This window comes from Lemur catta, chromosome 15, assembly GCF_020740605.2.
Source record: "Lemur catta isolate mLemCat1 chromosome 15, mLemCat1.pri, whole genome shotgun sequence".
Taxonomy (NCBI): Eukaryota; Metazoa; Chordata; class Mammalia; order Primates; family Lemuridae; genus Lemur; species Lemur catta.
Window position 1 is genome coordinate 19884798 of NC_059142.1, and position 243793 is coordinate 20128590.

Sequence of the window (243793 nt, forward strand, 5' to 3'; positions counted from 1 at the left end):
AAATTCCTGCTCTCCTGGGGCCTTCGCTCTAGGGAGGAGAAACAGACAATGAACAAATGAAGAAGTAAATTATGTAGAATATGAAGCTGAGCTCTGAGGGAGAGGCACAGAGCAGGACAAAAGGGTCAGGAGGGTTAGGGGAAGGGGCTGTTATTTTAAATAGGGATGGCCCCAGTAAGGAGGTGACATGTGAACCAAGACTGGGAGGAGGGGGAAGTGAGCCATGGGTTCCCTGGAGGAAAAGTTGTCCATGTAGAGGGACAACTGTGCAGTGGTCTGAAGGCCTTGGCTCACCCCAAGATCAGGCAAACTCTCAATCCAAAGCTTAGGGGAATGGAGAAGGAGCTCCTTCCTCCCTCCTTCCCTCCCTCCCTTCCCTCCTTCCCTCCTTCTTTCCTTCTGCACACATTAACTGCATGCTTGCCATAGACCAGACACTCTCGCCCGATATAGTTCTCCCCTCATGGAGAAACAAAGGACAGAGAGCTCTCCAGGCCTCCCAGAACAGGATTTGGACATCTTCAGAAATGCCCCCAATGTGACAGGACAGATAGGAATTTAGTGATGGATGAAGTCTCTCTAATATTAGAACCTCATAGATGCCCCCGGAATGAAATTAAATTGTAATATGTTCACTCAAACTATTTTTATATCATCCTAACTAACTCCTATCTTCTGAGGTCTTTGATGGTCATTTTAATTAAATCATGAAGAGCTCTTTGTCTCCCGAGAAGGGGGACTGACACCTCCCCATGCTTCTCCTCTCTCCTACCCTGACTGCTGAGGAATGTGCCTTGTTCTCAGCAGGGGGCTAGAGGGCAGCAGGACCTGGTTCTGGGCATAGCCTTCACCCCAGATCCCACTCCCAGGTTGAGAAGGAAACTTCCCTGTAGAGAGAGCAGCAGCTACTCATGGATGGAGCATTTGCTAGACCCCAGGTACTTGGCCAACATTGTTGAAAACAATCTGGCCTCTAGTCTTGTGTGTCTACGTGTGCTCTCTGCTCTGGCCTGTTGTAAGCAGCTGTGAACATTGCCAACGTCAGACTTCGGTTGTATGGTCTCAATGACATGATGAGCCAGAGCTGTGTGTTGCTGTGCTGTGAATGTCCTGGCCTGGGGTTGGTCATTGATTCATTCATTCATTTCCATTTTCACGTCCCACAGGCCTTTTAACCTTAATGCATCCAATGTCCAGTTGGTGATCTAATCCCACTCCTGAATTAGCTCCTCATCCTGCCTTCCCCATCTCAGTAAGGTGCATCCCTGCCTCTCAGTCACAGCAGCCAGAAACCTGGGAGGCACCTTGACACCTCTGCTCCCTTGTCCTCCTCCATGCCCATCTATCAGCAAGTCCTTTTGGTTCTATGTCTGCAAGTTTCAGTTCTACCTCTCCTGCTCACTGCTGTGTGGTCTTGGGTAAACTGATTAACCTCTCTGTGCCTTTCCCTACAGTCACATGGAGATAATACTATCACTAGCTAGAGAATTATTTCGAGTGGATAGGAGTGAATACCTATAAAGAACAGTACCTAGCACATAGTGAGAACTAAATATACGTTAGCCAAGACAGATGACGGTATTGGTTGTAGTCTCACCCTTTAGCTAGATGGAAGGTCATGGTAATTGAAAATATTACTGAGTTTTTTAACATAATGTTTTAATTTGAATGCATGAATATTACATTAAAATATAATAAAGTAAAAAAGTTAGTCTTAACAAAAATTGACACATTAAAATAATGATGTGGAAAAGTGTTCACGTATATTATTTACTAAGCAAAACCAAAAGGCATGTTATGAAACAGTGTATATGGAGTGACCTCAATTTTGTAAAAAAAAATTACATGTTAGCTGGGCATAGTGGGGCCTGCCTGTAATCCCAGCTACTCAGCTGAGGTGGGAGGATCGCTTGAGCCCAAGAGTTTGAGACTAGCCTGGGCAACATAGCAAGATCCTATATAAAAAAATTACATATGTGTGTATATGAATAAAAGAACCAGCCAAAGTGTTAACAGTGTAACTACCCACTAAGTGGTAGGATTATATAGGATTTTAATCATCTCTTTGCTGATCTATATTTTCTACAATACATTATATGTAACTGTTATAATTTTAAAAAGTTAACCAAAATAAAAGCAATTGCCAAACCCTTTGGTATTTCCCTCACATACAGGATGAGGGGCCCACACTGCTTGGCACGCCCTCCAAGAGCCTTGCCATCTGGTCCCTTCTATGATCTAGTCACTTCCCCTTCCCCTCCCCAGCCACATGCATGCACAGATACACACGAGTACGTGTGCCCACACACTCCTATTCAGCAAGACTGAACTACAGTCGACCCTGGAATAACAGAGGCTTGACCTGCACAGGTCCACTTATACATGGATTTTCTTCTGCCTCTGCCACCCCTGAGACAGTTAATGAATAATAAATGAATAATAAATATATTTGCTCCTCCTTATGATTTTCTTACAAACATTTTCTTTTATCTGACTTACTTTATTGTAAGAATATAGCATACAATGCATATAATATACAAAATATTTGTTAATCAACTGTTTATGTTATCAGTAAGGCTGCTGGTCAACTGTAGGCTATTAGTAGTTAAGTTTTGGGAGAGTTAAAAGTTATGTGCAGATTTTAGACTATGCAGGGACAAGGGTCAGTGCCCCTAACCCCTGCATTACTCAGGGGTCAACTATACTTAGAATTCCCCAAACCCAGCCTGCTTTTTCAGGCCTCCATGCCTTTGCATGTGCTGTTCCCTTTGCCAGAACTCCCTTCCTTCCTCTGTCAGTCCAGTGATTATGTTCTTCAAAACCCTACTCAATGATCCACACAAAACCTAATTGATAAGTTGTCCTTTATCAAAATTTAGCACTTTTGTTTTGCTAGAGACACTTTAAGAAATTGAAAAGACTGGGGGAAAATATTTGCCAACCACATATCTAACAAAGGATTTGTACTCAGGCTGTATAAAGAAGCCACAAAACTTAACAGTAAATAAATAAATAAATATAAAGAATGAACAAAAGACTTGAACACTTCACCAAAGAAGATATACAGATGGAAAATAAGCACATAGAAAGATGCTCAGCATAATTAGTCATTAGGGAAATGCAAAATCACAATGAGATACCACTACACACCTGTTAGAATGACTAAACAAACAAACAAAAACCTGACAATGTCAAGTGCTGACTGGTATGTGGAGCAACTGGAACGCTCATGCGTGGCTGGCAGAAACATGAGATGGTACACCCATTCTGGAAAACAGTCTGTCAGTTTCCCATACACTGAGCACAAGACCCAGCAACCCCAACCCTAGGTATATAACCTGGAGAAATAAAACTTATGCTCAAATAAAAACATATATGCAAATGTTTATAGCAGCTCTCCCCATAATTGTCAAAAACGGGAAACCACTTGACTGTCCTTTGGTGGATGAGTAATTAACTGTGATTCATCCTCACAGTGGAGTACCCCTCAGCAATAAAACAGGGTGAACTCTCAGTATCCAACAGCATGGGCGACTCTGAAAGTCATTATGCCGGGTGAAAAGTGAGTCTCAAAATGTTACACACTACGTGATTCCACTTCTAGGACAGTCTAGAAAAGGCAAAAATACAAGGACAGAGAATATATCAGTGGTTGTTAGGGCTTAGAGTTGGGGAGAGTGTGTGACTCTAAAGGGCAGTGCGAGAGTTTTGGGGGGATGATGGAACTGTCTGTATCCTGAGTCTGGTGCTGGTTACTTAAGACTCATAGAACTGTACTCCAAAAGAAAAGAAAGAGTCAGTGCTACGTACTCTCCATCAGATTGGTACTAATTGATCAACACTTAAGTGCACATGTGGTATTTAATAGTAACATTCATCGGCTGTCAGGCAGGTGGGAGTGGGGAGAGGGGATGGGTACATTCACACCTAATGGGTGCAGTGTGCACCGTCTGGGGGATGGGCACGCTTGTAGCTCTGACTTGGGTGGGGCAAAGGAAATATATGCAACCTGAATATTTGTACCCCCACAGTATTCTGGAATAAAAAAAAAAGAGTCAGTGCTAATTAATAAACAAAACCAAATCCCTGTTCAGGTGTTACTTCCCCTGGGAATCCTCCCCCAACCTGCTGACACTCAGATCCATCACTGAGTTACAACAGGGAAAACAATTCAGACAGACGGCAGATCTGGTTTGTGGGAAATAGAACAGGAGCAGAGACTCTCGCCGAAGCTTTTGGCCAGGTAGGCGGTAAATGCTGTGTGGCTTCATGCGAGTGAGTTGACCGCTGTCACTTCATGGTGAGAAACCCAAGGTCTCCATATTCCACGGATGACATAAGGGTGCACTAAGAGATCATAAAACCCGCCGTTTGCTAAACTGTGAAAGGTTCATTGTTTCACAGCAATTTGGGCAAAGCTCTCTGCTTCCGCAGATCCCCAGCAAATTTGACATCGGGGTACTTTCCAATGTCGCACGTTTATAGCACTCCTCCCCTTCCTCAATCCCTGCAAACTGTTTGCTTTTATTTTGACTGTGAAATGGGAGACTTCCTCAATAAAGCAACAATGCCTCTGTTAGGCTCTGTAGGGAGCTGCAAAAATGCAAATCTCTCACACGCATTCCTGCAGGGACTAAGAGATTATTACAGATTACTCGGGGCAATAAGGAAGCTGGGAAGCAGGACCGTGTGGCCGGGAGTCACGCAGTCCGGGCGGAGTTTGTTTGGTCCAGGGCCTGGGTTTTCTCCATCCTGCCTGGCTGTGGCAGCCTGGTCCTGGGCTCGACCCCTTGGGCCCTGCTCCTCCTGCAGCAACCTGCCTTCCACCCGCCGCCGCATGCAGGCTCCTCTGCCCCGTGGCTCCTGCCCGCCACCATCTCTCTGGGGGTCTTTTGTACATTGACCCTGCCGTCAACTGCTGCTCCCCGGTCTGTCTCCAGTTCAGACCCCCAGAAGCTGAAGGTCCACCTCTGAGGCCACTGGCTGCCCCCAGGTGATGTGTCCACTCTTGTCCAAGCAACTGGAAGGGTCACGTGATACACAGCAGGGAGACTGAGGCCCAGGAAACCCCTCAGAAGTGGGCTGGGCCAGGGCAGATGCGCAGATGCTTCTAGAAGCAGTTCTTCCAGATAAGAGTTAAGTATTAAAGGCAAAACAACTAATATGGAATTCATGTTAATTTTTAAATATTAATTTAGTAATAGAGGCGAAATGAGGGCACGGAACAAAGTTGCAATCGCAACGCTGCCTGTGCTTCTGCGCGTTTCCCCGTCTCTCCCAGCCCAGCGCGCTTCGGTTCTCCCCGCTGGGGAAACGGGCAGCGTGTCTTCCTCACTCCCCTCTTCACCCGGGTCCTTGATATCATCTGGCCACTTAAACAGCAGCCCTGGGAGGCATGTCCCCACTGTCCCCATGTTACCTAAGAGGAAGCACAGTCACACCAGGCCAGCGCGGGCCTGGCTCAAGGCACGTCTGGCTTCTCCCAGTGGTTAGTGACCGTCTTGGCTGGACTCCACGAACCAGGTGCTCGGTGCTCAGCGCAGCCTGGAGGACGTGCGAGGGGGACACTGCCCACCCCAGGGGTTTCAGCTATTTATTTTAATCACTTCCTCTTTCCCTCCTGACCTCTAAACTGCCGAGTAACAAACTCTTCAGGTGACATGGAAACTACCCAACAGGGAGCTAACCTTATCCTGGTCTCGAACAGGGGCAGTAAATACGGGTCCTTGGTCATCTGCCCAGGGCAGATGCGTGTACTGTTCCCTACTGAGCCATAAAATGCAGAACCTTAAAGTTCTCGCTGCAAGGCTCTGGGCAGCTAGCCAGCCCTTGTCTATGGAGGTTGACTCTGCAGATAAAAGTCATTTGCCATCCTTTGTCTTGGACTGTGGACCATCTCTCTGTGGAGTTTGCCCAGGGACTTGCACTTGGGCTCGAACCAGCACTAGCACTACTCAGATGCCCCCACCTCCCCACTCCCGCCCCAGAGCCTGGATAGGAGGCTCAAGACTTCCCAACAGCACTAACTTGCTTGGGGAGGCAGACAGCTGGGACAAAGTGCCCTTCCGAGGCCTGTGACAGTCCTTCCAGCTTGCTCTGCGGCTCCTGCCCCCTCAGTGACCTGCTGCAGCTTCCCACCATGTAGAAATCTTTCTCCTTCCCCACCCTTCCCCTCACCCTTTGTCTCTAAGCTCCTTTCCAGTAACTAGTTAGTGGAGTGACATTTACACCCAGACTGGAAAAACGAGACTCCTGTTTATTGAGCAGCTGCTATGTGCCCCACCCTATGTATGTTTGCTGTCTTACAGTCATCCCACAGCTGGGGTTTCTTATTTCTACTTCATAGAAACTGAAACTGGGGTGTTACAGAACTTGCTCCATCTAGAAAAGGGCCCCTCCTAAGCCTACCATGGGCCTAGGGCTGTCCAGGCCACTTGCATGCTTTGGAACCACCCAGGACTAAGGCAGACTGGGCATCTGGGACCACAGTTAGGGGCTGTCTGCACATTGCTGTGTCTCCACTCAACGCAGAGCCCCCAGGGGAGCAGACTCTTACATGAAAATCAGAGCCCAGGCACCGGCGTCCACTCCCACACGTCCATCCGTCCATCCATCCATCCATCTATCCATCAGCTTGCCGCTCATTCATTTGTCAATGGTCCATTGACCACTTCCCACCCTCCACAAAACTGTAATAAAAAAGACAGCCTGTAACAAGTGTTGTCGAGGATGTGGAGTAATTGGAACCCCATACTCTGCTGGTAGGGATGTGAAATGGTGCAGCCACCTTGGAAAATAGTCTGGCCATTCCTCAAAAAACTGGAACACGAAGTTTCCCCGGGACCCAGCAACTCTGCTCCTAGTATATACCCAAGACAGTTGAAAATAGATGTTCACATAAAAAACCTGCACTCAAATGTTCATAGCAGCATTATTCATTATAGGCACCAAATTAAAAAAAACCTCAAATGGTTGTTCAATAAATGAATGGATAAATAAAATGTAGTATATCCATACAATGGAATGTTAACGAGCCATAAGAAAGAATGAAGTACTTAAACATGGATGAACCTTGAAAACATTATACTAAGTGAAATAAGCTGGATACAAACAACCACATATTATATGCTTCCATTTACATAAAACCTCCAGAATAGGCAAATCCGTAGGGACCTAAAGTGGTTTCCAGAAACTGGAGGGAGGAAGAAATGGGGAGTGACTGCAAATGGGTGTGCAGTTTCTATTTCGGGTGATAAAATGTTCTGGAATTAGATTGTGGCGATGGCTGCACAACCTTGTGTATACACTAAAACCCACTGAATTGTATTCTTTAAAAGGGAGAATTTTATGATATGTAAATTTTATCTTAACAATACAAAATCCACTGAGCACCTACTCTGTGCCAGGCACAGTGCGGGTGCCATGGAGATGTGTGACATGGCTCTGGTTATGGGAAGCTTGTGACAGACGAGTGAGCCCCAATTAACACAGTGGGATCGGCGTTGTGTGGAGCCCAAGGGAACTCCAGGGAACTTGGGGATGGAGAGTCAGGGGAGCCACCAGAGATGACAACACCACGAAGTGAGCAGAATGTGAAGGGGATTAGAGTTAGTCAGGGGTTGGGGGCAGGAAGGGTGAGGCAGGGAGCTGTCGGGAAGAGCATTCCAAGTAGAGGGAACAGCATGTGCAAAGACATGTCTTGCTGGGGAGCTCCTGGAGAGTGTGGGGAGCCCTGAGGTGGGGGCCAGGGTGAGACAGGGGGACACAATTGTCGGATACTGAAGTCCAAGGTTCCCCCTACTGTGTGGGCACCTTCCTTGTAAGCTGAGGACAGCAGGAGGACGCCAAGCATCCCTTCCTGTTGGGGACTGTCACCTTCTCTGAGAGCACTCCTCCAGGTTCTGATTTATAAAACAGCAAGCAGCCTGCTCCCCTGTCCCACTCCCATTCCCACCTGGCCTCCTGGGGCCTCCTAGCAGCTCCTGGGAACTCTTGCATTGGCCGTCCTTCCTCCCGACCCTTGCCAGGGTCATAGATCATTTCTCTTAGTTTCCTGCCTCTTTCCCAGAAGTGGTCTCTGCCCCTAAAATGGTCTTCTGCAGGAGCTCGGGCTTGGGTGTGAGAGGGCTGCCTTGACCCTCACCTGTGTCCCCATGAAGCTCCTCGCAGATGCTTTTGGGATCAAAGGGGCCTGAATTGTGATTCTGCAGCTTCACTGGCTGTGTGACCTTGGGAACATTCTTTCACCTCTCTGAGCCTCACTGTTGTCACCTGTAAAATGGGGTTGACACAACTTACCTCCCAGGGTGGTGGTGGGGACCAAATGAGATAACACGTAAAAAGTGCCTGGCAGTCACCGGGGCATCGCGGGTGAGCTCCAGCACGTGCCGGGCACCGGGAGGACAGCAGTGGGCACGGCGGGTGGGCTCCCTGCCCGGGGAAAGCTACGCTCTGGCGCAAGGGGAGGCCCCACATCGCGTCACCTCCTTTGATCCTCACCAAAGCACAAGGGTGTGTCTTTCATGTGGGCATACGTTAGTTTTATAATCAGGGGGAAATAAGTAAATATTTACTTTTTGAAAATACAATCTCAGTTGCGACTGTGCCGGTGGATCACCTTTCCCTGAGAGGCCGCCAGGGCACACTTTAATTCTGGGAGGCAGCGGGAGGGCAGCTGCCCGGGGGCCCTGCCTGTCCTGTGTTCCTTCTGCACCCGTTGGCTGAGCACCGTCAGTGAGAGCGCCAGGCTGGGCCCTGGGGACCCCGTGGCGAGCAAAGGCAGACAAGCCGGCTCTCTCTCCCTATCCCCACCGTCACCAGCTGAGATGCCATGAAGAGATGTTGGACGGCGCTGGGAGGTCGATAAATGAATGACTGCTAATTTTTATCAATCCCAGAGGCTGTTTGAGGTGGTGCATTTGGGGGACAGAGGCTGCTTCCTTGGAGACAGACCAGGAGGATGGGCTGAGAACATCAAAATGCCATGAGGGTTGGCAAGAGCAGGAGCAGAGCTGCTCACTCTGGAACCAGAGGTGGGGTCTGGCCCGAGGTGGGTGAAGGAAGGATGGGAGGAAGGGAGGGAAGGGAGCTCCGCCAGCAATCTGGGTGGCAGCTATGGGGGTCACTCAGTAAGAGAAGGGGCCACCAGCAGGCAGACCTGGGGACAAGTCTTAGGCCTGCCACCTGAAATCATCTGTGGACCTTGAAGAGGTTACTCTTGGTTTCAGCTTTCTCATCTGTCACCATCCTCCTGGTCTCCAAACAAGCAGCCTCTGTCCCCCAAATTCACCATCCCAAACAGGCTCTGAGACTCACCTTGCCATCTCAGCTGGTGACGGTGGAGATAGGTAGAGCGAGCCAGTCTGTCTGCCATTGTTCCCCATGCGGTCCCCAGGGTCCAGCCTGGCGCTCTCACTGACGGTGCTCAGCCAATGGGTGCAGAAGGAACACAGGACAGGCAGGACCCCCGGGCAGCTGCCCTCCCGCTGCCTCCCATAAAGTGTGCCCTGGCGGCCTGCCGGCATAGTTGCATCTGAGATTGTATTTTCAAAAAGTAAATATTTACCTTTTCCCCCCCTGATTATAAAACTAAGGTATGCCCACATGGAAAATACAGGGAAGGGTAAAGAGGAAAATAACTATTGCCCATAATTCCACCACTCTTTAATATTTTAGTATTTTTTTCTCACAATTTCTTTCTTTCTTTTTTCTTTGGAGACAGGGTCTCACTCTGTCACCCAGGCTAGAGTGCAGTGGCATCATCATAGCTCACAGCAACCTCAGACTCCTGAGCTCAAGCAATCCTCCTGCCTCAGCCTCCCAAAGTGCTAGGATTACAGGCATGAGCCACAGCACCCAGCCTCTCACAATTTTTTTCTATACTTTTATTTTACATAATGCGGATCATTTCACGTTATAATCTGATATTTTTCTATTGATCTCATAAGCACATCATAAAAATTCTTTTTTCTCCTTTTAAAAAAATTCTAATAGGTTTAGGGGATACAGGTTGAATTCTGTTACATGTATATATTGTGTAGTGGTAGAGTCTGGGCTTTTGGTACACCCATCACCCAAGTAGTGTCCATTGTGCCCCACGGGTAATTTTTCATCCCCCACCCTTCCTTCTTGTGAGTCTCCAGTGTCCATTGGAACACTCTGTGTGCCCTTGTGTAGCCATAGTTTAGCTCCCACTTATAAGCGAGAGCATGTGGCATTTATTTTTCTGCTCTTGAGTTACTTCACTTAGGATAATGGCCTCTAGTGTATACACACACACACACACACAAACACCACATTTTCTTTATCCACTCATTGGTTTAGGCGCAATCAACCCCTTTGATTCCATACCTTTGTGATTGTGAATTGTGTTGTGATACATATATGAGTGCAGGTATCTTTTTGATATAATGATTTCTTTTCCTTTGGATAGATGCCCAGTAGTGGGATTGCCAGGTCAAATGGTAGGTCTACTTTTAGTTTCTTGAGAAATCTCCACACTGATCTCCATAGAAATGATACTAATTTACATTCCCACCAAAAGTGTATACAAATATTCCCTTTTCCCACCACATCCATGCCAACATCTATTGCTTTTTTGACTTTTTAATAATGGCCAGTCTAATTGGAGTAGGATGGTATCTCATTGTGTTTTTTTTTTTTTTTTTTGAGACAGAGTCTCACTCTGTTGCCTGGGCTAGAGTGAGTGCCATGGCATCATCCTAGCTCACAGCAACCTCAAACTCCTGGACTCAACAATCCTCCTGCCTCAGCCTCCCAAGTAGCTGGGACTACAGGCATATGCCACCATGCCTGGCTAATTTTTTTTTCTATATATATTTTTAGCTGTCCATATAATTTCTTTCTATTTTTAGTAGAGATGGGGTCTCGCTCTTGCTCAGGCTGGTCTCAAACTCCTGAGCTCAAACAATCCACCCACCTCGGCCTCCCAGAGTGCTAGGATTACAGGCGTGAGCCACTGCGCCCGGCCCTCATTGTGGTTTTAATTTTGCATTTCTCTGATGATTAGTGATGTTGAGCATTTTTTCATGTTTCTTGGCCGTTTATATATCTTCTTTTGAAAAATGCCTATTTATGTCATTTGCCCACTTTTTAATGGAGTTGTTTGTTTTTTTCTTGTTGAGTTGTTTGAGTTCCTTGTGGATTCTGGATATTACTCCTTTGTTAGATACATAGTTTGTGAATATTTTCTCCCATTCTGTAGGTTCTCTATTTACTCTTTTGATTATTTCTTTTGCTTTGAAGAAGATTTTTTAGTTAAGTTCCATTTGTCTATATTTGTTTTGTTGCATTTGCTTTTGGGGGCTTAGTCATAAATTCTTTGCCTAGGCTAATGTCCAGAAAAGTTTTTCCTAGGTTTTTTTCCTAGGATTTTTATGGCTTCAGGTCTTACATTTAAGTCTTTAATCCATCTTGAATTCATTTTTGTGTATGGTGAGAGGAATCCAATTCCATTCTTTTGCATATGGCTATCGTATTTTCCCAGCACCATTTATTGAAATAGTGTGTCCTTTCCCCAGTGTATGTTTTTGACTGCTTTGTCAAAGGTCAGTTAATTGTAGGTATATGGTTTTATTTCTAGGTTCTCTATTCTGTTCCATTGATCTGTGTGTCTACTTTTATGCCATTAGCATGCTGTTTTGGCTACTACAGCTTTGTATTATAATTTGAAGTCAGATAATGTGATGCCTCTAGTTTTGTGCTTTTTGCTTAGGATTGCTTTGGCTATTCAGGCTCTTTTTTGGTTCCATATGGATTTTAGAATTATTTTTTCTATTTCAGTAAAAAATGGTGTTGGTATTTTGATAAGAATTGCATTGAATCTGTAGATAGTTTTGGGCACTATGGTCATTTTAACAATATTGATTCTTCCAATCCATGAGCATGGGATGTTTTTCCATTTTTTTGTATCATGTATAATTTCTTTCATCGGTGATTTGTAGTTCTCCTTACATAAATCTTTCACCTCCTTGGTTAAGTATATTCCTAGGTATTTTATTTTATTTTATTTTGCAGCTATTGTAAATGGCATTGAGTTCTTGATTTGGCTCTCAGCTTGTTCATTATTTGTGTATAGAAATGTTTTGGAGGAGTCCTTAGGGTTTTCTAGGTATAAGATCATATCATGAGCAAACAGAGATAATTTGACTCCCTCTTTTCCAGTTTGGATGCCCTTTCTTTCTCTTGCCTGATTGCTCTGGCTAGGGCTTCCAATACTATGCAGAATAGAAGTGATGAAATTGGGCATCCTTGTCTTGTTCCAATTCTTAGGAGGAATGCCTTCAGTTTTTCCCTGTTCAGTATGATGTTGGCTGTGGGTTTATCATATATGGCATTTATTATTTTGAGGCATGTTCCTTCTGTGTCAAGTTTTTAGTGGGGTTTGATGATGAAGGGATGCTGGATTTTATTGAATTATTTTTCTGCATCTATTGAGATGATCATATGGTTTTTATTTTAATTCTGTTTAGGTGGTAAATCATGTTTATTGACTTGCATCCCTCGGATGATACCCACTTAACCATGGTGAATTATCCTTTTGATGTGCTACTAGATTTTTGCATCTATATTCATCAGAAATATTGGTCTGTAGTTTTTCTTTTCTTTATTACATCCTTTCCTGGCTTTGGTATCAGGGTAATACTGGCTTCACAGAATGAGTGAGGAAGGATTCCCTCTTTCTCAATCTTTTGGAACAGCTTCAGTACGATCAGCATCAGTTCTTTGGACATCTGGTAGAATTGGGCTGTGAATTCATCTGGTTCTGGGCTTTTCTTTGTTGGAAAATCTTGCTACTCATTATTGGTCTATCTGAGAATTCTATTTCTTCCTGGTTCAATCTCAAGAGGTTGTATGTTTTCAGGAATTCATCCATTTCCTCTAGGTTTTCTAGTTTGAGTGTATAGTTAGTTGTTCCTTAGTAGTCTTGATGGCCTTTTGTATTTCTGTATGATCAGTTGTAATACCTCCTTTTTCTGATTGTGTTTATTTGGATCTTCTCTCTTCTTTTCTTGGTTAGTCTAGCTGGTGGTTTATCAATTTTGTTTATTTTTTCAAAGAACCAAGTTTTCATTTTGTTCATCATTTGTATTGTTTTTTAGTCTCTATTTCATTTAGTTCTGCTCTGATATTTGTTATTTCTTTTCTTCTGCTGACTTTGGGTTTGTTTTTGTTTTTCTGGTACCTTGAGGTGCAATATTAGGTTGTTAATTTGTGTTCTTTCTACTTTTTTGATGTAAGCATTTAATGCTATAAACCTTCCGCTTAACACTGCTTTTGCTCTATCCCACAGGTTTTGTTATGTTGTGTTTTCATTTTTATTCATTTCAAAAAAGTTTTAAATGTCTTTATTTCTTTGTTGACCCAATGATCATTCAGGGGTGTGGTGTTAATTTCCATGTGTTTGCATTGTTTCTGAAGTTCCTCTGCATGTTAATTTCTACCTTTATTCCACTGTGGTCTGAGAAGATACTTGATATAATTTTGATGCTTTGTTTTTTTTTTTTTTTTTGAGACAGAGTCTCACTTTGTTGCCCAGGCTAGAGTGAGTGCCGTGGCGTCAGCCTAGCTCACAGCAACCTCAAACTACTGGGCTTAAGCGATCCTCCTGCCTCAGCCTCCCGAGTAGCTGGGACTACAGGCATGCACCACCATGCCTGGCTAATTTTTTCTATATATATTTTTAGTTGGCCAGATAATTTTATTTCTATTTTTAGTAGAGACAGGGTCTCGCTCAAGCTGGTCTTGAACTCCTGACCTCGAGCAATCCACCCACCTCGGCCTCCCAGAGTGCTAGGATTACAGGTGTGAGCCACCGCGCCCAGCCTATAATTTTGATTTTTTAAAAAGTTTGTTAAGACTTGCTTTGTGGCCTGATGTGTGGTCTGTCTTGGAGAATGTTCCATATGCTGGTGAAAACAAAGTATATTCTGTAGTTGTTGGGTAGAATCTTCTGTAAATATCTGTTAAGTCCATTTAGTGTAATGTCCAATTTAAGCCCAGTGTTTCTTTGTTGATTTTCTGTCTCAATAATCTGTCTAGCGCAAATATTCTCAATATACTTAATTTCTTTGACTACGTAACGGTTCACCATAAAGCTGGACAGTGTGCTTTTCTCTAATGATAGTCATTTAGGTTGTTTCTGACTCTTAACGCTCTGAACATTTTTGTGCACAAAGAAGCTAGACTCTGAGTAGGAGTTACCAGTTATTGCTCCACTCTGCTTTTTGGTGGACATTTTGGTTGGGAAGAAGACTCTCCTAAGAGCATCAAAGACCGCACATGTTTGAGGTGGGAAGACTCAGAAAGCTCTGATATCAGAGCTGGAAGGGCTTCAGAGAGCCTTAATTGAGGAAAAGAAGGCCCAGAGGGCTCACATGGCCCAAGCACAGCTTCTTTTTTTTTAGATGCACAACTTCTTAGGGAAGGATACAAGACAGTATGCTTAGCTGAAGTCCTTAGCACTAAAACTTCTTGGATCATCATCCAACATCCTCAGATACTGAAGTTGGGGACAAAGTGATCAAACGCTTTTCTTATTCTAATTGGCCTAATCCTACCCACCTATAGCAGTGATGTTTGTCTATACCCCTCATTCCAGTGTGCCCTGTGAGTTCCAGCTGCCAGCATCTGCATCTCTGGACTAGAGAGGTTTTCCAGAACCAAGGAAGGCTCTTCTTCCCACAGAAGGCCTAGGGGATTTAACGCCCCCACCCCACCCCTCCCTGGGAGCAGCCTCAATCAGTGATGCTCTAGAATTGCTGAGTCAGTCGCCCAGTGCCTGGCCTCTCAGGTGAGAGCATTCTGAGCCCTTTGTTCTATATTGTTTTTCTAGTTCCTGGGCAGGGTTGAATCCCAGTTGTGTACTGTGGAAGCTGGCTTTTAGCACACCCTTAATAGCTGCCTGCCCTTCCCTATCTCACTTCCCCGTCCTCCTAATGATGAACCCTGTCCCTCCCAGACACACCACCTGTACCTGATCCTTGCCCCTTGAACTGTCACACCCTGAGACTAGCCCGGGCGCCATTCTATTTATTATTCCTCAACGTTGAAGGGCAGGCACCCAGGAAGCAACGTGAAAAGGCAGGGAACGGAGGATGTTTGAGGTGCGTTGACAAGAAATAGGGCTCTTAATTCCTGGCCAGAATGTCACCGCTAGTTGGCGGCTGCCCACCAAGCGGGTCTCAGCCACTCTGCCGGGTGTGCCGGTGAAGTGCCGGTGAAGTGCCAGGCCTACAGCAGCACGCATGAGTCACATTCCAAGGACTCAGCAAGCAGAGCTTGTCCGTCTCCTGGTTCACCCTGGCCTTTCCACCCTGGAGTGACCACCTGGGCATTTCTAGCAAAAATTCCTTGGCTTCAGTCGTTTCCTAGTCATTCAAGGTGGTACAAACCTGCGAAGACCTTGACTCTCGGGCTGCCGGAATTTGTGTGAATCATGCCCTCCAGTGGTCAATGAATGAATGACTCAGGGCTCGGAGCTGGGGCTGTCTGGGGACATGAATGCATCAGGGTGTCAGGGCCGGGAGAGCCCTGGGAAAGCCTCTTCCGAACCCCTGGTGATAGTTGAGTGGAGTGAAGCCTGAACAGGACATGGGACTTGCCATGGGCCACCCCCCAACACACACACAAATGTAGAGAAAGAGCCAAACCCACCTGTCCTCCAGAATTCTTTCCTTTATGTCCCACCTTTATAATTTTTGTCACACTTTCACATACCTCTACCATTATTTGCTTAAATACTTTACCTTAAATTGATTCTTTTTTAACCTAAATAAATATATTTTTAATTTTAACCTAAATAAATATATTTCTAAAATAGATTTTTAATCATTTTTCACAAACAGAAACCCAACTGCCACATCAAGAAATATTTCAGGCTGGGCGCGGTGGCTCACGCCTGTAATCCTAGCTCTGGGAGGCCGAGGTGGGCGGATCGCTCGAGATCAGGAGTTCGAGACCAGCCTGAGCAAGAGCGAGACCCCGTCTCTACTAAAAATAGAAAGAAATTATCTGGCCAACTAAAAATATATATACAAAAAAAAATTAGCCAGGCATGGTGGCTCATGCCTGTAGTCCCAGCTACTCGGGAGGCTGAGGCAGTAGGATCGCTTAAGCCCAGGAGTCTGAGGTTGCTGTGAGCTAGGCTGATGCCACGGCACTCACTCTAGCCCGGGCAACAAAGTGAGACTCTGTCTCAAAAAAAAAAAAAAAAAAAAAAAAAAATTTCAACTGTACAAAAAATATATTCCACCACCCGGAGCCCCTCTGAATTCCTGAAGGTACATTGACCACACTTTGGGAAACCTGTCATTTGACCAAAAAGGGACCCACATTCACCCAGATATGGACCTTGCATTTGGCATCAGCAGTGAGGATATCGACTGAGTGCCTACTGTATGCAGAGTGCTGAGGTTATACGATCCTCAAGGGGGAGAGTAGATATATGATCAGCCACTTTACCATCCAAAAGGGTCGCCACTGCAGTGCAGGTGATAAGGGCCCCAGGGGGCTGATGTGATGGCCATAGAAAGCCTTGGGAAGGAGGGGGAGGGCTTGGATGGGGACAGAGGAGGTGGCGGCCTTCTGGACTAGAAGAAAGTGTGAGCCAAGACAGCAGTCAGCGATCCAGCATGAATTGCTGGGAGACCTGGGGAGGAGATACTCTTGGGCCTCAGTTTCCCCATTTTCTAGGAAGAGAACTAGTATTCATTGAGTGCCTGGCACTTTGCAGACGGGACCTCATTTTAGGGGATGGGGTTAAGGGATTTGGCCGAGTTCACCCGGCTGGGCTGGAATTGGAACACAGTCCAGTCTGGCCTCTCAGCGCCACCTGTACAGGGCAGTGAAGATGAGCCCAGCTGTTGCAGGTCTTGCAGAAACACCACCCCTCCTGCCAAGCCATTGCAGAGCTTGCTTAAGCTGGGGGATTGCTTTGAAATCCTCCCGGCCACCCTGAAGGCATGTGGCATGACCTTCCTCAAGCCCTGTTGCTCCATGACAACCACATGCCACCACTCTGCTACTGTCTTTAGTCCCTACCAGGGGCCAGGGGTAATAAGCTGGAGCTTCCTGGACCCAGGTGGGAAATTCCCCAGGCCCAAGAGGTAAAGAATCTCCGCTTCGGAGAACAGATACCAGCAGTCTCGTTTAGCAGCAATGCAGGCTGAGGCGTTTCCCCTGGCCCGAGACACCTTCTTCCATCCCCTCATCTTGTCCCAATCCTTCCGTCCTTTAAGTGCCCCTCTGGCCTGAAGGATTTCAGCCTCTTCGGGCACCCCCTGCCCCTGAAGGCCTCATGCCCTCAGCATCTGAGCAGTACAGCCGAGCACTTCGTGGACTCCTGGATTCTGCACAGCACCCCGCTTTGGAGCTGGGAGGATGGGGTCTGGTTTTGATCTGTGGGTCCTGGAGCCAGTGGGCCACCTCTCAGTGCCCTGCTGCAAAAGGAGGACAATGACACTTATCTTGCACATTGTCATGAGGTTGGATAAAGTGCTGTACCCATAGTAAGGGCACAAATCCTCTATGCAATCAATGTTTGAGTGCCTACTGTGTGCCACAGGAATACAGGGATAGGCGTGACAGGTGTGATCTCCTGTCCTCACAGAGCTTAGGGTACAGTGAAGGGTGTCTTCCTTCCTGTTATCATAAGGCATGTCCTGGGGGTGAGGACAAGGGCTGTGCCTTTGGGGGCACCCCTTTGCTCACCATCATGTTGAGTCCTGCCTGACAAGCACCCATAAATACACGCGCGGTGTAGGAAGAACCAGGCCTTTGGAGTCTGACAGTTCTGGGTTCAAATTCCAGCTCTGGCCCTTACTCCCTGGGTGACTCAGGCAAGTCACTTCGCTTCTCTGAGCTGTGGGCTTCTCTGAAAATCAGGGATAACCGTAGCTCGCACAACAAGCTGCTGAGGGATTCCATGGGGGCTTCTGGGACGTGGGGGCATGTGTCAGTCTGCCCACATGCCTCTCGTCCTTCCATGGCTGTGCACAGAGCAGGTGGCAGATGCTGGCCGCGAGAGAAGATCATTCGACCAGGTCATCCTCAGCTCTCACCTTGGCCCCGGTTTCCCACTCCCTTCCTGCCCCTTCTCCTCCTTACCCTGGGTGCTCTCGCAGGCAGCAAAATGGGCACTTGCACCGAGGGCACACGAGGCAGGGGGTCATCTGGGGTCCGTTAAGGTCTCAGACTTGGGCCAAGCTGAGTGACATTGGGATGGTTGCTCAACCTTTCTGTGACTCAGTTTCCTTACCTGGGAAATGGGGATAGCTAAAGCACCTGCTGCATGACGTTGTTGGTGGGTTCGCTGGGGAGGCCCAGGGCATGGCTGTGTTTACTGAGCGAGTGCCAGAGCAGGTGCGAGTTGGGACTCCTGCCACCACCTGACTGTGTGATCTCGCACAAATCATTTCACTTTGCTGTGCCTCAATTTCCCCATCTACAAAATGGGATCATTAGTAATTCCTACCTCATGGGTTGTATGGATTAAATAGTTGACATGTTTAAGTGCCTTGCTTGGTAAGTGTTAGCTCCCTTCACTGTTTTTGTAGAAAGGGCTTCAAAGTTGCTCACTCCCGAGGGCCAGCTGGAGCTGAACTGTCTTCACAGCCTGGCATGGGGACAGAGCAGATTTTCTGATGGAAAATCAGTGCCAGGGCGACGAGGCTGAGAAACCCCCATGCAGGCTGCTATGGGCGTGGTGCCCGGGACACCCTGGTGAGGAAGGGAGGGGGCATTTCTCCACAGCAGCCTCAGAAGAGGGGCCCACCTGTCCCCGCCCGCCCTGCAGGGTGCCCTTTGATTTCTTCCTGGCAGAGTTCACCTGCTGCATCCATCATCAGAAGAGGCCCAGGAATGTGGCAGGGCCAAGGGGAAGAAGGCTGCAGGAGACTGGTAGACGCGAATGCACCACATCGTCTGGGGGCCAGCCCTGAGCCCTGCAGGCTAGCGCCCTGGCATGGGCATTAGAAGCCCACCGTTTGTCCCCGCTCAGAGGCTATCTGCTGTGTGACTGTGGTGAGTCACTTAACCTCTCTGTGCCGTCACAACTCTTACGGCTGTTTCTACTCCCCTCCTTTTCCTATGCACCAATTAAGAGAGTACTGGGATAGTGGTGACCGTCACACGACATTGTGAATATTCTAAAAACCATTGAATTGTACCCTTTAAAATAGTTACTTGGTGATTTTATGCTAGGTGAATTTTAGTCAAACTAAAAATAAAAAACAAATAAATGAATTTAATGTTGCAAAGAGTGAGAGAGAATCGGGAATCCAGAAGCAAGTGTTGGTGGCGGACTGCCGACCATCCGAGGGAGGATTCTCCCGAAGCCACTTCATATCGCCCACTCGCTTTGTCTAAAGGGAAATCATTACTCTCTGACCCACGACAGGGATCAACAACGCTTGCTCGGTTGCCTTTTGGCTCAACAGCTCAGAGCATTTTCTTGTATCTCATTTACTGGCTTTTATCTTTGTTGCTGTTTGTCACATGAAAAGCCGGGCCCAGAAAGCAAAGGTGGCTTTTCTGAGGTCACATAGCAGGTCAGCGGTAGAGCTGTCACTAGAACCCGGGACCTTTCATGCTGAAAGAAGCCAGAACATGCTACCGCACACTATGCTGATGCGGCGTCCTGATTACTGCGGCGGGAGGCACGTGAGAAACAGCAGCTGGAGAAAGGGCTGTCCGAACTGCCCTCCCCTACCTGTGGCCAGCTGTAAAAATTCCTTCGAGAAGGATGTCTTTCCCGCATCAGGACGAGAAGATATCTTTCATCAGCTCAAAGACGGCTCCGGAGGGATCCACAAACAAACCTCACTCCATTAGCTTCCCCCATGTATCGGCTTCCCCACAGTTTCCCACCTCTGGAAGCCTGAAACTTCTTTCCTTTTCTAACATGTATTGTTCTTTTTTTTTTTTTTTTTGAGACAGAGTCTTGCTCTGTTGCCAGGGCTAGAGTGAGTGCTGTGGCATCAGCTTTGCTCACAGCAACCTCAAACTCCTGGGCTCAAGCGATCCTCCTGCCTCAGCCTCCTGAGTAGCTGGGACTACAGGCATGCGCCACCATGCCTGGCTAATTTTTCTATATATATTCTTAGCCGTCCATATAATTTCTTTGTATTTTTAGTAGAGACGGGGTCTCGCTCTTGCTCAGGCTGGTCTTGAACCCCTGAGCTCAAACAATCCGCCCACCTCAGCCTCCCAGAGTGCTAGGATTACAGGCGTGAGCCACTGCACCCGGCCATGTATTGTTCTTTATTGAAGATGATCTATAAACCAGAGTCCTAAGCCACTGCTTCGAGTCCCCTTTTAGTGACCTTTCTTTCGTGTGATGTGTACCGCATGTGTTAGTAAACTTGCTTTTTTTTCTTGTGAATCTATCTGCCTTTCGTTACAGGGGTCTGTTGCAACTATGAATTTATGAGGGTTGAGGAGCAATTATATTTCCTCCCCGACAGGCTAATTCCAATCATGTCATCAAAGCCTGCCGGCAGTGGGGAACCAGCCTGCGGCCTTCTGATTTCAAGATTGTGCTTTTTTAAGCACCAAAGGAGGCAAGAAAAGCTTCATCTTTCTCTGCCGCACCCCTTGTAATCAAAGGACTTGTTCTGCAAAATTTGGATTCAGTCAAAAGGTCACAGTTAAGGACCTAGAAGGCCACGTGCCACTTTAAGGCTGCAGGTTCTCCACCCCCGATGCAAGCCCTGCCACAGGCCAAGAACACCACAGTTAGCAGAGGCTGGGTTAGAGCAGTGCCCGAGGTGATGGGGTGGCCTTGGAGCCCAGGCTGGTGACGTGAGCAGAATGCAGAGGAGGAGGAATGGGGAAAGGACATATATCTACCGAGCTGCTGCCCTGTGCCAGGCACTTCAGAGGTCCTCTGGTCGACACCACTTTCACCATCCATATATTCAGTTAGTGCCACAGACTCACCTGCAACTCCAGGTGCCTTGGTCGCCACACCTGCCCAGGGGGTGAAGCATCACAGAAGGCAATGGCCACACAAGCTGCCAGGCAGTCACAAGCCTCACACACTCGGGTGGGGTGAGGACACCTCCCTGTCACCTCCCTGTCAAGTTGACAACATAAAGGGGATGTGGAGGATGCTGCTGCCCAGGGACTGCATTTGGGACTGATGCTCTTCATCCAGGATGGGAGCATCCGAGAGGGTGAGCCAGGCCACCAGCCTCCCGGAAGAGCCACTCACACACGCCGGGGTTTCACTGCCCCTGCATCCAAGGCCCATGTGCGGTCACATGCTTGACAGATCACATAACTGAATAACTGCATTTTCTGAAGCAAAATCAACCAACTGTTCTAATGCCAAGTAGATGGCATTCTAGAGGATTTCATGAATGTCAAATAATAGTATCCATCTCATAAGGTTTTGGGTGGGTTAATGCATGTATTTGTTGCCGGCATAGCCAGAATACATGGAAGTAGTTATAGGGAATAGGGTTAGAGCGTGGCAAACTCCTAATCATCCCTCAAAACCCTGACCTGATGTCCTCTCCTCTGTAAACCTTCCCTGAGCAATGCAGATCCAGCGACTTCTGTGCCATGCCATCCCTCCATCACAACAGGTGTCACTCTGTACTATACTGTCCATTCCTTTTGCTGGGCTTTGCACTGCCCAAGGCCAGGGACTCCTGAGTCTTTCCGCAATCAGTGTTGTTTCTCTGAACTGAACTGGTTGAAACCTGAAAAAAACTCATTCTAGTTTACTCCTATTTTTCATTTATTCATTCATTCCCTCAACAACGATCTTTGAGCCACTGTTGCATGTCTTTACAACTTTAATACATGGTAACGCTGAATTTAACTTGGGAAAGACAGGAAGGAAATGAATGGATGGTGGCAGCCACGTGTTGGGATGGTGAAATCAAGGGTGATTTTTTTCCTTCTATTTCCCAACTCCTCCCTAATGTAGTTGTTATTTTACTTTTATAACGGGAAAATCCATACCCTATAGGAATGCTCTGAGGCATTATAAGCAATGAAATTGTAACAAATCATAATTTTTTCATGTAAGAAGTTACCATTTCCATTATAAAAAAGGAAACGTTTTTCCCCTGTAGAAAATAATTCTACCTGCCATTCTGCTGAAGCTTACTAAGCACTGAAGGGTGAGATGTCATTGAGACTAACATCTAGGAAGCCTCTCTGTGCCAACGGCCTTCCTCCCTTCCCTTCTGTTTCCAAAACCTCAAGCTGACTATTTCAGGGGCCCGTTTGGAATAATGGCATCATCTGGCATCACTGGCCTTCTGTAACCTGGGCATTTTCCAGTGCCTTCCATACTGCCAGTATTCCCCAACTTCCTGGACTCCTGCCGCAAACTGGAAAAGAAGTGAGAGGGTGGACAGGAATTAATCTGCTCAGGAAAAAATCCCCCAGATGCTGCAAGTGAGGCAACGTGGTCGGGCCAAATAAAGCCTGGCTCTATGGTGACTCCTTCATCTTAGTGACCAGCCTGCTGATGACCTGCCGCTTGGACCTGGGACCAGGAAAATGTGACTTTACTGAAGATGCACCACGCAGAGTGATGTAACAGGGGATCAAGCCACCCACAGGCCAGGAGTGCCAGTCATAAATTAGCTAACTGTATATCCAGCCGGGGACACTCCCTTTGGAAACAAAAAAAGAGACCTTTATGCAAAAACAGCTCCCTGGATGGCACTGGGTGGCTATAAATACTTCTTTGCAGCCAGTGTGATCATAACTTTGCAGTGAGTTGAAGACTGAGGTTCTGGCCCCAGAGCACTCAGCATCACTGGTTTGAAATCTCTCGGCTACCCTTGGTGAGGGGACCGGGCAGTCATAGATTGTCCTGAAGTTCTCAAGGCACGGTTGTCCTTCTAATTTGCTTGTCCTTACTCTGCAGAGGCAGAGCAGCCAGCTGTGAGGTGAGTGGCCTTTATTTCGGGGGAAGCTGCTGTTTGGAGAAGGTTTTGCTTCTTCCTGTTTGGGAAGGCTCCAAAAGCTGTGGGAATTTTCTGCCTCCAGAGATAAGCGGATTGAAAATCTAGGTAAAGAGATGCCATTATGAAGTTCAGTCATTCAGAACAGGGCATCTTGTTCAGATTTCTTTTCTGTGAATGTTTGGCGTGGATGCTGTATCTCTAGGAAAAACTTTCTGGAAAGTTCAGAATGGCAGGGGGGAGTATGTGCTAAGAACTTTTTTTACACGGATTATCTATCTTGTCCAGTCCTGTAACATGCAACAAATCCTGGTAAGATGGATATTATTAAACCCATTTTATGGATGAAGAAATGAGTTTCAGTTAGATACCTTCATCCGGGTCACAGAACTAATAGAGCTAGGATTTGAAACAAGGTCTGTGGGGCTCTAAAACTCTTACAGGGGCCCCATCACTACGATGCCTTCCAGCGACAGTTTCCCAGTCAGGAGGTTTGCTACGGGCAAGCCCAGATCGGAACGGGGCCTCCTCCTAGGTCTTGCACTCTTGTCTTTTTTAAAGGAGATGATCTCAAATATTGAGAGTTGGGTGCATTTTTTCACAAATAATTATTTTCTCCCTGAATAATAAAAAAAAAGGAGCAGGTGATATCGTTGACTTAGGATGAACAATTGCAAAATCTGAAAAGAAAGGCAGCTACTACTAGGATGTTTTCCCCAATCACAGACTTAAGGTGACAGTTGCTAATTAGAGCTCCTGGAATCTGTCTTGCAGGGTCAGGCAAAGGCACCCATGTTTCAGTGATCACCTGCCTCTTCCCCACTTTGCCTTGGGCCAGTGATGAAGCTCACCTGGGGCAGGTGAGCCAGCAGGTCCCACTGTGGAGGCTCATGGGGGCACGTGGCTTGTCCTTGTTAGGTGGCGGATGGTCCAGGGTTTTTCCTTTAGATTGTTATGTGGCTTTGTAGAATTGTCCTTAGGGCTGCCAAATCCAACCCCAAAATAGGAAGAGAGGTCGCAAAGCACTGCCGAAGTGGCTGTTCGTGACTCACGCCGGCACTCCGATTGATTCTTCAGTAAGCTAACCGTATTGAGAAGGCACAGTTCTGTAACCTCTTCTCAACCTTCCCTCACTGCCCGCTTCCTCCTTCCTCAGCCCCACGGTGAAGCACACCTAAGCCTAAATCCACAGACGTGACCTGCTTTGCAAAGCCACAGAGATGGACTGTCCCTGGAAGTTTCTGTTCAAGACCAAGTCCAACCAGTATGGCTTGAACAAGGAAAAGGACATCAACAACAACCTGGGGAAAGCCCCCTACATTATACCCGGGTAAGCTTCCCTTGGGGCCACGTCCCGCCAGTCCCCTTCACCATCCGTCCCCTGCTGCGCCGATGACTCAGAATTTCTCTCTGCTCCTGGCGCCTCACGTGAGGTTAGATCTTGAAGTTGCTTCTTGGATGTCCCTGTTGGAATTCGATGCAGCCACTGATTACTGGGCACCTCGCCGTGCCTGATGCTGTGTGGAGAAGGAAGGGACAGGGCACCATGATGGCCCCGAAGGAATCTCTGGGGAAGAGCGTGGGAAGGGAGCTGACGTGGGAAGGGGAGGCCGGAGAGCCCAGAGGTGGGACCGGGCAGCGCGCTGGCCTGCGTCTGCTGTGACTCACCCGTGCGTGCGCCTCACCAGGGGTTAGACTTTTCAAATAACACCCTGGGAAGGGTACCAGGACGTCAGACAAACTACATCCAAGCCCTGTGCTGTGCCTCACCGGCTGGCCCGGTGCTGCCCCTCGCCGCTGTGTGACCCAGGGCGAGTTAACCTCTCTGAGCCTCAGATGTGCTCACCTGGAGTGTGAGGCTCTCAAAGGGACCCGCCGCACGGCGGGTGGAGGAGGAGGTGAGAGTGTAGGTGTGCAGCACGCAGCGGTGTGCCCACACGTAGCAGGCACTCCGGAAACGGCAGGGTTTATTGCCACTTACTGAGCACCTGCTCTGTGCCACGGCCACCCAGGGCACTTACAGACTTTGCATCTCAACCGATCTCCGTGGCGGCTCTGTGTGAAGTGCACGCTGTAGTCTCACTTTGCAGATGAGGAAATAGGAGCTGTGAGGGGGGAATGACTTCCCCCAGGTTGCGTAACTGGTAATACAGAGTCGGAATTTGAACCCAAAGTGTGGACTCTTCATGTCCCTCATCCTCCGGCCTATAGAAGCAAGCCCGATGCATGGCAAACAGAGAGAATTAGTTCGCCAGGCTTCCAGGGAGTGCGAGAGGAGTTCACAGCCTTGCACTGGGGGTTGAGCCTTGCTCATATGGAAAGACAAGTCAGTCTGCAATAACACAATAGAGCCAATCAAACCAAACCCTTCTCTACACAGGGCTATCACACAGCCCCGGGGGAGCCTTTCCCATGGACTACACAGGGCAGGGTGCCCCCTAGAGGTGTGCAGCATGACGGCTCTTAGCATACCTGTCCGAGGTGGCCCAAAAGCCTGTGGTTAAGAACATGGGCTTGGGGATGCGCAAGTGTCTTTGCCACTGAATAGCCCTGTGACCTGTGGCAAGTCCCCGACCCTCTGAGCCTCACTCCCCTCATCTGTAAGAGGCGGGGTTGTGGCAAGGATTAAATGAGCTACAACTTATACAGTCCCTGGCACACAGTAGGTGCTCGACAAATGGCATCTGCTGTAGTTGTCATTGTCATCGTTGTTGGCAGCTAGGATGTGACTGAGCAATGGTAAACAGAGACCTCTCTGGGGGATTCACAGCAGGGAGGTGGACCCTGTGGATTTGGGGAGGGGGTAGGATGTGGAGAGGTAAGAGGCTTGCCCGGCACACCCAGGAGCGGGGCAAGGCCAGGAAAGGCCCAGGGGCAGAAGCGAGCCTGACTGTGCTGGGACCAGGGCTGGGCTGGCGGCTGGGACAGGCCAGGTCAGGGCACTGAGGGTTGGAATGCAGGGGAGGGGATTTAGACTCACTCTGCTTGGCAGTAGAGAGCCATTGTAGATTCTTGAGTAAGACAGTCCAGGTGTGATGTGGGGGTGAACTGGAAGAGAGAACGTTTGACACCAAGCAGTCTGGCTATGGTGGCCGAGGCAGCCAAGGGACCAAGAGGGGAGAACGCAGGGTTGAATGGCCTCTAGATGTCCTGCTGGCACTTCAGACTCAAAAGGCTACAGACTGGCCAGGCTCGGTGGCTCACGCCTGTAATCCTAGCACTCTGGGAGGCTGAGGTGGGAGGATCGCTCGAGGTCAGGAGTTCGAGACCAGCCTGAGCAAGAGTGAGACACCCCGTCTCTACTAAAAATAGAAAGAAATGATCTGGACAGCTAAAAATATATATAGAAAAAATTAACCAGACATGGTGGCACATGCTTGTAGTCCCAGCTACTCGGGAGGCAGAGACAGAAGGATTGTTTGAGCCCAGGAGTTTGAGGTAGCTGATGCCACAGCACTCTAGCCCGGGCAACAGAGCGAGACTCTGTCTCAAAAAAAAAAAAAAAGGCTACAGACTGACAGCGGCTTCCTCCTTTCCTTCTCTCCATCTCACCGTGGCAGTCCTGCCAGCTGGCCTCCCAGCTTCAGCCCTTCACACTGGCTCTGACCTCTCTCCCTCCAACTAGACTTCTAGCAAGTCATGCTCCTGCTCTAGAGTCTGCAGTGGCTTCCTATTGCCTGTCACTAAGTCTGGACTGCAGCGTTCTGCATGGTCACCCTACCCAAACAGAAGGCCCGTGCCTCCTGCCCAGCCCAGCCTTCCTCGGCTTCCCCGTGCTGTGCACAGCACTTTCCTCCCTCGACTCTTCCAGACCCAATCTGTTCCCTGTCCTTAGAGACCTCTGTCCTGAATCCCTCTCCTTCCCGAACCCTTACAGTGTCACCTGCAACCTTGAACCTTTAGTACCACACCCTCTAATAGCCCTGCCAGTTATTCCTGAGGACTGACTTGTGATTTTGGACCATTTGGGAGACCTGAGCTCAGTGTGACCTGAGGCAAACCAGCTAACTTGAACTTCCCCCCACCCTTCTCCTCTTCATGCTGGGATGGGCTGGTGGAAAGGCACCAATCAGATAGTGGAGGTGACGGGGAGAAAATATCAGGCATTATTTCATTTAACTCTCCCAGCAATCCATGAGGAAGGGACTTTAGTTACCCTCCCGTTTTAGAGATGAGGACACTGAAGCCCAGAAAGTTTTAAGTGATTTTTAAGATCTCATAGTTAGCAAATGTCAGAGCCAGGATTCGAATCTGGGCAGTCTGGCCTGTAACCACTACACCGGGCTGCCACATCTTTGGTCCTGGGTGTGTCCCATTCCATTAATGATCATAGGCTGGTGCCTACTCCTCTGGCACTATGCCGGGAGTTACGATATCAGTGAAGCCCTTCTGTTTATCAATGAATTGTCTGAGCCATTTATTAACTGCACACACCACTGCTAAAAATGATAGATACATTTATAAAGTCCTTATTACTGTGTCAATAATGAGGCAGGAGCTGCTATTATTCTTGTCTTACAAGGTTGAATGACTTACTCAAGGTCAGTATTGAGAAAGTGGTGGAGCTGAGGTTTGATTTCAGTCCAAACTCATAACGTCTACACTATATGGGCTCTCCCTGAGGGCCAATTGTGTGCCGGGCTATAAAAGGGACAGAGAAAAGGGACCCAGTTCCTGCTGTCAGGAAGGAAATGGGGGAAACTGGTCTGGGGAGTACATGAAGGACTCAATGTTAAAGAGTTTGTAGAAGTGTAAGGTGTGGGTGGGACAGTGAGGTAGGCAGGAGGTGGCAGGTGTGTGCGTGCACTGGCACCTCAAGTTGTGTGTGTGGGGGGTGCCTGGCCTGGCTGTAGTGTGGGGAGGAGTGTTGGGGGAGGCTTTTGGGAGGAGGTGGGCCTGGCTGGACTGCAATCATCCGTCCAGCGCAGGGGGGCAGGGAGGATGTTACTGGAAGAGGAAGCAGCCGTGCACAGGGGATTTTATACTGAAAGAAATGGTAGCCGATTAAAAGATTTTGATTTTAAAAAGTAATTTTTAAATCTTTTCAGGTGTAATGAGACCAAGAATCTACTCTATGTGATGATTTTATATAAACAGTTAGGAAATGAGCATGGAGGGGTGTGTTGTAGAGACAAAGGCAAACTCGGGCACATCGAGGTGAAGTTTTATGGAGTTCAGAACAAAGTCCGGCTAAGTGTTGCTAGCTGGGTTGCAGAAGGCTCAGAATAAACATGCACCCTTTTTCATTCCTCTTTAATCTGAGTTTGGGATTTAATGTGCTGGAATATGCCCAGGAGAGAAACCTGCACTCTGAGGTTAAGGGCTGCTACCCTGTCCGGGTCTGGATCCTACCAGTTCTCCTGCAGGGAATGGAAGTAGTGACTTACAGATGGAGCAAAGTCAGTCCCTGTGCCTTCCAGGGATTAGGGACAAGAAGCCTGCAAGAGACCTGAGGGGACTTCTGGTCTACTCCTCCCCCCATGTTTCCCACTACAAATCACCCCAGCTCTTGCATTTTCTTTAGCTTCCTTCCTAGAGTCACACAGAACCTGCAGAAAAGAAATAACACCCTGAGGTGGAGAGAGCTTGGCCTGTGCTGTGGCCCTGGGGCTGCTGTGCGGCCTTGGGCAAGATCCTAAACCTCTCTGGGCCCCTTCTGTCTCAATAAAGTGGAGATAACAACGTAGAACTGCCCACTTGACCGGATTTAGCGAGGAGATGAAACAGCAGACGGGAAGTTTGCTCTGTAAACTACAAAGGCTGTACAATAGGAGTAACTGCGATGATCTTTACCGTTATTTTACGAGGAGTAAACAAACCCGAGGCCCAACACCCCCTGGGCTCTTAGCCCAGAGACAGTCCAGTGGCATCCAAACTTCGCTGCGGGACCCGGGGCGTGGGGGGCTCGGGACCGCCCCGAGGAAGGCGAGGCACGGGGCGCGGGCGGGTGGCGGTGGCGGGGCGGCCGGCGGGTGGGGACCCGCGCGCGGGGTGCAGCGAGTCCGGCCGCTCCTCCGGCTCGCCCCGCCCCGGGGCGGGGGCTGCGGGGTCGCGGGCGATAAAGGCGCGGGCGCGGCGGGGCGCGGGAGCCCTCGGAGCGGCGCCGGGCCGGGGCCATGCGCGAGGGGCTGGGCGCGGCGTGCGAGGCCGCCGGGCCCCGGCTGTGCCGGCTCCTCCGCAGGATCCTCCGGCCGAAGCCCGCCTGCCGCCCGCGCCGAGCCAGGTACCCCCGCGGGCCGGGCGCGCCCTGGGAGGGAGGCGGGACCCGCTCGGAGCCCGCGCGGCACTGCCCCTCTGCGAGAGAAAGCAGGAGGGCGGGAGTCGCGCCCTGTAGGCTTGCCGAGGGTGTGCTCTAAGTTTCGCACCTGCGGCGACTGTCGCATAAGAGGTGGCAGTCCGGGGGCCGCAGCCCGCCCTCGCGCGCCTGGGGACTGTGCGGGCTGAGCTGCGGGTGTTCAGCACTTGGAGCTGCTCTGATTTGCCAGCGCTGGGGCTGCTGCGCTCTCCAGATCAGATACGGTTAAGAGAGCAAACAGGTTCTTGTTTTACAAATGAGGTCCATTTCCCAGGGTGCCGTCCGTCCTTCCTTGGGGCAGGAGTCGAACCGCAGGGGCATCGCGCCCCCAGGTCAGCCCCAGACTAGCCACGGACTGCAGCGCTGACCGCAGGCGGCCTCGGCCCCTCAGGGACTTGGGGAAAGCTAAGCAAGCCACCACACTCCCAGATCCCCCTGTGACGGCAGGCACCTACGGGTCCTCACGGCCGGGCACAGCTGTGGGTTTAGTCAAACTGCATGAGTGTCTGCAGGGTCGGGATAAACGAGGCAATAATTTGGAAACAAGTGTGCAGATCCTTAAAGTGCTCACCTGGCACCTGGTCACGTCCTCTCCCAGCCCCTAGCCAAAAGAAATTTGCTAACTGGGGAGATGGGGCCGGGCAAAGCTTTGTTTATTAATTTTCCAAATTAAAAAAAAAATCCCAATTATGGAAGGAACTTAAAATTGCCCATGATTTCATTGCTTCATAGCACTGTTAACATTAATTGACATCCCCCCAGGTGTTTTTCTGTGCTTGTATACACGCGCGCGCACACAGCACCACCATCAGACCTCATCTACAGTTTGAGGGATTATTTCCATTAGTGGAAAACTAGGCACAACCTAACGTCCAGCCATAGGGGATGGGGTCAGGCTAATTATGACTCATCTGTATAGTGGATTCTCAGGCAGCTTTTTAAGATGATGCTTTATAATATTTGGGGTAAATGCTTGTGTTAAGTGTACGAAGACATTGTTTCTCAATCTGAACATTGCTGTAGACCCGTTATTGTTTCTGATCTGAAGCTTCTGAAATTGCCCAAGTCCATTTCCAGATGTATGTGAGAAGGAGAAAGAACGGATGCGGGGCGAGGGTTGGGGTGAGGGGTAACGGCAAAAGAGCAAGAGGTGCAGTAAGGTCTTGTCTCCCTGGGAACGCCAAAGCATCTTCCCAGTTAGGCATGATGACTGCTCCGCCATGGCTTACCTATTTTGCATGTCCAGATTACCCTATATTGGCTTTTTTTCTGGTGGAACACATCAGTCCAGACCAGAGGGGTGTGTTAACGAAAAGAATTATTCAGTGATACTTGTTAAAGCACAGTGAGAAAGACTTTATTTCATAGGACCATCTCAACAGGTGCAGGGACCACTGCAATGGAGTCTTGCGGTAGGGGAGAAAGATTGGGCTCAGCTGGGAACAGTGCAGGCAAGTGGGAATTTATAGCCAAGGAGCAGGGTGGGGTCAGTGGATGGAAAATTCCTAAGAGGAAATATCAGAGGTAGGGGGGATTCTGGCTAAACCAACCTAACAGGATTCTTGCTGAGGACAGGCCAGGTGATCAGACATCACCTGCGGGACGTGGGGGATGATCAGATATCGAGGATGGGGGTTCTTGCTAAACTGACTTAGCAGGATTCTTTTGCTAGAACTAGATTTTATGAGAAAGTGCGCAGATGGGCCTAGCAAAAGATTCAGGGGTCTGACTAAACTTTGGCCAAGAATCTTTGTTCAAGTGACAATAGCTGGTCACATAGAGGGCCCTTTACAGGGCTGCTGAATCACTTGATTCAGGTATAAGTTGCTGTTTGATACATACTTGCATCCTCTTAAAGAGACACTGTCTCATTATAGTTATAAATCACCTAATGCTACTATATAATGCATGTAGTTAATTATATAATGCTAATAGAAATATATGGTCATTTTTTTTCCAATAACAAATGCAATACATGGTTGTTCATCACATTTCAACATCATAGACATGTACGAAATAGGAAATGAGAGACCCTCGTAAAGGTCTATAACCCCCTCTCCCTCCGATGGGCACGCACGAGCAGCCCAGAACATACTGCCAAAAACATGAAGCACAATAAGTTTTCCAACCAAGATGCCCCAGTAGGATGATTCTTCCTAGGGGGAGGCAGGTGTGAGCGGTGACTATTGGAGTGGTGCTCACAGGTGTGGGGCAGGGGGGGCTCACATGTCTTCCCCCTGTGACATTTGTCGGGAGAATGACCCTGATATCTCAAACCAGAATCAGCAGTTTCTGAATGATTTCAGACTGTTAGGGCTTTTTCTCTACAAAGGACAGGCTAAATTCTTTACATGCAACTTGCTGTTTTCAAATAAATAAAACAAATATGTTTTTGAAAAGAGTCCTTTCAACAGTATTTTGAGAAGATACTTAGTAAAGATGACCTGCTGTCTTAGATTTGCTTTACAATAATGTTGGAGGTGGGGAAGCTATAGTTGATGCAAGATTGGCCATGGGTTGATCATTGTTGAGTTGGGTTGAATCTGGGTGAAGGGCCCAGGGAGGGTTATGAGATTATTCTCTCTACTTTTGTGCTCAACATTTTCCATGATAAAAATGTAGAATAAATAAATAAACCAAGATAAATCAAGTGTTTTAAATAAAAAAGCTCAAGTGGCTAAAAGCGAATGGCTGCTGGGCAGTGCTGCTGGCCTGGGACAGCAAGGTTGACAGAGCCACTCTCTGCCCACCTGGCCCCTGTGCCACGTTTGTACTTGGCTTTGGGGGTGGGGGTGCATTTTCCCAGAGCTTCTGTGGGCCACTGTGGGCCAGTAGCTTTGGCTCTGGAGGCTACTTTGTTGGGGGAAGAAGAGAAGAGGAATAGGGGAGGTGGGAATGGGGGGGAGATTCGGTCTCACCCACAGCACCCCCCAACCTCCTTACCTGGAAGCCGTGAGCAATTCAGTCCCACCCCCCGGGGCTTCGGTTCCCCTATTTGTCAAATGAAGGGGCCGGCAGAGGGGACACCAAGATCCCCCTCCACCCTCACATACACCACCTCACAGTGGCTGTTTCCTTTCACAGTCCGGTGACACAGGATGACCCCAAGTATCACAGCCTCAGCAAGCACCAGAATGAGTCCCTCCAGCCCCTCACGGGGACGGTCAAGGTCAGTGAGTCACACGGGTGTGGGAAGCCCCTTCCTCCCTCGCCCAGGCAGATGCAGGCGGAGCAGCCCGCTGGAGGCTGGGCTGGACGCGGTGGGAAGCCGGGGTCCGGGGGCAGTGAGTGGAGAGTCCCAGACCTGGAGCCAGGGGAGTGGGGGAGGGCAGGTGGGAGACAGGGAGGGCTTTGGGAGAGCGCAACAAGCCATGGTGGCCGGGAGTGGGGGCTCCCCCAGTGCACTGACACTGGCTTCTGTCCTGGGGGTTCCATCTTCCTGAAGTGCTGTCCCCCTCAGCATTCCAGGGAGGTGGCCAGAGAAATGGGCAGGAGGGGGAGAGAAGGTGGGTTTTATATCCTTAAATCCTCTGGGCAGGGAAGGCAGTGGTACACCCTTCCTTGTCCCGACTTCTGTTCTCGGCTACATTGACTGTGACCTTCATCTCCCTCACATCTAACCTTAGCCCCTCCTATTGCAGTTTCTCAGAGGAAGCATTTGGCAGGGCCTTGGGTGAGGAGAGAAGCCTGGCCAGTGGCCCAGGCACCTGGAGCCCTGCGCAGGCACCGGCCAGGCGGCCCGGCTGCTGGGACGGGGGATGGGCACGAACAGTACCCTGTCCTGGGCGCCCACCCACGGCTCCACCTCCCACCAAAGCCAAAGCCTGGGAGAGACCCATGGGGGTCCTGCGGTTGGAGGCATTTGGAAAACCCTGTTTGTCTTTCCTCTTTTAGAAGTCTCCAGAATCCCTGGTCAAGCCAGTTGTGCCCCCATTGCCCTGCCCACAGCACGTGAGGATCAAAAACTGGGGCAATGGGACGACTTTCCAAGACACGCTCCACCACAAGGCCAAAGGGGTGAGGAGTCTGGGCCTTCGGGGAGAGCCACCTTTGTCCCAGACTGGTGGAGCTTTGTGGATTAGGGCTTTGGGGATCAAATGGATGTTCCCCTGGGCAAACCAGGCAATTGTCTGCTTGGGCAAAGGGTTCTAGGAACAGAGACTCATATGCCTCACAAATTACAGTAGGAAGTAAATGATGCCAACTCCCTGTTAAGCACCTAATGGATAATGGATAATCTAGAAGGTTAGATAATTACAGGAAAAAAATTAGTATCTTTCTTAGAGAGACAGATTTCAACATCGTATCAGGGAGAATTTTCTAGCAGAACTGCTCAAAGCTCAACGGAACCACATCAATAGGTAGTGAGCTCCCTGTCACCAAAAGGATTCAAGAGTAATTTGATAAGGCGATTGCAGAGGTGTTCAAGCATCCAGTGAGTGGCTGGACTGAATGTCTTTTAAGGCTCCTTCCTATTGTCTAGATTTCTTATTTTAACTTTAGAATACATTCTATGGTTGTAAAGTGGGAAAGAATTGACAATTTCAAAACTGAGAAAAAGATGATTTCCTACCCCCAACCCCAAAGTCACCACAGTTAACATTTGCGTGTGCTTCTTTCCAGTAGTTTTTTGTGTGTGCCACCCTGTGACTTTGGGATTTGCACCTTCCCATTTCAGTTTGTTTTGGATAGGAATATTGTGTTCCCATAGGAGCCACATCACGGTGACTTTGCTCTGGATCTGGGGCTGGCTGGGGAGCAGGGCCAGAGGCTGAGCCCAGGGTTGGGGGACAAGCCCAACACAAACCCACTGGGGTTCAACCAGTAGAGGAGAGGACATCTGGGTGGGAGAAAGCCTGGTGGACTCCAAGGGGGAGGTGCCATAGGGTGGAGAGGAGGTATAGGGAGCTGGAGTAGCCAGAGGACAGAGGTGGCCAGGAGAGCTGGCTCTGGATGAGGGTGGCCAAGAGGCCAAATGGCCCATCCTAACCACCTGCCTCTCTCTTTCTAGGCTTTCACTTGCAAGGCCAAATCTTGCCTGGGATCCATCATGACCCCCAAAAGTTTGACCAGAGGACCCAGGGACAAGCCTACTCCTCCGGACGAGCTTCTACCTCAAGCTATCGAATTTGTGAACCAGTATTACGGCTCCTTCAAAGAGTAAGGCTTGCTTCCTGCAGGGTCGCTGCCTGCCCCTCTTCCCCGGGCTCTCCTATCTCTACCCACTGCCCTCTGACCCCTTTCCTTCCAGATGTGCAGTGGTTCCAGGACTCAATCATAGTTTTCCGAGGGAAAAGACCCTGGAGTAGGTTCTCGTAATCTTGGGATAAAGTTAGATATAGCAATAGTGGTTAAAAGTGTAGGTTGGGGTGTAACCGAGTTTGAATCCTAGCCCCACCATCAACTACTGCCGAATCCTTGGGGAATCTATTTACCCTCTCTGTGCCTCAATGTCCTCATCTGTCAAGTGGGAATAAAAATGGAACCTGGCTCATGAGATTGCTGTGAGGGTTAGGTAAGTTTAGAACAGTTCCCTGGCACATAGAAACCTTGATTATGAATTATTGTGGACCCTAATATTATGAAATGTCTGGGGTAGAAGCCACCTCAGAGACCACCTACTCAAGCCCCTGCTCCTACAGGTATGAACATAGAAGCCCAGTGACATACCTGAGGTCACCAAATGCCAGCCAGAAGCCAGGTCACATGACTTGGGGAGGGCAGGCCAGTGCTCTTTCCACTGAACCTGGTGGGGCTCCACATTCCTGGGGGGTCTCTTTTTTTTCTACCCCAGTGAGGCTTCCATGAGTACGGTGTTGGGCATCCTTCATTTCTATAGTCAATCAGTCATTCATTCAACAAACACACCTTAGACACCTAGTATGTTCCAGCCTGGTGTCAGGCACTGGGATACAAAGATTTTTAATTCTCTGTTGTGGAAAAGGTGGTTTCTTGGGGGTCCCATCTCCCCTTTAATACAACCCTAGAATGTCTGAGCTGGGAGGGACCTGGAGGGTTCGAGAGGCCCTCATCTTGCAGGGACAGCGGTTCTGGCTACACAATAGAATCGCCTGGGAGCTTGCAAAATACTGATGCTGGAGTCCCCTGGGCCAAGGGCGGCAGAATCTTGCGAAGTGGGGAAGGAGCAGACATCTGTGTTCTTCAGAAACTCTCCAAACGTACAGCCCGGACTGGGAGCAACCCTGTTAGGAGGCTGCCTGCTGTGTGTGCTGTGTACCTAGAGCTTTGACAGAGATGCTTTGTGACTGCAGAATTCACCAGCCTTGGTCTTTCAGCGCAGCTGTTAACTGATGAGCCTTTTGGGGTGCAGGGATTTTCCTGGGTGGGTTTCACTGGGCCACAGCACTCAGCATGTGCAGGCCCCGTGTTAAGTCACTAATATTTAATGCTCACCACATCTTTATATGATTGGTGCTGTTATTATCCCCATTGTACGGACAAGACAAATCAAGTCCGTAGAGATGTAACTTGCTCCCAGTCACATCCTCCGAAGCCCCAGAGCTGGGATTTGAACCAAGGCAGCTGGCGGCCGAGCCCTTGCCTTTACCCGCAATGCTCTAGCACCCAGCTCTTTGGCCCTGCAGGTTCCCGACTTGCCAGTGTTTGGAAGGCAATCGGGTGGGTGTTTGAAAGCCCAGGGAGGGCAAGTTCCATTTTTCACAGTCAAGACTACATACCCTGGAACCCACAAGAGGGCCTGGGGGTGTGGGTGAGGAACGGCAGCCCTGGCATTACCCTAACAGCCTGAGGTCTGGCCAGCTGAGTGGGTTCGGTCACTTTTTTGTATCTGAAGAATTAGAGTACATTTAGAGATTGTGACTTGCTGAATGTTACATTCAAATCTGCTCACGGATGATGGAAACCACTCCTTTCTTTCAGAGCTAATAGGCTTCATAGCATTTTTAGTGCCTCGGAAATGTGACTATATGAAAACAGTGGTAAAACCTAAAACTCTAAAGGCACTGAGTGCAAACACAGAAAACAACCCTTTCGTACGCATGCACGCGTTGGCACTACCGCGTGTGTTCAGGGCATCGGTGTTATGGTGATGGCTACTGTTTTCGTGCTTGGGGACAGAGTGGAGAGTTTTGCTGGAAGCCTGGTTGGGGAGGGAGGTCTTCTGGCGGTGGGGCAGCTCCAGCCTCACCCAGCAGCTCCCATGGCAGAGGTGTCCTTGAGGGTGAATATCGCCAAGTGTTTTGTCTTTGTGCTTTTTTCTATAATCAAGGAAGAGTTGTTGAGACACTCTCCATCCACAGAAAGGCCATTTTGTTCTGAGTTGTCCACTCTCCTTAATCAGGAGTTCATTCCTTAAATAGTTTTGTTTGTTGCCGTTTCAAAAGCCTTTGGTGCTGATTGGAAATCTCAAGGTTGCTCTGTGTGTGTGTGTGTGTGTGTGTGTGTGTGTGTGTGTGTGTGTGTGTGTCAAAGCCTTTCCGACTGGGCCCCTCCCTTCGGGTATTTTTGAAGTCTGGCAGGGGAGGAGAGAAGCAGGTTGACAAATTGCACCTGGAGTTGCTGGATGAGCAGTTCCGAGGCTGAGAAACAGCACCATTTAGAGAGGCTTGGATGCTGGACCACGCTGTGTGCAGCTCTCCTGGGGCGGGCTCTGGGATCTGGCAGGTCCCAGCCTGAGCAGGCTCCCGAGGAAGGGTGGACAGGCACTCCCCATCTCTGGGCTTGCAGTCCCCCTAGGGTCCCCATCTCTGGGCTTGCAGTCCCCCTAGGGTCCCCATCTCTGGGCTTGCAGTCACCCTAGTGTCCCCATCTCTGGGCTTGCAGTCCCCCTAGGGTGGATGCAGAAGGCCACACTGCAGGCAGTTAAGATCCTGGCATCAGGGAGGCGTGGGTGTGACTCCTGATTTTGCTCTTTCCCATACTTATGTCCCTGGGCCTGGTGCTTAACTCCTAGAGCTTTGAGACCCTTGACTATAAGACAGGCACAAAATCACCTTCTGCACAGGCTCGGGGAGACCCTCTCCGTGAGCAGCTTCACCCAGTGCCTGGCTCATAGCGAGTACTCGGTCCACAGGCGCGGCTGCAGGAGGGGCTGACGCCTCTTCTCTTAGCCATGACGAGGTCCCCAGGCCCTCCCCTGACCCATAGAGAGGCAGGACGGTGCCGTGGCTTGATGGGACACTCCTCTGAGCCTCGCCAGTGTCTGAGAAGGATTGCACCCCTTGCCGAGACAAATATGGTTAAAGAAAAAGCACCTGGAAATGAACAGGTTCCCACAGGCTCAGGACCGGCTACATAATTTGCAAGACCCATTGTAAGAATGAAAATATGAGCTCCTTGGCCAAACATGATTAAGAATTTCAAGTTGAGGACAGCAGAGCATCAAGCGTAGGGTCCTTCTTAGCCAAGTGTGGGGTCCGGGAAGCCGGCGCTGGAGGGGACAGACAGTCTCCAGTGAGAGACATCTTGCCCTTTGGGCGTCCTACTGCAGTTCCTGCTCCTGTGGATTGAATCAATCCCCATTTAAGGCCATCTCATTGTTGATCTTCCTGATGCCTTCCTGTCCCCCAGGGCAAAAATAGAGGAACATCTGGCCAGGGTGGAAGCGGTGACAAAGGAGATAGAAACAACAGGAACCTACCAACTGACGGGAGATGAGCTCATCTTTGCCACCAAGCAGGCCTGGCGCAACGCCCCCCGCTGCATCGGGAGGATCCAGTGGTCCAACCTGCAGGTGAACTTCCTCAGACCCGCGGGGTGACGGAGGAGGGGGGCAGGCTCCATCCAAGCTGATGGCTCTGGAACGGCCGACCAGAGCTATGCCCAGGCCTCAGGGTTCGCTCACATCCCTGAACGTGAGATGGGGGCTCCTAGGGTCCCCTTCTACAAGTCTGGCATCCTATTTCAGCACCACGGTTTTGAGCTGACTGTCCTCGCTTGTGTTAAATTTGGGAGACTAAAGGCCATCATGAAACCAAAGGATGACCTTGTTTTTAGTATTTTTGAGGCCCTGATGCTGTAAGAGAGGTTTGTTTACCTTGAATGTTTGAATTCTTGGCTCCGAGAGAATATTTTATTTATCCTAGTCTCCTAGGCCATCTTTTGGTTGGGGGATCATTTGTTCTTGGGTAACACTGAAAGCACGTGGACAGAGAAATCGATCAGCAATGCCAGTGAAACCAACGCTGGCTGTGTAAAATGTGTTCCCCTGGCAAAGGAACTAGGCCAGGGCTGTGGGAATCCTGGTTCGTGGTGCTTTCAACTCAGGTTTTCTTGGAAGTTTGGTCCTGCTGGAGTCTTCCGAGTGGGATTGCATGTGCTCCCCCAGGGGGCAGGAGAAGGATGGACGGGGCAGCCGAGGGGTGGGCACAGCGGGTGCAGAGAGGAAGATGCGCTCCTCCACATGGCATTGGAGTGCGTGGTGTTGGGGGTTTCAGTGTTGGGTGTTTTGGCAGCTCCCTGAGCCCCCAGTGACTTCTGATCAACCCCAAAGCCTCTGTCCACTCAGTCCCTAACGGGCATGGTCTGGGTGGGCTGTGCAGGTCTTCGATGCCCGGAACTGTTCCACTGCCCGGGAAATGTTTGAGCACATCTGCAGACACCTGCGTTATTCCACCAACAACGGCAACATCAGGTGGGTGGGCCTTGCCCGGGGCCGCAGCGGGGCCCATCCTGCCCCAGGGTCTTAGCCGAAAGATGCAGGTGGGTCTAGGGGAGGCGTCTCCAGCTCCAGGAGAAGCCAGAGAGAAAGGAAAAGGAGCAAGACTCAGGCTTCCTCAGGCACCGCTGGCAGCGAGCCCAGCCTCTGTGAGCCCAGCTCCTGGCGGGAGCCCAGCGCCCCGGTTTCCTTCTGACTTGGAACCATTCGGAGGGGATGGAGGATCATTAAGAAGTTAACTTCTTCGCTGTTCAGGGTTAGGGCTCCCCACTTTAGGGGAGATGGGATGTTGGTTTTCCAGCAGATGGCTCTGGTGCAGTGTTTTCCTTAGAGGTGGGACAGCCACTGCTCGTTGCTGTGTCTGCCCACCCCACCCCCTACCCCCAGCCTTACCGTCCTCCCCCAACCAAAGAGGTCACAGCTGATGGGACCGAACAGCTCATTCGGTCATTCATTCGTGTTTTTGTGTTCAGCAAAAACTCAGTGCCACCTAGTGGGACCAAACACAGGACTAGGCTGGGGGAGCAGGGGGACACTGGGGGAGGGGGCGGGAGGCAGAAGGGACTAAGCCCCTGAGGTGCTGCTCTGGCCGCTCTGAACTCGCACTAGGCAAGTATCTGGCTGACTCCACTGCAAGGAGTGGAATATAGGGCAGTAAGGGAGAGGCTGGGAGGGCTCCCTGGAGGGGGCAGGGCCTGGGCTGGCTGGGAAGGAAGGGCAGGAAGAGAGGGTATGGCAGGGGCTGGTTCAGGCAGCGTGGGCACTGGGGGCTGCAGAGCAGGCAAAGTGGAGGGGGAGGTAGGGCCAGCTGGGGATGGCTGGGCCCCCACCAGGGCCAGCCAGGTGGTAAACAGCACTGTCCCTGTCCCGGGAAGGTCGGCCATCACCGTGTTCCCCCAGCGGAGCGATGGGAAGCACGACTTCCGGATCTGGAACGCTCAGTTCATCCGATATGCCGGCTACCAGATGCCCGATGGCTCCATCAGAGGGGACCCTGCCAACGTGGAGTTCACCCAGGTACCCGGCCCAGCCTCGGCCCCAGTCCTCTGGGCAGAGAACTCAGTGGTGGGTGACAGGGCGGAGCCCAGAGGAGACAAGGCGCCCGGGCCTGCAGACTCACTGGACCTGTCTTGTCCCCCAGCTGTGCATCGACCTGGGCTGGAAGCCCAAGTACGGCCGCTTCGACGTGGTGCCCCTGGTCCTGCAGGCTGACGGCCGCGACCCTGAGCTCTTCGAAATCCCGCCTGACCTTGTGCTTGAGGTGCCCATGGAACATCCCAAGTAAGTGGGCTGAGGGCACTGGGGGGGTGCGAGTCAGCATGCATGCCTCCCCCATTTCCTGAGACTCCAGCTCCCAGACCTCCCCACAAGCTCAGCCAGCAGCAAGTGACACCAGAGGGCTGGCTTTCAAGGACCCCTTTGTCAGCCATGCATAATGCAGCAATCCTGTACTTGTGTCTCAGGCCTCAGACTTAGGAGAACATGTTGATGGCAAGGGGGAAGCAGAGGCTTAGATGGACGGGCCATGGGAGCTTGAGAAGCAGTGACTTCAGGAGAGGAACACAGATTCTCCAGCTGCACAGCCCAGGCTTCTTTTGCCCTCCTGCCGGCTGTCTCAGCTGTCCCTCTCCTGACTGTGGTGGGAATATAGGGCTGTAGGGACTTCAAGAGCCCAACTGGTTTAGCCCCTGTGCTGGGCAGTTCTCATATTTGCAAAAACACTCCACATATTGAGACTCACTATCTAGCAGGTGTTGGGCTGGGCTCTTCTTCATTGTCCTGTGAACATACTGAACTCAGGCCAACCTCAGTGCCTTTGCACTTGCTATTCCCTCTGCTTGACATGCCCTTTCCTCTGAATTTTTCAAGGCTCATTTCTTCTTGTCCAAAAGTATTTCCTATAATGTCATCGCCTCTGAGAAGGCTCTCCTGACCACCCAATCGAGAGTAAGCGCTCTCACCCTCAGTCTAACGCATCATCTTGTTTTTATTTGTTTACCTCTTCATAGTCTGGAGACTAGACGCTAAGACTGTAAATTCCCTGAGAGTGGAGATCTTTCCTTTCTTGTTCACCAGTAGATCCCCAACACCTAGCAGGGTGCCTGGCACATAGTAGGTGCACAGTTGTAAATAGTTGTGGAATAAATGAATATGCAAATGAATATTATTAGCCTCATAATAATCCCACGAGTTTGATGCTGCAATCTCTGTTTTGATGGTGGGGATGCTGAGACTCAAAGAGGCTAAAATGCATCCCGAGATCACACCGCTGGTTCGTGGTGAGGCAGAACTTAACCCCGGCTTTCTGACGCTAGAGTTCTTAACCACTCTGTTATGTTGCATTCTCAGCATTTGGCACAGGGCCTGGCACATGCTTGATGCTTAATACGTGTTTGCGTGAATGAATGAGTGAATGAATGCAGACACCTTGTGTGCCTGATGCACCTCTTTTGGTGAAATGAACGTAGAGATCAACTCTTGGAAAAGAATTTTCTTGGTTGACTCTTTCTCTTTCTCAGTGTTGGGGGGTGCAAAAATGAAGGCCCTCCCCTCATGGCAACTGGCTCTGCCTCCCTGCCAGGTACGAGTGGTTCCGGGAGCTGGAGCTGAAGTGGTATGCCCTGCCCGCAGTGTCCAATATGTTGCTCGAAGTGGGTGGCCTTGAGTTCCCGGGGTGCCCCTTCAATGGCTGGTACATGGGCACGGAGATCGGGGTCCGGGACTTCTGTGACGTCCAGCGCTACAACATCCTGGAGGTAACCAGAGCTGCCCAGCTGGGCCGGCTGGAGGTGTGGGCCTGTGGGTGGGTCCCCAGGACTGACTCACCCCCGTGACTCTGCCTCTGTAGGAAGTGGGCAGAAGAATGGGTCTGGAAACGCACAAGCTGACCTCGCTCTGGAAGGACCAGGCTGTTGTCGAGATCAACATTGCTGTGCTCTATAGTTTCCAGGTATGTCTGGTGTTCTGTGGGTCTGAGGACTTTTGGGTTAGGTCAGCTATTCGTCTGGTACTTGGTTTTCCCCTTACATCATCATTGATGTATGCATGCACGCGGGCATTAAACAGGCATTGAACACCCAGTTTGTGCCAGGCACTGCGCTAGGTGCTAGGATACAGAGATAAATACGCCCTCTTGCACATGCTAGCAATCCAGCAACAGGCAACCCCTCACCTCCCAAGACTGGTCAATCCCTGCACTTGGGCACTGAATCCTGTCCTCTCTTAATTGCACAAGGACTTCTGAAAATGTTTGTCCCCTCTCTCTATGTCAGCCATGTCTCCCTCTCTGCTGGATCTTTCCCAAGGGTGTACACAAACAGGCTGTCCCAGCTCCCATCTCAAAGAAATAAGCAAATAGCTAACCAAGTCACTCCTCCCAAGCCTCAGGCTCCCTGCAGCAACAGCTTCATTTTTCTGCTCCTTTCTATTTCGGAACTGTTGAAAGGTCTCATTGCACATCCTCATGCCCCAGCTGCTCCAGTCCGGCTTTTACCCCTCACCGCAATCTTGGGTCGGTAGTGTTGGAATTTCTGTTGTTTTTCAAACTCACCAAGAGGATTCCCACCACAGGGTCTTTGCGCCTACTTTTCCCTCTGCCCACAACCTTCTTCCTGCACATCATCCCACGGCCAGCTCCCTCCGTTCATGCAGATCCCCACTGCTGTCTCCGCGAAGAAGCCTTCCCTGACCACGTCATGTAAAACAGCACCAGCACTCCATGCCATCCTGCCTCACTCTGCCCTTTCTTTGACTCCACTTCATTTTTCTTCATAATATTTCATCGCACAGTTCCTGGAATTACATAGCACATTCAAGTCTTTCTTTGTTGTTTTGCTTCCCCCACTAGCATGTAAGCTCCACAGGGCATAGACCTTGACTCTCTTGTTCACTGCTGTCCCTCTGGCCTGGAAGAGTGTCTAGCACGAGGTAAATGCAAATAAAAAATACATCTTAGAAGAATGAAGGGATGAGCCCACGTCCAAAAGAGCAGTGCTTCATCTTGTTTCCCTGTGCATCTACCTCTTGGGCCCACAGACCGCGGGTGGGCTCCTGTGTGGGACGGAGTCCTCAGGTTCATCCACTGCTCTTACTTCTATAAGCCCTTCCCTTCTCTTTGGGAAGGAGGCCCGAGGGGCGTGAAGATACTACTTTAGAAGCTGGGACTATCTCCCCAAAGCTCCCAGATCACCCTGGAGACCGGACCACTGGGCAGTCATTCATTCATTCAGCAAAGTTTTACTGAGTATTTGCTGTGTGCCAGGCACAAGGCTGGGTGAAGCATGTGAGTGGCGAATAAAATACATATGATAACACACTGTTGCCCACAGCTGGGTCTCCCCCTAGGCAGGGTGAGCCCATGCTCCATGGGGGAGGGGTTCTGAGGCTGAGCTAGGAAGGAACAGGAAGCCTCCCCACCCCCAGCCCCAGCCAGAGGCTCGGAAGGGCTGGTCGTGGACCACACATCCTGACTCCTGGGGACTCCCAGCACCAGCCCTGACACGGCAGGATGTGGCTATGTCCCAGCAAATCTGTGCGCCTCAGCCGTCTCCTGACCGTTGCTGACCGTGTCCCTGCACTGCCGAGAGTCTCCAGGACTTCCTTGTCACCCTCCTTCAGGATAAACTTCAAAAGACTCAGCCTTGTTTCCTAAAATGGGAATAACGATAGTACCTCCTCACCAGGTTATTGTAAGAGTTAAGTAAAAATTCACGCAACATGTTTAGCTGCACTGCTTGGCCCACGGCAAAACTAAGCATTAGTTTTGCTGTTATTATCTGTTTTGGTGACTGTCATTATCATAGCTCCTGAGCTGACAATTGGCCTGGCCCCCAGGAGTTGCTCTATATGTATATATACAATTTTACAAGGCATAGCTGGACCTCCTGGGTCCCACATCCGCTGGCTCCTCTTGTGAAAATGACCGGCTTTCCTCTGCTTCCGCTGGTTAGATGCCAGTCTAACCCAGAGGGGCGTGTCTCCCCCTCTGTAATGCCAGTACCTTATGAAGTGCCTGGCACATGGACATCATAATAGCAGCTGGCCTTTCTTAAGCACTTACTGCGTTTTGTTTGTACCAACTCATTGCATCCTTTCAACAACCTCATGATGTAGGAACTATTATCATCCCCATTTTACAGATGAGGAAACTGAGGCTTAGGGAGATTAAGGAACTAAGAGCTCAAGATCACATGGCTAATAAGAAGCCAGGGTTTGAAACACTATGTTAAACAGATGTCTCCTGACTGAGTGGGTTGTCCTGGACATTGAGGGTTGTGGCTGCCCCTGCTGGGTCATTTCAGGTGGGCTCAGACCCCGCAGCTTCTAATTTCGGACCATAGGCGGTTTGTCTTCCATACACTACAGTTTTCCTCGTGCTTCAGACCTCTCCACAGAGGTCTCTAGTTCTAAATTCCTGGCTAAGAAAGCTACAACCCCAGGGAAGTGACTCTTGGAACTGTCCACCAACAAATGGCTGGGATGGTATTTTCTTTACCTGCAAAAAGGTGCTGTGGTTTGAGTTATCCACATCCAGAGAGAGCCATTTGCTGCGAGTCTGGGGGGACTTGTGGGTAGGGGAAGACGAACACTGCCCCCGGAGGGCCCAGGGGAGCCCCCATGGGACCTGTGGGTGACCATGGCCACGGTGCTTTCTTGAGCTCCTTCGGAATCTGTGAAAGTGCCTTCCGTCGGGTATTTATTTTCACAGGTGAGCAGAGGGCCAGGCGGAGTTGCTCTTCAACCTCAGAGATCGCCAGGCCTCCCCGTGCTCCATCTGGGAGCCCTGCAGCCACTGGCCACTCTCTCAATTCCCCCACCCCTTATCTCAACTCCCCGTCTTGCCTTCCTCTGATTTAGAAGCAAAACGTGACCATTATGGACCACCACTCAGCTGCAGAGTCCTTCATGAAGTACATGCAGAACGAGTACCGGTCCCGTGGGGGCTGCCCAGCCGACTGGATCTGGCTGGTCCCTCCCATGTCTGGGAGCATCACCCCTGTGTTTCACCAGGAGATGCTCAACTATGTCCTGTCCCCTTTCTACTACTACCAGGTGAGGGGCCTTCCTCTTCTCACCCCCGGGGGTGGTGGGCTCAGGTGTGGGCACTGTGTGTGCACATGCACCTGGGTGCTAACTCATGCGGGCACATGGGAGGGTCGGGGACACAGTGGTATATTTTTAAAGTCTCCCAGGCCCCACTCAAGGATGCTGAGCAGCTGTTGTCCATTTCCATGGAGGGTGGGACTGAAGGAAATGCCTTTTATTGTACCTTTAGTGAGGGCGTCTGTTGTCACACCTCCTTCCACGGGTCAGAGTCAGTCACTGTCCATTGATCCTGCCACTCCCTGGCTGTACTGATCCTGGGCAAGTCCTTTTACCTTTCTGAGCCCTGGTTTTCTCATCCTTAGAAGCAATGGCATTAACTCCACGGTGGCGTATGTGACAGCTCAGCGCAGTGCCCAACCCAGAATGCACTCAGTAACCTCTCACTATCGAGACAGGCTCATTTTTTGTCAAAAAGGATTTGATTTGGAATTAGGGAAGAGCTTCCTCACTCTGGAAGTGGATAGTAGGGTGCTTGTGTACCCTGGTTTGCCCAGGAAAACGTCTGCCTGTCATGGCAGCGTGTCCTCTTCCTTGCAAAGGGGTCTTGGCTCGGACGGTACATTGCGTAGTTTGCCTCGTGTTGAGACACTAAGTCAAAACAGCAGCGGCGACTCTTCCTTCCAGGAGGACACTAATGGGAATAAGTGTGCGGGCCCCGGGCCGGGCATTGGAGATGCAGCACTGAGGGAGACTGGCAGCCTTCCCTGCGGGGTTTCAGTGCGGTGGGGCTGGGGCAAGGGCCTGGCCACCTTCCCCGACTCAGGCATGGCGTGGAGGGTCCTCCACCACTCCAGCACCCCAAAGCCCTGCCCTCACCTCTCCTTTCTTTCCTGAAGGTGGAGGCCTGGAGAACCCACGTCTGGCAGGACGAGAAGCGGAGACCCAGGAGAAGAGAGATTCAGTTCAAAGTCTTGGTTAAGTAAGTAGGAGCAGCGGTGTTGATGCCTGAACTGTCCCTTCCTTCTCGTCAGCCTCCGCCTCCAGGCTTTGAAGGGCGGGGGACACAGAGAAAAGGTATTCTTTGTGGAGCTGGGCTTCCAGGAGCTCTGAGGGTCACTAGCTTCTGCTGTCCCAACCTTCTCTGTCCTCACTTTCCCAAAGGGCTGAGCAGTGGGCGAGGGCAGGAAAGGGCGTGTGGTCGGGGTGGACGACCGGCGAGGGACGCAGCTTCCTTTTCTCTCCACCCGCCCCACTGTAAACGCTGCCCCCCTCCCTCTCCCCCAGTCCCCTGTTTTGTTCTGGAAGGCTGACTCAGCACGGCGTCTGTCTGTCTCTGTCCCCGCAGAGCTGTGCTCTTTGCCTGTGTGCTGATGCGCAAGACGATGGCCTCCCGAGTCAGAGCCACAATCCTCTTTGCGACAGAGACAGGAAAATCAGAAGCGCTGGCCTCGGACCTGGGGGCCTTGTTCAGCTGTGCCTTCAACCCTAAGGTACCTGGCTCAGCTGCGTGGGTGTCACTTTGTCTGCCTGTGTGCAGAGAAGTCTGGGAAGAGTTGAAATGGTTTCTCTGCTCCTGAATGTCTCAGAGCCTTGGATGTGCCGATGTACAGCGTCAATCTGCAGTGGGAGGGTAGATTTGTGTGCAGGGATTCCCAAACTTACACAGTAAATAAGGTTTTCCTGGTGTTCTAGGGAACACAGTTTGAGAAACATTTTCCTAATAGATCCAAGCTTCAATACACATGAGCTGTTCTAGATGCGACAGTGAGTAAGGCAGAGCCAGGCCTCGCCCTGGGGGAGTCCTGCAGTGTATGCATCACTCCATCCTCCCAGGGCCCTGCAGAGCAGGTGTTGGTCAAAGCCATTGTTAATGCACAGAGGAAGCCCTTGAGTGTTGGACAGGTTAAGTGGTTTTTCCAGGGTCACACGACATCTGGGAGACAGATGGGGACAAGCCCAGTGTAACGCCAGTGATGGGATCAGTTTTGATCTCTGCTGCATAGAGACATAGGCCAGGTGGGGGATCACTAATGACCGGGTTAGACAGGTTGCTGAGAAGGTTTGCTGGTGCCAGGCCACACCTGCTGGCCCCCAGGGGTCTGGAACTGCCAGGAGACCGGTGACCAGTCCCACATCCCTGGTCAGGTAGGCGCGGGTAGAACATCCAGGCGAGGCGATGTTTCATCTGATGTTCCCGCCAGGCATTACCTGCTCATTCCACTTTGGTGGAAAATATGTCCTCACACACAGAATTTCAAATAGAGTGGAAGTGGTGAGAAGTGTTTTGCTTTGGGATATGCAGTATTTTGGAGATAGAGCCTCCAGCACTCACCAGGGTTAGCTGCGGGCTCGATGGCAGAAGGAGAATCGAGGACGATGCATTTGAACAGGTTCATTCACCTCCTCTGTGCCACACCTGTGCTGGGCACCAGGGGAGACAGATGATGACGGGAGTCTCAGCCTGAGAGTGGGGGTGGGGCAGGGGGAAGCCCAGGGTGTCTGGGCAGGGCGTGGAGGGCCCACCTGGGAGCCGAGGGCTGATGTCACCTGGGTTCCATCCAGGTTCTCTGCATGGACGACTACAGGCTGAGCAGCCTGGAGGAGGAGCAGCTGCTGCTGGTGGTGACCAGCACGTTTGGGAATGGAGACTGCCCCGGCAATGGAGAGGTGGGTGGCCCGAGGTCCCAAAGGCCTGGGGGGTGGCAGGGCCCGGGATGACCCAGGAAAGGGTCTCGGGGGATTCAGCATGTCCCAAACAGGACGTTTGGAGTAGTGCTTGGGTCACTCCAGGTGGTCCTGGTATATGTCATTTGCCTGCCTCCTTCGTAATTGCTGCCACATGTGTGTACCCCGTTTCCTACGACATACTTAATATAGTTCCGTGAATGACCTAACTCTTTTTTATTTAAAAATCCATATTTAAAGAAAACTTGTATCACTCTCACAAATGGAAAGCCAGCAAAAAGGAAATTCAATGCAAACAAAGTGAAGTTACTCAAGTTTAGCTAGCTACTGTTGCCTAACGAAGCCTGCTTCACCTTTGTTTTGGAAGAAAAGTAATGGGCAAGTATCAGAGAGGTGTTAAGGCTGGATTAGCACCAATTTGAGACTGTCTCTCTGGTGCCCAAAAGGATGAGAAGGGAATTAAAAAGGGAATAACTGAAAAATAGATTATGAAAAAGGGAGTAACTATTCACAATGCGATTGGATGGTGTTTCTGCTGGGTCCCCTACAAATTATCCTGGGTTCCTGGAAAATCAGGGTGATTTTAGAAAATGCAGGCCCAATTGCTGTTGCTTCCACCAGGCTGCGAACAAGAAGAGAGGCTCGTGCCCGGTCAGGAGACCCCCCTGGAGTTGCCCTTTTGGGAGGCAGCCCCCTCTGCCAGGGCCGCAGGGGTTGGGGCCAGGCTGTTCTGGTCCTCCGCTGAGGGGCAGGGCCACATGAGCTGCTAAGGGTCAGCCGGGGTGAGAGACAAGCTGAACTTGTCAGTTGACAGCCAGAGCCCTGCCCGGGTGGCCCCACACATAGTCCAACTTCTACTGTGGATCCAGAGCCTTCTCCTGCCAGTTGTGGCCGGTTTTACAACGGGCCAGCAGAAGCAAAGAGAAAGCAGCGCTTCTATTAACCTGGCCTGAGAGCTCTGTGGTTCCCTTTCTTTCTAGAAACTGAAGAAGTCCCTCTTCCTGCTGAAAGAGCTCACCAACAAATTCAGGTAAGGCTTCTCCCCACTCCCACGCGTCCAAGCCCTGCCTTGTGGGCCCAGGGTCTGGGTTCAGGGGGTGGAACCGGGGTGCATAGGGGGTGTTCTCAGAGCCGTCCAGGCACAGAGAGAGCCTGGCTCTGAGGTGTGTCCTCCGAGTGTGTTGAGGGCCAAGCCAGAGAAACGAGGTCCCTCTCACAGGCTGCTGGCCAAGTGTGGGGTTGGTCACGGGAGTTGGCGATCAGGGCCGGGCCCAGGGAGGACCAGAAGGGGTTCTGCCCCGGCCGGGGTGGGAGAGTCTGCGGCCGGCCTTGCAGGCTGTTGGTGCTGGGTGCTGACTGCTGTGCCCAGAGTGGGACACGCGTCTCCATGTGTGTGTCCTCCTCGGGCAGGTATGCCGTGTTTGGCCTCGGCTCCAGCATGTACCCTCAGTTCTGCGCCTTTGCTCACGACATCGACCAGAAGCTGTCCCAACTGGGGGCCTCTCAGCTCGCCCCCACCGGGGAAGGGGACGAGCTCAGCGGGCAGGAGGACGCCTTCCGCAGCTGGGCCGTGCAAACTTTCAAGGTCAGTTCCCAGCCAGAGCTGTCCCCCTAGCATAGTGGACATGACGTGGTATGTTCATGCCCAGGACATCTGTGCTGGGCATCCCGGGTGGCATGACCTCTGCCTGGTCCTGTGGGTGTGGTCCCAGGCATCGGCCGGGGCTATGGGCCTGAGGGCTCAGGTCACTGATGTGCTCCCTCAACGCCCCAGAAGAGCTGCACCCCCTGTGTGCACCCCCGGAGGGTGGGGCAGAGAAGGGGGCTCAGATACCCCCCTTCCCTTGGGAAGCTTCTGCTTTAAGGTCTTTCTCCCACTGGCTGTCTAGGTCACCTCTTACCACCTTCTCTTGTTTCAGTCTCTGAGCCACAGTGAGCCTGGGGACAGGCACCACAGGGTGGAGCACTTTGCTCCGTCCCAGTGTCTCCGTAGGTCTTTACTGCCTGTGGCTTGTCCACACTGATTAGAGAGCTCAGCACTGAGGCAGAGTGTCACCCAGCAGGGGTGCTTAGGAGCACGGGCCTGACTCAGGGTAGATGTGTTCCCAAAGCCCAGGCCTTGATTCCGCGTCAGGAAGCGGAGCGATCAGACCTCTCACAGCATGGGCAAGAGGATAAATAAGTTCATGCCAGCATTAATACTCATAATAACTGCAGTAGCTCCGATGCACCAAGCCCGGTACCTCTTTGCATCCTGGCACCAGCCCTATCAGATAAATGTGCCTAGAAGGTACAGGAAGCTCTCGGCTCAGGGCTGGGCCCATGGTAAGGTAGCCCCAGTGACGATGACGGTGCTGATGCTGACCCTTAACCCCAGTCTGCTCCATCTCCTTCCAGGTAGCCTGTGAGACATTTGATGTCCGAGGCAAGCAACACATTCAGATCCCCAAGCTCTACACCTCCAATGTGACCTGGGACCCCCACCACTACAGGCTCGTGCAGGACTCACAGCCTTTGGACCTCAACAAAGGTACCTGCTGCTCTGCACCAGCCGGGGCTTGTTTGCCCCTCCTGCCTGGGTTGGGGTCTCTGAGCCCTGAGCCTGGGGTCAAGGAGACCACCAGGTCCCCCTGCAGAGAGACAGCTGCCAGGCCCCTCTCTCGCTGCATCCATGAGCCTGCAGGGGAAACTGAGGCTCTGAGGGAGGCTGTTTCAGGAGGAAGCCCCGGGAGGGTGGTGCAGAGAGAGAAGGGAGCCCGCATTGGCTGAGGACCTACTGTGTGCCAGGCACTGGGCTGGGCTCTTTGCCCACGTGTGCTAAGTGAGCCCTGACACCAACAGGGAGAAAGGCAAAGACGGAGAAATTGAAACTCAGGAGGGTGAAGGAAGTTGCTAGCCTGTGGCCAGGCTGGGATCTGGGCTCCCCCCTTGCAGCAGCGAAGGCAGCCGAGTGCTGTGAAGAAGGTGTCACAGGCATTTCCAGGCTGCAGTTGGCAGCTGCGGACTCTGCCCCCTCTGGGTGCTGTGCCTTGTACCACGACTGCAGCAGTCCTGCAGTCCCTGCAGTTCTAAGACATCCCCGGCTTTGCAATGCTCTCCTGTGGACCCCAGGCCATGGGATGTCGGGACTTTCCATATTTTGGTACCTAAATTGAATTTCCCAACACCTAGAAGCAAGACAGCCACCCTCTGTCAGACCAAGGGTCTTTATTTGTGCTTTAGAAACAGTGGGAAAAAGGGGGGAAAGAAAACCCCAATAGCCACCCCAGTCGGACACGCCAAGGCTGATGTCCAGGTGTAACTGATGCAGAGATTTGGGGGCTTCCCCAGCAAAGCTCAACAGCCACGTGTCCACTTCACTGTCTGTGTCCCCCACAGCCCTCGGCAGCATGCATGCCAAGAACGTGTTCACCATGAGGCTCAAATCTCAGCAGAATCTACAGAGTCCGAAATCCAGGTGAGGGACAGGGCAGGGCTTCTCGGGGTTCCCGGTAGCCTCTGTCTGAGTGAGTGAAAGACCAGCACACGTCAGTCTGTGGAGGGGACGTGGGGAGCGCCTGCTGGCGTTAGCAGCCACGCCCTCGGTAGGACCAGCTCCCGGCTGCTAATCCACTTTTCCAGCTGGGAACCGGGGACCTGCGTCACTTCCTCTTCTTCCTCACTGAACTCCTTCACTAAAAGGGAAGGCAATAGAGGCTCGAGCCATTTGAATCTTTCTTAAGAACTTTCAGGAAAAGTGTTGGCAGAGAAGGAAATTTCCCAGCCAGGGTGACCAAGCGGGTGTGTGATCTGTGGGTGTTGTCTGTCTGAGCCGTCCTCCCCCATTCATCACGGAAACCGGTCTTTGTTCTAACAAGAACAGGGTTTCTTCTGATGCCCACACCTCTCCCTGGGCAGAGTCTGTGGTCAAGGCCTCGGGAGCTCAGAGGGCTTCTGGGGGGGGGTGGTCCCAGCTTCTCCCCGGGAGAAAGCTACAGGGGCCCTCTTGAGCACCCCCGCCTGAGGGGATGCCTTGTCCCAAGCTTAGGCGGGTGCCCCAGGCTCGTGGCACTGCGCAGGAAAATGGAAGGAGGGCACATATCCTGGGGAAACTGGCGCACCTAGCAGGTGGCTCTGGAGGAAATCCCGTGACACCATCCAAGGCTTCTCTTGCCCTTCCCCAGCCGCACGACGCTCCTGGTGGAGCTCTCCAGTGAGGACAGCGGCAGCCTGAACTACCTGCCCGGGGAGCACCTCGGCGTTTTCCCAGGCAACCAGCCGGCCCTGGTCCAAGGCATCTTGCAGCAAGTGGTGGACGGCCCTGCGCCCCACCAGACGGTGCACCTGGAGACCCTGAACGAGAGCGGTGAGCCCTGTGCCTGGGGGCCGAGGGGGCCCAGCATGCTCCTCCACCCTCCCCGCTGAGGGGCCGGGCTGGGCCTGCCCCCGACAGCTACCCCTGTCCTCCCTGCTGAGGGGTGGGTGGGTGAGTGCTGAAGCCAATGTTAAAGCAGCCTGAGGATAGCCCCTGGGTTCGCTCCCTGGGCTGCGTTTCCTAAGTGATAGTGACACCACCAAAGAATGCATCCCCCTAAATACAGCAGCCAGATCAGAAAGTGGGAGGCAGGGAAACAAAGTCTGGCAATGTCTCCACTGTCCAGGAGAAAGTGAGAGAGCCTGAAACATGGGGATGAGGGATGATGTCCTCGTGACTGGAGGGAGACAGATGCGGCTCACTGGTCTCTGATCCAGAAGAAATAACATGTTAATAATACTTTCACCTAACGTTTGGGGAGCACCCATGTACCAGGCACAGTACCAACCATTGTGGCTGCATTATTTCATCAGTGCTCGTGGGAACCCAGTAAGATGGGTTTGTTATATCCATTTCACAAGGAGGAAACCCAAGGCCCAGAGCGCTGTCACCCAGCTAGTAGTTTGGACCCTTGTGTGCTCGCCCCAGGGTCCGTGCTGTGACAGCCCTGTGTGTTGCCCCTTGGGACTCCCTGAGACTTGCCACTTCACTTTGGGCTCATCTTCTGCTCACCCGGCACCTCCAGGTCTAACACCCCAGGGCACTGCAGTCGTGGCTTGTCTCTGGCCTCTGAGGGGCACATCAGTCTTTGGTGGATTTAGTCATTGTGAGTCTGTAGTTCACCGGTGGGTGTCTTGCTGAAGTTCAGGTCTGGGCCAGAAAGGGACATGGTTAGTTTGTCAGGTTCATGTCATTGAGTGCCCACTGGAGGGCAGTTGATCAGCCTTCCCTGGCAACCCTGTCCCTGGGCACGACCTTCTTCCTGCCTTTTGCTCTTCCTGGAGCCAGAACTGCAGTGTCTTCTCTCCCTGCGGCTGGAGGATAGAGCGTGTCACCCCCGAGGCCTCATCACCCTCTGAGAAGCCCAAAGGGGGCCCCCTTTCCATCCTGACACCTTCCTTCCCTATCCAGGCGGCTACTGGGTCAGCGACAAGAGGCTGCCATCCTGCTCACTCAGCCAGGCCCTCACCTACTTCCTGGACATCACCACTCCCCCAACCCAGCTGCTGCTCCAAAAGCTGGCCCAGCTGGCCACGGAAGAGGCCGAGAGACAGAGGCTGGAGACCCTGTGCCAGGTGAGGGTCAGGGATGGTGGGTGACACAGGGGGAGGTCCCAGCGTGGGGGGAGCCAGAGCCCAGAGCTAGTCCTTAGAGAAAGGGCATCCAACCCAGGTTCCCAGAGTGAGACTTGTCAAAGGCTGCTGGGAAGTCAGGCATCCTCTGCTGTCCCATGTCCAGGACACAGTTGTGTTGAGTGAGCTGAAACTCTCTGAGTGTCTGCAGGATGCAGCCAAAGTGCACTGCCTTGGAAATTAGCTAGAAAGGGGAGCCACAGTGTCTAGTCTGCCTTTGTATCCCCCAAAGCTGGAACAAGCTTGGCACTTAAGAAGCATTAGAGGGTGGACGGTGTGGATGTGTGGACAAATGGCCGTAGTGACAGATGGGTAGTAGAATTAGTAAGTTAATGAGAGAATGCATTAACTCACCTGCAACTTTCTGGGCTCCTGTCTTAGCAAAACGCAGTGAATGTCATTATTATCATCATCATTATCACTAATCATCTTGATTCCAACCACCTCCACTACCGTTATTCTCTCTCCTCACTATACTAATTTGGCACACATTTTCTCATTTAATTCTGACAACATCCCCAGAAAGTAGGTTACATTACCCTCATGTTACAAAGTTTCAATAATTGGCAGAAGATTCCACAGCTAGTAAGAGCATCTGGCCACAAGATTTGAACACAGGTCTGATTGGTTCCAAAGTCTTGGCCCAAATAAGATTATAGTAAAGATGTGACCCCCATTCATGAGCTAGTGAGGGTGGAGGTCTAAGCATGCACGTTAGATAAATGCCACCCACTGGACTGAGTTCCTCCACAACAGTCACTATTTCCTCACTGCTTGGTATCTCAGCACCCTGGACAGCGCCGGGGACAGCACCGTGTTCAGCGAGTGAATGAATGAGCGAATGAATGAATGGATACTGGGTTGTGGCAGCCTCTTCACCCGAAGCGGGGTGGGCACCCTCGGTCTCTCACACTGCCCTTGGCTTTCAGCCCTCAGAGTACAGCAGGTGGAAGTTCACCAACAGCCCCACGTTCCTGGAGGTGCTGGAAGAGTTCCCGTCCCTGCGGGTGTCGGCTGCCTTCCTGCTGTCCCAGCTCCCCACTCTGAAGCCCCGGTACTACTCCATCAGCTCCTCCCGGGACCACACCCCCACGGAGGTGCACCTGACCGTGGCCGTGGTCACCTACCGCACCCGAGGTGAGCAGGGGCTCTGGCGCGGCCCAACTCTGCTCCTCCCTGGGCAGCTGCTGAGCGTCCCTGAGCTTCCATCCCCTCACCGGTTAACCAAGGTGGGGACACCCACCTCCCAGAGTTGTCAACAGTAACGGGAGGTGTGTGGGAGAGATTCCTACGAACCAGGCACTAAGCGAACCCCTTTGTATGCGTGTGATCGGTCACCATGGGGGGTAGGTGCTGTGCGCGTTTTACAGGTAGGGAAATCAAGGCACGGAGAGGTTAAGCCATTTGTTCAAGGTCACACTGTTAGTGAATGGGGAGCTGGATTCAAACCCAGGTAGTGTAAGTGCCGAGTCCACATTCTCCACCACTCTGCCGTCCTACTAGTGTTGGGACAATTCAACGCGATCACACATGGAGAGCAGCCACCCTGTAGGCGGACCCCAGGGATTCTGAATCTTGCTCAAGGGCAGCCTGGATTCCAGGACGATATCTCAGTGGCAGCTCATTCACTGTTGGGTTACTTCACGCCTCTCCACGTTTGGCACCGTGATGGCTGTGGAAATACAGCAGACATAGCCCCTGCCCTCACGGGGCATCTACAAGGGCAATGAAGAGCTAGGTGGAGAAATAATTAGGTGATTCTCACTGCGTAGGTGCCAAGAGGGGAAGTGCAGGGTCACTGAGGGCAGAGAATGGGGGAGTGAGGCTGCCATTGACTGAGGGGGCCAAGAACTGATCCAGGTGGTCTTGGCTCCTCTGCTGGACCAACTCTGCCCTGGCACTGCCCTGCGTCACTGAGCGTTGCCTGGGTTGGCAAAGCTGGGAGCTGCCCACACCTCCGAGCCCTCCGTCCTCTGCGAAGCACAATCACGCAGGTTCTAACAACTAGGCAGAGCCCGTTTGCCCTGCTAGAGAACACCCTCGCAGCCCGGGAGAGGAGACGCAGGGTGTCCTGAGAGCGAGATTCAATCCAGAGGAAAACCAAGGGGACTTCTCCAGCTGGTTGGAGGCCTCCTTCAAATGCTGAGCCACTGTGAAGGGAATGCAACCCTGAGAAATCTGGGGTTTCTCCAGGCCCAGGAGGGGCCACTGGGGAAGGAAGTGAGGTGTCGGAGCAGGCTGGAGTGTTTGGAGGTCATCCTCCACCCAGGGTTCCTACCAGCAAGAGCTACGCTCAGGAGGACATGCAGTAGCCACGTCTGAGAGGTCACTTTGTGCTGCTGTCTGTAGAGCTAAGTGTTGGCCTGGAAGGGTCCCTGGAGGAACACTATTGGAAGGAGCACTGGAGTAGGAGTCAGGGAATATGAGCTATCCACTGATCCCACCACCTCCCTAGTGACCCCCTGCAAGTCACTTTCCCTCTCCGGCACTCAGTTTCTGCATTGGCCAAAGGAGCGACTTGCAGCTTCCCAGCCCCTTTCAGTCTCCCCCGTCTCTGGGCTTACAGAGCCTGCATCTCAGAAACGGGAGGACAGACAGCCCCGCATTAAGCCCTGAGAGGGCCTGAGCCGGGCAGTCCAAGGAGGGGCATTGGTGTGGGTGGAGCAGCTGGTACAGGTGGCACATGGGCAGTGAGGGGAGCGTTGGTCAGGTCTGTGCTGTCATTGCAGATGGCCAGGGTCCCCTGCACCATGGTGTCTGCAGCACATGGCTCAGCAACTTGAAGCCCCAAGACCCAGTGCCGTGCTTTGTGCGAAGGTAAACACCCCCTCCACTCTGTCCCCTGTGGGACCGCCGACCCCAGGTGTGCTAGATGGAAGGCAGGGATCTGGGGTTTAGGTGACCCTTGGTCTATAAAGAAGGCCTTGGGGTAACATGGGCCCAATCCCTCTCCGTGCCATGCCCTGGCTACAGAGTGTGGCTGAGCCGCTAGCAGGGGTTGCGGTGACAGCAGTGCCTATGGGGTCCAGAGTACAGTGAGCTCAGCCCTTTTCCAAAAGGACCCCAGGGGGAGGGGACAGTGTGCCTGGACAGAAGAAATGAAGCAGCCTCGGGACTTGGGAGATGAAATACAAGCTGTTCTGTCCCCAGCCCCACCACATGCCCAGCCCCTGTCCTATGCCTGTGTCTAGCCCAGGGTGTTTGGGGACTGAGCCTCTCTCCTCTGTCCCCTTCAGTGCCAGCGGCTTCCATCTCCCCGAGGACCCCTCCCGACCTTGCATCCTCATCGGGCCCGGCACAGGCATCGCCCCCTTCCGCAGTTTCTGGCACCAGCGGCTCCATGACTCCGAGCACAAAGGTACGGCTGGTGGGGTCCCAGGTGGGAGGGGGCACCGGGTGGCCAGCGCCTGCCTGGGAGGAGAACTGCAGGCCCACAGACGTTGCCTGGACCTCTCCAGGGAAGGCCCCCCGAGCTGGCCTCGGGCTGTGCGGGCTTCCCTGGGACTTGCTGTCTAACCTTATCTCCCACATTGGAGCCCTGGCTCCTGGTCTGGGTGGTCGGGTAATGGAGAAGTCACTGCTTTGGACCTCTAGTCGACTGAGGGGATCCTGTACCTGCACTGCCAGGTGTGTGGCTATGGACGAGTGATCTGAAGGCCCTGGGCCTCAGTTTCCTCTCTGTGAAGTGGGGATGACGCCAGATAGGATACTTGTGGGAACAAAATGAGCATTGGAGTTGGGCCCTGGGGCGTGGCCGCCCTCTGGTGGCCAGCATGCTAACTGCAGCCTGCTGCGTCTTGCAGGGCTCCGCGGCGGCCGCGTGACCCTGGTGTTCGGGTGCCGCCGCCCAGACGAGGACCACCTGTATCAGGAGGAGATGATGGAGATGGCCCGGAAGGGCGTGCTGCATGAGGTGCACACCGCCTATTCCCGCCTGCCTGGCAGGCCCAAGGTAAACGCGGCCTGGGGGCAGGTGGCGCCTTAAACACACAGGCCGCGGTTTGTGCCTGGATCCCCCCCAGCCCTGGCCTCTCCGAGCTTCAGCTTCTCGGCTCTAAAGTGGGGACCACTATACAACCATCAGAGTGACGCTGTGAAGCTCATACGTCCTCTCTGCCAGCAGAGGAGAGGTTCGGGACTAACCCAGGCTCCCACCGCGGGCTAATCCCCGGCGCCCAGCCTGCCAAGGTGCCCACAGGCCCCTGCGACACAGGACTGCCCCGGGAGAGGTGGTGCAGGCTGGCTCTGCGCTCAGCCGCCGCTCCCACCATGCACTCAGATGGGCTCTGCTGCCCCAGGAGACTTGGCCCTGTGAGCCGGGGGTGTCAGTATAGACACTTGTGCCATCAGGGCTCCTCTCGGACCCTGTGCCCTGTGCCAGTGCTGAGGCCCCTGAGCAAGATCACAGAGTCCTTGATGGACTCCGGGACCTTCTGCCTAACTGGGGAGCCTGGGGTCTGTGCTCCTGCCCTGAATTACAGCAGAGACCTGAGGGACAGTCTGCATTGGGAAGCTCCCTTTTCTGGGGTGTAGGCAGAGCCCTGATTGTGGGGAACTGATGCCGTGGAAGCGTGGTGGATTGGGCAACAATCTGGGAGCCCCACCAGGCAGTCAGCCCCTCGAGGGCAGGACTGTGTCCGCCATTCATCTCTCTCATCTCAGCTTAGCCTCCAGGGCATCTGTGTGTGTCCTGACCCTGAGCTGGATGCAAAAATCCTGTGCCCCGTGCAAAGTCCTGGCTGGGAGGGGCCCACTCTGCAGCCTCAATGCCCCCCCCCTGGGGGGGGCCTGCATGCCAACCTCTCTCCCAGCAGCCGAGACTGGAGCCTCCATTTACTCTGTTTTCAGGTGTATGTTCAAGACATCCTGCGGCAGCAGCTGGCCAGCGAGGTGCTCCGTGTGCTGCACGAGGAGCGAGGCCACCTCTACGTCTGTGGGGACGTGCGCATGGCCCGGGACGTGGCCTGTACCCTGAGGCAGCTGGTGGCCTCCAAACTGAGCCTGAGCGAGGAGCAGGTGGAGGACTATTTCTTCCAGCTCAAGGTGTGTGGGCCGAGGGCACAGGCCACGGGAGCCAGGATGGGGGGCAGAGCCCGAGGGGAGTCAGGCCCAGGACAGTCCTGGACCACAGCAGAACCCCAGAAGTGGCTGAGGTCTGAGCCAGATGGGCTGGTAGAAGGCCTATCCGCCCGCACATTCCGGTCTGGGTGGCAGCTGGCTTTCACAAGTCAGTGGACATGTCTGGTTTTCTGTCTGTGGAATGGAAGCAGGAGAGTCTCCTGGCCCCTGTTCAGCTGAGGCAGGGCTGTGAACACTGGGGACAGGAAGGATGTCCCCCCATCAGCCTTGTGCGAACCTCACACTTGTTACCTACACCCAGCTTGGCGTCTGCTCACCCTCTCGCATTTTAGTGATGATACTAGTAGTGACATTTACCAAGGGCTTACCCTGTGCCAGGTGCTTGCCCACGATGCTCATGTGGCATTTCCTGCAGGCCTTGCAAGCACTTTCCGAGGGAAGCACTGTTATCACCTCCATTGTGCAGAGGGAAGGGAGACCTGAGGGGTCCGTGGCAGTACGTGTGAGAGCACAGAGTTCAGTCTGCCTCTCTCTGTTTGCAAAGCCTTTATTGAGCACCTACTATGTGCTGAGGATAGAGCAGCAAACAAAACAGGTGAAAAGTCCTGCCCAGTCCATTGCACTGGGGCTGGCAAAACCACATGAGGAAAACGTGTAGTTCTTCGGAGGAAAACGAGGCGGGGAAGCAGCCCAGTGGGAAGTGTAATTTCAAATAGGATGGCCAGGGAAGGTGTCACTGGAAGGTGACATTTGAGGAAAGACCCGTGGGAGGTGAGGAGGGAGCCCTGTGAATATTGAAGAAAACAGACTTCTGGGCTGTTCTGGAAGGAGCAGCATGTTCAACGGCCCTGGGGTGGGAGTTAGTCTGGCGAGTTTGAAGAACAAGGAGATCACAGGCATTTCCCAAAATACATTCATCGTGTCCATAGATATTTGGCATCCAAAGGGTTCCAAGAACAAATAGCTTTAGACATGCTCAGTTAGAGGCAAACACATTGCTTTTCTACAAGACTCCTCAGAGCCTGTAACATGCTACTGTGCATCGTGACACTTCAAGACTGGGAGGAAAGAAAGTACGTGGCATTTCCCAAATGTGTGGATCTCAGAGCTCACATTCCTGGAGCAGGTTGTGGATGAGCGCTGGGCAGGAAATGGGAACGCCAGCCATCCCTGCAGCTTCGGGAGGTGTTAGATGGTCCACAGCAGAGCAGGTGCCGATGGGGTTAGAGTCTAAACCGAGTTCCAGCATCGTCTAAGCACGACAGTTGGCTCATGAATGTCGTGTGTGATAAGGAAGCTGGGGCTTGTCCCAGCCTGGGCTCGGTGTCGGAGGCGCTGGACCGGCAGAGCTGACACATTGTTCTCTGTTTCCCCTTATAGAACCAGAAGCGCTATCATGAAGATATCTTCGGTGCTGTATTTCCTTATGAGATGAAAAAGGACAGGACAGCGGAGCAGCCAGGCCACCTGGAGATCTCAATGCTCTGACGGCCCGCGGGACAGGTTACAGCTGCTGACGCAGAATGTAATGATGGAGTCAAGCCTGGATTATCTGAGGTCACCGGGCCTGGGGAGATGGAAAGCTGTGATACCCGCCAAGGCTCACATCTCATTTCTTCACCTCCTTCCCCACCAAGCCCTTTACTTGACCTGCTACCAAGCAGCACCCTGGATGGATTGGAGCCTCCTCTCCCGAGCTGGGGCCTCCCCGGTCCCTTGGAGACTAAATCCGCAGTGCCAGGCCTGGCAAGCGGTGGAAAGGAAGATGGGACCTTCTGCTGATTGCACCACTCCGAGTGACCACCAGGAGGCGCTGGCAGCCACTCTGTATTTAACCGCCCGTGTACAGTTATTTATGCCTCTGTATTTAAATAAACACACCCGAGTCCGCTCCCAAGGGCCACTCGGGCCTTCCCTGTATGATTCCTTGATGGTGATATTTATAAGAAATACATTTTATTTTAATCACACTGTATGTGTGTGTGTGTTTTGTAGGGAAAGCGGCCGTCAGTTACTCATACTAGGGGACAGGTGGTGCCGCAGGCTGGACAAAGGTCCCCACAAAGGGACGTCCCATCCAGGCCATGGCTGCTTCTGTGAAGTGCCTGCCAGGTACTTCGGCAGCAGATGGAGTTTTATGCTTGTCCTAAGACCTGCCCTGGGGACCAGGGGCTCAGGCTCTGAGCCCTGAGTGCCAGGCACCGATGCATCTGAACAACGTGGCCACGGATCCGGTCACCCAAACCAGGGCTCCTCACACTCCAATGTGCCCACGAGTCACCCCGGATCTTACTGAAATGCAGACTCTGATATAACAGGTCTGGGGCAGGACAATTTGCATTTCTAACAAGGTCCCAGGTGACACTGACATGTCTGGGCTGAAGACTGCACTTTGAGCCCCACCCTGGTTCCCGAGGGACCAGGTTCTTGATGGAGTCAGCAGGATGTCTGGGTGTCACGTGGGCAAGGGGCTGGGCTCCCCTGCACTGGCCCAGTGGCTGGCAGACCCCACCCACTGATCTAATTTTCCTGTGCAACCCCTAACCCCTAATGCCGGGAGACCCAGGGCAGAACAGCACAATCAGACCTGGCTTCCCATCAGCTGCTCCCGGCCCCACCTGCCGCCTCCCCCTCCGGGGACGCAGGGTTCTGATGAACCTGTGCGGGGAGTTAGCTACACTCCCAGAAAAGATTCGGGTCCCTAAGGCAGGGGTCATCTCAAAGGATAAGAAAATAATAGAAAATAGAAAATAATAGAATATAGAAATAAAAGAATACACAGAGATGAAGGTATAGCTTATAAAGAATAGATTTATAAAAAAGCAGGGGGCTCAGGAGACCCCACAAAATCCTCGTAATTTCTGGGGTCCCGAATGAAGTTTCACATCAATATTTATGGGTACAGTGATCGGTTGCCGGGGGTAACAGATTTCCATAATAACAAGTAGTTCCTTTTAGGTTCAAAGTCTCCCAAAAGGCTTCTAGCGAACCCTTAATTAACTCTATCTATGTGAACAAACAAACCCTTAATTAACTCTAGCTATGTGAACAAACGGTTACAAAATCTTTCTAGGACAAACGTCTAAGATAAAACTATCACTTTAGCAGAAACGTTAAACAGAGACATAGTGGCTCCATATTTCCTCATCTAGTTACCGTGGATTGAGACAGGTAGTCAGAAGTCAAGCAAGAGCTGTCCCTGGGGCCAACTGCTTTCAGCCGCAGGTGTCTGTCTCTCGGGCATGCACTCTGATCAGCTCCCATCCCCTGGCTCCGTGCAAACCTGCTTTGTCATACAAAGCAGGCGAAAGCCACAGGCTTGAGACTGCAGCGTCACCTTGGAAAGCAGCTGCAACTGACCTTTCAGACGCCCTCCTGAGGCGAGGCAGCTTTTGATATGCAAACTAACATGTTCGTGTATTCCTCCAGGGCAAAGCCCTGCAAAACTACTGAAATCATTTCTGTCTCTAATGTTATAGGGGGCGTTTCCATAAATCAATATTTCTTAGGCGCAACAAACCTGCGCCTGGCTTCCTGGCCCTGCCACAGCCTCACAGGCTCTGTCCCACCCTTCTCCCATCTCAGAAGCAACGGGCTCTTTCCTGGGTTCACCCGGATACCAAGTTTCCTAATCATGTTACCAAAAGCTCGGCACTTGTCCCCAAGGCCACATCAAAAGAACGAGGACAAGTGGATAGGAAAAGGAAACAGGAGTTTTTTTAATTTGCTGGCAAATGAAGAGGATGGAGACTCCTTTCTTAAAGTGCCATTGTCCCAATCATAAGCAGAAATACAGAGCTTTTAAAGGGAGGGTTTTCAGCTTTAGGCTATTACTGAATTACAGTGGATGGTTCTGATCCCTTCCATCTCCGGGTGAAGACAATCTCATGACCTCCACCCTCCCATACCTCACCCAGAAAATTCTGTTGCTCCATCTCCTATGGTACAAAGAACAAAGGACACTCCACTGCCCCTCCTGACCACTGGCCTGAAGCAGGGACGAAGGTTTCAATTCCCATAAAGAGTGGGGGAGGTTTCAAAAAGACATAAAACATTTTTACCTTTTTTGTTTCAGGCCATTTCCTGTGTTACATATTCCCCACTGTCAATTTGACCCTTCCATATCTTTGGGAGGAGGGGCCACATAGTCATCGAGCTACTTCCTGCTGAATGGGGGTGCTGTTTTAGATGGAAGGCTTGTACTTACTTATGTCATTACAAAGCTTTGGCAGTAGATTGGCAACAACAGTTACCAGACAAGCAAGGGCATAAGCAACAACCACAACCACAAGGAGTGACAAGACGATGTGGAGCATACCTGGTAAGAGAGCTTCTACCCCACTCAGTATCTAAGGCACCAGTACGACTGTGGGACCTTCCTGTCACCTTGCACAGAATGTCTACGACAGGGCTGCATAAGAAAGAAGCGTGGGGACCTCTGAGTGTGCAGCTATTACTTGGACATGGTAGGTGATCCAAGAGACCGGCTTCTGCAAATTCACAAATCATGTAAATACTTGCACTGAACGAAGGTTAGAAGGACAAACCCAGCAGCAGGACAGATCAACAGAAGAGGTGATAGCCCAGGGAAGTCCTCACTAAGGAGCTGTCCCTCTATCCTATAGACAGAGCCAATAACCAAAGAAAGATTAGCGAAAATATCAAAGTTTTCATTTTTCCCTTTTCCTTAGACAGATACTTTAGATTGCCTAAAGGCTGGCCTCTCCACTTGGGGCTTGGGTCCTCTTCCTCCATAGGACACCTCTTTACTCTGGTATGGTGGACCCGAGGTTTTTACTCCTGACGATTTCTACAAGGTGTGAGTTGTTAGAGGCACTTCAAAAGGTCCCTTCCTCTTCTCTGCTTCCAACTCGGGTGGGGGCCTGAAAGAGGCCAACTCCTGCACAATGGTTAGTATCTGACCCACTCGTGTGACATATTGCTTTACTCTGTTTAACTTAGTCATGCTTATTATTATATATTATTATACTTCCCCGGGGTGCTGGAAAGGGTCTCTCATGAACTATTTCTTAGGGGCTTAACTGAAGCCTGCTTCTAGGGGTGCCTCTATCCGGAGTAGGACGAGAGGCAACACCGTATCCCACTCGAGCTGGGTTTCCTGCATCATTTCCGGGATGCGTGCACCTTCCATTCTAGGTGTAGGGCTTTGCTGACTGGCTGGGTCACCTCCACTACAAAGAAGAGTACATTGTCACTCTTGTGGAATGCCCAGAGCTCCATGGACACTCGGACAGGCTTTGATATGCTCCTGGGTCCTGTTGACAATGTCAGTCCAGAGACTGAGCCAATAATGAGAAGCCAGGGCGACCTGTCTGAGCTTTGCCCACATCGTTAGCTTCCAGCTCTCTTCCTTCTTGGCCCTGGCCTTCTGGAGCTCGGCTGTGCCGCTGGGGGGATGTGGATTGGAACCACCAATGAGGCAGGGGAATTGGGCCCCCTCCTTCCTCATCTGAGTCCTGTACCGAAACAAAAGTTTTGCTCATCATCCTGGGGCTTTCTTGCTACCTGGGGTCCTTTGCAATTTGGGGGCAATGCTCTTTCCAATGTCCTTTTTTACAAAAATCACACTGATTGCACACAAATTGCCCTGTTCCGGCTATGGGTGCCTTCTGGCCAAATTGTTTAGAAAGAGGGACTGTTCTACCTCCGAGCCACAACCTAGTGGGCGCGGGACTGGAGAATTAGTTCCAGTCGTGCCCTCTGCCCCACCCCTCTCAGGGCACCGAGATGGCATTGGCGGCGATTGCCCCAGCCTGGGAACTGCATGGCAGGGGGAAGGCCTCGCTTTCCTGAGTGGGATTCCAGCAGGGGTCTCACCAGTGCCAGCCTGAGTGCGGCCAGGTCCGTGAGTTCCCGCGGGTCACCGCAACTGTGGTGGGCGCCGGCAGCTCCCCGCCGTGTCGTGTGTGCACCCAGGGTGGGGTCAGGCGGGTGGGGGGCACTCCCTCTCCACCAGGCCCACCTTCCGGGCGGTTCTCATGCACAGCAGCTGGCCCAGAACTGGTGCTGATCAGGGAACCCTACTGTTTAACTAAAACAAAGCGTCACGACTATCCCTCCCCCAGCACAGGTGTGTCTCGTACCGTTAACTTCATCCCAGGCCTTTAAGATTCTACATATGGGATCTTGTCCCATTTACCTCACCTTTGACAAAGTAATCCCAGTTGTAAGACAGTATAGTAATCCAAGGTTTCATTCAACAGTTACTTCTCACACTCCAGCGCACACACTGGATTACAATAACACTACTCTCTTTTAAACATAGACTCGCAGCTATAAATTGGGCCATTCACCCAAGATTTCTCTGAAAGGACTTTCAGGTGGAACGGAAACGGAGCCACCCACGTTAAAACAAATTCACAAACGACAAACACAGAAACTACCTGGAATTCTCAACACAAAAATGCCAAGGCCTACCAGATGGGAACCACGAAATGAAAACTGAGGCCTCAATTGAGAACCAACGTCTCCTAAAAGGGGACAAATGAGAACCGAATCCTCTCAAGCAAAAACCAACGTCTACCACCCACCCCAGGTTCCCTGGGAACCAAAGTGTGGTCCACGTCCAAACCGTCTTCCCTAGTTCCACTCAGCCTTGTGACGTGCACTTCAGTGGCACCTCCAAGCAAATCCAACAGGAAGGTATGAAATCCTCCCAAATGGGTGGAATCAGGGTCTCTGTGTGCATGCTCGGGAACTTACTCAACCGGCTGGGCTGTCCAGACACTTTACAAATCCATCTCCTTCTCCTCAACTCAGTTCAGGTTGGTTGGAGCTGCATCCATTCCAGGAGAAACATATGAGACTTCCCCAGAACTAAACAGGCCCCGGCAGCTGCTGGGTAATTCCTTACTTTTGTACTTGACAAGGTGATGCTCCTCCCCTTGGCTTGACCCGGGGCTCCTCCCTGCCTCTTCCAGCAGTGGTAGGGTGCCCTTCCACCGGGGAGCCGACGGGCCCACCCACGGATGCCAAATCTGCTACTGAAAGCTCAGCATTTGTCCCCAAGGCCACGTCAGAAGAATGAGGACATGTGGTTGAGGAAAAGGAAAGAGGAGTTTATTAACTTGCTGGAAATGAGGAGTATGGAGACTCCTAACTTAAAGTGCCATCGTTCTAATCTTAAGCTGAAATACAGGCCGAGTGCTGTGGCTCATGCCTGTAAACCTAGCACTCTGGGAGGCCGAGGCAGGAGGATCGCTCGAGGTCAGGAGTTCGAGACCAGCCTGAACAAGAGTGAGACCCAGTCTCTACTAAAAATATAAAGAAATTATTTGGACAACTAAAAATATATATATAAAAAATGAGCCGGGCATGGTGGCACATGCCTGTAGTCCCAGCTACTCAGGAGGCTGAGGCAGAAGGATCGCTTGAGCCCAGGAGTTTGAGGTTGCTGTGAGCTAGGCTGACGCCACGGCACTCTAGCCCGGGCAGCAGAGTGAGACTCTGTGTCAAAAAAAAAAGAAAAAAAAATTAAAATTAAAAAAAGCTGAAATACAGAGCTTTTAAAGGGAGGGATTTCAGATTCAGGCTATGGCTGAACTATAGTCTATGATTCTGATGTGTCCAATCTCAGGCAAAGACAGTCTTGTGACCTCCACCCACCCGGACCTCCCAGACCTCTGCCTGGACAATTACCTTGAACCGTCACCTATGGTACAAAGAACAAAGGGCACTCCTGTACCCCTCCTGACCACTGGCCTGAGGCAGGGATGAGGTTTCAATGCCCAAAAAGAGCAGCGGGAGGTTTTACAAAGACAGAAAACATTGTTCCGCTTTGCCCCCAGGCCGTGGCCTCTGTTACAGTCAGACACTCCTGCCCACCCGACCCAGCCCCAACCTGCTTCCTCCCACCCCCTTATGGCATTTGTGCGGGACCCACTGGGACTAGGTGTGCATGTCAGGACCCCCTGCGCAAAGGGAGCCCACTCCTCCCACGCCGCTCGGCAGCCCCCCAATCCCAGAGAATCCAAAATGTCTCCAAATGAATTTAATAAGCCAGAGCCATCCCACTTGTGTGTAACAACGCATGTTTTTATTTCTTTATTGGAAAGACGCTGGGGCAGAAGAGAGCCCCCTGATGAGAGAGAAGTGCTGGTCAGTTGGTGGGGGCCAGTGGGATGTCATCAGGGTAGCTTTCCTGGAGGGAGTGAAGGGTTGATACAAGGTAGGAGAGTGAGGTCAAAGGTCAGAGGAAGGGAAGGGGCAGAGGAGGTCACTTCCCACCAGGAGTGGACAGCTGGTGGCTTGGAATGGGGGTGGAGTTGCATGGGGGACAGGCAGGTGGTTGAGAGCCAGATGGGGTGTAGGTCCAGGCTTGGGGCTTGGGAAGGCTCAGGACCCTGACTCTGCCCAGGGGACTGAACATGGGGCTGCACCCCACTTCCTCCTGCACCCCTATCCTTGGACGGCAGGATCAGGACAGCCGGAGCCCCAGGTTCTGCCCCGGCTAAGCGAGGCCATCCCAGCTGGCCGCCGTCTCCCCTCCAGGCTGGGGGCAGCCAGGAGCAGGGCAGAGAAGGACCTGCCTCTGCAGGGCAGCCCCGGGCCTGGGCACGGTGGAGAGGGTGGGGCTGGGGCTGGGAAGGGGACGTGCTGGGGAGGCTCAGGCAGCAACTCGCTCCAGCCCTCGTCCCCAGGCCCAGGGAGCCCACCTATGTCTGCACGTGCGTCAGCAGCACGTCGCCCCCCACTTCCAGGCTGTTGATGGCCGGCAGGTTCTTCAGGCGGTGGTAGTACTCAAACAGGTGCTGGCCATCCACGGCCACCTTGAGGCAGTGGCTTTCACACATGATACACACCTGGGCAGAGAGGCCAAGTCATTTGCACTACACCAGAAAATCCTCAACCCAAAATGCAGCCTGCGTCCCCCCTCCTTCCTCAAGCATTAAGAAGCCCTGGGGAGTGATGTGCTTCTCAGTAAACATGCCCTGAGGCCTCCTTCCCCTGAACATTAACATATGCTGTTCCCCTGCCTAGAATGCTGTTCCCCCCATGCATCCCAACCGCAGACCTTCCTACCTCCTGTCCCCTCCTAGTCAAGTCAGCTGCCCCCTCAGGCCAGGTTCCCACCTCCAGCCCCACTCTGCAACTGGCCCCTGAGCTGCCAGACACGCTGGCGGGTGCCACGTGTATGCCCAGGACCCAGCACACGGGAGGCCTCCCCGCCTGGACTCCTGCAGCAGCCTCCTAACCTGTCTTTCCCACCCCAGTGCATTCCCACGAGGCAGCCCGGGACACATGGGAAGACACCATCATCCCCATGGCAACAGCTGACACAGCACACTGTGCGCTGGGCGCTGTCCTAAGTATGGTACAGATACTATCTCAGTCCATTCTCACAACTCCGTGACATCCGTATTATTATTAGCTCCATTTTGTAGATGAGGAAACCGAAGCACAGAGTGGTTAAGTCACTTGCCCGAGGTCACACAGCTATCTATAAATCAGAGTATATATACTGTTCCCCGGCTTGAAACACTCCAGTGGCTTTGCATTGTATTAAAATCAAGCTGCTTTTCATGGCTTGCGAAGCCCTACTCCAGTCATTTTCAACCCGGATTGCAGAGCATAATCACTTAACGCACATCGTAAAAATACGGACACGCAGGCTCACGGCCTCATTGGCCAGGAATGGGGCCCTGATTTCTCTTTTGTCAGCTGTCTGGGTGGAGAATGCCGGCTCTGTGTGGTCTGGGGCTACAGCTGCGCCCCACCCTCTCTGGGCCTCACTCTTTACCCTGCAGGCCCTGGCCTCGCTGTCCCTGCACAGGCCACACCTGTGCACAAAGACACCATTTTTCTGTTTGTTTTCTGCCTGGCACCTGTCCTTATCTGCAACGCTCTGTTTATGTTTCTGTTTCCTCGTCCTTCCCCAGCTGAACTGTGAACGCCCTGGGGTCAGGACTTGTCTGTCTGCTCCATGACCGCACCCCCAGCATGTGGGGTGCTTCCTGCACAAGGTGGACCTCCGTGAAATGTTGCTAAATGGTTGTTGAATGAATAAGTGAAGAAACGAATGCTACTTCATTCTTGGGTCTGATTTGGCACTTAACTGGCCGCGTGACCACAGGCAAGTAACCTGCACTTGTGAGTTTGTTTCCTCATGTGTCAAAGCAGATTCCACACCTCCTTCATGCAGGACAGTGACAATAATAATAACTCGGTGACCACGTTCTCTTCTTCTAGGCCCTCACCCAGAGGGATCATCTCCCGTCCTGCTCAAGGTACCCCCAGACCTCCCCTACCCGCTCCTCGTGCACCCCTGTGAGCCCCTGTGAGTCCCGGGCTGTGGCACCTTACCAAGAAGCTCTGGCCTCGGGTGAAGGGCATTTTTCGGGGCAGGCTTCGCTCCTCAGGCCCCCAAAAGCTATCGACCTGGGTGTTCCGGACCACAGCGTTCTCATCGAAACGGGGGTTCAGGTGGAAGGCGATGTCAGTCCCCGAGCGCAGGTTGATGTGGAACCTGGGGTGGGCAGCTCCCATGGACCTTCTCTGCCCACGGGACTCTGGGCCCCAGCCCCCCCCCACCCCCAAGCTTCCCAGAGCCAGGCGGGTGGCCAGGATGACCCTGAAGGTCTCTCCCCTCCCAGGGACCCCCGAGTGTGTGGCTTACTTCTGCGCGCTGGGCAGGACAGTGCCCGACAGGACGATGCACTTGGACGGGTGCAGCCCGCCTGGGATGGAGGTGAAGAAAGGCATCGGCTGTTGGGGGGAGGGGCTGGGTCAGCCTGTGGCAGCAGGAGCAGCTGCCGCTGCAGAAGGGGACTTTGTACCAGTCTCCGTGCATTTGGACGGCCACCCGTGAAAGAGCCCCACCATATCTTTACTTGGTTCAGTAAATGCCACAGGAAAAGCTTCCAGCGATCCTCAGGTTACTGGGCTTAAACCGTCATGAAAGGAACTTTGGCCAAGCGCAAAAGGATTGTGGGTGAAAGGGGCAGGCCCTAGAACTGTGCTCAGGTTCAAGTGGTAATTTCAAGGGTGAAAACTCCTTTCAACACTCTCCCAATTTACTTGAATGTTTTTAGGCCTTCAGCTCCCCAGAGCACTGCTCGTACTGTGGTGAGGCCCGAGGACCACCCCAAGCTGCCCGTCACCCCCACCTGCCTGGCACAAACAAACTGCCACCCCTCCCCGAGGAGCCACTCACATAGGTCGTGTTGGGGTACACCATAGGTGGGATGGTAGGAATCTGTTGAAAAGAGAGGAGGATATTCAATGTGGCAGCACACACACGTGTGCACAAGCACAAACACACACACACACACACGTGTGCACACACACAGTCTGTAGGGGATGCTCCAATGTGAGGCAGATCGTGAGGCTTCGGCCCTTGGATTCTCCTGGTCACCTTCCTTCTCATCTCAGCCTTCCCGGACCTTCCTGCTGTGTTCTTCCACCCCACCCAGGTCCCCTGTCCCTGCCCCCTTCACAGGCAGCTGCACTCGCTCCAGGTCCCCTGCCTGATTCGTGCCATCACAGGGAGAAGAAGAGCTTGGGCCATGAGCAGCAGTGATGTCCTGGGAGTTGGTCCCCAGATGCAGGCTCAAGAACCTCAGATCCAGGCTCAGGAACCTCAGATCCAGGCTCTGGGGCCACTGCAGTCCCCTCTCAGTAACAGAAGGACCAGTTCCCCTTCTGGTCTCTAGAGGACCTGACTCTTGGGCCACTGGATCAATCCAGCCTGCTCCTGAATTCCCGCTGTCCCAAGGAGAGTTTTAGCCACATGTCTCCTGAGCTGGGGGCCCAGCCCCAAACGTCCCCATCCTCCTTGCTAACCCACTTTCTTCCTAACTGTAAGACTCTAGGGAATTCAGCTTTGGGTGAAGGACAGCGTGAGGCTGTTAGCTGACCGGGATTTTTAGGCTTATAGGGAACACGTGTCCAGGGGTGCTGTCCCTGGTGTGGGTGACTCTGGGGCTGGAAGGAGGAAAGCAGGTCTTACCCAGCGCTCAGCGCCAAGACCACCATGTGCCACCAGAGGGCGCCACGTCACGCGCACCCTCTGCGGTGAGTTACCCTTGAGCTGTAACCACCCAAAGGCGGTGACCAGACCCCAACAAAGGGCAAGTAGGGGTGTTTCTTCTCTCAACAGGCCCACGGAGGGGCAGGGGTTGGATGGTGAAGAAAGATGGCTGCAATTGTGGCCTCTGGCCCATCTTTCTTCTCAGGGAACTTTCTCTCAGCGTAGCCTCACTTTGCAGCAGGGACAGGGAACGTGGAGCCCACAGAGCGGCAGGAACTTGAGCAAACAAGGGGATTCAGGTTGTTCCCTTTCATCGGGGCCACCCGCCACACCCGCCATCTCCCTCCAACACCACTGGGGCCGGGCAGGTGGAGGAGAGGGCTGGCCCTGCCTCCTCCTTCTAACGCACAGGAAGAACCAAGATGAAGAGGGCACAAAAAGAGAGCAAGAGACTTACAAAGGGGGCTTGGTAGGCAGGACGCAGGCCCGGCGGCTGGAAGGGGCGAGAAGAGTGAGAACGGTGGTTACGGTTGGCACCTCGGCAGGGAGAGGATGGCAGAGCTCCGGGGTGGGTCTTGTGCTGAGAAATGCCTCCCGCAATGCTCACCCGCTCTGCCTCCCCAGCAAGCCTTCCTGAGCCTGTGGCACCCAGATTGTTACCCCAGGGGCACAGGGGCTCCGGGTTGGGGGGAAATATCCCCATTGGCTCCTCTTGCGGGGGGGTCCAATGGAGACCACATTGCTTCCCGCAGCTCCCAGAGCCACATCTCCTCCATCAAATGAAAACTAGCCTTTGGGCCGGGCGCGGTGGCTCACGCCTGTAATCCTAGCACTCTGGGAGGCTGAGGCAGGAGGATCGTTTGAGCTCAGGAGTTCGAGACCAGCCTGAGCAAGATTGAGACCCCGTCTCTAAAAAATAAAAAAAAAAGTAAAATAGTAGAAAGCTAGCCTTTTCTGAAGGCTCACTGTGGGCCAAGCTCTGGGCTCCAGTGCTTTCCAGCGAGGGAAGCATCCTTAGCTCCTGTTTCCCTGGGGAGGCAACGGGGCTCAGAAAGGTTAAGCAACTTGCCCGAGCTCCCCGGGTAGAAGGGATAGAATCCAAAAGGGTACCCAGTTCTGTCTGGTTGTACCCACCACCCCTCGCTCCTCCCCAGGGCCAGGCCCAGGGCCAAAGTTGGGCTAGCCTGCAAAGGTTCCTTGGAATGTGACCTGCCCTGAGTCAGTGTGGCAGGAGGCAGGCGCCCTGTGAGTCCCCTGATGGGCCTTAGGAAGGATGCATAGATGGAGCCCTCCCGGCCCCCACTGCTGAGTGGCTGAGGAAAGAGCTGTGTGCCTGCTTGTCCTGGACGCTGCCCCCCGTCGGTAGACTGCCCCTGCCTGGCTGTGTCCCATTCTAGCTGGCTGGGCAAAGCACACCCACAACACTGCACTGAGTCCCTGCCGAGCGCCAGGCACTGTGCACATGAAAGAGCCATAATCCCAGCCCTCCAGGAGCTCGCAGGCATGGGGACAGACACGCAAACGCGGTTACAGCGGGATGTGGTGACTGGCACAGCACAGACTATGCAGAGCCCATGGGGACACAGAGGGGAGCGGCCAACACTCTCCCCAGGGGAGCAACATTGAAGCAGAGCAGTGAAGGGCAATTAGGGGTTTGCTGGGCGAGGCTGGCCAAGGGAGCTTTCGGCACCAAAGTCAGCACGTGCCAGGTGGGGTGGGCAGAGGGGGCCTCGCTGCCTGAGCTTCATGGGGGGGTGACGCTGGGGGCCGGACTGGGGCTCTATGTCCTGCTGGGGAATTTGGCTGTGTTTAGAAGGGCTTGGGCTTTCACGATTTTTAAGCAAGGAGAGGACGTGATCACATTTGCTTATAAGGTCACTGTGGAGGGGGTGGGAATTAGGAGAACCAGACAGCTGTCGTCATGGTAAGGATTCTTGGTGGCCTGGACTAAGGCCATGGCTTTGGGGTGGGGGAGACATGCTGGTGCAGGGGAGAGACATAGGAAGGGGGAGGGAAAGATCCAGAGGAACTCCCAAGTCGCCGGGTCTGGGCACCTGGTGGATGGAGACAGGGAACTCTTGGGTGAGCAAGATGGGGCCTCGGGACCCTCTGTCCTTCCTGCTAAGCGCTCAGCCACCCGGGGCCTCCGTGTTAAACTCACCTTTGGTTTGCGGCCCCTGGGCCTGTGGGGGAAGCGGACAGGCTGGGAGAACAGCGGCATGGAGTAGGCAGGCTGGGCGAGGGCTGCACGGGTGTTCTGTTAAAACAAAAGGCAGCAGTGGGTGAAGAGAAGCATTCGTGGAGCTGAGGAAGAGCCGTGAGGCAGGGCTGGGGGCAGAGGGAGAGAGCTGCTGGGCAGGGGCGAGGGGCCAGCTGGGGAAGGGGCAGCCATGGGGACCAGCAGGTGGGCAGTGTCCCTCCTCTCCCCACTTCGCCAACCCCCAGGGGGGAGTCAGGAAGGGGAGGAGCAGGAGGGATGAGGCCCCAGGGTAGAGAAGCTCATTTCCTGAGGACCTACTGTGTGCCTCACCCATCTCAAGGAGCTCCCTCAAGTGCCAATACATGGTACAGCCTGGTGCCCTGCGGGAATGTGGGCCCAGGTCACCCTAAACTTCCCGGTTTTTACCTGGTATCTCCTGACCTTTTAGATAGATGCTGGCAACGCGGACGAAATTTTTAAAACAAAAACAGGGACAGACAAACCCTAGGGGGGACCCGGGGGCGCTGCTTTGTGACCTCTGACGTCTGTCATCTCGTTGAGCCACACACCTCATAGTGGGGTGGCCATGATGATGCTCATCCCACAGATGAGGAAACTGAAGTTGGGAGAAGAAATCACTCATCGAAGATCCCTTAGACAATGAGAGTGGCAGAGCTGGGCATCGGAACTGTATTCGGTTTGGATCCTGAGCCTGGGCCTCTTTCTGGGACTATGTGGCCTCCTGACCAGGGTGGAAATCGAGAGGGACAGAGGAAGGAGTGGCCGAGGAGTCTGGGAGACCGAGGCAGGTGTTCCGGACAGAGAGGCAGACACAGAAGGAATGCAGAGTGACAGGAGATACGGGGCAGGCAGACACCGGGCCAGGGAACCGGAGGTGTATCCCCAAAGTCACCTGCATAGGAGACTGGCTGGCAACCTTGGGCCCACCCAACAGGGCCTCGGCACAGCTAGGCTGGGCCCTGCACCCCAGCCCCTGGGCCAGGTGCCAGGTGGACGGTCTGACCTGGAAGGTGATGCAGGACAGCTGCACAGAGCCGGCCACAGAGATGGTGTCCACGCGGTGGAAGGGCACGCGGTGTGAGTACTGCACAAAGAAGCTGCCGTTCACCGTCACCTGCCAAAGGGGAGCGCGTATTCCAGCAAGGAGCCCCAGGCAGGGCAGGGGAGCCCTCCCGAGCTCCTGGACCCCTGCTTCTGGAAATGAAGATCTGAGTCTGGTCCTCACACCCACCCCTGACCCAGGGCCATCGGCCGTCAGTGCTGTGCCAGATACCGGAACATGCCTGGGATCCAAACGCATCAGCCTGAATCTCTGCCTGGCTCCAGTTGTTGGCTTTTAGTTCTTACGTCTGTGTCTTGCAGTAGGTTTGTCTTTCTAATCATAGCTCACCTGGGGTAGTATTTATATACGCATAAAAATGCTCACGAGGACCAGAGGAGAGGCGGCCTCAGGCTGCACACTGAGTGGATGGGAACATCCATGTCCTGGACAAGCAAAGATGTGAGCGCAGAGACATTACTCTGCTTGCCACGTGATGTGGATGGGCTTACACAGCCAGAGCATTAACGGAACCTGGATAAAGGCTGGAACAACGCTGCTGAAAACACATGTTACCATGGCCCTGGAGTGGAAGAACGGCTAGAGCAGAGGATGGGAATTAACTCGGACTTTCAAGACACACTGTGCCAACAAGCAACATGGTCACTTATCTCGTTCTTATTTTCAGAGGAACAGAATCAACATATGCACCTACAGATCCACGTGAAGGCCTGTAAAAAGACTCTGCCACCATTGGTGACACCTGACAGGGAAATGGTCCTGTTACCGGCACACTGGTGTTACTGTGACTGGATCTCCACGAAGGTGGTAATTTGAAGGCTTTTCACCAAGCCCCGTGGAGCTGTGGGGACAGGAAGCTGGAGGTGGCGAGGGGATTCCTGCTCACCTTGAAATCCGAGCTCTGCACCAGGAAGCAGAGCTCAAAGGGCCTCCCCTTCTGGAAGGGCATTTGCATCTTCCTCTCCTCTGGCCCCCAGCGTCCTTTCTGCCTCGTGTTGCAGACCACATATCCTCCGTTTTCAAAGCGAGGGTTGAAGTGGAAGGCAATGTCATTGTCACTGAAGCCAATCTGCAAGTTCACAGCAAACCTAGACCCGGGGAGAGCAAATAGTCTGTCGCATGGCTCGTTGCCAGTTACAGGAACAGGAGGGCCTGGGCACCTCTGACGTGTGTTTCCTGGGAGCTGGTGTATAACCTGTGTGGTGAGACTACTTCGTTCAGCTAATTTGGACCTAAAGTGTTTTTGTGCAATTATTGCATTTTGCCTTTACAGCTTGATTTTCTAAAAAGAAGCAGAAAATGGGTAAAGAATGGCACTGGCACTAGCACCGGGATGCACGGTCTGGGAAACCAACTTCAGATTGGTACCGAAGATGGAAGTTGTTAAGCGGGCCCGGAAGAGAGAGCCTTTAGCGCCAGTGGACCCTCGTTGGAGGCCAGCACACGCCTGAGTAACTGGGAAAGAAGAGAACAGATTTGAAGAACATGTGACATTGATGGGAATTGACCTAGAAAGACAGTGTCTATACGGGAGGCATAGAACACATGTGAGCTCTCCAGCCATGGAGACTTGCACCGTGTGAGCCTCTCCCGCTCACGTGCTGCCGTGTGTTTGGGGGAGCACGGGAGGGGTGGGAGGGGTGGCCCTGAGCACTGCTCGTCATTCTGGGATGACCCCTGAACCTCACCCCCCTCGAGTTGCCACACCCAGGACAGGGGCGCCATCCTTTGGGGATGAGTAAATGAGGCCGAAGCCTCCAGTGTAGGTAAGTGCGTGTCCTCTCTCCTCCCCCCTCTCTCTCTCCTCAGGGGGAGCCTCTCGCCCTCCAAACTTCATTTGGGTGTCACTGGGGCTCCAAGGTGGGGCATTTAAACAAAGGAAACTTCCAAGGAGCCTGGCTCACAACGGGTGCTCAATAAATGTTTGCTCTGCTTTATCCTTGACGTATGACACTTGCACCCTAAAGCCAAGTGAGGCTGAGGTTCTCCTCGAGGCATCTGTCTGGGCCAGGCTTCCCAGAGCTCAGTGTGAGTGTGGCTCCAGCTTGCCCCATGGGGGCGCTCACCTCCCCAGCCAACACACAGAGTGTCAGGGCAGGCCCTCGCTGTCTGCCTTCCGCACACCCCACAGGGCACAGCGCTGCGCCCAGCACAGAGGCAGCCCTTGATAGACTTTCTCCCAAAGTCCTGTAGAGCCTATTTGATTTCTCTGTTGGAGGACGGCACATTCTGGAACACTCTGGCCATCAGAGCCCTGCTGCTGTCCTCAACGCCAAGTCAGTCCGTGAACCCTCAGTCAGCGGGGCCCACAGGAAAGTGCTGCTCTGGGAATACTGGGAGGATGGAGGCTCCAGATGACTCTGGAATCAGAAAACACTGTCCATATTGAGAGCATGGCCTTGCTAATGAAATAACACAAAACAATTATGTCACCCACAGTCTCTCTGTAACAGCTAAGATCAATCACATGAGCTCTCGCTAACTGGCACCCCACAGGCTTCTGTTTTCACAACATCTGAAAAGAGCTCAGCAGACAGAGAGGAAATGTGAATCTTTCTCTTTTTCCTTTGCCAGACCTACAGACCAAACTGCTTTGAGAATTTGCTTTACAGCCTTGAAGAGCTCCAGAGCAGACAGAGCAGGTGTGAGCTTCAGGCCTCAGTTCCTGCCCAAAACCAGATCCTCAAAGGTGAGATCACTGACAAGATCACATCCCCAGCGACAAACCTGCCTCACTAGACCAGCTTAACCACATTCTAGTGATAACCGAGTCTCCAGGAAAAGAAAGACGGGAGAGATGGACAAGCTGACATCTTCCAGCTGCCTCCTGCTCATCGCTCCACAGCCGCTTCTCTTATCAGCTGACAGCAATCACTGTTTCTTTTTCCTTTCTTTTCCCCATAAAAACGGCACAGATGAGCCTCTCCCTGTTCCCAGACAGCCCACCCTGGAAGGAGGCAGGGTGTGGGAAGCAGCCCTCATAACACGTTGGTATTTTGAATTGACTTAGTATTTTCCAGAAAAGGCCTTGAAAGTGCAACGGACCAAATTACTTTGGATGGAAACTTTAAATACTTCCACTATAGGAGAATGAGGAATTCCAAGTAGATGGAAGCACTTGATAGGAAACAAAGGAAGTTCTCTTCTTGCAATTCTGAGTCACAGTGTACAAAATTCAACCCTGTAACATAATTATCTACCTCTGGGCTCTCCCACTTCCCTCCTTAGGCAGTGAGCTCCTTGGAGACAGGGAGCCCTGGGGGCCCCATTATCCCTGGAGTCTATGTTAACGGTGGCCCTGGATGCGGGTGTGGAGTGGTGCGGGACAGGGACGCATTCAGGCTCTGCTGAGCCAGGCGGGCCAGCTTGTAGGTTGTTGGTGGATCTCACCTGAGCTCACAGGCACAGGGTTGCTCAGGGAAGAGGCTGGAGAGAAACAGCAGGGCCTCCCGGGTACACACCTGTTTTCCCTGGAGTTAAGAACGGAGCCATTGACGGTGATCTGAAGTCCATCCTGGAGACCCCCTTGGATTGCCCCAGAAAAAGGGACCACCTACAGGGAGAAGGTGTGAGGCCGTCAGTCGGTGGCTGCCCTCCTCCTGTTTGTTCCCCTCCAGCACTTGCCAGTGGCTGCCTGGGTGTGACAAGGTGAACAGCTGTATGAACAAGTTTCAGTGACCCCTCTATGTTTTCTTATAATCCTCTCCCTCAACAACTACTTGACCTTTCCGAGTTGTTTCCCAGAAATGGCGGAGTTTCTGCCAGAGTTGGGGGTGAGATTCTGAAGGCCCCTGGGCAGACTTCCTGAAGCCCAAACTGACCATCTCTCTCTAGCATGCCCCTATGCATGTAGCCCCTTGTTAGTTTCAAGACCGCTTGCAAAAATGCAGGTAGGCTCTTGTTCATTTCGCATCCTTAAAAGGCCATATTTGCCTTTGGTCGGGGACAGGGTTTGAGGTAGCTTTTCCCGATCTCCTGACCAAAGCCTCCCTTGGCAATGCTCCTTCTCTCTGTACCAGAGCAACCGGACCTAGGCTGAAACTCCCTTGCTGTTTCCATAGCAACAGCACTGTGCTAGGGGCTGGGTGCGGCTAGACCAGGACAGATGGTGTCCCAGCCCCACAGGCCTTAGGGTCCTGTTTGGAGGCAGACGCCGATCCAATCAGGCACTCAGACATTCTAAGCTTGTGATAAGGGGACAGGCTGGCGCTGAGAGGACGTGACAGGGAGCTGACCTCACCGGAGAGTGGAGAGGAAGTGAAAGCTGCACGGGGAATGCACCAGGAGGAAGGCCTCAGGCCGGGAAGTGACATGGACGTGGCCTGAGAGGGTAAGGAGCTGGGGTACCGGGGGCTGCACCCCAAGCCACGCTCCCAGCAAAGGCCCAGAACCCAGGCTGAGCATTCAGAGGCCCAAGAGGCAAAATGGACCCACCAAAGGTGTGGAAGCTCAACCTTGGACTCACCTGAGAGGGCGGGAAGGAGTCCCCCCTGCCACCACTGCCATGTAACAATGACCACCGTGACTTCTGCCCTCCTGGCCACTTCCAGGAGAGCCTCTTCCCAATGCTCTCGGCAGCCCCAGGGGAGCCCCCTCATCTGCTCCTGCCCCTGGGCTCCCCATTGCTTCCCTCAGGCCCTCAGCAGCCTCTGAAGCCCTGGCTGAGAGTCTCCACCCCTCCTAGGCAACCACTCTGTCACATCCTCTGTTCCCTGCCTCGTTAGAGGGGTAATGGGGTCACGGAGAGGATCCGCTTTGTTTCAGAGTCTGGGCCGCCTCCAGGTTTGCTCCCTAGCTCCGCTTTCATTACCTGAGTCCTCGTGAACCTTGTTTGACCTCTCTTTGCCTCAGTTTCCTCATCTGCAAAATAGGAATAACCACCTGCTACTGCGTTGGATTGTTTGATGATTTAGTAAGAAAATGTCTATGGTGGAAGACACTGGCTCATAGTAGGTGCCTCTCCAGCTCCCTCGACCTTGGTCTTTCTGAGCAAAAGGCCCAAATTGGTACTTCTCCACTTTCAAAGCCTACTTTTGAAATATCTTTTGTCCAATGTGATTCTGCAAAATGCCTTAAAGCACAGTTCTATCTCCTAGCTGATTTTATGTTTCTCAAGTTGTTATTGTGTTATCTAACATCTCCTTTAGGTCAATTTGTAAAAAATTAAATGCCTACAGGAGTGAGACAGTGCTGTGTACGAGTGAGATTGCCAGGTAGGACAATAGGGAGTGGTGGGGACTGTGGCAAAGTAGACATCACCACCACCCCCCTCACCTAAAGGGGCAGCATCCCCTCAGCCCTAAACAATGATTGCCATCCAGGCCCAGCATTGGCAGAGCTTCCAAACTTTTAGGAAAAAATGGAAATTTGAATTTATTTTTTTCCTATAAAAACTTTCTAATTTCTGGGGAAAAAAAATCCTTCAAAATGGACAGTGTAAAATTTCTACATTATAGAGATACATAATGGAATTTTTGCAATGGAATGATATATCTGGATCTGCTTCAACATATCTGAGGGTGGAAAGGGAAATAGGTGAGGGTATGGATGAAGCAAGACAGGACAAGCGTTGATGACTGTTGAAGCTGGGTGGGTGGTGGCTGTGTGTTATCTGATATTATTCTCTCTGCGTGTCTGAATTTCCTACAATAACACGTTGAAACAAACACTGTGCAGACCAAACAAGAAGCACCCATCAGCCTAATTCAGGGCACGGCCGCTGCTTTCTGGCCTGTGTCCTTGAGTTGTGTGACCACACAGAGCCTATGGAACCCATCCGAGCTCAGTGTACACGACTGACCCCGTGAAAGCCACAGAAATGCCCGTCTCATTCAGACAGTCTCTGCTACCCATGGACTTGAGAGAGGTGTCTTTTGTTACACCTCAGGGCAGGTCTGAACTCTGCCATTAAATACTTTAGAGACTTTGAGCCAATCCCAGCCTCTCTGTGTCTCCGAGTCCTCTCTGTCGTCCCAGCCCGTGCCAGTGGCTGGGGAGAAGTGAGTCGGCCCGCCGCGGGTATGGACCAGCACGGCATAGTGTCGGGAAGCCTGTCTTCCCTGAAAATGTTTGTGCAATGTGTCCCCTCGCCTGCTTGTGGGAGCCTGAAATTCTCCTCTGAGCCTTTCATACCATCCCGAGAGACGGTGCTGAAAATGCGCGTGGTCCTAGGACGCACGGGCAGCCTCTGCTTAGGCACATCAACGCTAAGGCGGGAGACCTGAAGGCGGAGGGGACGAGGTCGGGAGCACAAGTGCACAGAGGCGCTAAGGGACCTGGGATGGAGGGAGGTCAGGTAGGCATCACGGGGTGGGACAATACAGCTCCTCTCTAAGGCAACAATTACCCCAAAAAGCTATGTGAGATTTCACTATGTCTGAAATGGTAACTAAATTAAGTATAATGCTACAAGTACGTTTATTTAGTGCAGCATTATCATAGCAAAGGATTGCAAAGAGCCTAAAGTCCACCAATAGGAAAAAGGTGAAAATTATGTTATTTCCATACCACAGATTCGATGTAGCCTTAAAAAGGAAAGAGAAAGGAAGCAGGGAATTCCTCAAGCACTGAATGATGTCATTCGTATAAGAAATGGGCGGCAGAAGGCTGGCCACTGGCATTTACTTATGTGTAGATACACTATCTCTGGACTGATTCGCAAGAAACTGCTAACACTGGGTGACTGCAAGGAGGGTGTGTTAGGCTGAATAATACTCCCCACCCCCCAGAAAGGTCCACATTCTAATCTCTGTGACTATGTTGCCTTTCACGGCAAAGGGATTTTGCAGAGGTGACTGAGTGAAGGACTTGAGGTGGGGAGATTGTCCTGGATTAGGCGGGTGGCCCCGTGAAATCACAAGTGTCCTTACACCAGGGAGGCAGGAGGACAAGGGTCAGAAGCGGGGGTTGTGACAACTGAAGCAGGGAGCTGCTGGCTTTAGGACGGCAGGAGGGGCCCAGAGCCAAGGTGTGCAGGCAGCCCCTAGAAGCTGCAAAAGGCAGGGGAACAGAATCTTCCAGAAGGAAACAGCCTTGCTGACACTTTGATTTTAGATTTCTGACCTCCAGAACTGGAGAACAAATTTGTTGTTTAAAGATGTGAACTAAAATAAAACCTCAAGCTCCCCAGCCGACTGAATGGACGCCTTCTCAGCCAAGGGGACTCCCCTGCACGGAAAAAGTCCTTAAAGCTGAGCTGCCGGCTGTGAAGCGAAGGGAGATCAGACACCCCTAGTTATGCCCTGTCCCTTTTGGAGTTAATCTTTGTAGCAGTAAGATATCAAATCATTAAGAAGCTTCAGGCCATGCAAGACAAAGGTGACACCTGCAGGTCATCATTCACTTAGGTAAACCTCTTGAGATTATTTTACAGAGTTCCAGTTCTTTTCCGTTGCCAAAGGCTGGCCAGCCAAGGCTGCTGGGGAATGTGGGTCCCCGTGTGTTACTCAGGGATCTTAGCAGAAGACACAGGAAAAAAACTGGACTTGCTTTTGCTCCGTGCGGTGCAGGAGGTTGGATTTTTGAACTGGATTTATGGTCCCACAGGCCTGGGCTCGCCTCCCAGCTCCATGTGCCAGCAGTCCTGATGTTGGCCATGTCACTTGGTCTGTCTGTGCCCTGGTTCCCTCCTCAGAACAGCGGGACAATTGTGCCAGCCTGGCAGTGTTCCGGAGAGACTCCCTGAGATGCCGCGTGGAAAGGGCCTGGCTCATGGTGGCCTTGGCAATGAGGCTGTTTGCATGGGATGCGGCTGTCCCTCCACGGGGTGAGAACCTGCCCTCTACTACTGGTCGTGCCCAGAGGCTGGGGACTTGCCCCTCCCCCTCCTGTCTGGAAGTCTAGAAAGCGGAGCCGAGCGCTGTAGACCAGAGTGTGGGCAGCCTCCTTGTGGACTCAGTGTCACCAGCCTCCTTCTGGACCCGGTGTCACCAGAGGGCACCCATCCCGGCTCGGCCGGGGGGAGCCCAGCCTGGCTGGCCGGGGCTGCCCACCAGCAGGAGGTGGCTCCGAGGCCCTGCTGGCAGCCCCCCTCCGTGCCTGTGTTACCTCATTTAGCCTCACAACCATCCTGGCCATCTTTAGTGCCACTTTTACAGATGAGGAAACCGAGGCCCAGAAAACTTCAGTAACTTGCCCAAAGCCACACAGCTGGTCAGCAGCAGAGCTGGGGGTTGAACCCCAGAACCCACGTTTTAACCCCGACACAGGCTGCCCTCATAGACAGGCCCAGAACATCCTTGCTCCCAGCTCCCCAGTGTTTCCCTGGGCCACACAGCGGGTCCCTCCCTGTTGGTGATTCTGGCTTCCCTCCTGGGCCTCCGGGGAGGCTGGGCTAGAGGAGGCTGGACAGGCCCTCCTGGCATGTGCCACTCCTCAGCAGAACAGGGGACTGTGTGACCCTCCGCTACAGAGAGCGTTTGGAGGAAGTGTGGCTCCGACTGCCAGAGGTCATTGGGTCACCCATGTGAGGCTTAACCTGCTCAGCCTGGGGGAGCCCCCGGGGGAAGGACGGGTGCTCTCCACACCTGCGGCGGCTGCGGTGATCTCTGTCTTCTACCTCTCTGAGCCTCGGTTTCCCGTGCAGGAAGCGGGAATCGCAAACCTCTCAGCGCTTAACAAGGCCACCTGCACACAGGGCCTAACACATGGGTGAAAGGCACAGAAGGCAGCCCTGGCATCCCACGCTGCAGAGTGGGCTCTCCGCTCCCCTCTCCCTCCTGTGACTGTCCCTCTGCAGACGCCCTGGATGTGCCCTTGCCTTGCTAACTCTGACTGACCCCTCAGGGCACAGACACCTCCGCGGGACTCCTTCCCTGCTGGCCCCAGACCGTTAGCACTAAACACGCCGAGAGCACCTAAGTGCGCTAGGCACTGCTCAAACATGCTAGATATGCTCCGCGCCTAATCCTTACCCCAACTCTGGGAGGTGGGCCCAGGTAATATTCCCCTTTTACCGATGTGGACACTGAGGCCCAGAGAGGTGAAAGTACCTTGCCTGATGTCACCCAGCTAATAAACGGTGGAACTCGAAGAGCCCTCTCTGGTGCCTGCCCTCAGCTACCGTGCTGGGTCTTTATCTCCCAGAAGCTTCCTCTGTCCACGAGCGCTCTCCCTCTAGACAGTGCTGATGCCTCTCCCCCCAAGCCCCCACCTAGAGCAGGACAGGACAGCTCGATAAACCTTGGCCAAACCCACGAATGATGGTGACTGACATCCCTGCAGTCGGGCGAGCTCAGGGTGGCACAAAAGGTGCGTCAGGATGCCCCACCACACCCCTGCCACCCACCAGGTGTTTCCTCAGAGACCCAGAGCTGCTTCCCCCCGGCTATGGCAGCCAGCTCAGCCCCACACCCCCAGTCCTGGGACTCACCGGGCTCAGGTAAGGAGCTTGGACCCTGCTGGCGGCCATCTGTCCTCCGCCGTCTTTCTCACCAGCCGGGCAGTCCTCTGCACAGGGCATGGCTTTCCAAGGATATATAAACCAAACCAGCTGGCAGTGATTCAAATGGACAGGTGCCAGGAGCATGAGGAAGTGGTTCTGGAGAGACAGAACGGCAGGGTGCTGGGGTGCAGGGCAGAGGGTAGAAGTGGGCAGGCGGAAGGTGGGCACTCCCAGTCCCAGTGACCTTTCCCGCCTCTCTGCTCCTGTGCTCCACCCTTGAGATGGAGTCATATGTGGCTCATGTGGGTTCAAGATACGCGGCAGCAAGTTTCTAGGCGACAGAACCCGGAAGCAAGTGGCCATGCTCCCCCACAGTGTCCAGAAAACAGCGGGGCTGGGCTTTGCCTATTACAGAGGTGGGTGGTGGGCAAGGCCTACTTCAACCCATTTTACACACAGAGAAACTGAGGCTCTCAGTCCAAGGCACATGCCCAAGGTCACACAGCTAATTAGTGGCAGCCTGAGCTATATGAAGATACTTAGGCTCTCCCAAAGTACTTCTCCCCTTTAAATTTCTATTCCTCATGTCAAAATATAATTCTGTAGAAAGGAATATTTTACAAGAGACAAGAGACAGACCATAATGAAGATTTTTATTCCAGAGTATGGTGGTGCCCAGACGCTTCTGAGCCCCCTTTCTGTGAGTTGACCTCTGTCCTCTCTTCTCCCCGTCTTCTCTGTCCCTTTTTCCTGGGCTTTAGTATGAGGAAAGGAGACATCTTGGACCTGATAGAACATTCCAGGTGACAAGGGAGTGGGAGGGAACATATGACATAAACTGTGTTTAATCGGCTTCACAACCTATTTAGGGGAAATAATTGGCCGAATCAGAGAACAGCAGGACAGGCGGAGACAGGGGAGGGGAGCCACGGCAACAGACTTGCCCGAAGTCAACCAGGTCCCTGCAGTGTGCCAGGGAGAAGGCCCAGGGATCACCCTTGGGATGAGCAGGGGAGGGCCATATGGCACGAGTGGGCACCCCAGAGCCATACATACGTTTGCACGTTTCTTCCTGCCTGCCCTCTGCCCAGATGCACCAGGATTTGCAGACTAACGTCTTTGAGATGCTCCCACAGACTGAGGTCCTGCGTCCCCTTTGCACCCTCCACCCCCATCATGTTCCTGGATAAACCAGCAACAGTTGGAGCAGAAAAGAGGGACACGAAGGGAAATTCTTCACAATCCTCTCTGACACCGTGGACAATTTCGTCATGGCATGTCATTCACAGGAATTCGCCAGTTCATTGGCATATGGAACAACTGGAACTCTCATTCGTTGCACGTTGCAGGGTAAAATACAACTTAGTACAACTGCTTGTTGAATTGTAATATGGCCAAATATCGACTTCTCCTATGTCCTGGCTATTCCACTCCTAATAGTTACCCAAGAAAAAGAAAGACATATTCACGTGTTTATAACAGCTTTACTTGTCGGAGCCCCAAACTGGAAACAATACAAGTGTTCACCAACAGGAGAAAGGAGACGTCAACTGAACAGAACAGCCCTCAGCGATGAAAAGGAGCTAGAACATGGGAAACATTGATGAACCTCACAGGTGAGTGGGAGAAGCCAGGTATAAACAAGCACAGGTGTGATAGTTCCTTTCATCTCAAGTCCAACCACAGGTCAGAATAGAGGTTACCCTTGTGGGGTCACTGACTGGGAGGGGCACAATGGAGCCTTCTGGGGGCTGGAAACGTTCTCGATCTTGATCTGGATGGTGGTCGCACGGGTGTTTACATATGTACACACGCATGCAGCAGACTAGGATCTGTGCAGTTTACATAAGCAGTATCTCCGTACATACTGTCAAAAGAAAAAGTTTCTGAGCTCCTAGGGAGACACAGGCACAGCTAAGAGTTCCAGCAAACAAGCCCCTTAGCGTTACCTCGTGCCTTAGAGGTGAGTCATAGGTAATCAGTGTCACTAATGAGTCCAGCTCAAAAGGAGGGCACCCTGCTGTATGCCTTGCAGGGAGGGGACACAGGCAAACAAAAAAGGCCAATGTGTTGTTAGACTAATCAGCGCAGTAGGGAGGAATTGTCAAGGCACAGTGCCGGGCCACCCAGAATTCTGACCTTGGCAGGGTGGCTAGCACCGCTCAGGCACCACGATCCACTCCCAGGGGTTGGCTGTGGTCTCATGGAGGCAAGAGGCAGCCCTCAGGAAAGTTTGTTCTCAGGGCTCTGTTATTCAAAGACCCAGACCCTTGTCTGAAGCTCTCTGCTCTGTGCACTGTAGACTGTTGGTGGGAATGTAAAATGGTGCAGCTGCCGTGGGAAACAGTATTGGCTGCTCCTCAAAAAACTAAACATAAAGTTACCAGAGTCTTCAGCAAGTCCACTTCTGGATATATACCCCAAATAACTGAAAGCAGGAACTCAAAGAGATATTTGGACAACCATGTTCAGAGCAGCTTTATTCACAAAAGCCTAGAGGTGAAAGCAACCCAAGTGTCAGTCAATGAATGAATCGATCAACAAAATGTGGTCTATCTATATAATTCATCCTTAAAAAGGAAAGAGATTCTGACACATGCTACACCATGAATGAACCTTGAAGACATTACGCTAAGTGCAATAAGGCAGTCACAAAAGGACAAACACTGTATGACTCCACTTGTATGAGATACCTAAAGTCATGAAAATCAAAGAGAAGAAAGTACAATGGCAATTGCCAGGGGCTGGGAGGATGGGGGAATGAGGAGTTATTATTTAGTCTGAAACAGAGTTTCGGTTTTGCAAGATGGAAAGAGTTCTGTGGAAGGATGGTGATGATGGTTGCATGACAACATGAATGTAATTCATACCATTCAACTGTACACTTAAAGCTGATTAAAATGGTAAATTTTATGTTACATGTATTTTACAACAATTAAAGTTCACTGAAATGTGAGTCTGATGATTTCTACAAGTCACACTGAGAATCTACCTCTGCCCCGTTCTTGGTCTGGTTTTCCCCACAGGGCCTTACCCAGGGCACTTTGTGTCAGGGTATTAAAGGCAGACAGGTCTCTTGGATTGAGAGGTGCTATGATTTAGATGTGGCTTGTGCCTTCCAAAGCTCATGTTGAAATTTAATGGCCAACATAAATTGGCAGTTTGTGTTGGGAGATGGGGCCTATAAAAAGTGACTAGCTCATTAAGATGGATTAATGTCTTTCTCTCCAGACTAGGTTAGGTCTTGAGGGAATGGACTGGTTCTGATGAAAGTGGGTTGTTATAAAGTGGGTCAGACTCTTCTGTCCCCTGTCTTTTGCACGTACTCACTTGCCCTTCTGCTTCTTCATCATGTTAGGAGGCAGCACAAGGCTCTCAATGGAAGTGGACCAGGTGAGGCTGCCCCATCTTGGATTCCCAGCCTCTAGAACTGTGAACCAAAATAAACCTCTTCCCTTTGTAAATTACCCAGTCTTAGCCATTCTGTTATAGAAGCAGAGAATGGACTAAGACAAGAGGATTAAGGTTTCTAAGGGAGAGTGGAGGACCTGAAAGAAAAGAAACACACTCGTGGAAGATTCTGGGAGGAGGGAGGAGGGCAAAACCAGGGTGGAGAGGGTGAGAATGTGAATGGAATCTCATAGTTTTAACTTGTATTTCCCTGATGATTAGTGATGTTGAACATTTTTCACATGCCTATTGGCCATTTGCATATATTCTTTGAAGAAATGTCTATTTAAGTCCTTTGCCCATTTCTTAATCAAGTTTATTGTTGAATTTTAGTTTTCCATATATTTTGGATATCAGTTCCTTATCAGATATATGACAGGCAGATATTTTCTCCCATTCTGTAGGTTGCCTTTTTACTGTGTGTATTGCCCTTGATGCACAAAATTTTAAAATTTTCATGAAGGCCAGTTGTCCATTTTTTTTTTGTTACCCATGCCTTTGGTGTCATATCTAAGAAATCATTGCCAAGCCCAATGTCACAAAACTTTTGCTATGTTTTCTTCTAAGAGTTCTAGAGTTTTAGTTCTTACATTTAGGTCTTTGATCCATTTTGAGTTAATTTTTAAATATAATGGAATGCAAGGGTCCAAATTCATTCTTTTGCATGTGTATATTTTTTTCAAGATTATTTGTTGAATAGAACGTCCTTTCTCCACTGAGTGATCTTGGTACCTCCGTCAAAAATCATTTGACCATATATGTGAGGGTTTATTTGTGGGCTCTCTATTCAATCCCATTGGTCCATATATCTTTGTGCTAGTACCACACTGTTTTGATTACTGCAGCTTTTTAGTAAGTTTTGAAGTCAGGAAGTATGAGTCCTCCAGCTTTGTTCTGTTGCAAGATCATTTTGGCTATTCGAGTCCCTTGAGATTCCATATGAATTTTAGGATAGGTTTTTCTATTTCTGCAAAACACATCATTAGCATTTTGATAGGAATTGCACTGAATCTGTGGGAAGTATTAACATCTTAACAATTATTAAGTCTTCCAATTCATGAACACGGGATGTGTTTCCATTTATTTATATCTTCTTTAATTTCTTTCAGCAATGTTTTCTAGTTTTCATTATTCAAGTTTTTCATCTTCTTCGGTAACCCCTAGGTATTTTATATTTTTTGATGCTATTGTAAGTAGAATTGCTCTTGTAATTTCCTTTTCAGGTTGTTTACTGTTCATATGTAGAAATGCAACTGATTTTTGTTTGTATCCTGCTACTTTGCTGAATTTATTGGTTCTAACAACTTTTTTTTTGAATCCTTAGGGTTTCCCACATATAAGATCCTGTCATGTGCGAACAGATAATTTTTCAATTTCGATGTCTTTTTTTCCTTGCCTAAGCTCAGGCTAAAGCTTCTAGTTCTAAATACAAGTGGCAAAAATGGGCATCTTTGACTTACTTCTGTTATTGATATTTAGCTTCATCCCACTGTGGTGAGAAAAGATACTTTGTATGTTATCTATCTTTATAAATCTATTGAGACTTAAATTTGTGGCCTACTACATGGCGTATGCTGGAAAATGTTCCATGACTTAGCACTATCTTTTGAACACAGCAAGTGCTCAACAAACATCTGACCAGTTAAGTTTCCCAACTTCTGATGAGAAGAAAGTTCTGGAGTCCAAGCTGTAGCCTGAGTCCTGGACTTGCCACCCGCTGGATGAATACCTTAAACTCTCAGAACCTGTTTCCTCAGCTGGAACATCATGATTCCTACCTGCCGTTGTGAGAGTTAAGATAATGTATAGAAAGCACCCCTGGCTCCCAGTAGGGGACCCCACAAACGTCCTCTTCCTCCACCTATTCTGCTTACTCTAATCTCCTAATCACCTCTCTGTATAGATAACTGGCAACAACAGGCTCCTAGAAATTAGATTTAGATGGACGCTGCCCCACCCCGTCCCCCAAGGCTCCTACAAGGCAAAGGCACCTCCAGCCAAGGGAGATACTGGCCGGGTCTGGGCCTCACTCTGGGTCTGCTCATGGGCTTTGTCACTGCTGGGGGCTGGGTGATCTTCCTCTGCGCACCATGGGCTTTTGACACTGCTCCTTTCCAGATTCCTCCATCTGCTGAGAAATACCTGCTTCTGACATCCAAGCATAACTTTCTCTCTTCCTTTGGAAGGACCTCCTTTAACCCCTACAGGGGGTTCAAACACCCCCTGACCCATCCATTCCTGTCCTCCTATGTCATCCATCCAAGTGGTCCCCAACACTCACCTGCAACCCACCAGAGCAAACACAAGCCCCGGGACACCTTGGCACAACTTTATTCACAAACTCCAGACACCCGGCCCGGCTCAGCATAAGAGGCCATTATTCTTGCCAGTGGCAGAAAAACCCGATACAGCACATTTGTTAATACTAACCATTTTAATTTAAATTAATGGCATTTCTGGAAGACAAACGCAGTTGATAGAAAATATAAAAACTTTTACTGTACAAATTTTACATCACATTCAAAAAGAGCAGGTGTGTGCCCCGTGGCCACAGAAGACCCTGGGTCTGCACACACGGATGGAATCCTGGCTGACGCTGCAGCACAGCACAGACTACAGCTGGCTTCACATTCGTCTCCGCCTCTCCCCACTCCAAATCAATACAGAATAACACCGGCTTACAGGGCTTGCCACTCCCCCCTGTGACAAGAAGAAATGCCAGGAGATGGCAGAGGGTGTTTTGCTTTGGTGCTGTGGGGAGATCAACTGTGCTGCACGCGCTCACAGCTGACGTCGAGCTGGAAACCCAGGGCGCCGCGGCTCTGGCGGTTGAAGGCAGCAGGGCTCGGAGGCGAGGCTGGGCACCGGGGGTGCCGCGAAGGGCCAGAGCTCGGGCTCCGCTCTCAGACCCCAGTGGGGACCTCCACGGCCCCGGGAGCTCTCGCCAAGCCCTCCCACCCTTCTCCGTGCCCTTCACAGTCGCCGTGAGGGCTGAATTCACAGTGTCTGTCGTCCTCCGTGTGTTCCCAAGGCGGACGGAGAGGGCACACAGCAGGGCACGCGCGTCTTCCTAACTGCAGTTCACAGTCACTTAAATAAAAAGGGAGAAGGGGACCATCGTGGGGGGATTTCTTAAATGACAGGCAGTGCAGAGGCAGCAGCCCGAGAGTCTGCCCGGGGCCTCGGAGAGGAAGGGAAGGAGGGTGTCCCCCAAGTCCTCAGCTCCACCCTCGCGACCAAGTGGCTTCCGGGTTCCTGGCAGATCGCAGGCCCCCATCGGATCGTCAGTTCCTTAAGGGTGGGGACGGTGACTGCTCCTACCTCTAGGTCCCCAGCACTTGCACAAGACCAAGTGCACTGTAGGTGCTCAATGAGAGCTTCTCGAACGGTGACACTCACAAGAGAAAGCAAAACCCAGACTTTCTGTGGGCCTGGGGTCAGGGAGCAGGTGACCTGACTCACTGAGCTGCCGTCCAACCCGGGGGGCTCACCAGCACGTCCACTGGGTCTGCCCTCACCCAGGCAAAGGCCAGCGTCACAGTGGGAAGGTGACAGGCTGGAGACACACACACTGCGATCTCTGGGAAGGCGCAGCCACGTGGGAGGCCAAAGGGATGATGGGGTACAATCAACAGTCCCACCACAGCACGGAAAAGCCCCAAACAGAGCTGAACCCAAGTGGCTTACAATTCCTCCTTCCTCCCCACACCCTGACCAGAAAGGGCCAGGATGCTCATGTCCCAGGACACGACTGCACTGCTGGGCCACTGTGCCCCCCAAGGAGGGGCTGCCCAAGGAGTGCTCAGCCTGGAGAGAGGGAGGCAGGGAGGCTTGTGTCACAGGACGTTTGGACCAGATTCCGGGGCTAGGGAAGGCTCTGAAGATCGGGGGCTCCACTAGGTGGGCCTAACTGAAAGGGGGGAGCCGCAGGCCTCCCTGCTCCCAACCTGAGCTCAGAGCACAGCCACAGGTTCTGGGCCTGAATCCAATCACATCTCCACCCTTCACCCCTCTTCCTTTCTGGTCTTGGAGCCTAGGGTAACATAACCTCCCCTTAAGGGCTTCTTTGCCATTTGGAACTTTTCTCTGTAGGTGACAGTTTCTAAGGAACTCAGGTGTGGTGCTCTCACGCCAAAGACTTTCGCTAATCCAGCCCCTCCTTGTGGTTCCAAGGGACCCAAGCAGACGCCTGGCGGTGCTGGGGAAGGCTCTGCTGACGGGGGCTTGTTGGGTGGGTCCAAGCAAAAGGCGTGGACACAGGCCACGTGCCCCGTCTGAGCTCAGAGCACGGCCAGAGGAGTCAGGAATGGGCTAAGGGGTTTCAACAGGACTAGTGAAGAGGAAGAGGTGGGTAGAAACTTCTGGCATGACTGACGATGGGTCAGTCTGCCAGGGTCACTCTGAGCCAGGAAGGTTAGGTACCTGCTGCCGTCTACTTTCCCTCCCTCCCTCATCTTCCTGGTTCCCACCCACCAAGCCCTCATGGTCCGCACAGCTGCTGGGCTGGCCCTCAGCCCTGGGGTCAAATGTCAGTCAGGGACCGGGATGGGTCTAAAAGCTGAGGACTCAGTCCTGTCCCCTTGGTGCCTGCCTGGGGCCTTCAAAAAAGAGACACCTGTACAGGCACGTGGATGTTTCCTCACCTTGCGGCAGAAGCCCTGGCTGGGAGCCGCTGGAAGAGCCCAGATGTCATTTGAATTTTGTCTCTACTTTTCCAGCAGAACAGCCTGGAGTACAGGGGTGGCAAGGTGAGTGCAAGCTCTCTGGGAGCTCCCAAGCCCTGTAATTCAGCTTGGTTCCTAGCCAGGGTTTCCTCTGCAAGATGAGGAGGGGACAGTGTCCCTGTGACAGGACGAGGAGAGAACCCTACAGAGAGAGGTTCCCCGCTGACGGGGTTTTGGGCCAAGGCAGAGGCCGGCCCAGACCCTGTGGGCCCCTTGCCCTACCGGAGAACAGCCACAGTCACGATGCTTTTCTTCCTCCTGGCCCAGCGTGGGCCCCTCACTGCCCACAGGGTGCTCCAGAGGGGACGGCCACTCCTGCCGTCCTGGCCATCGGTGCCAGTGTGCCTACGCGTGGACTGTTTTTATTATTACTACTGTAAAACATCGAGTTCGCTTAGCAGAAACATACATGTAAACATCTGCTGTCGGTCGGGACAGGTTTGGTGGTTGGTGGTGCCGTTTTGAGACACGGCAGGGGCAGCTCCATCTCCGCGCTCCTGTCTGCAGCGCTGGGCGGGCAGAGCGTGTCTTCTGTCGTGGTGGTCGTGTGGGTGTTTCGGAAACACATTTCAAAAAGAAATAAATAGGCAGCAGAAAAACTGCACGGCGGGCTACATCTTTGGATTACTGGACTCCAGGACGCCCAAGCCAAACCTTTCAAACCGGGGTACGACTTTGCTGTCAATGCTGCAAAGAGGAACAAAAACAAGGGTCACAGCTCTGCTGGTCCTGATCAGAGTTAGGGTCCCACTGGCTACGAGATGGGCCAGTTCCAGAAGCTCAGCAGAGGCCCCCACCCGCACACCAACAAGTGAAAATGACTGTTTGGCAACAGCCTTGGCAGAGGTGCCCCGGCCAGTGACAGTAGCTCGTCTCTGAATCCCCAGCTCCCAGCACTTGGCGTGGGCTTGTCTGAATCGTTTTCTCACTTGCAGCCCAGGAAAGCTCTTGCCCCAAGTGGAACTGGGAGAGAAGTACGACCTGACTCCCAGGACCAGGAGTGACAGCCCACGCTCCTTTTAGACATCGACTCAAGTGCTGGGGTGCACTGGGGCCACCCGGTAAGTGGGGTGAAATGCAGATTCCCAGAGCCTGAGTCCAGAGATCCGGATCCAGCAGGGGTGCTGGGGAGGGTGGGCAGGAATCTGCATTTAGTACACAGTGCGGTGGCTCTGTCGCAGGTGGCCCGTCAGCCACGCTCCTGATGTGGCCTGGGGTCTGGTCTGTGGAGCACTGGGCACGTGCAAAGGGAGTAATTGTGCCAGGGCGGGGCGTGGGGGCAGCAGCTTTGTTTTTGTCAGTGAACTTGTCTGCAGACTGGCATCCCGCTGCTTTAGGACAGCTTTTCTGAGTGTGCCGCTGAGGACACGACCCTTCCAAGCTGATGTCGTCATGGCAACTGAACTTTCCATGTCTCCTGCCCCAACTCTACGGAGGGGACTGAGAAGAACTTGGAAGAGGGTCTGTGACCAGGGTGCTGGCCTCTGGGCAGCTCTGAAACCACCCCACTCCTTGCTCAGTAAGATCCCCACGGGTTAGAAGCCAAGCAGAACCCTCCCACGTGCCACGCGCACACTCAGCGGGAGGCCGGTGTGCGCAGGCGGTGGGGATAGATCTCACGGAGGTGTTAGCAGTGAGACGGGGCCACCCAGACGGAAACAAGACCAGCCCTCAGATGAAGAACAAGACAGAAGTAAAAGTCACGTCCAGGAAGGTAGTTAGAAGCTGCTCAGACCGCCTTGGAGGGAGCTCAGTTAGTGGGATCCTCTGAGGACAGTCACTCAGGCACACGCAGGTCACGCAGAGAAGGGACAGGGCCGGTTGTAAAAACAGACAACGCAAAGGAAGTCTCGCGTGAGAAGACTGGAGCAGCAGAGGTGGCATCCCCCGGGTTAGTGCCCGCATCTCAGTTTGCGTTTTGGCAGAAGTCATGGTGCTGAGCTGCCGATTAGGAGGGAGGAAGGCCCTGGTGGGTGCAAAGCGGCCAGGCCTACAACCTACAGGGGGAGAGAAGGGAGAGCAGCGTCAGAGCCGGAGCCCAGGGCTGCGCCCGGGGGAGCTGGAGGCCTGGCCAGAGCGGCTGGGCAGGGGACCTGCTGTCCCTGCAGAGAGATGGGACATTCCCCACCTCCGTTCCCCAGGCTTGGCAGCACAGCGAGCTTGGAGGAGAGCCCGGGCACAAAGAAGCTTCTCCAAGCTCCCGCAGGGCCCCATCGCAGGACGCTTAGAGAGAGGTTGGCCAACAGGCCCACGGGTCCTCAGCCCTCAACTATCAGAATTTACTTCCAGGAGTATTTTTGCTCACTGGATTCTCCTCTTTTGAGCTCTGGCCAGCGGTGACCCTGGGGACTCAAATCAATGATCTGAGTTCTCTCCCACCCAGGGACAAGCCATCCATCCACTCTTGGTGTGGACAGAGGCCCTGCCACGTGCTGTGGGCCTTCTCTCACCCGTGGAGGGAGACACAAGCCTGTGTGGCCCTTGCTGGTGGCCGTGTGAGCTGCAGGAACACCACTCGGTTTACGGGAATAAATCGCGCAAGATGAGGAGCTGGGACGCAGACACACGGGGAGTGGGTGTGCAAGGGGACAACCACAAACAGGCCAAGAGTGAGGGAAGGGACGGGAGACACACTATTCCTCCAGAACCGGACAGGAGTTCTTAAAGTCGGGGTGGCCGTAGCGTCCTTTCCCGTAGTAGCGGCTCCTCCAGCGACTGGAAGTGCCCCGCGACCATTGCACCAGGCGTGGGAAAAGAGCAGTCCAGCCCCAGCAGGTGGTCGTGTCGCCCCCGGCGGACAGGCGAAGGAATCAGCGTGATGAGAAAGGGGTGAGATGACAGGACAGGAAGTGTATCCGCCACCCCCCGGAAATAAAAAAAAGGAACAAGACAATGGGAAAGAAAAGAGAGAGTAAACATTGTGACCAGGGGCTTCCACACAGACTAGTTCAGGTATGCTGGCATGCCTTCCTTTCCCCCATTTGTGACTCAGTTTCCCACCCAGGAAATGAGAAGGTGGGGCCGTCCGGTTTTAGGGGATACAGAATCATCCCCTGAATGCAGAGCCCACCCCGTGCAGCCTTCTCTTTCATGGATGAGAAACCCAGGACCCAGGTCATTAACAGAGTTGCCTGATGTCTGACAGGACCAGCCCAGAGCTCAGGCCTGCACCTCATGTCACTTTCCTTGACCTGCTCTCTGGGGGGACAGTTCCAGCTCAAAACCTGGCTCTGACGACCGACCCTTCCTCTGCAGGCCGTTTCTCAAGCCCCTGGCGTGGGGGGACAGGCCACTGTGCTTTCCCACAGCATTCGGCATGCTGTCATCATTTGCTTATGCATTCCCGTGCCCAGTGCATACTTACTGACCAACTATTATGTCCCTGGGACTGTGCTAGGAGCTGGGAATACAAAAGTCACAAGACGGAATCCTGCCACGTGGAGGTGTCACTACAGTGTGTCTGTCTTTATTCCCAACTAGACCGTGACCTCCTCGCTGGCGGAGACCTGGTCTTGGCCGTGTGTGTGTCCCCAGGTGTGTGGCAGGTGCGCAGCAATGGCTGAGCAAAACTCACACCTCTAAATATGGGGTAACTTGGGTTCTGACCCGTCCTAAGAGCAAAATACTGAATCCGGTATTGCATTAGAAGATACACGACTCCCTAACCCCAACTTGGTGTTCCTCCCAGCCGTCCCTGCAGCTGGCCCAAATCTGCAGAGCGTGATGTATTCCTCAGTGGTTTCTCCGACTCGCATCCTCTGTTTGAGAGCCTCACGCTGGGCCTCTCCACGGGGCTGGCGAGGTACGTGCAAACCAAATCGGGCCACAAGCTAAGAAATATTTTTGACCATTTTAAAAGGTATTTGGGGGGAAAAAAAAAAGACACATACCAGACTGTATCACCTGCAAGCCTAAGCTATTTCCTACCTGACCCTCTCTAGGACAAGGAACGCTGCTGCCACCACACACCAGGTGCGACAGCTGGGTATGCAGCTCCTCGGGGTCGGGACGCGTGTGCAGAGACTGGGGGCCTCCCGGGCTACCGGGGCAGGGGGTGGCAGACAGGCTCTTGCCCCCATCCCCATCAAGAACAGCTCCACTTCATCTGTTTTATATATCCGGGCTCTGAGGGTGATTTCACTTTTAGAAAGCATCCTTCACCTTGAAACAGTTTAAAACTGTTCATCTCGTTCGGGAGCCCAGCCTGTGGGTCAAGTGTGGCCTGACACCTGCTTCTGTACAACCCGCAGACTAAGAATAGCTTTTACCTTTCTAAATGGTTGGGGAGGAAAACATCCAAAGAAGACTACCTTATGACATGGAAAAGTTCCATGCAACTCTGATTTCCAGAATCAAGGTGCAGCGTGGCCTGTGGCTGCTCCTGTGCTAGGTACGGCAGTGCCGAGTCTTCGCGGCAGAGGCAGTGCTCATCCCAGGGACGAGGACTCGAACTGCCCACCTGGTCTGCAAAAAGTATTCACCACCTGGCCACCCTGCATCTTGCCCAGCCTTGGCTTTTTAAAGCTGCAGAAAGTGAGGCCCAGCACAAGGAAGAACTTCCCCGGGTTCTCACGAAGCATTCTAGGCAGGTAAAGGTCTCTTTTGAGTGTTCTGGCTGAGGCAGCCAGAGGAACAAAGGGAAAAAGGGAACGAGACAGAATGCAGGAGAGATGACAGTGGCCTCCGCTGCCCAGAGCAGCAGCACCAGGGGTGCAAAGGGCTGTGCGATTAAACAGAGGAGGGAGGGAGCTTCTAGCACCAAAGCACCATATGAACCCACGCAATGTGGTCCCATAACAGGTGGCTGGATTTTTGTGCTAAAGACCTCTGTGTTTGAGTCGCTGTCACTGTAAGCAATATGGACTCTGCTTCTTTTGGTGACGCTGAGCACCACGTCACTCTGACTTCCAGCTGGCCCATCTTGCCCCTTCCTAGGCAGAACCTCCTAGTCCCGGCCTGGCATCAGTGCTGGTCTGTCTGATAACAGTGATGTGCCGTTTTTCGCAGATGTGAACTGGAGGTGCTCGCCTGTCAAAGGGAGTCTCCAAAATAAACTCGGTAAATGGAAATTCTTGGCATCACTTGGGCAAAGGGATGAGTCACCGCTGGCTGATCAGCTTTGTGCATTCCCCAAAGTCTTGGGCAGACAGAGCAGCAGGTGCCTCTACGACCCCAGGTGAGGCTGCGAGGGCCTGGAGGGCAGGTTCTGGCTCACGGAAGGGAACTTACTCAGCCGATTTCCAGAAGTGCCCGGGGTGGGAGAGCCGTCGGTTCAGCTTGGGCAGCTTCTCCAGCATGTCCATCAACAGGCTGAAGCTGGGTCTCTCCTGCAGCTCAAAAGCCCAGCAGGCAGACAGGATCTCCTGCAAACGGAGCTGCCATTAGTGGTGTGTAGGATGGCTGGGAGGAGAAGGAAACGGGGCGGCACGGCAGGGTGCTCCACAAAGGGCCCCTGTGATGCTCTTGAGCTCCCCCTCGCTGGCGCCCTCTGAACACCCTGCCGACGTGCAGAGCTGAGAAATAACTGTTTCAGAAGAGCTCTCATGCTTCTAGTTCAAAACGAAGCGCATGAGTTTGCCTCCATTCCTTCCTTCTTAGATCAGCCCCTACCCACAAATAAGAGTAACCACGCTGACAGACGGGTAGCGGGACAGAGGTCAGAAATGGGGTTGTTGGTTTTTAGACGATGCAAAGTGGAGGCACAATGTCCACAAGTAAAAGTAAAAAGCAAGATGCTTGGAAGACGTGTAGGGTGGGGCTGCTGCAGAGGTGGGAGCCTCAGTGTCAACAGAATGGAGCCCAGGAGTGACAAGGATGACTAAATACAGGGGCAGCAGCTGAGAGTCGGCAGGACAGCTGTCCAGATCGCCCCTCGCCCCACAAGGAAAGCCCTTCACACTGCGGCATTTTGCCACCTGCTCCAGGATCTGCATGTGCACACAGCACACCCCGAGCCTCCCGATTCAGGGGAACCGCCTGTGAGGAAACAGGCCTGCGTGCACGACAGAACACGTGGGCAGAACACACACACCACTCAGACCCAGCAACTCGGGCCTTTTTTCTGAAAAACCTGACCCCATGGGGCTGCCTGCCGTATCAGGTGTGTGTGTGTGTGTGTGTGTGTGTGCGTGCGTGTGTGTGACTCGGGCCTTTTTTCTGAAAAACCTGACCCCATGGGGCTGCCTGCCGTATCAGGTGTGTGTGTGTGTGTGTGTGTGTGTGTGTGTGTCAGAGACAGAGAGAGAAAAGCTATTCCAACAAATAAGGAAGTGTTTTCTGAACCAACATTCGAAGTACAAGAAGATAAAACTGAGGAAGTAAAAGACACGGAGGCTCACTAAGAAGAACCAGATTCTGTTGAACATGAATTTCCACAAAACACTCAGCAAAAAATTATCATAGACATAATAAAAGAAAATTTCCCAGAAACTTCCAAAGGAAACAGGAGTCTTCAGCTGAAAAGGCCCAATAAAGGGACTTCACTAAAAACAAACAAACAAAAAACCCTCAACTCAGACATATGAAATTTCACTACAGCAAAGATAAAGAGAAAATCCTAGATGTTTCCAGAAGGAATAAGATAAGCATCTACAAAAGGTTGTGAATCAGAACAACACCAGATTTTTCAACAATGCACTGGACTCTTAGACAGCAGAGCAAAATCTTTGTGTTCTGAGGGAAAATTATATGAACTTAAAATGCTACTGCTATATGGACAAAATAAGAACTTTTTTAGGCATGCAAGGATTGTCTCCTATTCATCAACTGGGAGACAGTTTCTTTAGGTTTTTCCCTCATTTTGCTGGAGTGCAAATAAAGAGAGGGGCAGACATGAGACACAAGGAACAGTGCAACTGCCCCAGGAATGAATGAACAGAAAACAGAAGGTAACAGCCGAGCAGCAGACCTAGAATCCCGCAGATTCCAATGATAAGAAATCAGTGGGCTCTGAAAAGACTGGAACAGGTTCCATTCAATAAGCAGAACGACGAAGGCGCTAAAAGACCTCAGGAATATGATAAAGGTGTTTGTTTCTTCTCTCAACAACAACAAAAAAAGGCAATTAAAACTACAGGAAAAACTAACACTGCACGAGAAAGCCACGGTCCAACTATGAAGCCGACAAAATCGTGGGCCTTTGAGCAATGGACGAAGTGGAAGAGACGGACCCACAAAGAAGACGACGTCACCCCGGTGACCTGCCTGACCAGCGGCCAGTGCTCCTACAGTCTAAGGTAACGGTGCACACGCTGCCTATCGTCTTCCCGCTTAGCCTCAGTCTGCAGACACAGTGTGGAAAGTTTACTCACGGCAACGTGACACCGACATTAACAACACACGAGTGCGGGGAAAGCTGACCCAAGTTGCGCTGTGGAAGGGACAGAGGGACAGGGAGCGAAGAGCTCACAGAACAAGACGCTGGTGCTTTTGGAGGCTGGGACTGCTGGTTCTCATGAAGAACCGCTCTGGCCATTTGATGTCTCCCTGCGTGTGCATCCCCGGACAAAAACTCACCGGCTGCCTCGGCACGTGACACAGACAGCAGTGCGGCCGGAGGGACAGAGAAAGGTGCCACCCAGAGGGCACTCCCTGTGTTTGACTATGATTTAAAATCATTTTTTATTGCCACTGACACCCCCAGCCCCACTCCCACAGCAATGTACTAAAATGAGAAAAGATAGGACCCGACAGGAGAGACAGCCCTCCCGAGCCGGAGCAGGCTGCCGGAACATTCTGTGTCCCCACTCCCCTACTCCCTGACCCCAACCTGTTCTTAAAAGGCTTCAAAGCACCCATCACCCCAAACTAAAAGAAATCCTTCCAATTAGTTCAGAACTCTGGCTGTGCTCTAGAATTATCCAAGAGCTTTATTTAAAACCATCCCAGGCCAATTGAATGGGCATCTCTGTGGGGAAGGCCCTGACCCTCGTGTTTGTATAAAGCTCCCAGATGATTCTGACCTGCAGCTGGTGCAGAGCCGGACCCCAGCCCTCTCGGGTCCGCTCTGCTCCAGGCCACCTCCTCGCCTGAGACGGCACTTAACACTCTGCTCCAGGGTGCCCAGTGTGCAGAAAGGGAACGGAGACGGCTGCCGGCGGCAACTCACTAGCAGTGTTTTCTCTCAGACATTAGAGACATATATACACACTCTTGTTTATACAGACATGGCCTCACTAACTTTTATTGTAAAGGTGAAAACTGGAAATCTCCTCAATGTCCAGGGACAGGAGTAGGTACGCTGTGGTGCAGCCACAGGACAGAGGGGTAGACAGGCTTATCGATAAAGGCTTGTCAATGACTCTAGATAATGAGCATAATAGAATGCTATGTGGAAAAAGTCACAATTAAAAAAGTCAGTTGTATATTATGATCTTGATTTTGTTAAAGATTATGTATTTTTACATTTTTTTTTTTTTAAAGATTGGAAGGCAGTGGCTACTTTAGCTGCCATCTGAGCTGTCCCAGGGCCCAGCCAAAGGGCTACAGTGACAGCCAGGAGGCCCAGACCCCAATCTTGAGCCCACCATACTCTCCTAAGGTGCCCAAGGACACGCCCTGGTGAAGGTGGCATTCAACCAGCTCTGGCCCAGAAGGACGAGCCTGAAGCAAGGTGCTCATCCCCCACACTCCTGGCCCAACACCCCAGATGAAATGGTATCAAGCGGCCAAAGAAGAGCCTGCTATTAGTGCTGTAGAGTAGCATTTTGGTGTCATTCTCGGGGAGCACACCTCCACAGATATTTTGCACTTCAACAAGATGACATGTACCACAGTGGAATCAAGTAGAATCAAACATAATGTCACCTTAAAGGAGGCTTCTCAAGATGCTCTAACTGCTGCTACCCATCAACTGAGGAAAACATTAAGACCTACTAAGATCTGGGAGGCAGAGGAGGTTGCATTCATCACCATGCCTGTCCAGAGTTCAAGGACAGTGACGCTGCCAACACTATTCACGACTTTCACAAGCAGCTCACAGTCCACTGAGATCTTAACCTGGACAAGTGCTAGGTGGCCCCTGTGACGCTGGCCAGACACCCACTGGAGTTACCTATTAACATAAGGCTGTTCTGCCTGAATCCTACGTGATTCGTGAACACGTGGTTATCACTGATCACACTGAAAATGTCAAGCCCTGGGGTTTCTTCATATATCACTGCGCCACGGCAAGGAAACTTACGAACGCAGAGAAGCCATTCAGAAACGAGAAGCCAGCGACTGTAACTAAAATTCAGCATCCTGAAAACAAGTCTGCCATGGAAACTTCAGTCTGTTCTCAAACAGTCAACAAAAACATTATAGAGAAAGACCTGATACCACAGCATAACTCTACTATTTGTGTTTTGAGCAGTGATTTTTTTTTATTATCCTCTTTCATGTAAATAACATACAGGGCTTTACTTTCTTTTCATCTTATAAATCATTGAAAATCATTATCTTTTTTAAGACAGATAGATGAGAAGACTAGAAAGAAATGAGAGAAGTGACCAGTGGGGTGAGAAAGGATGGTTTTATTTTCTCCTCTGTGGTCCCTGTTCTCACCCCATCCTCAGTCGTGCACACTGTGCCAATCGGTAATCACTAATTATGACAGCTCCAGGCTGCAGAGCCCCTCACTGGTCCCGCTTGCCAGGTGGGTCAGTGAAGGGCAGCGGTGTCATGCGTCCAGCCCCCCCCCCAGGCCCTGCTTCCCTCCCCCAGAGCAGGCGGCGACTCACGCTGACTTCCTTCCCCAGGCTGACGGATGCCAGGACTCGCTTCATTCCTTCCCCGCTGCCAATCTGCCAGATCAAGGCCTCTGCAGCCTGGTTCTTAAAGGGCCAGTCTCTTGCTTGTAGCTCATACCAGATAGTCCTGCAGAGACCGTGCACAGCGTGAACTCCTGATGGCTCTGCCCAGCTCATGCCCGGGGGTTCTGCAACCAGAGAACCAGCTTCCCAAAGCCAGGAGCCAAGCCAGAGAACCAGGGTCCTACCGGCCTTGCTCCTCACCCGCCAGGCTTCAGGGATGCTTTCATGGCATCTGGAAGCTTCTCCCCGTCCTGGAGGATCTGGGCCCTGCTGCCGTGGTGGTGGGAGTCGGAGGCAGCACAGGCTGGAGCAGAGAGTTGGTGGTCATTCCGACCCAAGTGTGGACCCAGTCCTGCCACTTTGTACCTGCGAGATCCTGGTACAACTAACCTCAGTGGGGCTGACGCCTCCAGAGTAACAAAAATGCCAAGCCCGGTGCCTGGCACACATCAGTGCTCAGGAAGTGACACAGTTAAAGGTGAGGGAGGAAGAGACAGTGCCCAGGCCACCCCCGTGGGAAGGACACCCAGAGAGAGCACAGGGTGGCCAGGGCGGGGGCCTTCCTCAGCCTCTCCAAGTCCCCTCGGCCTTCCCGACTTATTAGGGCGGGACTTTCTCTGTCAGCCCTGCGCTGTCCAACATGGGGGCCACTCGCCACAGGGGGCTACTGAGCAACTGAGACGGGGACAGTTGAACTGGGGTGTGCTGTAGGTGGGAAACGCACACCAGATTTTGAAGACTTAGTAAGAAGAAAGAACATAAAATATCTCATTCATTTTTTACATTGATTACATGCTGAAATAATATTTTAGATATATTGAATTAACTGAAATATATTGTTGAAACTAATTTTACCTGTTTCTCTTTTGCATGGCTACTAGAAAACTGTAAATTCTGTATCTGACTCACATTTTATTTCTACTGGTCAGCAGAGCCTGGTGGGCAGGACACCTAGTTCCCCCGGAGTGGGAGGGACAGTTCTCGGCCAGCCACTGTTATGCATTTAACACAATCACCTAATTTATTAATAGTTCTCGAGAAATGGCCCTGCTGGGAGGTGCCAGCATCCCCCCATCTCACAGGTGGAGACACGGAAGGCCAAGGGTGTGGTCACGCATCCATTAGGCAGCAGACACCTCAAAGCACACCTGCCCCTCCCCCGATGGCCACCAGGGCCCTGTCTTTTGGCCACACTTGGCCTCGGAGCACGAGGGGCCTGCTCACCCAAAGGCGTAGACGTCGGCGGCTTTGGAGAACGGCAGCTGATCCTCGTCCTTCCCGGGGGTCATCTCGCGCACGATCTCTGGGGCCAGGTAGCACAGCCAGTCATGCGACAGCTTCAGCTGGTTCTCCCGCCTGGAGGCCAAGAAGCCAGGACAAGGACACGGGCCTTTCAGCAGGCAGCAAAGAGGCCTTCCTGGCACACGTCTGCCCCAGGGCCAGCAGCGCACGCACAACTCGGAGAAAGGACCCGGACCCAGCACGTTGATCCTGTACTTGCAAAGGCACCGGTGTTCTTGGAGAATGTTGCAAAAGACTCAGAACCAGCTTTTTCTAGGGAAGCAGGCCAAGGACGGTACTGACAGGGAGCTGCACTGGAAGGAGCGGAATCTCTATGCTAGGAGGGGGAACATCGCCAACCAGAAATCCACACCCACCTGTGGCTTGCAAACCTGCCTGGCGCAGGCTCTGCAGCCTTAGGGACATTCTCCTGTCCACGGTTCCCCCGGACGCTTGGGGAGGAGCCCTTCTGGATTTGGGGATATAAACTTGACCCTCTTCCTCAACATGGGGATGTGAATCCTGGTTCCTTGCCCAAGTCCGTGAACAGCCAGGGCAAATGTGAGTGAGGGGACCCAGCCTCCACGGGGGTCAGCCTGAGAATCTAAATGTGACCCAAACCTGATTCTGGCCCAGAACCACAATGGCAGGACCAAAGCAACCCCAGCGACTGACAGCCAGAGTGCCCAGACCCCAAGCCCACCCGTCACTACCCGGCTGCCCCATCCCACCAGACACCAACGCCGACTCACCGTCCTTCTCGGACCACGCCCGAGATCCCAAACAGCCCGAAGTCCGTGATGACCACTTTGCCATTGTCATAGAAGACGTTTTTAGATTTGAGGTCTTTGTGCACAATGCCCTTGGCGTGAAGATAGCCCATGCCCTGGAAGAGAGTGGGCCTCACGTCAGTGGGGAGTTAAGGTGACTGAGCTTCCACCCTGGGCCAGGCACTGGGCTGGACGCTTTACCCAAAGCCCCTCATTTGATCTTCACAATTCTATGCAATATATTATCCCCACTTGACAATGAAGAAACTAAAGCTCAGAGAGGGAAAGTCACTTGCCCCAAGCCACAGAGCAGTTAAGTAGCAGAGCTGAGATCTGACCCCAGGCCCGTCCACCTAGAACTTGGATAAGGTGTGCGGTGTGGACAGGGTAAGGGAGGGTTGGATATAAAGAGCAGTGATACCACCTGAGTTCAGTCACTAAGGGCCCGAATGAGCTGGGGTCTCTATCAGGATTTGCACAGCTGGTCTCTGCCCTCAGGCAGGGAAAGGGCTCTCCCAGGGGACACAGAGCCATTCCCAGAAGGGACCCCAAGTTTGGGCAGTCCCAGTATCTGCACTGTGGCAGAAGGAGCCCTGGACCAAGTCAGAAATCTGGGGTTTGAGCTCCATCTCAGCTCAGATTCTAATTCAGTGTGGCCTTGGACATATCACTCAACATCTGAGCCTCAGTTTCCTCACCTGTCAAGTGAAAAGGGCAGCGGTGGGTGATGTCTAACCAACACTCTATTTGGACCGAACACTAATCGGCCAGGTGCCTGGAACATGGGTGACCTGACACAGGCATGGTCTCATCCAAGGTCAAAGCTGTCTTCAAACACCAAGCCCAGGCCTCCCGTGTGCCCTGCTGTCCTTGGGACTAGGAGCAAGATGCCACTGCTAGAATGGCCGTCCCCACCAGCTCAGGAAGAAGCAAACGTCAATCCACCTCCCAATCCCCACACTACGGGGTGCTTCACGTCACAGAGACACCTCCTGGCTACGAAGGTATCTTGGGGTGAGAGGTGGCAAGGTGACGTCTAGGGAAAACCAGCTACATTTAGGAAACAGATTGAGCTGTGAGGCGGAACCAGACAGAACTCAGCCCCAGCCAGAAAGCATCAGAGGAGAACTTCAACAAAGCAGATTCTCCTCTGAAAGAAGAGAGAGGGTGCAGGGTCTGCTGAGAGCTGCCATCCTGTGACGGGGACACGGAGCTCAGGAAAGGGCAACTTGCTCCTTCCCAAAACTCCAGTCTGAATGCAAGACGATCCTTTTTAAAATATCTGCCCATCTCCCAAACCACACCAAGGCACATGCCTTCCTTTGGCTACTAGCCAAACAGAGCCAAAGACTCCAAGAGGACAAGTCACTGTACCTCTCGGAGTCTTACCTGTAAGGTAAGTGTCGCAGCCTGAAAAGGCCCGTTGAAAGAGACAAGACGTAAAGTGCTGCGTCTGGAACGCAAATTCTCCTCCCTTCCCAGAATTTCACAGTGTTTCCCCAGCAGCCCCAGAGCTGCTGATCCTCTAACCAAAGGTCAGGCCGCCTCTGTTTATTTTGACTCCGAAAGCATCAGAGTTAAGGACAGTGCTCAGAGCTAAGGAAGTGGCTCAGAAGTTCCCAGCAGAAAGGGGAAAGGGATGGTTTTTCAGTAGGACAAGAACCAAACAGGCCAGCAGAGAGGCAGTTCCCAGCTCTGCGGCTCCAAAACCTTTTAGTAACTTTTGTCCTCTGCCCTGGTATCTTCCAGAAGCCTCCCGTACCCTAACTCAGCCGGTCGGCAGCCAGACACAGAGTCCCCATGCGCTGACAGTAAGGAGAGGGAAGAGCAGGAGGGAGGGCAGCCGAGTGGGGTGACACGGTGGGGAGCAGAGCCGGAGGGTTTGGGGGGAGACGAAGTTGGTGTGACACTCTGCAGCCCCACCAATCTCTCCGAAATCACACAGACTACAAGTGAAGGCAAAAATGTGACATTTTGGTTTTGGTCTTCATTAGTTTAATTCATCAATTTAGCCACATGGAAATGTCATGTGGAAATTTTGGTTTATCTAAAAACATCATCGTGATTTTTATTTTTTCCTTTTGAAAGACACACACACAATGGGCAGAATGAGGAAGGGAGGGATGGAGAGAGAGAGAGAAGACAGGTGGGAGGAAGGAAAGGAGAGAAGAAAAAAGTGGGGAGCTGCTAGGTGGAAGCTTTTCAACTCAATAAAAAAAGAAAAAAGAAAAAGGAACCCCTATCCACCAGCATTCTGGTTTTCCCTTGGGCCTGTTTGTTGCTAAATAAAGCAACAAATGAACTTTTCTTTCAATTTTATTTACTTACTTTAAAAAATGATAAAAGAGAGGAAAAAAGCTGCCCCAGTTGGGCCCAAGGGCCTGTCCTCATTAAACACGGATTTGGTTTTGGTATTCAAAAGTTTAATTCCTTAATTTAGCCACATGGAAAAAAACTTCAAGGCAGAACATGTAGGTCCTTCTGTGCCCTGGGAGGAAAATTGCGCCCCTCTGCCCTCCCATCCTCAGTCCTAGCAGGCCCTCACCGAGTGCCCGGCCGTGTGCCAAACTCTCTCCATGGATTACTGCATTTATCCTCGTGCCAATCCAACGAGGGAGGTTACAGCGGTACCCCCATTTTACAGAGGAGGAAGCTGAAGTTCAGAGAGGCTAAACAACCTGCCCAAAGTCACAGAGCTGGTGGACCAGGATTCAGACTGCCTTTAAAGCCTGCTGAGTTCCTCCCCAACCAATTCCGTTCCATCAGGGCTAATGGAGTGGACAGCTCCCGGCTCCAAGTGGACAAGACAGGGACAGAGGGAAGGGGCAGGGGTCCCACCCTTGAGGAACCCGAGCAAGAGGGAGAGACAAAGTAGCCCCTGACATGGCCACAGAGCGGGGAAAGGACTGAGGCTCTGGCACCAGCAGAAACCCACCCTCCTGCAGCCGGACACTCCCTTACCTTGATAATCTCCTGCGCGATCTGTCGCGTCTTGTTGATGTCCAGAGACGTCTTGGGGTCCCTCACAAACGAGTGCAACGTCCGCCCCTTGCAGAAGCTGTCGAGGGTGGCGGGGTCAGAGGTCTGGGGCCAGTGCAGCTGCCCCCACCCCTAGTGGAGCCCATGGGGAGAACCCTCACCGCCCACCCCCAAGGACTCTCTGCACCCCCCTCGACTGCGAGCCAAAGAATCCTGTCTCTTGACCAAGCCTGACGCCCACTTCCACTGGAGCGTCGCCTGCCATGTGCACTAACGCCCACAATGACACGCACCTACACACACACCCTGTTCCCCGAGGCCCAGTGCCCGCCCTGCCCTGCAACAGGAGACTCGGCTCATCAGAGCTGCCAGCAATTCGGAGCAGCCATCTTCGATGGGTTCAAGGCACAATGGCCACCACTCAAATCCCGACGGGGAAGAACTTGGCCTTTCAGGGCTGAGCCCAGACACCATCAAGGGCTTCTACTATGATAAATGAGTGTTCACGGAGGGAGGGAGGGAGATGGACGTCAGGGGTGTCAGAGTGATTACTGGGAAAAGAGCTTGCGTTCTGGGGTCTCTGCCGGCATCGACTCCTAAAACCCAGCGAGGAAGGACTCAGCTGTGTGGCTCATTCCCCTGCTCCAGGGACAGGCTGCCTTACTCCATCCATCTTAGGAAGGAACTGTTTTTAAGGAAAAGATTCTTGGAGCCTCAGAGACTCAGAGAACCAGGCGAGGGGTATGGAATGTTGGTGATGGCTTCCTTATCTGGGTCCCATTGCTCCTCAGCATATTCTAAAAACACATGAAGATTTTTTAAAATGAATGAATACGTTGCTGGTTTTATCGTCTTTAACAGACTCAAATCTCTCATGGAACTGAGTGGATGAGTTAGAGAGAGATGGGAAGGTGGCTGGACGGGCAGGTGACGCCGGGCACGGCTGAGTGGAGCAACCACACGAGGCTCCCTAAGGCATCGCAGTGCTGTGCTTTGGGCTGGAATCGTGTCCCCTTGGTGTGGTGACCCTGGTGACGTCACACTGCTCAGGAGTTCTGCTGGGTGGTTACTTATGTCTCAGATACATAAGGAAAATGGAAATTAATTTTTACTTGGTTGGCACAGTTTGAACAGAAAAAAGTTTTGTTTTATTTTTTTTTAAAGCACAGAGTTCAGCTATAGGAACATCATCAGAATACTAATGTGAGTTCTTTTGGCTGATGGAATTAATGCGATTTTTAGTTTCTTCTTGAAACCTCTATGTGTATTTCAACATTTCTCTAATGACCTCATATTGCTTTTCCTGATTTTAAAAGCAAACATCAATTTCTTAAGTGCCCTGGGCAAAAATGTTTTAGTTCCACACCCCCCCGGTGCTCTGGGGAAATGGACACTGCTGTACGTGGACGGAGAAAGTAAACTGGTGAACATTTCTGGGGTAGAAACGGGCAATAGAAATCCAAGTGTTACATACGCATGCTCTGACCCAGCCCCGCAAATATACTTGCTGAAGCCCATCAAGACACACAAATGAGGATGCTCATTATGACAGTGTCCAGCACAACAGCGCTGCTTAAATTACGACACGACCAGTGAGAGAACCATGGGCCCATGTGTGTGACTCTTCCCAGCTCTGCTCCACTGTCAGTGACATCATGTTGTTATCTTGAAACTGACCATGGAATTGACAGATGCTATAAATTAGGGCTTCCCTCCTCCCTGCCCCAGAGCTGGCTGTTAAATGTTACCAGCACACCGCTGGGTTCACCTGTGACGGGAATACCTGCAGATGCTGAGAAGGATAAAGCAGGCCCCAGATCTACAATCAAGTGGAGAAAGCAACGTATAAACCAGCATAATCTCTCCTGTGTATTTTTACAAAGGAATATATAAGTAGTTTAAAAACATGTGAGCACATGCAAACTTCTTCATATCAATGGAAGAAATGTTAAGGAACAGTTTACAGTTCCGGCTTTGGGGGAAGCTCCCAGCTTGCAGGGAGGGAGGGGATTGGATTTTGCTTTGTACCTTTTACGGGATGTTTGAATTTTCTCTAACTTTAGAAAGGTACCATATTTATTTTCCAATGTCAGTGGGGTTATGTGAGTGGGGAAGTTACACCCATTCTTGGTTCTCCTCTTTGTGCCTCTCCGTATGAAAACTTCCCCACCCTCCAGGACACCCACCCAGAGGAGAGGGCTCCCGGGGAGGGGGCCGGGTTACCTGGTGATGATGGCCAGGTGGGGAGGGTTCATGCAGGCACCCATGAAGAGCACCACGTTCTCGTGCCGCGTCTGCCGGTAGTTCATCACCTCCTTCTTGAACAGCTTCAGGTGGTCCTGGTTGTGGCCGTCCATCTCCAGCAGGCGGATGGCCACCTCGCCGTGCCAGCGGCCGCGGTGCACCCGGCCCCAGCGGCCCTGCCCGATGGGCTCGCCCAGCTCCACCTGCTCGAAGGGGATGTCCCACTCCTGCAGGTACACGCTGGTCTGGCTGGCCTTGCGGGAGATGGGGCCCCGCCAGGGCCGGCGGGAGCTCGGCAGGTCGTCCACCTCGTCCTCATCGTCTTCCGCCTCGGACTTGCCGGCCTCCGGCTCCTCGGCCTGAAGGGCAGGCAGCAAAGAACAGGGAAGGGCAGCAGATCTGGGCTCAGCCAGCTTCTCTTCCCCTCTGTGGAGCCCCCACATAGTACAGGGGTTCAGAGCACACAGAGTAAAGGAGGAAAGACGCATGGGGTCGGGAGACCCGGGTTCTCGTCGCAGTTCTGCTCAGCTTGCGGGGGACAGTGGGCAGATCATTTATTAGCATCACTGGACCTCAGTGTCCTCATCCACAACATGTGGCAGTCGGCCCGGGGCATCCCTGAGGTCCCTCATCCTGCTAACACTCCTAGATCTGCCTGTGAGCAACATCTGATTATTCAGGGGGGAGCATTAACATCTCCGGCAAGGAAGAATTTAACTACATTCATCTTTCAGGTCCTTTTTCATTTAAACACAGAGTTTCTGACTCTCCTGTGGGCAGGAGTAAATCAGTCTGTGAACATTCTCTAAGCCACCCTGCACTGCAGGGATCCAGGCTCAGTCAACACTTTTGGTCAAAGGTCAAGACAGTGGTTCTTGACCCCGGCTACAATCAGAATCACCTGGGAAATCTTGACAACACACAGGCGCCTGACCCCATCCCAGACTGGCCGGACAGTGTCCCAGGCCAGGGCCCAGGCATCACGGCTGGGAGTGAGGACCACAAGAAGTAGGAACTTCAGCCTCAAAAACAGAAGAAAAAGGAAGCTCGTTTTGCTGCAGCCTCATTGTTCTTCTCTGGTGCAGCAGGCACCTGGGACAGCCCTGGCTGGGGCCCGGCACCCACTCATGGCCCAGAGGCCTACGTGCTCTGAGATGGGGGGACGAGAGGACAGAGCAGGGGCTGTCTATGGACTCGTGTGTTGGACCCTCACTCACCTCCACTTCTCGAACCTCTAACACGTCTGCTTTTGGCTGGTCGTCGAGCCTAAGGGTGAAACAGGGTTTGTCAAGGAGACCCCTCGGGCAGGCTACTCTGCTCGCAGCGGGCGGGGGACTCGAGTGAGGGCTGAGACAAAAGGCCACTAGGCTGGATCCTTACCCTGACCCACACCCGGCTGGGAAAGGCTACGTGGATGCTGAGGAAACAGGCAGAAGCCGAGGACCAGGCCCACCCCTTCCCTGGCTCAGCCTTCTCCAAGATAATTGCGGGGGGCATCAGGGGTGGCAGGAGCCACCAAGGCCCCTTTCAGATTTGACACTGCAGTACAGATGTTCAGGGCACACGCACAGGACTTGGAACCCGACAGCCTTGCATTTGAGAGCTGGCTCTGTCGCTTCCTAGCTGTGTGACCTTAGATAATTTCTTAACCTCTCTGGGCCAGCTGTCCACTAAGGATGACACCTACTTTAATACCCACTTCACCAGGCTGAGGACTAAGTGAGGGAACGTGAGTCAAGTGCTCAGCACGGCCTGACACGGAGAAAGAACTCAACAAATGGGAGCTATTTCTAGTAGGCGTCTCCAACTCTGCGTGCCCTTGGACCCCCCTCCCAGTCACAAGACTGCTCCGGCTCCACACGCAGCCCCCGCAGCGCTGGCCGTGCTGACAGGAGGCGAATAAAACCCTCCGGCTGGTTCACGGGCCCAGAGGGTGAATCACCCCAAGGAGTTCTCGGTCCGGCTGGTCCAGGCACGTGGCAACGGCCAGCGCAGGAAGGTCAGAGGTTAACGGTGGGGGTGGTGGTCAGGAATGTGGGTCCAGCCGTAACAAGTCCCACGGGAGAGAAGGGGGCGCAGCGCAGGGACGCCTACCGGGTGCTGTCGGCGGCGTCGGGGAGCGGGGCTGCCTGTGCCAAGGCCGAGATGTCTGCGGGAAACAGAACAAACACAAAGCCTGAGACCACCCTGCCAGTGCCGAGACCCGGCATCCCCGGCGGTCGGCCCTCCCCGGGTGGGCTGCCACGTGGTCTCCAGACACTTCCTCGAGGACCAACTGCGCTCCCCCCGGAAGCTCACCGGACTCAGCCTCCACACGGCTTGCTCTTGCCCCCACCTCTGGCCCGGGAAGGGGCTCTGGGTGGGAGAGGAGGCCGGGACTTCTCATTCCCGAGGCCAAACTGCCCCACACTAGCAAGTGGCACAAGCAAACCGGGCTGTCACTAACTGGACAGGCGGCCAGAGCACCTTCTGTTTGGAGGCAGGGGCTGGGGGCAACGCCCTTGCAAGTAATGAGACTCCTTCACTCAGGCCAGCGGAGGCCAAGGGCAGGACTGGCAGGTGGCTCGTTAGCGACACCTGGTGCAGCTGCTGGGATTTTCCAGAGCAGAGCACCCCGCCCCCACCCGGCTTCCGGATGTGGTCACTGGGTGTGGGGCTGTGGTCACTGGTGGAGCAGCCCTCAGGGGAGAGGAAGACGTTCACGGTCCACACATCAGGGGGCCCAGGAATGGGCAGCTGGGCTGACCCCTGAGCCAGGGACTTTCCCAGGTTTGGCACTGAAAGTCCCCTGTCCAGGGACACCAGAACAGAGGGTACCGCAGTGTGGAACCAAAGTGCCACAGAGAGACTGGGGGCCTCAGGGCTGGCGTGGGTCCCTCACTCCCCACCTTTTCTGCACAGAGAGACTGGAAGTGGCAGTGGCCCTCCCTCTCAGCAGCCTCTCTCCTGCCTCTGTGGACACAGACTCTCCTGCTCAGCCATCAGGCCTCCAGGCTGCTCCTGAGCGTCACCTGAACCACAGGTGTTAACCCCTCTGGGACCTCACAGACAGGGAGAACCTGACACAGGCCCACCCTTCCTCGCAGGGAAATGCGCACATGTACCCAACGCCCTGCGTGCCATTTCTGGGGGACCCGGGACATCAGAAGCCTCTGCTAGGGCCTCCCCCAGACACCGCTGTGTCCACAGACTGCCGGGAAGGCCTGGTGCTTTTGCTCAGCCATGCTGCTCGCGTGTTCAAGAGAAACACAGGCCTGGGGCGTGGGGGCATTGGAGGGAGTTGGGGGTCTGGGGAGAAACAGCACCCCAAGGTAGGAAGGCAAAATGTCTCCAAAGCCTCACACTTTTCCTTAAAAGTTAAGAGTGTATTGTGCATTCTCCCCCAAAATGTGTCTTTATTTGTTTTAATAGAAAGAGATTTCCTTTCCTTCCCCTCAACATATCTCCAGGGTAAAATGGACCCTTTTGGAAGAAGAGCCATGTTTTCCCAGTGTTTTGGGGTGCTCCGCTGAATGCAGCCTAGAGCTAGTAACCAGGGAGGCACTTGGAGGGGAACCGCAGCAAAACCGGGCGTGAAAGCGCAGAGGCAGCTTAGCTGTTGGCAGGAAGCCCCCGTGGGGCGGTCCTGGCCCCTGACTGCTGGCAGCCTGGGCAGGCCCGGCAGCGCCACACACAGGTACTGTAAGGGCCCACAAGTGCTCCCAGTCAATCTCCTAATGCAGCTGGGCTGGGGGAACAGAAAATCCTGGAATAACCAAAATACCGTGACTTCAAGACAGTCCTGTTTAATCCAAGAAAAAACCAAGCAGCTAGTGTCTTTGTTTAAACACCACCATGCTTGACACCTTCATCTAGAGAAAAAAAGCACTGATCTTATAAACAAACTCCTTAGGGGAAGAAATATGGTCAAAGGCAAAGGTTGGTACATAGTAGGTGTGCGAAACAATTTTTCTGAAAGAGAATCAACGGACTGGACTATATTATTGAATTGAAAGTTTTTTTCCTTTAAACTTTCTTCAGTAGGAGGCACTTCCAGTGATGGCCAGCAGATGGCACTGTGTCGTAAGGCATTGGACAAATCAAGCCTGCCGACCTTCCCAAATTGGTTTCCACTTCTGTAAAACAAGGTAGTAGTTTACTGTCATTGTGCAGGGGAGGATGTGGTGACAGATGATCATAAGGCACCAGCAAAAATTCCTTTCCTCCATTCTGCAAAACCAGGTTCTAGTCCTGCTTCTGCCACCTCCTGGTTGTGTGACCTTGAAAAAGTTGCCTGAGGTCTCTGTGCAAACGGCTGGACAGGATGGATTCCAGGGTCCCTCCCAGCAAGGACTGCTCAGGTAAGGAGCCAGAACACTTGCCCTGTCCCCTTCTGATCCTCAATGGGCAGTCAGCTCTCAAAACAGTGGAGGGAGACTCAAATACCTCCAAAGGTGCCCAGGGAGACGGTACCCAGGGGGGCTGGACAGAAGGGGCTGCAGCAAGGGGCAGTTAGTGGAACCATGCAGAGGACTCACCTGGAAAGATAAACTGCTGTCTATGATGAATGAAGGAGGCAGCTTTAAACAGAAGAGGAGGTGAGTCACACACACAGAACGGCAAACTCAGCAAGGGAGGAGGGAGGCAGGCATCAGCTTGGGAGACACAGACTCGTTATTGGGCTGGGACAGCCCTGCCCCAGGTGGGCCTGGCAGGGGCAGGCTGAGCCATGCGGGAGGGACAAAAAGAGCTGGGAGGAAATGGGCCCCGGCAGGAACCCCCAGGAGTAAAGAGGCTTGGGCTGGAGGCCTGGGGGTTCCGAGACCCAGTCTCAGCAGCCACCTTGCTGCAGAGGCCAGGCCAGTGTTGTGCTCTGCGACATGAACTTGAGCCCAGGAGGGCAAAATACAGTGAGGGAGAAAACAGTGATTGTGACAAAGTTTAACAGTACTGTGTATAGAAGACCACCCCCCCCTTCACCCCCAACACAAATTTTTTTTCCCTCTCTTAGGAGGAACTGAAAGGAACATACTGGGCTTCTGGAATCTGACACAGCATGTTCTAACCTCAATTCTACCACTTACTAGGCTCTGGGACCTTGGCAAGTCAGTTAACTCTCGGGTTGTCTCACTGTAAAACGCAGCTACACCCACAGCTGTGCGCCGCACAATGACGTTTCAGTCAACCATGGGCCACATGTATGATGGTGGTCCCATAAGATTATAATGGACCAGAAAAATTCCTATCACCTAGTGACACTGTAACCATTGTCATGCAGTATTACCCATGTACTCGTGATGATGCCGGTGTCAACGATCCCACTACACTGCCAGTCGTATAAAAGTACGGCACATACAATTATGTGCAGAACATAACACCTAACAATAATAAATGACTGTGTTAGTGGCTTATGTATTTACTATACTTTTTATCATTAGAGTGTTCTCCTATTTATAATAATTAAACGTTGCTGTAAAACAGCCTCAGGCAGGTCCTCCAGGCGGTGTTCCAGAAGGAGGCACTGTTGTCACAGGACATGACAGCTCCATGTGTTATTGCCCCTGAAGACCTCCTAGTGGGACAAGACATGGAGGCGGAAGACAGGGATATTGATGACCCTGACCCTAGTCTAATGTGTACATCTCTATCTTGGTTTTTAACAAAAAAGATTAAAAAGTAAAAAAAATATATTAAAAATTTTAAAAATAAAAAAACTTATAGAAAAAGGATAAAAAAATATTTTTGTACAGCTGTGAAATGTGTTTGTGTTTTATGCTGTGTTATGACAAAAGACTCAAAGTAAAAAAAAATTAAAAAGTTTGTAAAGTGAAAAAGTTACCGTAAGCTAAGGTTAATTTATTATTGAAGAAAGAAAATTTCTAAAAATAAATTTAGTGCTAGGCGTACAGTGTTTGTAGAGGTTACAGTCGCGCACAGTAATGCCCTAGGCCTTCACACGCACCCACCATTCGCTGACTCCGAGCAGGTTCCAGGCCTGTAAGCTGCGTGGTGAGCCCCCTGCACAGGTGCACCATTTTTAATCTTTTAGACAGTATTTTTACTGTACCTCTTCTGTGTTTAGATACACAAACACCAGTGTGTTACACTTGCCCACAGCATTCAGGGCAGTCACACGCTGTGCAGGTTTGTAGCAACAGGCTGCACCGTGTAGCCTAGGTGTGGAGTAGGCTCGGCCATCTCTATGTTCGTGTAAGTACACACGTCCCACATGTTGAAACTGCCTCACAGTGCATTTCTCAGGAGGTGTCCCCCACTCAGGAAGTGCTGTGTGACCGTAACCTTTTCCCAGGTTCACCCCTGAAGACCAAGTGCAGTGCTCCTGCTCAGCACAGAGCAGTGGACAGGAGGAGTCCTTCCCCAGACTGGCCACCGGGCAGCCCAGGCCTGAGGGCTTGGCCCAGTTGGCACTGCCACGGCTGGAGAGATACGATCTGGGAGAGAGGGAGGCCTGTGTGTAGGGGACAATGAGGGCCCAGTCCAGGGACAGCAGGGAAAGCAGAGAGGGTCTGGTTGATGTCACAAAAAGGACCTTTTCTGCGGCTGCTGTTTTTCAAACAGGCCCTGCCTTTTAGAAAAACCCAAAGTAGGAGGTTTAACAAAGGCAGTTTCAGAGCGTAATAAAGACAGAGCAGAATGGGAGAGCAGGTTAATCAAACGGGTCATCGCTCACCTGCGGGGAGGGAGGGCTGCGCTCAGGACAGGCGTTAATGTCAGAGGAGACCCAGCCACGTGCATATTGAGGTGAAGGGACAGGCACAAGAGAAAAAAAGATTCCTACAGGACCTTGGTGTCTCGCCACCCACAAAAGCAGTCCCCAGAGCCCTGGTGAGACGGGCCCTGAGGCCCGGCCTCCTGCCGGCTCTGTGTGGCCCCAGCTAGGGCTCCCCTGACACAGGAAGAGCCACACCTTTGTCCTCCAGGGCCTGGAGCCCCAGGGGCCAGTGACAGGGGCCTGATCCGGACTCCATGGGCTGGGGACAGCCTGTGGCAGCCCAGAGCTGAGCGTCGCAGCCGTCCTCCTTCCTCCAGGCCTGCAAACTGCAGGAGGCTGAGGCCCGAGTCCGACCTCAAGGAGCTGCTGGGGAGGCCACGGTGGTAGCTGAACCCCAAAAGGGGCAAGCGGGCTTCGCTCTGCTCCCTGGGGAGGCAGCGCCCCCGGGCCTGGCCAGGAGGAGGGTGGAGGGGCTGGGGCCCTGACCTCTCCCCACAGAGCCCTGGGCAGCGGGGCTGCGGGTGGAGCTGGAGTCAGCTCCAGCTCAGGCCTCTCACTCTGCTCTTCCGTGGGTCGCAGTGTCCTCATCCACACCACGGGGACGACCTAACCCCAACTTCGCACGGTCTCCTTGCTTTACAGGAAATGAACGAAAGGTCTCCTTGAAGTCGCTTACCCAGATCACAGAGCAGGTAGGCAGCAGGGCCCCGGGTCCCCTCTGCTAGGCCTCCTGGGAGCTCATGCCCGCCCTGAGTGAGCGAGCCACGCTCAGGAGGAGCCACCTGCGCACGGGAGGGCAGTGTGGGGGTTATGTTACATCACAGGGTCTCGGGGCCGGTCCTCGCTGTGCTACTTCTGAGCAATACAACTCAGGACAAGCCACTCCCACTCTCTGAACCTCAGTGTTCCTGTCTGCAAAATGGGCACAACAACAGCATCAACCTTAGCTATTGTGCTTGAGGTGCTTCGTAAACATCAGCTCTTAATGGTGGTAGTGTTTGACCTTGAACCTGCCAGGGTCTGCTGAGAAGGGGGATCTGACTGCTCCCCTGAGGACCCAGAGAAGCCCAAGACGTGGTACCTGGGAAGTTGAACCTGCTGTCCCGCTGGCCAGGTGAGGGGTTGGGCGGCGTGGTGGCACTGGATGGGTTGGAGGACGTCGGGAAGGGTGCTGGCGAGGAAGGCGTGGAGGAGGTGGTGGAGGACGGGTTGCTGCTGGAGTCCAGGTGGTTCATGGCTGGAGGATGCTCCTGCAGGACCAGAGACGCTGGAGTGGGCAGGGCTGTCACCCCCTGACCCAGTCTGCCTGCCCCGTGTCACACCCTCCCTTCCCCACTGAAAAGGAAGAGGTCAGCCCAGGGGATCCTTAGGGTCTAGTATTTGAGGAAGGGGGACACACAGAGACCCTCACCTCAATGCCCACCCTCTAGAGGATTCCCACTCATCTTTTTTCAGCCCAAGCATACTTTCCCCAGAAGCCTTCCCTGAACCCCAGCCAGGACCATGCTCCTCCTCTTTAGCCTCCCATAGCTCCCAGCGGTTTTTCATCAGAGCACTTTTTCCTGATGAACGTCATTCCCACCACACTGCGTGTGCTGTGGAGGCCAGTGTGCCCGTCACACACCCGGTGCCTGCCTCTGAGCAAGGCAATCAGTAGGGTTTTATGACGAAGTAAATTCAGCCTCTAACACATGTTTACATAACGCCTGCTCTTGCCAGGCACCCTGCTGGAAGTAAGGAGACGACAACGAGCGAGATGCCAACGGTCCTGTTTTTGCAGATTGTTATCTCAAAGGCACTGGGAACCCTAGGAGCCCACATTAAACTGCAAAGCCAGTGTGGGCCGGTGCTGTCTGCCATCATGGAAGGGTGAAAAACTCCAGAGCTGGAATGAACTTTCCAGAAGAAAACCACAAGAGTTGGTTTGTCGGGACAGGCCTGGTTCGCTCCTGCTATCCCAGCTTAAATGCTAATGTCATCCCTTCCCCCCCCAAACGCAAGCACAGTCCCCCTACTAATAGATCACACCGGCCAGTGCCTGCCAGAGGATACACGCATGTTTGGTGGCCCATCAGGTGACTTTAGGAAGCCCTTGGACACGCCACGGGGGACACTGAGCCTCAGAGGAAGAGTGTTCTTTTCTCCCTTGTTCTGCACGAAGGCCTCAGTCCTTGCTGCTGTCCTGAAGGCTGCCCCACACCGCCAGGCTCTTTAACAAAGAGTGAGGGCGTCGAGCTCCGAGCTGTAAGCAAGCATGATACCTCGATGGGATTTAGTAACTTTTGGTTTTAATGGTATTGATTTTAATGATTACCTTCTATCTATGGAGATGGTGGACTTTCCAATTATGATAGTGATGATTACATAAAAAAGGATTCTTATATGTAAATATTAACCCAGGTGATACCTGGTTAAGACAGAAACCATAAGACAGTTTGCAACTTGCTGAAGTTTGGACAGCACTGATTCTAGCATCAGCTCTCCCCTACCACGCCCCATCCCAGCCCCACGTCAGAGCTCAGGAGAGCAGGGCCCGGGGGAGCGAAGGGCTTTACCCACGGTCACGGAAGATGGGCCTGGCTGGATCCCGGCTCCGGGCTTCCTTCTGGCCAGGGCTCCCCGGGCCACAGCACAGAGGAGGCCCTGAGAATAGCAGCGACATCTCCCAGCCAAGAGCAAGCACCTGGGGGAGGAACCGGAGTGCCCTGGGGACAGGGTGCTGCACTCGAGTTGGGGAGGCCCAAGCTCAAACTTCTCGGCAGAAACAGCAGTGGGCTTGGAGGCAGAATAACTGGAATTCTCACCCAGCTTGTGTCACCTCTGAGCTGGGTGACTCTGGGCAACTTCCTTCACCTCTCTGAGCTCCCATTTCCTCAACTACAAAATGAAAACATCCACACCTATGCCAGAGGGTTGCTGGATTAGCAGCTCAACAAAGGTAAGTGTGTGGTACACAGCAGGTGACTAATAAATGCTTGCTCCACTCTTCTGCAGACCGGCTAGCTAAGAGCACCCAGTGGTCTGGGCCCCAGGCTAACGGACCATAAGAGAGAGGGCTGCGGGTTCCATGTCGGATAGGACCCTGGACACGACGGGTGTTCCCCAGACCCAACCATTAGGTCCTCAGAGGGTGGAAGAGGAATTTCTTGGTCAAAAGAGTTGGGGCCAAGTTGGGTTAAATGCCAGGTTCCACAGGTATCTCTTCTGCAGGCCTTGAGGGCTCTGGGTCGCACAGTGAACTCAAGGGACAGCAGACACGACGTGGTGCCAAGCTAAGAAGGGGGGTGGGCCCACTGAGCCCTTGCTCTTCTCGCTCACACCCCAGGGCTCCGTGGGCGTAGGTGCTGAGCAGGCGTGTGCAGAGGCGGGACTGAGAGAGAGTCCCGAGCCGAGAGGAGGGCCGAGCCGTGGCGCCCGGCTGGGTGGGGTGCAGGGGCGGACGTGCCAGGGCACGAAGGGACGTGAGGTGAGCGCAGGCGTGCAGGACCCTGTGAGGCCGCGGGTGTGCACAGCAGAGCTGGACAGGAGACGGCAGGGGTGGTGACAGTGTCGGTAATGGGGTGGGGTGTGTGCTGGCGTCCCCGCTGGGGAATTACTCCTGCCTGTGACAGGCTGGAAAACAAATACTAGTTGATGGGATGGCATTGCAGCCTGCACGCGAGTTCATGAACTTTCTCTCATTGCCCTTACAATACCCTGTGAATGAAGCACTTTTATCGAGGCTCAGAGAGGTCAAGGAGTTCATTTAAGGTCACAGAAGCAAGAAGGGGACTAGTCGGACTCAAACCCAGGGCTGTGATCCGCTGTGGTCTGAATAACCACAAGTTCCTATGCTGAAACCCTAACCCTCAAGGTGAGGTATCAGGAGGTGGGGCCTTGGGAGGTGACCAGGTCATGAGGGTGGAGCCCTCATGAACAGGAGTGGTGCCCTTAATCAAAGAGGCCTGGAGGAGCTCGGACCCTTCCATGGTGTAAGGACACAGGAAGAGGACACCGTCTATGAGAAACAGGCCCTCCCCAGACACCGGATCTGCCAGTGCCTTGATCTTGGACTTCCCAGCCTCCGGAACCCAGGCTATGGCATTTGGTCATAGCAGCCCGAATGGACTAAGACAGGATCCTAACATCTATCCACGCGGTCCCACCATTCCTGCAGGGAAGCCACCATCAGAGGGAAGACAAAAGATAGGCAGAGGCAGGAGAGAAGACAGGAGCAGGCCCGTACGAGAGGTCAGGCCTGGAGCAGTTGGCCCTGTTTGACAGTAAGAGGTGGCCCTGGACGCTCCCCGAGCAGCCCCTGAGTTAACGGGCCACATCGCCCACCTGCCTCTCTCTTCTCTCTGCTCACACCTCCACTGAGGCTGGCCTGGGCCACTGCAGGCCAGTCACAGCCAAGCAGTAGCGGTCACACAACTCCTCATCGGGGAGGCACATGTTACACCCTGGCTGAGATACGACACACTTAAAAATACACAGCCACAGCCTGCAGCCTGGGAGGAAGCTGCCCGCTGCGTGGTCGCCAGGATGGAGGCTGCTGTCAGGAGCCATCAGCACTGGAGCCTCGCAGACACCAAGCGCACCTGCCCATAGGGGCCCAACACAGATCTGCAGACCGTCCTGGGGGACAAAGGCCTTCCTGAGTCTGTCCAGTGCAGAGGACACCTGTCTAGTGCAGAGGACCCCTGTCTGCATCAGCAGAGGAGCCAGACTCCAGGAGTAAAGAAAAGTACTTTTTGGTGCATCCCTGTAAGGGAGGCAGCGCCTTGCTCAGTGCAGGCCACCGCAGCTGCTTTAATGAACAACTGAAGGTGTATGTGCCACCTTGCGACTAAGGGCCTAGGTTTTGGGGTCAGGCAACTGCCAACTCTGGGTTTGCTTCTTGCTCTTGGGGAAGCCTGAGCTCGGTGTCTCGCTGTAAAATAGATCAGTCTGTGCCCTTTGAACTACTGTGAGAGGTCAAATGAAATAGCAACGGAGAAAGCTCCTGGCACAGAATTTGCGAGTGGAAGGGGGTGGGCATCACAGCTACATCACAACAATTTGGGTAGAAGCGTGAAGTCTCCTAGATGGCAAAGATATGCTCCCGGGGCCACCCTCCTGGCTTGTGGTGCCATGTCATACTTCCCCACCGAGCCTCCCCGCCAGGGGTGCTTTACAGAAAGGAATGCTGGGGGTGGCGGTGGCGGTGCTCCCGGCCCTGCCCGGCATACCTTCTTTGTCAGTGCTTTGGGGAGGGTTCCGAAATGGGGCTCGGCCGCTCGGTCCACCGGGTTGTTGATGTCCGACGGGACTGATTCCGTCCTCCGAAGCCTAGTTACTGTTTGAAAAGAGGGGAACGTGTAAGCAGGGAACAGACCGAGCTAAAGACAGACTCACCCCAGATCCAGAAGGCAGAGGAGAGGAAGCGCAGAGCACTCACGTGGAAGGAAGGATATTCTGCAGGCGGGGGCTTCTTTTGTACACTTGTTGTGACACTTCAACCTGGTGGAGGAGGCCAAGGTCAGCGTGCAGGGGGCCACTCCGGGGCTCCCCGGGCATCGCCGGGGCAGGTGTGCAGCATCCACCCATCACGGCCTCAACTTCCACAAACTTCTCAATAAGCGTTAGCTCAGAAGTGTGGGATACTCTGACATGGAGAGTGATCGCAGCTACTACCTACTGAGCACTGATCAAGTTCCGCTGTCGTCTACCCAGTCCTCACAGCAGAGCAGGTTTTATCATGTCCATTTAACTTGTCACGGGTCACATACCTATTTTCCCTTTCTAAGAAAAAGAGCCCCTCTACCTACATTCAGAAAGCCCGAGACAAAGCGGAACTCATAGAAAAGAAGAACTGGAAGGCGAATGCTGACATCCCAAAGGCTCCCAGGGGTCCGAAGGGCAGCCCCTCCTGCCACAGTCAAGCACTGGGCTGTGCAGCCTGAGGGTCGGGAGTGGACAGAGCCGGGTTGTCGTTTTGGCCCCGTCCACAGCGCTGAATCTCAGTTTTCTCATCGATAAAACAGGCCGACAGTTGGTGCCCTGCCCACCTCACATGCCCCACAGGCCAGCGTGGGCCCGAGGGCATCCTGTGCTCTCCATAAGAAAGGCAGAGTTGAATGGGAGCTGGAGGTCCCTAATTTAAAGCCAAGTGGCCTGGAACCACAGGACAGTTACACTGGAGAGAAAATTCCAGCATCTCCCTGGAGGTCAGCAGAGTTGCCAGGAAAACAAGACCGATCCAAGTGATATGCACGAGACCCAGCACCTGGAGTCTGCCAGGAGCCCAAATGCATGAACACGGTCTAGCTCAGACTCTCAGAGCAGTCTCAACGGAATCATCTTCTCAGGTGTATAAATAAAACATGAGGCCCAGAAAGGGCAAGCACCTCACCCCAAGTCACACAGTAATGCAGCGGCAAAGTGGGCCAGGAACCAAGACTCCAGGGCCACCGTTCTAAGATGAGGGCACCCAGAGGGCAGAGGATGGACTCTGCTTAACCCACACTGTTCCCTGTCCTTGCTCTTCTTTCCCCCGAGAGACCACAATGGTATGAGAAAATAAGCTGGATTTGTATAAAATCCACATTCTCTTGCTCTCCCCTTTTATAAGCCAGAGTTCTGTTTTTACCATGGTGTATCCCCATGTCCCAGCTAAAATGTAAGGGTAAACTTCAGAACTCCTTACAGTTCCCACAACAGTGCTCACATGCCTCCCCGCCTTTGTACAAGATGCTCCCTTGGCCTGGAATTCTCTTTCCCTCTTGGTCTACCTTATAAACTTCTATTCGTCCTTTAAAACCCACCTCAAATATTCCCTTCTTCCAGGAGTGCCTTGCTTAATCTCCCTGGAGAGGCCTGGTCACTCCCTAGTGTGCCGAATGGGATTATGAATAGTAGGTTTAGGAGAATTCCTTTGAACTTGGACTTACTAAACCAAAAGTGTTTGCTTCCCCACCCCACCTTCCGCCATCACCTGCAATGCTTGCACTTCACTCCAAACATCATGCTTTTCTGGCACACGTGGCAGACTTGTGACAGCCAGGACTTCGTGGAGAACCTGCAGGGGGTGGACACATACACATGCTCACACAGGCCAGGAACCCAGGGCCTGGCCACAGAGGGGTTCCCACAGAGCTCCCAGGAAACTGGGAGTCCTGCTCCCTTCCAGAGCCTCAGGGGCCCTCTCCCAGGAAGGGCAGGATACCTACGGGCTACTGTGTGCCCCCAGGCATGTAGATTTCCCAGCCACAAAGCCATCACTATCAGTATCCTGAAGTTCATGTGGTCACTGATACCAAATGTGGCAACAGCAATCAAAATTACAAGTGTGCATACCCCTGACCCAGCAATTCCAGTCTCAGGAATTTATCCAACAGACACTCTAACAAGTGTCCAAAGACATATGGACAAGGTACATCTGCAGCAGGTTTGCAGCCGTAAAAGACTGGAGATAACCTACATGATCATCAGTAGGGCACTGACTAAAGCATGGTTCATCCGTACAATGGAACACTACACAGCCAGCAAATAAGGACACTCTTTTTGTGCAACTGTGGAGTAATCTCCAAATCACAACATCCAGTAAGGAAAGGTACAGCATGATATGATCCCATTTATATACAGGAAAAATTAATCTATTATGACAAGAGTGAATACCAACCACTTGATGGTAGCACTACCAACTAGGAAGAGCCAAAGGTAGTTAACTTTCTGGGGTGCCAGAATGTTCTAAATCTTCTGGATGCGTGTGTGATGTGTGTATATATATAAAAATTTATTTGTGCATTTTGCTCTATACAGATAGCTCAATTTTTTAAAAAGCTAAGTATAGAACAGTGTGTGTATAATATATGTAGCATTCGTGTGGGAAAAAAAGGAGAACGAACACATACACATTATTTGTATAAAATATCTCTAGAAAAATACACGAGAAACTGCTAAGACCTGTCTACAGGGGGAGCCGGGGAGCTGGGGACAGGAACGAGAGGGGACTTTTCTCTATACACATCCTTTGATACGTCTTGAATTTTGAATATATGCATGTATTTTCAATTCAAAATTTAAAAAGTAAAAAATCACAAAAGATAGAGCGGAAGGAACGATGGGGGTTGAGTGTGCCCACAGTGTTGGCAGGCCTAAGAGCAGAAGGAACCCACATTTTTTGAGGAATAGATTTGTTTAAAGCATAGTATATCACAGTAACAGCAGGATGAATACCAACATCGGGGGAGTAATTGGTAATGCATCCACAAACACTAGCTCACTTGATTCCTGCAACCACCCCAGGGAGTTTGGCAGGTCCAGGATCTTGGCACACAGGCAAGGGAAGCAGCTCTGAGAGCTTAGGTGACGTTCCTGAGGTCACACTGGCGGGACACTGTGCAGCAGGGCTGGCGCCCAGGTCTCTGAACTCAGAGTTACAGAGCTTCTCTGCAACGGAGGCCACCGGGGCAGCAGAGGCCAAAGGAAGGCTTGAGCAGGAGGAAAGTGCCCTGGCTTTGGGCTCATACCAAGCCGAGTCTGAATCCCGCCTACTACAGGCTGTAGGATGCCTCAGAGCCTCTGTAACACGGCTAACACCCGCACAGGGATCTGGGGAGGGCCACACACATGCCGTGCACATGTGTAGTGCCTGGAAGGTAGAAAGGTCCATGAACGTCACCGGCCCCACCCAACAAAAATTGGAGCTTCTGGTGACGAAGGTCGCCCACCTGCCTGGAGTGCCCAATCCAATCTCCCCGGAACCCGGGTTTGTGTAAGCACACTTTCTCTTTCTCTCGCTCTCTCTTTGGGTGTTAACCGCCTTTCCTGTCAACATTGGGGGTGAGGGGGACAAGCGGGGTGTCTGAGATGATCTCCACTGGGCGATCTTGAAAATAAGTCTAAATGACAGTCGGATCTGGGACTAAGCAGGCAGGTCCCTGGGCAACACAGCGAGCCCCCATCTCTAAACAAACAAATAAACACACACATACATACATATATGCATACGTACACGGTAAAAACCGAGAGGGTGTGACTATGACCTCCCCTCCTCAAGCCCAGAACCCAGCGAGGGGAGGCGTGGGGCAGCCCGGCAAGGCCAGGGCAGGGCTGCAGCTACACGTGGAGGCTGCAACCGGCTGCCACAGGTGGGAGGTGGCAGCACTCCGGGAGACATTTGGGGACAAGCTAGCTCAGCCCCAGATCCTCTGTGAAATGGGGCAACCTGCTAGTCCTGGTGCCCCTCAATGTCAGCCCCTCTGGGTGCCAGAACCCGAGGTTAAACACCAAGCACTCACCACTGCTGGACACAGGAAGCTCACGTGCACATCACCCCATTTTATTCTCATGAGGGGACTGGAAGATACCAGTATTCCATTTGCAGAGGGGGAAACTGAGGCTTGGAGCAGTTACTGCCCACAGGTGTGCAGCTCACAGGGGGAAGAGTGGGCTCCCAACGTCAAAGGTCCTGTTCTTGGCAGTTCTCTTGCAGCCCTTGGAAGATCGCACCTGACACCTCAGGTGTGGCTGAGGGACACACTGTGACCTTCGTTCCAAGGTTGGCTGCCGGTGACCTGGACCCTCCTCCCCGAGGCTCTGGGGTACAGGCATCCCAGCCCTGACAGGGCACCAAACAGGTCCCTGGGTACCTCTTGGGCTCACGCACTGTCTTATTGGCAGTGTGACCTCAGACCAGTTACTCAACCCCTGGGAGCCCAGGTCTCACCCTCTAGGGTGAGAATTCCAGGCCTGCCTCCCAATGGAGAGCAGCTCACTCTCCCTGCGGGAAATGAAAGGCACGCTGCAACGCTACGGCGCTCCCTGTTACATGTACGACAGCCTTTACCAGGGACAGCCAGAGCACAGGCATCCGGAGGCACTGTCCCCCTGGCTGTCCAGGGTGAGGAGATGCCACCCAGACCTGCTGTTGCCAGCAAACATTGGCCTCAGGACCCAAGACCCCCGACAGTCCCAGTCACAGGCCCATATCCACCCCGCCCAATATGTACGAGCATCAAAGACCCGCAGAGCTTGTGAAAATCCAGATTGCCAGGCTGAGAGCCTCAGGGATAGGGCCTGGGAATCTGGCTTTTCAGCAAGCTCCACCGGGGACTCTGATGTGTGGCGTTGTAGGACCTGCACAACATCACACTGGGCACGGAGGAAGCTCTCGGCTCCTCCTTGTTTCTCCTGGGAAAGGAGGAGAGTGGTGTCCCCCAGCAGAGTGAGGAGGAGACCCAAGGAGGGGCAGGTGAAGGACCAGCAAGCCCACACGCCGACAGTGACAATGCAGGGGCTCCAGGTGGGTGCAGGGCCGAGTCCCACTGCGGAGACAGACAGGCAGACCAGAGGCAAAGAGCCCAGAGAAACAGTCACCAGGACAGATCCCCCACCTCAGTGGGGGCACCCTGCCCTGCGTGGGGCCCAGCCCAGCTCCGTGCCCCTCCCCACCAGGGCGGCTGGGCCTACCTGTGTGTCACTGAGAGCCCGATGTCCCTTCGTACCATCTGTGGAGATCCATGCGGGAGATCTGCAAGGAAAGAAGCCAGGTTGGGCAGACGCCCTGCGTGGGACAGTTTGTGCCTGTGACCTCCGATGTCAGAGATCACGGGCTCGATGGGGCACAGCAATTTATCACCCACTAGAAAAACATCTCCCTGAACCTACGTCTACCAAAACAGGGGCAGGCCAAGCAAGACCCGTGGAGTGGCATGGCTTGCTTCTCTAGGGACTGTTACTGCCTGGCCTCTGCAGACAGCTCAGTTTGCCGTCCCTGTGCGGTTTCTGGCGCAGGTAGAAGGCAGGCTTGAGAGGCAGAAGACAGAGCAAAGGTGAGGGGAGAAGTTTCCACACACCCCAGTCTCTTGCACTCTCTCACCAACACACCCACAGGCCACCGGCTTGCAAGGGCTTAATCCCGGGTGCAGCTGACCCTGGAGTGACATGAGTTTGATTTGCACGTGTGCACTGGTTTGTGGATTTGCTTCTGCCTCTGCCACCCCTGAGACAAAGGACCAACCCTCCTCTTCCTCAGCCTACAAAACATGAAGCCCACGAAAGACCTTTATGATGCTCTATTGCCACTTAATGAATAGCATAATTTTCTCTTCCTTATGCTTTTTCTCAACATTTTCTTTTCCCTAGCTTACTTTACCGTAAGAATACAATACGTAATACACGTAACATAAAATGTGTGTTCATTGAATGTTTATGTTATCTGCAAGCCTTCCAGTCAACAGTAGGCTGCTAGTAGTTAAGTTTTGGGGGAGTCAAAAGTTATACTCGGATTTTTGACTGCACGGTGTGGGGGGGGTGTCAGTGCCCCTAACCCCCATGTTGTTCAAAAGTCAACTGTACGTGTTAAATGGGTGGAAGATGCTTGATCGTTGATGGGGAATCTGTGGCTAGTCCCTTTCCAGCCTGAAACACCTCGAGAACATCCCTCTGAAGCCACCACTGCCAGATCTTGGCAGGTAGAGCAAGGACAAGAGGAAGGTTCACCACACTCCCACACGGGCCAGCTGGACCCGGGAGCCACAGTGTGGGCCCGTGGGGAAGTCTCAGGAACCCTCTTTCTCTGTTGCAAGAAGAGCCCCAAGCTTTGAGGTGCCCCTGCTGCTTGCCTTCCTGGACGTCCCCTCTCCTAACCTGGGCTTCCCCGCGGGAACAGGCATCTCCAGCATTTATGGCATTACAGGCTCGGCAGTGAGGAGCCCACACGTCCAACTCACGCCCCAAACTCAGCGCTGTCTCCTCCCAGAACTCACGATGGGCGTTAGGGACCTGGGACCCCTCTGCACTGGTCAGCAGAACACTGTGGGCTTTTCCCTGGAAAGACAGTCTAGACCCTCCTGTGCTGGAGTGACCTGTGGGCATGTTGTGTCCTCTACAGCAGAAGGTCCCCTGAGGGTGGCCACTGCCCCCTCAACCCTGACGGCTGGCCCAGCACACAGCTGGTGCTCATTAAGCGCTGGGTCACTGAAGGCCAAGGACCACACACCGCACCTGAAGGGGAAGGGTGTGCTGCAGGTACTGCTGCCTCCTCCCACTCCACGCGGAGTGTGATCAGCACACAAAGGCCCTCCGCCCCCTCCCTGATCAGGAACCCACCTTGGTCCCACCCGAAGCTCTGGCACATGTGCACGGGGCTGACTGATCCCCAGTTCCCCCCAGGGCCCACCCCAACCCAGTCGGCAGCCAAAGCCTCCAAACACATGGGGCTTTAGGGGGTTAGCTGCCAGCCTGAGAAAAACAGACTGTGAGAAAATGAGACTTCAGCCACCCAGCTCTGAAAGCGAGCTGCGATGTGCGACGACTGCCACAGGCAGGGCCGGGGCAGTGAGGTGGTGCGGGTGCCAGGTGCCACCTCTCCCAGATCTGGATGGAAATACTGGCCCTGAAGGCCTTAAAGCCTCACTGCTGGGTCCCTGTGTTACTGTGGCAACTGGAGGGACGGGCTGTCCTAGGGATAGAGGTGCTAGGTTTCCCTCCAAGGCTCTGTTAAAGGCCCTGGGAGCTTCTGCCTGTGTCCTGGAGAAGAAAGAGTAACTGCTCCTCACCCCGTGCTTCCCTGGGTGCCTGCAGCCACTTCAGCACAGTCACTGCCCACTGCGCCCCTCCCTGTCCCCATGTCCCCACCCACAGCTGCGTTACTCCGCTCTGTCGGCTCAGGATAGTATGAAAACACGCTGCTGTTTTGCTCAGGCAGAGACCAGACATCTCTGCGTTTCCACTCAGTTAAAAGCAGGCTCCAGAGGCCGCCTGCTCCCTCTGCTTCGACTCATCAGAGTGAAGCCCCACAGCCCGGCGACATGCAGGAACCGGCTCCCAGCCTGAGCTGGACGGTGGAAGAGGGGTTCAGGGGGTCCTGGCATCCTCCGCACCCCAAGGGGCATCTGCATCCTCCCATCCATCTCCTTGCTCAGGGCTGAGCTGCACCCCTGCCTCCAGGAGTGCCCCTCCTGGACAGAAGGGTCCTGAGACGTCAGGTGGGGTTCCAGGATGGCTGAAGTCCACCCAAACCAGACAGGTGGCATCTCCCTCCCAGAAGCACTGCTTCAGGTGGCAGCCCAGAGGGCAAGTGTCCCTGCCAGAGAGGTCATTGTAGGTCATTGCGGGCTGGCAAGGTAGAGACGGGGCTGCTCACAAACCATGACACTCTCGAGGTCCCTGCTTCTCAGAGAGCAGCTGCCGCTGGGCTGAAGCCAGCCCGTCACTTTAAGGCCACCTGTCTTAGGGCTATTTCCCGAGGCGGTTACCAGCACCTCTGCTTCTGGACTATGGAAACAGAGGGTCAAAGAAATCCACCCCCGATGGGGACAGCAACACAAACACGACTCGGGTGGCAGAGGGGACGGAAATGAATCACTCTTACCAAACCTGGAGGAGACAAAAAGGAGAGAGGGGATTATGTCACCATGCTGGCTCAGAGTGCTCCTAGAACGTTACCCTTGGGAGGGACAGGCAAGGGGATGGAACGTGGGACTCTGAGGCCTGGCTTGGGGCCAGGCTGGCCGAGTGGCCGTGGGAGCCCCTGCCATCCCGTGGGGATGTTTCCTCAGTGGGAGGGGCTGGAAGGCGTTCCCTGGGACACTAGCTTATCTGAGCCTCGCCAGCCACCACGCATGGCAATTAGAGTTCACCCCACTTCCCAGCTGAGGAAACTGAGGCTCATGGGTGGGGGAGCTCTGTCAGGGTACAGGCAGGAGAAGGGGTCGGCACGCTGGAGAGGCTGTGGCTGGGCAGGAGGGCAGGGAGGACAGCCTGCTGAGCAGAGAGGTGGCCCCCACGAGAAGGGTCAGGTGGGGACACACCCTGAGCAATGCCTCCCCTGGGGCTGCCACTGCCCCTAGAGGTGCAGGGAGCTGGGAGGAGCCAGGACACTCAGTCTGCCCTCAGGGCTCACACGGGGCAAAGAGGTGGCCTGAGCGTCCATGTCACTGCTGGTTCTGGTGGCTGTGCAGGGACTGGGCTCAGAATCCCAGGGTCTGAGGCTCAGTCACCAGCTGTGGGGCCTGAGGTTAGTGGTGCCATCTGCCCAGGCTCTGTTCTCTGCCTGGAACATAGAAGGGGACCAGAGCCCTCCTAATGCTCTTTTCAGGAGAAAATGAGACACAGGCCTGGGTTTAGCCCACTGGGAGGCCTTCTCTGACTGCCCCACGTATACGTGGCAGTTACCACTGCTCCTTCCGGGTGGGGCCCAGGCCCTGGCAGGACAGCCTGATCAGGGACCACGGCGGGTCGCACCTGGACTTCTCCTGCTGGGGTGGCACACTGAAAGCCCTCAGCGCTGTCCAGCGTCCCTGCCGTGAAGGACCCGAGACAGCCTGCACCGGGACAGGGAGCACAGGCCCATCCCACCAAAGGTGACTCCGAGGGCCAAGACAGACCAGGCAGGGCCCAAGGAAGCCCCCATAAAAGTGTGTCCACGTCAAGGAGAGAAGCCAGGTGCCCCAACCCACAAAGGCATATTGACAAGGATGATATTTGTAACAGCAGAAAAAGACAACGATCTAGTTGCCCATCAAGAGGGCGCAAGTTAAACTACACAATGGAATGATACGGACAAGTTAAAAAAATGAGGTTGTCTGAATAATTACAGATATAATACAAAACTGGTCATTTGGTCGGCTTCTGAAAGGGGAACCGTGACTGAGTAGAAATGGTGAGGGACAGACTTTTTACTGTGCACCCCTGCAGAGACGGAAAGATATGAGGCACAGAACTGTTGCATTTTGGACAATGTGACTATCTCACTTACTCAAAATACACAGACAGAAAAACTTTTAAGTTAAAAAGTAAATAAAAGAGTAAGGTATTTCAAGGTGTACTGACATGACACTCTCAGAGATATCAAGGTAAGTCGAAAGGACAGGTCACAGGACAGAGTGCATGGCATTTGACAGTCACTGGTAGTTTCTGCCCAATATTATAGTCCTCCCCTCTCTGCCACCCAGCCACACTCAGGACAGTGGCTGTTGTGTCAGCCTGGGGCCTGGCAGGAGGCTGACCCACGATGGGCAGGTAGCATGAGTGAGAAACAGATCTTTGTCATTTTAAGACCTGGAGACTCAGGGGTTGTTTGTTATTGTGGCACAACCCAGCCTACCCTGACTGATACATGGCGTTATTTCGTGTGTGTGTGTGTGTGTGTGTGTGTGTGTGTGTGTGTGTGTGTGTGTGTGTGTGTGTGTGTGTGTACGTACAGAATGTACAGAACAAAATCTAGGCCGAGGCAGCGCAAACTGCTAAGGGAGTCTGGGGACTGGACTCAGAGGTGGGGGCACCTTTTGCTTTTTACTTCACACACTTCTAGATTGGTCGATTTTGCGCGTCCTTTTTATATACCTTTATGATGAGGAACCGGCCACCAAAGCTCTCGGTAGCTGCCCGGCAGGAACACTCACCTCATCGGGGAGACGTCGTCGATGCGGTTCCCCAGCTGGGACTCGTGGGACTTGCTCCGGGTGAGCGTGGGGAAGCTGGGCAGCAGCTGAAAGACCTTGCGGCTGGGCGGCGGGGGCGTCCGCGGTGGCCTCAGCTTGGCGTGCCGGCGCAGCTGCGGCGTGGTGGGCGGGGTGAGGAAGCTGTGCAGGGCGCGGGGGGTCAGCCGGCCGCTGGCGTGCAGGGGGACACAGGTGTCCGAGAGGCCCTCGCTGAGGCCGGGGGCTGGGAAGTCCGAGGCGGGCAGAGCCGACACGGAGACGGAGCGCGGGCCCTGGGCGCTGTTGCCCGCCCTGCTCAGCTGGGAGCTCCCCGGGGGCCAGGGCAGGCTGGCTGGCGAGAGGGTGTCCGTGGAAGGCCCCGAGCCACTTTCCCGCCGAGCATCTGACATACTCCAGCCCGAGTCCTCTTTGTGCTCCCCTCCTGTGGGCCGAGAAGTCGAGTCACAGGCGGTTGGGGTGAGAAGGTGCTTCCAGGTGAGGTGACAGAGGCCAGAGAGGTTAAACTCCTTGGGCGAGGAGGCACCTTTCCTTGATGGAAGGCTTCAACTACCCACCTGTACCCAGCTCAGAAAGGCTTCTCCTGCACACATATTATCTTCTGCGTTATTTCGATGACCATAAGGCCACCAGGGCAGATATTACTACAGGGTGCATATCCCTAATCTGAAATCCAAATGCTCCAAAATCTGGAACTATTACTATTTCAGCACCAACATGACGCTCACAGTGAACGCACACTGGAGCACTGTGGATGTTTGGATTACAGATGCCGATAAAGGCAAATAGCTCTGAACCAGAGAAAGCCCAAAACCTTCTGATCTCAAGCACTGCAGAGAAGGGACACTCAATCTGCATCTGTTTTACAGAGGGAGGAAACAAGGCCCAGAGAGGCATGGCCCGTGCGGGGCTCTTCCCGGCAGGTCTCGGGGGACAAGCTGGGAAACCCACCTCAGAAGTGGGAGACTCAGAGAGCGAATGGGGACTGGTCCTGAAGGAAGGGTAAGCTGAGTGTGTGAAGAGAGGGAAAACGCCACTTTAAGAAAATTCAAATGTCAGGACAAGGGGCTGCCCTGACCTTCTGACAGCAAATCGTCCTGGGGCTTGTGAAAAAAGATCAGATAGAAAGGGAGCAACAGCCACTTCCTTCTGAGAGGAGCCCCCAAGTGACTTTCGGCTGCCCCTACCACGACCCCTGCCCCAGGCCCCCGAGACCTGGAGACCCGTGGGGCTCAAACTCAATTGCACAGCCCAGCTGTTCACTCAAGCATATGCTGGATGCTGGGACAAAAGGCATAAAAAAGACACATGCCCTGTACTTGAAGGGTCCGATGGGAGTGACAGACACACAAGAGTATGCTGTGTGCCAGGACAGAGACACATGGGGACTCTGTAGAGGAGTGGGGGTTGATCAGGGAAGGCTTCCCCGGGGAGGTGGCACCTGGGCTGACCAGCTCAGGAAGCAGGTGCAGAAGGTATACCAGGCAGAGGGGACAGCACATGACACCTGCTGGTAATGACAAAGCGTGCTGTGGGCCTTTTGAGTCAGGACAAGCCAGGGGGAGGCAAGAGATGAAGTCAAAGGGGTCATCCTAGCTGGGGCCGCTCAGGAAGGGCCTGGAATGTCTCACCAGGGACTTCAGGTTTGACCCTACAGGAGACGGGGAGATACAGAAGGGCCGAGGGCAGGGAGAAGGGACTCCATCGGCAGAGACCCAAGAGGCTGTCATGGGGAAGGAGAAGACACCCGCCTCTTCTCCTATTTATCACCGAGTGGACAGTGCACAAAGGTAGATTTTGACTCAAGACAAAATGACCGAGGCGGGTAGATCATTTGAGCTCAAGTGTTCGAGACCAGCCTGAGCAAGAGCGAGACCCCATCTCTACCAAAAACAGAAAGAAATTATATGGACAACTAAAAATATACGTAGAAAAAAAACATTAGCCGGGCATGGTGGCGCATGCCTGTACTCCCAGCTACTCGGGAGGCTGAGGCAGGAGGATCGCTTAAGCCCAGGAGTTTGAGGTTGCTGTGAGCTAGGCTGATGCCACGGCACTCACTCTAGCCCGGGCAACAGAGTGAGACTCTGTCTCAAAAAAAAAAAAAAAAAAAGACAAAATGAGCCTCCACGCTGGAATCCTTTCCCATGTGCTGCACATACTCCACCTCCCTCCTCCCTCCCGGTCATGCTTCTTCTCCCCAGTGTTCAGGGGAGGTCGCTGAGACTCAGACAGGCCACAGGCACCGAGAAAGCGGTGGGATGGGAATTGGAAACCTCGATTTCAGCGCCATGTCCCCTCCCACAAAGCCATCGACTTTGAATAACCTACAATGCAACAGCACTGGGAGTAACAAGCTCTCTGTCCTCAGAGGTGGTGGGAAGGGTTTAGCCTTCACAATTCCTTAATGTTTCTCTGTACACCCCCTTTTCCAATGCCCTTCTCAGTCACTGCATAGTGACTTTGTATCCACGAATCAACGGGGCAGGACGAGGCGCGCAGTCTCTGTGCTCTCATACCGCTTGCTCCTTTGGAACCGCAGCAGCGACTTACGCTGTAGCTCACATGCTGGCCTGTTGGAGGCACTGAACATGTTTCTTAGTGAGTGGGTGAAAGAATGAATTTCACGAATCTGTAAGCGAGTTTGCCACCCAAGGAAATGACCCCCAAAGTCTTCAAATTGCCTATTTAATCACCCCCGCTTTGGGCCAGCACAGGGATGGCAAATGGGTCTTGATGTGGGTGCCGATACCCAATTGACTGGCAGGGGGGAGCTGCGCATGACTCTGGAGTCCTCAGCAGAAGCATTCATGGATTGACTAGCGATGTCTGCTAGGATGAAAGACAGGGAATCGGCAGGAATGATCACCCTTACTCAGCAGCACAGGGAACCCTCCTTCACTCACCTTCCTTAAGACCAGAGACCACAGGGAAGTGACATTAACAGTTTCCATCACCCCACAGGCCTAATATTGAAGAGCATCTAATATGTGCAAGATTCTGGTCTAAGCACTTTACCTTAACACATATCATCTTCACAACAACCCCAAGAAAGAAATGGTGTCATTACCTCCATTTTGCAGATGAGGAAACTGAGGCACAGTGAGATGAAGGAAGCAGCCAAGGTGCCATAGGTTTAAGTGGCTGGGCAGAGGGCTGGGCCCAGGCAGTCTGACTGCACAGCCCACCTTTACCGTGAGCAGAAGGCCCTCACCCGGCCCTGCTGTGTGCAACACAGGTGCTCTGACCACGTGATCCGACAGGTGGGGATCACTGCTGCCCGCCTGGTCCGCAGCAGGTACCCATGAAGTGCAACCACTGCTGGGCAGACGAAAGGCCTTTGCCTTGGACTGCAATGTGGCCAGGACTCTCCTGGGGATGCAGGGACACCACAAGCTGAGACTGAATGGGGAGAAGAAACCTGGAAAAGGTCCCTTCCCGAGGGGCCTCCTCCTGGGCACAGTGGAAAAAGCACCCTCTGGGTTCGAAGCCCAGCTCCACCCTGCGGCAGGTGTGGGAGCCCAGATGACTCACCCAACGCCCCCAACGGTCAAGTGCCTTAGCTACCAAAGGAGCTTAGCACCACCTCTTCATAAGGTGTGGCCACAGTGTGTGTGGCACATGCCTGGCACACAGTAGGTGCTTAATAAATTAGCGATCTCCCTATCTCGGCATCTGGGACAGGCAGAGAGCAGCCTTCAGGACACCACTCGACAGCTGGTTGCTTCACAATTCTTGAAGACCCAGGCATACGACGGGAGGGAGAAGCTGACGAGCCTCCCCAAGGATCCCAGCTTAGGTGGCAGCGTGGGAACGACCCCACCTCCATCACAGCTTGAGGCTCAAATCCCAGCTGCTGCGTGTCCCTTGACCAAGCCCCGTCCCTTCTCTGGGCTGAGTCTCCTCCTCTATGAAATGTGGCCATGAGAATGCTGGCCACGCCTCTGTCACATTTATCTTTAGCACCTGCTGGGAGGCCTGGTGTGTCGAGATTTTCTGAATTGAGTGAAACTCTCTACACTGCTCCGTGTTGACAGGACTTGATACAATGGGGCCAGGGAAGAAATTAAGCCCAATCCTCTCTGGGAAGAAAACAGTCAAGTAGAACATAAACCTTAGTGCTCTCCTTTTAAGGCTCAGGCAGCTGGAGATAAGAGGTTCAGATAATTAAAAAATGGACCTAATTCCATTCATTAGGCTCATTTTAATGCCTTATCTGTATAGTAGCAGGAGCATTAAGTCGGGCACTTGAAGCTATTTCCAAGGCAGGATTTAGACCACCTGCAAGTAATTCCAGGAACCTCGTCACAACGCCAGGGAGACACACTTTGCCTGGGACGGCCATGCACACGCTCCCAGCTGAAAAACCACACGGTGTCTCTCAGCACGCGTGGCTCAGGCTAAGCCACGCCAGCAAGTGTCTCTGGAGCACAGAGCCCCGCCGGCCAGAGGGACAGGAGAAGGTGTGGCGAGGGCTGGGGGCTGGAACGCAGGAAGCTGGTGGAGGGCACACAGAGCCCTCCAGAGGGAAAATCACACAGAGCCGGCCCAGCAGACTGGCCTGGGATTTCCAGCAATCACTAAAGCCTCTGCGGGTTCAGACTGGCCAGACCGACCCGGATCCTGGGCCCCAGGACTGTGGGGGAGGCTCCCTCTCGGGCAGGCCCATCCCATGCTTTCTGAACATCCACGGTGCCCTGTGCGGGCTGCCCCAGAAACCCTGGGCCACACGTACCCCACCCCATCGCCGGCGGCGGGGAGAGGCCCCGGCCCCCAGGGAGCCAGGCCAGGTTGGGCTGCGGGGAGAGGGAGGCCCCACCTACCCAGGCCCGGCACCTTCCGCAGGCAGGTCAGGGCATACTGCAGGCGGCCGCACTCCTCCGCGCTGGCCCCGCAGCGCCGTAGCGTCTCCTTCACCTTGGCCTCGTTCATCTCCAGCAGGGCATCCAGAGTCAGCTCGCAGGGGATCTCCTGAGGGGCGCGGGAGGGACAGGGGAGAGGTGGTGAGCAGTCGGCAGACCAGGCGCCCCCTCTTCCCCCTCAGCCCAGCCTCCCGCTGAGTGGCAGGGGCCAGCTGCTGCCACCAGAGCCACCACGTGCTTGAGGACACAGGCAGAGAGCCCTCACCCCCACCCTCGGTGCTCCCAGAGACAGCAGCTGAAGGGACTCCGGGTGGGGAAGAAGAAAAAGCCTGAAAGGTTTTGATGACAGCATGTTGTCCCTCTTGCTTCTTTTTATTCTTCTGCAAAGGAAAATTATGAACCGCGGCAATTTTTTAGAGTGACAAGTACTTCAGACAAAGACGGCCCTTAACAATTTTGTTTTACTAGAATCAGACAAGACAGATTTCAAATAAAATTGGCTCAACAAGGGAAGGATTAAAAAACCCTTGCCAAGCACTGCAGAGATACTTACTACTTCATTATTTAACTGTCAAAACCTCTCGCTGGGCCCACTTGACAGCTGAAGGAAGAGGCGCAGAGAGCTTGTGTCACTTGGACAAGGTCATTGGGTCCTCAGGGCAAGAGGGTAGCAGGCAGCATTTTAAGGTGGCCTCTGACCCGAGTCCCCTGGTGTCACTCCTGATTATGTTACAGTACAGTGGTCCCCATACCCCACTGACAGCTTTGCTTTCTGCAACTTCAGTTACCTGTGGTCAACTGTGGTCCAAACATATTAAGTGGAAAATTCCAGAAATAAACAATTCCTAAGTTTTAAATTACATGCCGTTTTGAGTAGTGTGATGAAATCTCACACTGTCCTACCCAGCACATGAATCATCCCTTTGTCCAGGGTATCCACTCCCCGCCTGTTAGTCACTTAGCCATGCTGGTTATCAGATCGACTGTCGGGGTATCTCATCACCTGGGCATTCATCATCTCACGTCATCACAAGAAGAAATGTGAGCACAGTATGGTACGATATTTTGAGAGAAAGAGAGAGAGACCATATTCACCTGACTTTTACTACAATATATCATAATTGTTATTTTATTATTAGTTATTGTTAAACTCTTATTGTGTCTAATTTATAAACTTTATCAGAGGTAGGTATAGGAAAAAACATAGCGTATATAGGGTTCGGTACTATTTGTGGTTTCAGGTGTTCATTGTGGGTCCTGGAACATATCCCCTGAGGATAAGGGGCGACTGCTGTATATGGCAAGAGGGAAACTGTCCAAGTAGGCTTGATCAAATCACAAGCCCTTTAAACGCAAAGGGTTTGCTCTGGCTAACAGCAGAGAAGTCTTTGGAGGCTGGCAGCATGACAAGGACTCTGCAGACTTTGAAGAAGGAGGGGGCCACACAAGAAAGAATCCAGGTAGCCTCTAGGAGAGAGAGTGGCCCCCAGCCGACAGGGAGTAGGGACCTAAGACCTGCAGCCACAAGAACTGGATTCTCCAAAAACCTGAATGAACTTGGAAGTGGATTCTTCCCCCAAAGTGTCCAGGTAAGAGGCTGCCCTGGCCCACACCTGGCCACAGCCTTGTGAGATCCTAAGTGGGGATGCTAGCAGGGTCCACCTGCATTCCTCTGCTCCATCTTCCACCTATAGCACTGTGAGCTCATAAATGGGGGGTGTTTTAAACTGCTAAATTTGTGGCACAATAGAAACTAATACAAAGAGCAAACATTTGAATCGAGGCCTAACTGGCATCAAAGCTCGTGCCCTTCCCTCTCGTCAAGGAGGGAAGAAACCCTTCCAGCGCTGACTACTTTGAGCCACATGTGACACCAAGCCTGGGACAGATACGAAGACCAACAGGACATGTCCCTGGCCTTACGTGGCTTGCAGCCCAGTGGGAGGTGACAAAATGAAAACAAGTGATTACAATGCAATATGGGCTAGAAGAGAGAGGATTCAAAGAGCCACTGGACCAAATCAGGCTTTTTTTCCCCTTCTTTACTCCTTTTTATATTTCCCAGATTTTCTATAACAGGGAAGGCCAGACATCCCGCACCTTTGTGAGTCCTACAAACCTCACAGTTCTTGAGAACCTAAGCGGATTTTTGATGATTTTTAGTGAGTTGTATCTAACATTCACACGCTGCAAATCTCTGACTCAAGTGTAAAACCTGGGCCTGGTGAAGACACTGGCCATGCGTCCTGGGGCAGGGGCCAGCCCACGCCTCTCTCATGCCACCATGTCAGTATATTCTTCAACCTCCAGGGCCATGGGCAAGAATCCCCTCACTGTTTAGGATTCATAAAAAAATAAAAACAGACGTGTAACAGTACCAAGAAGCTCATCACTGGTTGGCCAGACCCTCGGTTGTCAGGAATCCTTCCAGATGATAAACTAAAGCATCACAGGAAACCACTGATAAGAACAGTACCAGAGAGGCTGATTAGATACATGGTCCCTCGCAGAAGCTTTTATTCAGTCAAGGTATCTTCATCGAAAAACAGTTCTGACATCTTTTCTCTCATTTTACTAAGAAAAGCAACTTGGCAATATTGTCAGGGCGAGAACAAAAGTGACCTTCACCTTAACACAACTGCACAAAGCAAGCCTCCACCTTTTCTCTGGCTGGGGCTCTTCAGTTTGTCACTCCCCACCCTGCACACACACAGCCCTGCACATTTTCCCAAGGCTGTCATGACTCAGCAGTTTCTCCAATTTCCCCCCCAGGCTGTGATGACTCAGCAGTTTCCCCACATTCCCAAACCCGCCCCCCCCCCCCCCCCCCCGCTGTGATGACACAGAGGTTTTCCCTGAGGACGTGAGATCTGTTTGATGGTGGCCAGAAGGGAGCCAGGCCTCGGAAACCCAACTCCCAACCCAACTATAATGCAGATAGGAATCGTTTTTCTTTCTTTCTTTTCTTTCTTCTCGTCTTCACCTACACCAAGTAAAACATCATAACTACACTATTATTACAAACTATTAATATTTGCCAGTGTAATATGCCCAGTGCTACACATAGCTCCACTCTAAACAATTCAGCAAGTCAATGCGTTAAGCCCATTTTCTGAGGTTCAGAGACCTCACACAACACGGCCTAATAAATAGCTGGGCCAGAACCAAAGCCCAGATGTGCTGATTGGAAGCTCCTTCCATTGCTCCAGTGGCAAAGCCTTGGGACGCAGCAGCTACATTTTGGGGGAGATTATTTTTTCCAAAGTAAATTAATTTCTACCTACTTCCTGAAAAATCTATACTTTAAAAGAGAATGTTCTTTGTTCTTTAAGCAAGTGAAGGTAACCCCCTTAAAAAGAGAGAGAATATGTTCAAATCCATTCCCTTAAAAAAATGACAAAAAGAGAAAAGGTATTCCGCCATAGCTTCAAATTAACTGCAAAGCATCCCTTGCTTCTGAGGCTTCGGGGATCCATCTACCCCACTCCAATAAAGCAGGGGGGCATCTTTCCTTTCCCTCCTTGCCTCCCCTTCATGCTCCAATTCAAACTAGCACTAAGGGGTTGGCAAGACCAAACTGGGGTGCAGGCAGGGGTGCTGGGACAAAGAAGTCGATCTAGGGTCCCTTAACCTAGAGTTGCCCTGCCTCTCCCTGGACAAGCAACTTAACCTTCCAGCCCTTGCTTTCCAGGCTGTGAACCATGCATTTCCACAGCAATGAAATTAGAGTGCTTAGCACACCATCCAGCACCAAAGATTACGACCATTATTTCTGAGCAACTGTCCCTCCCACTGTCTAATCCCTCCTCCCTGCAGGGCTGGATTACTGAACCGGGACAGGGACCAGTGTGGTCTACTTAGAATCTGTCGTCAGTGGAGCCATCCACTAGTCGGTCCACAGGCAGGCTACCTGGTACGAGGGTCTCCAACACAAAGCCTTGGGAAGAGACAAGACCAGCAGGGACAGGCCCTCTCGATCTATCTTTTGAGGGAGATACAGGTGCTAGAAACACTTCGCTTGTCTTTTTACTGGACAAGAAACCCAACAGCAGCAATGGCTATGCTAATCAGAAACCCACCCTCTGCCCTTGTTCAGTGTTGGGGGACGAGGGTGGCGGGGTAGGCTATGGAGGGACAGCAGACGTTCTGGTTTTAAAGAAATCTGAATTTTTATTTTTAAATGACTGGTTTTTACATGGTGGCAATGAATTTAAATCTGTGCAGAGAAAATAAATCACGTCCATGGGTAACATAGAGCCCCCAGGCCCAAGCATGGAGACCTTACAGGAAGAACCGGATGTCTACTAAAGGTGGATCAGCTCAGTAACTTCCAAAGCTTCATTTCTGCAGGCAAATGGGGAGGGCTGGTGGCCCAGCGGCAAGTACTCCAGGTGGCCAGGCCTTCTCAGTGAGGCCTAGAAACAGAGTGCCTGGCTCAGACCCCTACAAACGACTTTGGGATGCAAAGTTAATTAAATCAAGAGGGGAAGTGCAGGAGGCAGGCAGCTCTCGACTGGGCCTCCAGCTCCACAAGTCTGTCCAGCAGGCCCGTGGCTGTGCAGGCCCCTGGCAGTGGCCCTGGTATCTCCTGCTATCATGACTCAACAATGCCCCAGAGCAAATTGGCACCCCCAGATCTCGCACACGGATGTGGCTCACCCACCCACAGGAACGGGCACAGCCCATTATTTCAAACCAGAGGAAATCACTTGCAACAAATTAGGGAATCATTTTTGCCACCGGCTGAAGGTGAACTCGCAGGTAAAGCCACTCTGAAACCTTCTCAGGCCTGGGAGGCTCCAATGGCCCAGGAGAGCATCCCACGTGCCTGGTGCCACATAGAAGATGCTAAGTTGTCCCAAAGCCACAGACCCTCTCTCTGCCATCCCCTGAGGTTCTGGAGAAGAGATGAAGGCTGGGAGTCCGTACTGCCTCCAGGAAAATTACTGCCCACCCCAGCTGCTGTCTAAAGAAGAAAATACAGAACCAGAAACCAAGGGGAAACGCAGACACCCAGACCATCCTGGGAGATGGCCAGGCCTGGCTCGGTCAAGCCTTGGGGTTGGCCAGGAGCACGTGAGCGGGGCCGTGCCAGAGCACATTGGCTCCCTGCCTCTGCCTTTCCCTCAAACCACGACGTATTAATATGTTTTCCAGTAGATGACACTAAGTTATTCTTTCTGATAATGATTACAGAGCACGCCCGGTTGAGCACTGAGGTCAAGCCAGTCTGTGACAATTCAGCCATGTCATTAGCAGGAGGCTGCTGGTCTCCATTCTCTACCGTGGAAGGTGGGGAAGGGTTTGGTCACACGTGGCTGCCCCCTGCCCTCGGCAGCTGGCGTCACAGGCCACGCTGGGTAAGCCGGCAGCTCAGGCCAGCTGGGTATCAGGTGGCGTCCTGGGACTTACCAGCAGCCACGGGGCTGCCGGGGGCTATACTTAGAAACCTGTGCTGGCAGACACGGAGCCGCCACACTCACTGGGGGCCAGTCAGGTGGACGGAGGAATGCCAGGGGCGTCCCTGCCTGTGTGTGGGCCATACACACAAACATGGTGCAGTTCGAGCCAGAATTGGGGTGAATGCCAGGTTGAAGGAAGACCAAGAAGCAAACTGACGCTTTGTGTTTCTGTTTAGCGTCTTAGTCCTAGAGCATATGACAGTAAAGGAAGGCTGCTGCCTCAGTCACCTGAAGAGCCTGGACCCCTGGTGCGTGCAGGAGGTGGTGTGTCCCCCAGCCTCCCTGGCTGTGGAATAACAGAAGGGCCAGAATGCTTAGCCACAGACACTTCTCTGGGAACTGGTTCCTCGGGAGAGGCCAGAGGGACTCCTAGAGCCCCGTGGGGGTGGTGCAGGCCCCTGCACATCCCTCTGGGCAGTGGGGGTGGGAGTAGAGGGGGAGGAGTAAGGGGGAGAGTTTCTATGGCAGCCCAGGATGGGAGCCGTGTGCCTCGCATTGGCAGGGGAGCACCTGACAGATGTTCCTCCTGCCGGCCCCCACCGCTGGGCTGCGGGAGGGAGGAGTGAGACTGGGATAATAATAGTCAGATATTCTGGGAGGCAAAGGGGGGGGCTGAAGCAGCAAGGGCCTGGGCCAGGCAGCAGCCTCCAGGGGTCTCCACGAGAGAAGCAGGAAGTTTGGGGATAATGATCTTGTCCGGGGGCCAGTTCTGGGCCCAGTCTCTTCGCTGTCACACCCTGGGAAACAAGGACAGCGAAGCCCCCCCTGGGAGAAGTTAGCTGCTTCCTCGAGGGCAAACCTCAGCTTCTAGACACCACTTCCCAGGCGGCCAGCACAGTGAAGGAAAGAGCCAGACTTGGTCCTCTTAACCCCCTTGACCTTGGACAAGGCCGTGCCTTTCTCTGAGCTTCGGTTTTCTCATTTATAAAGTGAGTGGCTTTGGCTAGATCAGATCAGTAGCTCTCAACGCTGGCTGTGCCCTGGAATTACCCGGGGGATTTTAAAAATCAATTGAGATGCCCGGGCCCCACCTCAGACCAGCAGAATCAGAATTTCATGGGGTGGGGACCTCAAGGGCACACAGGCTTGGCACCTAAAGTCTGGCCAAAGTAGCCTGGGGAAGCAAGGGACTGAGGACACCTGGTTCAGGAGGCAGATGTGGCCATGGTGGGGGTGTGCTCTAGGGTTTGCCTTCCTCTCCCTGTCCTCTCAGGAGGCCACATTCCTTCAGCGTGACCCCAGCCTAGCCCATGCTCACAGATGTCCCAGGAGATGTCCCCTCCTGTGCACCAGTGCCTGCCTCCCTCCCCACAGGGTAGGTGGGAACTCACAGTGGGGAGCTGGGCTGGAAACGGTCAGGGACCACCTGCCTCTGGCCTGGGCACTGGCACATCAAGGTGCAGGGGTGGAGGGGGACGGGTACAGGTCAAAGGGGAGGAGGAGATGGGAGGGGACTGAGAAAGGGTGAGTGATGAGCACCTACTACGCACGACCTAGGCACCAGGCACCCTGCTGGATGAACTACAGAGGTTGGCACATGCAAGCCCCGTAGCATCCTGAGATGGATAATAAGGCTCAGAGAGGATGGGGAACTTGCTCAAGGCCACACAGCACAATGGGTGAGGCATGGCTGTCTCTACCCACTGCCAGCCAGCCAGCCCTGCCCGCTCTGGTGCCCACTGCCTTGCTCTATGAAGTGAGCGCTTTTTCCCAGGGCAGAGTTTATTTGCAGCCACTGGGATCACAGGTCACATCCGACTTTCCTGACCCTATCTTGCTCCATCCCCCTAATCCAGTCGGGGTGAGCTCTGGTAGTGGGGTCATAGTTCAGCAACCCCCAATCTGGTGGGTCATTCAGCCACTCAACAAACACACACCAGCTAAGTAGGGCTCTACCTCCTGCTGGCCCTGGGCCTCACTGCTTCTGCTGCCACGTCCTCTCCCGTCCAACCCCCAGCACACAGGCAACAGGAACACCGAGGAGAGGCTTTTAAGCAGGCCCACATCTGCCATGGAGGCAGCCTGCATTTTGTCATTTTTCTCTGCGTCATCAACACACATTTCTAAAATCGCTGCTCCTGGCTGCTGTCTGAAAATGGCCAGACATGTCCTGCACTAAAGGAACACACATGTACCCCAGCTTCAGCAACTTGCGTTTCCCGAAACACATGCTGCTCCCAAAATGGAGAGAGGAGATGAGTAGGCATCTACAGAGCAGGTTTGCCTACACCCAGGATGTTTGCTGACTGTGAAATTTAAAAAAAAGAATTTTAAATAAACACTATTACCCACAAGACCCCACACTAAAACTTGAGTCAAAAATGGAATATGCTAAAATAGTCCAGGCGCCGTGGCTCACGCCTGTAATCCTAGCACTTTGGGAGGCTGAGACGGGAGGATTACTTGAGGCCAGGAGTTCGAGACCAGCCTGAAGAGCAAGATCTCATCTCCACAAAAAATTTAAAAAATTAGCTGGGTGTGATGGTGTGTGCCACCAGCTACTCGGGAGGCTGAGCCAGGATCACTTGAGCCCAGGAATTTGAGGGTGCAGAGAGGTATGATCACGTCACTATCCTCCAGCCCAGACAAAAGAGCAAGACCCTATCTCAAAAAAAAAGGGAACATATTAAAATTTTTAAAAGAACATTCAAAAGGAAGACTAGGGTCAAGGTAGGACAAGGGAGAAGGGAGGCTTTGCCAGCAGCCAAAGAGCTGCATTAACCCTTGGGTGACACTTGGTTTCCAGGGAACCAAAAATGGGAAAGCCACCCCCCAAACAAAACAGAGCCATGTGGAAGGCCCTTTCCCCCATTCCCCAGGGCCGCAGCTGGGTGAGGGGGCTACAGAGGAGGGTGAGCACACGATGTGCCATCCCAACAGGGACACTTCTCCTTTAAGGAAGGGCAGAGCTGTGACAACAGACCTAAACTGGGACAGTCCCGGCAAGCTGCAATGCTGGTAATCCTATGCAGAGGGTGCAGGGAGCCAGATCTGGTTTGAATTATATCTCCACATGTGAGACCCTCGCCCTCCCAGGGGCCAAGGCACAGACAGACATAAACAGGGCTCTCGGGTGTGGCCACGTCTCCGTATCTTCTCTGCCTGCTGGTCCCCATCGTCTCCGGTTTTCAGTTCTCCCCTGCTCAGGTGCACCATGAAGAGACAAGCCTCCTCCTCCTGCTTCTGTCTCCTCTACGTGCACAGGGTGAGAGCTCGGAATCTAGTCAGCGAACCATTTCACCAGAGCACTCCCAGGGTGTCAACCAGGCCTCTGCGCACCAGCCTCGGTGCCTGGTGGGTCCCCAGGAGGGCCAGGAGCCAAATCACAGACCCTCCGCCCCCAACCAGAGGGACATGTCCCAGTGTCCGGCACGTGGGAAGTCTGCCTGTCTGTCCAGGTGGGGGATGAGCCAGGCTGTAGGAAGCGAGCCCAGAGCTGGAGACCTGAGCACCAGGCTCCTCTGCCTGCGGACAAGGGCTGCATTGTTTCAGTCACCCCGCGGGTGTGCAGCCAGGAGACAGAGATCTCTCAGGAGGTGCTGGCAGCAGGCAGCCCCTCTCTGTAGTTTTCCAGAAACCCAGAAAACAGCTCCTGCCACACTTCAGCAAGGGGCCTCAAAGCTACGAGAGCTCGACAGAGCCCCTGGGCAGATGGCCAGGACCCAAGCTGGGGGGCCATCGCCACAGCCAGCAGGTTCTGAGGGCATGAAAGGGGCCAGCAGACACTCAAGAGGTTGGGGAGAAACGATTTCTTTGCCAAGGTCAAAGGCAGACTTTGGAGGGACCTCAGGTACAATCTAGTGCAACATTCATTTTAGAGAAGAGGAAACGAAGGCCCAGAGAGAGGAGGGGACCCGCCTGGGTCACCCAAAGCAATAGTGCCAGGACCAGGTGTTCAGACACCCCTGCCAGTAACCACCACCAGGATATACGTGCCCCTGGAAGAGCTCACCAGTCTCCACAGTGGACATTCCCTGCGCTGATGTAAAGGTGTCATTCCTTCTAGGTTTTCTGAGCTGGTCCAAGGAGGGAGCCAAGCGGAGGATTCCTCAAGGTCTGCGCTGAGAATAGCCTCCCTCTGCCCAAGGGACGCCAAACCATGTGCTTGCCTCCTGCACCCAGAGCCCTACACGCCAAGGATTGGGGTTCCGGGCTCATGGCCTCACCTGGAGCCTGGCAAATCCCTAACGTCTTGGATTAGAAGATGGCGGCACATAAAACTCAAGTCTGTGTTCTTGTCTGCCCCTACCCACCCCCACTTTGGTGACAGTGCCCACTTTTCTTCTTTTTGAAAGGAAGAAGAACACCCACATCACCAGCTACACCCGAACACCCAGGTTCTCAGACAAGGCCTAAGACCCACTTGGGGCTGTGGCATGTTGATTCTTACTCAGCTTCTCGCCATACTTCCTCTTTTCACATCTCATCATAAAAATAATAAGCACTGGTACCACCACCGCTTGGTGAGTGGCCTGGGCACAACTGCTTGGTGGCTAAGGAGCCGAGGCTCGGAGAGACTAAGGTACTCGCGTTAAGACACAGCGAGTAAGTAACAGGGCCTGGATGGACCCTGGTCCCGCGTCACTCCAAAGTTGGCTTCTCTACATGGACGAGCCTCCCTGGCCTTGCTGGCTACAAGTATGGAGAGGCAGGGCTGGGGCAGCCCACACATCGCGGGGTTCTGAGCTCTCTGCCAAAGCTGCAAGCTCAAAACCAGTGTGTGTCCTGCTCAAACCATAAGTATGAAAGGACAGAACACCATTCCCCAGCAGGGTGGGGAGGATCCATTTCAGGGAGGGTCGGGTCTGACTGTCCCCAGCCACTTTATCATAAGAAAGACGGGAATGGAATCAGGAAATGGAGGCATCTCTACCCCAACATGCAGATTTCTCCACATGTGCTCTACAGCCAGTTAGCAAAGCAAGGACTCGGAGCCCAGCCACATGCGGCCACTCTAGGGAGTCATGGAAAGGCCTCCTGGGCCCAGGCCTACCTCGCAACCCTCCGGCCCAGGCTGGCTCAGGCTTGGGGCTTCTCGCGGCACCACGGGCGGTGGGGCCTCCGTGCCCCTGGGTGCCTTAGCCGTCACCCAGCTCCACAGGCAATGCATGGTGAGGGGGCCCGAGCCCAGGGTCCCCGGCAGCCCCAGCCCCCAGTGCAGTGTCCTGGGCAGAGGGGTTTGTTTTCATGACTGTAGTGAGCAGCCACTGCAGCCAAAAATAGTTCGTGCCTGGGAGCTGGGGAGTCAGCACATACCTCCCGGAGCAGGTGCTGGGTGTGACACACACAGGTTCTGGCAGGCCTTGCAGCAGGGGGCTGGGGACCTGGCGCCCAGGACACCAGGCCACAGTGAGGTTTCCCCTGCCTTAGCACCTCCCTCCAAAAAGCAAGATCTGAGTCAATAAGGAGCACGGTCATCTCCCTCCTCCCAGTGAATCATCTGGGACAACCCTCACCATGTACTCTGCCTGTCCCAGCCCCCTGCAGCCTCTCACACTCTCGAGTGGGGGGTTTGCACACCCACAGGGAGAGCCCCCAAGCCACAGCACATGCCCTGGACGGCACACAAGACAGCAGTTCAAAAGGGTGCTCAGCTGTTAAAACTCCTAGACGTAAACACCAGAAACCGTGAACGTGAGTATATGTAAATGGAAAAATAAATGTAAAAAAGGTTAAGCGCTGACTGTCGGGCTGGCAGGGTTCTGCAGGGATTTTATTTTCTTTTTCAAGCTTTTCTGTATTTTTGAATTTTTCTACAATGGACATTTGTAATTAGATTTAGAAAATGTTACTTTAAAATACTAATAAATAAAAATAATAAACTAAAAAAGGAAAGATGCCCAGAGAGTATGCAAAACATTGTCCTATCGATGAAAACAAGAAAGAGAGAGAATGAATGAATGAGAGAATTGCATGACCCAGCTTTGGAGCCAGACTTCCTGGATATGAATCTTGACTCCACCACATACCATCCAGGCCAGCGGTCCCCAACACCTTTTGGGTACCAGGGACCAGTATGGAAGACAATTTTTCCGCAGACCAGGGTGGGGGCTGGGGGAGAGGCGGAGCTCAGGCAGTGGCGTGAGCCATGGGGAGTGGCTGTAAACACAGATGAAGCTTCACTTGCCTGCTGGCCGCTGCTCGCCTCCTGCTGTGTGGCAGATCTAGGTGACTTCAGGTAAGTGACAAAGTCACTTAGTTTCTCTATCTATATTGTATACCGAGGATAAAAGCATTGCCTCCTCATAAGGTTATTGGGAGGATTAGTTGAGACACTCCATGTACAGCTCACAGCTCAGTCAGTCCCAGGCACCCTGGGAGTGCTCACTAAATAACTGTAGCATAAATTCGTGAATAAACTACATTTTAAAAAAAAAGAAAGAAAGAAAAGCCCAACACACAAAGATGGCTGACTGGAAGAAAATACACCAAAATGCACTGTTTCCTTTGGGTAGTAAGATTACGGTGTAAGCCATCAATAAATGGTAGCTATTATTGTCTTCTGTAATGTCTATACTTTTCACATTTTGAAAATGAACATACGGGGTGGGTGTGGTGGCTCACACCTGTAATCCCAACACTCGGGAGGCTGAGGCTGGAAGATGACTTGAGCCCAGGAGTTTGAGGTTGCAGTGAGCTATGGAGATGCCACTGCACTCTAGCCCTGGTGAGGGAGGGAGGGAGGGAGGGAGGGAGGGAGGGAGGGAAGGAAGGAAGGAAGGAAGGAAGGAAGGAAGGAAGGAAGGAAGGAAGGAAGGAAGGAAGGAAGGAAGGAAGGAAGGAAGATATGTGTAAAGTATTGGATATTAAGAAAAAAAACTAAAAACCCAAGAACCAACAATTGTCTCTGATTATGGGTGACTTTTATTTTCTTTGCTTTCTTGTATTTTCTAAAATGAACATTTATTATTTTCATAGTGAGGAAAATGAGAAATATTGTCAAAAAACTGAGAGATGGGCTCACCCACTGCATTCTAGAAACATGATCTCTGCAGACCCCTCCTGGGGAGCTGCAGAGCCTCTTGCAAGCCGTGTTTGAGTCACAGGCCCTTCACCCCCACCCCCAGACACAGGAGTTCTGCTCCCTGATGGGGAATGGAGGCCCAAGGGTCACCTGAGACCCCCAGGTGACCCACCCTGAGGAGGTGTAGCAGCCACTGTCACTGCGACCTGAGGGAGAGTTTTACACGGCCGGCCGCCCGTGTGCAGGGCTGTCTTTCCTCCAGGACCCACTTCCTGAGACCAGGTGGCCCTGGCCCCTCAGGCTCCTCCACCAAGGCTGAGCCTTTGGAGCCAACCGGAGTTCTCCATCCTCGTAGCCCAGTGGTGGGTTACAGGACGAGTGTGTGACCAAAGCCAGGCCAGCCAGAGCCCCCCTGAGACTGAAGTTGGGCTGCAGTTCTGAGGGAAGCAGCTCTTCGCCGACAAGCACGATGACAGTGGGAGGGAGTGGGGCTCAGCTGCCTGTGCCCTTGACGCCTGCCAGGCGGAGCAAGCCTGAGACGTACCAATGGCACCACCTGAGCCCCTGCACCCAGACTCCCCTGGACTCGTATGACCTAAACTGACAAGTCTCTGTTTTAAGAGACTCTGTTCCAACTGGCATCAGAACTTGCTATGGAAAAGTTCTAACTAGGAGGAGACGATAATAGCTTTAACTAAGTAAGTGCTTACTATGTGCCTTGGTGCCACGTCATTCTTCCTTTCTCTATCCATCCATCCATCTGTCCGTCCATCCAATCAACAAATAGCTACTGACTACCAGCTGTGTCCCAGGCATCTTACTCAGCACTGGAAATACAACAGTGAACAAAATATATGGTCTTTTCCCTAGGGCGCTTACATTCTGATTACCACCACCGAATAAAAAGCAAATCAAAAATAACTAAAATATGTAATTGAAATCTGTAAATGGAATTTGCTACAAAGGAAAGAACATGTTGAGATGAAGTCACGGGTACGGGGGGCATCTCGGTTCAGACAGGGTGGCCTCTCTGAAGAGCTGACCTCCTGGTCAGAGGATGAGAAGGCGCTGGCCGTGAGGGCAGAGAAATTTCCAGGCAGAGGAAACAGAGCATACAAAGGCCCTGGGTTGAGACAGGAAACCATCTGACGTGTCCTACAGCCAGCGGCAGAGTGACAGGCGATGACATGGAAGGAGGAGGAAGACGCTGAACACTTCAGGGCCTCGACAGTAATGGTAAAGGGTGTGGATTCCGCACTGATTACAGCAAGACACCAAGGAGGGATTTAACTCAGAAACATGGGATGATCAGATTTGGGCTTTAGGAAAAATCACTCCTGGCTCATGAAGAATAAAATGGAGGAGGGGGCAGGAGTAGATACGGAAAGCGATATGGGGGCAGGGCAGAGGTCCCAGCAGTAGCCGGGACCAGGGAGGTGGCGTCAATGAAAAAGACATAGATGGATTTGAGACATATTTACAAATAGCGCCAGGGATTTGCTGGGTGATTGAATATGGGGGTCGAGGAAGCAGAAGGAATCTGAAATGACTCCTAAGTTTCTAGCTAGAGCAACTGACACAGGAATAAACAGGCTCAGAGAGGTTAAGGGACTTGTCCAAGGTCACAATGCTGGCAAGTGGGAAAGTCGGGATTTTGTCTCCTAGGGCCAGGACCTGTGCCATCTACTTCCAGGGGTCACACTCTTAAGCAATCTTGCTTTCTAATCCTGTAGCCAGCCCAAAAGCACATATATATAGCTGGGAGCAGGGGCCACTGAAATTTATGTGCTACTGTTTTTTAAAAAGAAGGATAATGAGAGAAGAGACTCTTGCTTTACAATAACAAAAACAGTGCAGTGTTGATGCAAAATTTCCCAATGGTATCTGGCTAGTCAGATCTCTTCTAGAGCAATCTTGCCTTTGAGGTGGCCCCAGAGGAGGAGGGGACAAACACAAGCTGACAGTCCAGGAGCCAGGTGGTCTCCAGAAGAGGCTCGGCACACACTATGCCAAAGACATCTCGTGGCAAGGCCACAGGCACGTACTCTTGCTCAAGTCCAGCCTGTTGCCAGTGGAAACCGGAGGCAGCTTAGGAACCCCGGGCCTCAGCAGGTCACCAGCAGCCACCCCATCTTGCCTCTCCCCAGAGATCCTTGCAGTGCAACCTGCACTGGCCCAGACAGGAGAGCTCCTGAGACACCAGGACTCTGTGCATCATTTTATTTGAATCCAGTTATTCAACAAGAACACATACTTTCTGCCAGGCACTGGGGACAGGGCCGTGAATGAAACAGCCAAGTCTCGGCCCACATGGTGCGTCTAGTCTAGTCAGTTTTCACTGCAGCTGGCAGCCCAGAAATCCCAAGGACTGATCAAAAATGCCAAGTAGTATGGGCCTAAGCAGGACAATCATGCCCATGATTGTTCAGATTTCTAGAGACCAGGGGTACCCCCAGCCTGAAAGCTGAAGAGAGGATACCTTTGGTTCAAGATCAGAAAAATTAATTACTTCATCTATTGGAGAGAGTGATGCCAGTTCTCTGAGGCCAGGAACTTGGGTTCAGTGCCTAGAACAGTACCTGGCCCACAAGAGGTGCTAAGTACACACTCCCGAATGAGAACACCTGGACGCAGGCCCCAGCTCTGCTCCGCCCACAGTCCGTCCCTTCCTCCCTTGGGTCCATCAGCCAGCTTTGCAGCCTGGTGACCTGCACACATGTGTGTCCCACCAGCTGTAAGCCTCCAGGGCAGACTATTTTGTCCATCGATTAATCCTCTGTGATAATTAACCTGGGTGCCTGGCACGAGGTAAGTGATCAGTGGGTGTATAATGAGCGGATGTAAAGGAAAGAAGAAATGAGAGGAGTAAGGACAGGGAGGGAGCAGGAGGGAGAGAGAAAGAGAGAGAGGAGAGAAAGAGAGAGGACGACAGGGAGGGAGGGAGGGAGGAAGGGAGGAAGTCAGTTAATTCAATTACACAACTACACACAGTAGCCCCAGACTGGGCTATTCTGGCTAAGAGATTAGATGACAAAACTGTGTGGGCAAAGGAAGCTTGGCCGTGGAGTCACTAGGACCTGAGTTTGAATCCTGACTGCGCCATCAGCTTGCTGTGTGACACTGACAAGTCACTCAACTTCTCTAAACCTCAGTTTGCTCGGCTACACAATGAGGATCATCGGCTCTCCCTCTCTCCCTGCCCCAGGTGTAAGGATTAAACAGGAGGACATATATAAAAGGCTGGCCTTGTAGCTTGCCCCCTTCCTTCCACGTTCCAACTTCAGCTCCTCTCCTGGCAGTCTGGGTGACACAGGCATGCCAGTCTGCCACTGTGGCCTCCATTTCCCCATCGTAAGTGGGGAGCTCTCTGGCCCAGGCCTGCCTAAGCTGGTACTGAGATCCCACACCCAGTGCTGAGATCTCAGCTCCTCAGTCCCCAGGCAGCCCTGTGCTGCTGGGGCTGACACGCCGGCACAGATGCCTCCACGAGGCCGGGTGAGGACGTGTGGTGCTTCCTGGGGAGGCTCCCAGTTGCCAAAGAGCAAGGCTGTAAGGACGGCCGGGCCTCTGGCTCCCAAAGGGAGAGCGTGGGGGCCCATGGCAAGAGGGGTAGGAAGGCGAGGCTGGGGGAAGGGGCCGTGGGCACAGGATGCACGCTGATTAAAGCTCACTTTCTCATTCAGACCTCACACATCCTCCCACCCCGCACAGCCTGCGTTCCCCGAGCCCACTCAGAACCACAGCCACCGCCAGCCAGTGGGAAACCAAGATGGTGGCAGAAGGCAGGTAGCTTTCGCCCCCCGTCCCCAAGAGAAGGCCTCATTTTAAACCTGGGAATATGCAAGGACAGAGGAGAGGGGAGAGAGAAACTTGCCCAGTCAGGGCCACAGCGAAAACCCCTTACCGGACCTGCCTGCATCTTCAGTTCAAGAACCACCGGCAGCACAAGCTTATTGGGGGGAGCCCGTAGCTGTCGCCCTGGAATCCCCGACTCCACGGCACCCGGCGCTCCCTGCCAGCACCGACCCGGGCCAGCGCTTGCCACTTCCTCCAACAACTTCCAATGGGGAAATTGCTGAAGGAAAAAAAAATGGCTCCACGCCAGCAGGCTCTGAAATCACTTCCCCAGCTGCAGCCAGAACACAGGGCTGCGAATTTTAGATCTAACCTGTGGAACAGGGGTGGCTGCAGATGGCCACAGTGTGTGACTCCAGATGTCCAGGGCTCCTGCTCATTTCCTGCCCCGGCCCTGCCTCCACGCGGGGGCCCACTCATTCCCACTCTCCCAGCACATCCAGCCTTCTAGAGAGTAGTCGTCTCATTTTCCTTAAAGCAATTCCAATATTCATTCTTCCTCCCCCTCTTTCTCACACACCCTTCCACTCCCCCAGGGAAAGCCCAGCCCCTACGCTGCTGCACACACGAAGGGTTCCGTGAGCCGACCTGTCTCCTCACCCATCTCACAGACGGCCCCAGCTTCCTCGTGCTCAGGGTCTCTGCAGAGTGTGGTGTTTCTTCCCCTTCCCCTCTGGGCTCTCAGGACAGCGTTCCCTGGCATCAGTCTTTCCCTGACTGTGCACAGCCTGCCCGCTAGTTCTGACAGACCCCAGGCTGGCTTCCACCAGGGCACCTGGCGCCCAGCTCTCAATTCGCACCTCAGCCCAGCCTGTGTGCTCCTGGGGCCAGGGAGTGTCTTTGGCGTCCAGCTCTCAGCACAGGGCCCTGCCTAAGGCGGGCTCTAGACCTGCACGGCCAGTCTAGATGTCTATTTAAATTAAAATGCATGACAATAAAATAAAATGTAACTTCAGTTTCCCTGTTGCGCTATGCACATTTCCAGTGCCCCTCAGCCACATGTGGCTAGCGGCTACCATGTTGGATGGGGCGGCAGAGAGCACTTCGTGGCACTCTAGAAGGTGGTCCGATGGTTGGACAAACATAGGGTGGTGGCACCCAAGCTCTCTGTCCCCAGCATCCACAGACAGGAAAGAGAGGAGGAGGCAAAGGTCAGGCATGCCAGAAGTGCCACAGCAGGCTCCAAGCTGCAGAGGGCTGAGGTCTGACTCAGGTAGGAACAGAAGGCAACATCCAGAGTCACCTCAGCCACACCAGGAACCTGGAGGTGCAGCTGCCACCCTGTGACCACATCCACATCTATGCCCTTTTTCTCTACCCAGCAGAAAGGCATTTCCTGGAAACTTCATGACCACAAACACTGTCCAACCTAAAGACAAAAGCTGAAATGAGACTGAGCTAGCCCGACAGGGACGGCCCCTAGGAAAGCACTATTGAAAAGGAAAGAGGAGATTATACACACACACATGGCTTCATGCACGTAAGATCTGTTCATGTGTTTTCCTAAGGGAAAAATCAGCGTCTGTGTTATGAAGCTATGAAGAGTCAAGGTCAGCAGAGAACTCGAAGGCTGAAGGGACAAATCCACCACACAGAGGCCATCCCCAGAGGTCTCAGGGAGCATCCCTGGGGCAAGTCATCTTTGGGTGTTGGCTGCACTGGTGCTGGGACCCTGCAGCACTGACAGCTCAGCAAATGGAAACAGCCAGACTTCATGGACGTGGATCCCTTTACAAAAAAAAAAACACAAAAAAAACAAACCCACAACATACAGAAAGATAGATATTGAGAGAGGCCCCGTTTTCAAGTCTGGCATCCCTAACCTCCACCCCACAGTGACTTCTGTTTGTTCCCTCACCCCGCAGGTAAGTGCCAAGGGCCTCCCACACGCGTGCCAGGTGCCATGCAGCTGGGCGCCTGCCCTCCTCCGGGCACTCAGTCTCTTTCAGGTCCTGAGCACCAGGACTACCAAGATGCTGCATGTCATGGTGCATGGCTACGTGAGCAGGGGGCACCCCTCAGACACATGCATAAGATACCTTGAAGAAATCATATATCTCACTATTCTAAGAATACATAGATTCTTAATGAGCTAAGATCAGATTAAGACTAAAAACCTGCAGAATGGTGTACATCGTAGGATCCCATTTTTGCAAAGTCAAAAAGGGAAGGGAACAAATTCATGTGTCAATTTAAATGACTGAAAAGTGCATGAGGGGGTCTGGCAGGGGACCTATCAACTTGTTGACAAGCTGTGACCCTGAGACATGGAAGAGGAGGGAGGGCCTTTGCCCGCTTACTTTATAGAACTTTATAACACTTCTGTACTCTCTGGCGTTGACCACAGTTTAAAAACCCCTTTCTCAGTGTTGGCAGCTGCTTGCTTCCTGACTGCAACTTGCGTGGGAGAGCAGACACACCCGAGAGGCAAGGACCAGCCACCCACTGGCAGGTCTGGGGAAGCGGAAGGAGGTCACTTCTACTCTGGGCTCCTTTACTCTCCAAAAGAAGCAACTGTCTGAGGCAAGGGTTTAAAAGACAGTCTAATCTGTCAATTCTCGTGGGTAAACTGAGGCCCAGAGAGACGAAGTTACTTGCCCGGGATCTCAGAGTGTAAAAGGCAGTGGGCCCACTCTAGATACCCAGAGACTCTCAGGTGCTACCTGGCCCCCACGCCTGGCCAACCATGGCCACAGGAACGCAGGTCCCTCCTGCTCCCACTGGATGGCAGCACTGGGAGGCAACGGGTACCTGTGGCCCACCTGCAGTGCCCACCACAGGGGCTGGCCTACAGGGGCCAGGGTGCACACCAGCCAGGTAAGCATGGTATGTGTGTGATCCTTGCCCGGGAAAAGAGGGGCAGACACCAGGACTTCTTGGCCTCCTCTACCCCTGACAAGTCCCTCCTGATCCTGGAGGTACTTTTTGGTCCAAACCCCTCTCACATGCACACACACTGGGTGCTATTTCTTCAGGGTGCTGAGCTGCCTTGGAGGAGACTCTCTCCAGGCCAAACTTCAGGGTCAGACAGAAAGAGGCCCAGGTCTAGAAGGACCCTCCAAGCCACACCAGCTGCCCCACAGAGACCCTGAGGACACCTATCCGTACCTCCCAGGCCAGGTTTCTGGAGATCCTGAGGGGTTCTAGCTCCTTTCTGAAGCTTGACAAAGGGAAGCCCCTCTCCCTCACAGGTCTGGACTCTGGAGTCAGGGCTGTCTCATGAGGGCAAGACCTTGGCACCCTTCCTCCTTGATGTGAGCCAAGCTGTCCTGTCCTATCAGCCCCTTGCAGGATCTGTAGCTTCCTAAACAATGGGTGGGCTAAGGTACCAGGGCAAGCAGGCCACAAAGAAAATTCCACTTAGCTTCCAGCCTCTAAGACGCCGGGCCGGTCCAGATACAGCAGAGGACACATGATCCCGTAAAGGCCTGGGCTTCCTGGAGGATTCCCGAGGCAGGGCCAGGGCGGGCTGGAATCAGGCCCTGCACCACAGCAACCATTCAACCTACCCAGGGACCCTCGTCTCTCCTCTGCCTCTCTGATTATCCTGAGGGCATGGCCCTACACAATTTGTTGGGGAGCATGCAAGGACAGGGGTAGGGAGTCCTAACTACCACCTAACCAAGTACAAGTTTGGAAAAGGTATACATGCAGCTTACTGTATGTCCTAGCTGCATCTGGAATGAGAGTCTCTCTCTCTCTCTGCACTGCCTGCTAGAAAAAGCTGAGCAAAAGACTACTTTGATTGTTTTATTGTATTTTAAAGGACACTTTGGCAAGATTAAAATTCAGCTCAGTATTTAAGAAGTACCCAGCATTAAAAACAAAAACAAATTCAGCTCAGCGAGTTCACTTCCAGGATTCTTTTCCTACAGAAACACACACACACGGGTGCACACAGATGTTCTTGGTAGCCGTGCCTGTAATCACTAAGTCAAGGAGCAGGTCTGGTCTAATCCCACGTGTGCAGAAGAGACAGAGGAAGGTGAGGGCTAGAAAGTGTCCAGGAAGATGGGCAGGCTCCGGGGACACGGGGAAGTAGAGACTTCTTTCACTTTATCTCCTTGTTTTATTCCACGCTCCCCAAATATACATACAATAAACATATTTTCTAATAAAACCAATGTTTTAAAAAGCAATGGTTCATCTGGGAAGATGAAAAAGTTGTGGTGGTGATGTTTGCACAACAACGTGAATGTACTTAACACCACTGGACTGTAAGCTCAGAAATTATTAAAATGGCAAATTATGTTATGGGCATTTTACCACAATTTCAAAAAATAAGCATAATAATAAAAGCAAAGCCAAGCAAAGCTCTGGCTCTCAGGCTCCCTGGATAAATGGCTGATTCTAGGGCTGGGGCTGGAAAAGAAAGGAGGAGGCTGGAGCATCCTGGGGTGTCAGAAAGTAAAAAAGTGCTTGAAATCCAAACAAAAAACAAAACGGAAGGAGGGGGACATGTCAAAGGACACAGGGACCAACCTGCAAGAGCTCCCAGTGGCCAAAGCTGGAACAACATAAGCAACAAAATAAATATGGTAGTTAGTGTTGGATTATAACCCGGAGTGTAAAAGAAACAGGCAGGAGTCCACACGGACATAAATAAATGACTAAATAAATGGGGGAGAAGACTCTTTCCTATAGAAAAGTTCCAAATAATACATGTAGATACACCTCCTAGAAGAGGTGGAGCATCACCCACCTCCCCGCAGTCCTAAGGGTGGGCTAGACATAGCAACTCACTTCCAAAAAGTAAGGCAGGGAAAGGAAAAAACAGTAACTTACAATGGAGAAACCTGCAGGCGTGACATTAGCCAAGTGACAAGGTCCCGTCATCAGGCAAGCCCCGTGGACACTGTGTTCCCCGACGTGATGGGACAGGAAGGGCACTGCACCTGCGTTACGTTCTTTCCAAAAACCCATAATCCCAACGAACAACAGACAAACCCAGAAACCTGGCCTCAAGGCTGTCAAGGTCACGAAAAATAAGGGAAGACAGAGAAACTGTCACGGAGCAGAGGAAACCGGGGAGACATGACAAATAAAAACAATGTGACGCCCTGGACTAGATCCTAGAACACACAGAGGACATTAAAGGAAAAACTGGTGAAATCCAACGAGTCTGGAGTTTGGCTAATAGTGACATTCCAGTGCTGCTTCCTCCTTTTCGACAAATGCACGCCGGTAAGGTGTGATATTAACAATGGGGAAACAGGTGAGGGGCACGTACAAGAACCCTCTGTACATCTCTGCAACTTTTCTGTAAATCTAAAATTATTCCAAAATAAAAAGTTATTTAAGAAAATAAACAATGGTTTACATGACATTAAGAAGTCCAAAGATTCCATCTATGAGATCAACTTTGGAAAGGCAGAGGTTTTTACAGTTTGGAACTTTTTCTTCTAATTATTGAACCTATCTTTGATAGGCAGAACTTCAGAACCGATTCCCACTGAAAGCACACAGAATCCTTCAGGGCCTGGGCTGGGGGGCGCAGGGCACAGGCCAGAGTCCCCACACCCTGAGAGGACTGCTCTAGCTCGGGGCACCCCCATTGCTGGGGACACACACACACACACACACACACACACACACACACACACACACGAGGAGAAACTCCCAGGAGCAGAGCTGAACCAAGGCAGCCCCCTCCCCCGTCTTAAGGGGTTGGAGCTGGGAATAGCATTTTCTTTCAGGCCTTTAGAACACTCTGGCCAGAACCCAGGAACTGACATGAGACTTGGGAGGAAGAAAAAGAGAAATCTTGAGAAAGAGAGTCCGGAGAGTTTGGGGAAAGCACCCAGCCAATGGTCCCCTGTGGTTCCCAAAGCCCAGGCAGAAGGCTCCCCGGGCTCCTCGGGCAGGCTCCTGCAGCCCAGCCCGCTCTGGCCCCATCCCCCGCAGCCCTGCTGGTGAGGATGCCCTTGGTACCAGCTGGGGGACAGGAGTTGGCCACTCGGCCCAGTGTGCCACCCTCTCTGTCCTAAACCCTGGAACAACTCCTGCTGCCTCTTGACTCAGAAACCAGCCTCTGGTCAGCCCCTGTTCCCAGCCTTCCTTTCACTCCCAGGAAGCTATTTAGAGCCACCTCAAGTGCAAGCTTCTCCTGCAGTCTCTGTTGGGTCTGGTTCTAACCTGGGATTAACAGCAGCTGAGGGTAAAAAATGGAAGATTGCCTTCATTTTCCCTCCTCCACTCCTGTGAACACCACCATGCCTCTAAGCACCTGACCCTCACAACTGCCTGGGCTGGCAAGTGGTGCATGAGTTATTCCCCCATTTTACAGAGCAGGAGACTGAGGCTCAGGGAGGTGACAGAATTAGCCAGGATCCCAAACCCAGCCATTCTGAAAGGAGGAAGAGAGGGTGGCTGAGAGCCAGGACTCAGAAAGTAAGGTGTGGAGGGACACCCAGCTCTGCTCCTCACTGGCTGTGGGATCCTGGATGAGTTCCTGACCCCACTGCACCCCACTGCCATAACTGTGAAATGGTGGAAATGGTCCCTGCTGCTGGGGTGCTGGGCCAATTAAATGAGACGATGCATTAGACCACTCAGCACTACACATCAAGTGTGCTCTGTGTCAGCTCTGAGGCAAACGGGCCACAGGCTCTCAGGGATCCCAGGATCCCACGTGGCCACAGGCGCAGCTCAATATCCAGACAGCAGAGGCCTCCCAGCGAAGGACTGCTAAGGCTCCCGGAAGCAGGACCCCCTAAGGAACGAAGGGGACGTCAGCATGGTCACAGGGAGTGCTGCAGCAGCCCAAGAACTCTCTGGGGTGCTGGCTCCCCACCTTCCCTGCCCCAGCCTTCCTGGAGAAAGCCATCTCCCCTGGGGGCACCAACTCTCCCAGGATTCTTTCTGGAGGTGACCCTTGGGCAGCTGGGCACAGCTGCAAAGGTGGCTCTTTGGGGCTATGACCCCTACAGTGGCCTGTCTTGCAAGACTTAAACTGGAAGCCAGAGCTGAGAGCCACCTGTGTCAGCACCACTCAGGACCACAGTCTTGGCTCCTGGGGCCATCTACCGTGTCATGATGAAATTCACTCATTCAGTATAAATAGGTATTTATTTTTATATCTAGCTCAATCAAATGACTGCCATATTGAGCTCAATAATCAATGGGGATTTTGTGGCAAACAAACCAGAGGAGCTAGGTCCCTGTCTCACGGAGCTTATATCCCTGTGGGAGAGCAGACACACCACATACAACCAATGAGTTAGGTGACTCCGGAGAGTGGTCACTGCACCAAGGTGCACTGGTAGAGAATGAAGGGTGGGGTGATCTTCAGATCAGATCATCAGGGAAGACAGCATGGAAGAGGTGCCCATGGCCCGACACTAGGATGATGTTCAGGGGGTGAGTCACAGAGTACTCCAGGGAGGGGAGGAGCCAGTGCAAGGTCAGACCAAAGTGAGCAACAGAGAGGGTGAGCGAGAGGAGGGCAGAAAGGGGTAGGCAGAGGCCAAAACGCAGGAGGCATCTGGCGTTTAAAGGAAACGGGAAGCACTGAACAAGCATATGATCTAATTCACATTTCTAAGTGGGCACTCCGGTTGCTGGGTAGATACGGAGTGAAGAGGGTGAAGGATAAAGCAGGAAGAGTAGTCAGGACCAGTCAAGGGACTGATGCAGAGGTTCAGCAAGAGATGACAGAGGCCTGGACCACAGTGCTGGGGTGGGGACGGAGGAGGTGGACAGGTCTGCAGCGTGTCTTGGAGGAGGGCCCCCAGGGCTTCCACACCTGGGTAAGAGCAAGGGAGGGATCAGGGTTGACTCCTGGTGTGTGGCTTAGGTATCTGGTAGACAATGTTACCACTTACTGAGATGGGACGCCGGGGTGGGAAAGAAAGCACGGATGTGTATATGGCCGGGGAAGAAGAACCTGCTCCAAATATGTCACTTTCTGAGCTGCCTCATGATCTCCAGCTGGAGGGGTCACTGGGCAGCAGGGATGCTTCTGCTGCCGCACCCTGACCCCCCATCCCCACAGCTCTCTGCTCAGACTTCCGCTCCAGTCCTCCGCACCCAGTGACATCCTGGTTCCCAACCTCCTTCTGGCTTTTGGGCTCGCTCTGCTGCCTGCCTGATGCCTGGATACGAACGAGCTTACCCCTCACTGACCACCCAGCTTCATGCTTCAAACATTACCTGACTCAGTATCCCCTGTGTCTCTGGGCCTGGCTAGAACACCCCTTCCCCAGCTAGCACAGAGCTGACCACGTGACAAGGCAGCCCCCGCAGCCGGCCACCATGGTACTGGCTTCTGCCCTGGGAACACCCAGCCCCTCTCTCAAAGATGGACATGGATGGAGCTGGATGCCTGCACATTTCAGATCTCTGCAGGGAAATCCTTTGGGGAGCTTCTGCCAAAGATGCCTTAGGCCCAGGAAAGGAAGTGAAAAGGCACTCTGGAGTCCAGCATGCCTGGGTCGGAACCTGAAGTCTGTCCCTGCTGCTAGATCTCTGGCTGGCATAGGGCCCCACTGCCCTCAGCTGTAAGCTGCAGACGTGAGTGTGAGGGAATCTGCTGTCTCTGAGCTCTTAGCCAGGGAGGGGTCGTGGGTAGGAAGGAGGCAAGGTGGGATGGGGCAGGGGGCTCAACCTTCCACAGCTTCCAAGTTCATGATCTTAAACCTGTGACCGGGGACTCATCGTTACGTGTTCAGGCCTCCTTCCTGTAGGCAGAAAACTGTTAGGCAGGCAGGCAGGCGGGTGAAGACCATAGCCCATCATGCATATTATCTGCCCACGTGTGTGTGCACACACGTGCAACTATTTGTGAATACTCAAGAAAACTCCATCTTGCAAAGCAGTTTCCTTCAAACTTCTCACCAACCCAGCCCTTTCTGCCAGCTTAAGAGCTGGTGTACCCCACAGATGTGAGGGTCGCTGGGGCCTGAGACAGCTCCAGGGGCATCTGAGGTGGCGAGAACTCTCTTGCTGAGCTCTCCTGTGGGTCCCCCATTCACCCCCATCTCCCCATCCCCCACCCTACAACAGGAACCTTTTATGTTGGTGTCACTTCCTGTCCGGGAATCTCTCCTAGGGAAAATTCCTAAGTATACAAACAGCTTCATAAATAATATTAGCCGCTGTGCTATGTCTAATAGCCCATGGCTGGAGTTAACCTCTGCCTGGTAACTGACACACCACAGGCACTCGACAGAACATAAATAATAAATACAACATCAAAGCACGAAAGCATGGAGAAAACGTGTTGGTAAGCATGTCAAACGGTAAGAACAAAATATAACGTTATTTATTCAGGATGGTTTAAACCAGTGCTGGCCAACAGAAACATAATGCAAGCCACATACTTAGATTTCAACTTTCAAGTGGCCACGTTTTTAACAAGAGAAAACAAACGTAGAAAATTAATTTTAATATTTTACTTAGCTCTATATATCCAAAGGAGTGTGATTTATACTAGACATAAAAAAGTTCTGAGTGAGATTTCACATTCTTTTTTCTGTACCAAGTCTTCAGAATTCAGCCCATCTTCCAATTTATATCTTTGATACAGCACATCTGAATTTGGACTAGCCATGCTTTAAGTGCTTAATAGCCACACGAGGCTAGTGACTACCTTACAAGACAGCCCGGTCTTGCCCATTTCTCACCCAGAAATTTTTAAAAGACTTCTGTATTGGTGACGGGGTGAGAAGACTAGATTGTGATGATCAGATTTTCTCTGAGTAGTGGGAATATGTTATGTGATTTTTTTCCCTTCTCTTTCTGTTTTCCAAAGTGTCTAAATATAATGAATTCATGTTACTTTTTACACAATAGCAAGAGCCAATCTTGTTAATTTTAGAATAGAAGTCGGGGATTTAAAGACCCAACTGGGTGAAACGTGCCTGCCAAGCATGGATATATTTGCACCCATGACGCCTGGCACGGTACACGCCCCACGTGCAATGGTTGGTTAGTTGGTTGGTGGGTGGGTGGTTATATGGATAGGAAGACGGAAAAAGGAAGGAAAACAGTACATTGTAGCAGTCAGAAGAGTAAACTGAAGTCAAACTCTCTTTTCCAAATCCCAAGGCTATCACTCACCGGCAGTGTAATTTTAAACAAGTTACTTAAGCATTCTGTGCTTTAATTTCCCCCAGTATAAAATGGCAACAAGGATAGTAACTCCCTTCTAGGATTTTGTGAGAAGTGAGATTATCTGTACAAAGTGTTTAACACGGTGTCTGCCGCCCAGCCAATGCGTCCAGAAATGTTGGCTGCTGTCATCGTGATGCACAAATGAATGTCCAGCGTGATGGTCAGGCTGCCCTAGTTCATAAGGTACCGACTTATAGTGCCAGGGCACGTGCTGGGGCCACATTTACCCTGGGTCCCTCCTGGCAGCTGCTGCCCCTCACATCCCCTTCTCAAGAGCAGAGAGCATCACCCCTTACTCTCAGCCACGGTGGAGCTGGCCCACGGGTTTGTGTGGTCCCTCTGCGTGACCCCTCACACTCCACCCCTGCCCAAGCCCCAGCCCACGTACCTGCACCACCTCCGGCCTCACGTTGAAGGTGTACAGCCAGTCGCTGAAGCGGGGGTAGCTGTTGAGCTCCGAGGTCCTCTCGCTGGGAGCCACGCTCAGCTTGCACTGCCGCTGCTTGCAAATGTACCGGACCAGCTTCGCCTGCGGGAGTCCAGAAAAGAAAAGGCCGCATTCATTCATGGCCCAAGCACGTGGCAGCCCCCAGCAACCTACAGGGGAGCTCAGGCAGACACAAGCAATGTGAAGAGGACAGCAGCCTGCCGGCCCTGCTCTTGGCTGTTTGCATAAAACAGTGGGGCTGCCGCTGCCCCACCCTCAAGACCATGAGGTCAGATCAGAGAACTGAGTTAAACATAAAAAGGCCTTCCTGCTGGGGTGGGGTGGGGTGGCAGAGTCGGTAACTGATAATGTAGAAGACTTTGGACTTCGGGGTTTGGGGAGGACGGGTAACCTACCAAGGATGCGTCCAGCCTAGAAGCAGACTGCCTATGTTGGGGTCCAGTGGCTCAGTCACATCCTAGCTCTGGGACCCTGGACAACTTACTTAATTCCACACACCTCCCCCCACAGAAAAACCTCCATTTCCTCCTCCAGAAAATGAGGATAATAACAGAATCCGCCTCTCAGGGAAGGTGAGAAGAAATGACGCCCTCGGCACATGCCCGGCACACAGCGAGCACACAAAGTGTTGCTGTGACCGCTGGGCTGCAGCAGTACTGGTCAGGGTCCGTGACTTGGGTCCCCAAATAAGCTTTCAGGGATCCATGCCCTGAAATGCATGCAAATTTCAGACACATGAGTCTGTGTATTTTCCAAGGGAAGGGTGTCCAAAGCTTTCAAAAGACTCTTGAAAGGCTAAAGCTTTGAAGAAGGTAAGTTTAAACGAGGACAGGCAGACCTAGATCAGCCTGGCACTCTCTGTGACAAACACTGGGCTCTGACCTGACGCCCAGCAGTGGACTGAAGAAATGGGGGAGGAGGGGTACAAGGAGGGCGCAGCCAGGAGTGGTTGACAAACAAGGGAGACGCGTCCCATCTGGAGGCCAGGCCGAGCAGGCTGGACAGAGGGAAACGAGCACCCCACCGAGCACTCCACCGCACAGAGCCGGGGAGGCGCCGGGCTTGGCTGAGATCAAGTGACCCAGGGACCCAGGGAGAGCTTCCGAAATGTTGACGACTCTAGTGTCCTCCTGTGGGTGACTTCCAAGATTCCCGCAAAAGGCAAGCACTACCTGCAAGTCTCCTACAGGACCCTGCCATTTAGAGACACTTCCCAGGTCATGCTGCCCCTCACAGGTTTTGCAGTTACTGTTGTTAATTCATTCCTTTTCCTTCCATCTGTAAAAAGAGGTTGAGCATCCCAGGCCGGGCGCAGTGGCTCACGCCTGTAATCCTAGCACTCTGGGAGGCCAAGGCGCGTGGATCGTTTGAGCTCAGGAGTTCGAGACCAGCCTGAGCAAGAGCAAGACCCCCTCTCTACTAAAAATAGAAACAAAATAGCTGGACAACTAAAAATATATAGAAAAAATTAGCTGGGCATGGTGGCACATGCCTGTAGTCCCAGCTACTCGGGAGGCTGAGGCAGTAGGATCGCTTAAGCCCAGGAGTTTGAGGTTGCTGTGAGCTAGGCTGACGCCACAACACTCTAGCCCGGGGAACAAAGTGAGACTCTGTCTCCAAAAAAAAAAAAAAAAAAAAAAAAGAGGTTGAGCATCCCCAACCCAAAAATCCAAAATCTGAAATGCTCCAAAACCCCAAACTTTTTGAGCATCAGCATGATGCTGAAAGGAAATTATCACTGGAGCATTTTGGAGTTCGGATTTTGGATGCTCACCCATTAAGTAAAATGCAAATATTCCAAAATCCAAAAAAATCTGTCATCTAAAACACTTCGGGTCTCAAGTACTTCGATAAGGGATACTCAACCCTTAGTAAATCTCAGTATAAATAAATTTCAGTATATTTTTCTAAAGGCCAAGGATTCTTTTGTCAACAGAGTCACAATATTAAAAAATAATAATTTTAAATTTCAAATATCTAGAATGGCTCCAAATTTCCAATTAGAACAAGAGCTTATAACCATTTTCGGAGTATGGACTCCTCTGGCAGTCTGGGGAGGCTCATGATCTCTTTCTAAGAACAATGCTTTTAAACGCATAAAACAAAACACTTAGGATTACAATGGAAATCAGTTGTTATTTAAATACAGTTATCAAGATATTACTTAAAATTATGAGTGTAATAAAAGCACCCTTATTAAGTATTAAATGATATCTAGCAGTGGGTATAATAGCTACTATAACTTTGGAGCTGTGACAAGTGTAAACAGCTTTTTCAACAGCTCCAAGTGATGCTGTATGAAAATAGCTGTGATTCCTACTGGTGACCGAGCTGCAGGTGTTTGCCAAAATAACTGTACCTTGTTGCTTACAACCAAGTGGAACATGCTAAATTTCCATTAAGGTTAATGAAAATAAAGGTGCATTTTTTTCCATCCAAGTTTGTGGACCCCGAATTCTATCCACAGACCCCAAACAAAGAACCCCTGTGGCCAGAGGGATGTGAGCATGAAATGAAACCCACAATGACAACAAAACCACTGCTCCCACATCAGCGTTTCTGAAATTCCCCCCAGAAACTATTTAATTGTTTGGTCCCAGGTTCACCAAGAATCTGGCAGCCCCACATTCAGCCCACTCAGGGTCACTAGCCCTCTCATGTGACCCCAAACTCCGTAAATCCTGCTACCTTCAGGATACCCGGGCACTCAGTGGCAAGTGGGGACAATTGCTAGACAGGGAGCCCTGAGTCAGAATCAAAATAATTCCACTCACTTGCACAGTTCAGATGTTTGGGGAAACCATGCATTCCTGCCCCACACCCCCTCAGGCGTCCAGAGCAGACACTGCTGATCCAACACTCGCTGGGGCCAAAGAGTGACCATATGAGAAGTCTACTTGCTGTCCTATTAAGGGACCTAAGCCCCCAGGAGCATCATCAGGCACGAAGCTCACACCTGCGCATGTGCCCTACAGGTGTAAGTAGGCACTCAGTGCCCTGTCCTGGCTCACCCCACTGTGACCCTCCCTCCTGGTGAGATCAGGGGCTAATTCCCAAGTAAGGACCTCAATCTCCCCCCACCCATCTCCATTCCGCAGCCCCTGGCCCCACTCTGCCCTCCAGGCACACACCCGCTCACCAGCTATTCCTAAAATCCTTCCTGGAGCTTCTCGCCCAAGCCAAGCCAGAGTCCCCACCTCCCCTTCCAAGTGGACCACGTGTGACTCTATCACACCTGACCACAGTGGGCCTCGTACTAAAGTTAACAGCTTCTGCCTCTGTCTCCCCCAGTAGACCTGCACTCCCAGGGCACAGGCACAACACAGGCTTCCGAGTTGAACAGATCTGGGTTCAAACCCACCATTCTCTAGTTGTGTGGCCTAGAGGAAGTTAAATTAATTTTTCTGAGTCTTGGTTCACTCGTCTGTGAAACAGGAATGACGACACCAAGCTCACACTGAACTAGAGTATGCAGACCCCCCAGGACTAGGTCCGTGCCCCTATTATCATACATCAAGGCAGGGGCTGGGCCCGCCTCATTCACTACAGTCCCCACACACCTATTTCCGCACCTGCCACTTAACGAGTGCTGAGAAATGCCCAAGGAAGGAAGGAAACACAGGGGGCTTCTCCCTATGTTTCTCACAGCCAGTTCCTCCCTCCGTTCCAAACAGCTCTCAGACCACAGCTTTGATGGGCTGACCAGAGACAGGACTATAAATCAGGCAGCTGTGCAAACTCAAAACCACTCTTTTCCACATTAACTGAAGAGGCCGGGCTGCTGGCACCAACAGCAGCAGCAATAAAGACCGTCCGCCATTGGCACTGGCCTCCGGGGGCCACACTCCGGGAGTGATTAATAACATATCCGCTCTGCACAAGGCGTTGGCCAATGCAGGCCAACATCGGGACAGGCCAGCATCTGGGGCTTCTCCAGTTCAGCCCCCTCCCTGCCACCTGCTGCCCTTTTCAGTCTGAGGCCCCTGTTCCTCTGCCAGGTGGGCTCTTTGGGACTACTCTGCCTGCACAGATCAGCCCAGACACCCCTTCCTCCAGGAAGCCTTCCCCAAGCTCTCTGGCCCCTGCCCAGATCACATATCACAGCCCTGATTTTTTACTTGTCCATCTCAAAACTTTTGTTGAATGAGTGGACACACGAACACACGATACGTTGTTCCCAACAAGCACATGATGTTTATCAAATGGTAGCGGAAAACAAATGCCAGTTTGGCAAGTGATGAGGCAGGAGCCCGAACATCTCAAAAACCAGGGCAAGTTCCCCAGAAGAGGCGCGAGCAGTTTCTTTTTTTAAGGGTGTCAGAGGTGCCCACTAGATGGCCCAGACAGAGCGGGTCCCTGAGGAGGACTGGGCAGAACCTGAAGTGACTCCTCACTGCACCCCGGTAACAACCCACAAACCCGGCCGGCTGAGCCTAACGCACGGCACATTGTGACCCATCTGCCAGGGGTCTGGTGTCCTGGCAGCTGCTATCTCCCGGAGCTCGTGAAGAAGAAATGACACCTGCAGATTTGGGCTCTCTCATTCACAGGGGACAGAGGAGCCCGGCGTGTGGCAGTTGCCCATCAGTGACATAAAGCTGCTCTCGCTTTTTGGAAAGTTGGTCACAGTGACAGAAGCACCAAGGGGTGGCCCTGCCAGCCCAGCCCCGGGGGCTTACAAGGGACCTTTCGCTGGTAGTGTCATTTTCTCTTAACCACAAAACCACAAGATATAAATTTCCAGCACAGAAAAGCACCTGGGGTTCTAGGGATGGGAGCAGCACCAAGAGGGAAAGAGTCTCACGACGATGGCCACAGGAGAGGCCCCAGCCAGACTCACATCCCCCCAAGCCCCCAATATTCTTTCACTCCATGAGTGTGGGCCCCACCCTGACACAGAGCCTGGTTCACAGAAAGAGTAGAAGGGCATCAGGTCGGCCCATAAACAGTTGGTGGGTGCTACCAGACACACCATATACAGCAGGCACTCACTAAGTGTCCTGGGCTGAAAGACCTCGGCTCTGGTCCCAGGTCTGACATTTAAGATCAAAGATCTTGGAAAAATCATCCTCAGCTCAGCTTCAGTCCCACCACCTATAGGCGAGAGCCTCACTTTACACAGGCTGGGGCCAAGTGAGTTGCTGTATACAGAAAAGTGCCTGGAAAAGAGCAATACGGGTCCTCCGACACTACAGTTGGCTGCTCCAACTGTAAACAGAGGCAGGAAAGCTCAAGACGAAGACCCCAGCTCTCAAGACAGGCAGACCAGGCCCTAAAGCCCCTCAACACCACACTCCCTCCATGGGTGAACACAGCCATGGAATTTAAGCTGTAAGCCTCAGTTTTCCCACCCGTAAAATGGGGTCAATCTACCTCAAAAGGCTGTTGTAAAGACTTACATGAGAAAACATGAATATAAGATGTTCAGCAAAATGCCTGGAACAGGGCAGACCCTCATTCGGTGGTGGGGGGGCGCTGGAGTGGGTGGTGTTCCCATCCAGCAAAGTCCTCATGTTCTCTCCTATTACCTCCCTGGGCAGTAGGGAAGATGTGGGTGGGATCATGTCCGTATGAGGGATGGGACAAAAAAGAACCCTGAAATCAGTGCTGGTCTTTAGCACAATCCTGGTGGAACCCATGGATCAGGTACATTTCTTTTAAAGGCAAGAGGGCCAAGACCTGCACTCACCCGGTTGACTCCGGGGATCCCAACCCCTTCCTTTCCTTGGAGTGCTCTCGCCTCCACCCTCAGCAGAGGACAACAGGAGCAGAGTGGCCGGACTCGCGAAATGCCGCCTGCACCCCTAACCTGGCATCCTGAGCAACCTGTCATCTGCCACCCCAGCCACTCCAGGAGTGACTGACACAGACCTCCTGAATGGAGGCTGCCCCAAGCATCGCTTGCGTGGTGGCAAGGCTTGTCAGACTTCTCTGGGGAGCGTGCGCCTGGCCGAGCAGAAGCACATGCCACTGAAAACGAGAAACTTCCACAGGAAATGGACACAGCTCCTGGAACTACAGGAATCCCTGGGAACAGGGAGGCCTCACACATCTGCTCTGCAGGTCCGTCCTCATCATTTCTCCTCTATGCTGGGCCCCAACCTGCCTCCCCACAGCTGCCACCCATGGATCCTGGGTCCACCCTCCAGGGTCCGTCACGGCTGTCACAAGCTACCTGCCCACAGGTCAGGCTGACCTGGGACGGGGCTCCTCTGTGGCCACAGAACCAACCATCCCCTGGAGGCTGCCACAGTGGAGCTAGAGCAGTAGCCGCCCTGCCTCCAGAAGCGAGAGGACAACACTGGCCGAAATGGCAGTCTGAGCAGAAACCTCCCGCGGGCTTCCACGGCGTGCTGGACAGGGGCCAGCCATTGTGCCAGACTGGCCAGGCGGCTCAGTGGTGACGGCCAAACTGCCCACACCTCCTGTTTTCCGCCAGCACCTGTTCTGACTGCTCGCAGGCCATGCCTGCCATTTGTTAACTGTCCCATCCCCCAGTGGGTAGCTGGGTTTGGCAGACAGGCAGCTCCACCCTGGGCACCATCACGCATCAGCTGTGTGGCAGGAACTAGGTCACTTCATCTTAGTTTCCTCATCTGTAAAGTGGAGAAAATAATGCATGGCCCATAGCTCCACTGAGAACTCACCTCGGACTCATGTAGGCAGTGTTTATCCAAGTCCAGAACCCATAAAATACTTGCTAAATAGGACCCTGTTAGTATTGCTCCTGCTCAGCCTGCAAGAACAGCCTTGGTGAGGAGGAGCAGGAAGACTTTTGGGGGGTACCATTTGGATTATACCTCAGCCAGGCATTTTTACACCTTTGCAGAAAACATTTTTTTTTTTCAACTACAGAAAAGGTAAAATAGAAAACACCTCTTTCCAGACTACTGACTTCACAAACAAAGTCAGCTCCACCCTAAAACTGCAGGGCCTGAGATGGGGAGGTCCCTTCTGTGGGCAACTCCCAAGCCTGTGATCTGGGCTACGTAAGAGGCCAGGTGCCAAGATGTTTGCCACCCTAACCCTGATTCACATGTTTGCTGCCACGGGACCCTCGCAGTGGCCCAGGTCTTCGTGTCTCAAAAGCAAGACAGGAGGTTAAGTCTATGGGGACGGAGGTGACAAATGTTAACATGTAAATGAACAAATGAATCCCAGGCACAGAATGAGAGGGACACCAGACCCTCATGTAGAATAGCAGGTGCCCTCGCAGGCTCCCTCAGTTGCAGAAATCATGTCAATATGCAACTGTCAACCCAGTAGTGTTAATAACCTCTTCTATTTGTATAGGACCTCATCACCTTCTCTCCCTGGATTGCCAGTGACAATTCCAGGACACAGGAATTATAGTAGATCCCTGACAGCACAAAGACAACGTCCCAATCTTCACACAACTCCGAAGCTGGCAATGTCCCTGAAACATATCACTCCCCCTACCAAACAGTCATGTGTCACTGAAAACATTACAGACACTTCCAGACTTCGCATGGGAAGTACCATGGACTCAACACTGAGTAGAGAGAAAAACAAAGCTATGCCTACATGTGGGTGCTGAGCAGCCCGCTGGGCTCAGCCACTGGCCAGGGGCTGCCTGCCCGCCACCTTGCCTGCAGCAAGGCTTGCAATTCCTAGTCCGGCCTCAGCACGATGACAGGTTACTGCTCATCCTTTAGCGTCACTCACAAATAGTGAAACCACGTGTGTTAAACCCATGAGACTAAAAGGTGTATTTTATTAGTCCCATTTTACAAATGAGGAAACCAAGACACCAAGCTTTATATTAACAACTTTCTCGAATCCTGTGGTTAAAGAAGGGATTCCGACCTTGATCCAACACTCTGTCTCTAGGTGCCACACTACGTCCCAAAATAATGACCCCTGCAACCCACACCCTCAGCTCACCTAAGTGGTCCTGACTGGTGCAAGCAGGATGGCAGGGAGAAGGGTCTACTTCTTTTGGGACCCAAAGCCCCAAATCCAGCTATGTGAATAGAAGCTGCAGGCTTTCCCACACCCTCTAAATGTACCCAGCCACCCAATGGGCCAGCACCACCCTGATTTGCAGTAACCTAGCCTCTGGGGTTACCGCAGTAAACTACGCCCCATCCCTGGCTCCAAAATCAGCACTGAAATTAACCACCACCTGGCCACCCCTTCCAGGAAGATCCCAGCAAGCTTTGCAAAGTGAGGTGAAGCACCTGGCCAGCCCCTCCACTCATCCACCCCTTTCCTCTTGGCCTGTTTAGAACTCCTGCAGCAGATGGAGTTTGTGGACCAGCTTCCAGCTCACCAGTACCCCTAGGACTCTGATTCCTTCCTCCTCCAGGCAGCATCGTCCTCTTGCATGGATGCCTACAGCAGTCCTTGCCTGGGCCGAGTCCCTGTCTATGCCATCCCTAACTTCAGGAAGTCACCAAAGCCCTCGTGACTTACTCCGGCCTTCCCCTCAGTGGTTTCCTTCCCAACAACTACAGGCCTGTGCTGCCCAGACCTCAGGGATGGTCCCCATACATCTACCTCCTCCCCAAAGCTGGAGTGTGCTTCTGGGGACTTCCTGCCAACCCGGCCAGCTAAGCAGTCTGGCCTGGCTACCATGGCCAACGTGTTGCAAAATGATTTCTGAGAATGTAAGGAGGTCTTGACGCAGCTGACCGCTTCACTCACAGGCGCGGGCTGACCACAGCACCAGGCTCCAGGGGTGCCAGAGGCGGCCTTGGCTCGTAGCAAACACCGCCCAGACCTCAAGGAGGGGCGGGACATTCTCAGGCAAGGGGCAGAGTGAGAAAGTACACCAGGGAAAGTGGGGAGAGGAGAGGAGAAAGTACAAGTGACCCGAATCCTTGAGCTAGGCGTTTCGCAACAGCAATCCTTGCCCGGCTTGTCCCGTGCCCGCATTCTCCTGGGGAAGCTGCCAGACTTGTGCATTTGCGCAGAGACAACCTCCCCGCCAAGCCTCCCCCCAGCAATCCTGCCTTGACGTCAAACTCAGAGTCGGGGAACTTCAAACACAAACAAACAAATCTGCCCCAGACCACAAGTGGAGACGTTCCCAAGGAGGCCGGGGGTGAGAGCAGCCGCAGCTGGGAACTCAGGGCTTCCTGCCCTTCCCTCAGCTCCACCGGGGCTGCAAACTCCTGGGAGGTTCAACCCCGGGGCAAGACGAAACGAGATCACTCTTGGGCTTTGTCCGTGGGTATGAGTGACGCCGGGGGCTGGCGCGGCAGTGGGTGCAGGAGACCCTGCCCAGAAGCAGAGTCAGCTCCTCTGTGCAATCAGCACCCGCCTAGATAACATCACCTGTTCTGATCACCCTGACACCAAGCATGAGCAGTCAGAGAAGGCAGAGGCGATGTGGTTCAATGTGGGTTTAACCACGGAGCTTCCTGGGAAACGCGGAGCTGGAGCCGAGCCAGGGAGGACGGCCAAGGACACGAGTTTTCCCAGCAACACCTGAGGTCAGGAGACTCAGGACTGAAGAGGCAGGCATTTGCCGGATCCAAATAGCCCACGACAGCCCCCATCTGAGAAGCCAGGGTGCATCCAGTGAAAAACTGGGCTCTTCGGAAAGCAAACTCTACCCTGTCGAAATGTTGGCAAGTGCCTTTTGAGTTCTGCTTCCTGCCTCAGTTCAGTACTGTTATACAAACCCCCAATACCTCATGTGTTCTTAGTCCTTGGAGGCTGTAGGGCCAAATTGGACTCAATCATGAGAAAGACAGATGCCTGTTTTAACCCCTAACTCCCCTGGGCCTAAAGGAGAGAAGGACTTCCATCCACCATCCAGTCATTCAACAAACAGCCAAGAAATGTCCTTCCAATGCCAGGCACTGTGCTAGGCACTGAGGACGGGTCATAAGCAGCACAGTCCACAAGCTTAAGGAATTCACACAAGTGGGGACAACAGATGTGTCCAAAGCTGCGCCTGACAGAGGAAGGCAAAGAAGCAGACAGCAGGCTGCCCCCACCTCCCAGCGTCCACGACACCACAGCCCCAGTGCTCGGGATCTGCTGGGAGGCCCAGAGGAAAGCTGGCCCAGGTGTCAGAAACCACAGGTGTGGTGTTGCCCACACACCAGGTCCTTCGTCGACGCAGCCTGTGTCCCGGTGCAAACGTGTACTCCACATACCTGACTGAAGTTACCAGGCCCACAGGGCACAGCCATGGAGCTGGTTTGCCCCTCGACCCCTCAATTGCAACATAGAACCCTGCAGAATTCCTGACACTGCACCACTGGAAGGGACCTCAGTGTGAATTACCAAGCAGAGACCTAGGAAAACAAGACGGAACTCGTGCCTAATGGCAAAGGTGGATTTCTGCCAATGGGCCCACCCCCTTACCTGTCCTTAAGACCTGTTCGCCAGGAAGCCACTGGAAGGGAGGGATGGGGAAGGTGAGGCACTTAAAACATAGATGTATATGGCAGATTATGCTCACACCTGTAATCCTAGCACCCTGGGAGACACACACGAGAGGACTCCTTAAGCCCAGGAGTTTAAGACCAGCCTGAGCAAGAGTGAGACCCATCTCTACTAAAAACAGAAAAATTAGCCAGGTGTCGTGGTGTGTGCCTATAGTCCCAGCTAACTTGGGAGGCTGAGGCAGGAAGATCACTTGAGCCCAGGAGTTCCAAGTTACAGTGAAAATGTGACACTACTGCACCCCAGTCTGGGCGACAGAGCAAGACCCTGTCTCAAAACAAAAAACAAACAAACAAAAAAACCTCTGGTATATAAGCACCTGCTACAAGTAGGAGATTGTGCCCCATGCTGGAGAAATAAAAGGGCTTCCTTTCCAGGAACGTGACTCAGGCCATCACAGAAAAGGATGAAGGGGAGGGCAGTTGAGTCCCTGGACGCCAGGGGTCGACCCATGCAGCACAAACTCCCCTGGAAGGATGACCGGTGCCAGAGTCACCACTTCCTATGGAGCAGTGCACTAGGCACTGCTCAGCTCTAGCCGATATCCACTCCTGAGGTCTTCCTCACTCACAGAACCCAGTTTTGTTGGGGGTAGCACTGTGCCTGGTGATGAACTGGTCTGAGTCAGTGGTTCTCCACCCTGTCTTCACATTACAGCCCACGAGCCCCAGCCTCAGAGATTCCGACGTAACTGACCTGGGATGGGGTCCCAGCTTGGCTATCATCATGGCCCAGTCCCCACTTCAGCTTCCGTTGAGGCTGGCTACTGTGACAGTTCGGGCCAATGAGGCACCAGGACATGTCCGCTGGGAAACTGCTGGGAAAGCATGGGACAGACCCTGGGCCTGGCCACCACTGCTGTCTGCTTTGAAGATGACAAGCTGCACAGCCATCCTGTAACCATTAGAATGGCCAAGAGTTGCCCAGAGAACCAGAGAGACCATCCCTGTTCAGCTGCCAAACCAGCACACGAGTGTCACCAAACTCCACAGTTATCCTAGGACAAACATCATGGCCTATTAAGTCAAATTTTCTGTTACTTGCAACCAAAAGCAGTCCTTTCTAACATTTATTAAGCTCCCACTATTTCAAACTTCCTTCTAAGGCTAATGTTTCTAAGGCTAAGGCTTCCTGTTGGCTTCCAGAAAATCTACAAGAAAAACACCATACCCTTTCAATCTTCTTGGGACCACACGACAACCAAAACCATTCCTCCAAAAGTCCTTCAATTTCAAAGAGCAGTTAATTTTTTATGAAGTCCAATTTATCAATCTTTTTTTTTTGGCTTGTGCTTTTTACTTTCAATCCAAGAAATCCCTGCCAAGCCCACAGTCACAAAGATGTTCTCCTAGGTTCTAGAAGTTTTATAATTTTATCTTTCTTCTTTAGGTCTTTTTTGTTTAACTCCACTTTGACTTAATTACTGTATTCCAGGATAGTTTTAACCACAACCGTGTATTGTTTTATTGGGCATTCCTATGCACCAGGCACTGTGCTATATATTCTGTGTATATTATTATCTCCTCTAACACCCACATTAATCCTCTGACAGGCACTATTATTAATTTCATTTTACAGATGAGAAAACTGAGGCTTAGAGACATACATATACTTGAAAAAGGACCCTAGTGTACTATAGCCCACATGTAGTACCTTAGAGCACCTTCAAGTCCATGATATAGGACCTGGAGCACAACGGGACATTTACCCCGACTGAAGAGGTTGAGAGATGTGGAATCCTTGCTGTTTTACCCTGAGGTATTTGATGCTTGGGAACACAACCCCCAACTGCACTCTTGCTCTTAGGAAAATACAGGACGACCCGATTTCCAGGAGTACACGCAGTGGGGGTGAAGCAGGGTACACAGGGTCTTGCATTTGCTAGAGAAAAAGAATGGCTGGCACAGCCCTTGCTCCTGGCAGTGGGTGGTGGGAGCTGTTCTTCCCCACTGGGCAGCCGCAGCATCGTCGGAGTCTGTGCTACAGGCGTGGACCCCCACGGTGGATTGAAGATGGCCACGGAGTATTTCACACTCCTCCCATCTCCAGGTCTATTTCCTCTCCCCCTGACTCTGGGTTGTCTGTGGCTGGGTCCAACAGAGCCCTGACTACTCTGACGGAGAGACCTTGTGGAGTGGCCCTGAGCCTGCCCTGATGGGAAGGGACGGCCAGCTGGGCCAAGCCCTCCAGCTGTCCCTACCCAGGGCCAGGTGTATGAGCAGCACCTTCTCAGGCCCCCCAGATCAGGACACTGGTGCCACGTGGAGCACGCAACCAGGTGCCATGACAGAGCCGTACGCACATACTGCGGGATCTCAAGGAAGCTGGGCCCAACGCTGCAGGGTGGAGGGGCTGGGGTCCTGAGAAGGCATCAGAGAGGAGGTAATCCCTTGAATGAGTTCAACAGGCTGGGCTGGGGCGCAGGGCCATGGCACACAGGCAGGGTAAGGGGCAGGGAAGGCAGTCCAGGCACAGCACAACCAAAGCCCAGAATCATAAAATAACTTTTTTGTTTTTAAAGAGGATAGCAAGTAGCTAGGGACTAGAGGGGATGGAGAGGGGTGGGAGAGCAGAGTCAGCCAGAGCCCAGGAACAGCTCAGGCAGGTTCCAGAAAGTTACAGAATGTCCCAGAAGGCCACTCAGGCATCTGCACTCAATCTTGCAGGCGTGGGGAGGGAAGCAAAGGAAGAAACGTGATGGATTTGCATTTCTGTATGGTCATCATTCTGGAAACCATGTGGAGGACAGATTGAAGTGGGTGTGGAGAAACAGAGACAGGAAAATCAATTAAGAAGCCGCTGCAATTCAGCAAATGACGAGAACAAAAGGAAATTTAGTTAGTGGCATTGTGGGTGGAAAGGAAGGAGCAGATTCTAGAGATGTTTTATTAGTGTTTTTACTATAGGGACAAGACTTCCCTTCTGGCTTGTCCGGGGCATTTTTGGCATTCCAGCATACCTTCAGCAGAAGGCTGAAGCCGCGTTCCTCTAAGCAAATGGGCTGACCGAGCAGAGCCCTGCTGGTTTTCTGATTTATTAGAGCTTGGTACTCCTTGGGGAAGGGAGGCCTCCTACCTGTTGGAGGCCTTTGGCTGAATGTCCCACCTGGCAGTGGTACCTGCAGGCAGCTCTCAGCCCAGCCATCCCTCCACTCAGAGCACTGCACCTGCCAGCTGCCCAGGCAGAAGGGAACCCTGCACCTGCCAACAGCAAAAGCTGCAGCTACAACAGCTCCATCTCCAGCTCATCCCCACAGCCCTGGAGCTGGGTCAGACAGAAAGCAACTGGGGAGAGGCAGTGTTTGCCAGAGAGGCCAGACCCCACAGGGCCTTCTCCTGCCAGTCTGGGACGCCGGCGCTGTCCGCCCGCTCCGACCCATACCCAGTGCAGGAAGCATCGCACCCCATAAAGGAGAGTGGGCCTGTGCGTTCCTGGCAAGACGGGGAGGGAGCAATCTCCCCACCTCAATGGGAGAGATCACAGGCTTAGTCAGACCCAAGTTCAGATCTCACCCCTAACTCCTACCAAGCTAAGGCACTGCAGGCAACTGACGGAATGTCTGAGCCTTTATTTTCTCTTTTGTAAATGAGGGGGGAAGGATCAGCCTCAAAAGATCACTGTGAAGACAAAATGATACATCTAGCAGCCTGCCTGCTGTGGGCACCCAGCAAATATTCCTTCCTGTCTCCCTTCTCTGCGGCCTTAATCGTGGGAAGGCCGTTCCTTTGCCAGCTGACAGGGAAGCCAGGATGGGTGACTGGGGCAGACCTCAAAAGGCAAGTGTCCAGATGAAGGATCTCAATTATCGATCCGTCCCTGTGTCTGCAGGCTCCCTGTGGAACAGAGTCAGACACCAGCTAATGGACACAAACAGCTGCAGCCAGGGCAGACTGGCACCCACACCCCCTTGCACTTCATTCTGACGCCCAGCCACCAAGCTGAAATTCCGACAAGACCAAAATGACCCACTAGTGACATGACCGTCCATTCTTGCTGGGAAGCACTTTGAGAAAGCAGCATCTCATTTGATCCTCCCCGAGAACCTGTTAGTACTCTCTCCATCTCCGGTTTCGAGAGATGGGGAACCAAGGCTCAGAGCGCGGTGACATGGCCAGGTCCACGCGCCAGTACTACGTTGTGGCTCCAGCTTCGCGTGCACTGTTCGCCTCCACAAAGGACAGCATGATTTTAGGCTGACAGATTAAAACCAAGCACTCCTGAAACACTGAGTCCTACCCAAGGTCACTCCCTGCTGTTACCCCAGAGACCCCTCAGACACTTCTTAGGGAAGGCAGGCTGGGGGACAGCTTGACGAGGGTATCCACGACTTGTCATAAAGGATCTATGAAGGCCATTCAATCAGCCATAGCCTTCTCCACTGGACAATCATCAGAGCTCTCTTCCTAGAGGCCATTCTGTCTGGGCAGAGGAAGGTAAGGGAATATGGGGTTTAGGGGACACAGAAAAAAATAAAAAGACCTAAAATCCAAGAATGAAATTGCAGCAGGGCTGAGGTGACCTCAGCTCTGGGAGACAGAAAGAGAGTGAGACCACCCTCTCTAACAAGCAATGGACAAGAGACAACAGGCCCTGTGCCCCTTGGTGGCCACAGCTGTAGCTGGGCTCACATCACCTGCACCACCACCGCTGGGAATGCGAGAGGGCTCGGATGGCAGGATATCCCAGGAAGGCCAGCCAGGGCGGTCGAGGGAGGGATGGCCGGGGGCTGGGTCCTAGAGTCCAGCAGACCCAGGTTCAAACCTTTACTTAGATTAAGTTACTCAACCTCTGTCTGCCTCAGTTTCCTTATCTGTAAAATGGGGGAAGGGGGACATGTCAAGTGCTTAGCACAAGGCCCGCTAGACCTCATTGTCAGCCATGCTATCATGAAAATTCCAGTCTCCCGTTATCTTTGAAAGCAGTTGGAGTCTGACTTGTTCACTGCGTTAAGACTCTCAAGCACGTTCCTGAATGAATCCATTTACGTGGCACGTCCCAAGCTACTCTTGTGTGTCCTTGGAAAGGAGCAAATGTGGACGAGGCCAGGCACAGCTGGAACACGCTCACCCTGAAGGACAGATTTCCTGGCCCTTGCTTTATTCCCAGGAGGTCAAGAATGGGTCACGCCCAAGCCAGACTGCGCAACAACTGTGCAACAGGAACCCCTGAACGGGGACTGAGCACGGGAGAGAGGGAAGGCAGGACGGCCACCGAGAGGAACGCAGCCTGGGGAGGCAAAACGGGGAGCCACGACAGGGGCCGTTCCCCAGGCCTGGAGCAAGGGTGACACGGCCCAAAAAGACAGACTGACGTGCACATGCACACACAGGAGCGTCCATGCACACGCCTGCCACCCTGCACAAGCTCCGGCTAGAGACAGGACCCATTTCAAAATAAAGAGAGGCCGTGGGCTGCCAACCTCCCAAGAAATCAACTGACCACACTTTTTGAAGAAATCAGAAGGTAACAGCTAACACTAACAAGGTGCTTATCACCCACCAGGCATTGCTTTAAGTGCTTTGCGTACACAGTTGGCCCTCCTTATCTGCGGGTTCTGCATCTGTGAATTCAAACAAATGCAGATCAAAAATATTTGAAAAAAAATGTATGGTTGCACCTGTACTGAACATGCACAGACTTTTTTTCCTTATTATACTATATTGTTTAGGGAATAATCACTATTACATAGCATTTACATTGTATTAGGTATTATAGGTAATTAGAGATGATTTAAAGTATACAGGAGGATAGGCATAGGTTATATGCAAATACTATACCATTTTATATAAGGGACTTGAGCATTGCAGATTTTGGGACCCAAGGGGGACCCTGGAACCGACCCCCGACGGACACCAAGGAATGACTATACTAACTCACTTGATCCTCACAATACTACTGTAAGTGAGACCCTACCATAACCATCCCCATTTCACAGAAGAGTAAACTGAGGTCAAGGAGCAGTCCCGAGTCATGTGGATGGGAAGGGGCAGAGTGAGGGTGTGAGCCCAGGCAGTTCGGCTGCTGAGTCCGGCTCCTAACCAGGCTGCATGAGCTCCCTGAACGACTGAGATGTCCGGAACCTACTGTGCATCAGGCCAGTGCTGGGCATCTTGGGAAGAGCATCCTCAATTATAAATGAGGACCCAGAGGGTCAGGGGGCCATCCCCAACATCCCCCAGCTGGTACATGCCAGAGCCAACTTACACTCAGGAGTGCTGCGTGCAACCCCTCCAGGTTCCAGGTGCTGGGTTTGACCTTATGGGAGGCCACCCTGCCCCATGGCCATGGATGGTCTGAGGCAGGCCTTTCCCACTGTGCCCACCAGCACCCATGCAGACAGACACATCACTGACCCAGAGCACACAAACCTGAGCCAAGGGCTCCTCTGCCACCTGACCAGGAGGCCAGAACCTTCCAGAAGGTCTGTAGGACCAGCAGAACCTGGGAGAGAATCCACCAGCCTCAACGCCCTTCCTTGGCACACAGTCCTCTCCTCCTCAGAGTCTGTAAGCCATAACCTCAATGTGAGTCCTACCTGTTAGCAGAAAGAACCAGAGCAAGGGCCTATTGCTGGTTCTCCAATCGCAAGAGCTCTGTGTACAGCCTTCTGATGTAACAGCTCGAAGCAGGGAGATATGCACACACACTCTTGCATAAGACCCGATTTCACTCACACGCAGACCTCAAGGCCAGCGAGCAAGCTCTGCCGGCCGGGGCACAGCAGACAGCGTGGTCCAGTGGAGCGGCCCGTCCCTCAGGCTGCGCTCCGCCACGCACAACAGCGCATTCCCAGGGAGGCCGGCTCTCTCTCGGCCTGCTCCCAGGTGACCCAGATACTCCAATTAACCCTCCAAGTGGAGCACAGCTCACCTGTGCTGAGAAAAACTAGGTGAACCCTAAAGGGCTCTGCACCGCCTCTCCTCTGGCCTTTGCGGTCGGTCCCAACCAAGGACCACAGAAAGCAGCAGGGCTATTGGCAGGACTGGGTCCATGTTGAGATATCTCAAATATCTTTCAATTACAAAATCCTAGAATGTTCTAAGGTGTAAAGGGCCTTCAAGATCATTTCACACAAACAGAATAACCAATGTTGAGGAAAGTGAGGCCCAGGGAAGGACAGTGACTTGGTAACAGCCACACAGAAAGTTAGATGGCAGTGCGGGGACAGACCCCCAGTCTCCTGGCTCCCATCCACCAGTGCTCTCTCCACCACACTGCATGGCCGAGGGCCTGGCTCCAGCCTGCTGTGTGAGCGAGTGGCTTAGCTGGTCCACTGGTTCCCTATTTTTATTTAGCAAACAGGGACTATTTTAAGAAGTACATAAATGCTAACTCATTTCGTCTGGGGAGGTAGGTGTTCTGACTATGCCCACGTGGGGATGGAAGTCAGACGCAGAGATAAAGTAACTGTCGGTGGTGGGAGGTGGACCCAGGCAGTGTTACTCCACAGTCCAAGCCTGAGCCTTGGGGCGGCTTTTGTCACCACAGCCCTTCTGGGGAGCCGCGCCTGTGCACTGACAATGGCATGCCCCACGCAGCTCCTTGGGGAAGCAGGGTGAAGACACCTCCAGGGCGGCTCTTGTCTCAGCAGCCCCCATAGGAGGGATTTTCCCCCCGACACTCGCCCATAGAACATAGGAACCAGATCCAGGCAGAAAACGGACCCACGTGTTCACTAGAAGCCTGTCCAGGGACCTGGAGCGTGTGACTGAGCCACCCCACTCTCTGCTTACCGTCGGGGCAGACGTTTGCGAGGCACGAGGTCTGTGGCCCCTCCAAGGCATGCCCCCCCCACTGCCCACCTGCACCCTCTGCAGCCCCAGGCCTGCGAGGGTAGGAGGGGGCGGCTGGCCTGCAGCGCCAAGTCCCTGGACCCTGCAGGGCACAATGCTGCAGTCCTGTGTGTGGCCTCCTCGGGGCTCGAGAACTTGAGTTTTCTTCCTGAAAAAGGAAGCCATTTCTCAATATGTTGCTACACATGAATACTGAGAAACACAAACTAAGAGGCACATGGTGCACCAGCCCCAAAGGGAGGAAGATGAGGGGGGCAGGGCCGGTGTGGGTCGGTGTGCCTAGGGGTACCGCCAAAGAAACAAGGACACACCACACACACACTCGTCCACCCTGGCACTGTTGACAAGAGGGACAACAGTGGAAGCAACCCTAAGACCCAACAATAGACGCTCCACTAAGTAGGTTACAGTAAAACCACTCAATAAGTTATTACAAAGCCACCGAACAAGTTTACAAAAACATGAGAAGTTTTTTGTGTTATTCTCTTGACAGGCAGAACAAACAAACAAACAAACAAAAAACCCTGCATGATGGATGGCTACAGCTACGTAGGAAAAAAACTCAGATTTCTGCATAGAAAATGCAACAGAAAGAAAATAGCAGAAATGTCAACTGCTAGCCAGCTGACCTGAGTGGGAAGGCTATAGGTAACCATTTTCTTCCTTCCACTCTTCTGTGTTTGCCGAACGTTCTGTAATTACCATGTACTGGCTTTCTAAGTCTTTTAATGATAATAATATTTTAAGCTGTCGAACGAGGAAAAGGGAGGGTGCTGGTGCTTCTCTTCTGGCAAGGGGAGAGGAGTCTGGGAGCCGGCAATGCCCGGCTGGCTGTGCTGGCCACGCCACCTACCCTGGTGGGGCTTTAGGTGGAGCAGAACCTCATTGATACAAAAGGGAAAGAAGAGGAAAGGATGAGAGCAATTTCATAAGATGGCATGGGACTCACTTGGCTCAAATGCATGGGTCTTGTTTGTTTGCTTTTTTAAGAATTATGTGTGTCCATGTATCCATCCATTCAAGAGTGTCAGGCCGGGCGCGGTGGCTCATGCCTGTAATCCTAGCACTCTGGGAGGCCAAGACGGGAGGATCGCTCGAGGTCAGGAGTTCAAGACCAGCCTGAGCAAGAGTGAGACCCCCCATCTCTACTAAAAATAGAAAGAAATTAGCTGGATAACTAAAAATATATATACAAAAAATTAGCCAGGCATGGTGGCACATGCCTATAGTCCCAGCTACTTGGGAGGCTGAGGCAGTAGGGTTGCTTGAGCCCAGGAGTTTGAGGTTGCTGTGAGCTAGGCTGATGCCATGGCACTATAGCCTGGGCAACAGAGCAAGACTCTGTAAAAAAAAAAAAAAAAAGAGTGTCAAGTACCTACTAGTTACCCCTGCAGATAATACAAAAACGAAAAAGACCCATTTCCCACCCTAAAGACCTTAGATCTAGTAGGGGCCAAAGGGTTTTAAGACATACGCTGCAGTGAGAATTCAGAAGTGAAAGTTACAACTTTCAGCTTCAGAGCAAAGATGGGTATCAGAAAAGGGTTCATAAAAAAGGTGGGCTTGGAACTGGGCCTTGAAGAACGAGTGAGAGTCCATAAGGAGGTCAACCTGGCCAAGGAAACCGCTCTCCCTAACAGTCAGGAAGGAAATACAAAATGGAAACAAATGGACAAAGGCTTTTGGTGACACTGGCAAAGGGACTCCACGTGGTCCCCACGCAGGCGGCGGTGGGAGTGTGGAGTGGCACCGCCTCCCTGGAGGGTAGCCAGGAAACATGACACTGTGGCAAGAGCCTCACAGCCAGACTCCACTTCTAGGAATTTATCCTAAAGTCACAAGTAAGTGTAAGCATAAGGCCATTCACGGAAGTGTAACCTAAAATAGCCAATCATGGGGAAGTAGGTAACTACATTCTGGTGTGTCAATGATCAAAAACTCTCAGGCAACTAAAAAAAATAATAAAAATCCCGTTTTAAAAGAATATTTAATGACGTGGGGCAAAGCCCATGATATTCTAGCAAGTTAACAACTCAAGATAAGAAAACCATGTTTAAGGTACAATCCCCATTTATCTTTTTGTTTTGATTTTTTTAAACATTATTTTTCTTTTCTCAACTTTGAGGTCAATTTCTATTTTATAGCAAAATAAATATATCAAAATGTAAACACTGGAAAGAGAATTCTTATGTGGTGCTTTTACTTTTTTGTATTTTCTACCAAGTATGTGTGTCGTTTTTATAATCCTAAAGGGTTATTCAAACTGAAAGAGAAGGAGTTCAGCAGGAGGAGGAGAGGGCATCCTAGGCTTAAAAAATAGCAGAAGCCAGAAGTGAAGAAGCAAAGGTCTGTCCCAGGGAGGGAAAGGGCTGAACGTCACTGTTAGACAGAGCTGGGCTCGAGTCCTGGACCCACTATTTCCCAGCTGTGTGACCTTTAACGAACGACTGCACCACTCTTGAGCTTCAGTTTCCTCCAAAGACTCAGTGCATTAACTTGTACAGAACGCCTACCTGACACACTGGCCAGGGACCCCCGTCAGCTCTCTCAGGAGTTAATGAAGTCAGAGCCCTTTCTACTGACTAGTAAAAGAAAATCCATCCTGGATGCACCCAGGTGATGTAAGAACGTTCATTTGCAAGATACACCATTGATGTAATAACAGCATTCTGGGAAAACAAAAAAGCCCTGCATTAAAGACATTGTACATGCATCCCAATTTCAGAAATATCAAACTATGAACTACATCTATCCTAAAATCAAGGAACTATGGAAATTTATCTCTTCTAAAGACAGTGATGACTAGGATGAAGCATTTGGTCAAAGCCCAAGACATTAATGTTGTCCTCATGCTTCTTACATAGTCTCACTTGTGCCCCAACAAAGAAATGGACAAGAAGTTGGGTTGCAGGTCCTCAGCAGACCTTATGCGGCAGGGGTAAGGCTCCGCCTCCCATGGAAACAGTTCTGGATTGGAGAATGCTGCTGTCATTCTCCCTGGAGCCCACCTACATTTCTCCAGTCTGACATTTAGAGAGAAGATTTAGGCAAACGTCCACACGGCAAGCCTTGCTAGCCTAGCTGGGGGTGTTCTTGGCCCTAGCCACCCCATCCTTTTTCAGATGAAGAGAGCCCCAGGAACACCAAGGCTGGCTGTCTTAAGAGCAAGTAGCTGCACCCTGGAAAAGCTTAAGGTTTAGAAAGAACCCTCTGGAAAGAAATGCAAACTCAGTGACCAAACCATAAGCGATTAAGAGCGGCACGCACTTATTCAACATGAAACTCATCAAGACAAGCCTTCAGAGAAGGGGACCCAGGAGGCTCAGCTCACTTCCCCCCTACATGGAGTCAGCAGCTACTCCTTACTTTGTTTCTTACCATGTGCCAGGCACCGTTCCAAGCACTTACATGTGGTAACTCATTTATCCTCCCAAAAGAAGAAACTGATGCCCAGAGAAGTGACTTGCCCAAAGGCAGAGCCAGAACTAGCCCATACAGCGCCTTTGTGCAGATTCGAAGAGTGCATCCCTTACTCTGCATAGACACAGCACAGCCCCACACAGGGCACATTCCTGGCAATAGGGGCAGTCTAGATCTCAGCAACCTTTTACCCCCTTGAACAGTGCACAACCTGCTTGACTGTACACAGCACGGCCCAAGATCACATAGCTAGTAGAAGGCAGAGCTGCGATTTGAACCCAGCCTACCTGGCTGGCAAGTCTGCTCCCCAGGAACAAGCAGGTACAGTTTCATATTTTCATATTGAATAAATGGTCTGCAAATTAATTAATACAAGACAAGGTACACGGAAGCGCTGATTTGGGTGACTGAGAGTACCAGTTTTGTGTGTCTACAATGATCATGTTTTCAGTAATGTGGGAAAAATGCTCTGACATTTACAACTTCATGGACCAAAGGTTTTTTTTCTTTTTTACCATTTCTAACAGGAATATTTCTAAAATGTGCCCCACCCTTCTCTGCCATTTAGGACAGAGTACACCAAATATAATTTAACCTTGTTGAACTCCACACCACTGCCCCGGCCCTGATGCCCTACCGCCCCTTGCCTCTCCCTGACACCCAGCCTGTAGCCTCCCAATCCTGGGTAACTTCTTTTTCTCTCCTTTAATTGCTACTGGAGAAAACCGAACATGCAGGTGGGTTGGGGCCATTCAAAGTTCTGGGTTTTAATCTTCCTCGGGCTCAGTGGCTCTTTGACTTGCTCCTACCTACTTCCTTGCTTGTCCCCAACTCCTGGGGTGGCAGTCTCACCAGCTCCGTGCTCTACAAACCCCTCTGCAGAGACAGTGGAGGCCCGGCCCGAACTCCCTCGACCTGTCTTTCCTCCTCCCCTCCCGTCCTCCTCCCCGCCCACCTCCTCCCTTCTGAAGGGGTGGGAAGAGTGGGGTCTAGTCTAGATGTCCTTCAGCCTCTAAACCCACATTCAGGTCTTTCTGGTCTGAAGAAACACTTTCTCTCCAGCTCCACCCACCTTTTCCCTTTAAGCCCAAAGGTCTTGAAACATTCTCAGCTGTCAATGTTACTCCTTCATTGGTCTTGGTCTCTCCACTCCACCAAAACTGCTCTTGCAGAAGCCCCCAGAGTCAGTGCACTCACGCCTACCCTCATCCTGCTTACTCACTGGGGCATCTGGCACAGGTGGTCTCTCCCGCTCCCAGACATGCCCACCTCTAGCTTCCCAGTTCTCCCCCTACCTCTCTGCCTGCCTGCTCAGCAGCCTCCTCCAGGACCCAGCATACGTACTTATGCCTTCTATTTTGAAAACTCGGCCAGGCTTGGTGGCTCACATCTATAATCCTACCCCTCTGGGAGGCCGAGGCAGGAGGATTGCTTGAGCTCAGGAGTTCGAGACCAGCCTGAGCAAGAGCAAGAGCCCATCTCTACCAAAAATAGAAAAAAATAGCCCGGTGTGGTAGCGTGTGCCTGAAGTCCCAGCTACTCAGGAGGCTGTGGCAGGAGGATCACTTGAGCCCAAGAGTTGGAAGTTGCAGTGAGCTATGATGATGCCACTGCACTCTAGTCAGGGTGACAGAGCAAGACTCTGTCTCAAAAAAAACCAACCAAACAACAACAACCAAAAAAAAATGAACTCTGAGCCCCAAGCCCTCTCTTGAGCTCCAGACCCATCTACCCACTGCCAAACAGATGGCCTGCCTGCATGGCCCAGACCTGAGGTACTGGTATTTGAACCTCATTTTAACTCATATTCCATCCAAACTATCCCCTCTTGCATTTCTTGTCTTGGTCAATAACCCTGACGTTCACTATGTGGAAGCCACTGGCTGTTTATTTGACAATTTTCCCCATTAGATTGTAGGCAACTTAATGGCAGGAAGATGTCTCTCATTTTCTGAATGAGATAATTCAGACCTACAACGATGGTATCTTTCCTATCTAGGATTTTATGCTTTGGCTGCACTGTTTTGTTGGGTTTTGTTTTTGTTTTTTTGATTGCTCTGTTGCCCGGGCTAGAGTGCCATGGCGTCAGCCTAGCTCACAGCAACCTCAAACTCCTGGGCTCAAGCAATCCTCCTGCCTCAGCCTCTCGAGTAGCTGGGACTACAGGCATGCGCCACCATGCCCGGCTAATTTTTTCTATTTTTTTGTAGAGACAGGGTCTCACTCTGTTGCCCAGGCTAGAGTGAGTGCCATGGTGTCAGCCTAGCTCACAGCAACCTCAAACTCCTGGGCTTAAGCAATCCTTCTGCCTCAGCCTCCCGAGTGCCTGGGACTACAGGCATGCGTCACCATGCCCGGCTAATTTTTTCTATATATTTTTAGTTGTCCAACTAATTTCTTTCTATTTTTAGTAGACACAGGGTCTCGCTCTTGCTCAGGCTGGTCTCGAACTCCTGACCTCGAGTGATCCTCCCACCTCGGCCCCCCAGAGTGCTAGGATTACAGGCATGAGCCACTGAGCCGCCCAGCCTTGATTTTTTTTTTACCGTACAGAAATAGCATCATTACTATTTATATTCTGCAACTTGACTTTCTACCAACCTTTTTCTAAGTGTAGCCGGGCTAATTCGTGTAAGTCAGTTGTAACCGTTGAATAGCACTACGCTGTATAAACACACCAGCATTTATTGATATTTCTCCCTGCTGATAGGCATTTAGGTTGCTTCTAGCTTTTCAGGATCACCAAAAACGCTGCAGCGCACATCCCTATTTCTCCTCCAGCACCCATGTGGTGGTTTTTCTGGTACAAACACTAGAGGTGGAATTTCCGGCTGCAGGGTACATGTCTCCCTAACTTCACCAGATACCATCAAGTTCCTTGAGAGGAGTTGCGCCAACTCACACTCCCCCGGGCCCTGTATGAGAAAGGAGCCTTTCCCCAGCCACGCTGTGTTTATTTCTGCACCACCAGTTCTTCCCTAACATCCTGGTAGCAGGATTCTCTTTACTACTCTGAACTAGCTACGGCAGAAACACAGGAATCCCCCGAGATCCTCTGCCCCAAACGCTGCCAGGCCACGGCGGGAGGATGGGCCACCCTGCAAAAAGCAGCCTCGCTGGGCAGCCACCACCCAGAGCAGAGACACCCACCCCTCTCCACGTAAGGCACCCCTGTAAGAGGGATACAGACTCTTCCCCCGTGTAACACTGGGCGTGATGAGTCCTCTGCACCCGCAACCCCTCCAATTAATTCACAGAGCGCCGACTCCCTCAGTCCCTCTCCAAATGCCAACGTGAAGTCAGGAGAGGACAATTTAAAGGTGTACGGCCCACCACAAAGCCCTCCCTCTTCTCCCCGGAGTCCTCCAGCTGCAGGAAAGAAACAGCTCGGCTCGGGTAGTGGCTTGTGAGTGTCTCCTGACAAAGGAAAAGTCCCAGGCAGAGAAAGGGGCCAACTTGTTTATTTCCAAACACAAGCCAGAAGGCGAGCCGGGTCGGGGCCGGAGGGTCAGGCTCAGGCGGCTGTTTGTGTTTGGGGAAGCCAGTACTCCCAGGATCGGGCCCACTACCCCTTCCCAGTCCTGTTGTTCCCGGCTCTGCCTGGCCATGCACTTTTCCTCTGAACTTGCCTCAAATGCAAGAAAGGAGTTAGTTGCCTTGACCCACTTAACCCAGGGGCTCAGAAGAGAGACGCTCCGGCTTGCTCTGTGTCCCACATTTGCTGGCACCTGCTCTGTCCAGGCACTGGGACGCAATAATGGCCGTAACCAGGCCCTACCCTGGAACCTGCCCTCAGGGAGCGCACAGCCTAGAAAATAAACACTTGCGATATTGTGCGGGAAGATGTGACGGTAAATAATGTGCAAGATACAGGAGAACACAGAACAGGGAGATTAAAGCTAACTAGGCTGGGTCTCCCTGCCAGCATGGGTGATGAGAAGACATTTTTATCATCAATATCACAATCTAAATCACCTTCCTTTCCCATAACCATGAACATGAGTAACAAGGCAGCAGTTGGTGCTTCAGGGAAAGCCTGGCTCTAACCCAATCTGCCTCCATCGGAGTGGCCTTTGCCAACTCATTGTCCTTCTTGTGGGTAAACCAGGGTGGAGACAAGCAACTTAGGACTGTCCTTTCAGTTCACGCATTCTAACCCGAGGTTCTCAACCCTCCCTGTGTGTCACAATCACTCGGAGGGAAGATAAAAACAGACACCCAGGCCAGGTCCCACACCCCAAAGACACTAAGTCAGTGGTCCTAGGCTGTGTTCCTGATATGGGCATATTTCACAAGCACCCCCAGTGATTCAAACATGCAAACAGGGTTAAGAACCACCGCTCTAAGCCACGTTCCCAGCGGTGCCAGCCACTAACGCCTGGGGGCGGGGGATCCCATCTGACACCCTTAACTGAGAACTTGCCCAAAGCAGGAAGCAGTCTACGGCCATGTCACCCTGAACGCGCCGGATCTCATCTGATCTCGGAAGCTAAGCAGGGTCTGGCTTGGTTAGTACAAGGATGGGAGACTAAAGCAGGAAGCAGACCCAAGGCCAAACAGCCCAGAGTGCCTGTTCTCTTCTCACAATCACTTTCATACTCTGAACTAGCTACAGCAGAAACACAGGATTCCCCCCCCCCCCGAGATCCTCTCCCCGAGATGCTGCCTGGCTGCTACGTGAGGACAGGCCACGCTGCATGGGGTGTAGGGATTTGAGGAAGAGTCCAGCGTGGCAGACAAGCAAATGGGGCATTACACCCTCACTCCACCTGATCTCAGCCCCCTCCCGGGGGCCGGTCTTGCTCTCTCCCTTTGTCCGTGAGGAGAATCAGGTGAGGGTGAAGGCAGCACACCCTCCCACCCGCTGGAAGGGGGCAGCCGCCCCTCGGGAAAGGAGGCCAGCAGGGCCTGGGAAACTTGGGCGGGCACAGCCTGGCCTCCCTGCCTGTGAGTCAGCCCAAGAGGCCTCTTTCGGACACAGGGACAGAAGAACAAAGCTCCATTGTGCACGCTCTGCACGGAACAGCCAGCAGAGACTAGGAGACTTTGGGGCCAGAGGTGTTATTAGCATTTTATTTATTTATTTATTTTTATTTCATATCTAACAAACCTTTAGTGGACACAGCCCTTACTATGTGCCAAGCAGAGTTCTAATATTAACTCATTTAATTTCTGATCGTCCTGTTAGCCACAAATTCAGAGGTTTAAGCTTTCCACAGTTAATGTCCACGGAGGGGGAAAAACATTAATTCTCCCCCCTCCACAGGCACATAAACCATCTAAGGATGCTAGTTACCTACTGCATTTTGTTCTGCTGCTGTCTGGCCTGTAACAAGATACAGACACCACTTGGATCTAGGAATGCGTCCCAAGGTGCGACTTAAATCCCTTCCCGGCAATTTATAGAAGGCCATCTTCCATGAGAATGGAAATTTTCTCATGGCGAAGTGGGAAAAATTTGGAAGTTAAACTCCACTTGCTACATGAACTTGGACAAGTTTCAGAAACTGGTCTCGGTGTCTATAAAATGGGAACAGCGTAGCCTATCTCCGAGGTGTTATGGTGCGAAATGAAATAATTAGATATAAGGAGCTCAGCAAAGGGCCTGACCTCAGCGGTGGATTTATTCCCTTCTCCCATCTGCAAAGTCCCACTGCTGCCACTTACCGAGACTCTGCTGTGCCTTATACCTATTACCTAGCAGGAGCCCTGCCAGGTTCAGTGTTACTATCTCCGCTCCCAGATAGGGAAACTGAGGCTCAGCTAGATAAAGAGCTTCTCCAAAGACTCACAGCTCTTAGGCGGTGGGGCCCAGATACAAAGCCTGTGCCATGGACTCCGGTCCTTGACTCTCATCCACGCCCTGGTTCCCACCCAGGTTTGGAGTTTACACAACCATACAGCTCGGTAGAGCTCCTTGCTGTTTTGGGTTTGGTTTGGTTTTAACCATGGCAAAAGTCCTCCCCAAACCCAGCAGCGATAAATGCTCACATTGCAGGCCCCACAGGTAAGCATCCAAGGCAAAGTTGTGCAGAAAAGGGCGGGGTTGGGGGGGTCCCATTTGGGGGTATAGCTGGAGTCAGGTGATGTACAGTATGGCACAAACTGACCATCACCATCCAGGCTGTTTGTTCTTGGCATGAAACCTGCTGCAGCCTGGTCAGAGAGGAAGTTATGCCAACACCGTGGAACCACCAAATGCTTGGGGATAAAGGAGCCTCAGTTTTCTCAGCTGTAAAATGGGTGTGGGGAGGAGCATTGTTGAACTAAACAATCTTGAAGGGATTTCCTGTCCTCCTACCTCTGGGAGCCCTGCGGGAGTAGCTGACGCAACCTAACACTGCCCCACGCTTGAGCCATAGGGCAGGCCTGCACCTGCATCTGGAGAGTGGGGACCCAAGGCCCAGAGCAGGGCAGTGGTTCCCAGATTCTGCCATCTGAGGGGCTGGGAGCTATTTGGAATTGTTAAGAGCTGAGGGCCAACCAAGTAATTTCCAAACAATTTTAATAAAACAAAAACCTCCTTCCAAGCCCTCGGGACTCCCCTCTGCAGGGAGACCAGATCCAGGGTTTCCACTCGGTGACCACCACAAGCCGGTATTCAGGGAGCGCCTCTGCCCAGGTGGCACGGCCCACCCCCGCCACTACCACCAGCAGCCTTACAAGGCCCGGAAGTGACCTCGCCTGCCCAGGGCATGGGCCAAAGAGCCAGCGCTTCAGGGCCAAGCCAGCCTGGAGTAAGTGCCAACCTTGCTGCTGGGCATCATGAGCCTGGACACATCACCCAACATCTGCGCCATAACTTCTTCACCCTAACACGCCACGCAGGGTTAAGGATACACGCATCCTGCCTCGGCACTGAGCGGCCGCGCGAGCCCCAGCAAATGGCAGTGTCCTCGAAGGGCTCTTTCCCTGTCATTTCTCCACCGCAGCACAACTGAGGGATATGGAACTTTCCCAGCACCATGGAGAATACACCTTTTTTACTGGGGAGTAGGAGACAGGGGGCATCCTCATACACCCTTCCTCCCCTTTGAGCATCATGGCCGTAAGCTTTCCCCACACCTGCTCCCGCCTCCACCTTCCCACAGAACTTGTCAGCACAGAGCGTCTGTTATTAACGTAGAGGGCCACCTCCCCAGACAGACTGTGCGGGGCCTGCAATGGCCCCGGGTCCTCAGCACAGCACCTGGCACTCGAAAGGTGGACGGGTGACAGAGTGGGCAGGCAGACTGCAAGCACCGGAGTTAACAAACACTTCTCGGCTGTTCTAGTGAAATCCACACCTCCCAGAGAAAGGACAGAAAGAAAACTGTAGGGTGCTTTCGAAATACGTGCCTTCTGCCTTTTCCTTTCACTTTAAGAATATTAAAGTTCATGCCAAATTTCACAAGTTCAGCTACCACACCCAGTATTAAATCGTCTGAGAAATGAAAAGGTGTAGCTATTGCTTCATCTTGCTGCCAGCCTAATCCAAGCTGCTCCACACCTCCAAAGCCTTGTTCCCAGGCTCCCTCTGCCTGGAACACCGTCCCCTCACAAAGCCCCTGCCAGCCCCAATCACCCCATCCTTGGGGCTCCCTTTGGGGCCAGGATGGATTTCGGTCACAGCATCCCAAATGACTCATTGCACTAGCTGATTTTTGAAGTCTTCACTCACTGAGACTGAGAGGCCATAAGAGACTAGACGCTCCCTGAGGGCCCAGTCCCTGTCCTACTTATTTCTGTATCAAGAACATCTGGCCTGATGTGGGAGCACATAGCAGGGCCTCAATAATGACTGAATGAATGAATGAATAGCTTGAATTGTTTGACTGCTTTAGCTTACAATGGTTCCTCTTCCTTAAATACGCTCCTGCCCATATCTGAAATCATTCCAGGCCCCCAAATCTTCTACTTACAACATCCACAATTACTGAATATAATTCGCTCAGTCTCTTAGTTAGACAAAAGCAGGTTTACAATATAGAAGTGGGCCAAGGGAGGATTCCCTACGATCACCCAAGAAAACCAATCAGTCTTCCATTCTTACAGGTCTCTTCCAACTCTAGGTAAAAACCCATCCAATAGGATACTACACAGCCATATTCAAAAACACATGCGATTTAGTGTTCAATGAAATGGAAGTAGGTTGCTGAGCAGACAGTACAGGATGACCCCATCTTTTAAAAATTCTCTCTATATTTACATGTATTTAAGAGTTATTTTTAAATTTTCTCTTATGTTTTTCAAATTTGCTCCAATGAACATATATTAGTTTTAGAATCAGATATAAAAATTACAAAAGGAAGGGAAGGAGGAGGGACAGGGGAGAGAGAGAGACATCGTCCACTCTGCACTACCACAGAAAGGGAACAAGAGCCGAGACACATTAAGACATCTGTTCTTCGTTCCCTGGTGTTGTTCCAACAATAGATTTACCTCTGTCATCAAGTAACTGTGGCTCAGTCTGGCCTCTTTCCAAACATCTTCCCAGGGTGGCCCAACCCCACACCAAACACACCCCATCTATGATAATGATGCTATTAATAACGGCTTTTATTGAGCATTTACTACATGCTAGGTACTATTTCATTTAACTCATTCTCATTTATTTTTTAGAATGACCACAACGTGATTATTATTATTCCCCTTTCACAGATGCGGAAACAGACACAGAAAGATCAGGTAACTAGCCCACAGTCACACAGCTACCTTTTCATGATTTCTCCTTTGGCTCCTGCCTGGACATGATGGGTCTCTTAATTATAATAGATAAAACCAGGTTTTCCAGACATTGTGCTCATAAAATAGGGCTTCATGTTCCAGAGACAGGTTAAATAAGGAGGGAGTTGTGCTGAGTGGGGATGGGAAATTAGCAATAAGTCAGCCATGGAAAGCCAAATGCCCAATTCCACCTTGACTGGAGGGTATGATTAGAAACCCCCTCTTCTCATTTAAAAAAAAGTATGATGATTAATTCTCTTATCTGACAGGCCAAAAGAGATGAGGCCCCACCTAACCTAGAGGAGGGTCCTTCGCATTCCCCCCCAGAGCCTTGTTCCTCAATCTGCGGGCATTTCTATCACATTTGGTGACCTGGTCTCCTCTCCCATCTGTACATTATAGAAAGCGGTGCATTTGAAGATGAAAAGAAGCATGTATCTGGAGGTAAGTGCAGAGGCCACAAAACAGCAATAATGGAAGAAGTGGGAAAACTACAAAGCAAACCCAAGATTCAAAAAGCATAATTTTCTGGGACCATTAAATGAGAGATAAGTGACCATTCAAACCACACTTCAATAGAGCCTACAGAGGCTGCCACCCATAGTGGGGGGAAAATGGTCATTAAACTGTTTAGATTTTAAACGTGTGTGCCTTCTTGAACTACAACCATGAGTCACTTAACAACAGGGAAAGGTTCTGAGAAATGCATCATTAGGAGATTCTGTCATTGTGCGAACATCACAGAGTGCACCCCCACCAACCTAGATGGTGTGGCCTGCTACCCACCGAGGCCATACAGTAGCCTGTTGCTCCTAGGCTACAAATCTGCAAGGCATTTTACTGAATACTGTAGGCAACGCTAATACAACAGTAAGTATTTATGTAGCTAAACATACCTATACATATGTCTACGTACAGTAAAAATACACTATTATAAGCTTATGGGACCACTGTCATATATATGGCCCTTAGTTGACCAAAACAACATTATGTGGCATATGACTGTATTTTAAATTATTAAAATACATTTGGGTGCTTACAGGAATAAGTTTCAGTTACCGAGGAAATTCACTTTACGTAAAACAACTTTTTTCCTATTATTGGTCCAGTGAATTGTTGCATCTGCCATTAGCTGCCTTCCCATGTCCATCCTCCCCTTCTTCCTTAATTTTGGGGATCCCTGATTTTGTTCAGACAACAATGTGCTGGCTCCCAGCTCCCCTGTAACCAGTGGTTGCCATGTGATCCAGTTCTAGCCAATGAAATGTAAGGGGAAGCCTATTGCTTGGTACTTCCAGGAAATTAGATCTTCTCATCAAAATGGACAAGAGGCAGTTGGCAAAAGCCAACTTCCTACCTGGAATGTAGATGGGACACCTACCTGGAATGCAGATGGGATGCCTAGAGATACAGCAGCCATCTTGAGAGCATGAGGCCGTGTGCCAAGGATGACAAAGCAGAAAGACAGGAGGCGGCACATGGAGCCCTAGGACTGCCTGCCTCTCGACTTCTTGTTCCATGAGAAAAATAACCCCTTACTTGTTTAAACCCAGTGTTACTTGGATTTTCTGAAATCTGGAGCCAAATAAACTCTAACTGGCACATTAATATAGGATTATAATACCAGGGTGGTAAACATGACTCCTAGTATCTTACTGTTTTCCTCCAAGTGGTCTGAAAAGTATTTTTGTGTCTTTGGGGTGCCCCAGTAAAACACGGGCTAGCCAACCGTTATTTACTGGGAGCTTGCCTAGCTGCTGCAAGTGGCACACGGCCATTAACTGGTATTGTGTCTCTGCTAAGCTGACTTGCTTTTGCAACTTGGAATTTTGTTGGGAAACAAAAAGTGCTTTATGGCAAAGGCACTAGTGCCACAATGGGGCCTTTCTGCTATGATTATGAAAACACATTAAGGGCTTAGCTGCACCGCAAGCAGCGGCCGAGGCCTCGGCCTTCCTAACCATCCTCCACTCAATATGCTGGCAGGGCGCCAACCCACTCGGGAGGAAACATGGCAGGCAGACACGAAGGCTTAATGGGCTTGGGCGTTTGGTCCACTCTGGAGGACTGTGGTGAATAAGCTGTGACCCCAACACAGCCTGCAGACCCTGCTCATCAGCCTCTCACGCTGGCTATGCACCACTCACGTATTCTACCTGCAGGGTTACTCATAAGCGGTGTGCAGCTTTAGTATTCTAATTCCCCACAACACCTGTGTCCTCCAGGGGAGCCCAGAGACATCCCAAGGGGTACAAAGACAAGACAATAAACAAAGCCGCCCTGAGATCTCAGCAGACACACCCTGGCTAAACTGAGCCACCTCTCCCTGTTTGCTTACGAGGCTGATGTGAACGAAGATGGAACGAGATACAGTGATTCCACCACTAGGTACACCCAACAGGAAGTGAGGGCATGCGCGCACGCGTACACACACAGGCTTACCAACAGTCGTGTCCAACGGCGATCACAGCAGTGTTTTTTAGTAACATCCTCCAAATATAAACAAGCCAAATGTTCATCAGTAGGAGAATGAATACCAAATTTGTATTAATCGTTCAATCGAATAACTACATAGCAATAAAAATGAATGGCAGCTATATGCAATAAAAATGCATGGATTTCACAAACATAATGTTGAGCAAAAAAAGCCAGATGCTAAAGAATATATACAGTATGGGTCTCCTTACAGAAAGTTCAAAAAACAGGCAAAACTAAATTACAGTGTTTAGGGATACACGTTGGTGATAAATAATTGTTTAAATCAGCAAGGAAGTGACTACTATAAAAGTCAAGCTAATGTTACTCTGGCAGTAAGGGAAGGGGCTATGCAGACAGACTTCTGGGGTACCGGCAAGGTTCCATTTCTTGATTTGGACGGTGGTTACAAAGGTGTCCACTTTGTGATAATTAATCAAGCTGTACATTTATGTTTTGTGTACTTTTCTGAATCTGGGTCATATTTTACAACATAAACAGTCAAGAAATAAAAATGAAAAGGAATGTCTTGATACAAATCTAGCATACTGTGGGTACTCAATCCTTCTTAACAACCTGAATCTCATGCTACCTTATTACCCCTCTGGGGTGCCTGGCGCCCTTCTCTTCGGAGATGGGGTGCTCACATTTGTGTTCAGCCAGAAACTAGCAAGGGTACAGTAATTCGTCCTTCCCTGGATGCTTTAAGTATAGTAATCTCTAACTCCCAAAACCAGAATTAAGAGCTCCTTTGAGGAAGGAAATGGTTTGGGCCACACACATTTCTTCCATAGATCAACGATGGATACCTAAGATAGCAGCAGCTCACAGAGCACAGTAAAAGCCACCACAGGGAGAAAGAGGTGGCAGTTTTGCTGCAGTCATCTAAGCAAAGGCTGGAGCCAAGTCAGTGGTCAGGACCTCCATGAGGGGGGAGGGGGTCCGAGGCTCTGGCCCACTCCCAGCCCTCAAAGTGCACGCAAGCTAATTTAATGCACATGTGACTGCTATCAATTGCACAAAGCCATTTTGTCATTTTATGGTGAGAAATTGCCACCTTGGGTTCTGCTATCCTAGAAGTCCACATAAGTCAGTGTATTCTCCCTGGTGAGCAGGTTTACACTTAAGCAGACGTTTGTCGGGTGAGCTTATCCTTACCCGACACCAAAACTAGTTTCAAGAACTGCCACGTTTGGTGGTATTGGGCAAACAAATCTGGATCCTTGCAACTAACTGCAGTGATGGGCTTGCCGGCGAGCAAAAGGGAATGCACGGGAGTCAAATGCTGGGTGTCTTCTCGCCTGGGCAACCTTGCTTGGGCACTGCCAAGCTTTGCCTCAGGACCCTCCCTTTCCTAAGCTTCCATGGCTGACCAGGCTGCCTTTAAATCATACATTCTCTCTAAGGCCCAGGAGCCTGCTATCCCCACCCCACCCCGAGGTCTTGCAGGAAACATGGCCCCAAGTGTCTACCGACACTCCCACCCACTGATGGGTATTAAACTTCTTCCCAGCAGAGCAGCCCTCAGTGCCCAGCCCATGCCCTTCACTCACTCCCGGCAAGCACGGCTTCGCCCGGGTGCTCACCTGCCACCTCCCTAGAATTTTCAAAGCATTCAGACCAGGTTGCCGTAAGAGACCCTTTCCAGCTCTGAGATGCCTTGATGGTACAGTCGGCTCCCATACGCGGCAAGGGAGGCACGGACGGCAAGCTGTCCAGCCCTAGCCAGCTGTCCCCTTGTTTCCCGGTCTCCCTCTGCACAGCCAACCACTTGTAAGAGCAAAATGTACTAAAATCTCTATCCAGGAGACACCTCCTCACCTTCCTCACTTTCTTCCCTAAGAAAGAAAGAGCAAAGGAAGCTCCTTTCTAGAGCTTCTAGAGAATGTTTTTCCAAGAGCTGTGTATGCACAGGTATGCTCGTCCCCACCTCTGAGACCCCGTCTTCCAAGACGTGGGTGATGGCTGTCCTGCCCGCCCGAGAGACAGCTGTGAGCATCGAGGAATGGAGACAATGCCTCGTTGCTGATGGAGTAGAGCAGCCCTTGATACTGAGATAAGGCTGGCTCAAAAGTGTGCCCGGGAGGCACTGTAGGATGCTCAGAAGAGGATTAAAATGCATTCACTGCAGAGAATTAAGCCAGAAAATGGTATCTGTACACTTTTAAAAGATGCTAAACAAGCATTCCCAACAGCCTCCAGCTAGGCAGATCGTACCACCACCACCCGCGCATTCAAAATAACGACGTGGCCACTGGGCATCTGCCCTGAACTGTTCCAGGCACAGTCTCATTCAAATCCTCTCAACAACCCAATTTCACAGATAAGGACACTGAGGCTTGGGGAGGGTAAGTTACCTAAGTTACCTTAAGCTAAGGCCACTCAGCTATTCAGTGTTAGGATGTGGATTTCTCTAGCTCCCATGTTCTTTCCAGTTCCATTGTCTGAAAAATGTCCATGAAACTACAAGAAACCACCACTCCTACTTGTATCGTGTGCTTTACTGGTCCCCGAGCCCTTTCACATGGACTCACTCATCCCTTACAACTCTTCATCAGGGTGTGTGCGGTCACCACTAACACACCCCTTTTATAGATGAGGAAAACTGAGGCTTGGGGAGATAAAGTGACTTGCCCAAGGTCACCGAGATAACCAGAGCCAGGAAGAGCAATGTGGAGGGACAGTCCTGCCACCTTCCCAGGCTAATCAGGGATGGTTTCCCAGGATTGTTGGTTCTGCCACGACTCAAAGCCCTCAGGATCAGAAGTCCATGGAAAAAGGGAAAACCACAAAGGTTATCTGCGGGCAGGGTGCAGCTCGCTGTGAGGAAGTGGCCCGGCGGGATTCATGTGGAGACAGAGATTGCCCAATTCCGCTAAATGCTAAGAGGGGTGGGGCAAGGTGATGGCACCTGGGGACTGTCCTCCTCAGGCCCTAAAACTGGGATTACACCACTACCTATGAGCCAAGGCTGACCCACCGTGGCCCCTAGATAAGGAGGTCAAGGCCAAGGCTGGGTTTTGCCGCCCTCCCCTACCACATCTAATGAAGGCCTCTGGCCTCCTTAATGTGTATTTATTCCGTGTTTAACAGCCACTTGGCCCAGGAAGCAGGGTTGTGGAGAAATGCCTGGAATGCAGGAAACCGGGCTCTGCTGCTGGCTGCTCCGCAGAGGACCCACTGGGGCGTCAGCGCTGGCCACCCGGCCTCTCTGCACCTGGCCTCTCTGACTGTTCATAATTCAGGCCAAAACCTGGTTCACGCAGGAAAGCGGGGCCCAGTGGAGACAAACAAGCAACCTGAACCTAAAGCCTGTGTCTGTCCCTACCCTTCCTGCACCCCTGTGAGCAAGTGTCCAGCCCCCTTCGTTTTCATCAGGAAACTGTGGGTTGGAGGGAAGAGGCACTGAGCCCACAGCACAGTGGCACGGGGCAAAGAGCATGGCCCTGAGTCAGAAGGGGGTTTCACCACAAGCTCCTGACACTCACTAAATAGCACGCACGACTCCAGGCCAGTATGTTACAACTTAGGCCCTCCGTGATCCTCATTTGCAAAATGGGCACGGTGACACCTCCCAGGCAGGTTGGAAGATTCAGTGGAGTGACAAAGCGCCCAGTGCAGTGTTTGGCAGGCCACAGGCAGACAATCAATGGTAGCCATTATTCTAATGCCCAGAGCCAGGATTCCAGCCAGGGCTCATGACTTCTTCTGTCCAGTGTGGCATCCTCAAGCCTATGTCCATGCCCCCAAAGTCCACCCTAAACCAGCCACTCCACCCTGAGGCAGCTCCCTCAGTGACCTGACTTCCTGATCCCAAGACCCCAGCGGTACTACCAAGGTGGCTGCCCCAGTGAACACTACCCAGGGCACTTGCTCCTTCTTAATTTAGGCAGGTCCAGGAGCAGGAGAGACTAAGGGCACGTGGGGGACCGGGGAGGTGCCCGGGTGGGTTTCACTTCTCCCTTCTCAAGCCAAGTTAGCCCTTCACAGGCAGCAGGACAGCCATTGCCAGTCTACCCTCTCCAGAGCAGTACTGTCCAAAAAGTAGTATAATGTGAGCCCCTTATGGAATTTTCTATGTTCTAGTAGCCATATTAAAAGTAAACAAAGATATTAATTTTAACAATATATTTTAACCAAACATACCCAAAATGTCGTTTCAACAGATAATCACATGTAAAATATACAAAATCAATATAAAAAATTAATGCTATTTTACAATTCTTTTGTTCATATTGTCTTCTAAATCCACCACGCAGTTTTAGTTAGAAAACATCCCAATTCAAAACAGACACATTTTGAGGGCTCAACAGCTACACGTGGCTGACAGCTGCCATATTGGAAAAAGCAGAACGAACATTTCAATTATTGCAGAAAGTTCTACTGGACAGCACAGATGGCCTCTCCTCGGAGTTTGGAGGTAGGAGGCTGGCATGGGTGGGGCTCTTTGAATTACCAGAGGGACTGATTTCTCTGACAGCTGGGGGCTGACAGGAAATACCTGTTTGTCTGGCTATGAAAAAGCTTTCCCCTCCTTCTTCCTCAGGCTTGGGCAGGGCTGGGGGGTTTCCATGACACCTGCAGGGCCCAAAGCACCCTGACCCCCAGAGAGCTGCACCAACACTCAGACCACAGAAGAGAAAAAAATGCAGTCTGGTAGGGCAGGGGAGGGTGGCAGATAAAGGCTGACCCTCCGCAGGGCTCTGGGCAGAGCCTCAGCTGGACAAGCCCCTCAGAACACCAAGTTACCAACTGCAAAGGGGGAGGTGGGCCCCAGAGGACTCCCAGGCCCCAAGACTGCTCCCTCCAGAGAGATGATCAAAAGGAAGGGGAGGTGGAAATAACCAAAATGGCCAACCCCAAACACAGGTTGGATCAATTCACCTATATCCATACAACCGAGTATCCGGCAGTGATTAAAAACTCTACAGTGAACATGTACAACTAATCGTAGAAAGTGTGCTCTGTTAAACCACACTAAGCTAGAAGTTTTACCTATACTACCCCTTTTCCTTACTGCAGCAAAGTCATAAGTTAGGATAGTATTATTTCCATGCTATGAGAGAGTACAGCCCCCCAAAGTAAACCACCAAATGGCCCAGCCAGCCAGGGGCCCAGGCCACACCAAGCCAAAGCCCACCAGGACTCAGAACCCAAGCCCCAACTTGTTACTATACTACTGCCTTCCAATGGGACGCTTCTGGGGGGAGGTGAACAGATGCATATCTGCCCACAGACAAGGCCAGGTAGGAAAGATAGAAACATGAAGATGGTTTGGTTAGGCGGTGGGCTCTGAGCCCATCATTTTTACATTATTAAGTTGTTTATGTAATAAGCCACTTTTTAAAGGCAGCTATCTTCTAGGAAAAGGAAAAAGAAGAGATGTACCAAGAAAGTCAACCATGCACAAAGCCATCCCGGTCACCCCTGAGGTGTGGGAACCACCCCCCCCCCCAGGGAGTGGACTGAGACTTGTACTGTGTTGACACGGTGTTTCAGGAAAGACTGAAAACACGTCAGTTATTTATGTCAAAGAACTGGTGGAGGCGTGGCTGACGGTAACCCCTTGGTGACATCAATACATGGCACAAAATGGGAGAAATGTCAACAAAAATATTACAGCAAACATGTTTACGACCTACTGGCATACTGGCGTGAGCTTTTCGCATACGTTAATCATACTAACTCATTTAAACCACACAACAACCCTACTGAGGTAGGTCCTGCTATCATCCCCATTTTACTGATAAGGCTACTGATTCCCAGGGAGATTAACAACTTGCTCCGGATCACACAGCCAGGGAGTGGCAAGGCTGGGACTCAAACCCACACATTCTGGCTCCAGAGCAGAGCCTTTTTGCCACAATGGCAATGACAGTGAACCTCTGTTGCCTGCCTCTGGATGAATCACCCAGCTGGGGTAGAGACTGCAGGCACCTTCTTGGATGAAGACCCAATCCCTCCTGGATTGCTGAGTGCAGGGGAGGGGGAAGGGGCAGATGCACAGGAAGGACACGTATGCACACGCAGGCCTACGGGCACCGAGGGCAATGCCGTTTTGTTGGGCAAATGGGGTACACTGTAGAGTCCACTACAAGTTAAGATTGACCCCTCAGGCTAGGAACACCTAAAACAGGGAGGTGAGAGGACAGACCCTTCCAGCTAGGCAGCTCCCAGAGGATTCAAATGGTAAGTGTGTTCTAAGCACAGTCCCTGGCCACTGCTGGCAGGTTCTCATTCCACAGGTGCTATCAGAGCTGTCCCAAGGGTCCCAGCCCCATCCCCGCTACAGCCAAGAGTCCTTGAAGAACTGAACTGAGTGGCTGGAAAATAATATATGTCATTCTACCCTTTCCAACCCCTAAAGGCATCTGTCCCTGGCTTTACAGGACAGAGCCCTCCCACATGCCTACCTTGGTGGAAGGCAGGTAGGGAGAGCTCTCCTGAGTATGCCCCTTTTATAGATGGGAACACTGAGGCACCTGGGGTGTGAGTCAAGCTGACTTTGTTCTGTCCTGCTGGGAAGAGCTCTGGCTCTGGGCCAGGGTAAGCCTGCTCCCGGCACGAAATCATCATTCCCTGAGCCTCTGAGGGAGACGAACAGAATTAATGAGGCTTCAGAGCACTTCCTGCACAGTAACACCCCTCCGAGGGCACATGCTACTCAGGTAAGGCCGCACCTGGCTCAGGCAAAGATGGGGCAGCCAGACCTCTCCAGGGCCCTCTCAGGAAGAACAGCCCGCCCCACAGTACTCCTTCTTCCAGAAGATTGGGGTGCTTCCTGCACATCTGAAATCCAGAGGAAAAGTGAGGAACACCCAGCCCTTCTCTCCTCCCTGGCCAGGCTCCATCCCGCTCTGTACCCACCCCTCAAGCAGGCTCTGGTGTCCCTGCCAGCCACCTCTGGCCATCTCTTCCCCCAGAACCCTCAAAGCCCCCCAGCTGCACCCCATCATGGCACTGCTCACTGTCTAGCCTCCCCCAACGACCCCCAACTCACTCAACAAACATTACTGTGCCAGGCCCTAGGGAGGTAAAGATGGACTTTGCCCTGGAAACATTTACAGACCAAAAACTGATTTAAACCCCTTTAAGTTGAGTAAGTATGGCTGGCTGACTTCGGCCAGCCTCACAGAGCCAGCCTGGGTACAGCTGGGATCCCAGCGGGGGACTCACAGATGTTTGGGTAAGTCATTAAACCTCTCTAGACCTGAGACTGATCTTTTAAACTCTCTTCCTTTCTCATACAAAGCCATCTGCCAGCATCTCTACACTTCCCCCGGGCTCCAGCACAGCATCTTCACTGTAGTCAGCAATCCATAAATACCGGATGCTTGGGCTTTTATCCATAGTATCCAGATATCCACCTGCCTAATCTAAATCCCAGCTTCTCTGTGTCTGTGTTCTATTTGGAGCACATCAGTCAGACTGGATAGGCTATTCCATGGTAAACAACCCCCAAATCTCAGCAGTTTAAACAACAAAGGTTCTGCCCCATTCATACTACACACCCGCTGTGAACCGACTAGGCGCTCTATCCCCATCTGCTCATACCAGGACTAGGCTGATGGCGCCTCCACCATCGCAGAGCACAAGGCTAAGGAAGGTGGCAAATGACCCATGGACTCTTAAGGGTTTCGTGTTACTTCCTGCTCAAAGTTCATTGCCCAATGAAAGTCACATGTCCACACCTAATTGAAGAAGATAGGCAAGTGCCATCCTACCCTGTGCTCAGTAGAAAGAGAACCAGAAATAGATGGTGAGCTGCACTAATGACCACAAGCAGGGTTTGTGCACAAGTTAACGATGTCAGACTGGGTGAGAGGTTTCTTATTCTCTTTAGATCAGAGTTTCTCAACCTCGAGCTAGTAACACTGGGGGACAGAAAATTCTTCCTTGCATGGGGCTGCTCCCCAGCCCACACTGCACCGCAGAATGCCAGCAGCAAACTCCCACTCCAAATTGTGACAACCAACAGTGTCTCCAGAGATTGCCAAATGTGGCCCGGGGGACAAAATCACCCCTGGTTGAGAACCTCTCCTTTGACTTATAAGAAAGATAATCTCTCTTAAACAGCAAAGAAAATAATGACATCCTTTTCCTCCCTCAAGATATTTTACTCAGAACGATCTTAAGGGATAGTGTTCTTATCTGCAATATAAGAATAATGCTGGTGCCCACCTGAAAGAGTCACTGTGAGGATTAAAGGAGCAAATGCCTATAAAGCTGCAGTCCCCAACTCCTGGGGCTCCGGACCAGTACCGGTCCATGGCCTATTAGGAACCGGTCTGCACAGCAGGAGGGGAGCAGAGGGGGAGCCAGCTGAGCTTCATCTGTATTTACAGCCACTCCCCATCGCTGGCATCACTGTCTCAGCTCCACCTCCTATCAGATCAGCAGCGGCATTAGATTCTCATAGGAGGATGAACCGTACTGTAAACTGAGCGTACAAGGGATCTAGGTTGTGGCTCCTTATGAGAATCTAACACCTGAGGATCTGAGTTGGAGCTGAGGCAGTGACGCTAGCACTGGGGAGCGGCTGCAAACACAGATCATCATTAGCAGAGAGGTTTCACTGTACAATACATGTGATGCACTTGAATCATCCCCAAACCATCTCCCCCACCCCCCTAGTCCATGGAAAAATTGAATTGTCTTCCATGAAACCAGTCCCTGGTGCCAAAAAAAGGTTGGAGACCACTGCTGTAAAGCATTCAGCCCAGGGCCTGGCACATGGTAAGGGTGAACAGCAATGACATTGCCTGTGAGTTTCAGGCTGTGTGTTATGTCACTATCGGTGTAACTGCTAGCATTACTGTGCTTGAGAAGAGATGGGAAAAGCCAGGCACCAGAGCCACTCACTTGGCTCAAGGTCATCCTTGCCTTGGGCATAGGAATCTGAGGCTAGATGCTTGCTGCAGAATTCTTGCCATCTGCACTGCAGCCTCCAGCTACTAAAGTCACAGGACATTTGTGTCATGATTATGCTGACCCTGGTGGAGGTAGGTCCCGGAATGTGCTGACACTCAAGTGTGGGCAAGCACAGAAAGATGATAAACCAGCGTCTGCCCAAAAGAGGACTCCTGACAAGAGACTGGGTCACCCACAAGCCTACAATGACCGTTTGTGAGGCTGCACGTGGCTGGAGGCCGCCCCGCCCCTCCCTGCATCCACACCCCTGCCTTTTCACCCAGGCCTGGAGGGAGGGGGAAAGGGGGAAGCGGGAGGGGAGGGGAGGGGAGGATGGAGTAGATTTTAAATTAGCAAAAGGAAAAGGAAGAGACTGTGCAAGAGAAATGTCAGATTTTAAGATGTTAAGTTTTGACAGATGCCTCACTTGAATCACAGGCTCTCAGAATCTGCAGAGGGGCACTTCAGGGTCACTGAGCCTACCCTCCCCCTACCCACTGGGGGAATGCCTTCTGTAGTGCTGACAGACAGCCACCTTGTCTCCGAGGGACCTCTTCCAAAGCAAGCCCTCCCGAGGACAGTCCAGGCCACAATGGATGGTTCTGATGGGCACACGGTTCTCTCTCCTTGGCACTGATTTAGGAGCGAGCAATGGCTCCAGAATCAGCAGACCCGGCTTGGAATTCAGCTCTACCATTCCTAGCTGCACGGGTTTGCCAAGTTCTCAGCCTCACTCATCCTGGGCTATCACCTACAGTTGTACAGTCTGAGCCCTGCACTGAGGCACCAGTCAAGAAGGCAGGCATGGCAGCAGGAAGCCAGCCCGTACGATCTTCACCAAGCTCAGCATCCTGGCATGATCTACCCTGATACCTTTTAGTAGTGTGCATAAAATTTGCATGCTATGCTCCAGTGGCCCACCTGACCTTCAATTCCTCCACCTCAAAATGGGGATAATAATCCCCAAATCCCCAGAGTTATTACAAAGATTAATGACAATGTATGCAATGTATTCAGCAGTGCCTGGCACAACAATCATTGTGATGAAAATTATGACAGCTCCCAATGATGAGGATGGCTTAATTTATGGCCTTGGTCAGCATTCTGCTTCCAAAGCAACCAGAACAAGCCTAAAGGCTGCCTCACGGGGCTGCAATGAGGATTAAATGAGACAACGTATGAAAGCGGTTTAGCACAAAAGCAAAGGGAAGGGCTCGATAAACATCAGCAATTATTATTACAGACATGCACAGCCTTTGGTCTGAATCCTGCGGCCTGGGGCTTCATGTAAGTTTGACCTCCTGGTAAAGCTGTGACAAGGATTTGGAGTTAACACATATAAAGTAGCTGGTGCCAGCCCCGGCAGAGTCAGAGCCAGGCCCGGCAGCCCCATCGCCCACCTCCCAGAAGGCGGCCTCTAGACTGCCGACAGTGGTGAGTGAGCAACAGCCTCAATCCACAAACCTCCTCACATTTCTCACACCTCTGCATCCCAATTACCTACAAGTCTGTCAACTGGTATGGCCCAAGATGGCCTTTGCTTTGCTGGCAGCCACACCTCCATGGAGCTATCTGGAACACGACAGCAACTGAAATCTCAGTCTTTCTCCTATCATCAAACCTAGACTGTTCCACCAGTTACTTGCACAGCTATCATTTACTGGCTAGGCCGCCATGGGAATGTGCCTTCCAGCATCAGTTCCCATCATCTCTAAGATCTAGGGCCACTTCTGATGCCCATGCCAAAGGGACGCCTTCACCAAGGGTCCAGGGGCCTTCTGACCAGGTGCAAAGCGTCACACCCACTGCCCCGCATGAAATCTCCCTTGTGATTGGCAGGGGCTGAAGCTCACTGGTCTCCCATCCTGGCTCAGCCCTCCCTGACCTGGGTCTTCAGGAAACACCCCTTTATCCAGGATGATACAGCAGAATGGCAAAGGCCAAAAGTGCCTTCTCCAGACTGACCCGGGTCTACTCAAAAGAGAGTGGTGCTGGCAGAGACATGGCAAGTGGCTTCGGCCCCTGCCAGCTCACCAGTCCTCCCAGGCCACTCTCAGGTAACAGGTACTCTAAATGAACTGCGCACTCGCCACAGACATTAATTTGAGACCCATGCCCTTTGTCTCCGTTCCAGAGAGAAGGCCTCTCCACGCCCTTTCTACATCCCACTTCAGGGGCCCCTCTGCTTTGGTGGTGGTTGATGAATCTAAAACTCCAACGACACACAGCTGTGTCTCACTCAGTCCCCATTTCCCCATCTTTCCACAAGGATTGTCACAAATGCGTTGAGCCAGACCCAGCCTCACCCTGGGGAGCCCATCAAGACATCCCAAGAGCTTTGCCAGACGCTTTGCCGAGGGGCCGGCCATCCGCTACCCACCAGAACAGGCACGGTGAGCCTGGTATGCCTCGTCCTGAAGAAAGGAAGTGGCCACCAGCCACCTTGACCCAGACTGGGTTCAACATGTGCTCACAAAGCAGCTGCTTAGTAATACTTTCTGGAAGTTTCTTGGAAATGGAGGCCAACCTGAGCAGATTATGGTTTCTGCAATTCATTTTTTCCTAAATTCTTAAAAGCTGGCTGATTTTGCCTCCTCCCACTCTTCCAGTGCCTGGACCTCCCCAGCTCCTTAAATTGACTAATAACCCTGTGGACGGTAACGACCAGATCCTCAAGTCCTGGAGAGGAAACAGGGTGGCTTCATTTAAAGCAGCCTGTGGTCCCTGCCTCAGTTCACACTTGTTCCTTCTTGGGCTACACTTGCTGCCCAAAGGCCAGACAGAAAACAGCGCTGCTGCCCTGGAGTCCGGAGTGGACGCGGTGCTGCCTGGGCTTCTGCTTATCACACCCTTGTTCCTCTTGTTCTGAGCAAACCTTCAAGAGCCCTCCTGAGCCCTTAGCATTTCTTGAAGCTGCCAACCTCCCCACCCTGCTCTAACGAGGTCAGGGCTGCTCTCCGGCCCCCCCTGGCCTACTTGCTTTCTAACTGCATTTTTTCACAGACATCCTCTAAAAGCTGAACTCGGATCCGAGGGATTCCTCTGTAGCCACTCTGGTTTTAGATGCCTCATGCTTCCCTTTGCTTCTCCACCAAGAACATGCCCACGTTTGTTGAGTTTGCCTAAAAGTCTGTCAAGGCCAGTGGGTCTCCACATGCCCACACAACCCGATCACATGGGGAGCATTTTAGAAATCCTCCTGCACATCAAGCAGAGACCTATGAATGGAAAAAAATCCCAATGTCCAGGTCCCACCCCAGACTGGGGCTGGGCTTCTCTAGGGTGAGGTCCAGGGCTCCCGACTTGCACACAGCTCTCCAGGTGACCAGCTGGGACCCAGGACCGAGGCCGGGATTCCAAACGCTAGTGTGTACAGGGCCCGGCTGGGTGAGGCAGGACAGGTCCTGAGCCTCTGTCTCCCACCAGGTTCCCCAGGTGATCCTGACAATGAGGAAAGTTTGAGAACTCTCATGGACTGGCTGGAAAATGGGACATCAGACAGTTTGAAAGAAGAATATGGCCAATCGGGATTTTTTCCTTGGAAGCAACTGGGCTAGTTCCCTGTGGTTAAAATCACCTAAATAGGATTGTCACTTGCAGTTGTGTGTAAGTAGAGTCAGTTGGTCAAGAGACATTTAGATGGGCGAAGCATCACTACTACTGAAGGGAAAAGCTGCACGTGTGGACGCACACGCACACGCACACGCACACACACACAGACACACACACACACTCCCCATCTTTGCGGCAAAACCTGTAGGAACCTGCCTGCCCATCCCGGAAAGAAACTGCCACCCGACACTCTTGTATTTTCCTGCATTGACTCTCCCAGACTTTCCAGAAAGTCATCTCTCCTGCTCAGTCCCTTTCGGAGCTTCCTTACCAATACTGTGGACCTTCCTCACTGCACACGTGTTGCTGCAGCCAAGCAGGGCTTCTCCGAGCTGGTTGTTCACTTTTGGCATGTGCTACTGTACTATTATTTTTTTTCTTAAATCTAGTTTTTAAAAAAGAAACTGTATACCATCCCATTTATAGCACAGAGATGATTTCCATAAAAAAACAAAACAGTGCCTGCAGAAGGCTGGGATCCCCAGGCCTGTGTTCTCCTGGTCCTGAGCCTTGCTTTTTAGAAAGGTGCACTCAGACTTTCTCCTAGAGGCCATTCCAGGACTGGGAGGCATGGTAAGGAGACGGCTTCTTCTTTACGGGATTTAAGGTAATTCATGCCTCCTCTGAAATCGTCTGGGGTGTCACCCTCTACTTTGTCCTAGGCTCAGTGTTCCAGAAAGGACAACAGTACAGAGACGTGGCTGGTCCCGTCATGACAAGAGGACGAAGCCCATCCCCGAGCCAGTTCCTCAGTCTCCCCCAGCTTCAGGCCCTGGAACTACGCAAGGGGGTGACAGTCCTTCACCCTCTGGCAGCGTTACAGGGTGGAATGGGATTACCAATAACACAAACTGCAAGCCCTAGACAAATGTCCACTGTCCCATATCACAAAAAGGTGCAACTCAAAGAGCTGAAGACCAATTATCTGCTCCTCTGCTGACTTCAATGAGCAGCTTCACACCCCCTGCCCGACAGGGTGGAAGGAAAGGCCCACTGACTGCTGCCCCCTAGAAAATGCCGGAGCAGGCAGGATCTGACGCTTCCTGTTTCATGACAACAAATGTGAGCTTTTAAAACTTTCTATGCAATTGACAAAAGCTGAACTTCAGGGCACACCTGGGCAGCCACGCCTCCACGAACCTATCTGGAGCTATTCTAACCTGCTGGGCCACATTCTCACCTTGGAGGAGGACCCCAGCAAACTCACTAGCACACTGCCAGCCCCTCCATATCCCTCCACGACAGTTTACATCTTCCCTCTGTCTGAAAAGCTAACAGAAGTAAAAGGCTGTTTGTCTGGGGGGTAGGAATCCTGAGGGCCACTGCCCCATCTCAATGAAGAGCTCAGGGCTTAACCATTAACCTGAGGTCCCCCAGGCTGGCTTATGGCACCTGCAAGATCCCCAGAGTCCCAGCCTGGTTCCCAGATTCTTGCTAGGCAGGCTATGCCACACCTTGGGGGCGGGGGGGCGGGGGGGGCTGGGTGAGGAAAGAGGACCAGGAAATCTGGGTGCGACACATTTCAAAGACTTAAAAAATCAGGCAGCATCAGCCACAAAGCTGAACAAAACAGAGAAAGAGGACAGCAAATTATCTAGGTTTTTCCAGTCAACTCATGAGTTTCAGGGTTTTTAATCCGAGGTGAAATTGGGTTCCATTGACTAGAAGTATCTATTATATGTCCCCTTCTGCCCCCTCCCCCACCTTCATCTTACTAAACATAACTGGAGACAAGAGAAGCATCAAGGCTGTCTCCTGTCATATCTGGGTGGTTGGAGATGAGGCATCCCGCTCGGGCAAACATAAACCACCGCCCCTGGGCCTCAGTTTCTTACCCAAAATAAGACTTGCTCATGCTGCAGTTATTAAGGGAAAGACGGGTCTATCCCGGGAGCTTGGCCAAAAGGGATTCAAAATGCAGAGCCTGACCACTGGTCCATGAGGTCTGCGGTGGCTCGTGGGGTAGGGGGCAGAGCTCAGAAGGTTCCAGAACCATTTACTACCTGCCTGTGAAGACCCAACTACAAAAGAGGCTTACAGGCACTGCCAGCCCATCCCCAAAAGAAGCACTTTGTAAACTATTCCCTCTGGGCTCCCAGGGGCAACTCTGACACAAAACTTTACTAACCATAATGGGCAAATATAATCCCACCTTAAAAAAAAATTATGATTCCAGGCTTTGAAGAGAATGTCTGCACCAGACCAATGATAGACAGCTGCAAGAAAAACGAACCGACTGTAGCCCGGCCACCAACTCAGGTTCCATGGGGATTGCATGATCGACGAAGCAATGAACCTTCTGTGAGAACTCACCCTGTTATGCTGAAAGCACAGTGATTAAAATACCCACTTGGCAGTCATGTGTTACTCGGTGGAGACAGTCTCACTGGACGACATTGTTCGCAGGATTTCAGAGCTGGAAGGAACACCAGGAATGATGGCCACGCCTCCCTCTTGTTGCCCATCGCCACCCTTGGGGCAGATCAGGGGCTGCGTCCCAGGGAGACCAAGGGACTAGACCTAAGTCATCATCAGGCAGGCACAGGACCCCCGTCCTCCCACTCCTGGCCCAGGCTGTCACTGCACTGCACTTCATCACCCCCCATGTGAGGGGGCCCCTTGGACTTCTGAGTTAAAGAAACACCCACAGCCACACACACACACACACACACACACACACACACACACACACACACAGGCTCACACAAAGACAAACACACGTATAAACTATGCTTTTCTGCCACCCAAGACATTGGACAAGGCTGGGGAAGTGACAGATCAGCACTGGAGAGCTCAGGGAGAAGGAAGAGGAGCAGCTGCTGAACACGCCGCCCAGACCCCCTCTGCCATGGAGGCACACATGCTTTTCAAAAGCCCGCAAGCTCCTGCCCTGCTGAAACCAAGCTTCCAGCAGACACCTTCTCCGAAACCAAGCTCAACTTCTCAAACTTCCTTCCCTGCCCGATGGATAATGGCAGAAATCTTCTCCCAGCCTCCGACCCTGTGCAGAACTCACGCCTACCCTGCACACCTGAGGCCTCCGCCCTCCCTCCCCGGCCGCCCGCTTACCAGCTGTGCCGGCCTGGGACCTGCACCGCCAGAGGCCCTTCCCTCTGCCTCTCCAGCCACCGAGTGGGGGCAGAATCACCTGTAGCACCTGCTTATGGGCTGAGCCCAGGGACGCTGCCAGGGCCGCCTCCCAGGTGCAGGGAGCCACCCAGCAGGCCGCACTGAGTCAGCGGCCGGGGTCCAAAACTGGCTTCCTGGAGAACTTGGAAGGGGCCCCGCCCAACGGTGCTTTCAGAGAAGCCTTGATTATGAGGACGTCAATGCGGAGAGGGCTGCCAGCCCGATTGGGAAACAGCTCCATCAAGATTTTCTGTCTAGTTGGTTTTGAAACTGCACAAATGCCAGAAATCTCCTTCCTGCTCTTTATTGATTTCAAATGTAAATCAAAAGACCTGTTCATTCATGTCTCCAAATCCCCAATATCGGTCCCTCAGCTGGTCTCTGGCAAAACATTAACCCTGCTGGAGTTGAGGCAGAGGGACCAATAGGGACCTGCATCCTGGGTCCATTTAAGGCACCAACCAGGCACGTGACCCTGGGTAAATCTGTCCCTTTCACTCACTCTTTTAATGCCTGGGACCGATGCATTCTAGTTCATCTCACTCAGAGGCGAGCTTCCCAGTTACTGCCACCTGCTGTTCCCTTCTCTTCCTTCCTTCCAACTTGCCGGGAAAGCTCACCTGCTTGGCCTCCCACACAGAACTGCACTTCACACAGCTCTAACCCCGGCCATGCGCCCCTCTCCAGGAATAATTCTATGCACAAAACCCCACAGCATTTTTATCCTCAAATTTCAAGTCTTTGTTTAAGGGCCTTAAAAAAATAATCCCTACTTGTTCCTGAAAGCTCTTTGTACTTTTGTCCCCTGATGTCAGACAGAGGAGTGGGAGAAGGAGCCCTGTTTTGAGATCAGAGACCCCAGGGCATTTCCAGGCCCCTGTTCCAAACCACTGAACCGCCTCGGCATCCCTAAGTTCTCCCACCAGGGAGAGGAAGAGGTGGTGAGAGCCCAGCCAATCACACCACAAAACGGGAGCCTCAGGTGCCTCAAATTAAAGGGAGTACATTCAAGGGCCAAACCTCTTGGCTGAGACAGGGGTTGTTTTGCTTTTTAACTTTCCCAGCAGCAAGCAAAAACCTTCAGCTCGGCTGCTGAATATAACCAGTGCAACTCCGAATGCTCCAACGAGCCCATTATTTCCTATTCAGGGCCTCTCCCTCCTCGCCATAGCCCATAATTACAGAAAGTTGAGGGTTGGGATTTTTTTACGATGCTGCTTTTTAAGTGTGTGTGAGACAACACAGAAGGAAGGGTTATTTAAATCCAAGTTAGAAGGGAAAAATCAGCATTGTTAAAAGGGCAAATTAAGAACACATTGCCCTGGGTTTTAGATAATTCAAGGTCATTTGCAATAAACAAGACAGAAAATGGAATCATCTGGCCCATGTGGGCCATGGTGTCCACCACCTCGCAGGGTCAGACAAGCCGAAAACACTGTATGGGGCTGATAGTTGGTGTCTCTGACGTAGAAAACCTACCAGATTAAAGAATTCAAGGGCACGTTTTATAGCCCAGGTGTTTTATAGCCTCTGCTTCATAACTGGAGCTCTTCCTAGCCCCCTAGCCCTCCTCATCCTGAAAAGCACAGGTTCAAGGTCAAGAATGAGGACTCTAAGATCTGAAAGATGTGGCTCCAGTCCCAGCTTCACCACGTACTTACTGGGTGACCGTGGGCATGTCACTTAACTTCACAGAGCTTTCTTCATTCACAGAGTGCAGATAACAACAGTGCCTTCTTACTTCACAGGGTTTCAGGAGGATCAAAGAGTATTGGGGTTACCAAGTGCATCCCACGCAGTCGATGGCTCACTGAGTGTTCATCAGAATGAGAATGATGAAGGAACACACACTGCTTTGGGAAAGGGTGGCAAGTCCTGGTGCCAATGCTTTCTATGAAATGGCATCTATAAAGCAAGATCATTCCCATTTCCCTCCCTACATGGAATAAAATTTTCAGCTAAGACAAAAAGCAGGGTTGGGAATGCCAAGTACTAAGTGCATAATACCATTTAATGAGCACCTCCCATGTGCCAGGAACTTAACCATATTTTCAGGAATCCTCATCACCCTGCAAGGCAAGTCGCTAGCCCCACTTTGTACATGGGGAACCCAGGCTTGAAGCAAGTCCCACACCTGCTCCCTATTGCAGGCCAAAGTCTCAATGCAGATAAGCAACAGATCAGGACTCGACAGGTCTGCTTGATGGCACACTGCCTCGAATTCTGGGGCTCTGTCTAGCTCAGGGCTCTTTCCCTGAAAACAGCAAGCATGGACACATTACTCACAGAATGTTCTAGAGTTTCTGATTCCCTGATTTAGGAGTGTCAGAAACTCAGCCCAAGGAAGAGGAAGTAGCTTGTCCAAGGTCACATGGCAGCTCAGAGGCAGGGCTGGTATTTGGGCTTAGGTCTACTGACGCTGGAGGAAGATCTTGCCCATGAATGCCTGACAGTTCCTAGAGGAGCGTGCCAGCACTAGGAACAAGCAGGTGTAGTTATGAGCAGACACCGGTTTTAGAGCAATGGAAGGGTGAGCTGAGCAGACCCCTCCCTCCCAAGTCTGGCAGGAAAGCAAGGCCAGCTGGGCAGGCTGCCTTTAGCATGGCTCACCCCTGAACCACAGCCCCTAAATGATCAGTGTTTAAAATTACCCTCCTAGATGCTTCATGAATTTCTATTGTGACCCACTCTTAGCTGTTGCACGCACTCTCCTGCCCCCCCTCCTCCCAGTGTGCAACTAATCTGCTTGTCAGTACGTCTGTCTCTAGCAATGGAGTTCCATCAGGTGGCTGACCCCTGTAAATAATTAAAGGGTGATCCAACAGCCTCGGCGGAGGCCTATTGAGAGGAGGGTGGCTTGTTAAATTAGACATGGGAGGGAGGCACTGCTCACAGCCTAACAACTGCTTCCTCAACAGATGGTGAGCAGAATGTAGCAGGAACTCGGCAGCCCACAGAGCCAGCCTGCCAAGGGCAAAAACAAGGCAGGAGCATGGGGCCTCCATTCAGCAGGCAAACTTTAACACTATCAGAGCCCCTTAGCTCCCTTCCTGCAAAGACCTGTGCAACCCTGGGCAAATCCACCACCCTTTTGGGAGCTGTATTCTTTTTATTTTTGTTAGAGACGGGGTCTCTCTCACTCTGTCACCCAGGCTGGAGTGCTGTGGCCCGATCATAGCTCACTGCAGCTTGCAACTCCTGAGTGCAAGTGATCCTCCTGCCTCAGCCTCCCGAGTAGCTGGGACTACAGGTGTGCACCACCATGCCTAGGTAATTTTTTTATTTTTTGTAAAGATGAGGTTGCACTATGTTTCCCAGGCTGGACTTGAACTCCTGGCAAGTTCAAGTGATTCTCCCACCTTGGCCTCGCAAAGTGTTGGGATTATAGGTGTGAGCCACTGCACCCAGCCCAGGAGCTGTTTCTGTACCTCTAAGATGATCAATACTTTTATTTCTCTTTTTTTCTTTTAAACTGGAGGAAAACATCAATTTTAGAAAGTAAAATTACACAAAGTGCCAGCCTTTTTTGGGCAGGAGAAAACTACATAAAGCAAAAAATGTCAGCTTCCCCTCCATCCCCTCAAAGTTAAGTACTGCTGGCAGTTTGGTTTGTAACCTTCCCAGCTGGTTCCTACAGCAGTGAGCATTAGCGTGCTTTGTGTATTTGTGTGCATATATACATACACATATAGGTATAGACACATATACATACGCTTTTAAAGAATAGGATCATACCATATGTATCGTTCTCCATCTTGTTGTTGTTGTTTACACTTAATATATCATGAAAATCTTTCCAAGACAGTCCATAGGTCTACCTTGTCCGTTTTATGGTTGTATAATCAATTCTGAAATTGATTCAGCCTTTCCCCTATTACTGGATATTCAGGTGTCTCTAAGCTTTTACACAATACACAGTCTTGTACAAATACTTGTGTGCACAGGCTATCGTTTCTACACGTGTCAGATTCCTACAAGTTGGACTGCTGAATCCTAAGGAATATGCATTTTCAGTTTCAGTAAGTACTGTCAAGTTACATCCAACAAGGTAGCACCAGTTTGCACAACTCAACTATGTATGGGCTCAGGAAGCCAGCAGGAAGACCCCTGAGCCTCTGCTGCCCACATTCTCTGACCCCCTCCCCATCCTTTCAAACAGTAGGGCTTCCATTTCATCTTCTTTATGTACAGGCTTTCCACATAAGAGTTCACTTGGGAAAGAAAGGGCACTTGCTCTGGCTAAAATGTTTGAAAACCACCAGATGAACTCTAAGGCTCCTTTCACCTGCATTCTTAGACAATGGGGAAGGATACTATAGTGATTTTTACAGAAAACCTTCTAGTCATTTCACAATTAGTCACCTTATTTTCCGTGACAAGGGAGCTAATCTATTGCAGTCTTTTACAGAGAGCATCAATGAAACCACCTAAAATATTAACTAATAAATTGCTAGCATTTACTACGTGCTTAACACTTTGCAAGGATAATCTCATCTGATCCTCTTAGCCCCGTTTTACAAATGCAGAAACTGAGACTTAGAGAAGTTATTTTCGTACGGTCCCACCAGGTGCTGATGAGAGGTAGAGCAGGTTGGACCCAGGCAATCTGATTCCAGAGTCCACACACTTGCCTGGCACCTCACCACCTTGCTCACGGTCTCTCTCTCTCTCTCTCTCTCTCTCTCTCTCTCTCTCTCACACACACACACACACACACACACACACACACACACACACACAAGCCTTCCAGATCTCAGCCTAATGGCCTCTTTGAACCAACTCTATGTGACGAGCTTCTGGGTCGTCCCTCTCTGCCCAGATTGGTGAACGAAGGGAATGCTGTCACTTTGAGACAACAGCACCTCCTCTCCCTGAGACCTCTCAGCCACCTCTCTGCCTCTGGTCCTCCAGCACCCCCGCTGCCGATCCTTCATGACCTCCCTGGGGCAGATCTGTCCTCCCCCTTTCACAGCCACACACCTGAACGAGGATGGTGGAAGGTCAGCTTGACAGGAGACAGAAGCAGCAGGGAGCCAAGGTCCCCACGCCCTGATCTGCTGACCTCTGACTTTCGCTCTACTGCCCGACAACTTCTCAGTGGGCGTCATCCACGCTCAGAACCGGGACAGAGGAAAGAAGAGCCAGAACTTTCGCATGTGTGGATCAAAGAATTAGCCACATTACCAGGAAATTTAGTCTGAAGACAGGATGAAGAAAGAGAAAAGAAGAAAAAACAAAAGGGAACAGAGAAAAGGGAAACAGGAAATGAGGAAGAGGCGGATGAAGCTAGAAAAGGAAGATGAGGAGGCTCATCTCAAAAACACAAGCGGCCTGGGCTGGAACCCCTAAAGCAGCCCCCCTGCCTCATTCCCCTCTGCAGAGAGATGAAGAAAAGCAGAAGAGCAGACGCAGATCCCTCGCGGGGACGTTGCACAATCGAAAGAAAAGGAACTCTTCTTCTTGGAGCAAAGCCTGCGGCCGGGTTCTCATCGGCCTGCTTCTCCACACCCACCCATGGCAGACACCCAATGGAGGATGCAACTGGGGGTCCCAAGCTCTCCTGGAGACCCAGCCCTGAGGGGCTTCCAGGAAGGTGTGGCATCAGACGGGAACGTTGCTGGCACCAGCAAGGTGCAGGGAGAGCGGCACAGGACAGCCACGCAGAGCTTCCCTGCCCTGAGTGTTTCCGTGTTGTTCTGGAGATGATTGATGGGTCAGAGATACTGATGCAATATGACCTCCCGTAGTACATTTTGATAAATGTCAGTTCCTGGAAGCCAGAAAAATTATTGCAGCATTGTTAGTAACAGCAGAAGACTGGAAACACCCTGAATACCCATCAAGAGGGGATTGATAAATAAACAACAAACTATTATAGTAATAATGGCACAACCATACAGAGGAAATGCTATGCAGCTATTAAAAAGAACATGACACGTGTGAGCTGCTCTCCCAGATTTAATAAGTAAAAAAGAAAAAAGTACAGAAAAGTGTAAATAGCATATTCCCATTTAAGTAAAAGGGCTGAGGGACACAGAAAGGTTCTAGGGACCGGGAATATTCTATTCCTTAACCTGAGTACTGGGTATGTGCGTGTTCAGTTTATCATTCTTTAAACTGCACATATGCTTTGTATGTGCATTTGAATATATGGTATTTCACAATTTAAAAATTTTAAAGGTGGGAACATGTATGCACATTTATGGGTGCATGTGCACAGAAAATCTCTCAGAACTGTTGTGAACGCCTCTGGGAAGGGAAACAGGGAGACAGTGGGCTGGGGTACCAGGGAGGTTTACTCTTTCACTCTATATCATTTTAAAACTTTTCAATGTCTTTTACCACATGCATGAATTGCCTATCTAAAAAAAAAAAAAAAAAAAACATGGCCGCTGGCTGGCAACTCTCCAGGGTGTTTCAGCATCACAGATCGGGAAAGTACCCAGGGGGCCAGTTTCCCCATCTTACAGCTGAAGAAGCCACAGCCCAGGGGATCTGGGTGTCCTGTCTAAGGTCGCACAGCAAATGGGTGGTGGGCTGGGGAAGAGAGGCCCAGTCCCCTGCGTGCGTGCAAGCTGCTGTTCTCTATCCTGCTCTCTCAACCAGAGACTCCCAGACTGCTCAAGCCTAAGGACCACCTGGCTGGCCTGATCACACCCTCCTGCAGCCCCTTCCCCCACTGCAGTCTCAGATGGGGCAGGGAGAACCCAGGGAGGGGCCCCACAAGTCCCAGGGGGACCCAAGGGACACAGTCAAGGTTGGAGGTGCCAGCTCTGGAGCTCCCCAACCCCATCCCCCAGGCTGCTGTCTCTAGCTTGTGGGCACCCAGGCAGGTGGGCAGGCTCCAGGCTCCCAGCTCCCACCCTGACACTCAGGGCACTGTCTGCCTGTGTGGCGTTTCCTCAGGAGCCTCCTGGCAAACTGCTGCCCAGCAAACCCATGGGGGGAGTTCCACATGCTGGCCACTTTGCAGTCACAACCACATTTAGGGGGAAAAAGCACTTACCCTGATGCCTTCCTGCCAGTAACCAGGCCCTGGACACAGCCTTGGATACCAGACCCAAGCCAACCGGGTGGGCGCCCACAGCCAAACCAAGCTCCGGTTGTTAATACCACCCTTGTCAGTGTGTTTACATTAAAGAAAATCCTTGAAGGGCTGTGCCGAGGAATCATAAAACCTCAGAGCCAGGGGGAGTTAAGAAAACAGGATGGTTTTCCCCAAAGTCAAAATCCACCATGCCTGCTTCATTTATTGGCGGCCAGAAACAACCCAATCCACATTTTAATACTTCCTTACTTAACAAATGTTCACAAACCTGAATCCATACATCCTTTTCAACAAACACTACCGGGCACTTTGGGGGCACTGAGAATAATTAGAAGAACAAACATGTAGAGGACACTTACCATACGGCTTAATACACCGCAGGCTGGTAGCTAAGCTCCCTGCACAGCGTGCCTCACTCAGCCCTCCCAGCAACCCTGTCGGGAGAGTCCCATTTTACAGAGGAGGAAAGCAAGGCTTTGGGGTTAAGTCACCCATCCAAGGTTACAGAGCCAGCAAATGGCCAGCTGAGGTCTGTCTGGCTCCAAAGCCCCTTCCCCACCCACTGCGCAAGACACAGCCCTGTGCACAAGGAGCACCCCCCCCATGGGGTTCTGGGCTTTCTCTAAATCCACTCTGCCTGACGAGAGCCAGTCGGGCCCACCAGTCCCCACTCCCAGACTCCCAAGTCCACCCATCTCAACTCCAGAACTGGGAGCTTCCCGGGTGTGGGGGCCAGGCTGGCCACACCACAGGTCAGAGGGAGCACCTCGCCCAGAGTTCCAAACAAAGCCCGAGCCTGGCATCCATCCACGACGCTGGCTGCCCTCTCTGCCTCAGCTCAGACCTAGGGTCCTGGGGACCCTGTCACATTGACACCCACACCGGGCTGACAGTCTGGGAGAGGAGGACTCATGCGAGGAGAACCGTCCAGGACGGGCAAACTCTCCGCCACTGGCTGAGAGCCACGGCCCAAGGGCTGGCACACCAGCTTGCGGGCAGGGCCAGTGCTGCAGGGCTGGGGAAGGGGGCAGGCTATGGAGAGTTGGGTCCGATCCAGGCTGCAAACCTTCTTTGGGAAATTCCCTAAACCTCTCAGAGATGTCTCCTCACCTATAAAAGTAGGGGTAATATTCCATCCCTAATCCCACATGGAAGGGAGTTTTGTTAAAGTGACCTATTAACATAAACTTCTTAAAAAGAGTTCTAAGGCCAGGCACAGTAGCTCAGGCCTGTAATCCCAGCACTGTGAGAGGCCAAGGCAGGAGGATCACTTGAGGCCAGGAGTTTGAGATTAGCCTGGGCAACACAGCAAGACCCCATCTCTAAAAAAAAAAAAAAAAATTAGTCAGGCATTGTGGCATGCGCCTAGAGTCCCAGCTACTTAGGAGGCTGATGTGGAGGATCACTCGAGCCCAGGAGTTTGAGGTTATAGTGAGCTATGATCGTGCCCCTGCACTCTAGCCTGGGCAACAGAGCAAGACCCTGTCTCTTAAGAAAAAAAAAGTTCCAAGACATATTTTATGGATGTGAGATACCACTCCCTGTATACCAGGGCCATAGCAAAGAACGTGCAGCTCTCCAGATAACTACCCTCTACCTGGAACATCCTCTATGCTCTTCTGACTGGGAAGGTTCAGGGTTCAGATCAAATGCCAGTTTCTCTGAGAGGCACCCCCTGACCCTCCACCCCGAGGCAGGCTGTCCACGCCCTCCTGTGCACATCAGCCCTCCCCTCACCCACAGGTGCCTCTTGTTCCCAGGGCACCTCCCTGTCACCCTAGACAGGAATTGCACATCTACTGGTCAATTTCTCCTGGGTGGGACAGGACTCCTTGAGGGTGTTCTCTGTACCAACGATACGTATTGGGGGTGTCTGGCATACACTGGGTGCTCACTAAACGTTTACTAAATAAATGACAAGTATTATTATCATCACCCTCTGAAACCTGTGAAAGGACACAGAACCTTCCTGGGGAAGTGGCTCTCTACAGGGGCCTCCAACACTGAGACCTCGCTGCTCTGTCTGCTTCCCAGAAACGATTCTCACACCCCGACTAACTTCTCACCATAAAGCAAAGTCGGCTTCATCTGGACCTGGCGCTGAGGACAGGAGGCACTGCCCCAACTCTCCCTACATACGCACAAGTTCTCAGTCTAGGAATTCCCGTCCAGAGGCCCTCAAAGTAGAGCTTTCCTTATCTCATCCTTTCAAATGTCCATTTTGGTGGATGTATTATATTTATGACGGATGCTAAACGTTGGATGGGGTGGGGGTCACCTTGGGACCTTCAGCGAAGGCAATCCCAGAGCTGCTGGCAGCTGTGACTCACAGCCACTGGGGCTGGCGCATCAGCTCTGCAGTGGGCCGGGCGGCACATTAAGCCTTCTCAAATGGTCCCCTCAGCAAGAACTTCTTCTAGAACAGAAAATGAGTCCAGTGATCTCAGAGAGAAATGACATGTAAAGTCGCAGAGGAAAAGCACTTTGTTATTTCTATGTTACTCACAACTGAGCTGATAGGATCTAACGTTCCCTTTCCTGGTTTTAGATTATTTTTAAGATCACATAATTTCACTTCAAAAAACCTGTCAACGAGTTGCTCTGTGAATTTTCCATTTTCTCCTCATCATTCTCAAGCTCCAAGTTCACACACTTGGGGGAAAAAAATCTATTTTTTGATCTGCAGACTCAAGCCACATCACATGAGCAGATATTCACATCAAGCTGGGGACAAGGTCTGGGCAAAAAAATGGTTAAAACTTTACAGTGGGCACAAAAATAAAATGTGAAAAATGTCACATTTTAAAGTACATGAAAATCCATCCAAAATATTTTTTAAATATAACATGATTTTCCCCCAATACATAAGAAATGTAGGCTTATTGAAGCAAAACTGGCAAAGGAAAGAAACCACTGAGAAGAAAATAACTATTATGCCATCATCCACTAATAGTGGATAAACCACCATTAACAATTGTATGCATTTCCTTCTCTTTTCCTCCACTAATTTCATTTTTAATAATGAACTGGAGTCATACTGTTTGGTACCTCATTTTTTCTGTTATTGTGAACAATAAAGTAGTAATTCTTTACAGCAAGTTTTTGGTGTTTTTAAAGGCCATAGGTGTAAATGTTCTCCAGTTTTTATTTATGCAACATCCCGAGGGTGTATGTTTAGGATATTGAATATTTGGATTATTTGTAATTCTTCACCAGTATAAGTAATGCTGCAATTAACATCCTTGGGGCCATATTCTTTTTAAATGCTAGCTGGTCCTTAACACAGATCCCCAGTGCCTACACTCACGTAACTTTATTGAATTTGCATCTTACAAACCCTAAATATCGGGTTCTTCATGCTTGCAGCATGGGGTTACCAGCTGAGAGAGGACATACAGGCTTCACCAACTCCAAAAGGTGGGGCCTTCTCTTCGCTGGTGTTCTACAGCAAGCAAATCTGGGCTCCTGCATCCCAAGATGGACTGATGGGCCAAACCCCAGCCCAGGCAAGGTGTGTCTTCCTGCCTGTATAGCCTCAGACATTCAGAGGCACTTGCCTAGAAAACAGAATATTGGCTTCCCCAGGTTCCCCTGGAATCTCATCTGACTTATTACCTGCTTTACAGACAAATGACATTAATGCAATTAATTCTAGACCTCCTAAATTCAAAAGTTGGTCTTATAGATTAGAGACTTCCCAAGCTTCTCTTATCTCCTTTCAGCTTTTGGAGATAGTCTTTACCCCCACATCATAGCAGCTCTTCATCATCATCACCATCAACAACATTTATGATTTTTACTAAGCAGCTGCCAAGCACTGTCACATTTAACCCTCAAAACCATTCTGCGTGAAATTATTGACCCCATTTGATGGATGAGAAAACTGAGGTTCATCATAAGGAATCCGACTGATGCACAAAGCTGGCATGACAGCACTCAGGATTCAAACCAAATCAACGCCAAAGCCCAATGTCACCAAACTCAAACCTTGGCAATAAAATCTACAGTTCTGGTGAAGGCCCGTATGGGTGAGTTTCCATGGCATGGGGATAGCTATACGAATGCGGGTGGCCCTGGCCACCATGCTGCCAGTTACCAGGGAGGCAAGCAGGAAGGCTAGTGGCTCCACAGGCCCCAAACCACACGACAGGAAGGCAAGAGGCTGCTCCATGACTGAGGGACACCTTACATACAAAGTGCAGCACTCCTTATTGGCTAAAATAGGGCACACATGTGCTATGAACTTAAATGCTATCTCTGTTAGCTTGGCCCATGAGAGACAGAATTACAAAGTTGAAAGGGATCTCAGAGGAAATCAGCCAATTCCCTCAACTTGTTTCCACATAAGGAAACTGAGGCTCCAGGAATCTGGGTCACAAAACCAGCTCCTGGCAAACCCAGGTCTATATACCCCAACTTAGTGGTCCAAGAGGTAACTCATAGCAGTATGTGAAACACAAAACTTATAAGAATTCCCAAAAATATTAATTTCTACCTGGATTTTTTTCTTTTTTTTTTTTGAGACAGAGTCTCACTCTGTCACCCCAGGTAGAGTGCAGTGGCGTCATCATAGCTCACAGCAACCTCAAACTCCTGGGCTTAAGTGATCTTCCTGCCTCAGCCTCCCGAGTAGCTGGAACTACAGGCATGTGCCACAGTGCTCAGCTAATTTTTCTATTTTTAGTAGAGATGGGGTCTCGCTCTTGCTCAGGCTGGTCTCAAACTCCTGAGCTGAAGCGATCCTCCCGCCTCGTTCTCCCAGAGTGGTAGGATTACAGGCGTGAGCCACTGTGCCCGTCCCTACCTAGATTTTAAACAAAACTGAGTATCTAATTTATAGGACGTTGATCAAGGATTTGATCTAATGTCTCTGGTATATCTAACCAAAAAAAGTGAAGAAATGTAAATAATGGTAATAACAATAGTTAAAGACGTAATAAACTGTTTCAGTCAAAGGTAGTTTTATTTTGTAAACTGACATCAGAGTATTTTTGCAACCTTAATCAGAGGCCTGGGACACACCCAGCATTATCCTGGCTGACACAAAAGAAGAAAACACACACGCACGGAGCACACCACACACGCAAGCACGCAACTAACAGGAGGTTCTCGCCCAGATCCACCGGCAGCCTGACTGGTGCTGCAATGACTCCAATTTTCCAAAATTGAAAAATTTACTCAAAGGGTCCTACTGAGCATTAGCAGTTTTCTTAGTAACTTGCTTTGATCTTTCTTTCATTCATCTGAATATTACTGAAGAATCTACTTAGTCTGTTTAGGTGTTTAGGATCTATCAGTGAATAAAAGAAAAATAAAAGGACATTGCAGAACGTTCACTCTAGGGCAGGGGAGGCAGGCAATGGGCAAGTCAGTAACACCACACAGCGTGTTCCACGGCCGTGCCTGCAGAGAAGGTGAGGCGGGGAGGGGACAGGCAGCAGGCAGGAAGAGGCAGGGGAAGGCACCCTCACGTGGGGTGGTCAGAGAAGACCCCGCTGGGGTGAGGACTCAGCAAAGCCCTGATGATGGAGGCAGGGGCACAGCCCTGCAGGCACGTGGGGGAAGAGCATTCCAGGAGAGACAAAGGCGCCCAGGGTGGGAACAGGAAGGAGGCCAACTGTGCTGGGGCAGGACGAGCCACACCACAGGAGGACAGAAACTGTGGCTTTCAGCAGGGAAAGCGAGTCACTGGTTCCCATCAGAGGCTGACATGAGCTGACCTGCATTTTAAAGGACCCCCTTATCGTTACATCTTTTCCTGAATTCCTATTTACGTTCAGACACACCCATGTGCAGGCTCGTACACATTCGCACACACCCCAGAGAATGTCCGACCCGGATGCCCTGAGTGGCACGGGTCACCCCCTAATGTCCGCGTGGTGCCGCTGCCCCCTCTATTAGTCAGTCATTCTCATCCCCTGACCCCGAGTTGCGGTCCCACCTCGCCTGTGCTGGCAGAGGCCTTGGGAACAGCCTCCTTTCAACTGCTTAGACCCGCAGCTGTGACTCTCTCCTGCGCTTGCAGCTCACACCCCCCTGAAGCCCTTCCTCCTTCCTACTGGAACCCGCCCAGCGCTCACCGGGGCCCAGCAGAGGGCTGGGCGCCCACCTTTCAAGGGAAGCCTGAATGATGGCGCAAGTGTCTATCATTCTTGTCCGATGGCGCTTGAAGGGGAAAGAGGGGCCCAGCTGTCTGAGCAGGGAGAGCAGGTGGAGGGGCCAGAGCGGGTCAAACTGGCCCACCCCTGTCATCTGCATGCCCTCCCCCCACCTGCCTCAGAAGGAACAAAAGGAAGAGCACAGAAAGGTGAGTGAGGATGGTTGGACTTGGGGTGCTGCAGCGAGAAAGAGAGAGCAGCTGTGCATCATTCTCTCCTTATCGACAGGATTCTGGGGAACTCGCCAAGTCTCCGAGTGGCCCTTGCCCTGTAGGATAAGGGGGAACATCTCCTGAGGGCCTGTGACGTGTGCGGCATTGACCATGATGTTGTGCCCCCAGCAACGGTCGTTTTCATTTCTCAGATTAGGTAATGGGCTCCCAGGAGGTGAGGGCACCCGCCCGGGGTCACAGCACACAACAGAGCAGGGACTCAGACCTGGGTCTGCCAAGACCTCCCACCTCGAACTGCATCTTATCTTCCTGGGGTGATGAGCCCCCAGCCCACCCACAGTGCTCCACAGCAGGGAAGAGAATGGCTGGGAGGCCTGGACTCTGAAGCCAAGGACAGGTAAGAGCCCACACCTGAGAGCCGGGGATTCTCCCGAGACAGCAACAGCAATAAAGGACACCTCACGTTTATCAAGTGCTTCCTGGGCACAAAGCCCTGGTCCCCATACTTTACATGTTGACTCACTGATCTTCACATCATCACTGATCAATGTGGTGACGTCATGCCAAAAATAGCAATAATAATAACCCTCACGACAGGCCTGACCAGTAGGTACTACGACTGCCCCTTTACAGATGAGGAAACGGGCACCCAGAAAAGCAGAATAACTTGCTGAAGGGTTAGGCGCAAGTCAGACCCGGCCATCTGGTCCCAGGGGCCACATTCCAAGCCCTGCACACCATTCGCTGTGTGCTGATTCACGTTCCTCTTCTGGAAATGTCACGAGGTTAACTTAGCGCTGGTTACAGTCCACACTCCAGAGCCCTCGTTCAATTCCTCTGCACTCGCCATGTGCCAAGCACTGTGCCAGGCCCTGGGACTTCTGGATAAAAAGGTCATGACATAGTCTTCACCCTTGAAGAGAGAGGAACTCCCTCCTCTAAAGCTAAAGGGCTTTAGTCACCCTTCGTAGAGAACAGGGGGCTGTCCCTGAAGCGTCTGGTGTCGCCAGTGAGGGGCTGCAGGGCACCCTAGGAGCGACGGGCCGGGAGTGGGGCGGGAGGCAGCGAGGGGTCCACGAGCTGCAGTTCTCCCTGTGTAGCCAGATTTTAACCTTGTACCACTGCATGGTCCCGTGCTGGGACAAAGACACGTCGTAGTCAGCCAGACCCCAGTTTGAACCTCAGCCTGTCACCAGTGGTGCGCCCTCAGGAGACTAACTCCCTCTCTGGGTCTCGTTCCCTCCTGTATAATGACAGGCGAGCGCGGACTCCCGTGTGCCCAGGGCAGCTGGAGGGATCAGTGGGTACGATATTCCCAGTGCTAACCCAGAGCCCGGAACTGAGAGCAGGCAAAAAGCGTTTGCTGTAGTATAAATGTCCTCATTGCCAACACCATCATCCAGACACCAGAGGACTTTTCTAGAGTGTGGGCAGCAAGACCCATACGTGGCCATCCAACATTTCAATATGAGTCTCTCTGAGCCAACCATGGGCTTCCCAGGGTGAGTCACAGGCAACGTTTACCCTGAGTGTTGGGCACCTAAGCGATGGAGCCCATGGCCACCATCTCCTTCCTGGGACAGCCTCTCCCTCGGAGGCCCCAGGTCGGAAGGGTAGGGGTGCTCCCTCAGAAGGCCAGGCTGCAACGTGCTGTCGGCACCCCAGCACTGCCCAGTTAGGAGTGGCCAAGATCTAGGGAACCCTCTCAGGGCCAGCCCGGCTCTGCCCCCACAAGGACTGCTTGCTAAAAACAGCTCACTACCGTCTGCAGGGGTGGCAGCTCTGGAAACTTCCCTGCTCCTTAGCAGAATCCCAATCTGGCTCTACGAAGGCCTGAGCGCCCTGGGGAGAGCCTGCAGGACCAAGTCTCCATGTTATTCTAGAAAGCCTGACTTTTGCACCACGTCGCTGGCCTCCAACCCTGAGCGCTGAGAAGGGAAGGGGGCAGCAATCACCCTGTGTGGCTCCCGCGGACAGGGGCCACCCAGCCGGGTCCACCTCCCTATCTGAGCACCTGCTGCTCGGTGCCTGAGGCCAGCAGGCACCCAGATAGTCATCACTTTAATAAACCAAGGGATGAAATTATAACAATAATAAAGGAATGTTTCCAAAAGGAAGACAGTCCCACCACACACAACTCGTATCACTTCTAGTTTTTCCATCTGCATACATATTTTTACGTATTTATAATACATACGTACAAATGTTGCATACATGCAATTTTACACACTGTATATTTTCCCTCAATGCAATATCATAAATACAGTCATGTTCTTAGCCAGCCTTTATCACTGACATCCGTGGCACCATAACCCATCCATTGTGTGCTGTGCCATGGTATGTTTAACCATCCCCTTCCCACTGGACAGTGACCTTGTTTTCATTTTTTTCTGTATTACAGAAAATGCAAATAGCCTCATAGGTTCCAGTTTTCTTTTGTACTAAATTATTGTCTTAGGGTAGACATCCTTGGAAGGATGGACATGATCAAAGGGTATCTACTGTCCTCGTGTTACAGACAAGGAGAGCGACACCAGGAGGGCATAGGCACAATCTACTACCATGAGTGCTCAATAAATGCTTGTGGAGCAAATAAATGTGGCTCAGCCATGTGGCGCACTTAGTGGGTAGCAGGGCCACAGGCTGCCCCAGGCCAGGCATCTGCCACCTGCCACGAGGTCACAAAGTGCACTTTCTGTAAGTCCGCAGATTGCTGGACTGGCCCCCGAATTCCATTTGCTAATAAGAAATGAGGGTCAAGTTTCCAAGTCCCTTCGGATTCTACAGGGCGGAGCAGGGCCTGCTAAAGAGCCCACGTGAGCCCCTGCATCTCTCACGACCTTCTTTTCTCATTGCTCTTTCCTCCCCTCGAGCCTCGGCTCAGAGATACGTGAGTATAGGGGGCACCTGAGAGCCAACGCCTCCCTAAGCGTCACACCCACAGCCCCTCACAGCCTCGCCCCTGGCCCCAGGGTTTTCCAACAACCCAGGCTCTTCCTCGGATCCCAGCGCTCTCCCAGCTGTAAGCCCGTGGAGCCCTCTTCCCCCTTCTGAGGTCTTTACTAGAGTATCACCTTCTCTGCAAAGCCATCCCGGCACCTCACTTAAAATTATACCACTCCCTGCCCTGGCGCCCTCCCTGCTTTCATTTTCTCCACAGCACTTTGACCACTGAGCAGATGATGTATTTTACTTATTCATTTATCGTCTGAATGTCTCCTCGAAACACAAAAGTGTAAGTTTCACAAAGGCTGTGTTTTTGTCAATTTTGTCCACTGCTATTTTTCCCAGGGCTTAGAATAGGGCCCAGTGCATAGTGGGTGCTGATTAAACACTTGCTGAGAAAATAAACACAATATTATAATATAAAAATACTTATTCTGTGCCAGACATTGTGCTTGACATGGCTCATCTTATGTGAACAACCACCCTATTATAATCCCCATTTTGCAGATGCAGAAACAACTCCCCAGACAGGTTAAGTAACTTGCTCAAAGACACACAGCAAGCCAAGAAGGGAGTGCAGTTTGAATCCGGGCTGTCAAGCTCCAGAACCTGTGCTCTTGCCCACTGGGGGGTGCCTTACATCCAGAGACAGAAGCTGCCCATGGACCAGCAGAGCTTTCCAGAACAAGGCCAAGCACCCATCCCACAACAAAAAAGGGGGAAGAGGAGGTAGAAACAGTGTGCCCAGGCAGTGGCCTCAGGAGCCCCAAGGGAACAGCAGGTCTGACTTTCAGGACACAAGCACTGCCTGGTTTGCAGCCATGGAGTGACAAAGGCCAGTTGGCTGTGACAAGTGGGAACGGGGTTTTGACAAGCTGGGTGCTAAGATAACAAATCCTGTCAGACCAGGAAACTGCTTAAACCAAACAGGGCCAGAGAGGAAGTTTAGCTTAAGCTGTTAGATGCCCAAGACAAGGCCTGGTCACTTGAGGCCACCTAAGTCTTCTCTAAGAATAGTCAGAAGCCCCCTCTGGTGGAGGGGCCGAGGTGGGAGGGGTGCAGGTGAATGAGTTTCCGCTAGTCACGCGGCAGGTCGCAGCCCACATGGCTGCCTGTGCACAGGTATTGTGAGTAAATGACGTCTTTGGCTTTTCGTTTCTTTTTTTTTTTTCTTTTTTTAAAACGACTTCCTAAAACTCTCAAAATGGTCAAAGATGCAATTGCAAGAGTGGCCTGGTGCTTTGTCTCAAATGTTCATTTCTCCTCATAACCACCAGGCTAACCACACAGAAGAGGTTTCCTGTCCCCTAAAAAGACAAGTTTCCATTCGCTGATGGATTCTTCCTTGCTCTGTTCTGTCCCCTCGGCCAGGGTGAGTCAGGGCCACCAACGGGAATCTCCCCAGGGACGTGTCACCTTGCTTCCCCTAAGCTTTGCCACCAACACTTAAAATACCACCGTGCCTGTAAGTCGGTGCTATCAGGCCCAAGTACTCACTCCCTTTCCAGCCAGAGCTTCAAAGCAAAATTCTCTGAGATGATCAGATAAGAGGCTCCAGCCCACCACCACCCGCAGGCTGCTCCCCCCAAGGCCCCTCTCTCCCACCTTCCTCCTCAGCCAGGACCCTCTCTCATTTGCCTTCTTTCTGCAAATGGTCACCTGCTGCCCAGATCTTGCCCTATTACTTAGTCCTGCTCACAACTCTGAGGTACTCCCATGACTTGTGAAAAAGGAAAGATTTTTCAAACGCTTTTCCACCAGCATTGTTTCTTCTAAAATGGTAAGTAAGCATTACCAAAGCCTTCCCCGACCTCCTCCTGCCCTGGACACGGCCCAGGGTCAAGCCGATTTCTGAGGGGTGCCGTGAAATGAACACAAATATGAATTCAGACAATTCTAGATTTGAACCCCAGCTCCACCAATTACTGTGTGACTTTGGGCCTTATGTCCTCATCCACAGGTGGGCTCATGAAGTGGTCATTGTGGAGAAGTTAACTGAGAGAACTCCTGTCAAAACCTGGCTATCGGCCGGGCGCGGTGGCTCACGCCTGTAATCCTAGCACTCTGGGAGGCTGAGGCGGGTGGATCGCTCGAGGTTAGGAGTTCGAGACCAGCCTGAGTGAGACCCCGTCTCTACTAAAAATAGAAAGAAATTATCTGGCCAACTAAAAATATATATAGCAAAAAAAAAATTAGCCGGGCATGGTGGCATATGCCTGTAGTCCCAGCTACTCGGGAGGCTGAGGCAGTAGGATCGCTTAAGCCCAGGAGTTTGAGGTTGCTGTGAGCTAGGCTGACACCACGGCACTCACTCTAGCCTGGGCAACAGAGTGAGACTCTGTCTCAAAAAAAAAAAAAAAACCCAGCTATCTCACACCTGAGCAGGTCTAGCTCCAACCAGCCATAACTATGGGTGGGAAGAGATTGGAGACCCCGAGTTAGCATATTTCCAGGATCTGGCCTTCCCTTCCCATTTAGCAACAAGCTCATACACAAGGAACCCAAATTGCTGTTTAACTCTGGTCAAAGCTGGCCCCTAAGTCAACGGCAACAGAGCCCCTGGAGCTCACGAGTCCTTCGGCCTCCTCCAAACAAGATGGCGCCCACCTCTTGCACCAGCCCGCTCCCTGGGCTGCTGTGAGACCACCCCTCACCAGGGGAATACATTCTAAGCTGTCCCAGACACATCTTGAAGCATCACCTCAGACCCCACGCCCCCTCTCTGCCCCATCCTACGGGAAGAAAGCCATGAAAAGCACAACGTCCCCAAGTCCACAGTCCCCGCAAGAGCCACACACCAGAGTCCCCAGTCGGGCAAGCATGGTCAGGGCAGAGCAGCCTGGTAAGGCGGGGTTTTCCCACGGCTCCTTCTCAGGCTTCTTTCCCACCAGCGGGGACCTAGACACTCATACCGCGTATCAGAGCCCCACATCTGAGCTGGCACCTCAGCTCTCAGGCCCCCTTCCCTGGCAGAGGTCCAGGGTGCCCCCGACCAGGCTGAGACTGTCAGGCCTTACATCAGAGAACTGAGTTTCAGTTACCGCAGTGAAAGCGCAGATCAAGAAACACTTCCCAGGTCCCTACTCACCTCAGTGCAGAGATGAGTCAGCCCTGCGGCCTCACGGCCTTCATTCACACCTCACTGGCACCTTCAGTTGGTTTACTCATCCACGGACTCCCCCGCTCAGCTGACTTTCTGGCACACAATACACTTCCCATTCACCCATATCTCAGAACACGGCCTGGCACAGAACTTGGGGGGGGAACGGGGTAAACAACTATTTGTTGAATTAGTGCATTCATTCTTCCCCAGGGCCCAAACAGCCACACCTCTGCCGGCCTCCCTGACCTCATGGCCAATCCTCCTCCCCCACACTGTGTTCCAGGCACACCAGCCTCCTTCCTGGTCCTTGAACACACCACTGCTCATTTCTGCCCCAAGGGACACGTGGTCCCTCTGCCTGGAACACTCCTGAAAGCTACAGCGGCCTTCTCGACTTTCAAGACTCAGCTCAAACGTCCTTTCCCGACCACCTGATGTAAAAGAGCAACCTCAACCTCCGCCCCAAGCCCCCCACTCTCCAACCCACTTGTGGTTTTCTTTTTCTCAGACCACTTCTATCAGCTTGTTCATTCTCTTTCTCCTTCCACTACAGGAAGCCCTCTGTCTTCTTCCCTGCCCCTTCCCCGGTGCCTAAAACAGTGCCTGGCACACAGCAGATGCTCGATGATCATCACGGAATGAATGGACAGAAGAGAGCAATAAACAGCAAACTCAAGATGGGGAATGATTTAACCAAAAAATGGGGGAGAGGGAAAGAAAGGCACAAAGGCCAAAAGGACTTAAAAAAAAAAATGACACATTTACTCAGGAGTACAACTTTTAAGACAGCCATGATTCAAAAGGCATAACATGAAGAACAGCTGAGCGACTCCTGTCACTCGTGTGCACACACACACAGATCCATGCTCTTTGACCCAGTAATTCCACTCCTGGGAGTATCCCAAGGAAATGAATTAAGAATAGGAACAAAAGTAAAGAGGCGCCTGGATAAAGATGATTCCAGTCACATTGTTTATAATAGCAGAAATCTGGAAACAACCGAAATGTCCAACGATGCTCTGGCAAATTACGTCATATCCACTAGATAGAATATCATGCAGCAATTAAAATGACCAAAAGGAAGACAACAGGGAAACATGGAAAAGTGTTTTAGAATAATGCTAAGTGAGAGAGGGTTAAAAATCTATATACTGAATTCTTTCTAAGAATTCAAATGTCCGGCCCATCTCTGTATCTCAGTAACTTCTCACAAGAGTCCAGAATAAACCTATTCTTATTCCCGTTTAACAAAACTGAGGTCCAGAGAGCTAAAGAATTTGCCCAAGGTCACAGGGCCACCAAGGAATAGAGTCTGGATATGAAAGTGTCATTCTCTCTCCAGAGCCCAGATATCCTTACTGTGTGCTCAAGGTGGTGCTTTCCCAAATTGACATCATGATTCTGCTGGGGAGGCCAAACCCAGAGATCTAAAACAGCCAGCAAAAAGCGATACAGCACCTGAGACACACTTGTAAGAGAAGACAGCAAAAAACAAAACAAAAACAACCAAAAGGAAACCACCTCTGTTGGGGTCAAGAGACCATGGTGAAAAGACATTACAGAGTGTTTGGCGAAACCCGGCTTTGGGAAGGTCTGAGCAGAACCATGAGAGAATAACCTCCAAGGGCAAGGAAGCCCCTTTGCAGGTGCTGGATCCAGTTTCCAGGCTGGAACCGCAGAGACGAGGCTTTGCCCAGTGCTCCCTGGGAATATTGTCGCCTGCCTGTACTCTCCGGCTCTTCTCCCCAGGGGCCATGCACAGTGGTGCTCAAAAAAGTCTGGCTGAAATACACTTATCTCATAGAGGGGGATAAAGCAACAAGGAAAGGCAGAGGAGGAGACACCAGAGCCATGGAGAAGAGTGCACTGGAAATCAGGACATGTCACAGTGTGACTCTGCTGGGGCTGCTGGCCCTGCCTTGTTAAAGACTCTCATCTCAGTCTCAGGCAGCGCTGCGGGGACAGGGAAGGCACTCTGCCATCTGAGAACGGGTTTCAGGTGAGATAGTGAGATAGACTCCCCGCAACGTACAGGCTGCAGGAGCCAGAGCAAGCTTGTGGGGGGAAAAATTGAAACCAAGGGTAAGGAGATTCCTCCAGCCTGCTGAGATAGGTACAGCTCTGCCTAGAGGCAGAGGGCTGCACTGGAAGACCTCCCGGGGTCACGCTACTTCCTTGAGACCAAAGCAGGCTTACTTGGAGCATTAATGCTCTAGATGACTCAACACTGGCCAGGGCTGGTTATTGCAGAAGCTGGAGAATCACCACATGGGGGGTCATCATACCGTTATCTCCATCTGAACATTTCCATAATAAAGTTCAAAAAAATGTAAACTCAGACCCAGGAATTTCACCTGACAATCACCAGGACCTGGCCGGGGCTTTGAGGCTACCGTCCAGAGTCCACACAAAGGCCATCAGAGTCTTAAAAAATTGCTCTGTGCTAACAGATTTTCCAGCTGGAGGAGAGAGGGGTTTGCAAATGCAAGTTAGGTGGTACAGGCAGGTAACTGTAGGACAGGCAGGTAATTGAGTCTATCTGGGTTCAAGTCACAGCTCAGTCTCTTAGCTGTGTTGACCCTTGAGCAAGTCATTTAACCTATACCTCAGTTTCTTCATCTATAAAATGGGGATGGCAAGAGGACCTTCCTCACAAGGTTCTTGTGAGAAGTAAATGCCACATACACAGCCCCTAGCAAGGGGGCCAGGCACAGAGTAAGCTCAAAGTAAAACTAAATGTCAGCTATTATGACACATCCATTTTGCAACAGGTATAGATATTCGTTTTGGAAACCACACATCCATTTGACTCAGTGATCTGGGGAAAATGAAATGGGGCAGAACTAGTGCTCTGTTTCTGAAACCTCAGGCAGGGGTGTGGGAGCTGTGACTCTAGTGCACCGAGAGTGGCCCCAGCTAGCCCAGGCCGCCATAGGCCAAGGAGCCAGAAAGAGCTCCTCCTTTCAAAAAGCCACAGCCAGAAACAGGAAGCTGCTTCCTTTCCTCTCCATTCAGAGCCAGCATTTCCTTTTTTGTTTTAAAAAGCATTCCTCGTCTGCAGCCCAGCCCTTCCCCTCCCCACGGCAGCCCCAGGCTCAAACACACCCACAGCTAGCTGCATGTCTCTGGGATTGGATTGTTTTCTGCCCACCACGGGGATCATGAGGTTCCAGGTAGACCCTGCATAGAGCATGCCCTTGACCGTAGGTCAAATGCACCGAGGGCCAGGAGGAGACAAGAGGTGCTGACTCCAGGCAAGTAGGCCTCTCTAGGCAAGTTTTCCTCTTCTTGCAGGAAGGATTAAGTGATAAATGTCTTTAAGTGCTAGTGTAGTTCCCAGAAGACACCCTGCTTCCCTTTGTAAAGCACTTCCCTCGACAAAAGGCAACCTCTCATGACTGGGTAAGTCTGCAGGGATACCAGCCTCTCTTTAACTCACCCAATTCTACCTGGAACCTCAAATGAACAAAAAAAATTGGGAACCCTTGCTGCAGGACTTCTCAGAGCCTTTAAAACACTAATCTTCATCCTCAGGGATCTCCAAGAGGGGAGGTGGCTGATGCACCACATTCTCAACTACCTGAAACCTTCTTGCACAGCAGCACAGAATGGGCTGCATTAAGTACTTTCAAGGGTCCCCGTCTTGGAGAGGCAGGAGTTCTCAAGATAGCGTGTAATGAGTAAGAATACTCAGGTCGCTTTTCAAAAATTACCTGTAACTTTTTTTTCTTATCAGCAAAACTCTGTGCACCAGGAGTGAAGCTAGTCCTGCTTATCCATATCAAAATGAAACCCAGGCCAGGTGTGGTAGCTCACGCCTGTAATCCTAGCACTCTGGGAGGCCGAGGCGGGTGGATCGCTCGAGGTCAGGAGTTCGAGACCAGCCTGAGCAAGAGTGAGACCCCCGTCTCTACCAAAAATAGAAAGAAATGATTTGGACAGCTAAAAATCTATATAGAAAAAATTAGCCGGGCATGGTGGCGCATGCCTGTAGTCCCAGCTACTCGGGAAGCTGAGGCAGTAGGATTGCTCGAGCCCAGGAGTTTGAGGTTGCTGTGAGCTAGGCTGACGCCACAGCACTCTAGCCTAGGCAAGAGAGCGAGACTCTGTATCAAAAAAAAAAAACAAAAATAACTAAACCCAAATTAATTGGCTAAATTGGAACTCAAGACCTCCAGGAGCCAGGCAGAAAAAAGCCCCACCACTTTTTAAAGCAGCTTATCTCATCAGATCTGCAGAAAGCAAAACCTTTATGATCACTATGTTGCCAATACAAGTCTACAGTGTATGCTGTATGAAAAGTTGTTTTTCCCAAGCAGAGCTGGTACAAGTCCACATACTGAATTATACTTTCTTTTCCTTTTTTTTTCTTTTTTAATTTTAAACACAAGTCTTAATTCATTCTTGCAATTATCCTGCGGGGTAGGAAAATGGAATGGGGGAGAAAAATGGCAAGCAAGTGGGATGGCTTCAGCTTTGTTATGTAGAAAGGCAATTTGCCCAGTTAAAATACACTATTGCCCCCCAAGACCAAGACAACAGAGAAATACAGGTGTATATAAATATATAGGTTTTATTACGTGGCAGCAGTTTGAATTGAGACTTTTTCAAAGCAGATGAAACAGTCATGCCTGGGAATAAATGACAAAGCATTTTCTAATCTCAACAGCTGTCCCTGGGATGTACCTCCACGGAGTTCTGGAATGGGGAGAAAGCCAAACTGCACAAAAGACACTAGATTAAAAGGCTGCTCCTTCTAGAAGCAATTGTAAAGAATTTATAACATTGTCTTGACATTAAAACCAACAACAATGGATTGTATAGAATGCAAAATCTGTATGAGCTTTTAAGACAAATACTGGGCCCTTACAGGAGTTAAGTTTTCCCCACTTCATTTCCAGGGGATCTTTTGGTAGAAGGATGAGAAGCCAGCGAAGGTACACAGACAGTCCGAGACTCAAGACAGCCCATTCTGGATGAGCCAGCCCGGTGGGCAGACTGACTTTCAATAAAGGCCCACCCACAGGATACCCCAGATGTCCCTCCAAGAATCTCTCCGGTCCTCAGGGTCCCTAAGGCATTGGGACAGAACTAGGAAAGCAAGCCATCTGCTTTCTCTTGCAGGAAACTCCTTGAGGTCGAGACCCCATCGTCATAGGAGGGTGGAATTGGCAGGTTGCTGGGTCAAGTTCAATCAACAGACCAGGCTCAAGGTGGTATAATGTCTTACTCAAGGGTGTGGGCCCCCAGGTCTGACTCCCAACTCAGTGGTCCCTTATTAACCACCCTTTGTTAGTTCTCCCTAACAGCGGGTCCTGGCAAGTCAGTCCCCCCACCACCAGGCCTTCAGTTTCCTCACCTATGAGATGGGAGGGCTGAACCAGATGGAAATCTCAAGATCCTCTGCAGCCCTTAGGAACCCACAACTCTACTAAATCAACCCCAAAGCCAGGCACCCAAATAGCTCTCTGATCAACATGTGTGGTTGGTGATGAAACCAAGGCTGTAGTTAAAGTGACCGAGACCCTACCATTTGGTTGTGTACCGCCCAAAGGCGAACAGTCCCTGGACACGGAGAGACCTGAAACCCAGCCCCTCCTTCTGCTCTCCTGGAGCAAGGAAAGGTCCCTCTTCTATTTGGTCAGCCCAGGGCCCTCCCTTTGCTGCAGATAACCACAAAACTAGACACTACAGTCCCTAACACATAACCCAGAATCTCAGACACAAACATCCGCAAAGCTAGAACCCGTAATTCCTGACACATATCTCAGAACTTCAGCGCTGGGACCATGTTCCCTCTCCTTTTTAAACTCTTGGACTTCAGTGTGGCTACTGAGCCAGTGGCAAAGGGACAAATATGCAAAGGCTGCCATTCCTGCTGAGGAGGAGGGATATATTATACCTTAAAGATTTTAAAGAATCAGACAGACATTAAATGTATTCATACACTTAAACCCAGCAAATTCCACTACTAGTAAGACACTCACCGTAGCATGATTTATAAAAGCAAGACTGGGAAACAGCCTGAATGGCCAACACTGGGTGGTATGACCACACGATGCAGCCACTAATGGTGACGATGCATATGTATATGTGCTAATGTAAACAGAAGACATTTAAAAGGCAATGCACATGGTATGCTCCATGAATATACACATGTACATTTGTATGCAAATGCAGGGAATAAAAAGATTGAAAGAATATACAGCAAAATGTTCACAGGAATTAACTCTGAAAGGTGGCATTATGGGTGACTTTTGATGTTGCTCATCTTGTGCTTTCTTTTTTTTCATAGTGAACATATATCTTTATGTATTTTTAAAATATTTTAATTAAAAGTAGAAAGTTAAAGAATACATTATCAGGCCGGGCACGGTGGCTCACACCTGTGATCCTAGCAGTCTGGGAGACTGAGGCGGGAGGATCACTCAAGGTCAAGAGTTTGAGACCAGCCTGAGCAAGAGCGAGACCCTGTCTCTACTAAAAATAGAAAAAAATTATCTGGACAACTAAAAATATATAGAAAAAAAAATTAGCCGGGTACGGTGGCGCATGCCTGTAGTCCCAGCTACTCGGGAGGCTGAGGCAGGAGGATCACTTGAGCCCAGGAGTTTGACGTTGCTGTGAGCTAGGCTGATGCCACGGCACTCTAGCCCAGGCAACAGAATGAGACTCTGTCACCAAAAAAAAAAGAACATATTATCAGAAGAACTGTTGAGACACAATAAGGTAAATAGCCATTAACAAATTATGAGTAAGCTGATCTCTAGGCAGCCTCCCGTTTCTCAGAATGAGACAAGCATGGAGCCGGCTGCATCAGTTTGCAGACGGAGACCTGCCTTTGAGGATGTGCTCGGCTGGACGACAGGGAAGCAGGCCCACGCCTGAACTCAGAGGCCGCACAGCCTGGGTGGCCACTAGTCAGCCCAGAAACCTGGAGCTCAGCCACCAAATGCCCCCGGACTGGCCCTTTTCATTAGAGGCCATTTTCTTGGCCTCAGCAGCTATGACCTTGACCAGAACTTCCCCAAGATAGAGAAAGCTGTGGAGTTCAGAAGATGAGTTCTGAAGACCAGTCAACTCAGGTTCAGCCACCCACTAACTCAGAGAGTCTCTTAATCCCTCTGAGTTGCAATGACCTCATCTGCAAAATGGGGAGAAAACCTCATAGGGTCACTGTGAATGTTAAATGGTACAATATATGCCAAGGGCCTAGCGGCGTGCTCAACACAGAACAGGTGACCCAGAACGCTTCTCATTCCATGCCTGCCGTCTCAACTCGAAGGGCATTCCCCTAGCCCCAAAGGCACTATGCAGCTTTCCCTCTGAACTGAAGGTAAAAAAGGATCTCAAACAGCCTATTCTGAAAGGATGTCTTTTGTAAAACGCACAGCTTGGAGGGACTTGGCCGCAGGCGTTGCTACTTCTCCCCAGCATCACAGGCACTGCCACCGCGGGCCAGCACCTCTGCACCGTCCCCCTGCAGACCACAGCCAGCGGGCAGGACCAGGGTACTTGTGGTGTGGAGGAATGCCACTTCCCTGGCTTTTGAGCCAACCCAGACATTCAGGGGAAAGGACACAACCCTGAAAGGGAAAGAGGCCTTCCCATCGCTGTCCGCAGGCAGGCACCCACAGCAGCCTGGGCTGCAGGTCTCAGGAAGTATTCACCAAGGAAAAAGTTGCCAAGGTGAAATTGGACACCAAGAGCCACAGTGCCCCAGGTCCACATCCCTTTAGGAGTCGCTGGAGTCTCTCAGGCAGGGGTTACAGCTGTGGCTGAGAGAAGCAGTACTGAAATGCCATGCCCCCAGACAGTGGCTGAGTGGGAAAGGAAAGCCAGTTTGCAGTCCCAGTTCTGCCAGGTATGTGTGACTTGGGGGAAGTCACCAAGACTCTGGGAATATTTCCCATAAAAATAGGAGGTTGGACTGGCCAAGGGTTCAGTAGGATTCTGAATGCACGGCCTGCAAGATGTGGTACTAGAGTCACTACTGTGCACCTGTCTGGCTCCCCCATTAAATTGAAAGTGCCCCCAAATCCCAAAGACTGGGAGAGCATCCCACCTCCCTCATAACCCTTGCCAGGGTGGCTGCCGGCTAGGAGCTCAGTAAGCAAACCAATAACAACAGAAGGTCTGTCCAGTGAACGCATGTCCATGCATGCCCTAAGAACCCAGTCTGAGCACGTATAGCACCCCTCTCCTCTCCCAGCAGTTCCACGATCCAGATGCTTCCGGGAGACACAGGGAGAGCTCAGGTCCTCCCCACAGCGAAGCTCTGACCTCTGCCACGGCAGAGCTGAGCGAGGGTCAGGCCTCTCTGACCTTCCTCCAGACGCCTCCCGGCTCCAGGGCAACTGCTCAGAGCGCAGCAAAGCGCAGAGACTGTCACTATCACTGTTTCCCAATGTCCCCTACCCAGCAAGGCACTATGGTCAAGGTTCTCTGGGGAACCCCTTTCGCTAGGTCAGTTTGCTTAGGGGAGATTTTTCTGTATCTATAAGAGCACAAGGCGGGGAGACTCAGTGCGGCACAGCCTGTCTCTGGGAAGTACTAGTGGGCTGGCAGGAAAGGGCAAGCTGCAATGTCCCCAGAACCTGAATCGCCACAAGGCAACGTGAGTGTCTGCTTCTGCATACCCTGTCTGCCCAGTGCAGTGCTGGGCACAGATTCAACCCACATGGGACCAAGGAAGAAAGGAATGAACTGGCATGGGCTCCAGGCCCAGCTATGAGACAGGCCAGGTGTGCCTGCGTGAGCACATCTGGGGAACGAGAACATTCAATCCACTTGCCTTGATGCAGCTCTCGGCCCCCTAGAAGGGTCTAAGGAAGACAGAGCCCCAGGTCCTGCCAGGATGAAGCAGCCTCACAACTTCTGTGTACAGATTAAGACTCTGGCCTCCCTCCCTTTCCATGTAGAGAAGAAAGATGGTGTGTGTGAAGAGGACTGGTGGATCTGCAGGCAATCGTATGAGGTGGAGAAGGGTTCGGCACACTGCTGGCAAGGAGGAGGCAAACATTACAGCTCAGCTCCTTCTACCCCTGTCGCAAAGTGAAAAGCCCTCACTGGGCAGCCAGACACACTGACCCCACACACCATGGTGACCAGACACACTGACCCCCACACACCAGCACAACCTGGATCTCAGGCAAAATCAGCCCATCCCTGGTCAGGGACATTTCACATGCTGCTTCTCCCACTGAGTGCTTATTTAATGAGGGCTAATGTGGGCTGGGGTTCCAAAGCTTCTGGGGAGCAGTCTGATACAGTTGCGTAAGCCAAGCCTCTGGTCAGATCCTTCTTCAGAAGCCCGGAATCCAATGTCACAAGCACAGTCTCAGAGGGCCCTGGCCTGGAGTTTGAGAGGAGCCCGAAGAACAGGAGATAAAGCCAGAGTGGACGGCCACTGGCCTGCCTGGCCTCCCCACGTGCTGCTGGGGGTGGGCCACCTCCCCCCAGCTTGCTGGGATTGTTTCCTGGTCTGTGTCACCCGCCTCTAGGAAATAAGAGCCAGCTGTAGAAGTGCATTCCCCTAAAGGTGTCCTGTGACATAAATGCTACCGGACTCTCACTAGGGAAAGGTTCTAGGCAGATCTTTTAGTAATAACAGCACAGACTGACAGACACACAAGAACGTGGCAGGTGTAAGCAGTCTCATCCCTACTTCGCAGACAGGGAAGCTAGAGCTTCAAAAGTCACAGGACTTGCCCAAGATCACACAGACAGAACTCAGACCCAATTTCAAAGCCACGGGCTTTCTGTTCACCACGCTGCTCTTATGGTAAAGAATCTTGTAGTTATAAACTTACCCCCTACTTTATCAGTTTGGTAAATCTGAATTTTAGAGCCATTCTTAAACAGGGATATTTTTAAAGAGGGGTATGTATACAAGTGATCACAAATATTTAATTGAACCCAACTGGGTCTCTTTCACTAAACTGCAGAATTTAGAGCTACAAGGGCCCTCAGAGTCCACTACAACCTCCTTGTTTTGCAGGTGAGGAGGCTGAGGCCTCTGGGATGAAGGGCTTCATACAAACTAGCTGGTGGCAGCCCCAGGGAACTAGCTCCAGGGGTCTAAAGTCCCATCCCAACAAACAACTCAGGCCCCGCCTTTCCCAGAAGTAGGGTGAACCTGAATCCACATCACAGTGGAAAGAACAAGCTGTATTTACACTGCAAATCCCCTTTGGGCCTTCAGAGAGGATCAAACAAACACTAAGGAGGGAAGCCACTGGAGACTTAAACAGCTGGATGCTTTGGGGTATCATGATACCCCACCTTCATCAAAACGAGCGACTTTGGAAGTCAGGGTACCTGGAGGACAAAGGGCCATTTCCAGAGAGTGAACAGCAAATGGTTCCCCTTATATATACACTCTGGGAGCCAGGAGCACTTCAGAGCGACGTGGGGACAATCCGCCAGAGGCCAACACAGAGAACATTCTCTCAGCCCAACAACACGGCAGTCCAACCAGACACCCACTGCTGGACAACGACCCCTCCTCCCAGAACTAAGCCACACAAGCCCCCTATTGTGTTGGCTTAAAAACCGAACTTTGCTGGGCAAACACACTCACAGCTGTGTTCAAGAAATCAGTTTCTCTCGCCACTTGGAAAGCAGCAGCAGGCACACCGAAGGGCCAGTTGTAGGGGGGGTTGTTGGTTTGTTTTTCAAGTGAAGCCCTGGTCAGTACTGCCATAGCAACTGTGATAAAACATGATAATAGCAAGCACTGATTATTCTTCCAATGGCCCTGGCTTCGTAGCTTTCAAGAAAATAAAACAGAGGGAGAGTCACCCCTGAGCATTTTGAATGGAACAAGGAAGGATTCAGGCTTGTGGTGTGCATGGCGGGAGGACTGGTCTTGTATATGATAATTACCACAACCACTGCAGGGCCCTATGACAGCTGGCAGAGGCAATTAGCAAGGGGGGGAGGGGGTGAGAAACTGAGGCTCTAATAAAACAAAACACCCTCAGACCTGAAGAAAGGCAGAAATGTCAATGCAAGATGGTGACAGGACCCTTCTTCAGGACAGGGTAGCTGTGAACTGGTCCCTGAAGTTTCACAGCCCAGTCCCTGGACAAAAGCAAATTGGGAATGCAAGAGTTTCCCTCCAGTGGGTACTGGGGGCTGGGGGGCGGGGGGAGGGGGAGGCAGCCTTCTGAGAACCCAACAACGCTTTTGGCTGGATCTTCCTAATCCTTTTAATACTGCACTTCCCAGCTACAATTTGAGAGAGGAGGGCCCGTATGTCTTATTTCTTCCTTACACTCCAGGCTGTCTGCAGCACAATCCCTTAAATAGTGTCATCTTCCCACCAAAGACTTCCTTCCCCAGCATAATCCTCCCTAAGCCAAAATCCAATCTTTGGGGGGATGTGGGGGGGAGTCAGTGGGTAATTACATTTTAAGCAGCGAACTGTGGGAACGCGAAAGGAAAGCACCCAACGCCTGAACAGCAAAAAATGCAGTTTCAGCAGACACTTTTTGAATAGCGGCAGACAAGACCTGGAGGAGAGGAAAGGACGAGCCGGAGTCTGGGGCGCGAGGGGAAGGCAGAGGACGGCAGGCCTGCGCTCGCACTTCAGGGGGACCTCCCCGTCACCCCGGCCCACGGCTGCTCGGCTCAGTCACACGGGGAAAAGTCCAGCGTGTGACTCAGTGGGAGAATGAGTCCTGCGGCCCCGCGAACTGGAAACGGGGTGGGGGCGGAGAAGGGGCAGAAGGGGATGTCCGCACGCCGCCCACCCGGCCCACGGGCTCCGCCACCCCAGGTCCCACTGCACACCCGCCCCCCAAAACCTGCCCAAAGGTGAGGGCTGGTCCCGGGTTCCCAAGCCGCCGCATCAGCGAGTGGAGGAGGGAGAAGAAGCCTCAAAGGGTGCGATCCGGGCTCAAGGATGCAACTCGGGGAGGCGTGAACCGGGCCACGGAGAGAGGGGTTGGGGCCCAGCCCGGGTCCCCGACCCTCGGGCGCCGCGGCCCCCTTACCTCCAGAGTCCGGATCTCCTGCTGAGTGAGGTCGTTGGACACGGCGCACTTGGTACGCAGCCCGCGCAGGCTGCCGATGGAGATGTCGATGAGCTTCTGGAGCTGCCCGCACTGCTGGAGCGCCCGGCTGGCCGCGGCCCCGGCGCCCCCATCCGCGGCCGCCGCGGCCCCACCGCCCTCCTTCTTCTCCCCCATCGCCGCCGCGCGCCGCGCCGCTCTATCCATGCCTCGGCATCGGGGCCGCGGGGGGCCGAGGCGGGGAGCCCGGGGGCGCGGGCGCCTCGGCAGGGAATCCTCGCACCGGGAGGGCGGGCTAGATGCGGCGCTGCCCAGCCGAGACCCCAGGAGAGCCGGCCGCCGAGTCTGCGCCTCCCGCCCGCCCAGCCGCGGCGGCAAAGCGAAAGCCGCGGCGACCCGACGGCTGCGGCTCCCGGAGCCTTTAAGCGGCAGCGGGGGCCGGGTCAGGGCGGCCGGGCATGCTGGGACTTGTAGTCCGCGCCGCGCACCTGCCGCCCGGCCCGCGCCCTCGGGGCCCGGCCGCGCCCCGCCGTCGCTCCCGGCCCTCCCTTCCCGGCGGGCGCGGGCGGTGCGGGGAGGCCCCGCCTGGGCGCCCCGGCAGGGCCGCTTCTCGCCGGCTCCGCCCTCGGGCGCCGAGTGGGGGTGGGTCGGGGGCTCGTCTCCCCGCACCGCCCCCCCCCGGGCCTAGGAGCTTCCCGCGACCCCCGGATGGGGCGGGGTCGAGGCCGCTGCCCCACCAGGCCGCGGGGACGGGGTGCGGCCGGCTGTACCCCAGGCGCAGGCCAGGCCTGGAAGATGGGGACAGTGGAGGTTTCAGAATTTTTACGCGGATTTAGGGGCCGCCATCTAGTGGGAAAGGGCTTAAAGTAATTTTCCTGTAGCCGTTCTCATAGCACTTTGCTCTCGATTGTCCACCAAAAGGAATGCTCAGGCATGGAGAAACGAAGGGGCTGTCTTCTGGGCCCTTTATACGCATCAAAATAAATGTTCCATTCCTCCACCGTCCCCAACCCAGCAGGCCAGCCCGGACACGTGCAGCAGCGCGCTAGAGGAGACAGCCCGGGTTCGAATTCTGACTCCACCCCTGCCTAGTGTGTGATCTTGGGCAAGTTCACTTTCCTCTGGGTGCCTCGTCAGTCAAAGACCTATCTCGTAGGATTCCTGAGAAGAATGAGTTAATATCAAAGATAAGAACAGCATCTAGACTGTTTACTGGCACGTGTGGTCACTGGATAAATGTTAACAATTGTTACTGTCTAATCTCAGATCTCCTAAATATGGCCCTGGACCCAAGCAGGACCCAAGCTGCAGGGAACAGTACTGCCAGGGACTGGTAGCCTCTGTTGTTCTGTGCCTTTCTGCGCCTCCTCACCCACCATCTGTTCACCCTCCTCTCCCATCAGTTCACCTCATGTGCCCTGTTATCAGGTGAAACTGAAAAACCAAGACGCTGATCAAAGGTCTCGATCTCCATACTTCAAACATCTGCCAACCGGAGGAAATGTCTCCCTTGTGAATATTCTCTCGTAAACGTCTTGATTGCAGAAACGACTGGCTAATTTATCTTTGCACCTCTTCATAGAGCCAGATTCAGTGCAAGGTTCCATAAAGTTTGCAAGCTGTCTCAGCTCTTTCAGGCAGGTCCTAAGTCATGTTTCTCTTATTGCTCAAGCAGCCCAGGCCTAGGTAGCTAGTAAGGGAGTGTGTGTGTGTGTGTGTGTGTGTGTGTGTGTGTGTAGATAAAGAGATTTTTTATTTTTGAGGATGAGGATCAGATGGGAGGTGGGATCCAAGCATTGTACTCTCACTTAAGCTATAGACACTAAAACAATCA

The 243793-nt window shown here is 52.0% G+C and overlaps 3 protein-coding genes across 11 annotated transcripts; 1 reads left to right on the plus strand and 2 right to left on the minus strand.

Annotated features, from left to right (window-relative positions):
• The first annotated feature begins 29062 nt into the window (after positions 1 to 29062).
• On the plus strand, positions 29063 to 60303 carry NOS2 (nitric oxide synthase 2). The gene is made up of 26 exons (XM_045525409.1): positions 29063 to 29169; positions 32326 to 32410; positions 33136 to 33258; positions 34253 to 34401; positions 37792 to 37954; positions 38763 to 38854; positions 39754 to 39895; positions 40020 to 40159; positions 41460 to 41634; positions 41727 to 41828; positions 44735 to 44929; positions 45820 to 45902; positions 46269 to 46413; positions 47486 to 47590; positions 48589 to 48638; positions 49019 to 49193; positions 50006 to 50138; positions 50987 to 51065; positions 51772 to 51953; positions 53034 to 53197; positions 54184 to 54391; positions 55984 to 56071; positions 56491 to 56612; positions 57058 to 57206; positions 58103 to 58297; positions 59714 to 60303. Exons 1-26 carry the CDS (start codon positions 29063 to 29065, stop codon positions 59819 to 59821), a joined length of 3459 nt encoding a protein of 1152 aa, XP_045381365.1. The 3' UTR covers positions 59822 to 60303.
• A 6077-nt stretch (positions 60304 to 66380) lies between these two features.
• On the minus strand, positions 66381 to 83050 carry LGALS9 (galectin 9). 2 transcript variants are annotated; one of them, XM_045525410.1, is made up of 11 exons: positions 82974 to 83050; positions 77065 to 77156; positions 74490 to 74715; positions 73547 to 73657; positions 72484 to 72579; positions 70780 to 70815; positions 69507 to 69548; positions 68970 to 69058; positions 68657 to 68819; positions 67009 to 67155; positions 66381 to 66494 (listed from the first exon to the last, which is right to left on the minus strand). In XM_045525410.1, exons 1-10 carry the CDS (start codon positions 83010 to 83012, stop codon positions 67009 to 67011), a joined length of 1041 nt encoding a protein of 346 aa, XP_045381366.1. In that variant the 5' UTR covers positions 83013 to 83050; the 3' UTR covers positions 66381 to 66494. The 2 variants fall into 2 exon arrangements, with proteins under 2 accessions (XP_045381366.1, XP_045381367.1); XM_045525411.1 differs by having other exon boundaries at positions 66381 to 67155; positions 74490 to 74691.
• A 5800-nt stretch (positions 83051 to 88850) lies between these two features.
• Positions 88851 to 242350, minus strand: KSR1 (kinase suppressor of ras 1). 8 transcript variants are annotated; one of them, XR_006728799.1, is made up of 22 exons: positions 241942 to 242350; positions 161988 to 162128; positions 135167 to 135314; positions 130308 to 130767; positions 128276 to 128280; positions 125371 to 125431; positions 121892 to 121975; positions 120356 to 120417; positions 120147 to 120253; positions 116018 to 116186; positions 112742 to 112783; positions 110319 to 110373; positions 109442 to 109490; positions 108204 to 108583; positions 105963 to 106059; positions 102984 to 103117; positions 102175 to 102306; positions 100879 to 101014; positions 96389 to 96522; positions 93794 to 93874; positions 91569 to 91846; positions 88851 to 89525 (listed from the first exon to the last, which is right to left on the minus strand). XR_006728799.1 is itself a non-coding variant. In XM_045525412.1 (21 exons), exons 1-21 carry the CDS (start codon positions 242164 to 242166, stop codon positions 91771 to 91773), a joined length of 2778 nt encoding a protein of 925 aa, XP_045381368.1. In that variant the 5' UTR covers positions 242167 to 242350; the 3' UTR covers positions 88851 to 91770. The 8 variants fall into 8 exon arrangements, 7 of the variants coding, with proteins under 7 accessions (XP_045381368.1, XP_045381374.1, XP_045381369.1 ...); XM_045525412.1 differs by having other exon boundaries at positions 88851 to 91846; XM_045525418.1 differs by lacking the exon at positions 241942 to 242350 and adding an exon at positions 210455 to 210495 and having other exon boundaries at positions 88851 to 91846.
• Between the last annotated feature and the right edge of the window lie 1443 nt (positions 242351 to 243793).

What these genes read in the sequence shown, in the direction of transcription:
- NOS2 (XM_045525409.1), top strand. Translation starts at nt 29,063, where the DNA reads ATGCGCGAGGGGCTGGGCGCGGCGTGCGAGGCCGCCGGGCCCCGGCTG. An exon ending in CTACAGAGTCCGAAATCCAG is followed by an intron (nt 51,066 to 51,771) that starts GTGAGGGACAGG and finishes GCCCTTCCCCAG; the next exon opens with CCGCACGACGCTCCTGGTGG. An exon ending in GTGCCGTGCTTTGTGCGAAG is followed by an intron (nt 56,072 to 56,490) that starts GTAAACACCCCC and finishes TGTCCCCTTCAG; the next exon opens with TGCCAGCGGCTTCCATCTCC.
- LGALS9 (XM_045525410.1), bottom strand. Translation starts at nt 83,012, where the DNA reads ATGGCCGCCAGCAGGGTCCAAGCTCCTTACCTGAGCCCG. An exon ending in AAGCTCCTTACCTGAGCCCG is followed by an intron (nt 77,157 to 82,973) that starts GTGAGTCCCAGG and finishes TTCTCCCTGTAG; the next exon opens with GTGGTCCCTTTTTCTGGGGC. An exon ending in TGTCCTGCATCACCTTCCAG is followed by an intron (nt 72,580 to 73,546) that starts GTCAGACCGTCC and finishes TTGTTTTAACAG; the next exon opens with AACACCCGTGCAGCCCTCGC.
- KSR1 (XM_045525412.1), bottom strand. Translation starts at nt 242,166, where the DNA reads ATGGATAGAGCGGCGCGGCGCGCGGCGGCGATGGGGGAGAAGAAGGAG. An exon ending in GTGAAGTGCAAGCATTGCAG is followed by an intron (nt 120,418 to 121,891) that starts GTGATGGCGGAA and finishes CTCCTCCACCAG; the next exon opens with GTTGAAGTGTCACAACAAGT. An exon ending in CCAAAGCACTGACAAAGAAG is followed by an intron (nt 116,187 to 120,146) that starts GTATGCCGGGCA and finishes CTGGTCCTGCAG; the next exon opens with GAGCATCCTCCAGCCATGAA.